The 251,913-nt window shown below is 40.2% G+C and overlaps 2 protein-coding genes across 3 annotated transcripts; one reads left to right on the forward strand and one right to left on the reverse strand.

The window, feature by feature from the left end:
* Nucleotides 1–33,321: 33,321 nt before the first annotated feature.
* Nucleotides 33,322–168,208, forward strand: LOC124612371 (mucosa-associated lymphoid tissue lymphoma translocation protein 1 homolog). 2 transcript variants are annotated; one of them, XM_047140538.1, is made up of 13 exons: nt 33,325–33,943; nt 44,894–45,045; nt 70,654–70,837; nt 73,808–74,060; nt 90,096–90,188; nt 90,272–90,332; nt 105,474–105,722; nt 119,412–119,601; nt 129,458–129,663; nt 136,570–136,668; nt 153,666–153,859; nt 167,788–167,865; nt 167,950–168,208. In XM_047140538.1, the coding sequence occupies exons 1-13, from the start codon at nt 33,819–33,821 to the stop codon at nt 168,100–168,102; spliced, it is 2,037 nt and encodes a 678-aa protein (XP_046996494.1). In that variant the 5' UTR covers nt 33,325–33,818; the 3' UTR covers nt 168,103–168,208. The 2 variants fall into 2 exon arrangements, with proteins under 2 accessions (XP_046996493.1, XP_046996494.1); XM_047140537.1 differs by having other exon boundaries at nt 33,322–33,943; nt 167,788–168,208.
* Nucleotides 167,675–216,681, reverse strand: LOC124612372. The gene is made up of 3 exons (XM_047140539.1): nt 216,145–216,681; nt 168,506–168,707; nt 167,675–168,428 (listed from the first exon to the last, which is right to left on the reverse strand). Exons 1-3 carry the CDS (start codon nt 216,649–216,651, stop codon nt 168,196–168,198), a joined length of 942 nt encoding a protein of 313 aa, XP_046996495.1. The 5' UTR covers nt 216,652–216,681; the 3' UTR covers nt 167,675–168,195.
* Between the last annotated feature and the right edge of the window lie 35,232 nt (nt 216,682–251,913).

Here is a 251,913-nt window from a genome sequence, read left to right on the forward strand (position 1 = left end):
TTATGATGTTGGAAATTAATTTAATTAATTCTGGGAGTAAATGCTCAGAATGTCTTGCATCATTTTCTGTGATTTAATAAACTGGTTTCAATTTTAAATAAACATGTTAATAAATTCTGTAAAGTTTGGAAGGTAGGAGACGAGATACTGGCAGAAGTAAAGCTGTGAGTACCGGGCGTGTGTCGTGCTTCGGTACCTCAGATGGTGGAGCACTTGCCCGCGAAAGGCAAAGGTCCCAAGTTCGAGTCTCGGTCGGGCGCACAGTTTTAATCTGCCAGGATGTTTCATGTTAATAAATTAGTCGTTCAGTATCCCTCCTCTCAACACCAGCTCCCTACAACATTGCAACATCATACAGTATTTTATATGAAAGCAGTGGGTAGTAACAGACTAGAAAACCCGATTTCAAGATGAAAAACTGCATACACTCGCTCGGAACGACCGCTAGTGCACCTAGCGATCATCGCGCAAACAACTGCGTCACATAAGTGCATCACACAACCACATGTGCTCGTAATCTAGCGACGATTGGCGGAACTGTGGATAGTTGTGTGTTTCATAAATCTATGTCTTCGCACTTAAAGCCTCTCGTCTGTCGCGCCCTGCACTCTTTCGAGATGTCACAGCCACCGCATTGGACTCCACAATGGTCAGACGTCCCCACAGGATTCAACACACTTGTGTGATTGAATTCATCACATCCAGTCCCAAGTCTCAGACAACATTTCTGAGATTAGTGGTCAGCAATTGTACATTTTCTACGATTTCTTGCTACTCAAAGCTAGCACTGTATTTTAAGCAGCTCTGCACATAGGATCACACATCCATAATAGAATTGCTCTTGCAACTGTGGGTAATGCTAAAAAGTTTTCTCTCACACAAACAGCACCTACAGCTGAGAGAGAGGTTATACCTGTCCCAGCTTGTCGAAACCAAACAGTTCATCTCCCCTGAAAGATATTTTCCTTCATAAACAAAATTTCTGCTCAGAATACTGTCCAGTACAAGCGTTCCTACTGGTTCCCGCCAAGGTGAGTCTCCATACATCTAAGTAGATAGAACTCCAACATGCTAACGAAATCGACACATGCGCCCTTAACATTCCCCTATCAAAAACATCCAAGCACCTAGTAGAAGATATCAAAGTGAGTTATAACATACACATTTCTAACTTATGTCATCCTGGTTTTGAAATGTACGTCTCCAAAACATCAATTTTTAATGAATCAACAGTAACCTTCAGTGAAACCGAATTTTCCAGTCACTATTATATAGTTATTTGCGCAACTGTGTCATATACACAACAGATGCTTATGTGTAAAAGTAATTTGTTCTGTATGCCGAAATCGTGTCGCCACAGATCGCCAGTTGTCTTTTTTCCATTCTTCTGTGTATTAATCTTGTCAGCTGTCTACCCTAGGTTTCTTCAGAATGGTTTGGTTGATATTATCCTGAAAGCCTAATGGTATGCCACCAGTCTCACAGATCCTATATACCAATTTGAATAGTTGTTTGGTCGCCTTTTCCTCCTAATGATTTTAGAAATTCCAATGGAATGTTATCTGTCCATTCTGCTTTATTTGTATCTCAAGTCTTCAAGAGATCCTTTGAATTCTAATACAGCATCCTCTTATCGACTCCAGTGTCTTCTTCTATCAGCAGTCGCCAGTCTAGAATAACAAACGCAAAACAGCAGGAGACAAGTAAATTATATTTTCGAACAGCCACTACTAATCTCCTTTCGTAAATATAGAACTCTGTTAATCATTTTCACAGACAAAGTTCGTCTTGCGATATTTTGGACACAGCTCTGTACTCTTCTTGATGTTAATAAACGTGGAAGCAATTTCAACAGCAGCCTCCACTAATAATATGGCTATCTCCCCAGACATAGGAGTGTACTGCTGTTAATGTTAAATCTCTGTCTCTCTCTCGCAAACAACACCTACATAAGACAAAGTACTACCTGCAAAGAATTCCTTCCGTCTGCTGCATCGAGCAATAATACAGCTATTGTTTGTTGTCGGTCTTTCCCCAGAAATCAGAGCATTCATTTATTAATGATTCCAAACTCACAAAAGCCATCCTATCCTACTCAGAAGAACTAGGCACTTAAATGCCACTTTGGCATGCTCCCAAACGCAAACCAAAATGATCTGACATGTGCTTTCGAGGTATGTTGTAAAAGCTGACTCACTGAACAATAGCACAATACCTGAAACTTCCTGGCAGATTAAAACCGTGTGCCAGACCGAGACTCGAACTCGGGACCTTTGCCTTTCGCAGACAAGTGCTCTACACAGTGCTACACACAGTTTTAATCTGCCAGGAAGTTTCATATCAGCGCACACTCCACTGCAGAGTGAAAATCTCATTCTGGAAACATCCCCCAGGCTGTGGCTAAGCCATGCCTCCGCGATATCCTTACTTTCAGGAGTGCTAGTTCTGCAGAGTTCGCAGGAGAGCTTCTGTAAAGTTTGGAAGGTAGGAGACGAGATACTAGCAGAAGTAAAGCTGTGAGGACGGGGCGTGAGTCGTGCTTGGTTAGCTGAGCTGGTAGAGCACTTGCCCACGAAAGGCAAAGGTCCCGAGTTCGAGTCTCGGTCCGGCACACAGTTTTAATCTGCCAGGAAGTTTCATATCAGCGCACACTCCACTGCAGAGTGAAAATCTCATTCTAGTACAATACCTGTCTGCTGACCACATCAACCCAAACGTGTATGAGACTGTAGACATGCAGTCCTGTAGAAGTGTTTCTATTGCTTCCCACCAAATTAGTGGGTGGAATGGTACATATTAGCAATTAGCAAAGTGAGCACTGAACATACCAGCATTTTCAGTTTCATCTCTGTTCGGACGTGACAATGCAATACTGTAACACTTCCATTCCTCCGATTACGAGGCAAATGAAAGACATATGAGCATTTCTTTTGCAAAATATTCTTGTTTAAACTTTACAGCACCCATGATAGAGACAGGTAGCTAAACGATTCATAACTCACATAAGCCATCAAAGCCAAACAACGCAACTTCATGCTTAAATCGATGAAAATTATAATGGACATAGCGAAATTCACGTCATACCGCCACATTTTCTTATACATAAATGTTTTGTTCCTAGCAGGACATCTATGAGTTCATTCGATATCTCATTGTTCTGCACTATAGAATGAATCATATTAGGATCTTCTGTTACAATAACATTTTTTACCAATGTATTTGTGCATCTATTTGTTGTAGGATAGAACAGGACTGGATCAGAATTCAGCTCAGATAAGTGCAATTATCAAGGGCTGGTAATACCACTGGTTTACAGTGTGTAAGAATCATCCAAGTACAGCGAAAAAAAATGCATCCACAACAAGAATACCACACATTAGTGGTTACTTTACAGAACCAACAGTTGAGACAGATAAACGATTCACATCTCGTGTAAGGCATCCAATTCAAATCTCCCAACTTCGTTCTTAAAACTATGAAAATTTTACCGAAAGAAGTGAATTTCACTTCATACCGTCACAATTTTGTCTGATTTGTAACCATTTAAAGTATGTAAGTCCCCTAATTGGTAGGGAGATTTAGAATTAACATAATTAGGTGAAATATGGAAAAAATGATCGAGTACATTGGTCAAAGTCATTTCTTTGAAACTGAGATGGATTTGTGTTAAAACAGTAACTAAATTAAAGTCTGTTATATTTAAACGAAAAACCAACTGAGAGAATCAGAATTGATTAGAAAATTAAAATGTAATTAGTGAAAATGTTATAAGTGGCGTGTAAACATAGGTAGTTCTCAAGGAAAACAATGAGATGGTGATCAGCAGCACTACAATATGAAGAATGTAATGATAATTGTTAAAACAAGGTAAATTGAAGTAGCCAAAAAGGCATAGAAGAAGATAAGCACTGTAAGTACAAGAAAATTATTTGTTAATTGTTTGAAAATTTTTTCCCTAGCTTTGTTAATATGGAAGACAACAACGAAGTTGATGTAAACAATCAGAATTGTGCAAATGTTGGTGGGACAGAAATAAATGATAATGACACAAGTATTTGATCATCAATCCATGATGAAAGTAATGTAGTTAATCGAAACAATGGAATTCAAAAATAAAAAATAAAAATGGTTCAAATGGCTCTAAGCACTATGGGAGTTAACATCTGAGGTCATCAGTCCCCTAGAACTTAGAACTACTTAAACCTAACTAACCTAAGGACTGCCTGAGGCAGGATTCGAACCTGCAACCATAGCAGTCACGTGGTTCCAAACTGAATCGCCTAGAACCACTCGGCCTCTCCAGCCAGTATGCTGGAAATTGAGAACAGTGACCACTATAATGTAAGGTTCACTTTATCGTGGGTTCATATCAAGTATATCTGTTTTGGATAGATTAATTCAAGTAATGGAGGAACAGAAAAAGTCGATTGATGAACATAAAACCTTTCTCAATCAAAAACGTGACTCTATTGGAAAAAAATTAGATGGACATGGGAACCAAATACGTGAAATAAAAGATAGCTTAGAAAAGTGTTAGGTTCAAGTAGACAAAAATACCAGAAATCTGTCAGTTATAGAGGGGGAAATTTTTACTTGAAAACAAGAACAGTATAATTTTGAAGAAAACTGAGATTCTGTAGAAAGAAAAGATGATAGTTTCGAAAAATTTGCAACCTCAGGATATCAGCATTAAAAAAAGTGTAACAACGATGTATTGAAAAAATTTACTGAGACATATAAAAGTATGCAAAATTTCAACAAGACTGCAAATGACAATTTTACAGAACTAAAAGAAGACTTAGACACATGTTTAGGAAATTTCAAATTTCCATTCAAAAATTGTGGGAATTGAGGACACTGTTACTACAAAATCTTCTAGCAACTGCAATCAATTTTTTAATAATATCAATATCAAAACCTTTTCAGGGGAAGGGAATATACATCCTGTCTACCTGATGTTTCAAATTAAAGACAATTTTGGAAGTAGCATGAGTGACAATTCAAATAATAAATTCATTAAGAAATTCTTGGATGGTGAGACTCTCTCATGTGCTAACCAGATAATCAAACCTGACATGACGTTTTGTGAAGCTGAATGTGCTTTTGTGAATAAATTTTGGTCGGAAACTAGACAAGCCAGAATCAAGTCCGAATTCTTCAATGGTCCAAATTTAAAGCAAGTTAGTGGTAGAATGAAAACATATTGTGAACAGCAGTTAAAAACACTAGTGGACCTAGATAAGCCCTTAGATGAGATGGTTCATATTCATGCTTTGAAAAGACGTTTGCCACAAAGAGTACAGTGGAGTTTAGTCAGTGGGCCTGACGACACTATTGGGGAATTTTTGAGACATATTGACAAATTATACTTAGCCTGGTAAAGAAATGAAAGGTATAATGACAGACAAGATGACAGTAGGAATAGTTATAACATAGCTTTCAATGATCATTTTGAACATAGGGATTCGAGGGGAGATTTTAGAAATGGAAATTATATAGGAGATTTTAGAAATCAAAATTATAGGAGAGAGTACCAAGAGAACAGTAGATTCAGAAATTATGACAGAAGAAATGGGGAAAGAATGGTAGGCAGAGACCAGAGAACAGATGTTTGAACCAAGAAACAGACAGTGGGGACAAAGTCAAGGAAATAATGGTAACAATAGTGATAACTAAAGGAATGGTCCGAAAAACTAAGGCCTGCCTCTTTCAGATGCTAGTGGAGTGAGGCAAATGGCGTGGTGATTTCAGAAAGGGAAGGGGTAGAAATAGGGCATACAAAAGCTATGTATCCAGAAGACAACCTGAAGTGAAAAGAATGAATTTTGATAGGGAGAATGTTTTATCTGAGAACAAAGATGAACGAAAAAGGAAAAGAAAATCTGAATTTAAAATAGAAGAAAACATTTTGACAAATTTCTTTGATAGTAGTAATGTAATAGAAGTTACTGACAGTGATGAGAACATATCTGATGAGTATAGTTTAGTGAAAAATATTGAGTGATTGTGAAATGAGTGAAAGAACTGATGCTGGTGTTGTATATATGGAATCTGATCATGTACTTAGAAATGAAAGTGAAGATGACACTGTTATTCCAGATAAAATTTCAGTATGCAATAAACAGGAAAAAGATGATGATGTGGTAGAACAGAAGGACCTTAGTCTTGAAGTTGTTGGTGTATCTGAAGAAGTGTATGAAGAGGGAAATGAATTTAATGTTGAGGATAATATTAAGTTTGATGATAATGTTTCTGATGAAGATGATGATGAGGTTGATGACACTATATTGCTCACAGAATTGGATTAATCGAATATGCAGAAGTTAAGGTTGATGACTGTACGGGGAATGACTCTGGAAACTCTGATGTAGGCTTGAGTGATGACTTTGAAACAAGTAGAAAAGTACATGATAGTTTAATTTTGCCAGCAGATGTTAGTGTTATTGTGTCTGAATGTGTTAATAAAACTGAGAGAGAAAATTTGATCAGTGATAAAACAATGAAAAGAGTTAGTGGCTATGATAACAAATGTAACCATAGTGACCAAAGGTTTAAAATCATAAATGAAATTTGTCAAAATGTGTATTTAAGGAAGGTAAGTTGTTCTGAAAATCTAAAACAGTCACCTAATAGAAAAATAATCTGTGGATGTGTAGAAGCAGTAGAAGAAAGACGTGATTGTGACAAAGAGGTGAATTTCCTGGATATAGAGGTCTGTTATTTGAAAATGAAGTCAATGAAATTGGTAAAGAACTTGGAAGTCCATATATTGCAGTACAGATTTCTGATTGGGTAGTAAACTGTCTTCTGGACACAGGTAGCCCAATTACAGGATTATCAAAGAAGCTAAGAGATAGGATTAAAAATAATGAGAATTTCACAGAATTTCCAGTAACAGGAGTAAGAGCAAAATGTGCAACAGGAAAAAGTAGTAAATTGATTACTAGACAAGTCATACTAGAATTTAGATTAGTGATGTGAAATTGGTACAAGGATGTCTAGTGATTGATGATTTGAACGAAACCATGATACTGGATATGAACTGAATAGTTAAAGCAAAAGTAAATTTTATCTGGGCTCACATGAAAATAACATTTGTTGAACCAAAGGGTGGAATTCATGGGGAAGCTAGCATTGTAATGGAAGATCATGGGCAGAGTAATTTGATTAGGGGGTACAAGAGACTAATGGTGATGGTTACTGTGAGGAAGGAGAAAAATTGTGTATTAATGATAACATTGGTGACTCCTACAGTGAACTGGTAGCTAAAAAAGTTTCTGAAACTGAAAGCCTTAATGTAGAGAACAGAAGATAACCTACGGATTTTTTGTGGGATTATAATGACATATTTGATGCGAAAACCTGCGACAGTAAAAAGGTATCAATGCAAAGTGAAATTAAAAGTGCATGATCCATTCTTCATTAAACCATATGCTATTCCCATTTGCAAAAGAAAAGAAGTGGAAAGAGAGCTTCAGAAAATGGAAAGGTGGAAAATAATAGAAAGATGTTGTTCGTACAAAAATCCAATAGTAGTGGTTTCAAAACGAAATGGGAGTATCCGATTAGTTCTTGATTCAAGACATCTAAATAGATACTTAGAGAGAGAAACTGACCATCCTGAAAGCATAGATGAACTGCTTAACAAGTTTGAAAATGTAAGGTTTATGACTAGCCTTGACTTAACTTCTGGGTTTCATCAGATTGAACTGCAGAGAGATTCTAGAAAGTACAATGCATTTTTTTTAATGAAAACAGTTTTCAGTACTGTGCTGTACCATTTGGTTTAAATGCATCTGTAGCAGAATTCATTAGGGGAGTAGACTTTGTATTGGGTAAAGAACTCTTGGAAAAATTAATCATATATATGTGTATGACATTTTAGTATGAAGCAGAACCTGGGAAGAGCATATACAAATTTTGAAGGAAATTGGAGAGAAAATGAGACAGGGGGTATGACACTAAAATTAGAAAAATGTAAATTTCCAATGAGACGATTAAAATTTCTTGGCCATTGCGTAAATGAAAAAGGGATTTTGCCTGACGGAGAAAAGATTGAGGCCATCGCAAAATACCCAAAACCTAGGAATAAAAAAGATTTGAAGTGATATTTTGGATTAGTGAACTTTTATCGAAAATATGTGAAAACAGATGCACTTAATGCACCATGTTTAAATAACTTGTTAAGAAAAAATGCAATGTGGGATTGGTCTGATGAATGTCAATTAGCTTTTGGAAATTAAGAAAGAGTTGATAGAAAATGAAATCCTTTATAGGCCTGATTTATCATTACCATTTTGCTTGATGACTGACAGTTGTGGTTATGGTTTGGGGGTAAATTTGTTCCAAGAAAAGGAAATCAATGGGGAAATAGAACATCATTCTATATCGTATGCCAGCAGAACCTTACAAAAACATGAGAGAAATTATATGATAACAGAAAAGGGACTTTTAGCAATAGTATGGGGATTCAGAAAATTTAAAAATTATTTATTTGGGCATGAAGTCAAAGTTTATACAGATCATAAAGGATTAACTTACATACAGGAATGTAAATTGTATCATGGGAGAATTACCAAGTGGTCAATGTTTGTACACCAGTTTACATATATACAGTTCGTTTCATAAAAGGAAAGGAAAATGTAATTGCTGATGCCCTAACAAGAATGCCAGTGGGAAATGTAAATGATATTGAAACTGGTAGTCAAGGAAAGAATTTCAAAATTATGTACTTTAAAGATGTGAAAGAAGAAAATGAAATTAGAAAAATCTGTGATCACTTGAGAAGATACAAAATGGTGATGATCATTGGAAGCTTCTTAAAAGTTATATAGGGAAGAAAGGTCATGAGAAGGTACAAATGTACTACCAAGTCTTGAAAGGTATTCTGTTTTATAGACACAACCCAGACAGTGATGTATAGGAAGTTTGCTGGCCAGACTCTCATGTCAATACTTTGATAAAATATATATATGAAAGTTTCAGACACTGTGGTGCATTGAAATGTATTCAAAAACTCTAAGAATGTATATATTTTCATAACATGGCTCGGAGGGTTAGAACTTTACTTACCAGTTGTGATCGATGTCAAAGAACAAAAGTTAGTAACAAAACCAACAAGGGTCTTTTACAAAATGTGATACCTCATAAACAGTTGGATTTTGTGGAAATAAATTTGTATGGCCAACTTCCGAGAGCTAAAGGAGGGTTTCAGTATATTTTTGTTATTGTAGATCTATTTTCAAAATACGTAAAATTTTATCCTTTAAGGAAAGCAACCATCAAGAAAACAGCAACCAAATTTGTGAAAGACTATTTTGTTAAAGTAGGTATACCAAAAGCAATTTTATCAGACAATGGGAGTCAGTTTACTTTTAAGTTTTGGAAGGGATTTGTAGAAGAGTATAATACCAGACATATCCTAATTTCATCTTATTCACCAAAATGTAACCTGACTGAGCGTTATATGAGAGAAATTGGAACATTATGTCGAACTTACTATCAAAAGGATCACACTCGCTGGTTAAATTATATCAATGATTTTGAAAATCACAGGATACTCTCCTTATGAGATCATGTTTGATCAAAAGCCACCTTACGTAATTAAAGAACTTATAGAGTTTCCAGCATGTAAAAGCATAACAGCAGCTGAAAGAGAGGAAGTAGTTAGAATAACCATGAATGGCTATTAGGCAAAAAGAAAGAGATGGCATGACAAACACATAAGAAACACAGAATTAAAGGTTGGAGATCTAGTTTTGACAAAAAGCTACACCAGGTCTAAAGCTCTAAATAATGAAATCAAAAAATTCTTTGATATTTATGTAGGACAATTTGAAATTGTTGAAAACCCACATCCAAATGCATACAGACTTGTATATCCAAAGTCCAAAAGGTTATTTGGACTTACGAATGCAACACAGCTAAAATTGTACAGGCAACTTTAATTACCCATTTAGCATCATAATATTTGTTCTTTGATATTTGACACACCATTGGAAATTTATTTGTTATACATCTTACATTACACAGTCAAGATAATACTGTATAATTTAAGAAACTCTATGGTGAGTACTTTAACCCAGTGAAAGTGAAGTAACTAATAAAAGGAAATTTGTTTTCATTTCTGTAATCACTGAATATTTGAACATTATTTTTTAATTCTTATATCCATCATGAATTACGAATTACACAGTGATTTGACGAGTTGAAATAGTTTGACTACATTTTGTGCACTATATAGTCAAGGCAAAATCTGGGGGTGAAAAATCCTCTCAGAAATACTTTTTTCAGTAATTTTGTAGTGAAATTTAACAGGTAGGTGATCTATGGTACTTTCATAGATACACCATGTCGCATATAGTGCCTTGCCCCACCTAGTGACTTCGTATTTTTTTCTGGAATCAGTCCTCTTCTACTATCCTATCTAGTTAGTAAGAGCAATTAGGCTTCTTCTACTATCCTAGGGTATACAGTGTGCAACATGTAAGACACAAGACTATATTTGGGCCAGTTAAGTGATAGCCATTTGTCTTATTAAGATTCATTATGTTGTAGTTTACCACTGTGTACCAGTAAAATATAACAGAGTAACAAAGATTTTTGTGGCAATAGGTGGTATGATTTTATGCTGATTTTTTAAGCTATGAAATGTAAGACAGGAGAACATATGTGATCCGAGGACAAGAATTCTGTAACTTGATTTGTATCTCTCAGACCTGCCTCCTGAACGAAAATACTGGCCAGAAAAGATACATATTCATTAGTGACCATTTTTAGCACTATTAATTGATCTGAAACTTATTGTGACTTGATATGATATTTGTGTACCTTATTTCTGTATTTTCATGTTTATGTATTTATTATGTTTGATCTGAACCAGATATCAGAGAAACTTCTTGCAAGTTAACTGGTTATATCTTGCATTTGATACGTGTATTGCCCTATACAAAGTTAAATATTTCATTTACTCTGTCTAGCAGAATGCTATTGCTTACCCTTCATCGATGAATCAGTAGCGAGTGTTGGGATTAATTTTTGGGGACTTGGAAGGTGAGGCTGTGGCAAGTCCATACTGTAGGGAATGCCAAACACACTACTCCCTCCATCTCTGTAGTGAAGTACTGGAACAGTGGGGGTCCTGGGTAGGGGAGTAGGGGGGTTTCCAGTCTTTGGGGTCCGTCTTCTTCAGCTCCAACACTCCAAATCTTCAATTTCATTTCTTTCTTCTCACCTGAGTACCAAGCTATCCTTCCCTCTGTCCATATGCATATATCTCTATTGCTGAGACCATTTGCTGTGTCAGTTTTTGTCTTTGTGACTGCATTTCTGCATTACTAAATAACCATACTTAAATATGTATTGTGTGTAGATGTATAATCATAGTTTCAAAGATATCACATGCATATGTCTTTGTTGCTGAGACCACTGTCACTTGCTGGGTCAGTTTTTGTTTTTGTGACTGCATTTCTGCATTACTAAATAACTACATTTAAACATATATTGTGTATAGATGTATAATGATAGTTTCAAAGATGTCACATGCGTATGTCTCTATTGCTGAGGCCATTCTCATTTGCTGTGTCAGTTTTTGTTTTTGTGACTAAAGCCTAATGTATAGGAGGATCCGGGAAACAAGTCAGTATTTCTGCATTATTAAATAGCCATAGTTTCATAGATGTCCCATGCATAAATAATTTTTGATATAATTGATATATTACTCACTTATGTTTCATTTTGTTGTGTGTTGGAACCCAAAATGGTGAAGAACCAAATTTCCAGAAATTTCTTGTATCGTAAAGTGTAATACCGTAACATAAAAATGTTGAAACAGTCTGTGTACTGTGACTTAATAAATATTTGTACATGTAGTCCAAGTGGACTCTGTGGTGAATCATCTTTTAGTCTGCCACAGAATTGCAATGTGTGGAAATGTGATTATTCGGTAATATATGTGAATATTAGTGTAAAACAATTTTACTTCATGTAGTTAATAAGAATATATTTTTTGTGAGATATTTTCAAAGAACAAGTTAAAATTGCAAAATGAGATTTAAGACTGAAATGTTTAAATTTGATCTGTTGGAATTTTGCTGAATTGAACAACTCTATTCAAAACACTCAATTACACAATATATGATGGGCATAAAGAGTGGAATATGAACCACATTCCAGGTTTTGCAATGAAGAACTTCCAATGAGCAGAGAACCACGTTGAACTACAGTTCAGTGCTCCATATGCCACCATTACACATGGAGGAGACTGAACACTTTGGTATATTATGGCCTAATGCTGTGCGTTACTAAGAAGAACTTGGTACATCTGCCTACAATAGGAGGTTGCCAAGTCGAATCTAATATGGATTTTGAGTAATGTAGTATCCAATACTAACACTTGTTCTACAATGCATCGACAGTATTGAGAAAGAGTTATATACACCAGTGTCTCCATTGCACTCAGGAGGACCTGGAGGCTCTAATGACTGACGTAATTATTCAGAAACAAGACCAATCAGCTGACTTCCATTATATATTTTTTCTGATTGAAATAGATCTACCTTCTTCTGATGCTGAAATACAAGCTACAGACAATCTTGCGAATTAACTTGCTCTTTCTTTGTGCTATTAATCAATATTTTGTATGATCCAGCTGAAATTGATACAAAGTAATTTATGGTAATCTTACACATTTAATTGAAAACATAGTTTAAAGTTCATTGTGATGTATGTATACACTTCATTTTGGAGATTAAGCAGAAATCTTATATCATATGTAAATTGTCAATCCAACCAACTCATTGTAAAACGAGTACCGTTATGTGGATCTACCAGAAAAGGTTTTGTACAGCTTTTAGTTGCACAAATTCTTCTGGTGGCTGTTGAGACGTAACAATCCACTGAAAACCATTTAAAGTATATAAGTCCTGTAACTGGTAAGAACATTTAGAATTATTGTAATTAGGTGAAATCTGGAAAAAATGATCAAAGTCATTTCTTTGAAACTGAGATGGATTTGTGTTAAAACAATAACTAAATTAAAGTCTGTTGCATTTAAACGAAAAACCAACTGAGAGAATCAGAATTGATTAGAAAATTAAAATGTGATTAGTGAAAATGTTATAAGTGACGTGTAAACATAGGTAGTTCTTTAGGTATTTTGTCAATAATAAATAAAAGACCTGTATTGCCACACTCAATTGGTGACTTGGAAACATATACATTAGTAGGAACATTTTCCAATCCATGTATCTTTTGCATTTTATAAATATAGTAAAAGTTTTGTTGTAGTTTCACATTTATAAAATATTAAATGGTTAATGTTCGATAAATGTTTTCGTTCTATAAGTGCCAGTGCAACTGTTGAAGTATGTCATTAATTTTATAACAATGGATTTAATTGTAATTTTATTAAAAAACCCTTTATAACAGTACTGAGGATTGTTCGGATTCATATATAAAGGGGCAGCAATGTTGGCATTAGGGAAGAGTATTTTATTAGATTTCATGTAAGAAGCATGTAATGACTTAAGGAAAATGTAAGTCAGTGTTGTAAGCATGTCAGTACAATTATGATATATCTTAGAATAAAAGTTCTGAAACTTAATGTTTGTATTTAGTAATCATAGCTTAAAACCCATGTTGTAGTAGACAACATGAGCCCCAGGCAGCAGCAGATAAATGGATGAGTACACTCTACAAAATCATAACCACTGTTAAACAATAAATTTCACGCGTTTCTAGCAGGATGTCTACGAGTTCGTTCGATATCTGTTTGTCATTCATTCTAAAATCGATCGTGCTAACGTCTTCCTTTACAGAACATGTCATTACTGATGTGGATTTGTATGTTTACATGTGTTTGTTGTAGGACAGTACAGAACAGCATCAAAATTTAGCACAAATAAGTGCAATTCCCAAGAGCAGATTTTGTTACTGGAGTAGTGTGAAAGAATCGCCAATTCAGACGTAATTACCTCATAAACATTCCATATTTTGCTGGTGTTCTAAGATCTCGGAACTCGACACTGAATTCTGCTGTATTGGTCGATCTCATTTCCGCATCGTGATTCTAATACAAGAGTTAAACAAGCTCTTGATAGGTTGCAAGTGAAAGAATACTGTCTGTATAAAGGGCAAGAGACGTTCCCCAAAACTGAAAAGCCGCCTAGCGCTAGCGGCGTGCACCTTTGGTTGTGTGAATCACAACGTTCCATACCCGTTTATGTCGAGCTGTGCAATTTCTGAATCAGAAGATGATTTCTTGAGCTTTCTTGTGATTCAGACGTATGCTCACGCCTAATTTGAAAATCCTGATGGTGATTTTACGGCATGCAACAGTCCTATGCATAAGGTATGTTCACGGCAACTGAGGATGTTTGTAGTCGAAAGATGAGGGCAGTGAGACTTCTATTACCATGCTCACACGCTTCCATATAACACCTAAACCAATTCTGACGAATCTCTGTAACAACATACCTCCACAGGACGTCTTTTACCAATCACTATAGTGGATGTAAGGAGAACGAAATTCTGTAACCCTATGCAGATACTACAGAATCGGTTCTTCGTAACATGAATTGATTTCTCGATTTTTTATCGAAGTTGTGAAATTTAAAAAGTTTCTCTATCTGTCTGCACCACAGCTAAGGCGACCACATTTCTAGCATCTTAGCGGAAGCTTTCCTTTCGATTTTATGAGGTACATGTGTTATATCAACAGTGATGAGCGCAGTAGAAGACCTTACACATCCACCAGGAGATATATGTATCTCGGAAAAAATGTACCTAGAGTACTGTTCTCTAGTTCTGTTACCCCTACGGAAGTGCAAGAAAGGATACACGCTCTGTATTTGAACAGTACATACAAGCTGTGGAAAAATTCTGTGGAACTGGGTGAGTGACGATAATACCGAAGCGACACCAGAGTTTCGCTTAATGGTGTGTGTACAGATCAGCCACATAATGTGTTGTGGGCTGACATGGTTGGTGGACAACGACAACATAGTGTTGAGGTGTTGAATCGATGTTACTATTCACCAGTACATATCATTTAACCCCAAATTGGTGAATGTCAGGATAACAGCCGACAAAGACCTTAGAGTTGTAGTGGAAGATGAGTAGGAGATGTGCTGCATGTGATGCCGATCAGCTAGTCATTCTTATAACATTTGAACAGTACATACAAGCTGTGGAAAAGCTGGGAGAAGCTCGAAGCACAGACTATTAGAAGAGTCACACCTCTTGTACTTAAGCGGGCATTGTGCCTTTCGTATTCAATCCCGATGCAATATCTGTGTTTGATGGTCAATGTGAAGGTCCAAGGGATACAGAAAACCTGCAGTGGTGCATCGGAATCTAATACTGGTCTCCCAGGAGAAGCTCAAAGCACAAACTAGTTCACTCCAACAGGGTTTGTGTGCAATAACTGTAGAGTTCAAAGCCTGCAGAAACAATTATTTGCGAAATACTGTCACATGTACTTAAATAACACTGACAGTCGTTTGGAACCTGATTCCACTGCATTGCATGATTACTGTTTTTTTTTTCCTTCCTAAGCAAACAGTATTTCGAAATCTGGATGGAGTTTGTACACATATATATGGCCTAGAAGACTGTAGTTTTAACGGAAAATTTTGTAATGGTGTGATGGAGTACCACACACAGTATCACTGTACTTAAACAGCACTGTCTTACGTTTGGAGGCTATGTTACAGTATTTTGCAAATAATTGTTTCTGTATGCTTAGAATTCTACATTTATTGCATACAAAATCTGCTGGAGTGAACTTTTGTTGATTTTAGAATGATTGGCTGACCGAAATAAGAAAAAGGACATCTCCATCTCCACTTCCACTACAACTTTGAGGTCATTGTCGGCTGCTATGCCGACATTGGCATATATACACGGGATTGTGGTTAAATGATATGTACTGGTGAATAGTAACATCGATTCAAGAGCTCAGCACTACACAGTCGCTGTCCACCAATCATGTAAGCCAATATCATGTCACGTGGCTGACCCGTGCACCCACTGTTAAGCGAGACTGTGGTGTCGCCCCAATATTATCATCACTCACCTAGTGCAGAAGAATTTTTCCACAGCTTTTATGTTCTGCACAAATAAAGAGCTTTTGTCCTTTTGCATGCTTCTGTAGGGATAACAGAAGCAGGGAGAGCAGTATTCTAGGTGGCACAGAAAGGGGTGAATTATACTGCCACTAAAGTCTTTGGTCACTTACCAAATAGTATCAAAAGTCTGACAGATAACCAACAAGTATTTAAGAAGAAATTAAAAGAATTTCTGAATGACAATTCCTTCTACTCCATAGAGGAATTTTTAGATATAAATTGAGAAAAAAAAATTAAAAATAATAAAGAAAAAATAAAAAAATAAAAAAGTTGTTATGTTAACTTAATTATGTTGTTAAATTAACTTAATTATGTCATGTATTGGAAAATTTGACTCGTTCCACATCATTACGAAATATCGTATTCATGATCCACGGAACTAGTATTAATCTAATCTAATCTCTAATCTAATCTGTTGTGCAAGATACATATACCTCTTGCTGCATATGTAAAGTCTTCTACAATACTCACAACAGTTCATCTAAGACATGGATTTCACGAAATGGAATGTAAGTGCTCGTTCTCGCATGCTCACATCCGAGCAGAGAGATGAAACTGAAAATGCAGGTATGCTGAGTATTATGTGTGATGTATCACCCCGCCCACTAATTTGGTGGGAAGCAATAGAAACACTTTTAAAGGGCTATATTCTGAGGGAAACTCAGATCTGCAGGCTCTTACGCGTTTGGGATAATGTGATCAGCTGATATGTATTTTGGTATTGTACCCTGGTTCAAATGGCTCTGAGCACTATGGGACTTAACTACTGTGGTCATCAGTCCCCTAGAACTTAGAACTGCTTAAACCTAACTAACCTAAGGACATCACACACATCCATGCCCGAGGCAGGATTCGAACCTGCGACCGTAGCGGTCACGCGGTTCCAGACTGTAGCGCCTATAACCGCACGGCCACTCCGGCCGGCTATTGCACCCTGGGTCAGCCTTTCCGACATATCTCGAAAACACATCTCAGATCATCTCGGTTTGCGTGTGGGAGAATGGGAAAGATCTTGTTCAACATTCTGGTATTTATCCCAGTGACATTTAAGTACCCCATCCTTCTGAGAAGGACAGGATAGCTTTTGTGAGTCTAGAATAACTAACAGCTGAATGCTCTGTTTTCTGGGGAAAAACCGACAAGAAATAATAGCTGTGTTATTATTGGACGCTGCTGTTGAAAGGCTTCCCTGTTTGTTGACAACAGGAAGGATAGAGAGCTGTGTCCAAAATATAGCAGGAACAACATTGTTTGTGAAAATGAGTAATAAAGTTTTTTATTTATGAATGGAGAGGCGAGATGGTTGCATACCACATGCAAGTCTTCGAAAATATAAAGTTGCTTGCCCCCTGCCGCCCGAAGTGGCCGTGCGGTTAAAGGCGCTGCAGTCTGGAACCGCAAGACCGCTACGGTCGCAGGTTCGAATCCTGCCTCGGGCATGGATGTTTGTGATGTCCTTAGGTTAGTTAGGTTTAACTAGTTCTAAGTTCTAGGGGACTAATGACCTCAGCAGTTGAGTCCCATAGTGCTCAGAGCCATTTGAACCATTTTTTGCTTGCCCCCTGCAAGTTTGCATCTGAATTCCAGACAGGCAGTAGCTGAGAGAAGAAGAAACTGGAGTCCATAAGAGAATCCTGTATTAGTCAGAATTTAAACGATCTTTTGAAGACCTGTGATAGAAATAAAGCAGTAAGGATAGATAACATTTCATTGGAATTTCTAAAATCATTAGAGGAAAAGGCCACCAAACAGCTATTCATGTTGGAGTATAGAATCTTTGTGACTGGTGGTGTACCATCAGGCTTTCAAAGTAATATCAACCACACCATTCCGAAGACAGCTAGGGGAGACAGTTGTGAAAACTATCGCACAGTTAGGTTAACATCTCAGGCAAACACACTGCTGACAGGATTAATATACAGAAGAAAGGAGAAAGAAAATTGACGATCTGTGGCGACATGATTTCGATATGTAGGACAAGTTACATTTACACATAAGCATCTGTCAGGAACATGACACAGTTGTGCAAGTAACTATATAACAGTAATTGAAAAATTCGATTTCACTGAGGGTTGCTGATGATTCATTAAAAATTACAGCTTTGGATATAGACATTTCAAAACCAGGATGACATAAGTTAGGAACATATATATTGTGTCTCTTATTAATACCCACTAATAGGTTTCTGGATACTTTTGATAGGTGAGTGTTAAGAGTGCCTGTGTCTATTTCGTCAACATATTGGAGTTCTATCTACTCAGATGTGAATATGTACCCATGTTCAGTCCAGTAACTGGGTGGGAACCAGTAGGTATGCTTTTACAGGTTGGTATTCTGAGCAGGAATTTTGTTTATGAAGGAAAATAACTTTCAGGGAAGATGAAATGTTTGATTTCGACAAATTAGGAAAGGTATTACCTCTGTCTCTGCTTCAGGTGCTGTTTGCGAGAAAGCTTTCAGCATAACCCACAGTTCTCAGAGAACTCACTTATGGTTGTGTGATTTTATGTGGGGAGTCGCTTAGAATACAGTGCTCGCTTCAAGGCGTAAGAAATAGTACAAAACTACAATTGACTGACCACTGGTCTCAGAAACCTTGTCTGCGACTTGGGATTGAATGTGATGAATTACATGACACAGTTGCGTTGGATCTTATGGGGACGTCTGACCAGCGTGGGGTCCGATGAGGCGGCTGTGACATGTCACTGGATGGCAGGCCGCGACAGACGAGAGGCCTCGCAACGAGGATACACAATCACGAAATAAATTACTATTAACAATTCCGCCTGTCGTCGCTATATCACGCATGCTTGCGGCTGCATGATGCTTCCGCGTGATGCTTTCGCGCGATGCAATAGTTCACACGATCACCGCTAATCTAGAAATCCGGTTTTCGAGTCTGATACTGCCCACTACTTTCATAAAAAAATACCGTATATTATGTATTTCCCACGTTTCTGCTGGCTAGAATGCGACTTGTGACTCGTAAAGTATTTTCATTCCCCAGTGCTGTTTCTACATCACTCCTGTACACAGAGAACAGGAAAATACTTGATCCGTCTCATCCTTTGTTACAGCAGTGTTGCCTGGATACTTGACTCACCTAAATTCTGTAAAGCCCTCCAAATCCTTGAACGCCATGAGCTCCATCTCGCTTTCCGTATCCGTCTCCTGTCCCCCATGAGGATCTTCTATGACTTCATTCCTTCCCCAAATCTCCTCCTTTTCCTTGAACAGATCTGTATGCTCTACATCAACCTCCTCCTCAGTCACCATCACCTCCTGGTGTTTCCTCTCTTCTCCATTCTCCACCTGCTGCTGTGCCGCTACCAACGTGTCCCACCCTCTCTTCATATCCAAATCCTCCACCTCCTCTCCCAAAGAAACTTCCAGCATTTCCCCATCCTGGATGATGTGCTTCACCCAAATATTTATTCCTCCTTCCAAGTCTATCCTCCTCTTCCTCTCCCCTCCTCCGCAGGGCTCCCTCTCCTTCCCCTCCTCCTCAGCTGTGTCCATCCTCCTACCCCCTTATCCATCTCACTTCCCCTTTCCCAGTCCTGGCTCTCCATCCTGGACAGCTTCCTCACAACCTTACCCATCTCCTGCCCACTGGTGTCCTACCACCTTCCCCCTCCACCCCTTCCCGCCCCTCCTCCTCTGCTGACCGCCATCACTATTTCCTCTCTCCCTCCTCTCTGATCTCCCCTCCCTTTTCAGATCCTTCCAATTGTAATCCAGTTACTCTGTTTCGTGTATATGTGCTCTCCGTGTATGTTACATAAGTGCAGTGTGTTTTTAGTGTCGTCACCTCGTGTAGTTTCCATATTTTGAACACAGTCTTTAAGTGTGCTCTGCATGTCACTAGTGTTTATGTGCTAGGTCATAGTCGAGTGCCATTTTGATAAATGTGCATTGTCAAACTACCCCTTCTCTGTACATTTCAACTCCAGTTGTTTCCCTTCTCATGTGTAAATGTCATCTTTTATACCAACATTTTATGTATGTTCTCTTGTGATATTTTATACAGTATCTTGGCTGAAGAGCTGCGAATTGTGCTGCTGCCAGTCCACCCCTGGGTAAAGGGTACGAAATAACAATGAAGAAAAAAAAGTAGCAACTCTGGGCCAATGGGTCGCTGTCCTAATATTATTACTTATCCTTATGTCTCTCCTAGCAGCTATTCACTTGTAAATCGGCAGGAGGCTACTCGCCTGCACTAATGAGATAGTCTACTGTCCCGTTATCGCCTGTCGTTATGTCCTTCCCAGCAGATATTCACTTGTAGACCAGCAGGAGGCTACTCCACTGCATTCAGTGACAGGAAACTGCCTTATTATCATGCGTCCTTTCACAGTGCTTCCATTGGTTCCTGTCAATTCCCAGGGTGGGTGCCTTCTGGTGGCAGAATTGTAAACTAAGCCAGTCAACCTCCACATGTCAAGGTGAACACACACGGAACATGTTCCACCAATGTTTAGCAGCGTAATTACGGTGGTGAGTGCTTTACGTTTACGTTGACGCCAATTTTGTGCCAGTATTGCATTCACAATCGAGAAAAAGCAATCTATTTCCATAGTTAATCATTTTTTTCCGAAGTATTTTGCAACACTTACACCTTCCAAAACTAATTAAACAGCAGAGAATGATTAGTTTTCCCAGCCAAATGAAGAGACCTGTCTCCCATAAACTAATTAAATGACGAATTTGCAAACTGAGTTGTGTATATAAACAATATATTCTCTGCAATGTAATTAATGTCGATATCAATTTAATTTCATGAAATCCTTCCAGTCCAACACATCAGCACAGTTTGAGCGATTTTTCCCCTCCAATTTTTTTCCAGGAGGTGAAGAAAAAATGCAAGATATCATGTGTGCAACATTGGTATGTATACACCACGGACATTGGTGCAGGGAGGGCCCACCACCTTGAATAACATGGAAGTGGGTTAGGATACCCCTTATACCACTATCAATACCAGTTCTACAAGTACATTCCTCCATGCCTTCTTTACCCATTTTTCGTAACCAGTACACTCAGTTCACAAAACTTGATGCATATGTAATGTCATTTTGACCTCACATGCAATATCGAAGGCAACAGGAACTACTACCGAATTTTGTTAGTGTTTGTGTGGATGCCTGTGAGTCGCAATTTGGAATTTGTAGTCAATAGTTTTTGTATAAGTTGTGCATCATGAAAGTATGCCATTTCAAGACAAATGCATATAGAAAATTTATAATAATTCTTGGTATAATTTGATACAATTAAACATCACATAATGATATATTGGCAGTTAAAGCTTTCATGAGATCAATACTACAACATGAAGTCTTTGCATTTATGAAAGACTATGGAACTTTTTTATTAATTAAACAGATGTGTGTTCTGTAATATTTCAGTTTTATATATATATATATATATATATATATATATATATATATATATATATATATATATATATATATATTCAGTAATTTAAAAATTGAGCATCAAACACAAAAGCGAGTAAATATTCAAACTCCATTGCTCATCTGGAGATACAAATTGCCACTAAGAATAAAAAGTAAGAAAAAGACTGACACATTTACGAAAGATTTTAGAGGTAACTTAGTCTCACCTATCTATAAAGTAAGATGTAAACGAAAATTTATGATCTATGTCAATTAGGACACTTCTTTACCAAACGAGAATGTCTTCAATTAAAGTACATCTTGACCCACCAACATGACCTTCTTTGTCATTTTGTTACAACAAATTGTACCAATACCAACATGTTTTGTGTGATCTTCAGCGTGCTGCTGTTTTGAAACAGCATTTATTCATCCCAGAAGAGCTACCTCTTTAATCTGTCTGCTAGAATGGCTGTTCACTCTTTTGGTTACAGAACAACTACTAAAACAAGTTTTCAAAGTTTCTAAAATTAACCTTACATTATTGAGACACCTCAATGAAATATAATAATATAGATAATAATAATTTTACTATTGTTAGGCCATTACAGCAATAGACAACATCACACACATAATGTAATGCAGTTGATAATTTAAAAGCATTAATGGGCTGATTGTTAACACTAGTGTTATGTTGCAGTTTATATACACAATGTGATCAAAATTATCCAGACACCCCCAAAAACATAGGTTTGATATTAGGTGAATTGTACTGCCACCTACTGCCAGATACTCCATATCAGTGAACTCAGTAGTCATTAGACATCGTAGGAGAGCAAAATGGGGCGCTCCATGGAACTCGCAGACTTCAAACATGGTCAGATGATTAGGTGTTACTTGAATCATATGTCTGCACACGAGATTTCCACACTCCTAAAAATCCCTAGGTCCACTGTTTCTTATGTGATAGTGGCGTGGAAAAGTGAAGGTAAACATACAGCACATAAGCATACAGACCAACCTCATCTGTTGGGTAAAAGAGACCGCCAACAGTTGAAGAGGGTCGTAAAGTGTAAGAGGCAGACATCTATCCAGACCATCACACAGGATTTCCAAACTGTATCAGGATCTACTGCAAGTACTATGACAGTTAGGTGGGAGATGAGAAAACGGATTTCATGGTCGAGCAGCTGCTCATAAGCCACACATCACGCCAGTAAATGCCAAACGACGCTTTGCTTGGTGTAAGAAGCGTAAACATTGGACGATTGAAAAGTCTAAAAACGTTGTGAGGAGTGACAAATCATGGTACGCAATGTGGCGATCCGATGGTAGGGTGTGGATATGGCGAATGCCTGGTCAATGTCATCTGCCAGCGTGTGTAGTGCTGATAATAAAATTTGGAGGCGGTGATGTTACGGTGTGGTCATATTTTCCATGGAGGCGGCTTGCACCCCTTGTGTCACTATCATAGCACAGGCCTGCATTGATGTTTTAAGCACCTTCTTGCTTCCCAGTGTTGAAGAGCAATTCAGCGATGGCGATTGCATATTTCACCAAGATCGAGCACCTGTTCATAATGCACAGCCTGTGGCAGAGTGGTTACACGACAATAACATCTCTATAATGGACTGGCCTGCACAGAATCCTGACCTGAATCCTATAGAACACCTTTAGGATGTTTTGGAACGCCGACTTCGTGCCAGGCCTCACCGACCGACACCGATACCTCTCCTCAACGCAGCACTCTGTGAAGAAAGGGGTGCCATTCCCCAAGAAACCTTCCACCATCTGATTGAATGTATGCCTGCGAGAGTGGAAGCTGTCATCAAGGCTATTCCAGCATTACCGATGGAGAGCATTACAAACTTGTAAGTCATTTTCAGCCAGGTGTCCAGATACTTTTGATCACATGGTATACATCTTTATTTCATACAATGGGTTGGCAATTAAACAGTCACACAGTGTTTGTTTGAATACTTGTTCTGGTAAATCTTGTACAATTTGTGGGAGCTTAGTAAATAATTTGTGCCCCATGCGTTCATAGCTGTCATAGCTGTCTCACAGTATACATTGAGCTATAGCTTTCTATGTTTGAATAGGGCACATTTTCTCTGCATTTTTGCTTCTGGTAACTTCTTTATACAAACTAAAACATAATATATATGTAAGTTTATTACTGTCAAGATTTTTTGTTCACTGAAGAAAGGTTTACACTCTGCCTCATAAGAAGAATCAGTAGTTACCCCAACAGCCTTCTTCTGCTGTATTAAGACATCATGTACACAACAAGAGTTTCCCCACAAATAACACCATATTGGTATATGCATGATACCAATATGTTCCAAATTGCTGCATGCAAAAATGGGATTTTTCATGGAGTCATATTTTGAGTTCTATTGGTCACAGAGATAAGGGTGTAACACCACCAGCCGTTATCTAATTGGCAATCGCCAATAATGTTAACCTTCTGTGAAGGGTTTTAACCTGACCATGGCTGTACCTAATGACAAAAAATCGGACAACAATTTCGTAGCCATGAAGTAAGTGAAACAGTAACAACAGTTAAAGAAATGGGTTTTGAAGTTACATTCAACTAATAAGAAAATAAACTATAATTATACTTCCAAGTGGTCGCCAGCCTAAATAGGCAATGCAGTATCAACATATATAGTGAAGCATAAATAACTTCACCTAAGAAAACGAACTTCACTTGATACTCTTAACTAATCTCTTCCAACACAGTTAACAACTTGCCCTAGCAAACAACACAACAGCTAACCCTTATGCAAAACATAGAATGGCCAACAAATGCAGTGGCACACACTGTCTCACAATAACAGTTGCTGTTGGCAAAAAAGTACTATACAATATAAGGAAAAAATGCAGAAGGACATATGAACCTGCTAACAAAGTCTGGATGGTAATAGAATGTACTACTATTATTTTAACTATCACAAAAAATATCATGATTTAAAACTGTACTGATTACTATGAGCTTCAGAAATTTGCACATGAAGTTACTCCAATATTTAAAAAAAGTTTTGGTATTGAATAAATGATTACTACACTTGGTCAAAAAGAGCCTTTACTTTCATTATCATATAAGTTAAGTATCTTATGGGGTCCCTTAAACTGGTATGTTTTGAAGAACAATCATCAACTGTAAATAATAACACACAAAATTAAGAAAATAGCAATACCTTTAGTAACAACTTTAAGTATAATGAATAATGTAAAATTAGTTCAACAGGTAACAAGGGGCCCTAACGACTAGTCTCTCATTGCACTTCAAGTCAAACTGGCTTTGTAAATGAGTATCCAACTTGAAAATCTACTTTAAAACAACATATACAAAAAACAATTACAAGTTTACAAACTTGTTCAAAGTGAAGTAGTACTGCTGTCTTTTTATAACTTTTACTTATTTTTTTCTTATTGGTTATTTTAATGGTAGCTTTTTATTTAATATAAAGCTTTCTTTATGAACACACTTAGGGAAATTTTAAGATGAAAAATTATGTGAAGTAAATCATTTACTACTGCACAGAAAACAAACAAATTTCATACACCACAAAGTTCATAAAAACTGCAAAATGTTTTACTCCCAAAATTGTTAGTTTAATAAAAACAGGACAATCGGAATTAATTCACTTGGAAAGGACCCAGTCTAGGAATGTGGCTGGGGATAATTAGATAATAATAATTAGAAACTCGACAAAAAGTTATACAATTCGTAGCACCTGGTCCATTGGGTGTTAGTGGCAAGAAACAATCAATGCCTTCTCTGCACGATAGCAATGGAGATACCATCGAAGACAGTGCTGCCAAAGCAGAGTTACGAGACACAGGCTTCCGAAATGCCTTCACAAAAGAAAGCGAAGTAAATATTCCAGAATTCTAATCTAGAACAGCTGCCAACATGAGTAACGTGGAAGTAAATATCCTTGCAGTAGGGAAGCAACTTAAATCAACCAATTAGGTTCCTTTTGGAGTATGCTGATGCATTAGCTCCATACTTAACAATCATATACAACCATTCGCTCGACGAAAGACCCGTACCCAAAGACTGGAAAGTTGTACAGGTCACACAAACATTCAAGAAAGGTAGTAGGAGTAATCCACTAAATTACAGGTCCATATCGTTAACGTCGATATGCAGCAGGATCTTAGAACATATATTGTGTTTGAACATATTGAATTACCTCGAAGAAAACGGTCTATTCACACACAGTCAACATCGGGTTGGAAAACATCGTTCCTGTGAAACACAACTAGTTCTTTATCCACATGAAGTGCCAAGTGCTATTGACGAGGGATTTCAGATCGATTCCGTATTTCTTGATTTCCAGGAGGCTTTTGACACTGTACCACACAAGCAGCTCATAGTGAAATTGCGTGCTTATGGAATATTATCTCAGTTATGTGACTGGATCTGTGATTTCCTGTCAGAGACGTCACAGTTCGTTATAACTGACAAAAAGTCATCGAGTAAAACAGAAGTGATTTCTGGCGTTACCCCATGGTATTGTTAGAGGCCCTTTACTGTTCCTTATCTTTATAAACGATTTGGGAGACAATCCGAGCAGCCTTCTTCGGTTGTTTGCAGATGACGTTGTCGTTTATCGGCTAATAAAGTCATCAGAAGATCAGAGCAAACTGCAAAACGATTTAGAAGAAATATCGGAATGGTGCGAAAAGTGGCAGTTGACCCTAAGTAACGAAAAGTGTGAGATCATTCACATGAGTGCTAAAAGGAACGCATTAAACTTCGGTTACACGAAAAATCAGTCTGATATAAAAGCCATAAATTCAACTAAATACCTAGGTATTACAATTACGAACAATTTAAATTGGAAGGAACACACAGAAAATGTTATGGGGAAGGCTAACCAAAGACTGCATTTTATTTTCAGGACACTAAGGAGACTGCCTACACTATGCTTGTCCGTCCACTTTTAGAATACTGTTGCGCAGTGTGGGATCCTTACCACATAGGACTGACTGAGTACATCGAAAAAGTTCAAAGAAAGGCAACACGTTTTCTATTATCTCGAAATATGGGAGAGAGTGTCACAGAAATGATACAGGATTTGGGATGGACATCATTAAAAGAAAGCCGTTTTTCGTTCCGACGGAATCTTCTCACGAAATTCCAATCACCAACTTTCTCCTCCAAATGCGAAAATATTTTGTTGACACCGACTTACATAGGGAGGAACGATCACCAAGATAAAATAAGGGAAATCAGAGCTCATACGGAAAGATATAGGTGTTCATTCTTCCCGCGCACTATACGAGATTGGAATAATAGAGAATTGTGAAGGTGGTTTGATGAACCCTCTGCCAGCCACTTAAATGTGATTTACAGAGTATCCATGTAAATGTAGATGTATATATTTAGATAATAATTCTGCTGAAGGTGATGGCACTTGTAGCAAATTACAGTGGCTATAAACTTGACAGTAAAGCAACCATGGTTCTTGATGTTAGCCACATCCTGATATAACTCTTCTTGGCATAATAAATTTAACCAAACTGGGCCAATGACAATTCCATGGTCGATGGGCCAATTTACGTTTTATCATAGGCTAATTTACATGCTCATGAGCGCTTCTCACCTTAATTTATACATCTAAATTAACCACTATATCTGACCAACGCTGTCACTGACCACTCACTATCACAGTCAGAACTCGAATATCACTCGTCACAGAGGAATCGAGCACCTTGCACGCCAAGTCCACCTCTTCCAGTCCCACCAAACTACTTCCACAGAGGTAGGGTTTTACGACTGGTTTTACATTTGGCTCCCCTGCTTATGGGTCAATAAAATATACAGAGTTTTTACAAATTATTACATTCACAGAGTACCACATATAAAACCAATGGTATAGTTACAGTATAATTTCTTAAAACATAGTGGATTCCTTAACACGCCAAAATAATCAACACAATTATTACATATTTACACAACCAAAGATCTAGACTATGCAGATACACTAGTGTACAATGTCAGCAGAGAACTTATACTGAATATACAGGGTGTTTCAAAAATGACCGGTATATTTGAAACGGCAATAAAAACTAAACGAGCAGCGATAGAAATACACCGTTTGTTGCAATATGCTTGGGACAACAGTACATTTTCAGGCGGACAAACTTTCGAAATTACAGTAGTTACAATTTTCAACAACAGATGGCGCTGCAAGTGATGTGAAAGATATAGAAGACAACGCAATCTGTGGGTGCGCCATTCTGTACGTCGTCTTTCTGCTGTAAGCGTGTGCTGTTCACAACGTGCAAGTGTGCTGTAGACAACATGGTTTATTCCTTAGAACAGAGGATTTTTCTGGTGTTGGAATTCCACCGCCTAGAACACAGTGTTGTTGCAACAAGACGAAGTTTTCAATGGAGGTTTAATGTAACCAAAGGACCGAAAAGCGATACAATAAAGGATCTGTTTGAAAAATTTCAACGGACTGGGAACGTGACGGATGAACGTGCTGGAAAGGTAGGGCGACCGCGTACGACAACCACAGAGGGCAACGCGCAGCTAGTGCAGCAGGTGATCCAACAGCGGCCTCGGGTTTCCGTTCGCCGTGTTGCAGCTGCGGTCCAAATGACGCCAACGTCCACGTATCGTCTCATGCGCCAGAGTTTACACCTCTATCCACACAAAATTCAAACGCGGCAACCCCTCAGCACCGCTACCATTGCTGCACGAGAGACATTCGCTAACGTATAGTGCACAGCATTGATGACGGCAATATGCATGTGGGCAGCATTTGGTTTACTGACGAAGCTTATTTTTACCTGGACGGCTTCGTCAATAAACAGAACTGGCGCATATGGGGAACCGAAAAGCCCCATGTTGCAGTCCCATCGTCCCTGCATCCTCAAAAAGTACTGGTCTGGGCCGCCATTTCTTCCAAAGGAATCATTGGCCCATTTTTCAGATCCGAAACGATTACTGCATCACGCTATCTGGACATTCTTCGTGAATTTGTGGCGGTACAAACTGCCTTAGACGACACTGCGAACACCTCGTGGTTTATGCAAGATGGTGCCCGGCCACATCGCACGGCCGACGTCTTTAATTTCCTGAATGAATATTTCGATGATCGTGTGATTGCTTTGGGCTATCCAAAACATACAGGAGGCGGCGTGGATTGGCCTCCCTATTCGCCAGACATGAACCCCTGTGACTTCTTTCTGTGGGGACACTTGAAAGACCAGGTGTACCGCCAGAATCCAGAAACAATTGAACAGCTGAAGCAGTACATCTCATCTGCATGTGAAGCCATTCCGCCAGACACGTTGTCAAAGGTTTCGGGTAATTTCATTCAGAGACTACGCCATATTATTGCTACGCATGGTGGATATGTGGAAAATATCGTACTATAGAGTTTCCCAGACCGCAGAGCTATCTGTTGTTGAAAATTGCAACTACTGTATTTTCGAAAGTTTGTCTGCCTGAAAATGTACTGTTGTCCCAAGCATATTGCAACAAACGGTGTATTTCTATCGCTGCTCGTTTAGTTTTTATTGCCATTTCAAAAATACCGGTCATTTTTGAAACACCCTGTACATACATGTATCTATTATTGGTGTTACAAGGGGTCAAGTGTTTTGGATAGCCCTTGGTGCAGAGACAATTTGTACACTTGTGGGAAGAACAGGCATACTGTAGCTATCTTCAGTATGGGCTCAAAATTTAACAATACACACTTCCTCCAACCCAAGTAAACTGAGCAAATCGGTTGGTTGTTTTGCATTAGGTGGGTCTAGGGTCGACCTAAGATGCCTTTAAAAAGGCACCATTTATTTATCGAGTTTCTGAGTAAACCCCAAAAAACTATAATTTTGTAGTGCCAAAGGACCAATTGTGGGGATGGCCACTTCTATAATTTTGATCCATGACAAATCGACAAAATTTTTACTGTATGTTCTTAAGATGATAATCTTAGAGAACTTATAATTTTTTTCGTTACAATTATCTGTTAATGAGATTTAGAAGTTCAAAGTTACCATACAAATGCAGAAAGTTGCAGAAACCGGCTTTTAGACTTTCTGTGTGGGCCTCAATTATCTGAATAACTAGCTAAAGAAAATGGTTCAAATTTTAACTATGCACTCTTCAGACATTTATCTAAGACTGCCATTTTCCCGTTTTCGAAAATCTGTATCTGTTATCCAGATACACTTGAAAACCCACTATTTTTGGCTACCAGAAGTACAGATTGTGGGGGTGGCCACTTCTTTACTTTCCATTCATAGTAAATCGTCGAAATTTTTACCATATGTTTCTAAGATGATGTTCTCAATGAACCTTGAAACTTTTCTCAATGTCATTATCTGTTACCAACATTCAGAGCTTCAGAGTTACTGTACGTATGCACATGAAGTATGTACATACTATCCAGTCTAAAGCTTGAATGCAGTTTTAAATAATGTAGTGAATACATAGCAAGGGTTCTGTGGCCATCCCAATGGTTCTGACGTCAGCAAACTGTATTTTAGTTGTCATTTTTCATCAATAAAACTTGATGACACATGGTCTCTGTTCGAGAATAATAGATACTTCATGTCTATATAGCCTGCTGTCTTGGACTGGAAATTACTAGATGGCACCATCGGGCGGCAAAGGCACTTTACAAAAAGCTATTTTGTCACACAAATTCTATGTACTTGCAAATCAAACACCTCATTTTTTGGTGTATTGTTGGTGTAGCTTAAAAATGTGCTTTTGTATGAAAAGTAGTGCACAGTGATCTTGCATTGGATGGGAGACAGTTTTGTGTTAACCAAATGTTACATATACTTGCTTGTTGTTTATATGTGTCAAATTATGTAAATATGTTTAAATATATAAATAAACTGCCATAACTTTGCTGACCTACATAATTCCTTTTATATAAGCAGCACCCACTGCTGTAACAAGGAAAAAAGCGGTATTAGCTGAAAATGCTCCTGTCAGAACACAAAATAGACGAATATGCTCGTCTTTAAAAGACTCTGACAGAAGAGTGGGGAACCAGCAGCCTCAGTCCTCATACTACCTTCCTCACCAATAATTTTGTCGACTGAATATTTCTCACTTTTTGTGCCAAAATAGAGTAGTAAAGAAACTGTTGCAGTGGAAGATAGAGCAGACAGTGCCAATGAGAGAGAAAGAGAGAGGAGACTGTGATGGTGAGAGAGAGAAAGTGGCAGTGAAAGAGAAAGAAAGATGTATAAAGACAACAGTCAGAGAAAGTCAGTGATGATCAGTGAGAGAGAGCGGTAGTAAACGGGAAGAGAGTTGGTTGGAAATAGTAGCAGTGGGTGCAAAAGAGAGAGAGGAGACAGTGAAAATGAGAAGGTGAGATGAGTGGAGACCTTATATAGGTTTGAGGGGTCTGGACACCAGGTGCCCCCCTTCCCCCCAGGCGATCTGTAACACATAAAAAAATACCGACCTTGCTTCATCCCCTATACTCACATGTTAAAGTATCCTGGTCAGTGGGTCAAAACCACAAGTAAACCATATCCAAGGACATTAGTGGAAAAGCGACATTGGTGGTTGAAGAGAAAGATAGGAAGCTGTAAGCAGAACAAAGGAGACAGTGACCATGGGAGAGAAAAAGAATGAGACAAGGACAACAGCAGTGAGACAGAGAGACAGTGAAAATAGCAGAGAAGGAGACAAATGGTAAATAAGGGTGAAAGAAAAGGATGAAGACAATGAGAGTGGGAGAGATAGACAGGAGAAAATGCCAATGGGAGAAAAAGAAAACAGAGACATGTATAGATAGTGGTAGTGAGAGAAAAATGTTAGGTGTGAGGGCTTCACTACACAGAGAGCCTGGAGAAAGAGTTTTAGAATTTTGTGTGTTAAAAGAGTGAGAGGACACAAGTGGAAAGGAGACTATAGTGGTTGAAGAGAAAGAGAAGAGGTTGTGAGCAGAACAAAAGAGACATGTTTGCACGTCAAAATTGTTGGTGAGGAAGACAGAATGAGAATTGAGGCAGCTGGTTCCCCACTTTCCTGTCAGTGTCTTTTAAAGAGAAACTTTATTCATCATTGTTTATGCTCTGGCTGGAGCGTTTTCCAAATGGTGATATTATGCTTTGAAAAAACGAAAAATATGCTGTTCTAAAGTTTATTTCAAGCACACGACCCATAAGCCACCTAAACAGGTAAATTGCTTGTGACAACTTACCACTGATATATAGTACATGTTGACCCCGAGATAGTTTATCATTTAAATATACTATCAAAAACTTAGCATATTTTCTGTCAGATGACAGAATCTTGTCTTTTAGTCTAAAAAACCAGTTGCTGTGTTTTGTTTTCATTCAACAAGAATCTATTTCTTTTTAAACCAGTAAAATACTTCAGCAATTGTCTTTGCAACATAAGTTTTGAGACTACTTAAGTCATTAGTACTGAGAAGAAAAGTAATATTATCTGCATAGTGCAGTGCACTGCTTTTAATAAATGATAACAGGTCACTAATCATTCCTATGAATAAGAAAGGGCCCAGTTCAGATTCCTGTGGAATACCTACCTTACTTTACTCTATACAGACCATTTCTTTACAGACATAAACAATTTGCATATGGTTCTGTGGATAAGATTTTAATAGTTTAAGGCTGCCATCTCTGAGCCACAGAAGTGCATTTTTTTCTACACAGCAAAAGACTTTTGCTTGCATCACAGAAAGTGACTTGAGCGAAGCCTTTGTTCTTCTCAAACACTTGAAGTAGGTATTTGACTACAGACTCTACCGTATCAATATTAGACAATTTTTCCATAAGGCCAAATTGTGCTCCTGTAATTATTCCATATTTTCAAAGTAAACATAAAACTGTTGGTAAATAAGACCTTCAAATTCTTTAGAAAAAGCTGGGACTATGTAATTTGGCCCATAACTTGAAGGCGACTCTATATCTCTCTTTTTATGTATTGTAACTATCCTTGACACCTTAAGCTCATCAAGAAAGTATTCCTCAGATACACACTTGTTTATACAATACATCACAGGGTACAAAATAAATCGATTGCTTTCTTTAGCATGTTGCAAGAAGTGTCATATATATCAATATTATCTGATGATTTCAACTGTTTTATTATTCTTAGAACGAAACTAGGTGAGACTCTGGGGAATGTAAACGCACTTGTATTTGTTAATGATTTTTTTTGAAAGTAACTACGGAATAGCGTTTTCTACTTCTTCGATTGATTCAATAAAATATCATTGAACTTTTGGGGACAGATATTAATTTTTTGTTACTCGCACTTTTGGCGGCACCATTTATCAGTTTCCAAGCAGCTTTGTCGGAATCCTAATACTGCTGCTATTGTCTGCCTTTTTGGATTCCACGATGACTTTTTATATTCATTCGTATATGCAACGTGGGCTAATCTGGCATGATCAGTCTTCAAACAGCAACGTAACTTGATGTTTCAGATTTGTCAGTTATTTAGTGTCCATGGGTTGGAAAAACAGTTAATAAAGCCTTTTCATTGAATCTCGGAATTAGTTCTAGCACACACTTTAATCTCTCCCTCATCTGCAGCCCAGTCCACATGAATACAGAATTTTACGCGTTAATAAACTACATATGTTAAAGTATCCTGCAGTAAAGAAATAGCGTAACCTTCAGTTCTCTCTAATTGAGGCGAATGTTATTGTTTTGAAAGTCATTTTCGTCTCACGTGTGAACCAAACGGTCACGAAAGTCGATAGACAGCTCTTTGCGCCTTCGATACAGCAGGTGACGTTAAAATGATGTCACATTGTCACGTAAGCGTGCATCTGCAGATCAGAGCAATAAAGCAAGAAGCTGAGGATAAAGCTGTTTTGCAACAACCTGTTTCAGCGCCTCTCTTCATCTGTTTACCCCCACCACCTGAATTTTTATAGACAGACCGTAGGTGTGACGTTATACAAGGAACAAGGAAGGAGGAAAACAGAATTAAGAGTAAATGTGTGAAGATCGTTAGAGCGTCATATGTCTTATCGCCGACACGAAAAGCTGCGTCTGCTTGTCTTTATAATGCGTTTTGCGTGTTCGTCGCTGTTCGCAGCTATGTTTTTGTCATGCACGTGAGCCGGGCGAATTCATTGCTTTCGTAGTGTCAAACTGTCAGACATCTGATTGGCACAACACCGGATGTAAAATACAGAAAACTCAGAATTGATGGCGCCTGAAAATTGTTTCTGCTCTACTTGTTGAGAAAGAGATGTGAAGAGATTCATGTCAAATTATTCATTCATTTTAAGATAATTAATTGCACTACACAGATATGGGAGTTCCAGATCCAGAAACTAAGTTACATAAACTAGATGCAACGATTCGTTTGAAACTCATTGAGAAATTGTTGATTGATGACAACTGGAAGAGACTAGCGGATCTGATGCGAGTTCTTGGGTAAAGTATTAGATATTTTGAATGAAACTTTTGCATGATACTGACGTGCTGTGTTTTTAGCGAATTGTGAAATAACACATTTCATTTCTTGGCCTGTAAAAATAATTTTGGTTTTCTTGTATCGCTTGAGAATGCGTCTGTGGTAAATTCATTAACGATTTCGCATCAATTACTAACTGTAAGCAACGTGTACATTTAGCGGCGTAGAAACAATGTGCAACAGGACATGTCACATGCAGTGTTGTTCAGTTCATTCTTTGTTCGTGCATTGTAGCTGATAATTATCGTGTGAGAGTATTAGGTTCACTATCAAATTTTATATGCAGACAAAGGCAGATGTAACACTTACGTTCGGACTGCATTTACCATATTACATTAGAGTACCTACATGAAGGCTGCAGGTGTATTAATTTATAACAGGATTAAACTTCACTACAACATTGATTGTTACATATTTTGTGTGTGCAGTGTAACACCTGACATTTAGTTTCGTTTTAAGTACTCATTCTGTAGACTGTACTCTATAAGAGTTACAGTTTTATGCGATTTTTAAAATGCTGGATTGCTTTTATACACTTAATTGAGTTACGTTGCTAGTCCCCCCCCACCTCTAACTGAATGCTGTGAACACTTATACTGATCTTTTTAAAAGTAATATCATTTGCCTTTGGCTACTTGTGTGTTTTTTGTCTTCAGCTGCCACTCAGTTCATTTTTCAAAAATTATGTGCTGAAGGGCTTTGTTTTGGAAGGGGATGGGAGATGGCACGAAATTGAGTATTTGGTGGGATAATACCTAAATTGAATTGAGAGGAATGATAATACTGGAATCTTTTTCCACACAGCACTTCATTTGTTTATAGACCTCTCATGAAACACTACCAAAAAAAGTTATGGAGTAATAAGTGAGGCAGTTATGCCAAATTGACTTTAGTTGAAAATGTTGGTGAAAGGTTGTCTTTTTATAGCACTTGTGCAGGACTGTGGTATAGTCAGTATAAGAAGATTCCTGGCAGCTAACAGTACTGTTTCCAGCTTTCAGCAGTGTAGCATTAACGGCTGCAGATGAGAACAGTAGTTGTTCGTATAGCTGTGAGAACATGAGTTGCTTCCATAGAGATGTTTGCAAAACAACATGACTTGATCGGTTGATTTGGGCCGCCGAAGCTGCCATGCCCAGCCCACTGCAAGTGTCGGGCATCTTCTTTCACCAACTAGAGTACAGCTGCTTGTGTCATGCATTGCCCTTTTGGAAATATTGTAGTTTTTCCTGCATGTAAGTAAATTGTAACTAGATTTTCACTTTGTAACAACTGTGCTAACTCGGGCACTTGTTATACTGTAAAAAAGGATCATCATCATTCGTTGAAATGGAACTTTAATGACTTCTGGTCTGGCTTTGTGTGATCCGATTCAAACTTAATAAAGTCTCATAAATTTTACAGAGATATGTTAACTAGAAAGGCTTAAAACTTATATATGTATTGTTGTTAAACCAGCAGTGAGCCTGTGGAAGTCATCACAGATATGCTTAAATCAACGAGATCGGAGATAATACTTCTACCTAACATCTTGATATAGTGCCAGGTGAGGAGAGACAGTGGTGAGACACTGGACTTGTATTAGGGTGGTTAGCAGCTCAAACCCCTGTAATTTAGGTTTTGCATTGATTTCCCTAAAACAGTTAAGATGAAGCTAGAATGGTTCCTTTCTAAAAAGCACAGCCGAATTCCATCCTAATCAGAACTTGTGCCCTCTTTAATGGATTCTCTTTTGATTGGACCGTAAAACTTTTTTTGAACCATGTTACAGATTCAGTAGCAAGAAAGAAAAGTAAGTAATAAATTAATGTAAGAGAAAGGATGAAATAAGTTTAATTTCTCCGTAAAAAAGAACTTAAATTTTTGTAAAAAATGTTCTTCTATGATCTCAAAACTTCCATTCTCAATCCATTACACTTTAGTGTCTAAAGAGAAATACATAAACAGAAGTATTTTGTCTGATTGCAGCAGGTAGGTTTGATAGTGTTTTAAAATCTCTTTGAACTATTCCAGTTATTTTATAGAATTTATATTCATTTGTGGTACTATGGAATCAAATTAAAGAGAGAGAGGTAGGTAGTAGTATTAGTCACCTGACAATATGATCGGAAATCACCCTTCATCCTTGGAGTGAAAGGTAATCATTAGGACACCCATCATTTTGGCACATGTTTAATGTAATATTTAATTTAGAACTGGTAACATTTCTTATACCAGTTGTATTTATTTTCTGAAGGTCTCCAAATCGGGTAGCCCTCATTGAGAAGTTACTACTCGTTCCACATTATAAAATTACATTCTGCTGCATTTTATTGTCAACATATGTACAATGGGGGAGGGTTGTAAATCATATATTTTACTAATTGAAATAATGTACATGAGTCTTCCACTATCTGTGACTTTCGGTTGAAGTCAATATAGATTCACTAGTAAATCTACTTTGTAGGGTCATTATCAAATATTTACTTCAGAATTAGCCAACATAAATCCATATAGCATAAGCCTACTGTTAGCCATTATACTCATCATATCTGGTGAAGTGATGTTTTGGAAAGAAATTTTGTATGCATGTAGAATATGAATAATAGGCCTATTTTGTTAACACTTCTGAAAGACAGCTATTGCTGTAGAGGAATATCCTGTTTGTGATCTATAAGAACATAGTCTTCTTAAATGTAAGGAAAACAGAAGTTATGCATTGGATTATGTACCTGTAAATAGATGACATGTAACCAGTCATAGACTGTAAGGAGATGTAACTTTTGTATGAATAAACTTCCCATATCATTAATTTCATTAAAAGTATGATATATTGAACATGTAACTCAGCTTTGTATGTAACTAAGATAAGCATACTTTTGCTGTGTATATAATTCAATAAATTTTTAAGAAGCCCTTTTGCATTCTGCATAAGAAATCATCATATTTTTCTTTGTGAGAAGTCTTTTTGTTGTCTGTTCACAATAACTATCACATACTTTGTACCATTTTCTGCTCATTCATTACATTATTGCATATCCTTACCACTGATACTAGTTCAGTGTCATGAATATTCATGACATATATGTGCCATGAGAATGTAAAGAAATGGTAGTGATGCAACATTTGTTGTTTCTTACATCAATACAATATGTAGTACTACATGCTACTGTGAAATTAAACCAAAGACATCAGAGCCTGACCTTGAAAATAGGACAAGTTGTGAAAACTTACATCTGTAAGTGGAAATCAGACAAAAAGTGCTACCACTGACAATGTTTTAAATTGATAATTTGTTGTATCTAGTAAAATAAAGACACGATTTTTGCAAAAGATGAATTTGAAATTCCTGTAATACTTCGGAAAGTAAGTATGACACTGTGGCCACACAAATGAAGAATTTTGTGAATATTCAATTTTATACAAGGATGGAATGGGTAAAAACAATCACTACCTTTACAGGAGACACATTGAGCAGCTGTTAGTCACATAGTGAAGGTGAACATTGTATCTTAGGTTCTGGGAATTCTTTTCCCAAAGAAAATGTTTAATTATTGTGTTAAACATTGAGTTTTTAGTGGATATGCTCCTTTTTTGGCAGAAGCCAATTTAAATGTTAGGACTGTATCTCAGTTTGTCGTCATAGTAGAGTGCTATAGCAACAGCAAGCACATGAACTTTCATTTACGAATAAGAGCAAAAGCTGCTGTGCATCGTTTACTTGGAGGGAACATTGTAATGTCTTCAATAGTGAAAGATAATGCAAGTTTTTAGTCTTGGTTTGGTGTATGTATCAGAAAGAGAGGTATCTAAAATAGACTGAGGGGTATTTGAAATGACCACCTTACTTGTCTTAAATGAAAGTCATGATTGTAGTGGCCAAGATCAATGCACCTCAGTGTTCTGTGGTGCCATGAGTGCTGATTTACATCACACTGTCAAAATATTTTGGAGACAGCTGCCTGAGGTGCTGTGTTCTGCAACATCACACTCTTAGACTAAACCTTTTACCTTCCTTGATTGTAGATAATTCCTAGTAACAGGCTAATTGTCTTGTCAATTCTTTTTAGGGATAATTCTACTGTAAAGTAACACTTCTCAAAGCTGTAGTCTCTGTTGATAAGCATTTCCTTCCTGTTCCTGCACATGGATGAACGAAGTGTTGAGAACTCTTATTGTAAGAATGTGTGTCATATTTCATATGCAAGTTGGCTAGATTGCAATAAGCATGGGAAATTGATTGGAAAGTCTCGTATTTATGACCACTACAACCTGATGACCCAAATGTGATTTGAACACACATAATAGCACTGAAAGGACAAGCTTATAATGTGACAGAACCAATGACTGAGCCTGTACTTGCAGTCTCTCAGCTCACTGTGCACTAATATACTTCTGACTGCAAATCCAACATTGTGATTCACACAAGTGGATGCCACTCTTCTCGGTGCAGGTATTACAGCAGATTCCACCAAATTTGCAATTGTTGTAAGCCAGCTGGACCATAAACATGTCATGAAGATTGAAGATGTGATCACTGCTCCACCTACGACGAGAGCTTATGAGCAATTGAAGACGAAACTAATCTGTAGGGTGTCTGTGTCACAAGAACTAATCATAAGGCAGGTTTTGATGCAAGAAGACATTGGCGACAGGAGACTCGCAATACTTGAATGTCTCAAAACAACATGGAGTTGGATGCATTGGCTGATATGATATTTAATGCAGTAATTCCCACTCAGGTAAATGCAGTGACAGCATCACGCAACAGCTTGTCGCCACCTCTGGTTACACATGCTGATTAGACATTCTGGCTGTCAGGGTTCTGTGGGTGCCACACAAGATCTGGAGACCAGGTGAGTAAATGTACTACACCTTGTGCCCACTGGTTGCCAGATTATGTTGCAAAGTCTATTCGTAAGTGACTGCAAGTCAGGACAAAAATGTTGTACCTATGTGTGTTTCCACACATGCGGTTACACAGTAAGTGACCAACAGCCCTTTTCTAGCTGACTGCAGCTAATAATTCCTCCATACTGACGTATGGTACACTATGGGTCAAGCTGGATCTCAGGCTGCAGCATGACAGCATGGAACTTTACTATTGCGGATGTGTGAGATGGAGCCCCATAATAGGGGCATATTCTCTAGCATATTACAAGCTGTTGCCAGACATGGCAAATGCATGGCTCATTGACAGAGCCACCAACTTAATGACTTCAGGCTTTCAACAAAATGCAGGAACACAAACGGTCAAGTTCATACAAACCACTACTGGCAAGTACGCAGGATTATTGGGGGGGGGGGGGGGGGGGGGGGGGGGGGGGGAGCAGGGTATGCCATGGCAAAGTGCATCACATTAAAACTACCAATAGTCCACTGGCATCCTGTTGACTCCAATGATTAGTCCCAGACCAGCTAGCTATAGCTTGACAGTATGCTGTGGGAACAATGTTACATGCCCCGTTGAGTAGTTCTTGCTTATCCCCACCTGACTTAGTACCTAAGAACTGTGGCACATGGCATGTGTGCAGGGATTATCAATGGCAAAAGTGTACCAAAGTAATACCTCATACTCTTGTTATGAGACTATAATTACTTGTTACGTCGTGCAACCTTATTTAGCATCCTACATTTTACCAGTATCTACACTCAGACCCCAGTAGCAGCAGAAGCAGACATACCAAAGATGGCCATAATCACCACATTTGGTCTATTCGAGAGTCATTTCCTGACTTTTGGCCTCCAAAATGCTGCACAAACTTGGCAAAAGTTTATAGGCTCCATATTACAAGGTCTTCCCTTTTGCTTTACATATCTGGGTGATATTCTGGTTCTCTCTCTCTCTCTCTCTCTCTCTCTCTCTCTCTCTCTCTCTCTCTCCAGCCTTGCCAGAAAAACATCAGCAGAATCTAGCTGAGATGTCTGAATGGTTATAATAGTACAGCATGGTTTTGAATACCGCCAATGCATTTTTGGTCAGAGACGATTAACTTCCTGGGGCATACGATCTAATCATCAGGTTCAGTACCTTTACCTGAGAAAGTTGAAACATCTTGCAAATCACGTAACCAAGAGCCTTTAAAGAATTGTGTCGTACCCCCAGTGTGTTTAATTTATGTTGCCGATACCTGCCACTTGTGGCCAGGCTGTAAGAACTTTTAACAGCAACACTGACAGGCCCAAAGAGCAAAAGTAACTCACCAGTTTTGTGGATGTATAATATGATCCCTGCTTTCAATGCAGCATATCAGAGCATAGCAGGTGATGCATTACTCGGACACCCCGAGCTGAATGCACCCTTCACATTATAGGTCGATGCAAGCCAGACAGCAATTGGCTCAGCATTACAATTTCTGTGCAATGGTGCATGGTAGCCACTAGGTTTCTTTTCCCATAAGCTGTCACAGTCCCAATGGAGAACAAGTGTGAGAGCTTGTGACAATCTATGAGCCTATTAAATACTTCTGACCACAACTGGAAGCTTCTCACATTCGGTTCATTTCATTCACCTTGCCAAAGCACTACAGAGTGACCAAGTACTATGTGATTTATTCAAAATAAGGGCTGACATTAAGTTATATTGTAACATGTCAAATGGTAAACTTCATCCTTCTTGCCTCACATTCTGAATATGTGCATTCGACAGCCGACATAATCTTTGCCATTCTGGAGTCTGACCAACAACTATACAAACATGTATCAAATGTCAACTCAGCAAGGTTAACTGCCATGGGAAACTTTTCTGATGCAACTGCTCACTTTGTGCACTTCCATAATGCCGTTGTTGGCTGTTTACCTCAATCAGAGGGCACTGTAACCTACTGACAATGATCAACAGCTTCATGCACTAGCTGGAAGCATTGCCAATAGGTAACATTTCAGCAGAAACTTTAGCTTACACTTTTGTTTCCACCCGGATATCGCATTTCGGCTGTCCTCTACAAGTCACAGTGGACTGCAGATGCCAATTTGAGTGGGACCTGTTTGCCCAGCTTACTAAAGTCTGTGGCGCAGTATACCATAACACAAGTTACCCCCTCAGCCAGTAGCTGGATGACAGAAAGCTGGCATCATTCTCTCAAGGCAGCCCTCATATGCCATGATACAGATTGGACTGCAGCTCTGCCAATACTTTTACTTAGCCTGAGGAATAGCTACAACTCAGATTTAGACTGTTACTGCTGGATTCGTATACGGCGAAGCGTTATACGTACCAGGAGAGTTTGTAGACGCACATTCCCTGCAGTGTACATTAGGTCCTAGACAAGTGCACACACATCATGATTTACAACAATGGCATTAAGCCTTCACTGCAACCAGCGTACAAGGGCCCACACAGTCATATAATGAGAAGTGCGCTCTATCGAGGTACTTGTTAACAAGCCCTCTACAATCTCTCTTGACTGGGTGAAGCCCGTATATGTTTTTCAAGAAGAGCTACCTACTGCTGTACCATGATGCCGACGTACTACAGCATCAACATCAACACCACTACCGGCATCTTCACCACAGACAGACAGACCGACCTCTAGGATGTACAACAATATCAGGTCGATGTGTCCACTTTCCGGCGCACTTCTTAGGCCACATTCTGCCTCCCCTGAAGGGGCTGATGTAGCAGCCAAGACTTTTCCACAGTCACATCGTGCTTACTCTTAGAATGAACCTTTCACCTTCCTTGATAACAAAAAGTTCTCAGTAGCAGGCTAATTGCCTTGTCAATTCTTTTTAGGGATAATTCTGCTGTAAAGTAAAACTTCTCAAAGCTGTATTATTTGTCGACAACATTTTTGTTCCTGTAAGTGGGTGAATAAAGTATTAAGAATTATTTTTGTGTGAGAGTGTCATATTATATATCCCACCCAGCCAGATTGCAGCACATATGGTATATTGATTGGATGGCCTTTCATTCATGGCCATTTCAAAATGATATTAAAAAGACTGTTAATATCCAAATGTAAAACAACTTCTTAGTTAAGGTTGTAGCCAAGGTTATATCCAGTGTAAGTTAAGCAATGCAATGGAGGCTAGAGGCTATGTGCTGACTAAAATCAGTAATACGGTACCCCCTAATTATGTTTATAGATGGTGCACAATATTCCTCTTTTCTGTTACACACACAAATAATCTCCTCCTCCCCCTCCCTCCCTCTCTCTCCTCTTGCCATGGACACACTACCTTTGCACTATCCTTGAATAAACACACAAATTTAACGCTTCACAGTAATAACATAAATTCCAGGATGAAAGCAATAAACAAAAACTAAGGAATGTAATCACTCACGTGCAGCTGATTTGTGGATAGTGCATGAACATAGACTTTACTAGCTTTTGAGATACTGCTCTTTTTGTGTTTCAAGTACACATCCTCCCATACAGTCCCCAACCTACATTAAGTAATCACTCAGTTGCAGGAAAGTGTTTACCTGACCCCATTTTTGTTTAAAGATTATACCTTGGTGACTGCACAATGTAAGTAGTTACCTGAGATTAAAAGAAGGGTAAAAATTGTACTTGTTAGCTTAAAATTGTTAAAACGTGCAGATTATCAGTATGGTTGGTGGGCTGTACAATAAGTGTTTTATGTGTGTCTATTCTGGTTTTATCATAAGTATATTGTGGTACTTTTGCAGAGAATAACACTAACCCCATTTAAACTTCTTGTTACATACTCACGGCTTAGAACAGAAATGCTACAGGAAGAAGACTTATGGTGATATGCTGACAGTTTCTTTTTTAAGTAACATGGAGACAGGGAACTTTATTCAGGTCTCATAAGTCTGATAGTGACACAAACAAGTGATCATGTCAGTACATCAACATCACTTGCACAGAAGCAATTAATTTGTTAAGAAAGGTAGGTTCTTGGTATTGAGAGCCAAAATAAAAGCCATACTCCTCATTAAGGAATTGAATTGATGTGATGTGTTGTATACTATTAACACACACACACACACACACGTATCTGAGTGTGCACAGTATGAAAAGAAAGTTAGGGAGTATAATGAGAAGATTACATAAGGCTGAGGTAAAGATGGTCCCAACCTGAAGGAGACAATCATCCTGTAAAGATAACTGAAGCGAGAGGCAGAGTGAACCATGAATCTTGGCATTGGGGGAGTCAGAAAATGGGATGGGGACAGAAACAGGGGACTAGGAAGGGATCAAACATAGCCCAAGGACAGAAATTAGTGCACACTGATAACTGTGGTTCACAGGGTATTGTGGATAAAGTTGATCACATTTGTATGTTCTTCAACTAGATTGTGAACTAGCTGTGATGAATGTGGTCTGGTACTGATACACAGCTGATTTGTAACCAAGTCTACATAAAAGCTTGTGCTGTGATTGCAATAAATTTTATACTTACATCTTGACGTTCCTATCTCATTAGAGGTGGGGTGAAAAAAAAAGCTTTAAATTCAAATCTGACTTTTTCAATTAGAGCTTTGAAAATTGTGTAGGTGACCTTTTTCCCATCATATGTGCTATCTTAATTACACAGTTCCCACTTTGCTGTCATTATTTAACTCTCTAGCTATAGTAGTTGCCTTTTTTTCTTGTTGTATTTTTTTTAAATACAGTACTACTTCTTTTTTAGATTTATCATAAAACCTTTATCTCTTGTGTTTCTGTATTTTTTAATTTTTATAAATGAGATGTGTGAAGCAAAAAATAGCAGAGGAGACTGTTAACTCATGAAAGATAAGGGAAGGAGAGTCTAGGAATATAAGTGTAGAGGATATAGAGAACGGACACACAAAAATGTAAAAAGCAGCTAACAACATAGGGAAAGACATAAGTAAAAGAAACAACATCAGAAATTGCATACTATATATGAAGTTTGATAAAAAAAATTGTTAGGGAAAAGTGGACAGAGGTGTTCCTCAAAGGAAGAACAAAAGAAAAGAAGAACAAGAAATAGAGAGAGGAAATGGTAAAAGACTTGCATATTAACAGGGCTGATTGGAGTTCTGAGACATTGATTGGCATGGAAAATTGATATTACTCCCATAGTAAAGCGTGCATTAAGTTTGAGTGTGGTGTTCAAAGTCATGTGATGTGTCTCCTATATAATCCAGTGGGTAGTTGCATATTCCTCCCATGTCATCATCCTCATGTTGTTAGCCGTGTGTCATTTTTATTATCCTGTCTTTGTTTTCCTGTCCACTGACTATTTCATTCAGCATTCTTCTAGGTGTTTATTCTCTTTCACGTCAACATTCCCTTTCCACCCACTGTTTTCAGAATTTCTGACTTTTTACCTGTCCCCCCCCCCCCCTCCTCTATACCATAACAGACACTAATGGTCATGTTACCTTGCACACATCTCAAAGTCAACAATGATAGTTTTAAGCCCTCAAGTTTAAAAGTATCCTTTCTTCACAGATTTTTTTTTTTTTTTTTTCCATCTCATCAGGTGTTGTTGGGTCTCCTGTATTTCTGTATCCTGGATGACTTTCCCATTCAATTTTTGAACAGCAAAATTTCTACTAACCATTCCCTTTCCATTTTGTTATTTGAAAGAACCACTGACTTAAATTCCTTCTACATTCACCCGTGCATGTCATTTTATGGCAATCTTAACAACTAGATGCCTTTTCTATCTCAATTTCATTAAGATATATACCTATTCTTATTCTGCATTCAAGCTGATAAAAATAATATTGTTTTGATCCAGTTAGCTCAATAAATGTTCTGAGAGTGGGAATTGAAAGTTAAAATCTCTTTCACAAGTCACCAGAATGAATTGATGAAGTTGTGTATCATAGTACTTCATTTATTACTGAGTACTATTAGCTGGTTTTTATTTAATACCAGCTCACCATTAAAGCCATTTAATTATTATAGCAGTATCAAATTTTTGCAACAGTGTGCTGAGGTGAAATAAGAAACTACCGGATCATTAAATAAAATTTCCTTTTTCAGACACGACACAGTTGAAAGACTTCAGTGCTTTAAAAATCCAGCTGAACAATTGATTGAGGAACTTGCAGCTCGAATGTGTCCAGTAAATATACTTGCCTTTGCACTAAAGAGACAGGAACTGTTTGATGCACTTGCACTATTTGTAGAAAGAGGTATGTTCATACTGACATTCTTTATGTTAAATGAATGACAGTAGCGAATTAGATATAATTATTTCTTAAATTTAAGTGTAGCAGTTAAGACTGAAATGACAAGTTATACAGTTGCTAAGACCCTATGTTCACCAAAACCAAAAGCTAAGAGAGATCTCATAAAAATACAAAAATGAATACAGTGTAGCGAATGCCAGAATGAAAGATTTGTTCTTCAGGAATAATACAGATGAAAAGAGAGAAGGAAATCCATTTAAGAGGACCATAGAATAAGTGCAGCAGAAATTGAGATGTGGGACATACACTGATCAGCCAGAACATTATGACCACCTGTAGTAGCTGGTATGTCTACCTTTGGCACAGGTAACAGTGGTGATGCTTCTTAGTATGGAAGCAATGAGGCTGTGGTAGGTCACTAAAGGGAGCTGACACCACACCTGCACACACAAGTCACCTAATTCCTATAAATTCTGGGGAGGAGGGCAATGAGCTCTGACACCGTGTTCAGTGATGTTCCATATGTGTTTGATCAGGTTCAGAACTGGCGAGTTGGGAGGAGGAGGAGGAGGAAGGGGGGAGGGGGGGGGGGAGGCAGTACATCAGTTGGAACTCACCACTGTCTTCCTCAAACCATCTCAACACACTCCTGGCCTTGTGACATGCCACATTTTCTTGTTGCAAAATGCCAATGCCGTCAGGAAACATGATCATCATGAAGGGGTGTACATGGCGTGCAACAAGTTTACAATACTCCTTGGCAATCATGGTGCCTTGCATGATCTCCACTGGCCCCATGGATGCCCACATGAATATTTCCCAGAGCATAATCAAGCAGCCGTCAGCTTTTCTGCATCCTGCAGTACAGGTGTCAAGGAGCTGTTTCCCTGGAAGACGAGGGACCCACATCCTTCCATCAGCATGATGATGAGAGTATCGGAATTCATCAGACATTGTAATGCTTTGCCACTGTACCAATGTCTGGTGCTGATGGTCATGTTGCTATTTCAGACATAGTTGCTGATGTCATTGTGTTAACATTGACACATACATGGGTCGACGGCTGTGGATGCCTACCGTTAAGAGTGTTCAGTGCACTGCATATTCAGACACACTTGTTCTCTACCCAGCATTAAAGTCTGGTGTTAGTTCTGTTCTGGCGTTACATAAAGTGCTGGCCCGATGGTCAAGGACAGAAGGGCAGAGAGGGCTGTGAGATGACATCAACCAATAGAACACTGACAGACCTCTCTCTAGGACGACACTGAAACAGGGGCGGCATCTAGACCAAGAGAATATAAGTGCCACCACCACCTGGCCGCGGCCCAGTTGCAGTCTAGGCAGTCTACAAGATTGACAGCAGCGACTTAAGAGATGTATTTCTCGTCTTGGATGTATTTCTCGTCTTGTGTTATGAATTGCATATACTGAAGAGATTGCCTATGTTTCATGTCGCCTTTTGCCTGTGACATCTCATTGTACATTTCTCAAAGTTAAGTATTGTCAATTATCTTACTGTAATAAAATCTCATTAATTAGATTTGCATGAATTTTTGTCTAGCGATCCGAGAAAGCATGAGTGGGCAGAACACAAGAAGTTCAATGACAATTCGCTGCCTGTCCCGTTTCGCCAATCTGCCCAGCCTATGGTACCCGACATCTGTAGTGAGGGGTGGCTGCCCAACCCCACAATATCTGGATGCGGTTTCACCTTGGTTTCGGCACATGTTTAAGATACTCACCACAGCACTCCTCGAACGCCCAACAAGTTGTGCAGTTTCCAAAGTGCTCATGCCTAGCCTCCGGGCCATCACAATCTGCTCAGATAGATCTCGCACCTTCCCCATCCTACACATGGACAGCACACTCACTGATACTACATGCACTGTGTGTGTGTGTGTGTGTGTGTGTGTGTGTGTAGCAGTCACATCTGGATGGGTTTATATCAATAGTAGGTTGGTGCTCATATTGTTCTGGTTGATCAGTGTATATCAGATGCATTGCGTAGAGCAAAATCAGAGCCTGGGAAGCACGTTAAAGTGTACGTAGATTTAAAACCAAATAAACTGGCCTTTTTTGTGAAATATTGGTATTTTTATGATTTTAGAGCCATTCATGGGCCAAGAACCACCAAAAATTTTGAATTCACAAAACCCCAAAAATAGATTATTAACATCCTGTATCTTATAGTGGCCAAAGGATTTGATTTTCTACTTCTAAAATACTTCTGTCTGAAGGGGTTTAAGATTGTTTACAAACAATGTATTCCCTGTTCTTCTTAGTTTCTGGAGTATTTGGTTGGTCAGATTTTTCCTCGGAGTCCTCATTGATCTGGTTCAGGTTCAGATTCTAAGGGCCACTTAATGTCTTTGTATTCCTCTTTGAAGTAGGTCCTAGTGTTTTTAAAAAGATAATCTTTTTGTTGTCTTGTCATCCCTGCTAGAATTACTGCATCAGGAAACCCATTGTCTTTGGGGAAGAAGTGGTGCACAAATTCATTTCCATCAATGTACAGTTTGCAGTGTACATTACTTTTCTAGTCAATGTTGAGCTGGAAGTGCTTATATTTAGTTGTGTGTATTACTGTGTTAGCATTACTATGCTCCAAGAAATTTAGCCAGTCATATGTATTCACAGCAACTTCAATCTTTTTTATTCCAAAGCAACAGCGGAATTAAAATGTGCTTTAGGTGTAGATTTCTCAATGAAGTTATCAAATTCTTGTATGGAAGAGACATAAGTGATCCTAAACCTTTTCTGTAAAAGTCTAAATGCCAAATGACATTTAAGCTTCTTGTGGCCTGCAGGCATGGATGACAAGAAATTCTCTTATTTTTGTTACTACAGATTCTGCAGGCAAGATACACTAATAAGATTCATTCTGGTTCTGTCCTATACAATTGTCAGCATGAATGGAGATTGTGTCTTCTCCATGACTATAGATTTTGTAATAATTGTGGAAAAGACTAACAGTAGTAGTGAATCCTATTGCTGTTCCTACACATTCTGGGAGTGATAGTTTACTTATTTGTTCACTCTCACATATAACCCAGAATATTCCAGTTCTGAGTGTGATCAGAAAATAAACAGGCCCCAGCCGTGACATATTACTAAGTGTGTGGGTGTGCAGAGTATCAAAACTGTAATGTACACAAGGTTTTCTACTATCTTCAGAATTTACCTTAATTTCTTCCAGCTGTAAATCCATTGCATTTCCAGATCTGAAATGCCTTATTATCACATAAAGGTAGAAGTTTTAAATTTGCATTATATCAGTTGTTACTTCTCCCTGGTAATAGTATGGCATGTAATTCTGCATAATTGTATAAAAATCTTAAACAAATTCTGAATCACAAAAGAAACCACATTTTTATGAAGTTTTCTTCTTGCATTACCATGTGGTTTGTAAGATAATCCCGTATCACTGTATGTTTTTGTTCGGTGTTTTAATATTTTATTTTAATACTGTGGGCAAACATGTAAGTATTTTTATAAACACACTGACCTGTTACTAACTGTTTGGTTCATGGTTGTTTTTTCTTAGTCTGTACATTGAGTTTACAAGCTGTCAAAGAAGCATTTGAAGTCACACACTGCACTTATGAAACTAGCACTCCTGGAAGAAAGGATATTGCGGAGACATGCCCCTGAGAGGTGAAGGTCCTGAGTTAGAGTCTCGGCCCGGCACACAGTTTTTCTCTGTCAAAAAGGTTCATATTAATGCCCACTCCGCTGCAGAGTGAAAACTTCTCTCTGGAAACATCCCCTAGCCTGTGACTAAGTCATGTCTCTGCAGTTTCCTTTCTTCCAGGAGTGCTAGCCTTGCACATTTTGCAGCAGAACTTCTCAGACGTTTGGGAGGTAGGACATGAGGTCCCCCCCCCCCCCCCCCCCCCCAATCAGTCTACTGACTGATTTGATGCGGCCCGCCACGAATTCCTTTCCTGTGCTAACCTCTTCATCTCAGAGTAGCACTTGCAACCTACGTCCTCAATTATTTGCTTGACGTATTCCAACCTCTGTCTTCCTCTACAGTTTTTGCCCTCTACAGCTCCCTCTAGTACCATGGAAGTCATTCCCTCATGTCTTAGCAGATGTCCTATCATCCTGTCCCTTCTCCTTATCAGTGTTTTCCACATATTCCTTTCCTCTCCGATTCTGCGTAGAACCTCCTCATTCCTTACCTTATCAGTCAACCTAATTTTCAACATTCATCTATAGCACCACATCTCAAATGCTTCGATTATCTTCTGTTCCGGTTTTCCCACAGTCCATGTTTCACTACCATACAATGCTGTACTCCAGACATACATCCTCAGAAATTTCTTCCTTAAATTAAGGCCGGTATTTGATATTAGTAGACTTCTCTTGGCCAGAAATGCCTTTTTTGCCATAGCGAGTCTGCTTTTGATGTCCTCCTTGCTCCGTCCGTCATTGGTTATTTTACTGCCTAGGTAGCAGAATTCCTTAACTTCATTGACTTCGTGACCATCAATCCTGATGTTAAGTTTCTCGCTGTTCTCATTTCTACTACTTCTCATTACCTTCATCTTTCTCCGATTTACTGTCAAACCATACTGTGTACTCATTAGACTGTTCGTTCCGTTCAGCAGATCATTTAATTCTTCTTCACTTTCACTCAGGATAGCAATGTCATCAGCGAATCGTATCATTGATATCCTTTCACCTTGTATTTTAATTCCACTCCTGAACCTTTCTTTTATTTCCATCATTGCTTCCTCGATGTACAGATTGAAGAGTAGGGGTGAAAGGCTACAGCCTTGTCTGACACCCTTCTTAATACGAGCACTTCGTTCTTGATCGTCCACTCTTATCATTCCCTCTTGGTTGTTGTACATATTGTATATGACCCGTCTCTCCCTATAGCTTACCCCTACTTTTTTCAGAATCTTGAACAGCTTGCACCATTTTATATTGTCGAACGCTTTTTCCAGGTCAACAAATCCTATGAACGTGTCTTGATTATTCTTTAGCCTTGCTTCCATTATTAGCCGTGACGTCAGAATTGCCTCTCTCATCCCTTTACTTTTCCTAAAGCCAAACTGATCGTCACCTAGTGCATTCTCAATTTTCTTTTCCATTCTTCTGTATATTATTTTTGTAAGCAGCTTCGATGCATGAGCTGTTAAGCTGATTGTGCAATAATTCTCGCACTTGTCAGCTCTTGCCGTCTTCGGAATTGTGTGGATGATGCTTTTCCGAAAGTCAGATGGTATATCGCCAGACTCATATATTCTACACACCAACGTGAATAGACGTTTTGTTGCCACTTCCCCCAATGATTTTAGAAATTCTGATGGAGGTACTGGCAGAAATAAAGCTGTGAGGACAGGTTATGAGTCATGCTTGGGTATCTCGGTTGATGAAGCACTTGCCTCCGAAAGGCAAGGGTCCTTTGTTTGGGTCTCAACTAACACAAAATTTTAATCTGTTAAGGAGCTTCATATCAAAAGAGTCAGTTGAATCTATGCAGTCATCAGTTATTACCAGTTCAAAGTTCTTTCATACTGAAGTGTTACATGCTGTTTAGGCAAAAGACATTTAACACTCCTTGTGTAGTACAAGGAAAGATGATTGTGACAGAATAATATTAAGTAGGGAGTAATAGTATTATGAAAAGGAAATTTGCTACTCACCATACAGTGGAGATGCTGAGTTGCAGTTAGGCACAACAAAAAGGCTGTCACAAGTTAGCTTTCAGCCAGTATGGCCTTGGTCAAAATAGATGACAAACACTCATGCACAGTCACACAAACCCAACTCTCTCTCTCTCTCTCTCTCTCTCTCTCTCTCTCTCTCTCTCACGCACATGCACACGCACACAGTCTCTCGCAACCAAAGCCACACTCAGTCACTTGAGTGTGGCTTCAGTTGCCAGATACTGCAGTTTTTTTTTGTGTGTGTGTGTGTGTGTGTGTGTGTGTTTTGTCTTTGACCAAGTTTTGACCAAGGCCATACTGGTCAAGCTAATTTTTAACAGTCTTTTTGTTAAGCCTATCTGCAACTCTGCGTCTCCACTATATGATGAGTAGCAACTTTCATTTTCATAATATTGTCACAATCCATCCTGGATTTTCCATTGTTTAAGTAGAGTGTAAGTCGCAGAACATATACTGTGGGTGAGTTTTTGTTTTCGTATGTGCAGACATTAAATGGGAGGTGTGATGACAGGTAAATGGCTTCACCTTTTGTGGGCAGCACCTTTTACATTTTGGTGTCATAGCTTGGCGGTGGCTTGACCATCAAAGAGCAATCATACTCTCCAAGAGTGAAAATGAAAGACAAGATGGTTTTGTGACAAATAAAATATATTGTAATCTTGGATGTCAAGTTGAGTCTCTGAAGTGTATGTCATACAAAAAGTTGTGTTCTACTCTAATTCACGAGTCACTCCAATGATCTGTACACCCATTCAACGAAATATATGTGTTTGTAAAAGGAAAGTAGTGGACATGCTTTTTTATGATATGTGTAGAAGATATCTTCTTTTGCTCCAACAACAGCTGCAGAACGTGAAGAAGCCAAGCCTGTCCTCCGCCACACACAAGATTTCAGAGGCACTTTTTAGCGGAATCTTTACTTCAAGAGAATCATCTACAGCAGCCGGATAATAAGTATATAAATAAATGTAGTCAGACAGATATTAACGTCGGTTGACAGATCTCGTGAAGTGCTCTGCCTTGGTTTCAACTACGAGGAGCAAGCCAGCAGCTACATAAAACTCTAAAACAACAAGAAAAACACTTCAACACCATCATTCTCAAATACTGCTTGCTCATTATTACCATGTCATTGTATTCCAGTAATAATGTTATCAATAATATTATCATTGTTGCCACAGGCTTCATCAAAATTTGGAATGTCTTGTGATAAAGAAATATTGGAGAGGTTAACTAACTCTTTAGCCAGAGGTTCCAGTTCATCACCTCTTGATTCATCACTACTTGGAGTTCTTTCAAAAAAATAATCTTGAAATACTTGATAGTCTTCATCACATAAACTGCAGCCAACACCAGTATTGTTTAGTGTCTTCACAATTCTATCTTCGCTCAGTTCACACTTTAAACTGACCAATTGTAAATATGTCTTTGTTGCTACGGTAACGTCAGCTGTTGTTTCAGGGCTGTCAGGCAGCAGCTCACAGTTTTGTGGTTAGTGTTGCTGACATTTGGTCATGGGGCCCTGGGTTAAATTTCCAGACAGGTCAGGGATTTTGTCTGTTCGGGACTGGGTGTGTGTGTCGTCATCATCATCAACAACCTGCAAGTTGCCATAATGGCATCAAGTGACCATCCCATATGAGGTTTCCCAGCCAATAATGCCATATGCACATTCCATTGCAGCTGCTAAGTGCAAATGGCAACATCCATAGGCTTTTATGTCTCATATAAAAAGGGGTCATTTGTCATATTTGGAATTATTGTAATCACAGAACATTCTTCTTTTGTACAAAGCTAACCTGGTCTTCTTAAAACGCCTCAGAAATTTAGGAGATGCTGTTTTGTGAAGCACTGCATAACAGCTGTGAGCTTCAGAAAAGGAGCCTCTTATCAGGCCAATGTCATCTTACCATAATGGCAAGAGGTCTGTTTCCAGAAGACTGGCATGGATTGCTTTTAATGATATTATTGATTCGTGCTGGAGAGACAGACAACTTTCAAATTGATGTGAGCATGCACAGAATGCAATAAGTCCCAATAATATCTGAAAAGTGTTTTAGACACTATTGAACATTTTTTTCTTGCACTGAAAATTTTACTTCTTTGACAGGAGGTCCCTTAACACATTCCATTTCACAGATTCATTGTAATTAGAGTTGTGTATCGGCTGTACGAGCAAGTAAATGTTATAAAACAGTTCCTATCTATATTCTCCAAGCATACTGGTATTAAGGAGGGATGCACGACAAATATACTGAAGGAAGGACCAGGACATCTGCTGTTGCATTTTAGGGTAAATTTCACAAAAGCTGTTGCATTTTGTCCATGGATAAACCTTTTTTATGATCGTTCCTTTGTGCTAACGAGGAACCAGAGAGGTCATACAAATGTATATGTGCAACTTACTTTTTTCAACCCCGCATATGTTCAAGCTTTATAACCTTTGCATTAGATCTTCATAGTAGATAAGTATTTTCATACACAGTAATTTTTTCTGAATATGAAACCAGTTTATTTATTATTTTCATATATCAGAATTATTGTATTGCATGGCTCAGGGAACAAACTGAATGGAAGATGCTTAAATATGTCTGTAATAATAATAATAAATAGCAGTGATTGTGACATGTAAGCAGGTGAATGGATAGTAGTGGAATGAGGAAATTCTTAATTAGATTCTAAAATATGAGAAAAGACCAAGATGTAATGAAAGGTGGGTGATCACATTAGGATTACATTACATGGAATTTGATGTAATCTCCTTCAAAGTATTGTCGTAGGCTAGCAGAGCTCTTACCCCAACGTTGAATCCGTGACTGGGAGCATTTCCTGAAGGCTTCTTCAAAAGGGTGTTCAGCTGCTCTGTCATGGCCCTCTCAATGTCAGGAATGATGTCAAAATGTTTTCCTTTAAGAAAGGTTTTAATTTCTGGGAAGAACTAGAAGTTGCACATTGCTGAGTCTGGTGACTAATATGGATCTGGGTTTCTTCTGTTTTTTGAAGTTAATTCACATCTCGAATGTTGTTCATCTTCTACCGACTCATTTCCGCTTTTAGTCTTTAGAGTTACAGCATTATTGCCATATACCAAATTCAGTATTTTGTTAATTTCTTTGGAACTTTTTTACACATTGAAACAACACTTAACGTTCACCTGTTGTTCAAAATCCGTAATGCACGACAGATATGGTAAACACAACCTCACTCTAGCATCTCTGAATGCTGACGGACAAGCCAGAACGTGTTCCAACTTGATGCTGCATTTTTAAATGTATCAGGCTATTGGGCATACCGAAGATGTCAGGTCTATTTGTTGCCATTAGATCCAATATATTTCCATCATGAGCAAGGTTCCTAACTATCTGTTCTAGGTATTTTTCTGAGAAGGCATTTAGTAAAGTTTCACAGAATGTCTTATCACTCCCACCATTAACAAAACTGTAATTTTCCCAATTAATTGTTTGATGATTAAAGTCTCCATCATGACTACAATATGATTGTGGAACTTATGTACAAGCGAACTGAAGTTTTCTCTAAAGTTTTCAGTTACATCAGGAGATGAGTCTGTTGGGCAATAGAAGGATTTAATTATCATTTTATGCCCACCCCTGATACTGAGTCTTGCCTAAATAATCTCACATGCGGCTTCAGTTTCTGTCTTAGTGGATTTGACTTTCTTGTCTACTGCGACAAATATGCCACTTCCATTTCCCATTTGCCTATCCTTTCCATGTACTGTACATTTACATTTTCCCTAAAGATCTCACGGCTATCAGTTTTCGGCTTCAACCAGCTTTCTGTACCCAGTATTACGTGAGCTTCACTGCTTTTCATGAGCACTTCAAACTCTTGCACTTTGTTGTGAATACTTTGGCAGTTAAACATTGATTTTAATACTCTCACCTGTGGGAGGCATTGATTTTAATACTCTCACCTGTGGGAGGCATTTACTTCAAACTTGCACTGATACTTCTGGGTTTCCCACAGCTGTCGTTATCTGGATTGGATGTGCACCCTACACACAGTCACCTAGCTGAGTAGCAGCCTCTGATGTGTAATGCACACCTGACCTATTTAGGGGGACCCTACAGATCTCAATCCTATGGCACAAGGCCTGGAAGTCACATCCTAGCTCTGTCACAGAACCATCGAAGTCTCTGGTTCAGTGCTTCCACTAGATTCAGAGCCAAAGGGCCACAATCAGTTGTGGTGGCAATGCTGCAAATTGTGAGCTTCATTGAAACACCACGCACAAAGTTGGTCTTTTCAACCTTCTCCGCCAGTTACTGGAATGACCTCAGAATGAACTCGGATCCCATACAATAGGCATCATTTGTTCCAATGTGCACGTCAATCTGTAGTTGGCTGCACCATGTTCCCTCAGTGACTGCTGGAACAACCTCTTCAACATGTTTAATGAGGCCCCCAGGCATACAGACTGAGTTTACCTGTTGTCCTTTCCTATCCCTTGCTGCCATTTGTATTGGTGCCATCTGCTGATGAATGCATGCTGAGCATTCTCATTTTACCAATGTTGGGAATCATTTCCTGGCCAATAGATGTGACAGTAGGTTAATACCTCTGCGTGGTCCATCCTCCAGTGGTTCTTCTGTATGGGACACAAGATACTAGACCTAAGGATCTCACAAATGACCTTACAGAAGTAATTATCACCCATTGTCAGGAGGAATGTACAGTGCACACTTCATTGACAGTCTCTCTTCACAAGAAATTTTGTATTGGAACACTGTCCTTGCCAGTAGCTATTTGGTATGTCTGCTGGGCAAATTTGACAATTTTAAATGTGATAATAAGCACACTAAACAAAAAATTTGTTATCTTTAGGATACATCCCACTAATACTATGTAATACTACCTGCAGCCTTTATAATCTGCATCCATACTCTGCAAACCACCACGAAGTGCATGGAAGAGGCTATGTCCCTTTGTACGAGTTATTAGGGGTTCTTTCTTTTCCATTCACATATGGAGCACGGGAAGACCGATTGTTTGAATGCCTCTGTGCGTACTGCAGTTGTTCTATTCTTATCCTCACAATCCCTATGTGAGCAATGAGTAGGAGGTTGTAGTATATCCCGAGAATTATCATTTAAAGCCAGTTCTTGAAACTTTGTTAGTAGACTTTCTCGGGATAGTTTATAGAGTATGGCAGTTCAGTTTCTTCAGCATCACTGTCCCACGGGTCAGACAAACCTGTGACCATTCATGTTGCCCTTCTCTGTATACATTCAATATCCACTGTTATTCCTATTCGGTACAGGTCCTACACACTTGAGCAGTATTCTAGAATGGTCACAAAGTGATTTGTGAGCAATCCCTTTTGTAGACTGACTGGTCTTCCCCAGTATTGTACCAATAAACCAAAGACTACCACCTGCCTTACTCACAACTTAGCCTATGTGATCATTCCATTTCATATCCCTACAAAGTATTGCACCCAGGTATTTTTATGAGTTGGCCGATTCCAACTGTGACTCATTGATATTATAGTAATAGGATACTATGTTTTTTCATTCCATGAAGTTCACAATTTAATATTTCTAAACATTTAAAACAAGTTGCCAGTCTTTGTACCATTTTGAAATCTTATCAAGATCTGTTTGTATATTTATGGAGCTTGTTTCAGACTGTACTTTATTATGCATAACTGCATCTGCAAAAAGTCTGAAGTTGTTATTAATATTTTCTGCAAGGTTATTAATGTACAACATGACAGCAAGGGTCCCAACACACTTCCCACGGGGCACACCCAGAAGTTACTTATAGATCTGAAGATGGCTCTCCGTCCAAGATTGTTGTGTCATCAGCTACTGTGGGAGTCAGCATTGACACAAACAACAAAGGAGAGAAGTCGTGAGGGCCAGTGGCAGGAATCCAAAATGATATGTACATAACACTTGCAGATTAATGGAACACTTTATTTCTAAAAAGGAAAGAAACATAACTTAACCTCTCATTATGAGGTGGCTTGATGTGCTTCCAGTGCCTCCAACATGCAGTTACTTTTACACACTATTACTTGTCACAGAGACCGATGACCACACTGTTTGGTCTCTTCCCCCCAAACAACCCCAACTTGTCACAGAATGTAGGCTAAGGATCATCTTCCTATAATGCAGTATTGATGCTCTCAAAGTCTGAGTCTGTGACCGAACTGACACTGGATATGTGGCACTGCCTGATCTTTCCATTGGTGCACAGGTCACCACCTTCTTAATGCTGTTTTGCTGCACTGTAGTGGTTGGTGTACAGTTGATGCTTTAGCACTGCATACTCCTCTTTCCCCAAAATGCCTCACTGTTGTCGTGTAGGGAACCATATGACAATTGGGAGGGTGGGAGGGGCGGGGGTAGGGGGGGGGGGGTAGGTGAAAGGAGTCAGGAATCTGGGTATTGTGAGAACTGGGAGCCACAACTGGGAATCTGTAGAAGAATCTTGCAATCAACAAGCACGGATCTGTTTCTGATGGCAGCGCAGCAACCAAGCCAGACCTTGAATCAAATACATGCAAGAGCCCAAATTGCGAAGAATCATTCCTCTTTCCCAGTGTCTGGTGCGACCAAAAACTCTGGAAAGAATGAAATCATTAGTCACAATGATATACCTGCAGAGCATAGGACGCGCCATGCACTGCATTGGGTGCAGCAACTGGAGCAGTGTTCAGTGTCGGCGGCCATGTAGAAGCTCTGCTGGTGATGGACTGTCGTGGGGCTGGGAGTTGTACCTGGTGAGGAAGAGCAGCAGCAATTGCTCCTGTGTGTGGGAGGCACGTAGTTTGTTCATCTGTTGCATGAACATACACACAAATTCTTCAGGTTCTCCATTCAACTGAGGATGAAACAGAGCATTTGTAAGATTAGTGATACCATTGACTGTACAAAACTGTTCAAAATCCTTAGCTGTAAACTGTGGTCCATTGTCTGCAACCAACACTTCAGGTAAACCTTTCTAGCAAAAAATAACTGACAAAGCCTGAATGGTACTACCCAGTGTTTTAGAGTTCATTGGCACTGCAAATGAATATGTACTTAAAAGAGTCCACAACAATAAGTGAATGAGTTTTCCAAAAGGGACCAGAAAGTCAATATGCACTTATTGCCATGGCGATTGAGACTTCAGCCAAGCTGTAAACATTTGCTGCAGGGCTTACAGATTTTCAGCACAAGTGTGACACTGTGATGTCAACAGCTCAATGTGGACATCTATGCCCAGCCAAGTACAGTGCTGGATTGCTAACCATTTTGTACATACAACTCATAGTGTCCTTGGTGGAGCAATCGCAACACATCTATTTGCGACACTTTAGGAATAAGCACATGTGATTGTCCAGAGTCATTTTGCAATAAAATCATACTGTGCTAGATGGAAAGGCTATACCAATGAGCAAAATATTGAAGCACAAAGTAATTCTGAATATTTTTCACTGAACGAGACCAAGTGGTACGAATGTAGTGCAAGAAAAGGTTCAAGTCAGGGTCTTCTTTGTGGCCTGTGCAATTTTCCTATAGAGGAATGGAAAAGTCTGTGAAAGTTCAGTGTTCTGCACATCAATCTGACAAGAAGATGTGGGTGTGGCATCAAAGTCAGTATCAGGGCCAACAGGAAGGTGAGGAAGAGCATCAGCATTTGTGTGCTTTGATGTGGGCCGATACCATATTTTGCACTGAAACAGTGACAATAACAAAGCCCAATGTTTCAGCTTCTGAGCACTGTGTGGCGGAACAGATGAGGACGAATGAAACAAGGACTGAAGTGGCTCATGGTCCGTCACTAGGTAAAACTTCTGACCAAACAGATAATGGTGAAACTTTGTCTTGCCACAGGTAATAGTGAGCATTTCCTTCTCGATTTGTGAATGGTTACATTGAGTCTTGGTCAGTAATTTGGAAGTGAAAGCAAATGACCTGTCCTGTGTACCAAATCTGTGCGAGAGCACAGTTCCGATCCCATGGGAAGAACTGTCCACTGCCATAACCACAGGCTTAGCGGTATCGAAATAAATAAGACACCTGTCACTTAGCGAGGCATTTTTAAGTTTCTGAAATACACTGCTGGAAATGGAAAAAAGAACACATTGACACCGGTGTATCAGACCCACCATACTTGCTCCGGACACTGCGAGAGGGCTGTACAAGCAATGATCACACGCACGGCACAGCGGACACACCAGGAACCGCGGTGTTGGCCGTCGAATGGCGCTAGCTGCGCAGCATTTGTGCACCGCCGCCGTCAGTGTCAGCCAGTTTGCCGTGGCATACGGAGCTCCATCGCAGTCTTTAACACTGGTAGCATGCCGCGACAGCGTGGACGTGAACCGTATGTGCAGTTGACGGACTTTGAGCGAGGGCGTATAGTGGGCATGCGGGAGGCCGGGTGGACGTACCGCCGAATTGCTCAACACGTGGGGCGTGAGGTCTCCACAGTACATCGATGTTGTCGCCAGTGGTCGGCGGAAGGTGCACGTGCCCGTCGACCTGGGACCGGACCGCAGCGACGCACGGATGCACGCCAAGACCGTAGGATCCTACGCAGTGCCGTAGGGGACCGCACCGCCACTTCCCAGCAAATTAGGGACACTGTTGCTCCTGGGGTATCGGCGAGGACCATTCGCAACCGTCTCCATGAAGCTGGGCTACGGTCCCGCACACCGTTAGGCCGTCTTCCGCTCACGCCCCAACATCGTGCAGCCCACCTCTAGTGGTGTCGCGACAGGCGTGAATGGAGGGACGAATGGAGACGTGTCGTCTTCAGCGATGAGAGTCGCTTCTGCCTTGGTGCCAATGATGGTCGTATGCGTGTTTGGCGCCGTGCAGGTGAGCGCCACAATCAGGACTGCATACGACCGAGGCACACAGGGCCAACACCCGGCATCATGGTGTGGGTAGCGATCTCCTACACTGGCCGTACACCACTGGTGATCATCGAGGGGACACTGAATAGTGCACGGTACATCCAAACCATCATCGAACCCATCGTTCTACCATTCCTAGACCGGCAAGGGAACTTGCTGCTCCAACAGGACAATGCACGTCCGCATGTATCCCGTGCCACCCAACGTGCTCTAGAAGGTGTAAGTCAACTACCCTGGCCAGCAAGATCTCCGGATCTGTCCCCCATTGAGCATGTTTGGGACTGGATGAAGCGTCGTCTCACGCGGTCTGCATGTCCAGCACGAACGCTGGTCCAACTGAGGCGCCAGGTGGAAATGGCATGGCAAGCCGTTCCACAGGACTACATCCAGCATCTCTACGATCGTCTCCATGGGAGAATAGCAGCCTGCATTGCTGCGAAAGGTGGATATACACTGTACTAGTGCCGACATTGTGCATGCTCTGTTGCCTGTGTCTATGTGCCTGTGGTTCTGTCAGTGTGATCATGTGATGTATCTGACCCCAGGAATGTGTCAATAAAGTTTCCCCTTCCTGGGACAATGAATTCACGGTGTTCTTATTTCAATTTCCAGGAGTGTATATCCTGACACTCTTTGGTCCAAACAAAAGGCACATTCTTCTGGTGCAACAGAGCTGCAATCTGGGCTTCATTGGGTGTCAACTGGATGCAATATTTCATCTTCCTGAGAACTGACTGTGGTTCTGTCATGTCCTGCGGGGCAGTGAGGTCCCAGATGGCCAAGTATTTGGCTATATAGAACATGACCTAAGTACTCAATTTCAATCTGGAAAAAGGTGCATTTGTCCAGGAGACACTTTAAACCTACAGCTGAAAGTACTTGAGGAAGCATACGAAGATTACTGATATGTTCCTCCAGTATATGTCCTGATACCACAATATTATCCAAGTAATATGAGCAGAATGGAACTTTTGCAGTACGCTGTTCCAAGTAGCATTGGAATATGGATGGCACAGAAGTGCTGCAAAAGGATAAATGCAAAAATTTGAACAACCCTAAATGTGTGTTGACTGCAAACACCTTCTGAGACTTCTCATCTAGCGGAATTTGCAAATAAGTATCGCATAAGTCAGTTTTTGCAAAATAGCTGCCTGCATTAGTTCCTCAGGGATAATGGATAGTTCCAATGGATAAGTATCAGTTATTGTTTTTGGAATTACAGTGGATTTAAAGTCAGCACAAAGAGGAAGTCTTCCAGATGGCTTTGATAAGATTACTAAAGGAGAAGCCCATTGACTAGCCTGGATAGGAGCAATAACACCATTGTCTTGGCATTCTTTTAAGTTCACATGCAACTTAGTCTCTGCATGCATGGAGGACAGAACGTGCTCAAAAAAACTTAGGTTGCACATTGCCTTTCATTATAACTTGTGCCGCAAAATTATTTGCTCTGCCAAATCGTTCAGAAAATAAATCATGAAACTCCCCAATCGTTTGAGTAACACTGTCATTTGGGTTGAAAGCAGAAACAGAAAGTACATGGTCCTGAATATTATGATCAAACAAATCAAATGAATCTAACCCAAAAATGTTTTCACAGTCTCACAAATGCAAAATTGTAAATTTCACCGTTCTGGTGTGAGACTGGAATGTAGCAGGTAGACTACATGTGCCAAGCAGTTGAATGTCCTGCCCGTTATATGCAGTAAATTGCATGCAAAATTTTATCAACTGTGGTGAGCCCAACTGGTCATGATTAAGCAATTTAGCGGAAGTACCAGTGTGTAACTGAAGTCACACACAGCGTCCGCTAGTGCCTAAGTACACAAACAGTTTGACTTCCATTACATAGCACTTGGACATGGTGAAGGCACATCCTGAATCTGGTCATTACTAGTGTTGGTAGCTGTTGTAGGAAAAACTACATTCACTGATTGAGAAGTTGCTCTGCACTTACAAGAGCGAATGTGAGTAGAGTTCCTTTCCTGTCACAAGCACGCAGACTGTACATGACCTTCCACAAGAATAGCAGGTCACATTCTGCAAATGGCAGTTTTGTCTTTCATGCATGGCAAAGTTGCGGGGACATGATTTCACAGCAGACACACGTGTTGATGGCTGTTTACTCTGTCCATGGTGTGATAGCCTGTTTGCATGTGATAGTGGGTCGCCAGGCCTTACCTGTTTGCCACTTTGTGTTGCACTACAAATGGGAGCTACGTGTCCATGGTACAAGGACACAAGTCTGATGTTCACTAATTTGTAACACTTGTTTCAAAGAAGGATCAGAATGCTTGAGAATTTGTTCATGAATCCTACTGTCTGGCACATTGCACATAATTGCAGCATAAATCATAGCGTCAGTATAGTATTGTCCACAGCTATATTGAAAAGGACACAGTCGTGTCAAACCATTAAGTTCAGTAATCCACTTATGGTATGTCTGTTCTGGCATTTTCTGCAATCGAAAGAACTATTAATGAGCTGCAGCAACCTGTACCTGATCCTCTAAATACTTAATACTTAATGAAGGCAGAAACTAAATCATCAAAAACCAGCAACTCTGACCTACTGGTCGGGAATAACTTCGGAGCAAGGCAGTAAACTCCTGTGCCAGCTATTGACAAGAAACAAGAAAGTTTCACTGTACTTTGCACTTGATTTGTAACACAGTGAGCATTGAACTGAGCGACCACTCATTCCACTTATCTTGGTGTTGATTGAAAGCTCGGAATGCATGGAGGTGGTGCCATCGATGTGGCTGGATGTTGTGGTGGAGATGATGCAGCAGCAACTTGTGCGTTAATGAGCTACTGGACTGCCATCATCAACTGCGACATTTAACGGTTTTGAAAGTGAATAAATTGCATTAGATCAAAGCCAGCAGCAGCTGGGGGCATAGGCATAGGTGGTGTAGGAGGCGGGTTAGAGGTCCTCTTAATAAGAGAAGTGCTGCAACGTATTGATGAAAAGCGATGCAGATACACAAGTAGCAGAAGTGCTGTGACTAGCAAGGAAAAAAAAACAGTTAATAGCAATTTTCCTCTGAAAGGAAAGAGAGAAATATTAGTGATGTGCTGTGAAGAAGAGGCAAAGAGTGAAGGCAGCACAGGTTCTGTAATCCTCATCGCCAGATGTTGTGTTGGCTACTGTGGGAGTCAGCACTGACACAAACAAGGAGGGAGAGAAGATGCAATGGCTGGTGGCAGGAATCCAAAATGATTTATATGTAACACGTGCAGATTAATAGAACACTTTATTGCTAGAAAGGAAAGAAACATAATTTTACTTCTTGCTATGAGGTGGCTTGATGTGCTTCGAGTACCTCATACGTGCAAATACTTTTACACATTATTACTACTCACAGAACACAGGCTAAATATAACCTTGTATTATGCAGCTCTGATGCTCTCGGAGTGTGCCAGAGAACGGGGCCCGACCAGCAATGGGTGGCTGGCTAAGTCAGTGTTGACAGGGTCGCTGAACTATGTATTCCTGGTGTGACACTGCCTGTTCTTTCCACTGGTGTGTGGGTCAGCACTGTATTGATGCCTTTTCACGGCCCTGCACTGCTCGATGTGCAGTCAACGCTTTAGGACTGTACAAAGGTAATATGCTGTGTCCTCCCTACCAAAAAGATCTCAGTCTAGTCATGACTTTAGCTTGATACCCCATGTGATTGAACTTTTGACAAGAAGTGTAGATGTGATTCTGCATCAAGTGCTTACTGAAACCAAGGAATACAGCCCTTACATGACTGCCTTGATCCAATGCTTCAGTATGTCGTGTGAGAAAAGTGTGAGTTGGGTTCCACATGATTGATGTTTTTAGAATCCGTGCTGGTTGGCATGGGGGACGTCATTATGACTGAGCTCAGAATATGTTCTAAGATTCTACTACAGATCAGTGTCAAAGATATTGGATGATAGTTTTGTGGATCACTTCTACTAACCTTCTTGTATACAGGTGTGACCTGTGCTTTCTTCCAACTACTGGACATGGTTTTTTTTGTTTGAGGGATCTATGACACGTTGTAGTTAGAAGAGGGGCTAAGTCAGCTGCAAATTCAATATAGAATCAGATTGGGATTCCATTGGGTCCTGGAGCTTAGTTCAGTTTTAATGATTTCAGCTCTTTCTCAACACCACTGCCAGTAATATTGATTTCATTCATATTTTCTGTGGTACAAGGATTAAATTGGGGCAATTCTCCTGGGTTTTTCTTGGTAAAGGAGCACTTCAGCTTTTGCTTCGCTACCCTCGGTTTCAGTCCCTGTCTCATTCACTAGGGACTGACCATCAACTTTGGCACCACTAACATCCTTTATATATGACCAGAATTTCTTTGGGTTTTGTGAAAGACCATTTGACAATACAGTATTCTGCCATGGTAGTTATTGAAGGCTTCACGCATTGCTCCCTTGACAGCCAAATGTGTTTCACTCAGCCTCCCTCTATCTATAGCCCTAGACTTTGTTTTACACCTATTATGCAGCAATCTCTGTTCATTTAGCTGTTTCTGGAGGGTCCCTACCATTATGAATGGCTCTATTGGGTACATATCTATTCAGCATGTGGTCAACTATTGTTTTAAACTTGAACCATAGTTCATCTACGCTCCCACCCTGCACTGAAAGTTTTGAGTTCCTCACTGAGATATGACACTACTGATTTTTTATCTAGTTCACTGAACATATTAATCTTTCTGCTAGTTTTAATTGTCCTTTGTACTTTGATAATCATTATTGCCACAAGACCGCATCATAATCATTGATATCAGTTTCGATGTGGACATCCTGAAAGACGTCAGGTCTATTTGTCGCCATTAGCTCCAATATATTTCCATCATGTGTGGGGTTCCAGTCTATCTATTCTAGGTAGTTTTCAATAATGTTTCACACAGTGTCTTATCACTCCCATCACTATCAAAACTGTAATTTCCCAATTGTTTGTTGGTTGATTAATGTCTCCACCGATAATTACAATATAGTTGGGGGACTTATGTACAAGCAAAGTGAGGTTCTCTTTGAAATTTTTGGTTACATAAGGAGACGAGTCTAGTGGGCAACAAAAGGATTCAGTTACCATTTTTTACCCACTTCTGATAATTGCCTCAATTTGGCGAGCAAGGGAGTCCACAGGTATCTTCATTTGTGTCATATCCAGCTGCAGCCACTCGTTGATGTTTAGATTGAGAGTATACTTATTGTTAGATTTTATCTGCTGTTCCAAATGGTCCCAGACATTTTCTGTCATTTAAGGTTGGCTGATTTAGTAGACAGTCGAGGTGCAACAGGATATCCGAATACTTGGTATTTGTGTGTTGTCCTGTGGACACAGCTGTTGTGATCTTAGAACAAGGGAGTGTCCACAGCATACTCATCATGAAGTCATTGAAGAAAGGGTAACATTCAGTCACTGAAAAGATTGAAATAAACAGTTCATGGTAACTTGAATAATGGGTGCAATTTGTTGTCCAAATGAAAATTCCTCCAGCCAAACTACGCCCTTCACACGCTGTAGATTAAATCACTCATTGGGCATTTGGTGTCCTCAACACCAAATCATTTGGGTAGGGGAGGGGGAAGGGAGGGTCAGGAATGTCAAAACCACAATTTGTCAGACAATGTGGCATGCCTCCAGCAGCTGCTGTCCAGTTCATGTGTTATTTGACACATAGATGATGTACAGCTTTATGCTCCACTGTGAGAAATGGCCTTTTGCGAAGTATCTGACTCCAGATGTCCATTGCATGTAGTTCCCTTCTCAATGTTCTCTCAAAAACTGATTGACATGAACTTGCATTCGTTGACAGCAGCAATTTTTGTCAGGTCTGAAATTGTTTGTTATTGACAAGGTGTGGCCGATTTCTCGGATCCTGGTCAGTTAAGATATTTTTACAACCACTGCTGTTATGCCGTTTGTGCCATTCCTTGTGTACACATTGGATACACCAATAAATTGGGAAAAATCTTTCATGGTTTGGTCAAGTGTACGTCCCGGCACAATACAGTGGAAACTCGCATAGCGAGCGTGATTTGTTCCAGAATCTTAATCATAGTGTGAAACACTCATTAAGTGAAACAATTTATCCCATACAAATTAATGTAAAATACAATAAAGCATTCTATGCAGAAAAAGTAGTAAAAGTTTTATCTTATTCATGCCATTTATTCAAAGATAATTATACATAAAGTATTATGTGTACTTTATTATTCATGATACACAACTAATTCTTTTTTACTAGGAAGCTATCTAGTCATTTGTTTCTTCCGGCACTTCAACTTTGGTGAAAATGCGACGCAGCATTATTGTCAAATAAATTTGTAACACTCGTAGACACTGCTTTATTGGGGTGATGATTTTCAATGTACGATGCAATCAATTCCCATGTTTTCGACATTTCTCTTATTGTGCTAGAAGATTGCAGCTTTGCTGTAACCGCCTCCTCCTCCTCCTCCTCCTCCTCCTCCCCCTCCTCCTCATCTGAAGGACTCCTCTCCACAACTTCCTGCTGTGAAACACACTGCAACTCCATAAGCTCTTCAGTAATCATTTTTTGGGTATGATCTTCCACAACCTCATTGACATCATTGTTATCCACTTCTAGTCCCGTGCTCTTGGCCAAAGACAGAGGTTTCACAGGTACTGACTTGAATGCCTCTGAATCACATTTGACAATGCAATCCGACGAAAGCTTCTTCCAGGCATAAGTGAGAGTTCTCATGGTAACCCCTTCCCATGCCTTTTCGATCATCTTGACACAGATGACGATGTTGAAGTGTTATTTCCAAAACTCCCTCACAGCAAGATTTATATCTTTAGTCAACTCAAAGCAATGCTTGTAGAGAGCTTTAGTGCAGAACTTCCTAAAGTTAGAAATAATCTGCTGCTCCATAGGCGGGAGTAACAGAGTGGTGTTGGGAGGCAGAAATTGGAACTTATTAAACTGAAATTCTTCAAGAAGGTGGTCTTGTAGGCCACAAAAATGGGCAGGAGCATTGCCCATAACAAGCCAGACATGGAGCAACAGATTCATCTGAATGGTACACAAGCAGCGGTTTAATTTTCAAATCCCCACTAGCATTGGCCATAATAACAGTGTGAGACTGTCTTTCATTGACTTGTGACCAGACAGTGCATTCTCCTCTGCTGTTTGAAAGATACACTTCAGCATCTTTTTCCAGAATGGGGCGTCTTGTCACAATTAAAAAGCAGCTGTGGCAGATAACTCTCAGAATCTACGGCTTCTTGAAGTTGCTGATGAAATTCTCTGCTGCCTTTGTGTCAGAGCTGATCGCTCCACCATGCCTCACAATGCTGTGGTTCCCAGTTCTTCTGTTAAACTTCTCGAACCATTCACAGCTTCCCTTAAACACTTCTTTGGCTGCTGATAATCTTGGTGTCTTCTTATCAAGATCGGCGAAAATCATTCTCGCCTTCTCACAAATTACGTTCTCATTAATAGTGTCGCCTTGCAATAGCTTTTCATGTATCCATATAAGGAGCAACATTTTGACATTGTCAAGAGGAGGAAACCATTGCTTAGATACTCTTGTCACTCACTTTGAAGCATCTATCAGAAAGAACGCTAAACCCAGACTGCAGTACCTACTAAAGGCATTGTTCATATGCCACTGCCGACAAATGAAAGGTTTTCGGACATGGCGTGAGTCGTGCTTGGGTGGCTCAGTTGGTAGAGCACTTGACCATGAAAGGCAAAGGTCCTGAGTTCGAGTCTCGGTGCGGCACACAGTTTTAATCTGCCAGGAAGTTTCATATCAGGATACACTCCGCTGCAGAGTGAAAATCTCATTCTGGGTGTTCATATTGTTGAACATTTCCCTCGTCGCATGCAAATGGCTCATGATGTCACACTAAATCATTGTCACTCATTATACAAAACATTGCTCATTAAGCAAGTCATTTTTTTACAATTTGTTTTGCTTGTTATGTGAATTGTGCATTATTGGAGGTGCTCATTAAGCGAGGTTCCACTGTAGCCCCTTTCCACCATTCTGTCACATCTCCATGTCAACCTATCTTATTACGCTGATTCCATATAATTGACTGGCTCATACATGCTACTGCAGGGTGATGACTTATTTCAGTGGTAAATGGTCATGTGACCACCTGGTACCAGTTGTACACCATGTACAGTGCTCCAGAGTGATCAGTGTGCTCTTGTAAGGGGGTGAATAATATTTTTCCCAGTGAGTTCATCTACCCCAAGACCATTGCCATTAATATCTTAAAAAAAAAAGTCTTCAAGAAGCTGATTAGTAGTTCTGCTGAGAAAACAGGGTGTGAAACCTGCTCAGCTGAATATGTGTATTTTAAATCCTGTTCACTGAAAAGTAACATTAATTTCTGTTTGTGAAAGATATACTTCGTAATTTACGGAATGATTCCTAGATTTGGTGCATCCTGTAGCTCATCCTGCTGTAACACTGCTCCATGAGGCCAGGGCACCACTCAAGTCACCCTCAGGCAGCTGGTATAAGTGAATTGCCAGGCAAACCTTTTGCACATGTTCCGTGCGTGGGCAAGTCAGTTTGCCAGTGCTGCCCACATGCACTCAGCCAGTGCAGTATGAGCATGTATACTATGGCCCAGCTGCCTGTCTGCATCTGCTTCAGAGTTTGCCCAGCTGTGCCCCTGGGTACCAAGCAGGCTACTGGCAGGCAGTTGAGCTGGGAAAGCTTGCTATAGATAATGGCAATTGTAATGTTCTGTTACTGAGGGACATCTCCATAGAGAATTTGTGCAACAATAATTAATCATGTATTGCAAAAATACCTGAATTTGTATCTCTTTCTGGGAAGGGTAGAAGAAAACAGATAAACTGAAATATCCTGCTGTGATCAAATTCTTTGTTTCACGCAGTTTATCCAGAACAAACATTTACCCATGTTTGGTGAAGGCTTATTAGGATACTGCTGTCTCGATTTCAATAGTTCCTCCTGAACTCATTTGGGCAATCATTGAGTAAAGGTATATGAAATAGCAGACAGATTGTCGTATCAGAGAAAAGGGCATAACACGTTTTGCAATGAGAAAGTGCTGTGCTAAATTTGAGGTGCATCTGTTGAACACTGACTGAAATAAAATGGGGAAAAGAAATTATACTGTTGGTTTGGACTACCAAAAAGTGTATTTATTCACCAATTTGTAACTCTGGATGAAGTATAAGTGCATACTTCGCACCATGAATTAAACTGCAGTCACTGCAGTAGGCTTACACAGGTCCAGCAGCAGCAACAACTACTGTGGTATTTGTGTTAGTTATTTTCCAAAATACCGTCTGCTTACCAGAGTTAGCGTGCTGACTTCTACCTGCTCCCATATCCAAAGCAATCTGTGGCTGGACAACAGTTCGAATCCCAGATGATGCTCTGACAGCTATTGTGAATATTTTGTAGAACTTCCAGAGTTGCGCCATATAAATTGAATGTAATCACTGGGAAAATGTTGGAGAATGTTCATCAACTTAGTGGAGAACTACATTGCCACCGAGCGAGGTGGCGCAGTGGTTAGCACACTGGACTCGCATTCGGGAGGACGACGGTTCAATCCCGTCTCCAGCCATCCTGATTTAGGTTTTCCGTGATTTCCCTAAATCGTGTCAGGCAAATGCCGGGATGGTTCCTTTGAAAGGGCACGGCCGATTTCCTTCCCAATCCTTCCCTAGCCCGAGCTTGCGCTCCGTCTCTAATGACCTCGTTGTCAACGGGACGTTAAACACTAACCACCACCACCAACTACATTGCCCAAGGAAACATAATATTTCATTGTCAGGCTGATAAATTTTGTCTTTATTCTCATAACTACTTCTGGTGTTTACTTGAAATTGTTTTCTAATCTACATCTATATTTATACTCCGCAAGCCACCCAACGGTGTGTGGCGGAGGGCACTTTATGTGCCACTGTCATTACCTCCCTTTCCTGTTCCAGTCGCGTATGGTTCGCGGGAAGAACGACTGTCTGAAAGCCTCCGTGCGCGCTCTAATCTCTCTAATTTTACATTCGTGATCTCCTCGGGAGGTATAAGTAGGGGGAAGCAATATATTCGATACCTCATCCAGAAACGCACCCTCTCGAAACCTGGCGAGCAAGCTACACCGCGATGCAGAGCGCCTCTCTTGCAGAGTCTGCCACTTGAGTTTATTAAACATCTCCGTAACACTATCACGGTTACCAAATAACCCTGTGACGAAACGCGCCGCTCTTCTTTGGATCTTCTCTATCTCCTCCGTCAGACCGATCTGGTACGGATCCCACACTGATAAGCAATACTCAAGTATAGGTCGAACGAGTGTTTTGTAAGCCACCTCCTTTGTTGATGGACTACATTTTCTAAGCACTCTCCCAATGAATCTCAACCTGGTACCCGCCTTACCAACAATTAATTTTATATGATCATTCCACTTCAAATCGTTCCGCACGCATACTCCCAGAGTATTTTCAGATTCCTCTTTTCTGTCATTTCCATTCCCTAAAACTCCACATCTGCTCTGTCTCAAGACATTGCTGTTTAATGCACCCCCACCTGCTAATCCTCTCACCAACAATTATGTTGCTGTATTCTTGTCTATAGTTTTGTTCACCTCTTACTTTTTCTTCACTTACATCTTCAGAATTTTTCCATATCCTTACTGTTTATGTTTATGAACAACTGTGTGATCAGATGATTTCATTTGCTCATACTGTGCATTACCAACTCTATGGTATATGAATCTGCTTTGTTGTGCTTGTATTTTTTTTAGTAGATGGGTGTTATATTTTACTTAGAACTCTGTAATTTTGTTGTGTGTTTGTCTATAGCAGGTTTCTCAAAGTTTTTCATATTATTTTTCATAGATGGGCAGCTAGATGAATACAAAGCACATGCGTTCTGTTTCCCCTTTTCATGTGCTATTATCAAAGCTGCTGTGTGTAATGTGTCAGAACTAAGGATGGAACTAGAGTAGAGTTTTGTTTTAAAATCACGCCTTTTACATACTAGTTTGGTGTATGTTAATGTTAAACATTGAATGTTCTCTTTTAATGTTTCTTTAGAACCTCTGATTGTCACAAGGCAACCGGGGAATGGATGTGATGTAGTAAGAGTCAGTTATGGAGATACACTTGAATTACAGTGTAATGCTGTCGGCTTTCCTCCTCCAAAATCATACCAGTGGTTTTTTAACAATGAGGCATTGAGTTTTGGAACAAGCAACATACTTACAGTGGAAAACTTTGAGTAAGTATTTTTTAATTTGTGTGTTTTCGTCTAGGCTAGACATAAAAATTAATTTTTTAATTGAGAGATCATTTCAGATTTACAAACAGCTATATTGAAATGAAAATGCCCTAAACTTGTCATCACTTCAGTGACTGTTGCACCAGTGAAACAGTCATGTAAAAGTCAGTGCACTGAACAAATCATACGTAAATGTAAAGGTTTAGTGTAAAGGACACATGAAGAGATGGAAATACGAAAGAAGCTATTCAGCATTTCTAAACATCCTACAGAACAAAATCGCCTCTCTGAACATGAAAATAATCTGAATAACCAGCACAGCATAAGTTTTCTGACACTATTTCAAGATTATCCCATCTGAAAGTCAATAGCAGATAATACAAAATATACTAAATTAAGAGTTAAATAATGATAGCAAATAAGTGTGCAAAATGGCTAAGCAGGGTTAGCTAGAGGACAAATGTAAGGATGTAGAAGCATGTATCACTAGGGGTAAGATAGATCCTGCCTACAGGAAAATTAAAGAGACCATTGGAGAAAAAAGAACCACTTGCATGAATATCAAGAGCTCAGATGGAAACCCAGTTCTCAGCAAAGAAGGGAAAGCAGAAAGGTGGAAGGAGTATATAGAGGGTCTATACAAGGGCAATGTTCTTGAGGACAATATCACGGAAATGGAAGAGGAGGTAGAAGAAGACGATATGGGAGATATGATATTGCGTGAAGAGTTTGACAGAGCACTGAAAGACCTAAGTCGAAACAAGACCCCGGGAGTAGACAACATTCCATTAGAACTACTGATAGCCTTGGGAGAGCCAGCCATGACAAAACTCTACCATCTGGTGAGCAAGATGTATGAGACAGGTGAAATACCCTTAGACTTCAAGAAGGATATAATAATTCCAATCCCAAAGAAAGCAGGTGCTGACAGATGTGAAAATTACCAAACTGTCAGTTTAATAAGCCACGGCTGCAAAATACTAACACGAATTCTTTACAGACGAATGGAAAAACTGGTAGAGGCCGACCTCAGGGAAGATCAGTTTGGATTCCGTAGAAATGTTGGAACATGTGAGGCAATACTGACCCTACGATTTATCTTAGAGAATAGATTAAGGAAAGGCAAACCTACATTCCTAGCATTTGTAGACTTAGAGAAAGCTTTTGACAATGTAGATTGGAACACTGTCTTTCATATTCTTAAGGTGGCAGGGGTAAAATACAGGGAGCAAAAGTCTATTTACAATTTGTACAGAAACCAGGTGGCAGTTATAAGAGTCGAGGGGCATGAAAGGGAAGCAGTGGTCTGGAATGGAGTGAGACAGGGTTGTAGCCTATCCCCGATGTTATTCAATCTGTATATTGAGCAAGCAGTAAAGCAATGTCCATGGCAGAAGTAAAGCTGTGAGTACCGGGCGTGAGTCGTGCTTCGGTAGCTCAGTTGGTAGAGCACTTGCCCGCGAAAGGCAAAGGTCCCGAGTTCGAGTCTCGGTCGGGCACACAGTTTTAATCTGCCAGGAAGTTTCATATCAGCGCACACTCCGCTGCAGAGTGAAAATCTCATTCTGGAAAAACTTTGAGGTTCGCCAAGGACATTGTAATTCCATCAGAGACAGCAAAGGACCTGGAAGAGCAGCTGAACAGAATGGACAGTGTCTTGAAAGGAGGATATAAGATGAACGTCAACAAAAGCAAAATGAGGATAATGGAATGTAGTCGAATTAAATCAGGTGATGCTGCGGGAATAAGATTAGGAAATGAGGCGCTCAGAGTAGTAAAGGAGTTATGCTATTTGGGGAGCAAAATAACTATCGATGGCCGAAGTAGCAAGGTTATAAAATGTAGACTGGCAATGGCAAGGAAAGTGTTTCTGAAGAAAAGAAATTTGTTAACACCGAGTATAGATTTAAGAGTCAGGAAGTCGTTTCTGAAAGTATTTTTATTGAGTATAGTCATGTATGGAAGTGAAACGTGGACGATAAATAGTTTAGACAAGAAGAGAATAGAAGCTTTCGAAATGTGGAGCTACAGAAGAATGCTGAAGATTAGATGGGTAGATCACATAACTAACGAGGAGGTATTGAACAGAATTGGGGAGAAGAGAAATTTGTGGCACAACTTGACTAGAAGAAGGGATTGGTTGGTAGGACATATTCTGAGGCATCAAGGGATCACCAATTTAGTACTGGAGGGCAGCGTGGAGGGTAAAAATTGTAAAGGGAGACCAAGAGATGAATACACTAAACAGATTCAGAAGGATGTAGGTTTCAGTAGGTACTGAGAGATGAAGAAGCTTGCACAGGATAGAGTAGCATGGAGAGCTGCATCAAACCAGTCTATGGACTGAAGACCACAACAACAACATGTGCTAAGTTTTTAACATTGATAGTAATTGCCTTTAGCTATATATCAGATTGGTTTCCACTTACTTAATGATCCTGTCCTCTTGATATCTTTCAAAAATTCTGTTTGAGTTTATTTGAAAGGTATGTCTTCTGCTGCTCCAATTAAATGTTAGATTCTTGGATTTCCATATTTCTCCGTACCATGCAATCTTGCACCCTTGTTTAATTTTGTCCATAATTATTTAACTACTAAGGCAGTAACAAATCTAAAGAATATACCTACATATTTCAGTTTTTAATGCCAAATATTTTAAGTTATACAAAGTGATATTTGGGTCTCCATCTTATGTACTGCAGTACTTAAAACTAAAACTCTTTATATATTCTAATTTTTGCAAAAACTCCAAGTGCAGCAAAACACAAAGAAAAAATCATTTTCTATTTCAGAATTTCTCTGTCATTTAGTTTGACAGTGCTGCTAACTGCAATGAGTTTCTAAAATAATTATTTTATCCTATGTATTTTTATAATTATTATAGCCATTGCAAGTTAATTATACACTTATACTATAAAAACAATGTATTTCTAAGTTATCCTGTAGTGTAAACGTTTCTTTATTTTTCAGACTTCATCATGAAGGTGAATACAGGTGTGTAATAAAACAAGATGAGTCACCAGACGGTTCCTGTTGGACAGATGATGTCACTGTTGAGTTGCTACCAGATGTTCCTATTATTGAAGATGAACCACGACCAGCAGTTTGTGTAGTTGGTGAAACATTCACACTCCAGTGTTCAGTTGCCTGCTACCCTCTTCCAAATTTCCAGTGGTTTCGTGGAAATGAGCCTCTTCTCAATGAAACAAGTGATACTTTAGTGGTCAGTAAATTTACAGTGTCAGACGTGTCTTCCCTTTTTATTGCAATGCTTCAGTGAACTGTTCGTTAGTTAATATTTATTTGCTGTTACACAGTGGTGTCTAAAAGTTCAACATAATAAAGAAATGAGAACATATATTCTGCAATAGGTGTTTGAAGTATAATATTACAAGATAAAGTGATTCATCAAAATATTAAAACATTTAATTACAAAAGATATGAAACTGGAGATACAAAGTTGAGTTAAAACCAATGGGGTGGAGGACAAAATAGGAAAACATGGAGCGCAATATAGGAGGACCAGGCACACTTTCTCAGCAGTGTTCAGAATCTACATACATACTCCACAAGTCACTGTACAGGGCATGACAGAGGGTACTTTGTACCACTACTGGTCATTCCTTTTCCTGTTCTACTTACAAGTGCATTGAGGAAAAAATAACTGCTCATACACTTCTGTACTAGCCCTAATTTCTCTCATCCTTTCTTTGGGGTCCTTAGGCAAAATGCAAATTGGCAGCAGTAGAATCATTCTGCAGTCAACTGCAAACAATGGTTCTTTCAATTTTCTCAGTAGTATTTTGTGAAAATAACATCATCTTCCCTTCAGGCATTCTCATTTTAATTCATGGAAAATTACTTACATGTTGACTAACCTACCAGTAACAATTCCAGCAGTGTACCTCTGGATTGGTTCAACATTTCCCATTAATCCAACCTGGTGGGGATTCCAAAATCACTCAAGGAGACCTCAAGAATGTGTCATACTAGTGATCTAAATGCAGTCTCCTTTATAGACAAGCTGTAGTTTCCTAGAAGTTTCCCAATAATCCAAAGTTAACCATTCAGTTTCCCTACTACCGACCTTACATGCACATTCAATTTCAGATGATTTTGCAGTGTTATGCTTTGATATTTAATCACCATGACTGCATCAAGCAGCACACCACTAATACTGTAGTCAAACATTACACAATTGTTTTTCCTACTCATTTGCATTAACTTCCATTTTTCTATGTTTAGAGCGAGCTGCCTTCAATCACACATGGTAGAAATGCTGTCTAATTCATCCCATGTCATCCTAAAATTATTTAATGATACCACTTTCCTGTGAACTGCAGTGTCAGCATCAAACAGTCCCTGATTGCTGCTAACCCTACCTATCATGTATGTATATAGAGAACAAGAGCAGTCCTGTCACACTTCCCTTAGGTACTCTTGACAGTAAGCTTGTGTGTTGTGAACACTCCCTATTCAGGACAGTGTTCTGTGTTCTATTACTTAAGAAGTCTTCGAGCCATTCGGATATCTGTGAACCTATTCCATATCTCGGACTTTCGTTAACACTCTGCAGTTGGGCACTGTGTCGAAAGCCTTCCATAAATCTAAAAATATGCGGTCTGCTGCCCTTCATCCATGGTTTGCAGGACATCATGTGAGAAAACAGCAAGCTGAATTTCACACGAGCAGTGCTTGCTAAATATGCACTGCTTGATGGACAGAAGCTTTTCTGTCTCAAGGAAATTTATTATAATTGAACTTACAGTTGTGCAGCAAACCGATTTTTAAAACATTTGTCTGTAATGCTATGGGTCCATTCTTTTACCCTTCTTATATTTAGGAGTCACCTGCACATTTTTTTGAGTCACTCTGAAATGGGCAAGGGATTCATGATAAATGTAAGCTAAGCAAAGGTCAGTGCTGAATAGCAACCTCTGTAAATGCGAATTGGGATTCCATCCACCCTGTTTGCAACTCTTTCATTGCTTTGCAGCACCGGAGATGTCCTCCACATAGAAGTCTGTGTGACGGTCAAATACTTGTAAGTTTGTATGATCCTCCTGCATTAATTATTTTTTAAACGCAAAATTTAAAACTTTAGTTTTACTTTTTCTATCTTCTATTGGTACACTCGATTTGTCAACAAGTGACTGAACAGAAGCTTTCAGCTTGCTTAGTGATTTTATGTAGGACCAGAATTATCTCATGTTCTCAGCGAGATCTTTCACCAACATATTGTGGTTTAAGTTGCTGTATGCTTCATGCATTAACCCTTTTATGGACTCATGAATTTCTACTAACTCTGCCTGTCAACATTTCTGTATTTATTTTTTGAACCAATGTACAACAGTTTGTTTCCTTGGTATTTTCCAAATTTTTTTGTTAAACCGTGGTGGATCTTTTCCGTCACTAATCCATTTACTTGGTGTGTGTGCCTCTAGAGTGCGATTTACGTTTAGTTCATGCTTTGTGTGTAATTCCTCTATGTCCATCATATTGGAACTAAATGATGTCCTTTCATAGTCTTAAGTAGGATGCTAACATCTGCTGATTGCTGACTTTTGCACAAGCAGTGCTTGCTGATTTGTGAACATTTATTATATTTGACCTGAGAACATGTTCAAGAATTCTTCAGCAAACCAATGTTAAGGATATCGGTTTGTTATTTTTTGGGTCCATTCTTTTATCCTTCTTACACATAGGAATCACATGCACTTTTTACCATTTGTTTGGGACTTCACATTGGGCAAGAGATTTGCAATAAATGCAAGCTAAGTAAGGGGCCAGTGTCATAGAGTACTGTAAAACTAAATTGGGATTCCATCCAGACCTGGTGACGTATTTGTTTTCAACACTTTCCATTGGTTCTCTTCGCCAGGGAGATTTACTACTGTGTCCTCTGTATGGGAGTGTGCACAATGGTCAAATGATGGTGTGTTTGTACGATCCTCAAGTGAATGATTTCTTAAATGTGATATTTAAAGCTTCAGCTTTCCTTTTGCTGTCTTCTACTGCCACACCAGACTGGTGAACAAGTGACTGTGTAGAAGCCTTCGACCCAATTTGTGATTTTAAGTAGTACTAGTGATTTTACATAGTACCAGAATTTTCTCAGGTCCTCAGCAAGATCTTTTGCTAAGGTATTACAGTGATAGTAGCTGTATTCTTCACACATTGAGCATTTTACAGATGCATGACTATCTAATAACTTTTGCCTGTCATGATTTGCACATTCTCTTTTGAACCGAGAGTGCAACAATGTTTGCTTCCTCAGCATTTTCCAAATTTTGTTATTAAACCACAGTGGGTCTTTTCTGTCCTTAATCCACTTACTTGTCACATGCTTCTCCAGAGGGTGACTTACAGTCTGTTTAAACTTTGGTCATAGTTCATGTACCTCCATCATACTGGAACTAAATGATGGCCATTCATTTCCTAATTAGAATGCTTATCTGCTCTTCCTTCCAAAAATGTTCTCCTAGTCTTCTGAATTGATTTATTAATTGTAGTAACCATTGTCACTATGATGACATCATGTTCACTATACTGACGCCATCAATAAGGTCAGGCATATTTGTAGCAACAGGGTCTAAAATATTTCCATTTTATGTGGGCTCACAAATTAACTACTCAAGGCAGTTTTCAGAAAACATGCTCAAAAGTACTTCACAACCCTGTCTGCTCATACTCACTGTGATTTATCCATAGATGCCCCAGTCTATACTTGATAGGTTGAAGTTGCTTCCGGCTAATGCTGCATGATCTGGGTATTTCTGTGCTACTGACTGCAGGCTTGCATTCAGTGACATTAAAACTGTCATGGAGGAATCGAGTGGCTGATAAAAACATCCAACAACTAACTTGATTTCGCCCTTCGTGTCCAGATAACTTCACAGCCACACTCAAATTTGACCTCAATGGAGACATCCACTCTGTCTTTCCAATATATGTTCCATAACTTGCTAAACACTTCATAGCTCTCTGCTTTGCGTATCAGCCAGCTCTCATGCTCGAGAATAACTTGAGTCCTACAAATTTCCTGCAGGTTAGTAAATTTGGGAACTTTGTTGCAAACACTTTGACAAATAAGTGATAAAATTTTGACAGTCGAAGTATCTTTACTCTGAATGCAATCTGATTTCACTATCTGAGTGTTGAATAGTTGGTGTTCATCAGAGCACACCAACTACTGCGTAGCCTAATATTCCCTGTGTACATTCCACAAGTATTCTGCTTACCTGAGTAGCTGCTGCCTTTGTGTAGTGGAACTCTGACGTATCAAAGTGGATCCTACAATTCTCCACCCGATAATGCAAATCCATAAATCTTGGTTGAGACTCTTCACTAGGCTCAAAACCAAAAGACTCGGATCAACTGCGGGAACAGTGCTGCAAATGGCAAGCTCAGCTTGCGCCCCATGCATGAGGCCAGCAGTCTTCACCAGTTCTGCTGGCTGCCCATATAAACTGAAGATGGTCTTGGACCCAAGTGAAAGATGTTATTGGTGTCAAAGTGAGCCAGAACTTGCAGACATCTGCACTGCAAGTCCAACAGCAGCAGGCAAAGCCACCTCCATATCTCAGGTGAGGCCACCCAGCAGACATACCACATGCACATTAGCTTCCTTTCTGGCCCTGAATGCTATTTCCCTAAGGAGCTCTTTGGACAAAGGGCAACAGGTAGATTCCATATTCCTAGATTTCTGAAAAGCAAAACCTGTGAACAAAGGTACAAGCATACCAAATAACTTACCAGATATGTGAGTGGCTCAAAGACTTCTTAAGTAATAGAACCCATTATGTGTCATCAGTGCTGAGTGTTCATCAGAGATAAGGGTAATATCAGGAGTGCCCCAGGGAAACGTGGTACGACTGCTATTATTCTCTGTGTACATAAATGTAGCTGTTTGCTGGTGATTCTGTAATGTATGGGAAGGTATCATTGTTGAGTGACTGTAGGAGGATTCATGATGTCTTAGACAAGATTTCTACGTGGTGTGATGAATGGCAGCTAAATCTACAGGCAAGAAAATATAAGTTAATGCAGATGAGTAGGAAAACAATCCTGTAATGTTCAAACACAGCACTGGTATCATTCTGCTTGACACAGTCACTTCGATTAAATATCTAGGTGTAACATTGCAAAGTGGTTTGAAATGGAACGAGCATGAATGGATTGTAATAGTGAAGACAGATGGTCAACTTCAGTTTATTGCGAGAATTTTATGAAAGTGTGGTTCATCTGTAAAGGAGATTGCATATCGAACACTAGTGTGACCGATTCTTGAAGACTGTTTGAATGTCTGGGATCCCCAACACGTCTGATTAAATGAAAACTCTGAAACACTTCAGAGGCACATTGCTAGATTGGTTACTGGTAGGTTTGATCAGCACCCAAGTATTGTTGAGATGCTTCAGGAACTCAAATGGTAACCCCTGGAGGGAAGACAACCTTCCTTTTGAGGAACACTATTGAGAAAATTTAGAGAACCAGCATTTGAAGCTGACTGCGAAGTGATTCTACAGCCGCTAACATGCATTTCACCTGAGGACCACAAAGATAAGATAATTGAAATTAGGGCTCATATAGAGGCATATACACAGTTGTTTTTCCATGTCTCAGGAAAGAAATGGCATGACTAGTAGAACCAGGCAAGGTGGTGCAGTGGTTAGCACACTGGACTCGCATTTGGGGGTATGATGTTTCAAACCCACGTCCAGCCATGCTGATTTATGATATTCAGATTTTCCATGATTTTCTGAAGTCGCTTATGGCAAGTGCCAGGATGGTTCCTTCGAAAGAGCATGGATGATGATCCTTCACCATGCTTCCTAAGTCAAGCTCGTGCTGCATCTCTAATGACCTCATTGTCGATGGGACATTAAACACTGATCTTCTCCTCTTTCATTACTAGTAGTGTTACAAGTACCCCATGCCATCCACCACACAGTGGCTTGCAGAGTATGTATGTAGATGTAGATCTGCTCACTCCAGTATACAAACTTGTCTAGACTTCTTGATGACTTTATTAACTTCAGTAACCATTGTTACTGTGATGATATCACAATCATTAGTACCTTTCTCTATACTGCCACTGTCAATAAGCTCAGGCTTGTTTGTAGCTACAAGATTAAAAATATTTCTGTTGCTTGTGGGTTGTTGAACTCACTGCTGAAGACAGTTTTCAGAAAATTTATTCAGAACTACTTCACAAGTCTGTCTGTCCTTACCACCTGCAGTGAATCCACAGATGTTCTAGTTGGTCTCACGGCCTCAATTCACCTCCGGATTTCTGTGAGGAAATCTTGAATAGAGTGCAGGGGTCCAGTTTGTTGTGTGAAAAACTCTCCTGGTAGATGCAGGGGTTCGCCATACACTAGTTCTGCTGAAGATGTCTGTAGGTCTTCTTTTAGTGCACTGCGCATTCCGAACAGCACTACCGGGAGGGTGTCAATCCGCGAATTGTCGTGTGGCACATTATGGCGGCCTTCAAGGAATGGTGCAGATGCTCCACAATGCCATTTGGGGCTGCATGGTATGGTGAAGTTCTTGTCAGGTGTATCCCATACAACCAGGCCATTGCACCAAAGATGTCCACTTCCCACTGCCGTCCGTGGTCGGGTGTTACTTGTTGGGGACAGCCAAAACGTGAAATTCAACCACCAGTGAAGGTGCGCACCACATTCTCAGCTGTCTGTGTTTCCAGTGGGAATACTTCTGGCGACCTGCTATTCCTGTTTGATTGCTGTGAGGCAGTACTGGTAGTTACGGGCGACTGGGAGTGGTCCTACCACTTCTAGGTGGACGTGTGAGAACTGAGCCTCTGGGATGTCAAATCTTCCTAGCGGAGCTTGTACGTGATGTGTTACTTTGCACTTTGGCAGGGAACACAGGTCAGGCCACACAAAATTCTGCGTTACTAGTACCCTCGTAGCGCGGATTCCTGGGTGGCTGAGTTCATGTAGAGAATCGAAAGCCCTTTGTCGTAGAGGGGCAGGTACGTTTGGCCGCTGTCGGCCTGCTGACTTGTCACAATATAGCAGCTCCTCAGTACGTAGCAGTGGTACGCGACGCAAGTGCAAAGCCGTCTTGCCTTTGAGCAAGTCCTTTAACTCTTCATCGCCATTTTGTGCTGCAGCTAGTTCGGCAAAACTCACGGGTGCCACTCTAGACAAAGTGTCAGCAGTGACGTTTTTCGAACTGCTTGTATGCCGGATGTCTGTTGTGAACTGCGAAATAAAATTTAGTTGATTGATTTGCACTGGGGGATAGTTATTTCTTGGCTGTGAAAATGCAAAACTCAATGGCCGATGATCTGTGTATATGGTGAAAGCATGAATCTGAAGTCTCTGACTGCCTCATAGGCTGCTAGCAGTTCAGTGTAAAATGGTGGCCAAGAGCGCTGTTTCTCCGTGGTCTTGGAGAAGAAACTCAATGATTGCCAGCACGCATTTACCTTCTGTTGTAAGACAGCGCTGACAGCACGGGATGAGGCGTCTGAGAAAATGGCTAACGGGGCATCGGCGATTGGGTGCGCAAGGAGAGTGGCCTGCTTGAGGCTTGTCTGGCAGGCTTCAAATGCTGTCTGCAATTCATCAGTCCACATGACAGGTGTGGGGCCACGCACTTTGGGGCCAGTGAGGGTGGCATGGAGTGGTACCTGGACTTCAGCAGCTCGGGGTAAGAAACGATGGTAGAAGTTGATCATCCCCGGATAACAACGCAATTCACACATTGTTTTTGGAGCCGGGTAAGTTGTGAGTGCGGTGATGCGCTCAGCTGGTGGGTACATACTGGTCGCGGAAACCCGAAATCCGAGGAATGTCACTTCCTTAGCCCCAATAATGCATTTGGCTGAATTTATGAGGATTCCATAGTCATCAAATCTTTGGAAAACCATGCATAGATGTCTTTCATGTTCTTCTGTGGATGATGTCACCAACATGTCGGCGACGTATGTGAAGCAGAAGTCCAATCCACGCAAAACTTCGTCAATAACTCGCGGAGTTGCAGCCTCAGTTACTGTGTCCGCGATCTCTGCCAGCTTGCACAAGTTCTCCTCTTGTGTCACTGTGAGCAGGGTGCAATGCATTTTCGGCAAGCGCGACATCTATATGAATCGTAGCAGAGGGTCTGGGACATCTGTTCCAGCCAAGGTGCGGAGATGTCACAGAAACTGTGACGGCTTCCTATCGCCGGTTTCCTCCCTATGCAACAAGTGTTTTAAGCGCTGCGTGTTAGAGAGGGAGAGACGCCGAATGAGCTCGCCTTTCAGAATTTTGTACTTCCCAGAAACCGGTGGGTTGGTGATCATATCACTGGCGGAGTGGCTGTCCAGTAGTGCCACCACATGTGCATATTTTGTGGTGTCTTGCGTTATCCCATCAGTGACGAAATGGCTTTCGATGTGCGTGAACCAAAGTGACAGACACTCTGTCCAGAGGACTGGTGCTTTGAGAGCCATGCGGTTCACTTGAGCAGCTGGTACTGTCCCGGGGGGTGGCGGCGGGTAGAAGGACTCGACGACCTTGGGGCTGCAGGCAGGTAATGGGATGGTCCTGCCCGAGGTGCAGATAGAACTGCCATTCACCTTAGGCAGGGGGGCGGCGGGGGTGCCAGGGAGACCGGCCGTGCACTTTCCTGGCAGCGCGCCTCCGCCCACTCTTGTTGTTCCGCGGTAGACAGTCCCCTTTCTTCCAGCCGTGTTCGAAACTGCTCCTCGTGTCACTGTTGTAGAGCGGCCATCTCTTCCATGTGTTTGTGCTGCTGATTGCACAGTAGCTGCTGCTATTGTACAAGTTGTTCCTGGTGGTATAATTGTTGCTGCAAGTGCTTCATCTCTTCTTGTTGCTGTCCTAACTGTTGTTGTAACTGCTCCATGATCCTTCGTCAGGGTCACCATTTTGTAGGTATTCATTAACTGTATACTTCACTTTAAGACACTGATACTTTATTTCCTCGATCGTCTACAATAGAAGCTGATTGACAACACTATTAACACAGTTACTACAGGTAGCATGCTTCCGACAACCACACACAGATGCTCGTGCCGCGGTAGTTGGAAGCCGACTGGCCACTGGAGATAGTGGTCTTCTGGCGTTGGCTGTTCGCGACATTACCGACTGGTTAGTGTGGAGCAACCAGCGAACTGGGGTCACTGCATACTCAGTAGATTAGTCACCTTCAGCTACTTTGCATAATCAGAGTGCTTCCACACTACTAAGCATAAACTTCCTTTGAATGATTCCGCAACTGTTATGTTGGAATTGGGTGGTTGGTAAAAACATCCAATGATTAACTCGAGTTCACCTAGGTCAATTACTCACTTCCAGATAACTTCACAGTCAGATGTAACTTTGAATGCAGTAAACATAATATTTTTGTCGATTTGCAATTTACACTTCTCCCCAATACCTATGGCATTTAACCTGTCTTTTTGACATATGTCATGCCTTGTTCAGTATTTTGTAGTTTCCACTTCAATTTCCATCCAGCACTCAGTTCCGAGTATAATTTGGGCATGATGCCTTTTCTGGAGGGTGGTAAATTCAGGGACTTTGGTACAAATACTTCAGCAATTTACTGTTAAAAGTCTGATATTCAAAGTGTCTTTACTTTGTATGCTATCCGATTTCGCTCTCTGTATGTCGACTGGTGAGTGTTCATGAGGGAACCTCACACTATATCCTAGCCTATAAACCCCCATGTACACTTCACTATCTACCTGAGTGGCATGGCTTCTTTGAGGTTGCCCAAGGGCTGTATTTACAGTGATATCATTTCCTATACAGAATTTTTAGGAGGTCTTGTAGATTTCTTCATAGTGTACACCATTCTGTTCTATCTCATAAGTAGGTATTGTATGCATATCTGGAGACTTGGCCAGATGATACTCTAGATATCTTTACCTGATGCGCCTCAGACTAATTAAATGTGGATTTTTGGATGGGCTCCAGCTATGAAAGGTGACTTACGTTATTGCAGTACCTCAATACAGAGAACATCTCTCTGTCTTAATAGCATTTCTCCAGCATAGCAATAAAGTAGTGTTTGCGTCCTCATCCAGCATGATGCCACTCCTCATCACTGTCCCACCACCACCACCACCACCACCACCGCCAACAACAACAACAACAACAATTACAACCACAACCAATAAACTGGGCTGTTTTGTGAAGTTATCAGTTTCGCTCCAGACAAATGAGCAATGGAAATCATTGTGCATAGTGAATTAGAATTCATCTGTTTTAGTACCTACCATTTATCATGTAATGGTATCTTGCTATCTACTTGTTCACACAGATATTTTTCAAAGGTAATAATTACCTCCACCTGTAACAACAGAGGCCTGTTTACAATACCTTAGTAGCTTTACAATTAACACTTACTTGTCATGTAACTAACAGTTATTTTCAAGCCTTTAATCTATGTGATCAGCCCATGAAGAATAGTACAGTGGTTAGGAACCAACATTCACATTCTGGAGATTGATGGTTCAAATCCCCATATAGATTTAAGTTTTCCGTGGTTTTCCTAAATTGCACACTGTACTAAAGTTCAAGAAGACAGCGATTCACACCTCCATATCTCTTGTCAGATGTAGTATTTTTGTGGCTCCCATTATTGCTTAAAGAAAATATGAGGCAAGTTTCTTCAAATACCTTACCATTCTTCACTAGTCTCCATATGTGATCTTTCACTGTTGAGCTCATAGTCCATGGGATGTTAAATCCTGATGTTCCCTGATGTTCCTTCCTTCTGTTAGATAATCAGATAATTGGTAGAAGAAATGGCAGATGAGGTATGTTTTTAATTTCATTTGAAATGATAGGGATTTCCAGTTTCTTGCTTTATGTTTGATGGGGAATTGTTGAATACTTCTGCGTCAGAGTACGTAATTCCACTCTGAACCCTTGATAAGAAGGAAAAGTGTAAATGAAAATTATTGTTATGTCTTGTACACTGCTCAGAAGAATTAGGGGGACATCAGTATCGGTGTGCAGTATGTGAGGCTAAATCTGTTTTGATACAAGCAGTATCTGTGGTCTTATTATATAGCTTGAGAGCTTCACTTTCAGTGTATGTGACAGCTAAAGTCATTCACCATGTATCTGCTGTGTTGTACTTTGCAGTATCAGATGACTCCTTCGTACGAAGTGATTACCATTGTCCTAGTGTATCTCCAACTGTCGTCCCTCGGTTGTGGACATACTACAGGGAGGCAGGTCAGTACACAAGGCGAGTTGGACAAGGTTGCTGATGCATTACAGCCATGCGTGAAGACTGATACCTGGCCATCTCTGCAATGCAGCATCATATGTCTACCGCCAGAGCACTGCAAGTCAATCTCAGAAAGGCTACTGGAGTTGCTTTGTCTGATCAGACTGTAAGGAACAGATTATGAGGAATGACCTTATGACCCAACCTCCTGCTTGACATGCCAACAAAGCACAGCTCGCCTTTATTTGCGTTGTTCCCAGTCACTGGTGAGACTTGTTATTTACAGATGACTCTAGATTTCCTCTTACATAAGTTGATGTCTGTGTTCGTATGTGGAAATTCCATAGTGGGTGGTACCTGTCAAATGTTGTCCAGTAAATTGACAGATTCGGCCAAGTTCCTATGATGATGTGAGGAGGCCTCAGTGTTGACAACCATGCAGATCTTGTCATTGCCCATAGTCACTTTACCACCAAGAAATAAATCAGCCAGATATCCTTTTGGACCATGTCATGGCTGCTGCGTATGGTGGTGGCCTTGAATTCCTTTTATACATGATAACCCCTGTGGCGGTCGTCAAGGGGGATGTCTTGGACAATGAAGCAATGGAATGGCCAGCAGAGATTTCTAACCTAAATCTCATCAACCACGTATGGGACATGCTCAACGGACATGGGCGTGTTTGTCCTGTTCCATCACAGATTGTCAAGGGCTCTCCTTGAAGAATGGGAATGGATACCACAAGGTGACCCCCCTAGGCATATGTGGAGCATGCCACGTATGTGTCAGCCAGTGAAAAACACTCACTGAAGCTCCTAATGTCCGATGAAAAGCACCCAGTGTGACATCATGAATGATTGTTTCCAGTTTGTTTTCTACATCTTTGTTTTATACATCTGTCAGACACTTCAGTTCCTGTCACATTAATGAACAAGGTTGTAATGATGTTTTGTTGTGTACTTAATTTGTGAAAGATAGAAGTATAATTTGGTAACATATCTAATCCTCATTTATTCCTCAATGAAGTGTGGTAGATGCCCGAAGTTATGTTCCCCTAATTCTTTTGTGCAGTGTATTTTTATTGTGGAAATCAAATGTCAGCTGAATATGATCTTTTGTTCTCACCAACAGAAACTATTAAGAATTAAATGTATTAGGAAATGAGTGCAGCAGTTGCAACATCCTTAAGAAGGTATCTGCAAGATGTGTGGCTATCTCAAACTACCAGGCAAAATAAAAATGTGTACCAGACTGCAATTCGGATGTGGGACTGTTGCCTTTCACAGTCAGGATCTCTACCAATTGAGCCATCCAAGCATGATTCATGACCTGCCCTTACATCTCCACTTCTGTCATGCTTGACAGCTCAGAAGAGCATTCCATAAGAAAACATGGAGTTACAAGAAGGCAATCCTCTTGCCCTTAGATAAATAAAATGAGAAGTACAGCTAAGAGCAAGACACAGTAGACTAATCAACTTGATCAGTTTATCACTGTCATTTTATCGTACTATCGAGGGCCTGACCAAATGTGATTTGTCTGAGGACTCTGCCCTTCAAAACATGATCTAAATTGCATCTTTGAAGTGTTTCATTGTAAAATTCACCCAGAGACCACACTGAGCTGAAAATGAAATTGCCAACAGAAATGAGATCTTACTGCCTAAGACATTGCTTGTCATTATCTTCGAATCATGTGTCTGCCACTAGAGGATAATTCCTCTATATACGAAAAGCAGATTCCCAGTTTGTGTCGAGATTTTGATGCTTATTTACTGTTATGGTCACCATTGCTCTTGCAGTTTTATTTTTTTCCCAATTATGTTCAACTTTCAGACATCAGTGTAATCCACAAAACGGAATTAAAAATGCTTTACCGTGTCATTAAAGGTTTGAAAAATGAACTTTAAATACACTGTGCTCCCATGGAGCTAAAGAGCATTGACAAAACAATGTATAGTAAAGATACTGGGCACAGCATAGAACTACGTTTACTATAATTTTATATACATAAAATCTTTGGTATGTATGAAAAAATAGTAATCCAACATTCATGAATTCATACATTGCTGAGATCACTCTTGATGTGAAGTGTGTTAAGATTGTGATTACATACATTTACATGAATATTCAAATACCATTTACTACTAAACAGAATTACAGACAGATACTGCAGTATTACGAATAAAACAATAAATGATCATTATTTTACACTTACATGCTGACATGCTCAGAACAGTGTGACAAACAATTGTTACCATATTACAGAGCAATATACAAGGTGACCCAAAAGTCGGTTAACATTGGAAAATTCAACACTTCACAGAATAACATAGCTAAAAATTAACTTGTTCTTGAAATGACACAGTATTTTATTGAAACAAAAAAAGTGCACAAGATGACCAACAGACGGTCATCTATGGTTTTATATGATACAAAAGCAATAATTAGTATAAAAGTTGATTTTTAGCGAAGACAGTGATCTTTATAACAAATGCTCAGGATGCCAGCCATCAGTCATCAAAAATATCTGTAGTTGAAGGACCATGTTGTGAACAGGACTGCACAGCGTATCAGTAAGTCTGGTGAGAAACTGTCATAAAATTTTGCCTTTTAGCATCCCTAATGAGGTTGGACAGCCATGGTAGACGTGCGACTTCATGTAACCCCAGAACCAATAAGCACAAGGATTGAGGTCTAGAGACCTGGGAAGCAAAGCATGAAACACGTGATGGCTCAGCACGTGATCCTCACCAAATGATATGTGCAGGAGATCTTTCACACACATAGGAGTATGAGGTGGAGTGCCATCCTGCATAATAGTTGTGTACTTTTCAGCAAGTATTTATCAGCCAGACTAGGGATGACGTGATTCTGTAACATATCGGTATATTTTGCACCCATCATGTTGACAGTTTGAAAAAGAGCGCCCTGCATTTGTTTGAAGAAACAGGATCCGATCATAATGGATATGGTAAATCCACACCACACCCTGACTTTCTCGCCATGCAGTGGGGTTTTCACCAAGTTCTAGGATTTTTGGTAGCCTAAATTCTGCAGTAGTGTGTGTTGACAGACTCTTAGTGTTTGAAATGAAAGACCCTCAGAGTGTGAAAGGGACCTCGTCAGTCCACAACACGCTAGACAACCAATTGTCATCTTCCCCCATTTTTTGAGGTGTCCACACCATAAATGCTCTCCGCATCACAAAATTATTGGCTGACAGTTTGTTTTGTACACTATTCTCAAGCGGCATCAATGACGTGTTGCTGTCCAGCGGCTTCTGTTGGCTGGTTCTTGCACTAAAACCCCATGTAATGCCTGTTGTCAAGTTTTACCTCTCTACCTTCATTGTTCAATGAATTAGAGCATTTTCAAATGTTAACAGACTTTTTGGCCACTCTGTATGATAAAAATCCAAATTCACACTTTGCAGTTGTCATACTGCTGGACAATATACAGGGTGTCCCTCCTAACTTGCTACCTTATATATTTCCAAAATGAAACAAAATGTGAAAAATGCACTTGGTTTGGGTTGCATCTATGTCAGGGGCTGACTCATTGGGCAGGAACACACACTTTCAGCATAGAATTAGGCTTTTTGAATAGCACGTGTATGTTTCTTTCTTTTGAAATGAAGACTAGAGGTATTATTGGTGACGACAGACTTGGTTTCACTGTTCTAAACCTCATACCTTTAGAAATGCGCACCTTTTAAAGAATGGCTATAGTGCCACAACTTTTTGCGTAATGCGCTGAACAAAGATTGCCTACAGTAGGCTGTAGGACAGTACAGGCAGCCTGTCTTACAGCATTAAGGCGGAAACTGTGGCATTGTTTCCATTGTTTAAAGTCTTAAGTATTCCAGAAGGTATGAGATGTAGAGCAGTGAAACCAAGCCTGCCATCACTAATTGTACCTATAGTTTTCATTTTGGTAGAAAAAGTATACATGTGTCATTTTTAAAAAAAAATGTAACTCTGCATTGAAAGTTACATTTGTTTATTCATAAGAATTGTGTATTCCTGTCCATTATATAAGCCCCTGACATTCATGCATCTGTGACAAATTGCATTTTTCACATTTTGTTTCAGCTCAAGAATATATGAGGTGACAGAGTTAGGTGGGACACCGCTTATATTAAAAATTCATAGACAAACTATACAGTGACTAAATGAAAATAACTTGATCGGTGTAAAGCATTTGTGTTAACATTTGACAGTTATTGAACTGTTTAGCTATATCTTTCCTTTAGATAGCTTCCCTTCATGAATTCCTCGACAAGCTAAAATGGGTGATGTAAGAGAAATTGGGAGAGTTTAGTTTTGAAAAGGGATTCTTTATTCCTTAATTTTTTTTAAGTTCTTTGAGAAGACAGTTGCTAACTAGAACGGTAAACTATGAAAACAGAAAGTGAACAAAGTTGAAATGAAAAGCTTTTGATTCCCGTACAGAAACCCTTCACTCTGCTTACAGTCATATATTAATAATGGAGAAAATTTCAATACACTAATACAAAGCTGATGTCAGTGAATGAGATGGAATGCAATCTCAGCCTTTCAGAGCTTGAGATGCATCTTCAAATTCAGGAGAAAATATTTTGGTGATCTGTAACACATTTAAATAACAAATTATGATTATGGAATGCTGGATTGTCTAGTTCATAACTGTCATTATTCTGGTTGTAGAATCAACTCCCACGCCATATTTTGATATTCTTAGCACATTGCTGAGAGCTTTAGAATTCAAATCAGGTATTTTTTGTTAAACTGAAGTAAGAAAGGGAGTTTTTGCCTTTGTTGCACATTAATAGATTTGTACAGACCGATAGCAGATGAGAAATAAGCTGCACAAATTCTTTTCTGTTGTCTTTATCTCTTGTTGGAATGTATGTTGATGTAAAGTGAAGAATTTGATAAATATGTTCAGAGTTTCATTTCAAGAATGTGAAACCATTCGGACAATGTTTCCTCCTTATTTTAAAAAATGTTTTATGTTAGCTTTAATTTTTACTGATAAATGTTTTCTGTCGCAAGGTGGAAAATGCATCACTTGAAGATGGAGGGCTCTATAGATGCCATATAAGCAATATTCAAGCTGAGGTGTGGTCAAAGGAAGTAAAAGTGACAGTAAGTCCGGCACATTCATAAACGTAGTCAAAACTGGATGTATAAATGATCCTTTTAATGAGTCCATCTTGATTGTTTTATAGGTATATCCTGAACCAAATGCTGAATACGAGATAGGGAGACAGCTGCTACCAAGAATAAGAGGTATGAATTTTTTATTTCCTCCCTATCAAGGGTATCTGATATTTTGCCATAAGCAGAGTTCTCCTTATAAAGTATACAGCAGTATGCCAAAAATAGGGAACAGAAGGAAAGTAATGCTCATATGAGTTTTCTTAGTTTTCTTAAACTATTTCTTGTGAATACAATTAAATAGAAGCTTAGGAATTACACAGAATCTTTTCAGCATTTAATGGTATAAGAATTATGTCAAAATATGAAGAATAAGGAAGTCCATATGTAATAATCACCAAAGAAAATATATTTTATTAAAAAAATTGGAGTTGTTGAACTAAAATTAAAAATATTTCATCTGTTGTGACTTTTGTATGATGGCAGCAAGAAAATTGAATGTTTTAGTCGTACGACAGGTGTGTTGTAAATATTCTTCAACTATTATGGGCACTAGGTTGAATCCAAAATAAAATTCTGTGAACATTAGTGTCGAAGAGGATTGATAAAATGCAGTCCTAAGATACTAACAAAAGGGAGACTATGCCATTGACTCATACCATTAAAAATTCACTCATGTATTTATGGTTAAATGACAGGCTTGTGGAATTCTGTTCACAATCTCAGATCTTGCAGGTTGAGGATTTTGCTCCTTTGGGCGTGCTTCACTTGGTTGTGGCATACTCGAGTGGGAATGCTCGAGTGGACAGGCTATGGTGGAATCAGGCATCATGGGGAGAGGGCGGCAGAGGCCACCAGGTCTGGCTCTGTGTGTACATAAACTGTTGTTGCTTCTGATATGCTCCCTTCAGCTGATGGAAATGTACTCTGAGCAATTTAGGTATGCTGCACTTAGAGCAATTTAGCTATGTTGCAGATGTACATCCTTGCATAGTAGTGTCTAATTGTGATATCATTATGATCTATAGGAAAAGAGCTTGCTTGAATCAACAATGAAAGTTTGGAAACAAAAGTTTTGCAGAAAAATTAAGTAATAACCAGCTTTTATAATGATGTACATGAAATGTATTCACCATTGCAAATATGGATAACCATCAGCTTTATAATGGTATGACAACGATGAAAATTTGAGCCAGACGAGAACTCTAATCCAGATTTCCCACTTGTTGCGAGCAGTTGCCCTACCGTGCAGCTGTCCGAGCGTGACTCATGGCCAGACCCAAACTTCCATATGTTGTCAACCATGTGTCTACAACCTGTACTCATACATCCATTATGTATATTTCCGTACGGGGGAGACATATTACTTGAAAGTCACTCGCCTGGTGTCACCGGATAAATGGTATTTTGCAGTGCCTGTGTTATTTCGAATTACGATGCAATGTTTCATCAGACATGTAAGCATGTCCGAAAGAACAGGCACTGCAGTGACTACAGTTGTCATGTAATACATGAAATGTATTCGCAGTTGCAAATACGGACAACCATCAGCTGTGTAATGGAATGATAACAATGAAAATTTGTGCATATTTATAATGATGGTCAGTCTCGGAATGAAACATTACATTTCTGTTTTTATAACATCATATGTCGTATTGATTCAAATTTAAATGCATGAATGTTACCACTTAACAAATTAAAAATCTAACAAAAATGAAATCATCTCCAAATTATTCTCTGGTAGCATAATACTTTCAATAAATTGTCAGGTTACCAGTCACTCACTTTAGATCAAATTTGCTTCACCTAACCAAAATTAGGTCCCCTGCTGCACTAAAATTTCTTTTACTAGCTACATTTGAAGCTGGAACATAAAATACTCTTTTTTGCTAAGATAGTCAGCTTGGGAAAGAGAATACTGTTACACTTCAACCACCCAAACAGACCATTACCACCACCATTCATTCCATTTAAGTACAAGTTAACCTCACCGGCTGATTGATTATCTTATGACCCACAGTACTCGAAGTGTAGCCGCACAGAATTGCATCAGCGATCCAAAAACGAGCATACCAGTGGAAGTGCTCAAACCACAAGCAAATCAGTAGTGCAGTTATGCAGATGTATGTGCATTCAGTGACTAAATCCCCTCCAGCTGTGATTTTAGAAGTGGAGACATACAACCTGCCTGTTGCATCCAATGGACTCTGAAAAGTTTGTTTAGTTAAGGAATGTAGGTTGTTATGGGAACAGAGTGGTGGAAACTACAACAGCTTGAATGCCAAAGAACTGCATGAATATAGCTTTCCTCAGAAATGAACATAACCAGTTGTTGTTGTTGTTGTTGTTGTGGTCTTCAGTCCAGAGACTGGTTTGATGCAGCTCTCCATCCTACTCTATCCTGTGCAAGGTTCTTCATCTCCCAGTACCTACTGCAACCTACATCCTTCTGAATCTGTTTAGTGTATTCATCTCTTGGTCTTTGTCTGCGATTTTTACCCTCCACGCTGCCCTCCAATACTAAATTGGTGATCCCTTGATGCCTCAGAATATGCCCTACCAACCGATCCCTTCTTCTAGTCAAGTTGTGCCACAAATTTCTCTTCTCTCCAATTCTGTTCAAGACCTCCTCATTAGTTATGTGATCTACCCATCTAATCTTCAGCATTCTTCTGTAGCTCCACATTTCGAAAGCTTCTATTCTCTTCTTGTCTAAACTATTTATCGTTCATGTTTCACTTCCATACATGGCTACACTCCATACAAATACTTTCAGAAACGATTTCCTGACACTTAAATCTATACTCGATGTTAACAAATTTCTTTTCTTCAGAAATGCTTTCCTTGCCATTGCCAGTCTACATTTTATATCCTCTCTACTTTGACCATCATCAGTTATTTTGCTCCCCAAATAGCAATACTCATTTACTCATTTACTACTCCCAAGGCTGTCAGTAGTTCTAATGGAATGTTGTCTACTCCAGGGGCCTTGTTTCGACTTAGGTCTTTTAGTGCTCTGTCAAACTCTTCACGCAGTATCATATCTCCCATTGCATCTACATTCTCTTCCATTTCTATAATATTGTCCTCAAGAACATTGCCCTTGTATAGACCCTATATATACTCCTTCCATCTTTCTGCTTTCCCTTCTTTGCTTAGAACTGGGTTTCCCCCTGAGCTCTTGATATTCATGCAAGTGGTTCTCTTTTCTCCAAAGGTCTCTTTAATTTTCCTGTAGGCAGTATCTATCTTACCCCTAGTGAGGTAAGCCTCTACATCCTTACATTTGTCCTCTAGCCATCCCTGCTTAGCCATTTTGCACTTCCTGTAGATCTCACTTTTTAGGTGTTTGTATTCCTTTTTGCCTGCTTCTTTTACTGCATTTTTATATTTTCTCCTTTCATCAATTAAATTCAATATCTCTTCTGTTACCCAAGCCTTGCTGTGCTGGTACTGCGAACGGCTGAAAGCAAGGGGAAACTACAGCCGTAATTTTTCCTGAGGGCATTCAGCTTTACTGTATGGTTAAATGATGATGGCGTCCTCTTGCGTAAAATATTCCAGAGGTAAAATTGTCCCCCATCTGGATCCCTCGGGTGGGGACTACTCAGGAGGACGTTGTTATCAGGGAAAAGAAAACTGGTGTTCTACGGATCGGAGCGTGGAATGTCAGATCCCTTAATCGGGTAGGTAGGTTGTTGTTGTTGTTGTTGTTGTGGTCTTCAGTCCTGAGACTGGTTTGATGCAGCTCTCCATGCTACTCTATCCTGTGCAAGCTTTTTCATCTCCCAGTACCTACTGCAACCTACATCCTTCTGAATCTGCTTAGTGTATTCATCTCTTGGTCTCCCTCTACGATTTTTACCCTCCACGCTGCCCTCCAATACTAAATTGGTGATCCCTTGATGCCTCAGAACATGTCCTACCAACCGATCCCTTCTTCTGGTCAAGTTGTGCCACAAACTTCTCTTCTCCCCAATCCTATTCAATACTTCCTCATTAGTTATGTGATCTACCCATCTAATCTTTAGCATTCTTCTGTAGCACCACATTTCGAAAGCTTCTATTCTCTTCTTATCCAAACTATTTATCGTCCATGTTTCACTTCCATACATGGCTACACTCCATACGAATACTTTCAGAAATGACTTCCTGACACTTAAATCAATACTGGATGTTAACAAATTTCTCTTCTTCAGAAACGCTTTCCTTGCCATTGCCAGCCTACATTTTATATCCTCTCTACTTCGACCATCATCAGTTATTTTGCTCCCCAAATAGCAAAACTCCTTTACTACTTTAAGTGCCTCATTTCCTAATCTAATTCCCTCAGCATCACCCGACTTAATTAGACTACATTCCATTATCCTTGTTTTGCTTTTGTTGATGTTCATCTTATATCCTCCTTTCAAGACACTGTCCATTCCATTCAACTGCTCTTCCAAGTCCTTTGCTGTCTCTGACAGAATTACAATATCATCAGCGAACCTCAAAGTTTTTATTTCTTCTCCATGAATTTTAATACCTACTCCGAATTTTTCTTTTGTTTCCTTTACTGCTTGCTCAATATACAGATTGAACAACATCGGGGAGAGGCTACAACCCTGTCTTACTCCCTTCCCAACCACTGCTTCCCTTTCATGCCCCTCGACTCTTATAACTGCCATCTGGTTTCTGTACAAATTGTAAATAGCCTTTCGCTCCCTGTATTTTACCCCTGCCACCTTTAGAATTTGAAAGAGAGTATTCCAGTCAACATTGTCAAAAGCTTTCTCTAAGTCTACAAATGCTAGAAACGTAGGTTTGCCTTTCCTTAATCTTTCTTCTAAGGTAAGTCGTAAGGTCAGTATTGCCTCACGTGTTCCAGTGTTTCTACGGAATCCAAACTGATCTTCCCCGAGGTTGGCTTCTACTAGTTTTTCCATTCGTCTGTAAAGAATTCGTGTTAGTACTTTGCAGCTGTGACTTATTAAGCTGATAGTTCGGTAATTTTCACATCTGTCAACACCTGCTTTCTTTGGGATTGGAATTATTATATTCTTCTTGAAGTCTGAGGGTATTTCGCCTGTTTCATACATCTTGCTCACCAGATGGTAGAGTTTTGTCAGGACTGGCTCTCCCACGGCCGTCAGTAGTTCCAATGGAATATTGTCTACTCCGGGGGCCTTCTTTCGACTCAGGTCTTTCATTGCTCTGTCAAACTCTTCACGCAGTATCATATCTCCCATTTCATCTTCATCTACATCCTCTTCCATTTCCATAATATTGTCCTCAAGTACATCGCCCTTGTATAGACCCTCTATATACTCCTTCCACCTTTCTGCTTTCCCTTCTTTGCTCAGAACTGGGTTTCCATCTGAGCTCTTGATATTCATACAAGTCGTTCTCTTATCTCCAAAGGTCTCTTTAATTTTCCTGTAGGCGGTATCTATCTTACCCCTAGTGAGATAGGCCTCTACATCCTTACATTTGTCCTCTAGCCATCCCTGCTTAGCCATTTTGCACTTCCTGTCGATCTCATTTTTGAGACGTTTGTATTCCTTTTTGCCTGTTTCACTTACTGCATTTTTATATTTTCTCCTTTCATCAATTAAATTCAATATTTCTTCTGTTACCCAAGGATTTCTACTAGCCCTCGTCTTTTTACCTACTTGATCCTCTGCTGCTGTCACTACTTCATCCCTCAAAGCTACCCATTCTTCTTCTACTGTATTTAATTCCCCCATTCCTGTCAATTGCTCCCTTATGCTCTCCCTGAATCTCTGTACAACCTCTGGTTCTTTTAGTTTATCCAGGTCCCATCTCCTTAAATTCCCACCTTTTTGCAGTTTCTTCAGTTTTAATCTACAGGTCATAACCAATAGATTGTGGTCAGAGTCCACATCTGCCCCTGGAAATGTCTTACAATTTAAAACCTGGTTCCTAAATCTCTGTCTTACCATTATATAATCTATCTGATACCTTTTAGTATCTCCAGGGTTCTTCCATGTATACAACCTTCTTTCATGATTCTTAAACCAAGTGTTAGCTATGATTATGTTGTGCTCTGTGCAAAATTCTACCAGGCGGCTTCCTCTTTCATTTCTGTCCCCCAATCCATATTCACCTACTATGTTTCCTTCTCTCCCTTTTCCTACACTCGAATTCCAGTCACCCATGACTATTAAATTTTCGTCTCCCTTCACAATCTGAATAATTTCTTTTATTTCATCATACATTTCTTCAATTTCTTCGTCATCTGCAGAGCTAGTTGGCATATAAACTTGTACTACTGTAGTAGGTGTGGGCTTCGTATCTATCTTGGCCACAATAATGCGTTCACTATGCTGTTTGTAGTAGCTTACCCGCATTCCTATTTTCCTATTCATTATTAAACCTACTCCTGCATTACCCCTATTTGATTTTGTGTTTATAACCCTGTAGTCACCTGACCAGAAGTCTTGTTCCTCCTGCCACCGAACTTCACTAATTCCCACTATATCTAACTTCAACCTATCCATTTCCCTTTTTAAATTTTCTAACCTACCTGCCCGATTAAGGGATCTGACATTCCACGCTCCGATCCGTAGAACACCAGTTTTCTTTCTCCTGATAACGACATCCTCTTGAGTAGTCCCCGCCCGGAGATCCGAATGGGGGACTATTTTACCTCCGGAATATTTTACCCAAGAGGACGCCATCATCATGTAATCATACAGTAAAGCTGCATGCCCTCGGGAAAATTTACGGCTGTAGTTTCCCCTTGCTTTCAGCCGTTCGCAGTACCAGCACAGCATGGCCGTTTTGGTTATTGTTACAAGGCCAGATCAGTCAATCATCCAGACTGTTGCCCTTGCAACTACTGAAAAGGCTGCTGCCCCTCTTCAGGAACCACACGTTTGTCTGGCCTCTCAACAGATACCCCTCCGTTGTGGTTGCACCTACGGTACGGCTATCTGTATCGCTGAGGCACGCAAGCCTCCCCACCAATGGCAAGGTCCATGGTTCACGGGGGGGGTAGGTTAGAAAATTTAAAAAGGGAAATGGATAGGTTAGAGTTAGATATAGTGGGAATTAGTGAAGTTCGCCGGCAGGAGGAACAAGACTTCTGGTCAGGTGAATACATGGTTATAAATACAAAATCAAATAGGGGTAATGCAGGAGTAGGTTTAATAATGAATAGGAAAATAGGAATGCGGGTAAGCTACTACAACCAGCATAGTGAACGCATTATTGTGGCCAAGATAGATACGAAGCCCATGCCTACCACAGCAGTACAAGTTTATATGCCAACTAGCTCTGCAGATGACGAAGAGATTGATGAAATGTATGATGAGATAAAAGAAATTATTCAGATAGTGAAGGGAGACGAAAATTTACTAGTCATGGGTGACTGGAATTCGATAGTAGGAAAAGGGAGAGAAGGAAACGTAGTAGGTGAATATGGATTGGGGGGAAGGAATGAAAGAGGAAACCGACTGGTAGAATTTTGCACAGAGCATAACTTAATCATAGCTAACACTTGGTTCAAGAATCATAAAAGAAGGTTGTATACATGGAAGAAGCCTGGAGATACTGACAGGTTTCAGGTAGATTATATAATGGTAAGACAGAGATTTAGGAACCAGGTTTTAAACTGTAAAACTTTTCCAGGGGCAGATGTGGACTCTGACCACAATCTATTGGTCATGAACTGTAGATTAAAACTGATGAAACTGCAAAAAGGTGGGAATTTGAGGAGATAGGACCTGGATAAACTGAAAGAACCAGAGGTTGTAGAGAGCTTCAAGGAGAGCATTAGGGAATGTTTGACAAGAATGGGGGAAAAAAATACAGTAGAAGAAGAATGGGTAGCTTTGAGAGACAAAATAGTGAAGGTAGCAGAGGATCAAGTAGGTAAAAAGGTGAGGGCTAATAGAAATCCTTGGGTAACAGAAGAGATATTGAATAACATAACCAGTAAGTGTTTTTAATTGTGGCAGTCTTTACAAAGTGAATCAGTAACAGGATTATTTTGAAAATGAATTTTATTAAACAGCAATACCTTCAGAATCCGTATACAGTGTAGTGCTATTATAAACTATTTGCAATGTCTTGACTATGTCAGCAACTCAAAGCATTTACTATAACACTTAAAAGGTATATCCATATTTTATATCATGTCACTTGCACAAAACTTCTCGATTTTCATTTTCAATTGTGTGTTGTGGCTTATAGTCTTCAAGTGGATATTGAATTCTTGAAATTCCCTCACTTTTCAGGTAGCTGCATAGAGATACAGTCTTCCAAAAGTTGTTGGACAAACAAATTGAAAGTTCGTGCTCCACATCCATGAGAATGGGCTCAGATGTTCCCAGAGTCATTCTGAAATAGCTGTAGAAGCTAAGTGGATGATTAATTAGTGCTTCTCTTCTTTTATACAGTACATTAATGTGTTCTTCCTCATTTTCTGCCATCTCAGCCTTTGCCTTAGCAAAAGAGAGTTTTCACAAAGATAGAGGTCAACTGTAGATTAGATCTAATTCTAAGGCAAATTCTAGAGAATATTATTAAATTTGGGTTTGGTACACATCACCTCTATATAGACTTCAAAGCAGCATACAGTAGTATAGATAGCAATAAGTTATATCATGTCTTGGTGTAATTGGGAATCCCACAAAAAAATTGGTAAGGCTAATGAGAAAGGCAACGAGCAAGACATGAAGTGGCACAAGCACTGGAAGAGTGACGTCTGATACACTATACATAAAAAAACAGGGTACTGCTAGGAAATACACTGACCTGTCTTCTTTTTAATGCTGCCCTGGAGAAGGTGATGAAAGGTGTAAAAATTTTGAGCTGGGTACAATCTTCCATAAATCAGCACAGATATATATTTATATGGATGACATATAGTGGCAAGAACCTGAAAACCAATGGGAGAAACATTTGTCTTCCTTGAACAGGTTAGCAGGCACATTGTATTAAACATCAGCCAGCAGCAAGCAAAATACGTGGCTGCCAGAAAGGCAGTCAAGGAAAACATACCAGCCTCAATGACAGTGGGATGGAAAACTATACTTTTGAGGGAGTTGAGCAGTTCAGGTATCTGAGTTTTACAATCACCTACTCAAACAACATGTCTTAAGAAATCAAACAGAGACAAATAGCAGCCAGTAGAGCATATTTTGCTGTAACTTTATCACCAAAGCTCTAGATCTGCAACACCAACCTACTCATCTCCAAAACTCTTATTAGATGATTGCTCACATATGCCTTGCAAAACTGGTACCCCAGCATTCAAAATAAAAATTCTTGGAAGAATCTTTGGCCCAATTTGTTAAAAAGGAGTATGAAGAAAAAGACACAGAGGTGTACATAATTCATGAAGACCCACCTATCAGACGGATAGTGAAATCATCCAGACTGAGATGGACTGAGCATGTAGCATGGATGAGTAATGTGGAAGTATCCAAAAAGCTATTACAAGGAAATCCAGGAGAACAGAGAGGGTGTGGTCAGCCAAGGATCAGACGGGAGGATGGAGACAGTGAGGATCACTGGAAAATGGTTTATAGAAATTGGAGAGCCCTAGCAATGGACTGAGATAACTGGTGGAAAATTATTAAAGAGGCCACAGCTTATAATGAGCTGTGGAGTCACAAAAGTATGAAACTAAGTAGGTTACAAATACATGACATTCTGAGTGCGAACATCTGTGAAATCGTCTGCTTCTGTCCGTATGTTGCTAGTTCGTGCCAGATAAAAAGTAAATCACATCTGTAACATACCAAAAATAGTTAAACGATACCAAAATTTGTTTTGTTTGTGACGTATGTTGTTGAGAAATATGAAACATAAAACCAAGTCATATGCAGTGTGACTGCATTGAGATTTAAATGTGACTCATTTGCAGTTTCCACTCTTCCTCCTCCCCCAGCTCAGGCAGCGTGATGTGACAACGGTGATAGTGTAAAGCCAGGATAGAGAGCTGTGGCCTTTATGCCAAAATCTTGGTCATCCTTGATATAGACTATGCATTCCTGTTCAGGTGTTTTTTTAGTATCGAACAGTTATTCAGTCTCCATGCCCAACCAGCATATCAATACACTGAACACATCAGAGATATCTAGGCTACATACTCTGTCCGCAGCTTGCTCCCATGTGAGTGTTGCTGTAGCTGTAGCTGCAAGCGTGTAACATGCAGCCAGGCTCTGACATGAGCATGCCAGTAAATACTGCAGCCCAGCTCTTGCTAGCCAGTCTGCCACTAATCTTTGAAGCCTTTAGTTATCCACCATTGAACAGTAGGTTTACGACCTTGCCTGTCCTACGTTTGTGGCTTGGACTGGTCCCTGGACTGTTGTATACACTTAAGACGACTTAGTTACAGTCTTGACTTGTTTTTAGTTAGCCATTCACTCTGTGCACTCTGCCATCATCAACCTCAGGAACCACTTCCTTGTTGTGCTGGACTTGGTGTTACTGCCAGTGCAAGTGATCATAAACTGTGTTTTACCTATGTAGAGTAGGATAGAAAAGTATTGACGAGTACTTTCTCATCATGCAACTGTCTTGAGTGAGGCAGAAATTGCTGTTATGACCGCTACAAAACCAGCAACATCCAACACCTGAAGTTCCCTCAACTCCCTCTCCGCCATTCACTTGCTATAACAAGGCAGATGAGTTTTGGGAGATGTATTTATATAGTTTTGTTCTTCATTGCAAGGCAGGTCAAGTCCTAGACCCAGAATGTCAGAGTGCACTCTTAGTGCCTTCTACTAATAAACTGTACAAAGTGATGCAAAAACTATGCTCACTCTCAGACCTCAGTGGTGTAAGCTTTTAGGGTGTCTGTGGTTTGCTGATGGGCTATTATGGTCACCACCACATAGTTGTAATTAGGCTCAAATTTAACCAGTGTGCTAAGCAACATAAGCAGGTATATACGGCATGGGCTGTCGTCTTGCAAGGTGTAGCATGCAAGCGTGATTTTTCTGTAAACAGTGTACTGCACCATACGCCAAATTATTAAGCTTTATTAAGCTGTTTATAGATGAGTTGTGTGAAAGCTTTAGAGCGATGTGCTAAAACACTCATGAAGTAAATGTGTCAACACAACCTGTGTTTCATGATTCTTCTGATGTCGGTGTTGTTAGTATTTGCTGTTGTGCTCTACAATCGACTGATGACTTCTAGACAGTGTCATTACGTGATTTACTTAGTACCCATTTTCCCAGTAGACCAGCAACATGGGATTCAGTAGTTAGCAATCCTCCACCCTCTTCATCAGTAGAAACGCACAGTTTCCTCCCTATCATGTTAAAGGGTCACTGAAAAGTTCAATCCATCAAATTGTGTCCCAATTACAGCCCCTGGGAGCAACAGCATCACTGCTCTTTCTGTGACATCACCTTTTTCGCATGCCACAAACCAGGGCATCTGCTGAGTGTCGGCCTCAGCCAACAACAACATCAGCCATCAGCACACTGCATGCTATCTTGCCATTGCCCATAGCAGCAGCAGAGAGGATGCAGAGGCTCATGTTGGAACTGGGCATTAGTGGAGCAACAGTGGATTTCCACTTGGACACAGGCGTGGTTATGTCTCTGATTAATGAGGACATGTACCAGGGCATTGGCTCGTCACAGCTATAGTACCCTTACCTCAGAGTGGTGACATAGAATGGCCAGTCAGTCTCATGGCAGGGTGTAGTGCCTGCACAGCCTATAGCTTTTGTCTGAGCTGGTGCAAGCTCATGGTGTGTGTAGTTGCCTCAATAAATGTAGTTCCTTTGAGGTGAGTGTCAAGTACTTGGGACATATGTTAAGTAAAGAAGAGCTAACTTCCTCACAGGATCATGTGGTCGCAGTCACAAATTTACCAGTTCCTAAGAAACTGAGAACTCCAGTTGTTCCTCTAGATAGTAAAGTTTATTCCTAATGTGGCCCAGATTTCCCACTCACTTAATAACTTGCAGAAAAAGGTGTTAAACTTCTGTGGTCAGAGGTGAGCCATAAAGCTTTCTTGCAATTTAAAAAATTCTTTGTCTGCCCCTTGCTTAGCAACATTCCATCTGTGCAAACGCTTGGCTCTTGCCACTGATGCATTTGGTTGTGGTTTTGGTGCAGTTCTGTCCCACAAATATGCCAGTGGCACAGAACAGCCTATTACATTACCTTCTAAAACATTAAATGCCTCATAAAGGAATTTTTCACACATTTAGAAAGAGAGGGATACAGTGTCAAGAAGTTTCACATCCATCTGTATGGTACTGAGTTTCACCAATCATGAGCCTCTCATTTTGCTATCTGGCCCCTGTTAAGAGCTTCCCGGTAAGACCACATAGCGGCTGCAACAGTGTGCAATGTTCCTGAGTAATTATAATTATGAGATCTATTATTGATCCACCACATAGCACTCCAACACAGACACACTTTCCCACTTGCAGCGTGGCCCAGGTGCAGAGTTTGATAGGCACAAAGTGCTGTGTTTTGTCTTACACACAAATCAGTGACTCACTCAACAAATTTCCCAATGCAGCATGTGAAGTAGCCATGGAAAAAAGATGTGATCCAGTCCTCCATAGTGTTTTTTTCTGTTGTATGGTGAGGTTGGCTGGAGTACCAGCCTACGGATACAGATCGGTCTTGATGCATCTATTTTTCCATATGGCTCCGATAAAGTCATATTGTTGGCTATAGACAATTCTGACTGCTGGGTGGTAGATCCTCCCACACTCCACCCACGCATATTGAAGCTCCTCCACACTGCAGCTTGGGGAATGCACAGAATGAAGGCAATAAAGTAGTGTCATGCATATTGGCCTTGTGTAGATGACACCACTGAACACACCATCCAGAACTGCCAGACCTGTGCCCACAACTAATCCACCCTAACACAGCATTTCAACCCCTGGCCATGCCATGACCATCCCTGTCAAAGAGTGAATGTTGAATTCACTAGATGATTCTGGGGAGCAGTGAGGTTGCTAGTTGTTGATGTCTCTAACTTTCCATATGTGGCAGTGATGGCTACCACTAATGCAGCAGCTATTACGCATGCATGTCCCTCATATTGGCAACAGGGGGCACCTTTCGCCCTTGTTTGTTACAACAGCACTCAGCCCATAGCATTTTCCTTTCACATTTCTGTCAGCACAATGGCATTGAGCGCCTGACCACCGACACTTTCCATCCTGCAGCCAACTTGGAAGCCAAACAGATAGTCAGGATCTTCAAAATGCAGATACATAAAATAATGATGGCAGCCAACTGGGGAAACATTCACCAGCTCCTTTGCCACTGTTGGTCCTCCCCAGTAAATGGATGTAGCCTCATCAAAATTTTACATGGGTGCAAACCTCTCATGCTTTTTCATTTACTGAGCTTGACTCAGTGGGACCACCACTCACGCATACAGGCTTACCACTGTATGGGCTCGCACGTCTGGCTTATCTTTTGGCTGAAAAGCTGGGGTCCCGAAGTGGCATTATCAGCAATAAGGGAGACAATTGTTTGAGTTTTTGGCCAGCCAAAAACAGTAGGTCCGGCATTGGAATCAGCTCCATCCACATTGTGACTTACTGTCCCCCCATTCCCCTCAGCTGCTGACTGGGCACGCCCTTCGCAACCGTGCCAGCGACAAGCCTCCCCACCAGCCTGGCTGTGACCACTATTACCTACACCCTGTGTTAGGTGTCAACAGTGAGTCAACGATGACCAGCAATGGCAGCTGGTAGAGGTAGAAGCATTTCTTCCTGTGGACCTCTTTTGGCTCCCACTGCCACTACCGTTGGATCCCTTACCATTTGAGCATTTTCAGAATGAGTTACCTGTGGAGGCCCAACCATTCATCCAATCCCCACCACGGGCAGCCTCCAAGGCCCAAGGTGCGATCCTGAATCTATTGATCAGCCAGGATTCCCATAGACAGCACTGTCATCCAGCCCAGCCGATAACATACAGCAACTACCACAGGAGCCTTTGGCAATTTCTGTCTCCCCCGTCCATGGCGAAGTCAGCACAGGATGGACCATTTAAGATCCTACATGCCAGTTAAAGGGCATAAGAGTTTATACTGACAGTGATTCCAATTCCCTACCCAGCCTGAGTACTGATCAGCAGAACATGTCAGAGATACTCAGGCCACAGCTTGATTCCTTATGAAGACTGACACAGTCACAACAGGTCGCATGTTACTGTCTACTGACTCAAGTAAGCTAACCGGTCTCTTATTAGTCTTGGTTATGCACCATTGAACAGTAGAATTTTGAGTTTGCATTTACTACATTTGTAATTTTGATTGCTCTTTGTGCTGTTATAAATGCTTAAAATTACTTTCAAGTTGCGATATAGTTGCAGTAATGTCCTCCAGTGATCCAGAAATTATGTACTTTATTTTATTATGAAATGAATCAAGGGCCACAAATTTTTATCAATTAGGTTATTAAGTTTGGTTGGTGATGACCACCTTCAGAAGATGGTCATCATTGGCCAAAATTAATAACCTAATTGACAAACATTTGTGGTCACTGACTGTACTTATAATGAAATAAGTATGACAACTGTGTTACACTCTTGACCTATTTTTGGATAGTCATTCACTTTGTGCACTCTGCTGTTATCAAACTCAGGTTCCGTCGGTCTTTGTTACCACCAGTGACAACAATCATAAACTGTGTTCTACGTAAGCAGAAAAGGATAGAAAAGTTTTAGAATTTAATTTTTAAATTCTGATGAATGAGTCTTTAACTGGTTGCTGGCAAGTATCAGGCAGGAAACTGTAACCCCAAAATATTCACAACGTAAGTAAAAGAGCGCCTTATTGGCCACCAATAAAATTTATGAGAATATTTAGATTGTGGGATGTAGAATTCAGTTAATGGTAATTGTTCATATTAAACAAGATACAAATCATGTTCTGTGTAAAGTTACATACACATTTAGTGTGAAGTATTTGATAAAGTGAGCAGAAAAGCAGCTGCTTTATATTTAAAATTCTCACAGAAATCAACGTGAGCGGCTTAGTAGGTCTCAGCACGAAATAAACAACTCACAAAGTTTGTATTGTTGTGCTTTTTAAAAGATAATTTCATTATCTCCTTCCATAACATGAGATCAGATTGTTTATTCTATATATAGAGTCAGAACTAAATAATAATAAATTTTGGTTGTATAAAATTATACATATTGTGCTGACAGAGTAATAGTTGGAGAGTATCTGAATATGGTACATGTGTAGGTGTTGCATGTTTCATTTTAATTTCATGTTTATTTTCTTTATCAATTACTTATTTGTTCTGTTTGTTGATAGAACCAGTTCCAGCGAAAGTTGCTCTACTTATTGGAAACAATTCATATGAGAGAGTCAATGCCTCACTGCCTACAGCTACAGAAAATTCAAGACTTACAGATCTGATAATGCCTTGTAATGATGTTGAGACTTTATCTTCAATACTTTCAAAAATGGGATTCAGAGTTCTGGCATTCCATAATCTTACAAAAACTGAGATGAGAAATGCTGTAAAACTTTTTTGCAACATGTTGCAAGAAGGGTCTTACGGTAAGTTAAGATCTATGTTATCATAATCGTGTCCCAGCTGTGCTTATAAATAGCAATATCTTTAAAATATTTTTTTATATATATTCTGTACACCACTGGGTTGATAAAACATTTTAAATACATTAAATATTAAAGTCCAAAGATATTATAAATGCCTCTTTTAGCGAAGACTAAGATTGTGGGTGTACAGTTGTTGAGGTACTGGACTTGCATTTGAGAGAAAAGGATTCAAATCTTCACTCAGCCATCCAGATTTAAGTTTTCCTAGTTTCCCTAAATTAATTAAGATTTATGCCGAGATGGTTCTGTAACGTACTCACCCCAAGATGCTACATCGTCAAGGCATAGTAGCCTTGTGAAGAAAAGCACCTGACAGCACTCTGAGGAAGGGCTGCTGCCACCACATGTGAAAGAAATGTGCCCATGAGTGAGTGACCTCCACTGTGACTGCCACACATCCCCCACTGTATGCCAGGAGTGTAAAAATCCTTGACACTCAGGCAGCAGTGTCCCTGCTGTTGAGAAGTGTTGAAGGAGTGCAAACTCACATTGTCGAACTGGAGAAATGGAGACGTTACCATATACAGCAGTGGAGATGACAATTGGGTGGATTCACAGGATACAGGATGTCAGTGTTTAATAGACAGCTTATATTTTGCCAGGGCAAGGGAAGTCTTTTTAACAGGTGTAGCCTCCTGCTGAGAGAATTGTGGGAGCAATAGCAGTACAAACACATTGTTAAAATGGAGTGAAATGGGGTGTTTGAAGGTGGAAAGGGGAGGGGGAGAGGAGATGACAGATGAATTACAGGACATCTGTTCGTAACTGGCAACATGCAGTGTGCCCAGGCATTTCAGCTACAATAAAGTCTGTTTGTGTTCTTCCTCTTATAGCATGAGAATAATGGATGGTACAAAATATTGAACAAGTATGGTGAACAATAATTTGATTGGCCAGAAGAAGAACACAAGCTAGCCAATCAGCCGTGCTGTCATGCCCACAAAGATAGATCTGGAAAATGCAAAGAGCATGCTGTGGAAGGACAATTGTTGCCGAAGCTGGAGAGGACTCTTGTTGTCGAGACACAAAAGGGACACTTCCTGGCAAGAGTCAAGAGAGGACACTTGGCTGCAGAGTGTCTTCTAGTGCATTGCCAGTGCAGGAAATCCAGCTCTGGCCATTGCCGAGAGACATGCGTTCTGCTGCACCGACTACGCAGCAGCTGCTGGGAGATAATGAAATCCACCCCCAGAGAACAGTCAGCTTTGCCTACAATAGCCTGACCATCACCCAGTAATTGCAATACAGCTCTCTTGACAAAGTCTGTCTGCCAGTTTCATTTGTCTCATAGCAACCATGATCTAAAACCCTAGTATGGCTCCGTGTAATCGTGTTATTGATAATGGGCAAATTTCACTCATAATAGTCATTTGTAAACTGTATTTGTAGAGTCCTGGCTGATAGCAAAAACAAATAAATGTTTGTGGCTAATTTCCATTCACGCAGTTGGTGGGTTGATACTCCTATTCCTGTTACATGGGTTGTAAATGCTGCACTGATTTGCAATTTAAGATATTGTGATTGCTTTTATTTAATATGCAAATGCTACACTCAAGTGCAGTTTAATATATGATAATACTCAAATGCAATAAATAAGTAAATAAATATAGAAATTGATCACTACATCAAATGGTGCCCAGTGTAGGGTATGTTTTGTCATTAATTGCCCATTGCCGATTATTCTGTCTTTAAGTACCCATACCTTGTGGCTTTGATACATTGTTTTTCTGAATTCATGACAATTTTGTTTAATATTAACACAAATTAATGGAATGGCTGGCAAGTAGTTAGCAGTGAACGTACAGACTGAATACATGAGCGTATGATGTATGTTGTTGTGGTGCTTCTCATTTGATGTATTTTTTGAGCTGTGGTTTTGTGTGCCTGATAGTCTGTGTCATCTCGGCATAGATATCATCATTGTGTTGATCTTGTTGTTGTCTGGTGTGGGAAAAATGGGATAAGTATGTTGTGTGGCCCGACAGTGACAATATTGAGAGTAATGAATGAACTTGGGTGATGTTTGTGATGTCTGTAATAAATGAACATCAGTTGAGATGAAGCAGTGGTTATAATTCATTGTACTGTGAGAAGTTCAGAAGGAGATCTGACTAAGACTGAGACAAAGTAACCAAAATTAGAGAGGTAAATCACAATGACGCAAGTCAATCCAGAACTCTGATCGGACATGAAATGTTAATGAAGTTGTATGCAATGTTAAAGTATGATGCAGATCATAGAGAGGCACAACTTATAGAGCACAAGAATAAGAAACTTTTAGAGATGCAAAAAGCTTCATCTAATGATTTCACACAGACCCAGGAAGAGTCTATTAAAAATTTGTGGAAGGAAGTACTGTGACAGAAAATACAATAAACGATGTGTGCTGCAACTCCTCACATAAAATGACCAATCTGAAGGATGAGCAGCAATTAGAAATTGAGCAGATGGCAGGGATGGCAGACTCAGGAGAACAAGTACTTTGCAACATCTGTGAAGTAATCACTGATAGTACTGGTCTCTAATCATGTTGATGTTACCAGCAGTTGTACAGCGAAGCAAAGTTATAGACAGAGGTAGCAGCAGTCCTGTTAGAGTATGCAACATTCCAGGCTTACCAAGTAATTGATAGTACTGAGATGCCTTATCTGGGATTATGTGGCATCACATTGTTGCATGTTTCTACACAATTACAGAATGCATTAGTTGTCACAGTTTCGGAGAATTCATTCCTCACAAATTGTAGATAATTGAAAGGCACAGAGGAAGTGAGAAACATGAGATAATGGGAAAGACGTAAAAGGTAAGAATGTATCCACCCCAGAAAGTACAGCATAAAATTTAATTTGGCACATGTCAGAGGACAAGAAATGTTTGATAAAAAAAGGAGTGGTGTGACACCAAGTGCAAAGAGAGATATAGAGGCCAACAATAAGGCAATGAACTGACTCCAATCCTGACCACTGGCTAACGAAATTGGTTAGCGATCAGATGGAAAGTGGAATTAGATACATTTTCGATGTCAGAGGGTTTGAGTTAAGTTTTTACTAACTGAAACTATTTAAAAGTGTGGCAAAATGGCTGGTAAATAGTAATAAGATGAAAATATGTGTATAAGATTTGAAATGGAGAATCAATTTAAGTAAGAAGATGGAAATAACTTTAAGAACAGCTGTTTATTCAGACAGGTTAGTAGCCAATACGTATGAATTGAATTATGTATTATGATTGGCAGTGTCAGTGCTTGCTAAGAAAAGGCAGTGACAGTTTAGAAAGATACCAAACCTACAGTCTAAATGTTCCTGGCAGATCAAACCTGTATGCCGGACCAAGACTTACTCGGGACCTTCACCTTTCGCGGGCAAGTGCTCTACCATCTGAGCTACACAAGCACAACTCACGACCCATCATCACAGCTTTAATTCCGACAGTACCTTGTCTCCTACCTTCCACACTTCAGAGAAGCTCTTCTGCAGACCTTGCAGAACTAGCACTCCTGGAAGAAAAGATATTGCAGAGACATGGCTTAGCCCCAAGCTGGGAAATGTTTCCAGAATGAAATTTCCACTGTGCAATGGAGTGTGCGCCGGTATGAAACTTCCTGGCAGATTAAAACTGTATGCCAGACTGAGACTCGAATTTGGGACCTTTGCCTTTCATGGGCAAGTGCTCTACCACCTGAGCTACCCAAGCACGACTCACTACCCGTCCTCCCAGCTTCTTCATATCAGGGCACCCTCTAGTGCAGAGTGGAAATTTCATTCCGTAAACATCCCCCATGCTGTGGAGAAGCCATGTCCTTTCTTCCAGGAGTGCTAGTTCTGCAAAGCCTGCAGGAGAGTTTCTGTGAAGTTTGGAAGCTGGAGACGAGGTACTGTCAGAATTAAAGCTGTGAGAACTGATTATGCGTCGAGATTGAGTAGCTCAGATGGTAGAGCACTTGCCTGTGAAAGTTCGAGTCTCTGCCCGTCACATAGTTTTAATTTGCCAGGAAGTTTCATATCAGCACACACTCCGCTACATGGTGGAAATTTCATTCTGGAATTCTATAGTCTGTTTTCAAATGTGGTAAAACTGCAATATGATGGTAGCATTAGATTACATGCGATTAAAGTCAGGAATGAGAAACGAAAATACAGATGAGATTTCACAGTAATAACCCATCCAGACCAAGGGAGCGGCATGTTGTTATGAGTTGTTATTTTGTTGTTGAAGTATTTAGACGTGGTGGAGTAAGAAATGAATGAGGAACATAACTTTGTAAGAGAAGTATTGTTGTCAGTCTGTAATGAAGGTCATGATGCATGGAAGTGAGTTGTTGAGGTGAATGATGGTTCACGAAAAAGAGGTTTGAGTTTGTTGATGAAAGTTAATTAGATGCTAGCAAGTATTGGAATCGTGCACCAGAGAAGAATTGAAGGGCAGACGATAATGCTAACCCTCAGTTTAGTGAGGATTAATCCGATCACACTGTCTTCGAATGCACCACATGCTGGTAGCAACTTTTTCCATATGTTTTGCTAGAAAGAGTTGTCTGCTATATAATTTATTTTGTCTTATTGTATTTATTTTTTGTCATTGAATTTAAACAAACAAATAACATGTCACAAGCTCATGTAGATTAGCACTTCAGTTCAGTAGTGAGAATGCACTGGGGAAACTGAGCATTGAAAGACGTGTAAAGGAAAAATTCAGAGGAGGGAGCTGTGTAAATCCATGCTAGCAATGGAAGAGAGCTGAATCTGAAAGAATCCACCATTCCTGAAAAATGTTTAAAAGGAAAACACTTCCTAGTTTCTGCAAAATTACCCTTATTTAGTCATGAACTGGCTTTCAGCTTCTTAGGTCACGTCCAGGTGACAACTGAATGTTGCAAACCCAGATAAACATAATGTGAGACTTACAGAGATTTTATTTGTACAGAAGATACAAAAATGGAATACATTACATAGGAAAACTTCACATTTTTTTGTCACATAGAAATACTTACATTTACCAAAAAAAGGGGTGGAGAACAAAGCTTTTTTATAGAGATGCATTAAACAACTGTTGAAAAATAAGATGGATTTATAATTTGAATGTAGTGTGTGTAACAAAAACTTAATTTACCAAGGGGGGGAAAAGAAACTAAGTCCGATCATGAAATACTAAGCTATCATTTTGTGCCATGTCTGTTGATTTCCATTAGGATCATCTATTTCCTTTTATTAACAGGATCTAAAAGTTCACATTTTACATAATATGGATGGTTAAATGTTAAAAGATGGTAATCAAAGGTTGAATCTTTCTTTCTTAATCTCCAGCTTCTATCATGTTGAGATAACCTAACTGCTCAGCTTGACTGACCAGTATATAATTTTTCACATTGTTTTCATGTGATTTCACACATACAACTCTGTGCCAAGGATTGCAATTTGTCTTTACTATTGAATAAAAATTTTGATATGCTATTGATATTATAAAATGCTGGTCTGTAGTTGCAAGTCTTCAGTTTTTTTTTGCAAGATTATCTGAAATGTTGCCACTATATGAGATTTTGTACCAGACTTCATAACTACTGATTGAGCACTGTTGACCAGCATAGAGAAGTGGTGTAATTTTATGCATTTTCATTTTTTGTTGTATGTTAGCAATCAGAGCAGAACTATAGCCATTGCTGGAAGCCATGCTGTTATAACCTTTAATCACCAATAATTGCGTGGATATTCAAACACACTCACTTAGAAACAACAGCTGGTTACATGATAACAATTCACTATCTCTCATTCGACTGCCGTGCCGTGACACGTGGCCGGCGCCGTTCATAGCTAGGTGGCGCTCCCGCGCTCAGCCGAGTTGCGGAGCGCCTCTATCGCCGTTTGCGCATACTGTCGTGGCGGCACTGTTAAATGTCGTGGCACTGTCACAACACTTTTCCCCCCTTGAAAAAAAAAAAACACTCACTTCCTTGGAGACATGGACAGTGCGGAGACATCCATGGCCTCCTGTGAGGCCCCGAGAAGATCCCGCGGAGAGACACGAGAGTATGGTCGAAAATGTCCAGGACGGAAGCTCGTGCGTGGAACGTGCCTCCTGGACAAGATGATGGGTGAAAACTCCGGAGCAGCATCCATAGGTGTTGTGGACCTGGGGGTGTGCTCCAGCGAGATGGGTCCCAGAGAAGGTGGCGTCGCGACTGGGGCCGGTTCTGGCGTACTCGGAAGCAGTAGTGACGTCGGCTGCATCAACACGTACGGTAGATCAGCAGCAGCGACAGGACTGGCTTCTCGGGCTGGTGGAAGCGAAGGAGGGGGCGGTGGCACCGGCGTGGCCACCACGTAATGGTGAACAACCATGCTGTCGTCCGTACGTATTTCACAAAGCCGGCGGCCGCGAAGAGCCTTGACCACCCCTGGAATCCATTTAGGGCGAGATCCATACCCTCGTGCCCACACGTCGGCGCCCACCGAGTATTTTCCCGCACTAGGGGACACAGCACAAGGCCTGACAGAGTGAAGCAGGTGCAGTAGAGTGCGCGGTTGGTGGCCATGCAAGAGTTCAGCAGGGCTGCTGCGATCACCCAGAGGCGTGAAGCGATAAGAACTCAGAAATTGCAGCAGAGCGTCGTCTGTGGAAAAATCACTAAGGAATTTTTTCATCTGGCTTTTGAAAGTGTGGACAAGGCGCTCGACCTCCCCATTCGATTGCGGATGGAAGGGCGGTGCTGTAACATGATGAATCCCTTGTCCAGTACAAAAATCACGGAAGGCCTGCGAAGAGAACTGAGGGCCATTGTCCGTGACGATCGTGGATGGAAGACCTTCTAGCGCAAAGATTTTGGACAAAGCCAGCGTCGTCCCCGCAGTGGTGGGTGACGGACTTTGAACAACAAACGGAAACTTCGAGAAGGCGTCAATCAACAGTAGCCAATAAGTACCGAGGAAGGGGCTGGCAAAGTCAGCGTGCCCCCGTTCCCATGGCTGCGCCGGATCAGGCCACGGAGAGGGCATTGTACGAGGTGCAGCCAGTTGTTGAGCACACTGACCACACGCAGCAACCATGTGGGCGATGTCTGAATCAATACTGGGCCAATAAACGTGCCTGCGGGCCAGGGACTTAGTCCGAGAAATTCCCCAATGGCCTTCATGCAACAGTTTGAGAACATCTTTCCGAAGAGAGGCTGGCACCACGACCCGTGGAGATGCGTCATCTGTGGCCAGAAGAACAACACCATCACGAACGACAGACAAAGGCGCAAGGCATGGTAGTTGCAAAGGGGATCCAATGCCCGGCCCTTGGTCCTGTCCGGCCAACCCCGTTGAACAAAACCGATCACCGGGTCCCGCGCAGTAGCCGACGCGACCTGCGAACCTGTAAGTGGAAAACCCTCGACCGCACGACATTCTTCCTCATCAGTGTGGAAACAGAGTAGTTCATCACGATCGAAAACCGGGTCGGGGCCCATCGGCAATCGCGGCAATGCGTCAGCATTGGCGTGCTGGGCCGTGGGGCGATAGTGAATCTCATAGTGAAAACAAGACAAGTATAAGGCCCAACATTGCAGGCGGTGAGCTGCCTTATCCGGAAGCGACACCGATGGGCTGAACAGAGAGACCAGCGGCTTGTGGTCGGTGATGAGGTGAAACTTAGAACCATACAAAAAAACGCTGAACTTTTTTAGAGCATAAATGATAGCGAGCGCCTCTTTTTCGATTTGAGAGTAACGCCGTTGTGCATTGTTGAGGGTCTTGGAAGCATAGGCGATAGGTTGTTCCGATCCATCCTCATACCGATGGGCGAGAACAGCCCCTAGGCCATACTGTGACGCGTCAGTCGCCAGAACCAAGTGCTGACCTGGACGGAATGTGGCAAGACAAGGCGCCGACTGCAAATGAGCCTCCAGGCGGACAAAAGCCTGCTCACACTCGTCGGACCAACAGAAAGGGACGTTTTTGCGTAACAGCTGATGCAGAGGATGAGCTACCGCCGCCGCGGATGGAATGAATTTGTGATAATAAGCAATCTTGCCTAGAAACACCTGAAGTTCTTTGACCGTAGACGGCCGGGGTAGAGCGTTAATAGCCACAACGTGCTGACGTAGAGGACGTATACTCTCACGGGACAAGTGGAAACCAAGATACACAATGGAGGGTTGGAAGAACAGTGACTTATCCAGATTGCACTTCAACCCAGCCGAATGCAAAACCCGAAACAGTGAACGCAAATTGCGAAGGTGCTCCTCAGTGGAGGCCCCCGTGACAACAATGTCATCCAGATAGTTGATGCAGCCGGGAACAGAAGCCGTGAGCTGTTCCAAAAACCGCTGAAAAATGGCCGGCGCGCTAGCGACGCCAAATGGTAACCGCTGGTACTGATACAACCCACAAGGAGTGTTGATGACGAGAAATTCCTTAGAAGAAGCATCCAACGGCAACTGATGGTACGCCTCCGATAAGTCAAGTTTGGAAAAGAACTGGCCCCCAGCGAGCTTGGCAAATAACTCCTCAGGACGGGGAAGAGGATAAGTGTCAATGAGGCTCTGAGTGTTGATAGTAGCTTTAAAATCACCACACAATCGCAGACTCCCATTTAGTTTAGAAACCACCATGATTGGCGATGCTCATTCGCTGGAGGTAACAGGAAGGAGAATCCCTGAAGCTGTTAACCTGTCTATCTCAGCCTTGACAGGTGCACGCAACGCCACCGGGATAGGGCGTGCCCGGAAAAACTTAGGGCGAGCTGTAGGTTTAGGAGTAATGTGGGCTTCAAAATCCTTGGCACGACCCAGACCAGCAGAGAACACGGACGAAAATTCAGAACACAATCCATCCAGTTGTTGATACGGAATATCCTCAGATATGAGGTGCACATCATCTTCAATGGAGAACCCGAACAACTGGAAAGCATCATAACCGAACAGGTTTTCAGTGCCCGCATGATCCACCACATAAAACGTGAGGGGCCTAACAACAGACTTATAGGCAATGGAAGCATCAAACTGGCCAATGATAGGAATTTTCTGTTTATTATAAGTTCTCAGATTTCGTGTAACTGGAGACAAGGGAGGGGAGCCCAACTCCAAATACGTGCGAGAATTAATGAGAGTTACTGCAGAGCCAGTGTCCACTTGCATGCAAATGTCTTTATCCAGAACACTAACAGTAACAAACAACTTATTTGTTTGAGACAGCACACAGTTAACATCCATGTCCGATGCCTCGCCCTCGTCGACAGGAACTTTAGGGGACTGACACACAGAAGCAATGTGGCCTTTTTTACTACATGAATTACACGTGGCCCAACATTTTGGACACGTGGCCCTGTCATGCTGTACGAAACAACGTGGACAAGAAGGAAGTGCGGAACGAACCTGCTTCTGTGGTTGCTGTTTTCGCTGCGAGTGTTGCGGCCCAACGTGACGTCGTTTACGTGAGTGAACCGCCGCCACATCTTCGTTCTCCTGTGAAACAGGCAAATTGTCCGTGTCGAAAGTTGACTGTACAGCGCCTACATCACACCACGCGTGAGACACTTCAAAGGATTGAGCGATGCTTAGAACTTTCGACAACGACGGGTTTGGCAGTTGTAGGGCATGTTGCTGAACTTCTTTATCAGGAGCAAGCCGTAGAATGGCATCTCTAACCATTGAAACAGCATAAGACTCATGATGAGTGTCCGTGACAAACTGACATTTCCTACTCAGACCGTGTAGTTCCACAGCCCAAGCCCGGTAAGATTGATGGGGCTGTTTACGACACCGGTAGAACGCCACACAGGCGGCAACGACGTGGGTGTTTTTGCGGTAATTGTTAGACAATAAGTCACACATTTCTTGGAAGGACAGGGAGGCAGGTTCCCGCAGAGGGGCTAACTGAGATAGTAGCTGATAGATCCGTGGGGAAATCCAAGATAGAAATAACGACTTACACATAGGAGCGTCGACAACGCCGAAAGCCAAGAAGTGTTGCTGCAAACGCTTCTCATAATCCTCCCAGTCTTCAGCGGCCTCGTCGTAAGGAGGGAATGGAGGCGGAGAAGAGGAAGACAGACGATGAGTAAGCGACGTAGACAACGCCTGAATAGCAGCCGTCAGCTGTGTTTGTTGTTCAATGAGCGCTTGCATAAGCTGTTCCATGTCTGCCCCGTCATGAACACACAAATCCACAACGCAGTGAAAATATCCAACCTCGTCGCCAAAAAGTGTTATAACCTTTAATCACCAATAATTGCGTGGATATTCAAACACACTCACTTAGAAACAATAGCTGGTTACATGATAACAACTCAGTATCTCTCATTCGACTGCCGTGCCGTGACATGCGGCCGGCGCCGTTCGTAGCTGGGTGGCACTCCCGCGCTCAGCCGAGTTGCGGAGCGCCTCTATCGCCGTTTGCGCGTACTGTCGTGGCAGCACTGTTAAATGTCGTGGCACTGTCACAACACATGCATATGACGATCTGGAGTTCTGTTTGAAGGGCTGATTCAGATAATAGAACAGATATGATGTGATGCACAATTGAATGGAAAGCTGCATCTCTGTGACATTGTGGATGATATGTTGTGTTTGTGACCAGTACCACTAGATAATTAGATACATTATTACAACATTTAAATTCAGAACATAAGAAAATTTACAATGGAGCTGTGAGGCTCTTCTATAAATTTCATGGGCCTTAATATAGATTTTAGCACAAGAAGCCACTTGTTTAGCATTTACAGAAAAAAAAACTTAGCTACAAATATAGTAACCCCCTGCAAGCTCCCAGCATCCACAAAGCCACAAAAATGTGACTTTCCATCACTTCATATCTGTTCCATTATCTGGATCAGCCTTTCAAACAGAACTACTGCCCATCAAACATATTGCTGCCACCAATGACTGTAGCTCTACCCTGATTGAAAATATTATGTGAAAAAGAAAATGACTAAAAGTACGCTGACCAAGAGCAATCAGTCAGTAGTTACAAAGCCTGGTGCAAAATCATGTTTATTGGCAATGTTTCAGACAATCTAGCAAAAAATTTAAAGTCTTGCAACTACAGATCCACATTTTATAATAGCAACAATATATCAAAATTTTTATTCAGTAGCAAAGACAGATTGCAACCTTTTGCACAGAGTGGTGTGTATAAAATCACATGGAAGCAGTGTGAAAAAGTATGTATTGGTCAGTGAGGCAGAGCTATGGTAATTAGGTTATCTGAACATGACAGAAAATGGAGATTATGGAAGAAACATTCAACCTTTTCTGATCATCTTTTAGAAGGAAGCCATTAATAGGATGTAAAATGTGAACTTTTACATTCTGTTAATTGAAGCAGACAGATGACCCTAATGGAAATCAACAAACACACGACACAAAATTGAATTATCAGACTCAGTTCCCTTTTTTCCCTTTGTTAAATTAATTAGATTTGAACTGTAAGTTCATCTTATTTCGCATTAGTTGTTAAATTATCTTCCATCCTTTCCCTTTTATTTAATGTAATTGTTTCTATGTGACAAAAAAGTAACATTTTCCTTTGTAAACACTGTCCTTTTGTATCTTCTGTACAAATAATACCTTTGTAAATCATACACTTCATCTGTGTTTGCGACATTCAGCTCAAAGCTGGTTTGTGATCAAATAAATATAATTTTGCAGAGTATTAAGAAGTGTTTTCCTGTTTAATATTTTTATCATGTTGTGCAAGTCACCGACAGAAAATTCAGTTAACATTCCTGAAAAGTTGTGGAAACCTCACAGAGTGAACTGAAGAGGCTCCTGAGCAGATTCTTGGAAAAGCCAGGAGATACGTGGAGAGCAAGGTTTGGTCTAATTTAAATGTACAGATACACAGAGAATGATGATGATAATAAAAGCCACAAACTACCTGAGGCATAGAAAAATTTCAGAGGCGTATTTGCTTAAAAGCTTTGTATCTGTGATCAGAGGGTGCAAGAGAGTTGGAATCTTCAGTGCAAGAAAATGAGGGAGCATTTCATAGTGTAAGGATATATTTATGAAAAGGAGGTTAATTCAATGGAGAAATTAGGCAGTGTTGAAGCTAATGATATGTTGGAAGTTAATGGCATGAATGTCGTGTGTTTGCAGTATGAAAGTGATAGACAAATAAGGTTTGCAAGTCAAAATTGCAGTGTAATAAGAGAGCAAAGAACATCTACAGATTATGTGGAAAGTGCAAGTCTTTGTATCAGGCAGTAAACCTTGATTAGATTAGGTTTTCATTCCATAGATCCGTACTGAGGAGATCCTCATGGATGTGGAACATGTCACTTTTTTTTTTAAGCTGAAATAATAATACTAATAGTATGAGCATATACAATACATCATTTGTTTCTATTAAAAAATTCGTCAATGGAGTAGAAGGAGTTGGCCACTAGTAAGTCTTTCAGACCCCTTTTAAACTGATCTTTATTTGTAACTATACATTTTTTATGTTTGCTGGCAAATTATTGAAGATGAATGTTCCTGAGTAGTGGACCCCTTTTTGAACTAAAGTAAGTGCTTTTAAGTCCTTGTGCAGATCATTTTTGTTCCTGGTATTGTATGTATGAACTGAGCTGTTTGTTGGAAAAAGAGATATATTATTTAGGACAAATTTCATTAAGGAGTAAATATACTGAGAGGCAGTAGTTAGTATACCCAGTTCTTTGAAGAGGTTTCTACAGGACGTCCATGAATTTATTCTACAAATAATACGTATTACATGCTTTTGGACTCTGAAAACTTTTGTTTGACTTGAAGAGTTACCCCAAAATATTATACCATATGACATTATGGAATGAAAGTAGGCAAAGTATGCAGGCTTTTTCATTTTTATGTCGCCTATGTCTGCTAACACTCAAATTGCAAATACAGATTTGTTAAGGCATTTCTGCAGTTCTGTGGTGTGCGCTCCTCCCAACTGAATTTATTATCAAGTTGTAATCCCAGGAATTTGAGACTGTCAACCTCTTCTATATGCTCTTGTTCATACTTTATGCAAATGCTAGGTGGAAACCTCTTACAGGTTCTGAATTACATATAGTGAGTCTTTTCGAAGTTTAATGTCAGTGAGTTTGTTTTAAACCATTTATTAATATCCATGAAAATATCATTAGCAGATCTTTCTAGAACTACACTCAACATACTATTTATTGCAATACTTGTGTCATCTGCAAACAAAACGAACTCTGCTTCTGGCAATGTAACTGATGAGAGATCATTAATGTACACAAGAAGAAAGTGAGAGAACAGTGCTAAAGACTCAAGTGCAATTTTAAATACTGTAATGTTCAAATGTGAAAAAAAAGAAGTTCATCCATTAAATTTTCTTTGAAAGCAACATGGTAAACTAGCTATCCACTTTTTGTCCTGGTCAAGTTTGTGCTTTGCATTTAACGATGTGGCCATCAATGGTATATTAAACTCTAATCTTGATTCAGGATTATAATTCCATCTGCAACAGCTACAGAAGAAAATTGTTTTCTTCCAACAACTCAATATTTACTTACCTTTTTGCATACCCCTGTTGGCATCCTATGATTTGTACTTACGGTAAAACCTCGTGCTTTCACTGTCTTTAGATTCTTCCCTAAGAACTAAATTATTGCAGTTGTTCTCAAACTTCATTTTTTAACAAGTTTCTTTATTGTTTATTGTAACAGGAATCTTTTATTTTGCTGGCCATGGATTTGAATTGGATGATAAGTTCATGCTGCCTGTGAACGCACCTGAAAGTGGTGAATACCTTCGTTGTGACTGCATGTCTGAGAGAGAGTTGCTTAGTCATGCATTGGAGAGAAAGCCAAAGCTGCTTTTTGAAATCTTGGATATGTGTCTGATAGTGCCAGAAAGGTAAGATTTAGTATCTGCCATTTACAAATGCCTACCATATACGAGGGGCATTCAGTAAGTAATGCAGCATTTTTGTTTTCTAAAAGTGGGTTTGTTTTATTCAGGATTCCAATACACCATATTATTTGCCACTCTTTTGGCTACAAAATCCTATTTTTCAACATAATCTGCATTCAATGCGATGACCTTACACCACCCTACTGGAAGGACTTGTATGCCCACACGGTACCATTCTGCTCGTCGACATCGGAGCCTATGTCTAGCTCCCTCAATGACCTCCCTGTCACCCATTTATTGCTTTCCATGGAGTGCTTTCTTCATTGGGCCAAACAGATGGAAGTCAGAAGATATGAGATCCAGGCTGTAGTGTGGATGAGCAAGAGTAGTCCAGTGAAGTTTTGTGAGTTCCTCTTTGGTGTGCTGACTTGTGTCAAACCCTGCATTGTCATGGAGAAGGAGAAGTTCATTTGCATTTTTGTGGCAATGAACACATTGAAGTCATTTCTTAAATTTCCTAAGGGTAGCACAGTAAACTTCAGCATTGATCATTGCACCATAAGGGAGAAAATCAAACAGAATAACCCCTTCAGACTCCCAGAAGATCATCACCATTGCTTTACCAGCTGAGGATGCAGGTTTGAACTTTTTCTTTGGAGGAGAGGTGGTGTGGCGCCACTCCATGTATTGCCATTTTGTTTCCAGTTGAAAGTGATGAACCCATGTTTCATTGCTTTTGACAGTGATCAACAATAAATTGTCAGTTCCACACATGTGGTCCTTCATTGCTCTTTATGGTCTTTGCTAGGCGGCAAGGAAACCAGTGGTCACAACCATTTGAGTACCCCAACTGAGGTACAAGTTTGACAGTACAGAGATATACAGTTGAGCAGTGAGGTATTTGATTGTGAACCGTCTGTTACCTTGAATGAGAATGTCCACATCTTCCAAAAGGGCCAGAGTCACAACTGTGTGGGGCCAGCAGGCCCATGGGAGATCGGACGGGTTTACGCGACCTTGTCGCGATGATGACAGATGCCTTGCCCAATGACTCAACTTGCTTTTCTTCACTGCCAGGTCTCCATAAACATTTTGCAAACATCTATGAATATCTGTGCTGCTCTGGTTTTCTGCCAAAAGAAACTCAATGACAGTTCTCTGCATGGAATGCACCACTGGTACAGATGCCGTTTTGAAGGCTTTGTATAGCGCCACTGCCTATCAGAACTTCATGAAACAATAAGTGTTCTGTCCTCTTCTAGAGGAGTGAGACTCGCTGAAGTGAGACAAGCACTTTGCAATAAACAGCTGTTTATTACAAGAACTAAGCTAAATACACCCTCCCAGGGGACACCACCTTATTGTAGGCACCTTCAGTGCTGGGCAGGAGTGTTTGTGTGCTCTGATGAGGTCGAGAGTTGTACCGGCGATAGTGTAGCTACTGGCAGGGTCACCAAAGCTGGAGTGGTCTTGACTGAGGAGCCAGATGAAGTATGCCCCACACCATAGGGTGGGGGTGGCGGAGGGGGGGGGGGGGGGGGGGAGGGGGGGAGCTATAGGCTAGGTTGTCAACCCCTCTATGGGAGCTAACCCAAAAATGAAAGCCTGGTCCTCCAGGTTGGGGGTTGAGCACCAGGTTGATACCCCTGCCTTGTAAAATATCTATTATTGCTAATAATTCAGCAAGGAGTGTCGGACTGCCCCTATGTAGTCAAAATTCTCTAGGAAACAGGAATATGGATTTATAGGTGCTTAAATTTGGAACATGGAACATGTGTATGCTGTTGCAAACAGAGATGATATATAGTGTTGCAGAAGAGGTGCTCAGGTATGGAATGGGAGTTGTTCCACTGCAGGAAATAAGGTGGAAGGGAAGAGGAGAGATTTATAAGCAGAAATTCTCCATGTGCTATTCAGGGAAAGACCAAAGACAATGGGAGTATGGAGTTGGGCTTATAGTCTCCAAGGATATGCATGGATCAGTTACTGCTTTCACCCTATATAATGAAAGAATGTGTACTTTGCGTATGAAAGGCAAATTTCGCAATGTGGCCTTTGTGAATGTATATGCACCAATGGAAGAATCAGATGAAAATACTGTGGACATCTTCTATGATCAACTACAGGAGATGTGTGAAAGAATACCCAGGTATGATTCCAAGTAGTTCTTGGCAACTATAGTGCAAAACTGGGAAAGGAAATGGCGTTCAGAAGCGTGTTTGGTAAGGAGAGTCTGCATGATGAAACTAATAATAATGGTTGAAGGCGGTACCTGTTTTCCAAGGAAAAATATCTACAAAGGGACATGGAAAATACCAGGAACAAATAAAGCAAACCAAACAGACCATATATTGATATCAAAGAGGTGGGCATCCGTTATGGAAAATGTGCGCACTTTCCAAGGAGCTAATTCTGATTCTGACAGTTACCTAGTAGGAGCCAAAATGAGACAGAAACTTGCCATGGCTGCCAGGGGAAGTAGTACCAAGTAAATAAATGGAATGTAGAACAACTGAAATATAGGTCTGCTGTCTAGGAGTACCAGAACAGTTTGAGACAGAGTTACAAATAAAAGATGGTGGAGATGATATAGACAAAGAATGGAACTCTATTAAAGATGCCATTAGGACAACAGCACATGAAATACTGGGGAAGCAAGGAGACTTAGGAATGAAGACTGGTATGATGATGAGTGTAGACAGGCAGTGGAACAGAAAAAGGAAGCAAGGCTGAAATGCTTGCAGCGGAATACTAGATCAAATCAGGCATTATATAATGAAAAGAGAATAGAGGCAGCAACGGTATGCAGGAGGGGGGAAAAAGGGAAACCATGAAGAGAAGGATAGAGGAGATGGAAGAGCCCTACCAAATGAATGAAAGCAGAAAATTCTACAAGAAAATTAAAGAAGGAACCCAAGAATATAGACCAAAAATAACAGCTTGTAGGCACAAAGAGGGAAATCTGCTGACAGATAAACAAGATGTTCTGTATAGATGGAGAGAATATTTCAAGGGAATTTTGGAAGGCAATCCTACCAGGAATGAGCAGCCACTCTATTATACCGTAGATCCAGAATATAGGAACCAACATTAGAGGAAGTACAGAAGGTAGTGCATTGTTTAAAAAATTATAAAGCATCAGGAACTGATGAAATAACTGCAGAACTGCTAAAAAATGGGGGAACAATCTTCATAAGCAGAGGAGAGAATCCCAGAAGAATGAACATTAGGTGTAATCCAACCAGTACACAGAAAGGAGTCAAGACCTGCTGTTCAAATTACGGAGGAATTACCCTGCTGAATGTAAGCTGTAAGATCTTCTCTAGTATTATCTACAACAGGTTAGCACCAAATGCAGAAGAGATTCTGGGGGAGTATCAGTGTGGATTTCAGCCTAGTAGATCAACAACAGACCAGATATTTGTGTTAAGGCAAATACATGATAAGGTATAACATTGAGCTGCATAACCTGTACGTAGACTTCATGCAGGCCTTTGATAGTCTTGATAGAGCACAAATGCTAAATGATTTGCTGCTGCTTGGTATACCATCGAAGTGTGTCTCACTTATTCAAGCAACATTGACTGGTTCCAAGGCTGTCGTGTGAGTGAATGGAGAACTGAGCAATTGGTTTAACATTAGCAAAGGAGTCAGACAAAGGAAGGCACTCTCTACAGTGCTTTTCAATCTGACTTTTGAAGGCATGCAGAAGGTTCAGATATCTGGTTACATAGACACAAGGTTGACTCAGATATGCACATATGCTGACGATGTAGCAATTATTAGTAGATGAAGGGTATCACTAGAGAGGACAATGTGTGAGCTGAAAGAAGCCATAGGGCATAGAGGCCTTTCTATAAATGAAACAAAGACTAAGTGCATAAATTTCACCAGAGAGGAAAATAATAACTTGGATAGACTATCAGCAGACGGTTTCAATTTTGAGCATGTGCTGAACTTTGACTATATGGGCTCTAATATTAACTGCACAAATTCCATGTCAACTGAAATAAAACTGCACATCCTAAGTGGTAATAGATGCTTCCACACTTTTAAGAAATTGTTGGTCTCTAGGTTATTAAATAGGCAGCTGAAGTTGCAACTATATAAGGTCATGATCAGGCCACTTGTAACCTATGGACGCGAAACATGGATGCTAGCAAGTGTTGAGGAGCAACAGCTCAGGATATTTGAACGTAGGGTGCTGCATAAGATCTATGGGGCAGTTCAGGATGATAATGGTTTCTGGACATGTAGGACGAATACTGAGCTGGACCGCTTCATACAAGAAGCTGGCATCGTAAGAATTATAAAAAATACGAGGGTGAGTCAAATGAAAACCATAAATATTATTTGTTGTGCTGAAGTGGTACAAAGCTGTATCACTTTTCAACATAATCTCCCCCACGCTCAATGCAAGTCCTCCAGCACTTACAAAGTGCATAAATTCCTTTAGAAAAAAATTCTTTTGGTAGTCCGTGCAACCACTCGTGCACCGCTTGGTGTACCTCTTCATCAGAACGGAACTTCTTTCCTCCCATTGCGTCTTTGAGTGGTCCAAACATATGGAAATCACTTGGGGGAAGGTCTGGTGAGTATGGTGGATGAGGAAGACACTCAAAATGCAGGTCTGTGATTGTTGCAACTGTTGTACGGGCAGTGTGGGCCCTTGCAATGTCATGTTGCAAAAGGACACCTGCTGACAACAATCCACGTAGTTTTGATTTGATTGCAGGGCGCAGATGATTTTTTAGGAGATCTGTGTATGATGCACTGGTGACAGTGGTCCCTCTAGGCATGTAATGCTCCAAAATGATGCCTTTTTCATCCCAAAAGAGAGTCAGCATAACCTTTCCTGCTGATGGTTCCATTCGAAACTTCTTTGGTTTTGGTGAAGAGGAGTGGCGCCATTCCTTGCTCGCTTCTCTTCATTTCCGGTTGGTGGAACCCAGGTTTCGTCCCCAGTTATGATTCTTGCAAGAAAGCCATCACCTTCTCGTTCAAAGCACCAAAGAAGTTCTTCACAAGCATCAACATGTCGTTCTCTCATTTCAGGCGTCAGCTGCCGTGGCACCCATCTTGCAGACACTTTGTGAAACTGGAGCACATCATGCACAATGTAGTGGCCTGACCCATGACTAATCTGTAAACATGCTGCAATGTCATTCAGTGTCACTCTGCGGTTTTCCTTCACTATGGCTTCAACTGCTGCAATGTTCTGTGGAGTCACAACTTGTTGTGCCTGACCTGGACGAGGAGCATCTTCCACTGAAGTCACACCATTTGTGAACTTCCTACTCCATTTGTAGACTTGCTGCTGTGACAAACATGGCTCACCGTACTGAACCTTCATTCCTCAATGAATTTCAATAGGTTTCACACCTTCACTATGCAAAAACCGTATAACAGAACGCTGTTCTTCCCTGGTGCAAGTCGCAAGTGGGGCGGCCATCTTTACACTGATACTGCGATTGTATGTGTGTATCTACACTATGCTCCCACCTACAGGCCATTCTGCACGCTGTTTGTAGCACACTTACCAACTTACAGGATAACAACGCAAAATTTCGATTTGTTATTACAAATTTAAGGTTTTCATTTGACTCACCTTTGTAGAAGAATAGCCTGGCTTGAGCATGTCCTCAGGATGGATACTGGAAGAACTACTAAAAAGATTTTTGAATGGAGGCCAACCGGAAGAAGACAGAAAGGAAGCCCATGAAAACGGTGGGTAGATGACATGGAAGAAGATATAAAATCTCCCAGAGTCCGAGGATGGCGGAGAACCGTGCTGGAGAGAGCAGAATGGAGGAAACTTGTTGATGAGGCTAAAACCCACACATGGTTGTAATGCCGTGAAAAGAAGAAGAAGCTAAATAAAATCTCTGAAAATAATGTCTATGAAACTTGAGAACAGCAATGTACTGCGGAGCAGAGAATATTAATGACGATTCAGTCCCACAAGGCTGATAACTTGTAGGCATTGTCCTGATGAGCAGCAGGTGCTATGACGATACAGTCCTATGAGACTGAGAGCTCATAGTCTGTCTACTTGCAATGACATGGTCCCACAAGGTAATGAGCACATAGGCAGTCATAAAAATACTGTGGAGCGGTGCCCTCAGAACAGCAGATGGAAGCATAGCGTCAAACGTGGCTCAGGATGAGGACGGCACAGCACCTTGGCGGGCAGTGACAGGCGGTGTCTGTAGGGGAGGGGGGGGGGGGGGGGGGGACTTGAAGTGGCTGTTGGTTGGGCTTGAGACATAACTGGCTCTCCATGGGCAGAGCGCCAATTAAGTACACGCCTGTGGAAGGATACTTGCATGGTATTACATAAGCATGTGACTGTGCAGACCTAAATTAGTTCCCCAACTGCAGCACTGTATGCTGTAACTTGCATGCCATGTAGTGGCAAGACTGGCACCCCTGAACACGGCAGTGACTGCTGGTGGCTTGACTGTACACAATACCTTCTCTCCTCTGTTTACAAATAACCTCCTAGTTGAGGCAGGGGCCACACCTGGTCTGCAAAACATTCATGCAAATGTGGTGGCTGAAATATGCAGGGGGCAGCTCTACATACTCAACAGTAGGGACTGAAGCAGGAATATTCCATCCGTACTGGCCCCCCCCCCCCCCCCCCCTCCCTCCAGCAGAAATTGGCCAAGGAAAAGGAGTGTGTTTCATTACTTATTGAATGTCCCTCGTACATTATTGTGTCTCAATGTCACCTACCACTTACCTGTGATGTCTATAGTACATAGCTTTTGATATGTGTCATGTGAAAAACACTAGCAAAAGGTACTAACTGCTGCTGTTGATAAAATAAGTGATTTATCCTGTTTGCTAAAAGGAAAGGTTCAAATGGCTCTGAGCACTATGGGACTTAACTTCTGAGAACATCAGTTCCCTAGAACTTAGAACTACTTAAACCTAACTAACCTAAGGACATCACACACATCCATGCCCGAGGCAGGATTCGAACCTGCAACCATAGCAGTCGCGCGATTCCAGACTGTAGCACCTAGAACCGCTCAGCCACTCTGACCGGCAAAAGGAAAGAACATCTGTTCATAGGCAAACGGAGTTATATTTCTGAGACAGTGAAGTTTTTCTGAACTTTGTGTCTTCTTTTATAATGAAACTGTGTTAATGGCAATGTAGCAATTAACTTTTGTGGAAATTGTGAAACTCAGTGTAACATTAATGCCCAAGACTATCGTTGGCACATTGATTATGAAGATGTGTGAAGGCACAACAGCATGACACTGTGGGACAGATCACCATTCCCATAAACAGTAATGTTTAATGATGGACTTGTTGGTGAATAGTCTGGAGAGCTTCTCACTGACTAAAAGTTGTTTTGTATCATCTCTTGAGTTATACAATGCTCTAATTCTTCCCAGAGTAGCCACAATTGTCATTTGAATGCCCATCAGCATATCAACAAGTTTATATCCAGACTCATATTTTTAAGGTGTTCCATATGATCATACATTTGTTTTCTAAAACTGCTGAAGGAGCATATGGCATGTCTTTCAGTAATCCAGAAAGTATATACATAAGAACAACATAATATGTTAAGTCAGTCTTCTTAATAACTTCAAAATATGTAATCCTTTCATTCAAAACGCATGTGTTTTCCTTTCTCCCCATTCTAATATTTAGCTGCAATTCATTATGAGCTTGTTCCTTATTCACATCTGAAACATTCAGCTGGAATTGCTTGCACAAAGTTTGTAGAATCATGTACTGCCTAATTAAAGATTACTAGTATGCTCATGCAAGTTTATATAAATGTTTGTGAAAACAGCAACAGCAAGAAGAATAAATATGGAATAATGAACCTAATGAACCGAGTGGGTACATTACATTGATTTTTAGAATTCTGTGTCATCTGAAACCCCTATGTATTTTAGTTAGAACCTCTAAATCTCGGCCTGGAATCAAAGAGGGGTTTGATGTATTTGTTGGAAATCACAGTCTGCATGCTTTGTATGTGAATTCACAAAGCACTGAGACTGGTTTCTGGAGTGCTGTGACAAACCAATTACCAACTAGCTATATCGTACATATGTTTGGTGGATGATGTTAAACAAACATACTTGGAGGTAAAGCAGTGATACTTGTCATTCATAGAAGAAGACTTGCAAGTTTGTTGCTGTGCATTATCAGACATTATCCAGTTGAAATGTCTCATGTGGAGTTGTCTGAAGAAGATGCTCTAATTCACTGATGTAATGATTGCAGTTCGGATTGCCTTCAGTACAGAGGAGTTGAGGTCACATATCATATCCAGCAGTGCACCAAATCCCCACACTTGACATTAGTATGCAGTGCCGCTACTGCAGCAGAGTCTGGCACATTGGCAATCATCTAATGTATTATTGTAAATATTAATAACAGAATGTAACAATGTGATTAACAACAAAATGAGTTAACAATAACAGCTCACCACATACCAGAAGTAGAGGATCAATATGATGCAACTCTCCACACTGCACTGCTGTGCAAGCCTCATTGTCTGCAGATAACTACTGCCGCCCACATCCATTTGGACCTGGTTGCTGTACTTATCCCTTGAGCAGGTATGTCATGCTATTTTGGTGATGACAAAATCAAGAACCGAGCGAGGTGGCACGATGGCTAGCACACTGGACTCGCATTCAGAAAGACGATGGTTGAAATCCATGTCTGGCCATCATGATTTAGCTTTTCTGTGATTTCCCTAAATTGCTTCTGGCAAATGTCAGGATGATTCCTTACCTAATCTGATGGGACCGATGACCTCGCTGTTCAGACCCTCCCCCAAATCAGCCAACCAATCAAAATCAAGTCACATTTACAGGGAACCTGGTAGTATGTGCCCACATATCAGTATGATGCTGTATTTTGTATCATCATTGACAATGTAGTCTTGTACCATAGGAAGCAAGGAGAGGATGATGTTCGGTGGCGCCCGTATCCTCTTTCTATAACACAACTGCGCACATGTAATAGCAAATGTTCTGTATTCATAAGAACAAGAAGCTACTTATCTTTAAGGAAGTTGTTGTGGTACAAGCTCTTCCTTAATAGTCCATGTTAGCCTTACTGCTGGTGAAGTACAAGTCCCACTATAAACGCAAGTAATGGGACTAGTAACTGTGACTGACTGTCTGCAACTGGGCTGACTGTCTGGCTGGGCTGCGACTGATGACTCCGATTTTGTGACTGACTGGACCCTCCAGTCCGTGGCAGCAATCTAAATACTGGCGGTCGAGAGGACGTTAGCGGCACGTTGTTTGTGAGTCTGTCTTTAGCCTCTCTCCTGAGAGGCGTGCTTGCTCCAGCGCCTGTTATCAATCTTCTTGCAACATCTTTGCCGACCTGTGTGCTGGTGACAGCTTACACCAGTGCACTGTAGTCCTTCTGGGCTGAATGCATCCACTTATTCAGTTGGGAAGGGTTCATAAAGACATTATATCTTCTCCTGAGGCAGTCTGATCCACAACTGTTCTAACTGGTCTTTATAGCTTGCATACTGCCACTGGTATGGAGTTAACATCTGAACTAGTCCCACACATTCTGTTGGGGACACATCTGGGAGTCTTGTTGGACTTCAGAGTGTTCAACATCATGCAGACTGTTCTGGGAGACACGTACCATGTGCAATCATTAACATTCCCACTGATGGTGTGCATGTGTAAGAAGTTGTATTGATACTTGCCGATGTACAGTTGTATTTGTGTGTCTGTTAACCACTGTACTATCCATTGAGTTGTTACGTATACTCCTTCCATTATTTATATTGCACCAAGGAATTTCCATTACCATATTTATTGTGAATAGTTTTGTTTTTGTACCTTAATTTCAGGGATCAAAATCCAGCACTGTTCTGGGAGAAGTATGACTTTCCTGAATACAAACAAGACAGAAATATCATTCGAGCTTATGCTACATCAAGTAATCTAAAGTCCTTTGAAAGAAAACATGAAACGAATGGTCTTTATGTTAAATATTTGAAAAAATTTCTCGGTAACGACCTGTCCGTACTGACAATAGTGAATAAAGTTTCTGAAGGTAAGTAATTGTAAAGTTTAGATTCATTCCATTGTATACAGTTTAAGGATTCTTGATATTAGGTGTAATATTTTTTTTAGATGATTGTTCATTCACGTAAGAGTACTAGTTTTTTTCAACCTAAAGATTTAAAAACAAGTTCTACAGGCCAGTTTTTAGCTTTTTACTCAATGTTGTGAATTTCAATGAAGAGAAATTTTGATAATGACACACTTTGACAAAAAACAAGGCCATCGGCCGCAGTCTAAGCCCACTACACTTATGATGTGGAACAATAAACTTGGCCTCTTGATAATTTTCTCTGAGTCCAACTGTATGCACAAACTGGCAGCACTGTAGGCTGTGGCAGTTCCTGGAGGAAGTCAAGTCTTTCATTTGAGCCATCGTGTGACATCTTGAATAGTGGTCTAGCAGAAAACTTAGTGTCATATGACTGCATCTGCCAGTCCAGACCAGTAGTTGCCTACATTTTTATAGTGCCTTTCACATGAATGTTGTCCGCCCCCAGTAGCTGAGTGGTCAGTGCAACAGCATGTCAATCCTACGGGCCTGGGTTCGATTCCCGGCTGGGTCAGAGATTTTCTCCACTCAGGGACTGGGTGTTGTGTTGTCCTAATCATCATCATTCCATCCCCATCGACACGCAAGTCACCGAAGTGGCATCAAATCGAAAGACTTGCATCCGGCGAATTGTCTACCCGACAGGGGGCCCTAGTCACACGACATTTACATTTAACCTGAAAAATGAAGAATGGAAAAAGCTTATCACTTACTTCATTTCTGCTGTTGATGCAGAAAGCTTTAGCATCAGACATGAAGTTTAGTTTATTACTTCTTTACTGCTGACTATATTCTCAACACAGTTTGCAGACACTATCTAGATAACCACTGAATGTACCTCCAAAATTATACCATCATACAACACACAGTTCAGGACACATAACATCATAAACATTTGAGATGCATGAAGAACTTGCTTGTTCTCAATATAGGGTGCAAATTACCCAGACTATACTCATTCAGTGTTTCATAATGAGAGCACTCAGCGACACCCAACATACTTCAGGAATCATTTCAAAATTTTTTCTTGGGTACAAGCTTAATGTAAAATATTTAACCCATTAACTCATTTGTAGAGTAATGAGACATTTCAACCTCTTTTAAACTCCAGAGTTCTCTTCTTTAAAGAAAGAGGGCTTTTACTGGTTTTGTTATACCAGTATATGAGTGTGGCTCCAAATTATTTTATATTTTGTGATCTATTAAAAGTATCTCAATATGTTGTTTATTGTTATTATTAATGTGTTAAATGTCATTCTTTTACCATTTAAGGGGACACAGTCACGAACAGGCTCAAAAAAATCGAATTTTTATTTTTTATTTTTTTTTAGCCTTAATCTATGCTCCAATTATTTGGCTACAAAATGCCGTTTGTTTCATACAAATCTGATTATTATATTCGGAGTTATTAATTTGTTCGTGAAGCATGGTAACTAGCGCCACATCCATTTTTGCTGTGTCTTGCGCAGTAGTCAGCATTGACTATAGTACAACAATCATTTATGTTCCACAGATATAAATACTCTTTATTTGGGTTGAAAGAGAGAATTGTTATTCTGATGTTTGCCAGCCTTTCTGCATTGTCGACTATCGTTTGTCAGTTTCTTCATCCTAGTTGTTTACGTTTTGGTGATACAAATGTAATGATTTTGTGAAACGTTATAACACAATGGGTAGAATAAGGAGGTTTGGATGTAAGCTTAAGTTTCGTGGAAATAAATATGTAAAAATAAACTGTGAAACTGCTAGTTTTGAACAGAGGGCAGAAAATAATATTGAAAGTGAAGTCAGTGCGAGTGTCAGTGCTTCAAGCAAGAAGTTTCTAGGTGCTGCCGATTTTCCAAGTGCCTCTCAAATGCGTGACAATGCAATATGTGGTGTGAACAGTGTCTCTGTTGTTATTGACACAAACATTCTGATTTCCATGAGGTTATTACGTGAACTTATCGAAAAACACACAAATTGTAAAAACTGTGGTGGAAACGTTACTTTGCACGAAGATGTGGTGAAAACCAAGGGAATTGTTTGTAATTTAGTTTTGACATGTTTGGAATGTAGCTGTACTGACAATACAATGTCATCCCATGTAACAAGAAGCAGATTGTATGAAAACAATTTAAGATTAGTGTATGCACTTAGATCTATTGGAAAAGGGCGAAGTGCAGGTGCTGTTCTTTGTGCAGTGATGAACATTCCTCCACCTCCAAGAAAGTTTGATGTTTACAACAAGACTATTGGTGCAGTTGTAGCTGAGGTAAGTGAATCTACAATGTTGAAAGCAGCCAAAGAAGCAGTTCAGTTGAATGATTCGAAATCTGACCCAAGGCAAATTTCTGCTGGCTTTGATGGCAGTTGGCAGAAACGTGGGCATACATCCCTAAATGGCATTGTGTCAGCAACTTCTTTTGATACTGGGAAGGTTCTGGATATTGAAATTATTACTAAGTTCTGTGACATCTGCAGCAAAAATCCCACTATACAACATCTGTGCAAAAAGGACTATGATGGTTCTATTGAAGGCATGGAAGTGGCTGGTGTTGCTAACATTTTCAAAAGGTCTGTGCAGTCAGGAGGTATCCTCTATACAGACTATCTTGGGGACGAGGTCAGTAAGGCTTATCAGAAAGTGGTAGAAGATAAACCTTATGGGCCTAGAGTCAAAATTAATAAACTGGAATGTATAGGACATGTACAGAAAAGAATGGGATCACGACTTCTAAAGATATGTAAGGAAAAAAAGTTAGGTGGTAAAGGGGGCCTGACAAAGGCTGAAATAGACAGGATCCAGACTTATTATGGTATGGCCATTAGAAATAACTGCAACAATGTAGAAGCAATGAGGAGAGCCATCTGGGCTATATTCTTTCATAAAATTTCAGCAGATGGGGAACCACAACATAACCTTTGCCCACAGGGACCTGACAGCTGGTGCAAATTCAACAACCCAGCTACATCTTCCAGCTATAAGCACAAACATTCAATTCCAGAAAAAATCCTGCTAGCTGTGAAACCCATTTTCAGGGACCTTAGCCAACAAGAGCTCTTGAAAAAGTGGTCACTATGGAAAAACTCAAAACCCAAATGAAAGTTTGAATTCTGTCATTTGGACAAGGCTACCAAAAACTGTTTTCGTTAGAAAAGAAACAGTAAAATTTGGTGTTCATGATGCAGTGATGTGCTTCAATGCTGGTGTGTCAAAGAAGACTGATGTATTAAGACTCTAGGGAACAAAGGATGGTATCAATACTGAAAGGGGACTGAAAAAGATTGACATGGACCGTATCCATTATGCTGATATTTCTGCAGGAAATGCTACCAAGGAGGCCAGGATAGCCAGAAGATCAAAGAAAAGAAGATAAAGATCAAGAAGCTGAGCCACAGTACAGCCCTGGAATGTTTTAAAAGTGTGTCTGTATGACATTGTACATTACTTTCTTGCATGTAAAACTTTAATACCATTTTTCTCAAAACTACATTTTTTGACCTTCTGGTACACTTTTCTCAAAAACTATGACTGCTACAGACATCAGACTTACAGTATCTCTTGTTAATACAACGACGATTAATTAGATAAAAAAATAGACCAGTAGTGATAAAAAGAACAGATTTACAAGCTCCAAGGTGTTTAGAAAAGTTTTAATTTTTTGTCTTATATAACAAAAAACTGATTACTCATGAAATATATAAAATACATTAACCATTTTTTATGTGATTTGAGAATGATTTTTCAGCTGTACACTGTAAAAGTTTCAGGTCTTTATCTCCATTAGTTACTTCAGAAAGTGTACCTGACGTTTGCTTGTTGTAGCATTGATTCCTTATGGGAGTTCCCTCGCGACTGTGTCCCCTTAAAGGTGATTCTAGATGTAATTTTTTTTTTTTTGTAGGGAATTCGTATGTTTCTGTAAATCTACAGTGAGCAGTGAGTGCAGAGTCGTGTTTCACTGTTGTTTGGTTCCTTATGGTAAATGTATGTGATAAGCTATGTGAATACCTTCCAGTGGATTCTCTATTGCAGTGCACACACATTGAACGTTTGGAGATCCCTGTCTGGATTCATGGAGAACTTAACACTGATCAAAAGTTATATTTAAGGTAGTCAGTCTGACTGTATCACCTGTTCAGAGACATTTGTATGGTGAAGCAGCTTGGTATTCACAAAGCAGACATCTATGACCACTAACACAGCTTATTAAGTCAAGCTTGCAAGAAGCCTTAATGTGCAAAGATTTTCTTCAGATTTCATTAAAGAATTCCTTCTAGCAATTTGCAGCTTCATTAAATAAAATGAAAAATAAGAACTTTCAGTGCACTGATCTCCAATGGGGTTAGTTTATACCCCCCTTACATCACCAGACACCTGGGGAGCCAATGAGCTAATGAGACACGGCCAGCGGCAGGTATCTCTAATAGCAATAGTGGTCACTGAGCCTCATAACACAACATTAAAGGTAAGAACAGTTTTTACTTGTGTGAAGAATGGCATTCCTGGACTTCAAAAATTAAATTTTGTATTCCAGTGACTCATTTTTCATGAAGATTGTCTAGTATGAGTCACAGAAGTGGGAAGGGAATACCTAGTGCATTTATCGGTACAATTGAGTACCTTATATGTAAGTAAATGCACCATCACAGAGTTGCTAAATATTTGCAATGGCATTGCCAAATCTTAGCTCCTCTTCATGCTCCTCTCTTGTGGGCTTTCGGAGGGAGGACGTGCAAATGTAGAATTTTTATGCAGCATTATCTCCCAGTAGTTTTTAACATCACCTTTTAGGATATCTACCTTTTGAGCCATTCAATTAGATTTAATCCTGAATTCTCCATTTTTGAAACTTTCCAGTGTGGGTGGCAGCTATTGACACTGCTGTTATGTAATTCCAGTGTAGGAATAGCAAAGCTACAGATATTGCTATCGCTCATGCAGCACGTGAAATATTGAGGTGTATAATCTTCCATTACAAATACAATTTCCCCCAAAATACTAACGTATAAAACACTTAGATTGTTAGTTTGCAACAAAATATTTAATTGCATATCAACCTTGCCCCAAGTGTCATGAAGCTGTAAGGTATCAAACACTCTGGAGCTTGAAATCAACTGTCTCTACAGGCAGTCTTGTGACACATACAAGTAAAATTTCATGGCCACCGCGAGAATGCAGAAATACATGTTGTTTCAAATTGAATATGTATATTACAAAGTATTATGTTGTCATAAGTAACGAATGCTGTGCCACAGCTCAGCTATTGGAGGAATGGATAAATTGTCTAGTTTATATTCATTGCCACTAGATGTCGGATGTCCTTTGTTCACATGGTTGCCATCACATGTTGCAAAATGGCTACTCCATAGCAGAAATAATTTGTGTTCTCAAATTTGATTACAGTGCATTCTCCGGATGAAACATTCGGAGATTGGTGTCAACAGTCTGTAGACACAGGACGTGTGTGTAAAGAAATGGGTCTTGGCCACCCATGTGTTTCTGGGAAAATGTTTTCAAATTCAAACTGCTTTCCATTGTAGTCTCATAAAACTGTTACAATTGCCTACAACAACAATTTGGCATGTTTGTAGACGTTGGTTGGTTATGAAACCAAACAAGTTGCCGCTGTTATAGGCTCTACCTCATGAAAACAAATGCAAAAGTGTGGCATTTTCCGATGAGCTTTAGAATGCTATTGATAGTGATAACACACACAGTGTTTGAATTTGAGGCTTACAGAACTCACACAGAGAACATGTACGAGATTCACCCAAAGTCAATATGTGTTTTGTGGTATACAGAGTGACAATTATTGAACTAAATAAAAAAAAAAAGTAAATTAGTTTCAAACTGCGACATGCACACACTTTAGTCAACATATAAACATCACTATAAATATTCGCATTTAGGTTATGTCAAGTTCGATATGCCTGCCATCATTGGCGATGATGTGGCACGGACAAATAGTGAAATTCTGCATGGCCCGCTGAAGTGCTTGAGCATCGATGCTATCAGTGACCTCTTCAGTGGCTGTTTGCAGCTCAGCAATGGTTTTGGAAGTATTACTGTACACCTTGTCTTTAATATAGCCCCACAAAAAGGGTTACATGTGTTCAGAACCGGAGAATAAGGTGGCCAATCGAGGGCCATGCCAGTGGCCTCTTCGTATCCCAGAGATAGAATGCAGTCCCTGCCAGGACATCAAACCTACTCCTGCTTTGATGGGGTCAAGCTCCATCTTGCATGAACCATATCTTGTGGAAATCAGGGTCACGTTGGATAATGGGGATGAAATTGTCTTCCAAAACCTTCAGGTACCGTTTGGTAGTCACGATCCATGCCATCAAGGAATATCACACCAATTATTCTGTGACTGGACATTGCACACCACACAGTCACCTATTGAGGATGAAGAGACTTCTCAATAATGAAATGCAGATTCTCAGCCGCCAAATGTGACAGTTTTGCTTATTGACGAACCCATCCAAATGAAAGCGGACTTCGTTGCTGTACAAAACCATACTGTGCATACTAATTCCCATCATGCCCCATGACCAACTGTGCAGTTTGAATGTCCCAATGTAAACCATTCAGAAATTAAGACAATTTTATTTCATATAGTTCAATAATTGTCATCCTGTATTATTATTCTTATCTGCATTTCCTTTGGCTTTCAGTTTCTGAAATCTCAGAACTATTGAGCCATCGGCACTGCCCTGTTTTCTCTGGCTGAAGCTGGTAACCACAGAGTGTGTACTCTACAAAGTATAATACTATTCACTAGTTCAGATTTTGTCTAAATTTTAATTCATTGTATCCCAGACCTACAAAAAAAATTGTGTCTCTTTTTGTTTTTCTAGAATTTGAGAACAATGAGCCTTCTGATGCTGCTGACAGAATGATGCCATCTGTGTACTACAACACTTCAAAACCATACTTTTTAACAGATCCAGTTATTGGTATGTGAAAACAAAAAATCATACAATAATACATTACAGAAAAATGTAGATCTGACTGCTAACTAATGTGTTTAATGTGTGCTATGTTATGGCTGCATTAATCATAAAAGTTATAACAAGTAAAAAAGTAAAGAATGATGAGGTGCTTACAAAAGCTGCATAGCCCTATGATGGTGCTTTATCTGCAGCTACCAGTCTCACATCAGTGTAGACGCATTTTCAGGTTTATAATGGTTATATTCTTAGTATGTATATAGACGATTATGGACTCCGATTTTTCGGGATGTTATCCACATTAAAAGTCAAATCATATTGGTGGGTTGTCATACTAAAACTGAGTACACCCAAAAGATGTTTGTCGAAAGTATACAAAGCATGACTGCTGAATGAGCCAGGCCAGATAACACCCTGTAGGATATGTTACACTTTTGACAAATGGTTTTTGGGTATACTCAGTTTTAGTATGACAATCCACCAATGTGGTTTGACTCTTAACGTTGATAGCTTCCTGAATGCTGGGACTCTGTAACTGTATATCTATGCAGGTTTTCGAAACGCCTTATCATTCTCGACTTTTTTAGTTGTTGTCATTTTTATGGTAATTTAAATAGTTATTGAGTGCTGAGTGTTCTTTATTTTGTTGAACTCTGTGATAAAATAAATATGATTTCCCCTCCCATCTTTCTTTGCTATGTTTCATCTAGTAAAGATTAAAATACATGTACTTCTTTATGTATCTTCTTTTTTACAAAATGTTTGATTTTATTTAGGGTTTTCTTTGAGGTGTGCAGAGTTTAATACTTAAACATTGGAACTGTACGTGGTACAAGTTTATTGTTATGCTTCGATTTTTGCTCAGACTGTATGTGTTGGGCAAAATAGGGCATTGGTTAAGACACTATCTGTTGTTCTACAGGAGTAAGATTACAATCCCTGCCCAACAACTCTAATTCTAGTATTTTGTGGTTTCCCTCAATCACTTTAGGCAACTGTTAGCATTGGTCATCCAAAAATGCCTCAGCCATTTTCCGTTCCCATCCATGTTCATGAGAGTGTAATTTCTTCAAAATCCACATCTACATTTATGTGAAATTTACTTCAAGTATTATTTGCAACAATTCTGATGAACTATATGTGATTTTCCTTCTCACTGTACATTTGTGTGTTTGTTTGCAACATGTTGTTTGAAACACTCTGTTCCCAGATTTAGATGGAATTTTGTCATGGACATTTTTTCAGTCTGTGGAGTGCATGAATGAATGTATGTTTAACCCTCCCTCTCCCTCTCCCTCTCTCTCTCTCTCTTAGAAAAAGACGATTGCATCATCTGCAGTCTTTAATACTGATTTTATTTAACTCCAATAAAATACTGAGTGATTATACCCTCAATATTTGAGTTGCAAAACACAGCGCACTGATTTATTTTTTTCCACCAACCTCTCAACATGTCTTTCTTCTTTTTTTTATTTTTTTTTTATTATAATTCCCTTGTGAATTCAGCAACCCTTTGTTCTGTAGAGAGCAGAATTATTTTTACTGAAGAAGAAAATACAGCAACATAAATCACCAGTAATTCGAAGCATAATTGAAACCACATTTCAGCAGCTACTCCTGCTAGAAGCTATTTGAATATTTACATTCTGTGAACCTAGATCCCCTTTAGCAGAATGTGAAACAATGTTCCTTGCAATTAAGGCTCAATCCCATCAAACCTAATAATTTTTGTCCTTCAAAGATGGACATATTTTTATAGTTTTCTCGCAGATTAAGAGAAACTGTATTATGGTCAAACTTTCTTGCTCACCAGCATATAAGAGTCAGTCAAATTAAAACTGAACACCTGCCACAGTGGGACCATGGACTGGTTCCATTCAAAAGTATTCACCACACATTTATTCACTGGGAAAAGAGCCAATCAATTCCTGCTTCATGGAATGCAGCCAGCCACTGACAGATCTACAACTGCACTCGCTCTTGCACTTCCTTGTCCGACTGAAGCTGGTGTCCACAAGTCTTTCTCCAGGTCACTAAAGATGTGAAAATCACATTGTGAAAGATCTAAGCTGTATAGAGAACTTTCGTTTCCCAACCAAATTGCTGAATCATAGACTTCGTCCAGTTGGCAATGTGGGAACGGGCATTACCGTGCAACAGGATGACTCTGCCCAACAGCAGAGCCAACAGTGGGAACATCCCACATTTCCCCCTGCAAAGAAATCAAAGGCTGTTCACACAATTTCTCCTCCTCCAACACAGCGGGCACACACTGCTCATGGGTTCCTATAGTATGGAACCACAATCAGTGTGCAGCGCTGTGAAAATTCTTTCCACAAACAGTGATGTGCTGTAGAGCCAAAACGTCCAGTAATGCTGTCAGACAGACTCTCCTTGATGCACGATAAACCTGCCCCCACCCTGCCAATCGGACACAGGCTACACTTAAGTGATTTGGTTAGGAAACATTGCAACATCATCCGTACTTTCTGGATCTCTCCCGTGTGGAAGAAAAAGCTGCATGGACATCGGTTTCTGTCAGACAAGGAACTGAAATAGTGGGTGCTGTTGTGAATCCATCAGCTGCAAACCGCTTTCTATGAAACTGGAATTGACCATCTCATCTCCCAGTGGGATAAATCTCTTAAAGCATGTGGTGATCATTTTTCTTGGTTCCATTGTGGTGGGTGTTCAGTTTACCTTTGACTACCTCTCATAACTGTGTGAAAGGAGCCATGGAAATAAGATATACCAAGCACACTCAAGCTGCCATGGTAAGATGAGTAGTGTACAGTAACAAACATTTAGGGAAGTATATGTGACACAGACACTTCAACATTTCATGAACATAATAAGTAAAAAGTATCACTTTTTGCTGGTGTCACAATTTCACCATCACTCATTTAAAAACAAACAGCATAACATGATGTTCATGTATAGTTACTACATTGTAACACTCACTACTTTTATTGTTTGATCTTTTAGACTGGTAGTGGCTGGATGTGTCAACTTGAATTCTCTCGAATTCTGCCAAATCAGAACTAAGAAAGCCAGCATTAATAAAAGTTTGGCAAATAGTAATAAACTGACTGACAGCCCTTTTTAAGCCCAAGTAGAGAATGACAAATGCTCTAAATAAATAATGTAAGCCACATATCATTAATCATGGTTCATTGTTAATCTAGTCTACAGAACCTGCTCATGATAGCACTTTATCTTTGTGGTAATGTATACTTTGGGGTCTCAAATGTAATGTACCACATAATTCTGCACAGACTCAATTAACAATTTCTGATGATTTAAATGAAAAGAAAACAAAATTTAGCAAACAATTAAGGAATGTTACATGATGAGACCATTTTGAATTATTTTAAGAATGCTACAAATCAATAACAATTCTGTCAGTAACAGCATTTAAAAGATTTCCCAAAATTCTCCCTGCATTACAGTCTGTCAGCCATAAGCATCCATCTTCCATGAGAGTATTGTCTTGGACTTCTCTCTTCTCTTAAAAGATCACAAAATAACTTCCATGATTTGCCTGCGTATATGTCCTGTTCTCTAATCCAGTTGTTTTGTGTGTCTCCTCACGATTCCTAGACGGCATCTTTCTCCTGCCCACTGAGGACCCCTCAGTTTTGAATTGTCTCTGCATTAAAAGTACATTTCTCACTCTCATATGTCAAACCTGGTAATACACATTGATTGTAAAGTTTCAGTATCAGAGAGACCTGAACCTTAATTCTGAAACCCTCATTTAGATTACAAAAAGCATAGCAAGCCATATTTTTATTCTTCTGTTTTTATATTTTGCCATTTATCAAGCCATTGCCTTTGGCTACCATAATATAGTTTCTCTTAATCTGCGAGAAAAGTATAAAAATTAGGTTTGATGTGATTGAGACTTAATTGCAAGAAACATTGTTTGATGTTCTGCCAAAGGGGATCTAGGCTCACAGAATGAAAATATTCAAATAGCTTCTAGCAGGAGTAGCCACTGAAATGTGGTTTCAATTATGTTTTGAATTACAGATTTATGTTGCTGTATTTTCTTCCTCAGTAAAAATAATTCCCTTGTGACTTTCAGCAACCCTTTGTACTGTAGAGAGCAGAAAGCCAGTATCCTGGAATCTGCATGAATTGTCTGCTAATACATCGTGCAGTTATAGATGCTTGGGAAGTGTCAGACTAATGATAAAATATGAAATCCAACATAATGAATTCATTTTCTCAACAACAACAACAACATGGCCCAAATAATGTACAATCACTGTGTTGAAAAGAAAATTGTAGAAATTAATAATGAAGTTGTGGAACCAATTCGTGAGTTATAGTAATTAGTGTACTTAAGAGTAATGATTCCGATACAAGTGAGGTAATACAGTGGATGCTTCTATAGGTCGCTGGCCTTGAAGCTTATGTTCTCTTCACCTAGAGGACACTGCTGTCGTGTTGTCATCCTAGAGAGGGGTCGGTCAGTGTGCTCTTGGCTGATGTCTTCTTCACAGCCCTCTCTGCTCTATCATTTCCGACTGGCATGCCAGCGCTTGACTTTAGACTCGAACAGATTTGACTTGTCATGCGGCCATTAATGAAGAGCATTCAGGGGGTGTTTTCCAACAGAAAAACACTTGCCAACATGCTGCTGTTGTAACCCAACATGCTCTACTGTGTATAGATATGTTGTCTTGGCCTGTTCAATCACCAGATCTGTCTCCAATCGAGTTCATATCGGACATCATCGGATAACGATTCTACTACCAATCACAACCAGCATTAACCATCCCTGTGTTGACCAACCAAGTGCAACAGACATGGAACTCCATCCCACAAACTGACATGCAGCACCTATACAATGCAAAGCATGCACGTTTGCATGCTTGCATTTTGGCACCTACACTGGTTGTTAATGTACCAGCATTTCACATTTGCACTTACATTAACCTGTGATCTTGCAATATTAATCACATAATATATATCCTAGACAAATGTATCCCTAAAATTTCATTACTCTGTATTAATTATTTTTTGTTGTTGCGATTTTTTCCCCATCAGTATTCCTTTGTCTTTATCTTTTCCATTAATGGCGTACTGTTCGTTCAGAGGGCAAGTCTGCATTTGCCAACATTTGAAGGAATGTTGATAATTTGACTGGTGATTCCACATCCGAGTTCTCACTATCTTCTAATCTGCATTGTGGTAGTCGCAAGGAAATCAACTTGTCAGTGGAACTAGCTTGGGAGACAGCGGTTTGGCCATGCGAGGATATGTAAATCCGTCGCTTTGACACTGCATTGAAATCTTTTCCGTACTGCACAGCATCCTGTAGCAGGAACACATGGGAGTCATTAATTCCACTCGAAAGAATGCAGTGATTTTATCATTGACAAGATTCAAGTCTTTTTTTAAAACAAATATGCTTCTCTCTCTCAGGTGCTTGTAAGGGTGGGAAAATGAGCGCATGTATTTTGAGATAGAAGACAACTTCTGATTGCAGTTCTTATAAAGCATGCTTCATGAGACCCTCAGGAATGTAAACCTGCCACAATTCCGTGGCACTCTGAAAGACTGAAGGGAAATAACAGGCTCAGACTCTTGTGGATAGGGCCAGCAGCTGAGATACAAATTGAGGTGCTGCCCTTGCTTTGCAGCAAGTAACATACATGCCATCAAGTGCAATGCCAAGAATACATGAGGAAAATTTGGACATTTCATTTTAGCCATAACACTCATTTTCTAGGAATAGAAGAGAGCAATTCTAAACTCAATGCTTTTAGTGCATATTGATGGCAGTGAATAAGAAATCAAAGGCTTGAGAACATATCACATATATCCTAGAAAATAAGTTTCAATATTATATTTGTGACCAGTATATTAATTCCTTACGTCAGAGTGCAGTGGGCATGACTCACCAGCAGTCATGCATCAACTGAGATTTGGAACTTGTTTCGAAGATGAATCATTGTGTTAACAAGAATGTGTGTCTCAGACTGTACATCCTGTAATATTTAATTCACATATAAAAATGAAATATTCCATCACATAAAATAAAACTTTCAGTGGTAATCTATTTTAGAAGTGAAAAATGTATTCAGATTCTTAGAGTTTTATTTTAACAGTTCTTATGATCAAATTCCCTGCTAATAATTATTGATTGTATCTAGAAACATTTCAAAAAGTGCTCTGGCCTGAAGGCAAATTGATTATAGTCACTGGGCATTAATTGCTGTGACAATATCAACCAACAAAGAAGTCTGAAAATCTAGAATTGTGACTAAATACTGCCGATATTTTGCCCCAGTCTTCTGGAATCATTTTTTGTGATACTATTGTTTTTAGTGTAGGGCTGTAAGATGGGCTACAGATATTCAGTGAAGTGTCTTCAGTTGCCTGTTAGAAGGTAAAATTGTTTTCATCTACATCTGTACTCAGCAAGCCATCATAAGTTGTGTGGCACAGTATTTCATGAAATTTTCTCTCACTCCCCTGCAGTCACACATGTTTTCCTTCTGTATGTCAGGACTTCAAGTTGGCCATTATTCCCTAAGTGAAACTCGAGTCTCTGATTCCAGCCCAAATTATTATGCACCTCCAAAACAAGGACTGACCCACATCCATAATCTAACTTATGACAGCTGTTCGGATAGATCAGCTAGAAATGCAACCAGCTAAAGCCATGTCACAAGTGTCTGATCTTTTTTTTCTTTTTTTTTTTTCTTTTTTTTTCTGTAGTTAACATGTCAGAGACTGCGACAGATGGTGCTGACTGACACGTAGGTTAACTAAAGTTGTATGTAACTGATTCAAGCCTTATCTGAGAGCCCCACTCATAGAGGATAATTCTTACATTAACAGTACATTGATTTGTATGTCCTAGTCAAGAGATGGTACTGCCGTTCAACATTTCTCAAGATGTTCAAGAATTGAGCTATAATTCTCAAGAGAAACAAATTTCCAGGCCTAGGTACTAGCATATAATCTGTTACAATGTATTCAACAGTATTCAGCTCATGCGTGTCCTATTTTGATACAGACAAAATTTTCACAGACGTATGTATATGCATCAAACATACAGTAATTAATTGTTAGAAACATAATGAGTAGGAAGAAAATGTACCAACAGTTCACATCAGAAAAGTATTTCCTCTTCATTCGTAGATTGTAGCATATCAGCTACTCTTGTTTCAATCACACAGTTGTTGATAGTTTCACTATATTTATGGCACAGCTGCAATACTCCAAATAACCCAAGCGAGAATAAAAAGTTGACTAATTTGCTGTTTTTATAATGTGGGTATGAAGACAGGACTTTTAAGGGGACACTAATATTTTGTCTGTTGCCCTGGATTTTTTATGTAACTCAGCAAGAGTCAACTGGAGTATATACCTGAGAATTTTAAAATATGTGGGTATTGACTGGAAAGACAGATTTATGAAGGAAATGTATACAAAGCAAAAAGTGACAGAGTAGGGAATGAGTGAACTGAAGAAATGAGCATCGGGACAAATGTAAAGCAAAAATCCTCGGTGTCACTGAAGCTATTCAACATAAACTATGTGATCGAAAGTATCTGGAAACCCCAGAGACATATGTTTTTCATATTGGTGCATTGTGCTGCCACCTACTGCCAAGCACTCCATATCAGCTACCTCAGTAGTCATTAGACATCGTGAGAGAGCAGAATGGGGCATTCGGCAGAACTAGCAGACTTTGAGCGTGGTCAGGTGATTGGGTGTCACTTGTGTCTTATGTCTGTACGAGAGATTTTCACACTCCTAAACAGCCCTAGGTCCATTGTTTCTGACATGATAGTGAAGTGGAAACGTGAAGGGACATGTACAGCTCAAAAGTGTACCGGCCGACCTCGTCTGTTGACTGACAAAGACTGCTGACAGTTGAAGAGGGTCATAATGTGTAATAGGCAGACATGTATCCAGACCATCACACAGGAATTCCAAACTGCATCAGGATCCACTGCAAGTACTATGACAGTTAGGTGGGAGGTGAGATAACTTGGATTTCATGGTCGAGCGGATGCTCATAAGCCACACATCATGCCGGTAAAAGCCAAACCACACCTCACTTGGTGTAAGGAGCGTAAACATTGGACGATCGAACAGTGGAAAAACGTTGTGTGGAGTGATGAATCACAGTACACACAGGCGATCCAATGGCAGGGTGTGGTTATGGTGAATGCCTGGTGAACGTCATCTGCCAACAGTAAAATTCGGAGGCAGTGGTGTTATGGTGTGGTTGTGTTTTTCATGGAAGGGGCTTGCACCCCTTCTTGTTTTGTGTGACACTATCACAGCACAGGCCTACATTGATGTTTTAAGCACCTTCTTGCTTCCCACTGTTGAAAAGCAATATGGGGATGGCGACTGCATCCGTCAACACAATCGAGCACTTGTTCATAACGCACGGCCTCTGGTTACATGACAATAACATTTCTGTAATGGACTGGCCTGCACAGTGTCCTGACTTGAATCCCATAGAACACCTTTGGGATGTTTTGGAACGCCAACTTTGTGCCAGGTCACACCAACCAACATTGATACCTCTCTTCAGTGCAGCACTCTGTGAAGAATGGGCTACCATTCCCCAAGAAACCTTCCAGCACCTGATTGAACGTATGCCTGCAAGAGTGGAAGCTGTCATCGAGGCTAAGGGTGGGCCAACATCATATTGAATTCCATCATTACCGATGGAGGGCACCACGAACTTTTAAGTCATTTTCAGCCATGTGACCGGATACTTAGTATAGTGTATATGGAGAATAACTGATAGGAAAGGCCATAGAGAATGCAAGAGGCATTGTAATTGGAGGCAGAAGGATAAAGACTATAAAATACATAGGTGATCGCAATGCTAGCATTCAGAAGAGGAGCTATAGAAGATGCTGAAGAGTATTGCAAGAAGGGATAAGGAGTATGGAAGGAAGATAAACATATAAAAGAAAAATGTGATGAGAATAAGCAACAAGGAAGCTCTAGTTGACATATTCCTGGATGGAAAAAAGATTATAAAACAAGTAAAAGCCTTTGTTGTCGACTTTATAAAAGCATATGACAGTATAGACCGAGAATCCCTTTTTGGCAGAATTTGGACTAGATCAAAAGACAACAAACATCATAAAAGAAACACTCACGGAGACCAAATCCAAAGTACAATTTATGGGAGAATTGAGCACAGAATTTGAAATAGGCACAGGAGTACAACAAGGGGATGTACTGTCCCCAGTGCTCTTCAATTGTGCTCTTGAAAAAGTTGTTAGAGAATGGAGAAAAGCAGGTGCACCAGCACACGGACTGGCACCAAGATGTAAGGGCATAGAATTAGGCTGTTTAGCATTTGCTGATGACATGGCACTGATCGCACAAGACATTACTGATGCACAGAAGCAGCTAGAATTATTATAAGAGCAGGCAGCAAAAATAGGATTACAAATTTCATTTGAAAAAACAAAATTTATGACTGACATCAAAGATGCACCTTCTGATCTCAAAATTGGTAATAACTACATCTCTCAAGTAAAAGAATTTAAATATTTAGGTGAATGGATTGCAGAAAATTGTAATGAAAAGAAATCTGTCAGATCAAGAGTCCAGAAAATGGAGACGGCGTTCCAGTTAACAAAAAACATTTACAACAAAAAGAGTCTCTCGTGGAACTGCAAAATATGACACTACACAACAGTAATTAAACCCGAAGCTCTCTACGCATCTGAGACACTAAACCTTCAACACAGAACACTAAAAGAGGAATTAGAAGTGAAAGAACGTAAAATAATGAGGAAAATCCTAGGACCAAGAACTAAAGATGGTGTGCATTATCCAAAGCCCAATGGCGAAATATATAAAAATATCTCCAAAATAACAGACACAATGCACATGAGAAGAATCCAATTCATGGGGCATTTAGAAAGAATGGCCTCAAACAGGTTAACGCACAAAATCCATACATTTTTAAAGAACAAAACTACAAGACCAAACTGGTACAAACAGACAGAAAAAGATCTGAGAGAATTAGGGTCTCCAAATCTACACGATAGAAATGAAATCAGAAAAATCACAAACACACGGGGTTTTGAGGAAGAAGAGAGAAAAACTAACCGACATCTGTGGTCTACGCATCGAAAGCTAGGCCATTCGTTGTTTATGAAGGAATATTGGGCGAAAAGGAAGGCCAACAAATGTTGATTACGCGTGGTCCTAAGTGATCCATCCGCGAAGAAGAAGAAGAAGAAGCCTTTCTTTACCTGGGAAGGCTAACAACAAGGAATCAAAGCTGCACAGAAGAAATAAGGAGTAGGAAGCAGGTGAAGCAGTTACTGACCTATGAAAGAATTGCTACTAATGTACAAAAGAATTCCAGGGCAACTGGAGAAAGAGTTGTTAAAATATTATGTCAGGAGTGTAGTGTTATGTAGCAATGAATCATGAACCACTGAAAAGAAAGAATAAAGGTATTTCGAAAGTTTTGAAATGTGGCTGTGGACAAGAATGCATAAGGTGAAGTGGCCTAACAGACTTAAGAAAGAAGAAAATGGGGGAAGAAAGAACATTATTGAAGTGATTAGAATTAGAAAAAATATTGGCCAGGACAAATACTACAACAAAGAATTATTGAAGGCAAAGAGCAAGGAATGAGAAGAAGAGAACTGGAATGATGACGGCATTAAAAGAGGACAGACAGATAAGGGAAGATGCTCAGAACAGGACATGGAGAGCCTCCAGTTGAAACCTTTGATCAGAAAGAACAGCAAGCGCTAATAAAACATTTATAACTTTGTGTGGTGCAGTAAGAACATTGTATAAAGCTTGTAACTGAATGCCTTGCAGAGACCTCTTCATTGTTCTTGCTGTCCTTAGATTTTTTTATTAATATATTTATCCTTTAATGAAATTTATTGCTTCAAATTTATCATGTTCAAACAAAGTTCCACATAAATAACCACCAAATAAGATATAAAGTGAAGTTCATGCCATGTAAACTTTACATCATCTGCTGTTTAGAATGGAGTCCTGTACCTGGTGCTAGAGATTTTTTTACAATTTGTGCACATAAAAGGAGGAGGAGGATATTAGTGTTTAATGTATCGTTGACATCATTAGAGATGGAGCACAATATTGGATTAGGAAAGGATGGAGAGTGAGAGCAGCCCTGCCCTTTTGAAGGAACCATCCTGGCATTTGCCTTAAGTGATTTAGGGAAATGACAGGAAGCCTAAATCAGGATGGCAAGGTGCAAGTTTGAACCAGTGTCCTCACAAATGCAAGTCCACTGAATTACCCTGCTCGATCAGGTTGCACATATATGTAGAGTAGAAACTATGAATAACTAGATTTTCCAAAATAGTTAAGTGTCCTCCAGTAATACAAATGATCTGAACTCTTGGTGGAAGTAAGAGAATTGTCTGTAATAAAATAAATCTACATTCTTACTGTATGTAGACAGTTATTTCTCCCAGTAAACATGAGTATTTCTAAGTACTCTGAAAAAAAAAAAAAAAAAAAAAAAATCCTTTCCTGTTTCACTCTCAAAAAGGGCAAGAAAAAACGACTGTCTATATGCCTCTGTACAAGCCCTAATTTCTCTTATCTTACCTTTGTGATCCTTATGTGAAACATATGTTGGTAACAGTAGAATCACTCTGCAGCCGACTTCACATGCTAGTTCTCTAAACTTTCTCAATAATGTTGTGCAAAAAGACCATCAACTTCCCACCAGGGATTCCCACTTGAGTTCATGAAGGATCTCCGTATTACTGTCATGTTGATTGCACCTACCAATAACAAATCTAACAACCTGCCTCTAAGTTGCTTTGATATTTTCCTTTTAATCCGACCTTGTGGAGATTCCATACACACGAGGAGTACTCAAGAATGGGTCACACTAGTGTACTGTACGTAATCTCCTTAAATATCGCTTTGCAGCGTTATGCCTGGATATTTAATCAATGTGACTGTATTCTGAACATTACAGAATTGTTTTTCCTACTCATCTGCATTAACTTACATTTTTCTACAGGTAGAGCAATTTGGCATTCATCATACCAATGAGAAACTATGTCCAGGTATCTTGTATCCTCCTTACAGTCACTCAACAATGCCACTTTACCATAAACCACAGCATCAAAAGCAGACTGCTGCTCACTCTGTCCATCAGATCATTTATGTGTATGGAGAGTAAGAGCAGCCGTATCACACTTCCGTGAGGCACTCCCAACAAAACCCTTGTCTCTTATGAACACTCACCATCGAGGATACATCAGTTTTGTAGTGTAGTACATCTAATGTACTATACTAATGAAAATAGTACACTAATTAGTTATCAGCATAGCACACAAGTACACTTAATAATAGCTTTGTGTTTCTGATTTTATTGTTTTCACCTGTGAACAGATTTGGACTGTAATGAATTAGTGATTTATTGTATGTTTCACTGTTACATCCCTACAGTCAACACAATGTTATGAATGACACACATTCCCTGGACTGCCTTTTATAGCCATGAACATTTGTCAGTTATATTCTCCACAAATTCTTTTGTACTGATATATGATCTCTTGTGTTTCAATCTCAGCCACCAGAGTTAACCTGTGGACCTTGTAGCGTATATACTCTTTTGTTGAGTTTCATTGGTATGTCACAAAAATTACTGAATGCAAGCTGTAGCTGCCGAACTATTCGTAATAAAGTTCCCGAATTTATTGCCCTCCAGAAAGGTTCTCATACTCAAATTATTCTTGAGACAAAGAGCTAGCTGAAACCTGAAGTTGAAAGCTCTGAGATATTTAGTGAGTCATGGGATATGTATCGGAAAGACAGATTAGAGGCCATGGCAAGGGGAGTTTTCATTGCAGTTGACAAAAATATTGTGTCTATTGAGGTCAAAGATGAGTGTGACAGTGAAGTCGTCTTGTAGAATGTAGGTGAAACTAAGTTAATTGTTGGATATTTATACTGATCAGCCAATTCCGCTGTTGCAGTTCTAGAAACATTCAAAGAAAGTCTATGGTCAATAGCACATAAATACTCAAATAATGCAAAATTAGTTGTAGGCAACTTCAGCATGTCGAGTATAGACAGGGATGTCTATGGGTTCATTGCAGGGGGTACACACAGACAGTCACGCAAAATGCTTTTGAACAAGTTTTCTGAAAATTGTCTTGAGCAGCTAGCTTGGTAGCCTACATACAATTGAAATATTTTGGACCTAGTAGCTAGAAATAGGCCAGACCTTATCGACAATGTCCGTATAGAAACGGGGATTAGCGATCATGATGTCATTATAGCAACTGTGATTACGAAAGTTAATAAATCAGTCAAGAAGGCTAGGAGAGTGTTTCTGCTAGATGGAGCAGATAAGCAGTTATTAACATCTTACTTAGATGGTGAATTGGCATCCCTTAGTATTACTAAGATCGATATAGAGGAATTATAGGCAAAGTTTAAGCAGTTTGTTAATTGTGGTCTGGAGAGTTAACATGCCTAGCAAGTGGATAAAGGATGGAAAACATCCACCATGGTTTAATAACGAAATTCTGCAGATGCTGAGGAAGCAGAGGCTGTTGCACTCTCAATTCAAAAGGGAACGCACCAATGACAACAAGCGAAGGTTAGTAGAGATTCGTGGATCTGTGGAAAGATGTATGCATGATACATACACTCCTGGAAATGGAAAAAAGAACACATTGACACCGGTGTGTCAGACCCACCATACTTGCTCCGGACACTGCGAGAGGGCTGTACAAGCAATGATCACACGCACGGCACAGCGGACACACCAGGAACCGCGGTGTTGGCCGTCGAATGGCGCTAGCTGCGCAGCATTTGTGCACCGCCGCCGTCAGTGTCAGCCAGTTTGCCGTGGCATACGGAGCTCCATCGCAGTCTTTAACACTGGTAGCATGCCACGACAGCGTGGACGTGAACCGTATGTGCAGTTGACGGACTTTGAGCGAGGGCGTATAGTGGGCATGCGGGAGGCCGGGTGGACGTACCGCCGAATTGCTCAACACGTGGGGCGTGAGGTCTCCACAGTACATCGATGTTGTCGCCAGTGGTCGGCGGAAGGTGCACGTGCCCGTCGACCTGGGACCGGACCGCAGCGAAGCACGGATGCACGCCAAGACCGTAGGATCCTACGCAGTGCCATAGGGGACCGCACCGCCACTTCCCAGCAAATTAGGGACACTGTTGCTCCTGGGGTATCGGCGAGGACCATTCGCAACCGTCTCCATGAAGCTGGGCTACGGTCCCGCACACCGTTAGGCCGTCTTCCGCTCACGCCCCAACATCGTGCAGCCCGCCTCCAGTGGTGTCGCGACAGGCGTGAATGGAGGGACGAATGGAGTCGTGTCGTCTTCAGCGATGAGAGTCGCTTCTGCCTTGGTGCCAATGATGGTCGTATGCGTGTTTGGCGCCGTGCAGGTGAGCGCCACAATCAGGACTGCATACGACCGAGGCACACAGGGCCAACACCCGGCATCATGGTGTGGGGAGCGATCTCCTACACTGGCCGTACACCACTGGTGATCGTCGAGGGGACACTGAATAGTGCACGGTACATCCAAACCGTCATCGAACCCATCGTTCTACCATTCCTAGACCGGCAAGGGAACTTGCTGTTCCAACAGGACAATGCACGTCCGCATGTATCCCGTGCCACCCAACGTGCTCTAGAAGGTGTAAGTCAACTACCCTGGCCAGCAAGATCTCAGGATCTGTCCCCCATTGAGCATGTTTGGGACTGGATGAAGCGTCGTCTCACGCGGTCTGCACGTCCAGCACGAACGCTGGTCCAACTGAGGCGCCAGGTGGAAATGGCATGGCAAGCCGTTCCACAGGACTACATCCAGCATCTCTACGATCGTCTCCATGGGAGAATAGCAGCCTGCATTGCTGCGAAAGGTGGATATACACTGTACTAGTGCCGACATTGTGCATGCTCTGTTGCCTGTGTCTATGTGCCTGTGGTTCTGTCAGTGTGATCATGTGATGTATCTGACCCCAGGAATGTGTCAATAAAGTTTCCCCTTCCTGGGACAATGAATTCACGGTGTTCTTATTTCAATTTCCAGGAGTGTACAAGAACTACCGCTATCGCACCTTTGCAAAAGATCTGGCAGAGAACTCGAGAAAATTGTGGTCGTTTGTAAAATCACTAAGTGGGTCTAAGGCTTCCATTCAGTCCCTTGTTGACCAGTGTGGTGTGGCAGTTAAAGATAGCAGATTCAAAGCCAAAGTTTTAAATTTCACATTCAAGAAATCGTTCACACAAGAGACATACCGTCATTTGACCATCAGACACTCTCTCTTATGGATGACAAAGAAATAAGCGTATCTGACATAAAGAAGCAACTTAAAGGTTAAAAAAACAATCATCAGGTTCGGATGGAATCCCAGTTCGATTTTACAGTGAGTACTCTACAGCATTGGCCCCTTACTTCGCTTGCATTTATCATGAATCTCTCACCCAGCACAAAGTCCCAAACAGCGCAGGTGACTCCAGTATATAAGAAAGGTAAAAGAACGGACCCGCAAAGTTACAGACAATATCCCTAACTTCTGTTTGCTGCAGAATCCTTGAAAACATTCTCAGTTCAAATATAATAAACTTTCTTGGGATTAAGAAGCTTATTTCCACGAATCAGCATTGCTTTAGAAAGCGTTGCTGATGCAAAACTCAGCTTTCCCTTTTTTCACATGATATACTGAGAACTATGGAAGAAGGGCAACAGGCAGATTCTGTGTTTCTAGATTTCCAGAAAGCATTTGACACGGTGCCCCATTGCAGGCTGTTAACGAAAGTACAAGCATATGCAATAAGTTCACAGATATGTGAATGGCTCAAAAACTTCTTAAATATTAGAACCCAGTATGTTGTCCTAGACAGCGAGTGCTCATCAGAGACATGGTATCATCATGAGTGCCCCAGGGAAGTGTGATAGAACTACTGTAGTTCTCTATATACGTAAATGATTTGGCGGACGGGGTGGCCGGGAGTCTGTGGTTGTTTGCTGATGATGCCAAGATGACTTAGACAAAATTTCCAGTTAATGTGATGAAAGGCAGCTAGCCCTAAAATGGAAACATGTATGTTAATGCAGATGAGTAGGAAGAACCAACCTGTTAATGTTCGGATACAGTATTACTAGTGTCCAGTTGACACAGTCAAGTCATTTAAACATTTGAGTGTAATGTTGCAAAGCAATATGAAGTGGAACAAGCATGTGAAAACTGTGGTAGTGAACTTCACTTTATTGAGAGAATTTTAAGAAAGAGTGGTTCACCTGTAAAGAAGACTGCATATAGGATGCTGGTGCGACCTATCCTTGAGTACTGCTCGAGTGCTTGGGATCAGTACCACATTGGATTGAAGGAAGACATTGAAGCAATTCAGAGGAGGACTGCTAGATTTGTTACTTGTAGGCTCAAACAAAACTTAAGTGTTACAGAGATGCTTTGGGAACTCACATGAGAATCCCTGGAGGGAAAGCGGCGTGTTTTTCCGTGGCTACCCCCCCCCCCCCCCCCACACACACACACACACACACCTCCACACCCCCCCACACCCCCCAGGAAACACTATTGAGAAATTTTAGAGAACTGGCTTTTGAAGCTGACTGCTGAATGACTCTGCTGCCACCAATATACATCACGCATGAGGACCACGAAGATAATATATGAGAAATTAGGGCTCATATAGAGGTGTATGGACAGTTGTTTTTCCCTCGCTCTATTTGCAAGTGTAACAGGAGGGGAAATGACAAGTAGCGATACAGGGCACCCTCGACCACACCCTTTATGGTGGCTTTGGAGTGTTGATGTAGATGTAAATGTAGATCTGTCATATGTCTTTGTATTGACAATTCCACATGAGTTTGCAGTTTTTTGTGATTTTTTATGCAATATAAAACTGTATCCATAAAAACATTTTCTTGGTATATTCCAGTGAAATATCAACAAATGTGATTATACATTTCTCCTCATTGCAGAACATGAGGATACAACGGCACTGTATGACAAAATAACATCACTGCCAACTGCCGAATTGAAGTTTGAATCTGCACCCATGTCAGTGCCCGTGGCAGTAGAGTTCAAACCCCACCGGAACTGTTTCCTTAATTCTATTGATATAATAATATCCAGCCCACGAAACTGGATACCACAGTTTACAACAATGGATCTTGTAAGTGCGTATTATTATTATTATTATTTATTATCACATCAAAATAGTTAAAATCTCAATTTGTGGAGCAGTTTCCTCAAATATCAGACACAAGAAAAGCATAAAATTACTAGTTGAGTGAAGATGACTACATAGACCGACATTACTGAAACTAGAAACATGTGCATTTCTCTCAAGACAGTACATGATGTAAGTTACATTGATGGGAAATCCAGGCTGGAATGCAGTATGTACATATGTCCATTTTTGGCTTGTTTTGTCACAAAATTCAAACTTTTATTGTAATTTTTCTTAATGTTGTAAAAAGCTGACTTAGGAATTCCAAAGTCTGTCATAACAGTCTGGCCAGAAGTACTGGCATGGATTTTATCAAGCCCTCATTTTATTTTCTAAATCTAATAATTTCTATTTATTCCTGATACTTACATCGAGTACTTATTGCAGTATATATACAATACTTACACGTTTATGCAATCGCATTTAAAGACTTTAGCACAGCTTATCGTATGGGCTTCAGCAAATGAACTGAGCAGCCTTTGATTGTGTTGTGTGCTTTGGACCAACAATGATACATACATCGTCATTTATCAACCACAGACCTCAGATGTTAAGTCCCACAGTGCTTAGACCCATTTGAGCCATCAACCACAGACAAAGCGAATGGCAAGGGAGGGAATGTGTTCAGCAGTTTAAATGAGCTTGGTGCAATCAATGTCCAGTACGGTATACTTGCATTTCAAGTGGCAATAAAGAAACCAGTTCAAATGATCATACACAAGCTGCATTGGAGGTAGGTGCTCTTTTGAAATGTGCTGAGAATACAGGTTTACTTCTACCTCGATTAGACAGGTGGCTGTATGTACCAATTTTCTGTGGTTGAAAGAGTATTGAGAGAGCTGACTGAGAAAAAATGGGCAAACAATGTTTTCAGTAAGAAAAACAGTCTAGGTTGCAACTGACAGCAGAAGGTTTATTAACGCATTTTACCTTTTTGAGGCCCCTTCAGAATTTTTACATGGGAAAAAATAAAAGAAATAAATTAGGGGCATGGTCCCATCTAGCATGAGATGGCGCTAAAAATTTTTGAAATGCCGTTTAAAAAGCCAGGAAGAGGGGAACTTGTGTTTGGGAACTGTGGGTAATGTATTAGTCATAAATAGAAAAAATTTTGTATGCACCTAGAATGTGAAAGTAAAAATTTTTTTTAAAATTTTGATAATGAGAAGCTAAATTTGTAGTGGAGCCATACAAATTATGACAATTCTGACCTTTGGCAAAGGAATGGCAATGCTAAGATAGAACCACACTTGTAATCTTGAAACATACATATTGCAACACAAACTGTAGCAATTGTGAACACACAACAATGTATATGCACACTACATATGATTGACAGGCAGAAAGCTACCAACATGGTGGACAGAAGCTCCAGGAGGTGGCATTTACATGTTTGGAAGCACTATAAATGAGAATAAGGTAAAACATATAGTGATAAGTAAAGGCAATGAAAATGAAAAAAAGATTTAAAATAGGCGATAGAAGTAAAATTGATGTAAAAGCAGAAGAAGGAATAAAATGTCTAATGCGCGCGCGCACACACACACACACACACACACGCACGCGCACGCACACACACGCACATACACATACACATACACATACACACTCTCTCTCTCTCTCTCTCTCTCTCTCTCTCTCTCTCTCTCTCTCTCTCTCTCTCTCAACCTGCCCAACTGTGAATGGCATAGGCACCCACTGCGAAGTTCTTGCTGTAAACAATATGCAAAGCATTTGTATACAGCACAAACTTTTCTATTTCAAATAACAAAGAAATAATTAAAAAACTGCAAGGAAAGGTCTTTACAGCCACCTTTTGTATAGCTTCTCTTGAAGTAAGAATTTTTACACTAACATTCTTATTGACAATATGATCAGTATTATTGTGTCATCTAGTATTGTCCAAGAAAACCTGTCTTCTAAAAGTCAGTTTAGTGCCAACAAGAGAAGAGAATTAACTTCACTTCTTAAATTGGTCACTCTTAAGTAATGGGTTCAGACAAAATGAAGGGTTATAACATTAAAGTAGCTCACACCACTCATGACAAGATCCAGTATCACTTTATATGAAATTAGAAGCCATGTAAGGACAAAGTCTCTTATTATGGTGTGTATAAACTTAAATGCAGTCAATACTGCATGTCTTACATTGCACAGACTGATCAGATGTTCAGAATGAGATTCCAAGAGCATATGCTCACTGAAAACGGCACATTTAAAAATAATTCCTCATTCATTGAGCATTTAAAATTTAGACTCCTAGAGCCTGTATTAGAATTGCTCCAAATTTTGCATCATTCATGCAAGAGCAAAAAATCGACTTTGCTTGAGGAACTGGAGATTGTGAAACACTCATGTAGCTACAGATGTAGGTCTTAATGATTAACTAATTACTGAGAATTAGACATTTAATGATCCAGTGATGGCAGTTCTTCAGAGTATAGCTGAGTACCACCATAACTCCCCTTTTCAAGACATTAACTCATTTCTGTTCCTTAAATTTTACATCTGACTTATAAAAATGTACATAATTTATGTCCGTTTTCTACAGGAGTTGTAATCTCTATACAATTCTAATGTATATTTCGTCTTTACTCTTGATGAGAACAGATGGTGCCACGTGTTAGGTATTTTATTCCTATTTTAACTAGGCCTACTTTTGTATCTATTTTACCTCTGTAACCTGTTTTCTGAAGAAGAGAAATTTGTTAACATTGAGTATAGATTTAGGTGTTAGGAAGTCTTTTATAGAAGTACTTGTATGGACTTTAGCCATGTATGGAAGTGAAATATGGACGATACACAGTTTAGGCAAGAAAAGTGAATAGGAGCTTTTGAAGTGTGTTATTACAGAAGAATGCTGAAGATTAGATGGGATGGATCACATAGCTAATGAGGAGGTAGTGAATAGAATTGACAAGCAAAGACATTTGTGGCACAACCCTGACTAGAAGAGGGGATTGGTTGGTAGGACACATTCTGAGGCATCAAGGAATCACCAATTTAGTACTAAGGAGAAATGTGGGGTGTAGAAATTGTAGCAGGAGAACAAGATATGAATTCAGTACACAGATTCTGAAGGATGTAGCTTGTAATAGTTACTTGGAGATGAACAGGCTTGCTCAGGACCGAATAGCATGAAGTGCTGCATCAATTCAGTCTTCGGACTTAAGACCACAACAACAACCTGTTTTAAATCCATTTTTCATTTTTATTGCCTTTTCTTACCACTATATGTTTTACCAAATTCCCATTTATTGTACTTCCGAACAGGTAAATGCCAGCTAGCGAAGCTTCTGCCTGCTGTGTCAACAGCTTGCTGCCTGTCAGTCTTACGTATCGTGCGCATATGTTGTTACATATTCACATATTTAGCTTTTCGTTGCCAGTTTTGGGTAACATTTTTAAAAATCTCTTACTTTGGCATTCTAGATACATACCAAAAGCTTGACTATTTGTGACTAATGCATTACCCATAGTTCCAAAATATAAGTCCCCTTCTTTCTTTCACCATCTTCTGATGCTAGATACGCCCATACCCCTAATCTATTTCTATTTATTTTTTCCCATTTAAGAATACTGAAGATGCCTTGAGAAGGCAAAACATGTAAATAAAGATGCTGTGGTCATTTGCAACCTGGACTGTCTTTCTTGCTAAAAATACACAGGGTGTATACGACCAACGGAAAAACCCGGGAATTTTTGTAACTGGTAAGAATCAATACTCCAACAAAGGATATTACAGCAGAATAATACTGCAGCAATAAAACATGAACGAGAGAGAAAAAAATTAAAATAAAACATAAGTTGTAAAGGAAATGTGCCATATACGACGACAAGACACAGTGCGCATACAAGCATCTGCCAACAGCAAAATGTGTCAAAGTCTTTAGGAAGACTATGCAATGCTTCATACCACATTGCCTCTGATGAACGTGACGTCACAACTTCTTACAATACATTTGTTTGATCAGTTGCGAACAAACTCGTGTGCATGCACTATTCAGTCACATAAGAGTAGTACCTTCTCCCACTTCTGGCTACAGAAGTGTAGCATTTAGCTGTATAAGCAGTAGCAGCAAGCAGCCAGATGCTACCCGGAAAATCTTTACTGGTGCGACTAAGGTGCCACTAGATTCACGCATGCACAGCAGGCCCAGATCTAGGGGGTGGGGGGCAATCCGGGGTATCTGCCCCAGGGCAATTTCGGGGAGTTGGGGGGGTAATTCACCTTCTTGCGGAAAAAGACCTTGTTTCACAAAGCAACTAGCATCCAGTGCAAGTTGGTCTATCAATTATTCGAATGATTTTGAAAAACATCCCTGTTAGTTTTTGAACATTTTTCAATAAATTCTAAGTTGACTCTGAATGAATCATAAGTTGATTTTTGAATGTGTGCATAGTGTACACGATGTGTCTGCCAGGGGAATCCCCGTCACATCTAGAAATAAATTTTCCTGCAGACAAAAGGGGACAGGGCTATATGAACTGAGTGGAATAAAGCTGAACAGGTGAATGCCAGTCGCTGTTTATGTGGTTGACTTGGTTTGCAAATAATCAGCATTGTTATAATTACTAGCAAAATCCATAGAGTCAGACTACCAGAGTGGAAATAAATGACTAACAGGTAACAACAATTACACAATATCTTCTCGTACTACTTTTCGATCTCGCGCTTCAGAAGCTAGAGAGTATGAATGAAATGTGAATTTATTTCCTAATATAAAACTTTTTGCATGTAGTGGGTGTAATAGGCATTTGATAGTGGTAATTCGTGAATTATATCCTGTCATGTTATAAAAATAACCATTTGTGCCAAAACAGTCCTGTTTATTTGGTGTGTGTTACAATTGCTGCAATATTAGGCAGGCCTATTTTGTTTTATATAGCAGACAGTAACAAAATAAACGTAATCAGATCGAGAAACCACACCAGTCTTGAATACTATTTTAAAGGGGGTAGAATGTCAAACCAGCCAACTGGGAGCAGGACAGGCATCACAGGATATTTTAATGTCTACTGTTCTGAATATAGTTTGATGACACCCATTACAAAATATTGCACATTTGGATTCAACAGATCGAAATACAGTGACGTGCGATTGAAGAGTGCTGTGTGAAGAGGCATGGTACTTTGGCATACTTAAGGCGAAGTAACATGTCTTACATTTCCTCAAACACACGTTTTATGTATCAGAACATATTTTTGAAAAGTATTTTTATTTTTTTTATTTTTGGCATCCTACCTCAAATGCTCGAGTGAGGAGGGGTGCCACTACCTAGTATTACCCTGGATCGGAAATATTGTAGATCCGAGACTGATGCACAGAGCAGTCGTAGTAGTAGTGAGGTGGTAGTCTCCACGTGACCTGTGTTCATGTTTAGTGATTTTTGCTGTTTCCTCTTCGTTTATTGCTCTCATGTCAGATGAAAAACAAAACGGATGGAGCTATCAAGTGAATTGAAATACACTCACATAATTACGGAAGGCTAAAAAAATGGCTCTGAGCACTATGGGACTTAACGAAGGCTAAAATATGTTATTAGTTTCAGATTTGATTTTATTTCATTTCCACCTTTCTGACAGTCAACCATTAATCGCCTTGCTAAAGAAATTTGGCTTTTATTAATCTTTTCTGCTGAGACAGTCAATTTATTTGAAACAAAGTGTTTTAACTCCACACTATTGGCTAATTTCAACTGTTCACTGCATTTCAAGTGCATGTTTTCATCTTGTAACAAATATGGCATTATGCCATTATAAAGAATCAAACATAAGGTAATACAGTATTGATACTCCAAGAAAATTTACATCCGAATCTGGACATACGAATGTGCACTTCAAGCCAAATTATGCATTTTTATATGGTTCACAAAATTCCTAAGCTTTTGGAGCATCCCCTAAGGTCTTGTTTCTTTTATGACGTAATGCTAGATCTTTTAATGTTTTACACATACGAGCCTACGGGCTTCCAGCGTCACCGTAGCTGCGTGAGTGTGGCGATGCCTGTTATCTAGCGCTCTCTGGTAACTGCTGAAATGACCCTATTTCTAACAGGTCGCAGGAAAATATTGCGAATAGTTGTTTGAAAAGCGTTTATTTTGAAAGTAAATATCCTTTTACGCAAGATGAACTATGTGGGGGAATGTACGAAGAATTTCTTAAATCACAGAGCATTTTACTCTCATTTAAAAATCAACTCTTTGAGGATGACCATTTAGAATAATTTCTAGCCCAGATCAGACATTTATGTTGTTTATTAATCTTCAAGACCAGTATTATATGTGTAAGCTTTTCTTTTCTTGTAGCAACACTCTGTATGCTAATTTAAATCATTACCTTTTACTATTTGTGTGTTCGTGCCACTTAACAGTGTCCTATGCTCTGAATATCCGCCGTCATCGGCTGGCAAGATGACGTGACATGTGCTATGACTGGCTTAGATAAGTGCATCGCAATCTTGATTTCAGTGCTTCGGAAAGTAATATGTGGTGTTTGGTGGAATTGGAATTTATACTTTCGCAATACGAAAATATGCAGTGTACACATTGCTGCACATCAGACATCTTTCCAAAATGTGTTTTTGCCCGGAGTTTTGTTTTCTAAAGTGTTTGGAAATTCTACGCTGGTGTCAAAACTATAACCATTGAAAAGGATTGATAAGTTTTACAGTTCTGAGGAAAAGTATAGTGTCACCTACCGGAAAAAATTTATTTTCATCTGGGAGAAAGTGTATTATTAACAAGGAAATTAGGGTCCCCCTCCCCTCACCGTTTATACACACAGATACATCATTAAGGTTGCTGCATCATAACCTTAGAGTAGGATGATTCATATGGCACAAATAATGCGTGGGGGGGGGGGGGGGGGGGAGCACCTGTTATAACTGAGATATTGCTGAAATGAGGGAGTTCCGTCAGTTATGCTTCATGTGTATGTCAGTGCAAGACATATTCGAGAACACTGGGCCCAGCATTGTGTCGTATCACACAGTTTCTGTTCAAACATTATGAGATGTGACAGGTTTCAGCCTCTCCTTCAAATGACAATTCACTAGAAAACAACTAGAGAGTAAATTAGCTATGTCCCATTAAACAAAATGACACAATATTATGAGAACGATAGTTGCTACTCGCCATATAGTGTAGTTGCCGAGTCGCAGATAGGCAACCAAAAACCTGTCACAAAATAGTATTTGGTCAACAAGGCTTTTGACACACACACACACACACACACACACACACACACACACACACACACACACACACAGGCAAATCACATGCACATGACCACATACTACCAGCAGTGCATAATGGGGGTGGCAACTGGGGGGAGAAAGGAGTCTGAAGGTTACACTGAGGATGGACTAGAGAGGGTAGCAGAAAAGAAGGGAAGTAAAAACACTGGGTGTGTTTGTGGAATAGAGAGATGTGTAATGCTGGAATGGGAACAAGGTAGGGGCTAGATAGGTGAGGACACTGACTAAGGAAGGTTGAAGCCAGGTGAGTTATGGAAACACGGGATATATTGCAGGGAGAGTTCCCACCTGTGCAGTTCAAAAAAGCTAATGTTGGTGGGAAGGATACACATGACACAGGCTGTGAAGCAGTCATTGAAATGAAGAATAGTGTGTTGGGCACCGTTCAGCAACAGGGTAGTCCAGTTGTTTCTTGGCCACAGTTCATGTGGACAGACATCTTGATGGTTGTCATGCCCACATAGAATGCAGCACAGTGGTTTCATAGCCCTGCCATTGATGGGATAGGTGATGTTTGTGCCCAGACTGGAGTATGTGGTGGTAGGAGGATTTGTGGGAAAGGTTTTGCATCTAGGTCTATTAAAGGGGTATGAGCCATGAGTTAAGATTGTTGGGAGCAGCAGTTGTGTAGATTCGATGGACAGCAGAATACCCCTGTGGGAGGGGTGGGCAGGACTTTTCTCGGCACGATGAGAGGTAGTCGAAACCCTGGTGGAGAATGTAATTCAGTTGCTCCAATTATGAGGGTAATGCTTGTCTGTGGCCGGATGGAAAGACTTTGGGAGAGGTGGTGGGTGACTGAAAAGATAAGACACAGGAGATTTACTTTTGTACAAGGTTGGAAGGACAATTGTGGTCTGTAAAGGCCTCAATGAGACCCACAACACATTTTGAGAGGAACTGCTCATCACTGCACCTGCGGTGGCCACAGGTGGTAGTAATGCTGGTGGTTAGTAGGTCTGATATGGACAGAGGTACTGAAGAAGCCATCTTGGAGGTGGAGGTCAACATCTAGGAAGGTGGCTTGTTGGCTGGTGAAGTGAATGGGGGAGAAGGTGTTGAGGTTCTGGGAGAATGTGGATAGTGTGTCTTCACCCTCGATCCAGATTGTGAAGATGTCATCAGTGAATCTGAAATAGGTGAGAGGTTTAGGATCCTGGGTATTTAAGGAGGATTCCTCTAGATGGCCCATGATTAGGTTGGCATAGGACGCCCATAGCCGTGTCCCAGATTTATTTGTATGTAATGCCTTCAAAGGAGAAGTAATTGTGGGTAAGGGTATAGTTGGTCGTGGTGACTAGGAAGGAGGGTGTTGGTTTGGAATCCATCGGACATTGGGAAAGGCAGTGTTCAATAGCAGTAAGGCCATGGGTATTAGGGATGTTAGTGCGAAGGGAAGTGGCATTAATAGTGATGAGCAAGGCACCATGGGGAACAGGAACTGTGGCGAGTCTATGGACGAAATGTTTGGTATCTTTTTAGAGGAGGTAGGTTGTGGGTAATAGGCTGAAGGTGTTAGTCTATAAGAGCAGAGATTCTCTCAATGGGGACACAGTAACCAGCCATAATCGGGTGTCCTGCTTGGTTTGGTTTATGGACTTTAGGAAGCATGCGGAAGATAGGAGTGTGGGGGGTGGTAGGGATGAGGAGGGAGATGAACTCCGGGGGAGAGACTGCAGATCCTGCTAGACTTCTAGAATGGGGTCACTGTTCAAGGTTTATGGGTGGATGTATATGACAGCTGGGGGGAGTCATTCTGCCAGGTAATCCCCGCGGTTCAAAACTACGGTGGTGGAGCCTTTTCCCGTAGGTAGGATTATAAGGTCAGGATCAGTTTTTAGATGGTGGACTGCAGTTCTTTCTGTGGGTGTAAGGTTACTTTGCATGTTGAGGGAAGGTTGAAGGTTAAGAAATTCTGTAAAGTTAAGAGGGATGATTTGGGGGCAGTGGGGGTGGATCATGGATGGATGGAGGAGTGAAGTAAGGCAGGCGGGGTTCAACATTGGTCTTTGGTTGTGTCTGATAGGTAGTGTTGGTGGCGAAAAAATGTTTCCACTGTAGGGATCGGGAGAAGGAAAGATGGTCTTAACAAGTCCTGCCTGATTGAATTAGGGAGTGGGGCAAAAGATGAGGCCTTTGGAAAGGACTGATATTTTTGCCAGGGCTAAGGCTTTTGGAGGAAGGGTTCATGACTGTGTTTCAGGTCTATTTAGGTTCTGTGTTGTGGTGGGAACGAGTTTTGGAGTGTGGGGTAAATGTACTAGGTCTGAGAGACAGAGTTTATCAGCTATGATGGGGCATGGGGGAGGCGTGGACAGTGGTACTCCAAGGCATGAGTGGGAAGTGAGCAGAGTGGAGAGTTTTTTGAGGTAGCATTGTGCATGTTGCTCTAGTTGCTGGTGGGCAAATGTTTCAATGTTTGTTGTGGGTTCCAGGAATTTGCCATTGCATAGCAGGAGAATTTTACGGGTGGAAAGAAGGTATTGCAAGGGGGTTTGGGTTTTATTGATGTGGTTTTGTAGGACTATGTTACTGAGGGCTAAGGATTGGCGGAATCTGAACAGATGGAAGTCATTGTGGAAGGAAGGGTGGCAGCCAGAGATGGGTAACGTGATGGTAAGGTCATTAGGGGAGGTTCCATGAGCCAAGCAACAATGCAGGAACAGTATATGGGACTCTGTTCTGGCTAGGAATAAGGAAACTTTGCTGTATTGACACAAATGGAAGGAGCAAGGATCCATGGTGGTGGAAAAAGTGAAAAAATACATAAATAACATAGAATTACATCCAAAAAAATTTCGCAAAAATACACCCAAATAGTGGAAGAAAATCACAGAAAGGATGAAACAGATGAAATAAGGGGAAACAAGATGAAATCTGAGAGAGTACGATGATAGTGAAAGGCAAAACCCACTAAAACTGGTGGGAAGTCTCAGTGAGATTAAAGAAAAAATGTAAGTAACAAAAATGTTTTACTGTGAGTTGCATGTCTGAGGGTGGATAGGTGTGAAGAAGGGGACTGCAGATGTGAGTGGATGAGGTGAAATTATTAGGTGTGAACTGGGATAGAATGAAGGAGTAGGGTGTGGGGAGGGGTTGGTAGGATGAGATAACAAGATCGTGTGCGACCGGAGAGGTGCAGGAAATAACGCGTGAAAATACAATGCCTGACAGATTCCAAACCAACAACCTCCTTCCTAGTCACCATGACCAACTATATCCTCACCCACAATTACTTCTCCTTCGAAGACATTACCTACAAACAAATCTGGCGTATGGCTATGGGCATCCAATGCCAACCTATTCATGGACCATCTAGAGGAATCCATCCTAAACACCCAGAGTCCCCACCCTCTCACCTGGTTCACATTCATTGATGACATCCTTGCAGTCCGGGTCACGAGTGAAGACATCCTATCCACATTCCTCCAGAACCTCAACATCTTCTCCCCCATTCATTTCACCTGGTCCTACTCAGCGCAACAAGCCACCTTCCTAGATGGTTGACCACCACCTCAAAGATGGCTACATCAGTACCTCTGTCCATATCAGACCTACTAACCACCAGCAATACCTTCACTTCGACAACTGCCACGTGTTTCACACCAAGAAGTCCCTTCCATACAGCGTAGCCACCCATGGCTGTCGCATCTACATTGACAAGCAGCCCGTCCCAAAATATACAGAGGGTCTCACTGAGGCCTTTACAGGCCATAATTGCCCTCCCAAACTTGTACAAAAACAAATCTCCTGTGCCTTATCTTTCCAGTCACCCACCACCTCCAAAAGTCTCACCGTTCTGGCCACAGAGGGGCATCCCCTTGTAACTCAGTACCATCTAGGACTGGAGCAACTGAATGACATTCTCTGCTAGGGTTTCGACTACCTCTCGTTGTGCCCTGAAATGAGAAGTGTCCTGCCCAGTATCCTTCCCACCCCTCACACAGTGGTATTCCACCGTCCACTGAACCTACACAATATCCTCGTCCATCCCTACTCAACCCGTGTTCCCAACCCCTTACCTCATGGCTCGTATCACTGTAATAGACCTAGATGCAAGACCTCTCCCATACATCCACCCACCACCACCTTCTCCAGTCCGGTCACAGCCATCACTTATCCCATCAAAGGCAAGGCTATGTGTGAAACCAGTCATGTGAAGTCCAAGCTAAGCTGCAAACACTGTGCTGCATTCTATGTGGGAATGACAACGACTAAGCTGTCTGACCACATGAATGGCCACCAACAAACTGTGGCCAAGAAACAACTGCACCACCCTGCCAACCATGACGTCCTTCATTGAAATGTCTGCTTCACAGTCTGTGTCATATGCACCCTTCCCACCAACACTAGCTTTTCTGAATTGCATAGGTGGGAACTCTCCCTGCAATATATCCTATGTTCCCGTAACACTCCTGTCCTCAACTTTCATTAGTCATTGTCCTCACCCATCCAGCCCCTACCTTGTTCCCATTCCTGCACTACACAGCCCTCTATTCCACCTACACATCCAGTCTTTTTACTTCTTCTTCACTACCCCCTCCCTCTCCTCCGACCTCTGTCTAGTCTCCCGACTGCACCTAGCTACCCTATCCTGCCATCCCTTTCCCTCCCTGCCCCAGCTTCCTCCGTACTCCCACCCAGTTGCCTCTTCCATGATGCACTGCTGCTGCTGGTTATAGCCTGGCTTCAGCTGCTAGAGACTGTGGTCAAGTGTGTGGTGAATTGCCTTTGTGTGTGTGGGGGGGGGGGGCTGAAAGCTTATTTTGTGACAGTCCTTTAGTTGTGCCTATTTGCAACTCAGCATCTCTACTATATGGTGAATAGCAACTATCCTTTTCATAATATTGTTACATTCCATCCTTGATTTTCCATTGTTTAAACAAAATGAGACCATTCTTGTGAAATGTGTGTGTTAATTTTCAACATACATATATGACATCTAACTCGTTGATCATGTTTAAGAAAATTTATGCCATGAAGAACCAAATAAACTGTATACATAAAACTGTAAACATTATTACAGTCAAACAAAGGTTATGTTTGGAATTCTTGGTTTCTTGAAGACATTGCTCGCAGTTATTTCTGGGGAAGAGTTACACTATGTTTACAGGTATATTTTAAACCAATCTCAGTCTTGCTTCAGAAGCTGCCAAGACTACTCATATAACCAAAACTGCAAGAAAATCCAACTGGGATGACCTTTCACAATAAAAATTCCTTAATTTCAACTAGGTTAACAAAATTTTAGGCATAAAGGAAATGGCTTGCCAATGTGTTGGAGAGACAAAAGGAATATCCATACAATAATGACAAGGCATACTGCTGAGATGATCACCTTTACCTTTAGAGGAGACAGTAACAAGTGAAAAATCACCCTTTGTTGTATACAATATCGTAAGTTGGGGTTTGAATCGTGTGACTGGCAGCTGAGCATCAGCCTGAAGTGGTGAAGGAAGTTTACCGTCAATGTTAGATTCACATGAAAGAGAACCCTTGCATGACTTATGGTAATCATCTGAAGAAATCTTGCTGAGAATACAGATCTTTAAGTACTACATGGCACATGAAGATTCTCCACATTATGAACAGGAAAGCATTTTCTTAAGAAAATAATTGAGACAAGTAGTTAGGAAAGAAAAACAGTGTGCAGTGTGTTCTCTGATAGGCACAGCACTGACTGGAAAAATCTTAGAGTAAAGACAAAACTGAAAAACTGAGTAGTGAATTCAAGATAGCACTGTACAGATTACACTATTTCAAAATTTATCATACAAAGCAGAAAACTGCTCCCTGACAGTCTTAAAAGAAGATTATTGTACATACAACAAGCTATATTTTTGTGTGGGAAGATAGATGGTTTTTGGAAAATTCTGTGCACGTACTTTTCATCACTTTCTTGCCAAACAAACACAGTGTTATAAATAAATTAATTTATGAAAGTACATATTTTATGATTAAAGGAACAACTCGCCAAATAGCAGAGACACTGGGTCACTCAACAGCCTCAGAGACAAGACTGAAAACTTGGTTAGCTTTTGCGATTTTTTACAGCCGAATGTAGCTGGAGGGGAGGGGGGCAGCAGAGGCTGAGTCGTACCAAAGTTTTCAGTCTTGTTTGTGTGCCTGTTAACAACTCATTGCTTCTACTATTTGATGAGTTGCTACCTATACTGCTAAATTATTTACATTCTGCCAGAACTTTTCATAACATATTTGCTTTATAGGAGTAAATTTTTATTCAAGAGCACATAATTACACACAACTTTAAAGTAGAAAGTCTTGACTTTTCAATAATATAAATGTTACTACTATACCAAATATTTTGAGAGGTGCAGTAGTTTGAAAACAATGAAATTCTTCGCCACGACGTTGCATAAAACATTTAATATTTTATTCACCTCTGCATACTGCTAAGGTCTTTCATAAATAAAGAGAAATCTTGTTATATTTTCCAGTGTCAGACAAGGTAAAAGGTTCAGATAAGAATAACAGAGTCCTGACCTTTTGATAAAAAGTTTATTTATTCAAAACAGATTTTAGGAAATTATTGTTAAGTGACACATACAAAACATATTTAAAACCAGAACCATTACTGCTGTTTTATGTGCAGTTTGAGGGAGTTCAGCGATTCGTGAAAGAAGAAAATGGATCCTACGTACTTACAATTGCAGGACTTCAGAAAGTGAAGGTACATTATTGTCTTCAAGTACATCGCCATTTGTATACAAAGGTCCTCATGAGTATTTTCAGTCTTTCCCTTTTCCTGTTACAGGGGCCTATCTCATTTGGTATAACATTCTACGATCGTACTACAAGAAAATTACTCAACTCTGCAGTGTTAGACTTGGGCACTCCTTTAATTGTTCCAGCTGGGCTTTGGTATGATCCACATGAAGCTGAACTGGAGCAACTGTACAGGCTTTAAGGTGAAAAAGAAAAAAATATTTGTGTATATATGTTTCATAAAAAAGTTCTCAAAATGATTTCTGTCATTTATACTTATCAAATACAATTTTCTTTACGAAGTATAATCTGCTAGTTTAAAATGATTCAATACATTTATAACCCACTGACACTCTACACCTTTAGTAAACTCTCTAATAAAACGGTAATTGCAAATAAACATTTTCTCTCTGTATTCAGGTAACAGTCCCATGTTCATTGGAGGTACTATGCCTTGTTCTTTCAATTCTTGAAGGCCACGGAGAACATGATACACCATTGTTATTTCCACAAATCTCTTTTGGTTTTCTGTAACAAACAAAAGACTTTGCCTAGCAAGATATCACTAGTGGGTAGCCCTGCAAGTTAACAGAACATATACTTACCATCATCATCACTGAACATTACACCAATCTGATATGGGAATGAAAAGTATATATCCTCCTTGTTGACTGCCAACTCTTGTCGATGTTTCAGTGAAAATGAGGTAATATTTTTTTTCAGTTCTTTTATAGTGTCCTCGTGCACCAAGCCCTCCAGATTTTCAAAATCGCCTTTTGGTAAATAAGCTGACACTGTTTCAACTGCCTGAGATTGAAAAAAAAGAAAGTTTTGTCATTGTTTATTATAGTTATGTAATAAAGAAATACAGTTAGGAAATAAATAGTTAGATCTATTCCATGTAATTAAAGGGAAATAACATTTTCCAAACAACTCATTTGCTTATAACAACTGTCCTGACATTATACAATGTAAAAAAAAGTTTAAGGTGTGGCTTTCATAAATATAAATTCTCTCAGGACCACAGAATTGTCTGGGGAAGCCTGATTATGAATTACAATTATCGACCCCTTTACAAATATATGAGAACACTTTCCCAAATGTATTAATATTCAGTGCAAAGTAAATATACTGATTTTATGTGCTTTCCGCCATTCACAGAATTTAAACCTGCTTCATTGCACTTTCCATGGAGAAACCAAGTTTAGTGATACCACACAGACTAAAGGAGATAATTTAGGAGAGAACATGTGTCATTTCATTTTAACTCACAATAATTAACATACCCTGCTGTATCGTCATTTGCTGATCTACAGGCAGCTTCTGAGGTCACAACTGCTGCTACTGAGCAGCAAACATACAGAACTGCATCTGCTTTATCGCAGATGGCAAGAATAAAATTCTACTATGCACTATGTCATTGTTTCATATTACAGTGTGCAACCATTTGTAAATATTCTGAGGAATACCTATACAATTACTTCAGTCATTTGTCTTATAAAATCTACACAGATATTTTAGCATACGTACTTAAAAAACAAATTTTTGTTAAACCACAGGTAATGTCACTATTGTAGGACTATGTTATCTTGGAAACATATTTATACCCTGAACAAGTAAGCGTGCCTGGTGATGATTGCAGCACTGTACCATATAGCACACAAAAATAATTTGAGGGGGCATTCAATAAGTAATGCAACACTTTTTTTCTAAAAGCAGGTGGGTTTTGTTCAGAATTCCAACATGCAGGGATGCCCACTTTGTACCACTCTACTGGTTGACGTTGAAGTCAATGTCTTGCTTCACCAATAACCTTCCCATCATCCACATACTGCTTCTTACAGGGTGAATTGTTCATTGAACTGAACATATGAAAGTCGTAAGGTGCTAGATCCGGGTTGTAGGGAAGATGAGGAAGAACAGTCAAATGAAGTTTCATGAGCTGCTCTCAGGTGCACAGATTTGTGAGACACCTTGTATTATCATGGAGAAGGAGAATTTCGTTTGCATTTTTGTGGTGATGACAAACACACTGATGTCGTTTCTTCAATTTCCTGAGGGTAGCACAATACACTTCAGGAGATGATCATTGCACAATGATGGAGGACATCAAACAGAATAACCCCTTCATAGTCCCAGAAGACCACCACCATGACTTTACCATATGAGGGTGCGGCATTGAACTTTTTTTTTGGCACCACTCCATGGATTGCAGTTTTGTTTCTGGTTCGAAGTGATGGACCCATGTATCATCATCTGTGATTCTCAACAAAAAATTGTCACAATTAGTCTCTTAACCGGCAAGAAATTCTGCAGAGATGGTCCATTGTTGCTCTTGTATGAGGTGGTGAGGAACCCAGTGGACATACACCTTCGAGTATCCCAACTGGTGGACAACTGTGTCAGCACTGCCAATAGAGATGTCCAGTTGTGCAGTAAGATGTTTGTTTGTGATCCGTCAATCACCTTGAATGAGAGTGCCACACATTCCAACAATGTAGAATTATCAGCTACGTACAGCTGGCCAGCATGCCACAGGTCAGACAGGTTTGCACGACCTCCTTGTGATTATGACAGATGCCTCACCCAACAACTCACCATGCTTTTCTTCACTGGCAGGTGTCCACAGACATTCTGCAAGCACCTATTAATATCTGTGATGCGAAAGGTTATGTATAGCACCACCACCTATCAGAACCTCATAAGTACGTAGGGGTTAAAGAAGGAATATTCCATGATGGCCCACAACAAATTCCGCATTTTTTTTTTTTTTTCCTTTCAGCTGAAATTGGGTCCAAAAAACAACGTGTTGCATTGCTTATTGAATACCCCTTGTGGAGCACTTAACTATATTGTTATACAGAGGAAAGACTAAAAAAATTAGTGAACATTTCCTGGGCAGGAAGTACATAATTTTATTCTTTAACAGAATGTTCACCCCAATGAACAGTTTCAGCAAACTAATTTTTTAAGATTGTGTACCATAACTTTTATAAATTACAGAAATGACATCATGTAATATACTGGCAGCCAATTATCACGTGCCACAGTAAACTGTAAATATCACACTAGGATTATGCCATTTCTCTTCGAATGTTAGCGGGCATGCAAATAAAATGGATGGGAACATGTTTTGTAGTGCTTCCTCCGTGATAACTACAAACCAGTGTTAAGTACTGAAATGATGGTCAGTGTCCTTAAGATCAACTCTGAGAAGGGATGCAGTTGTGTTTTCGACTGTGCATGCTCTGATGTGATGCCATCCTTTCCACCACAAGTGCTATGTTGTTCACAGCACCGGGTCACTGTTTTTGTTTGAAACTGAGTGTATCACATTGTGCAAGCGTAAAGTATTAGGAATTTTCAGGAGCAGTTGTCGTAACAGCATCATGGTCGAGTGGTCAAGTGCACTGACTGGCAATTGATTGGCTCAGGTCAGATTCCTGCTGCCACCAACCTTTCTTTTTATATATATATATATTTAAACAGTTCAACTTCTATACGCAAAATAAGTATATTCGATTTAGTTAAAATTACTACCCTTTTATGTCAAAAGGCTTAGATCATCACATTGCAGCACATTGGTAGAGCTTTGCACGAGCCAGCAATGATGTAATACCTTAAGCTGCTACTGAATTTGGCTAAAGGTCATTACCCAGCACAAAGTTTTGTTAACAGCAACCCCATGCATCTACCTCCACATGAGTAAACATTATTACAAATATTATTTTTTGACACTGTGCTTGTAACTTTTGCTGTTAACAGAATTGTATGCTGGATAATGGTCTTTGACTGCAGCTAGTCACACTATAAAGAGTAAATTGAACAGTAGCTTAAATTGTTACATGATATCATTTCTACTATTGTACAGGAAATTGAATTGTCATATAGTGAGAAGATCGGAAATGTAACACTGTTTTTTCAGGTAATCGCTTTCCTTGGTCAGATCAGTAGTTGAACAGCACTTCCTTAATTGCGGTAGCTACTTTTAACAGAACATCCTCTACTGCCACTGTCCTCTTTCCTGACTAGTAAGAGTCTACACAGGTCTGACCAAGTTGTATTGTATGTACTTGGGTTTTAATCTTACTATGGTATACCAATAGCCATCAAGGAACAATTTACTTCCTTTAATCCTGCCCGTCCCCACCCATCCTCAATAACATAGCTCTTAAGACCTGCCTTGCAGACATACTACCCCCAGTATTACCATTTTCCTTCACTTCAATAAAACGCAATGCTCCTAAACAGCCTCATGACATTTGTCTTCAGCTTACCTTCCAATAATCTAGCTCAAACAGAAATCTCAGCCCGTAAGTTGATTCACTGGCTGAAGCTAGGTTTAAGTATGATTACTTGCAAAGGATTTCTTTACTTCCTTCAGTGAAAGCCTTCCCTTGTTGCCCACTTCATTGGCTTCAGCTAACTCAAAGCATACAGTTGATTATGTCTCGCGTAGTTCCAATCTCCCTCCTACTGTGATGCACTCTCCACTTTCTCTCAGACACACTGTGGTAAATTCTATGTATTCCTGATCTTCATGCTTTCATCACATCCTATCCTTAAATCCCTTTCCAGTGAGTCCAACATCACAGCTAGTTATAAACTTTAAGCCAATACTGACCTTCAGAAAACATTAAGTCCAACTAAAAAAAATATATTCTTTTTACACTTACAACTCCTAACCGTTTGCCTTTTCGCCAAGCTCCCAAAACCAAACTTCACTAGCACCTTTCTAATGGTCTTTCCCCATGTAGCTATTTACAGTGCTGGTGAAAAAATAACCCCTGGCTTCATTTAGCAGCAGCTTCAAGTAACTGTCTGTAGCCTCTTCCTACTTCTACAATACTAATCATTTCGACCACCAAATTTTTAAAATTCTTGTCCTATTACCATCAGATTTCTTGTTTACCAATGTGGGTGCTAAATCTCTGTACATTAACATCCACTAGACCCAAAAACTCATGGAACTCTTTCACAGTACCATTTTCACACTAACAACTCACCATCATTCATCCTTTGAAAGTCTAATCTGGAATCAAATCTAAATAATTGGCATAAGTATTTGCACAGCGCCATTCTGTGCCAATCTATTTATGGGAACTTCCTTTTCATTCAACATCTTAAACCAGTTGTTTGCTTCAGACTCATTAATGACATCTTCATGATCAAAACTGCTTGTGCTCTTTCCTACAGAATCTCATCCCCTACTCTGAAATCCTTTTCACTCAGTCCTTCTCATCTTAACCAGCTTTCATGCTTGATATTGCTCCCAAATCGCACCATAATAACTTCTATCCATACAAAATATAGCAACTACCAACAACTGTCATCCACTCCACATGAAAACCATCCTCCCCCTTTATAATATTAGCATCCATGAATAATACAAAAGCTTGCCAGGCACATAGCAAACTGCCCATGTAGCTGAAATTTGAATTTCCCGCACCATTTCTCTATATAACACCTACAAGCATGTTGTGCTCTGAAGCAATACACCCAATATCTAGGTTTTTTTGAAAAAAATTGACCGCAGCTTCAATTATGTTTTTTCTTGCTGTGTGATGAGGGATATTCTACCCATAATCCTTCCCTCATCACACAAAGTAATATTCTGTTACCCAACATCCTAGCCCATATCTATGTTACTTCTGCTCCCAGTTCTGTATCATGCAGAAAATTCCTTGTACAGAAAATTTAAGAGCAAAAACTTTTCCAAACATTTCCATCACGGCAGTGAAGTCACAGTCATTTACTATGGTGTTAATGGTAGGGTCATATCATCCACCAGCTACAATGTAATTACCCCCTCCCTCCCCCCCCCTCTCTCTCTCTCCTGTCCTATTCTAGCTATTATTTTATTCAACCCTCATTTTGCTACTTCTGCTGCTAGCAATTCTACCTCTACCCATAGGCAACCAGTCACTATCGTCACGCCTACAACATGTGAGAAAGAAGAAAGAGAACCTAACTGAAAGAAATCCATTAGCTCTAAAACAAATAAAATTGCCTGTATTATTTTGTGTGTGTGTGTGTGTGTGTGTGTGTGTGTGTGCGTGTGTGTGTGTGTGTGTGTGTGTGTGTGTGTGTGTGTGCCCGCGCGCGCGCGCACCACACATCAATCAGTTGCACTGAGTAGCTGCCTATCATTTTGTTTTTGGTTTTCCATCCTGACATTACCATTACCACAATATTCAATCAATGCATTCCGTTTAAGATCGCTACAAATGTATGTTCTGCTTTGAATAAGTGAAGTATTGTCGAAATTTCCCGTTATTTCAATTTTGTTGAATTGGAGATAATATGATGTCAGTCATCTATGTGACTGGATCTGTTTGTATAATATCATCTAAGTACTCCTATTATCAGTTCATCGACTGAAATATGAGTGATGTCCAGGAGAAGCACAGATACATTAACCAATGTTCACAGCCTCCTTAATTGAATATATGGCAAAAACTCATAATAAAACTACTTTCTCACGCAAGAATGTTGGAGAGTTAGCGTAACTCTTTCTTAATGAAGCAACGAAACCTCTAAACCAGAGGTTCCCAAACTGGTGGGCGCGCCCCCCTGGGGGGGGAGGCGGCCTGATGATGTTGCAAGGGGGGCGCGGGTGTAGTTAGCAGTATAAACCTAATATTTCTTTTTAATATCAACATTTTAATAAAAATGAATGTGCAGGTATTAATGATAGATTATGGTGCTAAATGCAATCATTCGATGTCCCACTTCCCGCAATCCTATCTCAATAACCTATCCTAGAATATACAGCTTTTGGAGATCACGTTTAGAATGTCACACACAGAAACTCTCAAAATTACGAAGGCGATGCGTGTTAATTCTAATATATCAGATTTGTAAATAACTTACTTCTGACAATTGGAAAACAGAAAAGTCAGGTATTAACTATTCCGTACATTTGTACACATGAACTGAACGTAATCATATTATAACTTTTAGCCGTAGTAGGCTATGTTCATCAGAGTAATAGTCACTTATACTGCGTAACTGCAAAAATGCCGTTTTATTACCCTGTCAACCCACGGATCCCCATGTGATGCGATTACATTCACTTTAACAGACTGTATACACTTCAAATGAACTGGCGGGCTCGTGATTTGGATGCCAGGGTTATGCCCTTTGTCACCAGAAAAATGTCCACGACGTGAATGCGAAACTAGTACACGTGTTCGTTCTGAGCAGAGTACTTCACGCCGTTCTGGAAACATTGTAGTGAGTGCTAACAATGAAACATAACCCATCTAGGTAGACAATGAAGTCAATTCATTCGGATTTCTTATCTGACAAAACAGTTATTTTTCTTCTGCCTTTTTGAAATACGGCATAATTTCGTTTGAAATTAGTGTACGTTCTTTGCTGCGACAATGGCTTCTTTTGGTACGAGTACAGAGATAACTGCTTGGCACTGTGCACAGTTTCCAGCGATGTGTGAGGTATATCCATGACCTTACTTAATTACTGTGAAACTTATAACGTTTCGTTTATAAGTAACGAAAGATACGGGCACAAAAACGATTTTCGCATAAAACCCCAGGCTGCACTGCTCAGAACAGCACCACAGAACAGGTAGCAAATTCTTAGGGTGCCTGTGGGCTGTTTCTGCCCTAATCCGGGAAAAGCCCGGTTCTCCCAGCAAGAGCCCTGCTCGGCCACCGGGTCGCAGACAGACAGTGCACTGACTACCTGCGCTGCGGCTGGACTTCCCCGTTCTTCACCCCACTCCTCACAAGCAGTCATCTGAGGTGCCGACAGATGACAGTAGCTTTCCTTTATTTCAGTTGGTTGCTTGCAGTTGTTGACACATCTGATGTATTGGATTTTGCTGAAATCACATTGAATCTTTCACAGTTGTGCCTCAGTAAAATCAATGTTAGTGCGAAATTATACTGTTAACTTCTTGTTTTCTTTTTACTTCACCATGAGTGTCGTGAAAAAACGTAAATATAATGATGATTATGTCAAATACGGTTTTGCTTCTATACAAAAAAAATGGTGTTGACCAGCCGCAATGTGTTATTTGCTATGAGGTATTGAGCAATGATTCCATGAGACCTCGTTTGGAACGCCATTTGTGGACAAAGCATGGTGCATTGAAAGAGAAGCCGAAGGAATTTTTTGCTGCAGAATGTGATAATTTGAAGCGGATGAAGTTGGACACTGCTGGATCCTTCGCTCAGACATCAGAAAAGGTACCGGAAGCCTCGTATGAGTTATCGCTACTTATTTCAAGGACCAAGAAAAGTCATATTATCGTAGAGACACTAGTCAAACCCTGTTTGTTGAAAGCTGCTGATATTGTTCTTGGGTCAGAAAGTAAACAAAAACTTTCACAAATACCACTTTCTGACAATACTGTGAAACGTCGGATTGATGATATGGCCGAAGACGTACAAAATCAATTAGTTACGCCGTCAAACAATCGCAGTTTTTCGCAATACAGTTAGACGAGGGTACCGACGTTGCGAATTGTTGCCAACTGCTAGCTTTCGTTCACTATATAGAAAATGAAGCAATTAAAGAAGAGTTGCTGTTTTCTACAGAGTTAAAGACAACTTCAAAAGCAATTCATATAATGGCAGCCGTCTCTGAATTCTTTTGTAAAAATGAGTTATCATGGCAGAAACCGATAGGCGTATGCACAGACAGCGCTCCATCAAAGCTTGGATGTCGCTCAGGATTCGTGCAGATGGTCAGAGAAAAAACCCTAGTGTTACTGCTATCCACTGTGTAATACACCATCAAGCATTGGCAGCTAAGACACTTCCAAAGGAACTCAATGATGTCTTGAAATTGTGCACAAAATCGTGAATCATATTAAAAAGAGTGCGTTAAATTCCAGATTATTTACGGCTCTTTCTGAAGACTTGGGAGCAGAGTATAAAACACTTTTATTTCATACAGAAGTATGCTGGCTCTCAAAAGGAAATATGCTAGGAAGATTCTTTGAACTTAGAGACAAAGTGATGCAATTTTTGTAAAATAACAAACAAACTGAATTGTATGTGGAATTTAGAAAGCCCGGTGTTCATGTTGCATTGGCTTATGTGTCAGATATTTTCGAATCTTTAAACACATTGAATTTGAAATTACAAGGTGGAGAGTCAAACATAATTTTTCATCGGGATGCCATCAATGCGTTTACTGATAAGTTGCAACTATGGAAACATAAAATTTTAGCCTGCAATTATTCCTGCTTTCCCAGATTGTTTGGAACCCTGGAAGAAGCCCGATTTCACAATGATTTTAAGGATATTGATACTAACAAGGGAACCTCCCCAACGCACTCCCCTCAGATTTAGTTATAAGTTGGCACAGTGGATAGGCCTTGAAAAACTGAACACAGATCAATCGAGAAAACAGGAAGAAGTGGTGTAGAACTATGAAAAAAATAAGCAAAATATACTAAACGAGTAGTCCATGCGCAAGATATGCAACATCCAGGATTCTCAGAGCTCAAGAGCGTCATGGTCCCGTGGTTAGCGTGAGCAGCTGCAGAACGAGAGGTCCTTGGTTCAAGTCTTACCTCGAGTGAAAAGTTTAATTTTTTATTTTCAGACAATTATCAAAGTCCAGGCACTCACACATAATTAACTCTGCTCTCCAAAATTCCAGGACATTTTCAGATTTGCTTGGACACATGCAGGATTTGACGGTCTACACACGGAAAATTTGAAAACGTTAAAAACATATGTTTTGACAGAGCACAGGGAGAACTGAGTGACTGTGAAACTGTTTCATTCATTTTTTGCAGTTTATGTGACAAACTCTTATGTTTTCATCACTTTTTTGGGAGTGATTATCACATCCACAAGAAAACCTAAATCGGGCAAGGTAGAATCTTTTTACCCATTCCCCAAGTGTACAAGTTAGGTGGGTCGACAACGTATTCCTGTACTGGGACGCACATGCCGTTACAGTGTCGTATAGAATATATCAGACGTGTTTTCCTGTGGAGGAATCGGTCGACCCATGACCTTGCGATCAAATGTTTTCGGCTCCCATTGGAGAGGCACGTCCTTTCGTCTACTAATCGCACGGTTTTGCGGTGCGGTCGCAAAACACAGACACTAAACTTATTACAGTGAACAGAGACGTCAATGAACGAACGAACAGATCATAACTTTGCGAAAATAAAGAAGGTAAACTTTTCACTCGAGGGAAGATTTGAACCAAGGACCTCTCGTTCCTCAGCTGCTCACGCTAACCATGGGACCACGGCGCTCTTGAGCTCTCAGTATCCTGGATGTTGCATATCTTGCGCATGGACTACTCAGTTTGTACATAATTTGCTTATTTTTTTCATAGTTCCACAACACTTCTTCCTGTTTTCTCGATTGATCTGTGTTCAGTTTTTCAAGGCCTATCCACTGTGCCAACTTATAACTAAATCTGAGGGGGGTGCGATGGGGAGGTTCCCTTGTCAGAGTAAAATATCAAACCATTTGCAGCACCTCATTGATGAATTCGAACGATACTTCCCTAACAGTTGTGATGATAAAATTTATTATAGGTTAGCGACGGATCCATTTCACGTTGACGTGGATTGTGTTGCCAGACAGACTACTCAGTATTGCCAGTGATTTACGTTGTGCAGTTTCTACTAGTCAGCCAAGAATTCAAAATCTTGTAAAAAATATGCAAGCTCATCCTTCACATTGATTTATTAGTTTGTTTCTTGCCATATGTGTTTGGAAATAATATTTTTATAATAAATACGTCACATTATAAGAGAACTTGTTATTTTTCTCCAAACTATCCTTACATGTAGGTAATACTGTAAAATTATAAAAAAACTATTTCGAAGAAACAATATAAAATAAACATAGTGAATCTGATTTAAATATAAGTACTGCGTGTGATCCTTATTGATTCTGATGTTACGCGTGGTATGTTATTTCAACTAATAATAGTATTTCTTCTGGATGAAGACACAGCGAAAGTTTATCCTAGATATGGCAAGCGAAGAGTAGTCCTAAAATCGTATACTGGTGAAGAAATGGTGTGCAGCAAGGGAATGTAATCATGGTAAGGAAGTTGTTTTATTCATATTTTTTAAAGTTCTGTGTAGTCTGCAAAATTATTTCGTAAAACTTATTTTTTATTTTTTGTTTGGTTCTGAGGACTGGGCGTTTGTCGCCGTTCGGTAACTGTCGTCGTTGACATAAATGCCAACCTATGCGCAGTGACAATGGGGAGCACTATAGGCGTACAAATCACTGGTGTTCGTTAACAACGTGATTGAGTGACTATTTTTTATAATGAGCAAAAGTAATAAGCTACACTCAACTTAAAATAATGGCCCGCATCTGGTAATCTGCAAAGATCGCAAATATTTTTCATTGTTTACCAAGGACTTTCTTTACTTTAGGAGTTGCTTATAATCACTAGAGTAGATTGCTGACGTAATAACTGCGACTCGATACATTAACAGCCCACCATGTTACATGACATCACCATCACAAATTTTTCAATAGTTTCTTGATAATTAATAAAAATCTCTCTATTTTTTTAGGGGGGGCACGGAAGTTTCCTTTTTTGGCAGAAGGGAGGCGTGACAAACAAAAGTTTGGGAACCTCTGCTCTAAACCCACATACAATAGCAGTATCAATTGTCTCAACCTCTTCAAGTAGGCTATTCAGCACATTTAATCAATTGAAAAACCTACTTCTTTGGAGTCCATTCATTCAATTTCACAATGAACAACTACTAAAGAAAAAAAAATGCTAGTACCTTCTTTCTTCTTTTGGGTAGATGAAACATTTCATGTGGTTTGGCTGGCTCCTGTAGTGATATTCCAGAATGATACTTGTTCTTGTTTCTAAGCTAGTCATATCACATTCATTGGAAACTTTGAAATTGCTTTCATTCATTAGCAATCTGTGAAATGCTACACAGTTTTCTCATGCCAAGATCTTCCTTTAATAGCTTCCTAAATGTTTTTCTGCTAGTGTTTATTTAATTCTCTGCATCAAACAGTGATTCATAGCAACATAAAACAAAATGCCTAATAAACATTCTGACTAATTCATGAGTAAGATGGAAAGAGAAGTGTTCTGTTCTAAATACAGAGCGTTGTTGTGGGAAAGCTTATATGGTAAGAAAAGTAAACTAGATATTAACAATCTTCCCTCTATTTTGTACAATAATGCTTTTTTATCTAACAGTTATTACATGCAATTTGTTCCCATCATGCTGTGCTTCACAATGTACAAGGTAACCAAAAAGATTAGCCCAAAATGTTTTCTGCATTTCATGGCAACATGACCTAAATAACAAACTATTTAGAAAACTATTCAAAATTAGTCCAAATACCACAAAACATTGCACAAATTAAGTTACCTATGTATGTGGAAATGAAATGACTGATGTGCCAGAAAATTATCAAATAAATATGCATCTTTAACCTTAAAAAAAATCTTGTATTATAAATGAGTAAAAGCTTCCATACTAACTCTCAGAACACCTGCCATTAAACCGGTACACAGTTAAAATGTGTTTCTTCAATTACTGAACAACTGTTGCATATCGCCTAACCAAAACTTTTTTTATATTACAAAAGTGTCACATATGAACCATTTCCCTGCAAGGGGTCCATAAAGGTTCTGATACAAGTGATGTTCAGAGACAGTGTTAAAACTGCTGTGTGATGAATATTGTTTTAGAGATGTTACTAACAACTACAGATTTCTTTTTTGTCAAGGTAAACAAAGTGTTTGATGTGCCAGACACCGAAAGGCACTCCAGAAGAGCTAGTTGCCTATTTGGTTGAAGCTGCAACCATTACTCGTGAAACACCTAGTTGTTTTCAGCACTGTAGACAATAATTAACACGCAGATGCTAGCTGTATACGAATGTAAGCAGACAGCATTTTCAGCTACATCTGTACCTTGGTCGTCCCCTAGCAATGGAAAAAATGTGTCCCTTTTTATCTCTTCTAAATACTCTAAAATTGTATATACATATGTTTTTTATGCCTGCATACAAGGCATATAAATCATTTTTTGGGCACATGTGTGGCATCGTGCAGGGGAGTGCCAAAATCTGGAGTGCGTACGACAGAGGCACACAGGACTAACACCCGGAATCATTGTGTGGGGAGCCATATCCTACACTGGCCATTCTCCACTGGTGATAGTAGAGGGAACACTGAACAGTGAATGGTACATTGAAACCATTGTTCAACCGGTCTTGCTACCATTCATGCACCAACGAGACATCATGCTTTTCCAACAGGACAATGCATGTCCAATTATCTCCCACACCACCCTTCTTCAAGGTGTACGACAACAGCCTGGCCAGCACAATCGCCAGATCTGTCCCCCACTGAGCATGTTTGAGACCAGATGAAATGTCATATTTTTGGTCTGCAAGACCAGCAGGGAATCTGTCCCAGCTGAGGCACCAGGTGGATACTGCATGGCAGGCCATTCCTCATGACTACATTTGGCACCTCTACGATCGTCTTATGGGAGAATTGCAGCCTGCATTGCTGCAAAAGGAAGGTGTACACAGTACTAGCACCGACATTGTGCACGCTCTGTTGACTTTACTCACGTGGGTATGGCACTGCCTTTGTGATCGTGTGTTGTATACGTCCCCAAGAGTGTGTCAATAAAATTTCCCTCTGCTGGGTCGACGAATTGATGGTGTTGTTCTTTCATTTTCCAGGAGTGTATGTCAACAATTTTCTTGCTATTGTTTTATCATAGCCTAAAATTGAAGGCGAGTATCTCAGTAGACCAAAGGCTTTCCTTCTATCAGTATACAAAACAGGACATTAAAACATGGTGTACGTGACACTGAAAACACTGAAATTATATGCAGATAATACAATGAGGGGGAGCCAAGTGTACATGTTAGAATGAACTACACATTACTGTGTGAGAATTTAAATACTAACAATAACATTTTTTATGATTGCACTACGATACTGCGTGAAGAGTTTGACGGAGCACTGAAAGATCTGAGTTGTAACAAGGCCCCGGGAGTAGACAACATTCCATTAGAACTATGAGACATGCGAAATACCCTCAGACTTAAAGAATAATATAATAATTCCAATCCCAAGGAAAGCAGGTGTTGACAGATGTGAAAATTACTGAACAATCAAGTTTAATCAGCCACAGCTGCAAAATACTAACACGAATTCTTTGCAGACAAATGGAAAAACTAGTAGAAGCTGACCTCAGGGAAGATCAGTTTGGATTCTGTAGAAACATTGGAACACGTGAGGCAATACTGACCCTACGACTTATCTTAGAAGCTGGATTAAGGAAAAGCAAACCTACGTTTCTAGCATTTGTAGACTTAGAGAAAGCTTTTGACAATGTTGACTGGAATACTCTCTTTCAAATTCTGAAGGTGGCAGGGGTAAAATACAGGGAGCGAAAGGCTATTTACAATTTGTACAGGAAGCAGATGGCAGTTATAAGAGTAGAGGGACATGAAAGGGAAGCAGTGGTTGGGAAGGGAGTGAGACAGGGTCGTAGCCTCTCCCCGATGTTATTCAATCTGTATATTGAGCAAGCAGTAAAGGAAACAAAAGAAAAATTCAGAGTAGGTATTAAAATCCATGGAGGAGAAACAAAAACTTTGAGGTTCGCCGATGACATTGTAATTCTGTCAGAGACAGCAAAGGACTTGGAAGAGCAGTTGAATGGAATGGACAGTGTCTTGAAAGGAGGATAGAAGATGATCATCAACAAAATCAAAACGAGGATAATGGAATGAGTCGAATTAAGTCCGGTGATGCTGAGGGAATTAGATTAGGAAATGAGACACTTAAAGTTTTGCTATTTGGGGAGCAAAATAACTGATGATGGTCGAAGTAGAGGGGATATAAAATGTAGACTGGCAATGGCAAGGAAAGCGTTTCTGAAGAAGAGAAATTTGTTAACAATGAATATAGATTTAAGTGTCAGGAAGTCATTTCTGAAAGTATTTGTATGGAGTGTAGCCATGTATGGAAGTGAAACATGGACGATAAATAGTTTGGACAAGAAGAGAATAGAAGCTTTCGAAATGTGGTGCTACAGAAGAATGCTGAAGATTAGATGGGTAGATCACGTACTAATGAGGAGGTATTGAATAGAATTGGGGAGAAGATGAGCTTGCGGCGCAACTTGACTAGAAGAAGGGTTCGGTTGGTAGGACATGTTCTGAGGCATCAAGGGATCACCAATTTAGTATTTGAGGGCAGCGTGGAGGGTAAAAATTGTAGAGGGGGATCAAGAGATGAATACACTAAGCAGATTCAAAATGATGTAGGTTGCAGTAGGTACTGGGAGATGAAGAAGCTTGCACAGGATAGAGTAGCATGGAGAGCTGCATCAAACCAGTCTCAGGACTGAAGACCACGATGACATGATTGCACTAAATCTCAATATATATGGACATGTAAAGAAATCATGTTACTGAATCACTTCAGTTCCACAGTAATCTGAGTCACATGATTTCTTTGCTCATAGATGGTTTACAAAATACGTTCAAAATCTGAGACAGCACATTGTATCTAGTGACATAATTGATGTTTTCATATGCTCAAGAGTATTGATCTCATGGTGACCATTATCAGTGCTTTTGGTACACTGATTCATTAAATTATATTCTATGTACTCATAATCAAATTCACATTTCACTATCTGCTCACGTAACTAGGAACTACTGGAAGGCCTGGTGCAAACCATTTTCCACAAGAAGGAAGAATGTTTAGGGAAGGAAGCTTAGAATTTAATGTCTTGTCAACAACAAGGTCATTAAAAATGACTCACTAGCTCAGGTGGGGGATAGAAATTGGCTTTGCCCTCTTCAAAGAAGTCATCACAGCATTGGCCTTTAGTAATTTAGGAAATCAGAAAACTTTAATCTGGATGGCCTGGTGGTTATTCGAATCTTGGTCTTCCCAAATTTAAGTCCAGTGTGCTAACCACTGTACTACATTCCTCAATAATGAACAGTGGATATGAAATCAAATCTAATCTGTCCTCTCCATAGCAGCTCAACAGTTGACGAAACCTAGAGCACATGCAAGTACAGAACTTCAAAGATAGTCTCCCCCAAAGGTAAATATCCGATGGCTTGGTTGCCAGCTCAGTTAAATAAAAAAAAAAAGTAATGACTCACAGATGGTTGCAAGCTGAAGACAATTCAACTTGTTGCAAGACTTAAGTTGTGACCTACACCTGATTGAATATCCCCCTCCTCTGCTAGTTTCTGTAGACCTAGCAATTTCTGTCATAAAAATATCATTCTTTAAAAAAAATCCACTGAATTGAACCTGTGACTTATGCAGCAACAGTCATCCACAGTGCTAAACATTAAAGCTTAGAAGCTGTCCCTCAATTCTTCATTCTCCTACTTGCGCAGGAACTGTTCTCCACAGTTACCAGCATTTAGTGAAGGAAACACACACTTAAGATATGGAGATTTGAAAGTATAACCATACCTGTAAATACTGTACCATTTATTTCTCTGCAAATAAATGATGCTGTCAAACCACTGACAAGAGCCTTATGCCTTGTTGAAGATAAAAAAAATTACTTATGTATATTTCGCATACAGCTGCTTGAAATAGAGATATACTATAACAGTAGCTTCCAAATCATTGGAAGCGACTTCCAAGGTGTATGAATTTTAGAAACCAGAGTGTAGGGATATTTATCTTCCACTCTAGGATATTTCCTGTACAGCTGGTAAGGACTACGCTTATGAGGGGACTGTGCCTCCATATCATCATCATCGATTTATGGTGTCTCCAGAACTTTGCCAGAAATGACAGTGGTAGAAATGGGAGCTGCAGAGGACCAAACATTTGGAAAAAATAGCATTTCTGGCACAGGTTGGGTGAGACATGAGCCATTTATGCTAGCATATATTCAAGGAAGTGGTTGGTGCAATAGAAAGACTACAGAACGGTAAACAAAGCATCATGGGATCAAGTCCCAATATAGAATTTTTTTTATTTTCAAATTTTACATTACGGCAAATAAAATGAAGTAATGCTCATATATTGTATTTATTAATATTTTCAAAAAGCAGGAGAAGGAAAGATAAAGAAAAATTTTGGACCAGGGGTTCAAAAAATGTAGCATAAGTGCATGGCAAAATATAGGAAGTCTTCATTAATTCATCAAAATCTGGGAAAAATACAAGTCTTGTAGAAAACATTTTTGACTTGTCTGTTAATGTCCTACATGCAAGAAAACAAATTTATTCTCTTAACTGAGTCACAGAGAGTGCAAACAAATCCACAGTTATATGATGAGATTTTTCAAGGTGAAGGACAGTCATCATGCAGTATTAAAGTGATTCCTCCAACTGCACTCTGCTAGCGCAACACCTCAATGTCCATTTCTATTGTCATGTGAAGACTTATCAAAAAGTTTCAAAACGGCTTTTATCTCAGAGAAAAAAAAATCTTTTCCCAAGAAGATGACATCAAAAAACATTCCACTCTACATCACTAGCTATCCTTGCCAATATTTGGTAAAATGATGTGTTATGCATGGTTTGCTGCCAAACCATTAGATGAGAGAGAATCTTTTATGAATGTAAACCGAGTCTGTTTTCCTACAGAAACTGAAGACGACAATGTAATTGTAAAAATAAGGCGTTTATAAAGTGTGCAAAATGTCGAGAAATTATTGCTTCTCCTGTTTTCGTGATGAATATCACCCCACCAAGTGTAAATCACTCATTTTAAAATAATACAAATATCTAATTTTGCCTATGATGTTCTCGTCTATGCCTTACAATCCATTCCTGGAAACTTATGCACAGCCCCAAAGTTTCCTTTACCTTTCCATGTCATATCTTTTATGAACATATTAATAAATACAATACACTGAGCATTATATCAGTTTGCATTCAATGTAAGAGTTGAAAACAACCCTTGCATTACAGTTTTATACTCTTTCCACTAAGCCAACTGCTGCCTGGAAACTTTTGCAACATAAATGGCTCATGTCTCTCAAAAAATGCTGCCAAAAATGCTATTTTGTCAAAATGCCTGATGATCTGGTGCTCCAGTTTCCGACACTCATCCATATGCCATAAATCTTGACAAAATCTGTGATGGGCACGTGCAGATCCCTGTGAAAGATTCCTCTACAATTTGAGGGCTAATTGCCACCCATAAAAAATCTGGAGAATGGACTACAATTCTAAATTTTGGTGAAATTCAGGATTACTTCTTGAGGCTTTCAGCTGAGTTGTTGCAGCCTGCTAGAGTGAGCCACTTCTAGCACACAACCTGCAGGTAATGTAGTGGGAATGTACCAAATGTGTGGTGATAACATTCTAGCCCTCTTCATAGGGTGAATCTGGATTTAATTATTTTTCCCTCCATGGACACTCAGTATGATTTAAATCTTAAAGCCAACTTTAGTAATGATGCTGTTATAATAGTATACATTTTTGGCTACTTTAGAATGTAATAAAGCCTTTTGCTTTTTATTTTGCCTAAATGTCCTCCTCACTTGAGTTTCATATTTAAGTGGCTGAAGTGGAAGGGTTAATAGAGTTAAGGCAGTCCTGCAGAAATTTTTATTTATTTACTTGCATTAGCCTTCCCTTCATAAAATGCTGCAGCGATCTCTGCAGATGGATGACCCTCCAATCTTTACTATGTCAACTGTCAGTCCACTATTACTCAGTGGCATTGCTTGTTCAGCTACATCTGGACACCACTGAAATGCAAGACAGAAGTTACTATGCATTGTACCACACATTAGGGTTTCTTTTCATTCTATTCACATATGGAGCGTGGAAATAATAACTGCTTAAATGCCTCTATGTATGCTGTAATTAGCCTAACTTTGTCCCTACAGAAGCAATACACAGAGGACTGTATATATCCCTCGATTCTTCACGTAATACTGTTTCTTGAAACTCAGTACACAAGCTTTCGCAGAATAGCTGGTATCACCTTCAAATATCCATCAAGACAGGTGTTTCGGCATTTCTGCAACACTCTTTTTGTAAATCAAACAAACCTGTTACCACTGCTGCCCTTCTTTGTATACATTCAATATCTTGCTATTTGGCTTATTTGGTAATGACCACTTTGCTTGAGCAATACTGTAAAATGTCCCAATGTTTTGTAAGCAGTCTTCTCTGTAGACTGACTACATTTCTCCAGTATGCTACTAATGAAACACGTTTTGTGAGCTGCTTTACCTACTACTAATCCTGTTTGATTATTCCATTTCATAACCCCCACAAATCTTTACACCCAAGTATTTAAGTTACCCGATTCCAATTGTGACTCATTGACATTGCACACCATTCCTTTATAACCATTTAAAGCATGTTGCCAATCTTTGTACCACTTTGAAATTATATCAAGATATGACTAAAGACTTCCGTGTCCTTATCTTGGACAGTGCTTCATTACAGATAACTTTATCATTTAAGAAAAGTCTAAGGTTCCTGTTAATACTGTCTGTCAGGTTGTAGCAGAGCAAGGTGTAACCATCCTACTTGTTCTTGGACCATTCCTGGCATCAATATATTTTTTCCCTTTATTTTGTCTCATTTTACGAATGACACATACGCGACGGTTACATAAACTACCTGCTTTCTTATTAGAGTAGGAAACTGCAAAATTTTATTATTTGGAATGTAATTTCCTGACTCCTGATGCCAATACTGCACTTAGTTTAATTTTCATGAGGAAATATCCGCAATTTAAGACTGACAAAGAAGATTGTTTTAAAGCCCTCATCCTTCTCTTCTCCATAAACATCTTACTTTATCCAAAAACATTCTATTTGAAAAACTATCGTGTTCCAGAATATTCACACCTTAAGTAATATTTATTTCCAAAATTCAGCTCCATTGTTTATTTGCCTTCATTTTCCACTTTCAAAAATTCCCACTTTCACTAGGCGCGGATTTGTTAAGAAGTTTTCCTTTTTCTTAAACATATAGGCCATGCCATGGTGGATACACCATTTCTCATAATACCACTGAAGTTAAGCCCTGTCGGGTGTGATCAGAGGCCGGTCCAAGTACGCCACACATTGACAATTTTCCCTTTGCCTTTATGGCAGATGGGCAGGAAAGGCGATGGTATAAAGTACCTGATCACCATTGTTTGCACCAGTTTCGTGGATTCAATTCCAAATCTCTCTGCACTGTCCCATAAAGTGAGGGCATGTAACATTTGATTATGATCCACCCACTGGATGGGGATGTTAAGTTCAGTGGCCCCCATGGTGCTCTTCAAAAGGACTGAGCTATGAGCTGACACCATTTTTCACCCTTGCCCTTCTCTCATTATCTCCACCATGAGATCTCACCTACACTTAACAGATACACTTCCCTACATAGCTCTCATACTTCATGAAGGAAAGGTTCCTGCAAGTGCGAATGATATGAAAAACCTTTGCAATTAGGCAGTTAAACCTGTCCTTCAGTGTCTTCCAGCCATTCATGGGCATGACACTACTTAACACGCCACAGTTAAAGAGACTTCTTGTGTTGCTTTAAGACAACAGGTTATGAGAGCCCCAAAGGCAAATAACTACATAATGTAAAAGATCATTAATGTACAACATGAATAGCAAGGAATTCAACATACTAACCTGGACATGCCTGAAATTATTGTTGATTGGCATTAGCTGTTTCACCAAAGAGCACGATATCTGCTATTTTGACCTGTCTACCACCATATCTATGCATGAATGTTAAAGTGAGCAGCACTTGTTTATGTAGTCTACCAATTCTAAACATAGTACACAGCAAACTGTCCAGTGTTCTGTTAGCCACACTGAGCAACCACATTGAAAGTTTTGATTACAGCTCAGTGCTGCACTAAAACTTGAAGGCAAATGGAAAAACAATCATTGCAGTGCAAATTAACACCTCTTACTCTACATCTGAGGGATGGAGAAAAAAAATAGCCAGATCTGTGGTGCAAAAAATTTTTACTGTACAGAAATAAGTTTGTTGTTTGTCGTATATTGAGGAAGAATATATTATTTGAGCATAAAAGATAATCACTCAACCACTGGGTCAGGTACAGTCCTATAGCACTATATAAGTTGAAATCTATATGAAGTGGTGGTTGGGAGGCTTGGTCAAGTTGTTCTGTGACTGCCCCTTTTTCTATAAGGTCCTCTTTTTCATAGAGGTAAGAGGGTTGTAGCACTGAAGCATCAGATGGCACAAATCTCTCTCTTGAACACACACACACACACACACACACACACACACACACACACACACAGGGCACATTTAAGAAAATTTTTCCACACAAATAACATCATTTGGCCCCCCTCTTCTGCATCCTTTCCCCTAATACACTTGTCACCCGCATCAGTTTTCACTACTATTTGTGAGGTACACTGAATATAAATCTTGTACTTGGGTGCCCCTCTCAGCCTCGTACCTCGAGCAGCTATTGTGATACACGTTGCATGGAAGACCGGTCCTGCATACACATAATTACTTGAGGCTAGGATTTTTTTTTCTCTATAAAAGGTTTCAGTCATTTATATTTCAATTTAGTACTAAGATCATTAAACAGTAAGATATCTTTTGTATCAAATTTCACAGGGATCCCAAGGCGGTCACGGAAAAAATGGAATGAATTCATGATTTGGTTAAATTTTGAATTTCCATGATAGAGTTATCAACATATGAATAGGCTAGTGGTGTTCTTTTTAGACTGTTTATTCTTTCTTTACTTTTGCTTTTTTCTGCAACCCTTGTTTTTTTATTGGGGGAGGGACGTTGGGAAAGGTGTAGACTGTAGGGGATGGTGATCTAGATGATGCTCTCTGTGGGACAGCAGAAGAGTTCAGGTCTCCCTTATTGCTTGAATGAGCAAGTTTAACAACAGATGTAGATAAATAAAAAGTGCAGCGTGATATGGGTGCAATCCTGTCAATTAATATAGACCACCATTTTCTGAAAGATACAATGGCTTGCCTTCATCTCCAATGATGATAACTGAAGCATGACCACATATTCTGATAAAGGACTGGTAAGCTTACCAATCCCTGTCGGGGAATGCAGTTTTCACCTTACCCGTTGTTCCTGTAACTCTGTTACATATCTGCCTTTCAGCACTCCACCAACTTCACTGGAAATCTCCCCTGCTGACACACACACACACACACACACACACACACACACACACACCTCATTGGGAAGACAATTGCCACTTGCCAGCAATCAAGGTAAACTTCCCGAGAATCCTGTTCAGAAATGGGGAGTAGGAGCTATTTACACTTTTGTGCTGGAACAATACTGTCCATAACAAAAATATAAAGTGCCAGTTTTTTGTGTGTGTGTGTGTGTGTGTGTGTGTGTGTGTGTGTGTGTGTGTGTGTATTACTTGCACGACATGCAATGAAATGTACCTGTAATTTGCAATTCTCTCACAGTTTGTTTTCTGTTCTTCCAACTTTACAGTTGCACCTCCCAATTACATTTCCCAATTAATAAATGGGATGAATTGAGAAAAAATTGAATGTAAACATTTTACTCATCTGGTATGCTTTTAGATAACCACAAATTTCCATGTTTGATGAGATTACCGAACTTCGTTGGCAAAGTGGGGCAGCCACCTTCTCCTCCTCGTCCTCGTCCTGCAAAAACCTCTGTCTCATTTGGATAAAAACTGCACTCTACATGCCCTCATCTTGATCTCTGTATTCAACACTTGAAAATACTATTTATCATGACAGTAGCACTTTAACCAAAGGACCTTACTAGACAGAACCCCGACTGATTAACTGCCTTAAGCTTTGGCCAGACCCAGAGTCTTTTTAACACATTTCTTTCATCGGCTGTCTCACGTGATTCTTCCAAGTACAGTATTTCCTCATTCATTCATGTCACAGTGTATTTATGAAGGCCTCTTCAACCCTAACAGCTGACCATGTAGTAGCCCTAAAGGCACTATCACATTTCAAATGTTTTCTATTACTGAAAAACAGTATGATGCTGTGTGAATGTTCTGTCATTAATAAGGAAATTTTCACGGGATATTTTGTTCTGTCATCAGTTTCTCTCTCACTTGTCCCAATTTCTTCTGGATATTCATTTTTCTAAGCAAACTAGGATTGCATTTTAATTCTTAAAATAATATGCAGATATTTGTATCAGCCCCATCGGACTGATTCTTGGGATGTTACCATAGAACAGTTTTTCAACATGTTTGTACACCCCTGTTCACATCTTAATTTAGATGTTTCTAATGTTTTTTCTCTTTTCCCTAATGTCTTCTTCACACTTTCTCTTCCATTCTCCCAAAATTTCTTCATTTTCTTATCATGATAGTAATCATGATCATCCCATCCCATGTTATTCCATCTTACTCGATGGGTCAGCAAATACAGCTTCTCCCCCAATTGCAGTTTGTAAACTTCTCTTCCTCTCCGATACTGTGCCAGTTATGTCCCCTCTGCTCCGTGTGAGATGTATCCTTGTACCTGCATCTTTGTCTCTTTGGTCTTTTATCTCTGAATTTCAAATCATACATTACTCTTGGTAGCGTGTTAGCATCCATGTGTCGCATATGTCCATACAATTTCAGCTGCAATTTTGTTTTGTCTTTTACAACTGGAGCCTCTTTTCAGATTTCCACAATTCAGATTGTATCCCTCCAGGTCTTTCTAAACATATGTCACATTGGGAATGTAATAGGTTTCATATATGACTTTTCTCATAGGTTTCCATACTTTATGTTTAATTTTGATGATGTAGTCTTGTTTGCCACTACCTCTGCTTTTCAAAGGAGGTGTGTACCTACCAGAACTGCTAAATCATCTGCAAGTGCTAGACAGTCAATTTTAATATTATCCTTTTTCATTCAGTTTGAAGTTTTGTATTCAACTTTTGATCTTAGCTTCTGCCAGTTTCTTCTTCCACTTTTTCAGGCAGAAAATCACAAGTTTTGAGATAGTACATCAACAGTGCTTGATATTTCTGTGATAAGTTTTACTATAGCTTTCATATTTGTGTTTCTTGTAGAAGCTCACATTTTATCTACTCCAAATTCTTTACAAGTTTTGAATAAATTAAGTCTGTGTGTAGAGTTATATGTCTTAAAATCTACAAACATACACCAGTATTCTGTAGCTCTTAGTTCAATCTTACAGTAAGAGCTACAAGTATTGATTTGTTCTGCACCTGCCCTTCCTCTTTTATACCCTGCATGATTAAATTATTCTCTGAAGTGCCACAGAAAACAAATTAGCATGCTGTTCTACAAAGTGGAAAGTTAATTTTTGCAGTTCTCATCAACTAGCAGGTAGGTGCTTGCCGTGTTCACGGGAGGAGCACTGCAACGTTATTCAGTACAGTCTAGTTGCTAGGATGCTTGGCTCTCACCCAGAAAGCCAGGGTTCAATTCCCAGTACCAGAAATGCACAATTTTTTGGTCCACTGAGAGTAAGAATATACATCTGTAGTTGACATGTGTTACTGTTTTGTGTGGTGGATGGATTAGTGCTATTTTCCAGTCATTTTCTAATATCCCTTTGTGCCAGATTTTTTCAACCATTTAATTTTGTGTCAGTTGTGTTTCTCTTTCACTCTATTTTAAAATTTTCTGTTCTTATATTAGCTTGTGGTGCTTTAAAATTCGTTGAGGAGTTAGAGTTTGTATTTATTTTTTGTTTGGCGTTCTTTATGATATTTGCTAAATTCTAACCTTTCCTTTGAATCTCCACCACTTAGTAATGTATTAAAATATTTGACTTGCATATTTAGATTGTCCATAACAAAGTTACCATTACACTCTTCATTCCTAAAACATAAATCTTGCCACTGAACTTTACTTAATTTCATCTTAAAACAATAGATAAAGTTTCCATTGTGAAAAGTTCTGATAAATCAAATCTAATTTTTCTTAGTCATATTTTCTCTTACTACTTCCTTTGTGATGTTCCTGTAGTTATCAAATTATCTTTGTTTTTATGAGAGTACCATTTCTCTAAGTTTCCAGTCTTTCTTGTACTGCTCTGTCACACTCCATTTGTCCACTAAGCGTGTTTTCTTATTATTTTTACTGGGATCAATTTTTCTGCTGCACATATATTTTCGATCTTAGTTTTATGATTGGGCTTTGATCCCCCTCAGTGACTCCATGTCTCTGCTGCTGTTCAGTGTGTGTGTGTGTGTGTGTGTGTGTGTGTGTGTGTGTGTGTGTGTGTGTGTGTGTGTTTGTGTGTGTGTAAAGGCACTACAGCAAATGTATCATTTGGATTAGTAAATTGCTCATTTTCCATGTTCTTATAAAGTGCTACAGACTTTTTGAACAATGGGAGCCAAAATGTTACTTCTGGACATGTACAAACCTCAGAGATATGGTGCCACCCCTTGACGTCAGGTGGGGAACCAGAGAAACAAGCTAGCTGATCTGGTAGGAGAAATGACACTTGTTCAGGGTGTATTACGGCACAGTTAACTACCTTACCTACTTAAAACTTGTTCACTGTCAAAAGCAGGTCCTGTGTTCTTGGGAAAATAAGTTGCCACATGTAAAAGTCCCAGATTTAATTCTCCATTAAGCATTTATGGTTCAGAATTTTTCAGTGGAAATATTTGGAATATTTCCTAGGTGTATTGACACCAGTAGAGGAGATGCACACACAGATGAGATGATTCAACAGAATATTCATTATAAGGTTCACAAATAATATTTTTTTTTGCAATTACCATTTCTAGTTTATTTAATGAACCCTTTTCACATGAACATTACTGTGGCAGTAATAGGCTAAGCTATCAGCAGGCTGCATCAAACTCAAGTTAACTAATACAAAAAATCTGCAAATTTGCACTTTTGACTCTCACAGATAAAAAATATTCTGCTCAAACAAGAAGTGATTGTAAAGTCTTTTTGCTTTAAATAAATCCTGTCTTCTTGACATACAAGTCACAAGAGTGGCACTGAATCATCATCTTGAAACATGTCACATGAACTGCTTTTAAATGGTAATTACCAATAACATAAAATAATCTTCTACTGCAATTAAGCCAGCAATCCAGCCATTGCCCACTTTTCACTCAAAGGTGCAATGCTCAAAACTTCTATGGCATTTCTCCCTGGATAGCACCAATGTACAAGGAAGCTTAAATGGTCATTTAAACCCTCACATCACTTCTCACTCCAACAAAGAAGCAAAAAGAAAAGAAGTACTATAACTTCCTGTCAACAACAAGGCCACTACACATGAAGTATAAGTTGAGGACAAACAAGAACAAGGAACAAATTTCCATCACATTCTTTCTGAAGAAACTTTCCCAACATTTGCCTTAAACAATTCAGGGAAACCATGGCTGGCCAGATGATGATTTGAACCCTGTTCCTCCTAACTAGGAATAACATCTGCTCTCCACTACACCTCCTTTCCAAATAAAAATTACTTGAGGAAAAGTAGAAAACTGTACATGGATGGCCATGTACGGGTTTTTGTCTCAAGTGAGGATTCACTGCCTTAATGTACCACTTCACCCAATCATGTGATGATAAAGTACCACTGAAAGGGGAAAAATAAAAATCTGTCTTTTACCACAAGCATTAACTGTTTAATATGCAAGATGACACCACATAAGTGACACAGTATGATGGGAAATATCCATAGACTCATTTTCAGTTGCTATTGTAGATGTGCTTGGTAGAAGAGGAGCAAGAGAACTGCAGCTTCCCTTGCACAATTGACATTAATAATGTCTGTAACCAAATTACCAACATTCTTTGATAAAAAATGATCTCTGATGAGGTTTGTGTCAAAAGAATATATTGTTTATTTTCTGTATTCATGTTATTCCTTGGTAAATTCTCCTCCAAATGTACAACAATTACCCCAAAATTATTTGTAATCACTGCTTGTTAATTTACTGATATCAGTATTTCATGACCTGACAAGACGGAAGGTGGAGAAAATGTGTAGTGAACGTGAAGTGCAGAAGAATGCAAGCAAAATGAAAGGCAACTTTCAAGCAGAAAGATGAACTTCTGGATTTTGTGCAGGGAAATACTGAAATATACGAACATGAGACTAATAATTAAGTGCAGCATGTACTGAAAGAGCACTATTGCTAAAGAATCTGCGTAGAGCACTGTTGCAAAAGAATCTGCATAATTGGATCAGAGGGTTTGCCAGCAGTGGAGAAACCATCCACCAGAATGAGTGTAATGACTGAGCAAAGTCTATGCTACGTCTGAAATATTTATGGATGAGAAATCAATAATCTGTGCAGAATTTTGTTCCAAACTCATCTTTGATACACATAATTTTCTTTTTTCTTTTGTTTTGGTTTTAGGGCGCAAAACTGCTATAGTCATTAGCGCTCGGTCCGTGACTTAGGAAACAGAAAAAAACCGAAATTGAAAACCAGCAGCAATGGGAACGAAAGTCATAAAATTGGAGAAACTAAAAGCAGAAGGAAGGCTTAAAAATTCACTACAGAAAGGGGTTGGTTGTCCCCAAAAAAAGCTTCAAATGACTGACGTCATTTCACTGGCACTAATAAACTTGAGAATGCGGTCGGCTGAGTGCGTGTCATCTGCTAAAATCGACGATATATCAGGCGATAGCTGTAGACGGGAGCGTAACAGATTAAAATAGGGGCACTCAATTAAAAGGTGTCTTACCGTCCACAGCTGAGAGCAGTGGGGACAGAGTGGGGGAGGATCGCCGCTTAAAAAATGTCGATGGCTAAAAAGACAGTGCCCTATCCGGAGTCTAGTTAAAATTACCTCCTCCCGACGACGCGTTCGGGAGGAAGAGGTCCAAGCACAAGGAAGAGCTTTCACGTCCCGCAATTTATTATGGGGAAGTGTCGACCAATGCACGTGCCATAAATGAACAACACGACGACATAAAACGCTCCGTAGATCGGCGAAGGGAATCGATTGAATAGCTGGGCGAAGAAGAGAGACTGCAGCCTTGGCTGCAATATCGGTCGCCTCATTTCCACAGATACCAACGTGTCCCGGGAGCCAGAGGAACGCCACCAAGACGCCCCCCAGGTGGAGCAAGCGCAGACAGTCCTGAATCCGGTGGACCAGAGGGTGCACAGGATAAAGAGCTTGGAGACTGAGGGGAGAGCTGAGAGAATCTGAGCAGATAACGTACTGTATCCGCTGATGGCGGCGGATGTAGTGAACAGCCTGGAGAACAGCGTAAAGCTCCACAGTATAAACCGAACACTGGTCGGGAAGCCGAAAGTGATTTGGGGTGTCGCCAACAATATAGGCACTCCCTACACCTAATGATGTTTTCGAGCCGTCGGTGTAAATAAATGTGGCGTCCATCATTTGTGCACATAGAGCAGCAAATGCCCGACGATAAACAAGTGAAGGGGTACCATCCTTGGGAAATCGACAAAGGTCACGGAGCAGGCAGATCCGGGGACGGAGCCAAGGCGGTGCTGTACCCCAAGTTGTCCAGAAGGTTTTAGGAAAGCGGAAGGAAAGAGAATGGAGCAGTTGGCAGAAGCGGACTCCCGGTGGTAGTAGGGAGGAGCAGCGGCCTGCATCCCTACATCAAAGGAGGCGTCAAAAAAAATGTCATGGGCTGGATTAGCAGGCATGGAAGACAGATGGCTAGCATAACGACTCAGAAGGACTGCTCGCCGATTGGACAGCTGAGGTTCAGCAGTCTCAGCATAAAGGCTTTCCACAGGGCTGGTGTAAAAAGCTCCAGACACTAAACGTAATCCACGGTGGTGGATAGTCAAGACGCTGAAGAATAGACGGCCGAGCAGAGGAGTAGACTATGCTTCCACAGTCCAATTTCGAGTGCACTAAGGCGCGATAGAGGCGGAGAAGGACCACTCGGTCCGCTCCCCAGGAGGTACCATTCAGGACACGGAGGGTGTTGAGGGATCGCAGACATCAAGCCGAAAGATAGGAAACGTGGGAGGACCAGCACAGTTTTCTGTCAAACATAAGACCCAAGAATTTAGCAACGTCTGAAAACGGAAGGTTGACAGGACCTAGATGTAAGGATGGCGGAAGAAACTCCTTACGTCGCCAAAAATTAACACAAACGGTCTTACTGGGAGAAAAACGGAAGCCGGTTTCGATGCTCCAAGAGTGGAGGCGATCGAGACATCCTTGAAGACGTCGTTCAAGAAGGCTGGTCCGTTGAGAGCTGTAGTAGATCGCAAAATCATCCACAAAGAGGGAGCCCGAGACATCAGGAAGGAGACAATCCATAATTGGATTTATGGCAATGGCAAACAGTACAACACTCAGCACGGAGCCCTGGGGTACCCCATTTTCTTGGGAGAAAGTACGGGAGAGAGTAGTGTTCACCCGCACCCTAAATGTGCGCTCTGCCATAAATTCACGAAGAAGAAGGGGCAGCCGACCTCGAAAGCCCCAAGAGAACAGTGTGCGGAGGATGCCTGTCCTCCAACAGGTATCGTATGCTCTCTCCAGATCAAAAAATATTGCTACTGTTTGGCGTTTCTGGAGAAAATTGTTCATGATATAAGTGGAGAGAGCAACAAGATGGTCAACTGCAGAACAATGCATTCGGAATCCGCATTCGGCAGGTGTTAAAAGACTGCGGGATTCCAGCCACCACGCTAAACAGTAATTCACCATATGCTCCAAAACCTTACAGACATTACTCGTGAGAGAAATGGGGCGATAGCTAGAGGGGAGATGTTTGTCCTTTCCAGGTTTCAGAACAGGAACGACGATAGCTTCCCGCCATAGTCTGGGAAAAGTACTGTCGGTCCAAATTCGATTATAAAGGCGAAGGAGGTAACGCAGACTATGGGTTGATAAATGCAGCAAGAATTTGGACGTGGATACCATCCAGTCCTTGGGCGGAGGAGCAAGAAGAAGAGAGTGCATGTTGGAGTTCCCGCATGGAGAAAACAGTATTGTAGCTTTCGCGATTTTGAGAGGAGAAAGCAAGATGTCGCACTTCCGCTGCACGTTTCTTCGGGAGAAACGCTGGCGGGTAATTTGAAGAGCTCGAAATCTCAGCAAAGTGTTGACCCAACGAGTTAGAAATTGCGGCGGGGTTCACTAATGTATCATGCGCGACAGTGAGCCCAGAGACCGGGGAGAAACTAGGCGCGCCTGAGAACCGTCGAAGCCGACTCCAAACTTCCGAGGAGGGAGTGAAGGTGTTAAATGAGCTAATAAAGAATTTCCAGCTTGCCTTCTTGCTATTGCGGATGACACGACGGCATCGCACACGGAACTGCTTATAGCGGATACAGTTGGCCAAAGTAGGATGGTGGCGGAAAAGGCGGAGAGCACGTCGCCGCTCACGTATTGCATCACGGCATGCCTCGTTCCACCAAGGAACTGGGGGGCGCCGGGGCAATTCGGAGGTGCGTGGTATTGAATGTTCCGCAGCTTTAAGAATAACGTCGGTAATATGTCTGACCTCATCGTCGACGCTGGGAAAGTGACGGTCATCGAATGTCGCTAGAGACGAAAAAAGTGTCCAATCAGCTTGGGCAAACTTCCAGCGTCGCGGGCGCATATATGGCAGTTGAGGCTGCAGTCGAAGGACACATGGAAATTGGTCACTCGAGTGTGTATCATCAAGGGTGAACCATTCGAAGCACCGAGCTAGCGGAACAGTACCGACCGCAAGGTCCAAATGAGATAAATTTGTCGTGGAGGCAGACAAAAATGTAGGGACCCCAGTGTTGAGGCAAACTAGATCCACTTGGTGGAAGACGTCGAGCAATAGTGAGCCACGGGGACAAGGATGTGGAGATCCCCAAAGCGGGTGGTGGGCATTGAAGTCCCCAACCAGCAAATAGGGGGGTGGAAGCTGACCAAGAAGATGAAGGAGATTAGCTCGTGCCATTGGTGTGGACGATGGAATGTATACAGTACAAAGAGAGAACGTGTATCCGGAAAGGGAAAGACGGACGGCGACAGCTTGGAAGGAAGTGTTTAAGTGAATTGAGTGATAATGGAGAGTATCATGGAGAAGAATCATGAGTCCTCCATGTGCTGGAGTGCCTTCAACAGAGGTGAGATCATATCGGACGGACTGAAAATGAGGGAGAACAAAGCGGTCATGGGGACGCAGCTTTGTTTCCTGAAGACAGAAGATGACCGGCGAGTAGGATCGTAAGAGGATCGACAATTCATCCCGATTGGCTCGAATACCGCGGATATTCCAGTGGATAATGGACATAGGGTGAACAGAAAATGGAGGAATGTGACCAAGGTTGCTGTCAACTCAACGACTGCTCAGAGCTTGTGACCGACAGCATGGAATGGCATTCAGCCGAAGGCAGAAGATTCTGATCCATAGGTTGTTCAGGAGCAGCTCCTGCCACCAGCGATTGGCCGGTTGATCGGCCGAGGGCGATTTCCGCCAGGTGGTGCTGTAGATGGGACACGCCTTGGCGGAGAAGGAGAGGAACTGGGTTTCTTTGTAGCCTTCTTGGAAGTATGATGTTTAGATGAAGGAGGAACCGATGGTTGTGAAGTTGCGGTACATAAAAACTCTTCACGAGTATGCTCTTTTTTCGAAGTCTTGGTGTCTGACTTTTGGGCTCGAGATTGAGCAGAACCCGACGAAGGGTGAGCCAGAGAGTGGGCAGGCGAAAGTGGTGAGGTTGAACGGGCGATCTTTGCGCTGGCTGATCTGACGACCGTGGCACTAAAGGTGAGGTCACAAGTCTGCGTGGCCGCCTCCTTTGTTGGCCGAGGAGAAGCAAGGACAGTGCTGTATTTTCCTGTCTGAGGCACGGAGGGCTGTCGACTGGCGAATAATTTTCGAGCACCAAAGGTCGACACCTTTTCCTTCACTCTGATTTCCTGGATGAGCTTTTCGTCCTTAAAAACGGGGCAATCTCGAGAGGAAGCAGCGTGGTCACCTATACAGTTGATGCAGCGAGGGGATGGAGGTGGACAAGCACCCTCATGGGCATCCTTGCCACACAACACATTTGGCCGGATTGGAACAGGACTGGCTGGTGTGATTGAACCGCTGACACCGATAGCAACGCGTAGGGTTTGGGACGTAAGGGCGAACGGAAATTATCTCATAGCCTGCTTTGATTTTCGGTGGGAGTTGAACTTTGTCAAATGTCAAGAAGACAGTGCGGGTTGGAATGATGTTCGTGTCAACCCTTTTCATAACTCTATGAACAGCCGTTACGCCCTGGTCAGACAGGTAGTGCTGAATTTCTTCATCAGACAATCCATCGAGGGAGTGTGTATAAACGACTCCACGTGAAGAATTTAAAGTGCGGTGCGCTTCAACCCGGACAGGGAAGGTGTGGAGCAGAGAAGTACGCAGCAATTTTTGTGCCTGGAGGGCACTGACTGTTTCTAACAACAGGGTGCCATTCCGTAATCTGGAACAAGACTTTACAGGACCTGCAATTGCGTCGACACCTTTCTGAATAATGAAAGGGTTGACCGTGGAGAAGTCTTGACCTTCTTCTGACCGAGAAACAACAAGGAACTGTGGCAACGATGGAAGAACTGTCTGTGGCTGAGACTCAGTGAACTTATGCTTGTGAGCAGACATAGTGGAAGGTGAGAAAACCATTGCGGAAGAATCCACCATGATTACCGGCGTCTCCGATGGCATGCTCCTCCCTTGTGGGGGCCCTCTCTGAGGGCACTCCCGCCTTAGGTGATTGTTCACACCTCAGGTCACACCTCCCGACAAACGGACGGAGGGACCAATCGGCACTTTCGGAAGGTATCAGCTCGGGTAATCACCCCTCCCTGGGTCTGGCCATTACCAGGGGGTACGTACGTGTCCTACCTGTCTACCCGGGGCGGGGAATTACACGTTACCCCGTCACCAACTACGCACAAAAATGCATGGGTCGGCCTTCAGACACGCACAGGGAGGAAGAAAGAGAAAGGGAAAGGAAAGAAGAGAGGTCTCAAACGCCGCAGCGGAGAAAAGGGTAAAGAGAAGAGGTAAGGAAAAGAGAAGGACAAAGGAAGGATGAAGACAGACAAGCAGAGAAGGCGAAGAAAGCATTAAATTTACGAGCGTCCGTCTCCGGACGTAGGCACAAACCATACTCCCAGAGGGGGAGAAAGGGAAGGAAAGAGCCAGAGGTGAGGGGAGGGGGGCGAAGATGGGGGATACGGAAGGATACGGAAAAGGAAGGTATGCAGCCCGGAAAGGAAGGAGGGCCACATTAGCTCGGGGTCCCGTGCTCCCTACGCACGTATCCACAAGAGAGTTGTGAACCCCCTGGGGGGTACACATAATTTGTTCAAGATGCTCAGTCTGAACAAGTTATTGTCACATGGATGCCAGGTCACTATATTCTGACAAAGAAGAAACAATGTATTTTAGATTGTTGACAGTTACTGCAGATAAATGCTCATGGATCATTATGTCCCAACCACACACGGGAGTAAATTTTCAAAACTTACACTGGATACTTCCAGAATGTCCACAGATGAATTCTTTGCTGCTCTTGTAAGCAATCAAGTGATCATCACCATTTTTGGCATATTAGTTCTCTGACAAATAACTTCTGTACAGAAAATTATCAAGTGGGTTCACTGTGTACTCGTCAGTCCAACGTGAACACGCTGCACCCAATGTCTGATTGTTTTATCTGGTGACATGAAGGATGGGCAAAGACATACTGATGTTCATCCTTCAATGGTTCACACTTGGCTCATGAACAAACTAATGAATTTAACCACATATAAAGCATGCAACCAGTTTGGCTGCAACTGATTGGCCTGCATCCATGAACAAGATTTTCAAGTGCCTATATGAACATGTTTGTATATGTATTGATGTGAAGAGAACTTGTAACACATTAAGAGTCCATCAGATGGTAGTGGGAGAGAGAAGTAAAGAGGTACAAGAGTAGAATGAAATTTTCATTCTCCAGCAGATTCTGCACTGATGTGAAACTTCCTGGCAGCTTAAAACCGTGTGCCAGACAGACTCGAACAAAGGACCCTTGCCTTTCGCAGACAAGTGCTCTACCAACTGAGCTACCAAGTGGACCCACGACCTGTCCATCCATGCCTGGGTAGCTCCGTTGGTAGAGCAACTGCTTGCGAAAGGCAGAAGTCCGAAGTTTGAATCTCGGTCTAGCACACAGTTTTAATATGCATATCAGTGCACACTCTGCTGCAGAGTGAAAATTTCATTTTGGAAACATCCGCCAGGCTGTGGCAAAGCCATGTCTCCACAATATCCTTTCTTCCAGGATTGCTAGTTCTGCAAGTTTCACACGAGAGCTTCTGTGAATTTGGAAGGTAGGAAACAAGGTACTGGCAGAAGTAAAACTTTGAGGATGGGTCGTGAGTCTTACTTGGGTAGCTCAGCTGGAAGAGCACTTGCCCAAGGCAAAGGTTCCAAGTTCCAATCTCGGTCTGGCACACAGTTTTGATCTGCCAGGAAGTTTCATTTACAAGAGTGCTTAAAACAGGTGACAGTGCCCATATCCCCTTCCATTAGTATACAGTGTATAAGAAAAATGACTGATAAGAAGCCTCTGTATGAGCTCAAATTTCTCTAATTGGAACACATGGTAGTTTGTTAGATGTGTGGAAGGAAGAATCAGTAATACGTTACTTGGCACTTCTTCGAATGTAAAGTCAAGGAATTTTAACAGTAAACTTTTTCATGATGCACAATGTGTCTGCTACAGAGATTGAATGAGCACCTCCATGACACTACTGAGCTTACTAAATGAATATGATATGCCTACTGAATAAATCTGAGATTTAATACTACATGATATTGTGTTCTGCTCTGTATCTTCTCTATCCTCTATTAACCCTATCTGAAACGGTCCTAAACTGTAGAACAATAATCCAGGATAACTTTAACAAGGATTTTCTGAGCTACCTACTTTGTGGCTGAATTTTCTTCCCTCTGACTCTTCAAATGAATCTCTCAACTTCCCTATAGCTTTCCCCCAAGTTTTATGTGGCCATTATACTATAAACTGTGCTAAGCACATCTTCCTGAACATTTAACAGTTGTTATTTTCAATGTGATTCTCATTCATGTAATCAAACAGTAATAGTCATTCTGCCTATTTATGTGCAATTCAATACTTGGCTAAAAGTGCACTCAGTTTGAGCAGCTGTTGTGTTGTGTGTATGTTGGTAACTACCACCATGATCAATAATGGGAACTGAATCTGACAACTCTTGAGTCCGTCGACAGCAGTGAATCAGAATGCCTGTTCATAATTTTATATGACTCGAAAATAAAGTTAGCTGGTGTTTTGCAGTAAAATTTAATCACATTGTCACCATTTTCAGCAAAATCTGAAGTAAGACATAGAAGCAGATTATTGCAATGACAAAGGTATATCTCAGGCTACACTACACGCAAATCTATTACAGCAAACATTTTTTCGTATTCAGATTCACTGGCTTCGCCAACTCACAAGCAGATTGTCACCGTTCCACCTAGTCTTGGCCTTGGGCTACCCTACAGATCAGTCCGTCAACACATCTAGTGCCCCTTACCCCCTCCATTCATCTATATGTAAATCAGCAATCAACCTGAAAATTCATAATAACCAGATCAGTAAAAGTTATTCTGGTGCTCGCCAGATAAAAATAATAATAATAATCAGTTCATATCAACTGCCAAAAGAAATCAGATTCAGCGATTCTCATGGGCTACTGTATATTATAACCTGACTGGCTACAGCCAATGTCATCAATTGTCAACATCAGTACGTGAGACGAGCCACTGACACTGCAAGTGCGCTTTAGCCCACTACATGTGTTTGTGCTGGGGGTCAACCATCAGTCCCCGCACCAAGTGCATCCTCGAAGTATTTCTAAATGCACTATAATTTTCTCACTTTGTGAAATATATCAAACACTACTGACCACAAACAGCCTTATGGAGTCCACATTATTCTCCGGGACATTTACATTGATCATGAACAATTCACAGTTTTACATGACTGTTGGGGTATTACCTCTATGTTAACAATATCTTCCCGTTAAGGGCAATATACTGTGTTCCATTTGTGGGACGTCTTCAGTACATCACGTAAGTGCGTATTTTGTAAACTAAATGACTGTTTTAAGTGTATCTAATGCCTTCCATAAGCCAAAGAACACAGCAGCAGCTTAATTCATTAGACAGTAAATTACAGGCTACTGGTATATTTTGTGATCTGTCAGAGGCCCTTGACTATGTAAATCACAATATTCTTTTAAGTAAATTAGGATATTATGGTAGAAATTCTGCAAAATGGTTCAAATCCTGTATATCTGACAGAAACAAAGTGTGTCATTAGGAAAGAGGCATGTATTAAGCTATTGGGCATCATCCAGTTACATGCGGTGTCCCACAAGGTTCCACCTTAGAGTCCTTACTTTTTCTTCTGTATATCAATGACCTTTCATCAGTAACATTACCAAATGTCAAGTTTGTTTCGTTATGATAAAAACATTGCAATAAACAGCAAATCAAGTCCAGTCTTAAAGAGATCAGTTAATGAAATTTTCATGAACCTTATTAAATGTTTCCTAGCTAAGTCTGTCACTAAACTTTGGAAAAACACACTACATGCAGTTCAGAACTTTTAAGATGTTTCTGACTGGTACATGACTAAAATACAATGAGAAACAGACAAAAGAAGTAGGCTGTGTTGAATTCTTGGGATTACAGCTAGATAGCAAATTCAGCCAGGAGCAGCATGTTGCAGCGTTGCTGAATGTTATCAACACTAAAAATAAGAATTGCCTTACAAAGATTTAAAGTCATTTACTTTAATCCAAAATGGTGTCCATTGTTCAGAAATGCACATTTTCAATAATATGCCACAGTATAAAGCATTTAACTACCTATGGAGTTTTTAAGAGTAGCCTAAAGGATTTATTGCTTAATTCATGGCTGAATTTCTTAGTAGAATATATATGTAAATGAAGTCCCATACTTCTTGACAGAGTGTAGGGGAACAATGCGGGAGACCCGCACCGCCGTACTAGGCAAGGTCCTGATGGGGATGATTTGCTGTTGCCTTCCGGGACCCTGTGCTCGGGAAGCGAGACCACAAGCTGTGTGTGTGTGTGTGTGTGTGTGTGTGTGTGTGTGTGTGAGAGAGAGAGAGAGAGAGAGAGAGAGAGAGAGAGAGAGAGAGAGAGAGAGAGAGAACTAATAATATCAAATAATCTGGTTATTAAAACAATCTGAATACTGTACAAATTTTGTACTTCAATGTGATCATTGTAAATAAGTGTTGTAAAATGATTTTCTATTTAGTATTTATTATTACCTTTCAAATGAAAAAAAATTAAAATTTTTTTGTCTCATTCCACATCCATGAAAATCCATTCACTAGGGATCGGATCTATGGAAAGTACATTAGCACATTTGTTTTTCACTGTGAATATTTATTGTGTATTTTTGTTTTTATGACATGTTCTACATCCTGTATGATTTCCTCACTATGGACCAACTGCAACAAAAAGTACATCCCATCACACCACATCAGACACTTATCCACTGCCCTTTGGCTCAAATGGAAAAAAAAAAGAGACTAAGCCGAGTTTTGCAACAGCATCATTTGCCGAATTTATATTCATCCATACAGGAGATTTTTGGTTCCCATGAAAGTCATACATAATACAGCAGCTTAAAGCATGTGTCATTATTCCACAAAAGATTGATGTCAGCAGCGTAAACTCATAACCTAATAAGTCTAAACATTTTGACTACCCACTTAATAGTGCATCGGTCCACCTTTGGAAATTCCAAGTCCTTGTACGGTTTCCAAAAGAATGTGGTAGCCTACCAGATGTGTCAGCACAGGTCATGCAGTTCCAATACATTACAGGCTGGTTATTTGTGGACAAGGAACTGGCACCCAATTAAAGAGTCCCAGGACTCTAACACAGCTTTCAGATCACGTGAATTTGGTGGCCATGACATGATTGAGAGTTCGCTATCATGCTACTCAAACCACTTTAGCACAGTTCTAGCCTTCTGACAAGGAAAGGTATCCTGCTGGAACATGCGATCGCTGTCAGGGAAGACATCAAATATGAAGGGACGCAAGTGGTCCACAATAACGTTTACATATGCAACAGCTGTCTTAATGCCTTTGATTATTACAAGAAGCCCTAGCAGCCAGCATGCACGGCATGGTACTTGTTTCAAGCAAGTGTTTGCCTGGATGATGGCATGTGCGGATGGAGCCATCAACTGCAATTTAAAAAAAATTATGAGATTCACCCAACCAGGTCCACTGTTCTATTTTGATGATCCCATGCCCACTACGGTCTTAACTAGCAAAGTGTGTCAACATGGTCTTAACTGGCAAAGTGTGTCAACATGGGAACACTCAGGGGCCATCTGCTGCAGAGCCCCATGCTCAACAACGCTGAACAGTGTGCTCCAGAACACTTGTGCCTGCACCAGCATGTACTCTGTTGTCATATCTGCCACAGATCATTGCCTAACATGTTTTCCAGCTAGGGTGTGCAACGAGATGAGTATTTCTGGACCACACATAATATACTTAACATGAACAACAACCACTGAAAAAAGGGGGGAAAAAAAGGATGGTCAGAAGCATACATTTAAGTAATTTAGAATTTATTAATGTATGATTATTTACTCTAAAAAAAGCACGATGGAATTAATTTGATATTTTATATATGAGATTTCATTAATAATTTTATGTGTACTTAATTACAGATTATAGAATTAATGTGATCTTTAAGTAGTGTTAGGTGGTAAACTCAGCAGTAAATGCAATCCACATGAAGATATCTAATTTCTACCAACTTTATCACAATTGCCAAAACTAACACAAAATTTCTTTTTATTTCCACAAATTCATTTCATTATACATCTCTAAAGCTCGTAGTTTCACCGTCATGACTGAAGAAGCTGTAAAATAACAGACGAATGTAGCACAAGTGAGAATGCCATGAATGGAATGGACCAACGAAAGAAGAGCATTGTGAGTTTCAAATTGAAAATATTCAATTTATTATAGTTTTACATGAACAGTATTTTCATTTTTTACTGATTGTGAGATAGGTGCTCACTTCTTGGGCTGCACTGATACTTGCTTTAGGCTGCATGCAGACCGTGGGTTGGACACCCCTGCTTCACAGCATGAGCAAGCCTCCGATATCTTTATTCTGTGATGACAATGAATGTCCCAACACAATCACCTATTCATGGTTTTACCAGCCTTCAGCCATGATTCATAGATGCTCACAGCAGTAGCATGTAAAAAGCCAACCAGCTTCTCTATTTCTGGGATGCTCATTTCCATGGGGGGCCAAAGCAACATTCCCTTTTCAAAGCCACATGTCAGTGGATTTCAATATTTAGGGATTGTATCAGCACTAGAATAATTCCCCATTGTTCTCTGGTTTGCTTATAAACTTCCCTTACCACATCACGTGCCACGCCACTACCAATGGGGCATTTAAACTTGGGGTGGAAAATTATTTTAGTGTTTTAGCTCATCAGTGCAGTTACTTGTATGTCTTCGATAACCCTGCTTGAAAACTGGAATGATTTTTGCCTTTTTGCAATCACATAGAATGCTTTATTGCTCCAATGACCTAAAGTGAAGTTTGTTGGATCCCTTGCTATTCACGTTGTATATTAATGACCTTGTGGGCAACATTAATAGTAACCTTAGACTTTTCACAGATGATGCAGTTATTTATAATGAAGTATTGTCTGAACAAGATGCACAGATATACAGACAGATCTTGATAAGATTTCAAAGTAGGGCAAATATTGGCAACTTGCTTTAAATATTGAGAAATGTAAAATCTTGCACTTTACAAAATGAAAAGTAGTACCCTATGGCTGTAACGCCAATGAGTCAGATGGAATCACTTACAAACAAAACACCGTGCAAACAGGCCTTAAAGGCCTAACAGTATCGGCTGGCCGCCATGTCATCCTCAGTCCTTAGGTGTCACCAGATGCAGATACGGAGTGCATGTGGTCTGCACAGCGCTATACCAACCGTTGTCAGTTTTCATGATTGGTATCACTACTCAAGTAGCTCCTCAATTGGCCTCAAGGGCTGAGTGCACCCAGCTTGCCAACAGCACTTGGCAGACTCAGACAGTAACCCAACAACCTGCTAACCAAGCCCAACAATGCTTAATTTCAGTGATGTGATGGGAACCAGTGTTGCCACTGCAGGAAGGCCTTTGGCTCATGGAATCAAGTTAACTCATACGAATACTCAGTGGAACACTTCGCAGAGACGTGAAATAGAATGATCACATAGGTTCAGCTATGGGTAAAGCAGGTGGCAGACATCAGTTTATTGGTGGAATACTGAAGAAATGCAATCAGGCTACAAAGTAGATTGCTTGAAAATCACTCGTCACCAACCCATCCTAGAATACAGCTCAAGTGTGCGAGACCCATACCAAACAGGACTAACAGGGAATATTAAACACATACAGAGAAGGGCAGCACAAAAGGTCATAGTTCTGTGGGACCCATGGGAGAGTCTTATAGAGACTCTGAAGAAACTAAACTGGCAGTCTAAAAAGATGCACTTTCTATGTAAAACATTCCAGGTTTTCTTGTCGCATCAGTTTGGGATAAAATCTTGAGCTTTCGATGAGAGCCTCCATTTGTCATCGTCAGGAGCAACTGACTGTCTTCACTGCTGTTGTGGTGGCCTTATATAGCCCATGGATGGCTTCTGATTGGTCAGCAATGAGTACTGCTGTCACAGATGGTGTCAATTTTATGAAATGATGGACAGTATGGCGGTGGGCTCTCTGTAGTCTCCATCATTGGCTAACTTTTTTATGGAGAATTTTGAAGAATGTGCATTAAATTTGGCTCCCCTCTGTACATCCTTATTTTATCGTTACGTTGACGGTACATTTATGGTCTGGCAACACAGCGCAGAAGCTGTCATGGAACACGTGAACAGCATACATCCAAACATCTGGTTCAATGTCAAGATGGCAAGGGATGTTGCCATTCTTAGAAGTTTCAGTACGATGACAGGCAAATGGGTGTATTAGCCACTCTGTGTACCGCAAGCAGGCACATACCAATTTATATCTTAATGCACAGAGTTTCCGTCATCCTGTTCAGAAGAGAGCCATTTTGGACACGTAGAGCAAAAACTGTTTCTGATGAGGAGCACTTGAAGTCCTAAATTAACCAACTGAAGTACATATTCCGAAAAAATGGCTACAGTGCATGCGATATAAAGGCAGCATTATCCAAGAAAAGGAAATGTGAAAATGCTGCACACTCACAGGATGAACCACTGATTGCAGTTCTTCCTTTTTGTGGCACTATATCCAGTACAATAGGAAGAGTCCTGGGTAGACGGGGTATAAGAATGATTTTTCGTCGTCCTAAGAAAATTAAGGAAATGATGCACCCTGTTAAGGACAGTCTCGGCTTCAGGGTTCCTGAAATTTATAATATCCCCTGTGAGCATGGAAGCAATTACATAGGTCAGACTATTCATACTGTTTCTGACCACTGTGCAAAATACCAACGGCATATTAAAAATAGAGAACTAGAGAAATCGGCAACTGCAGAGCACAGCCTCACTAACAAACATAAAATACTGTTTGATGAAATAAAAATTTTGTCCCATGCCTCCACGTACTAGGATTCTGTCATTAAGGAGGCTGTTGAAATAAGAATGAGCGAGAAGAACTTTAACCATGTTAGTAGATATTATCTGAGCACTACATGGGTACAAGCGCTCAATGCAGAGAAGCAGCAGAGACATTCTTTGCAGTGTTTACTTTGCCACAGAAGTGGTGGCACCACCAGCATGGACACTGACACTGTCTGCGACAGCAGTATGTAAATAGTCAACGAATCAGAAGCTGTCCTTGGGCTATAAAAGGCCACCACAGCAGCAGCAAAGACAGCCAGTTGCTCCTGATGTTGATGAAAGAGACTATCTTCGAAAGCTCAAGATTTTATCCCGAATTGATGACCAAGAAAGCCTACTTACAAAATCTTAAGTACCAGCTTTAAATTACAAGAGTCGTTCCATAAGTTGTGGCAACTATGGTGTATCATACAAGGATGTGGCACCACCATAATCACAGTAAACATGTTTGAAAGTCATAGCAACTATGGTATATCTTGCAACAATTTGACAATGTGGGAATTCTATGGTGTTCACTGAACTGGTACGGGAATCTGTATCTGAATGCCAACATAAAATGGGGTTCCACTACAGGAGCTCACAGGAAAGGTTGAAATGAAATGCACACTTCAATAGACAGATTCCGACCACATGGGAGGGTGGCAACGACAGACTCACCGCAAAGTGGGCGGTCCGCCTCACCCCATACTGACCCGTACATGGCTGTTATGCAACAGTTGTTAACAGAGGACTGACACTGAACAATGCAGAAATTAATGGCAGGGGCGGGTATGTCAAGGGCAACTATGTTCCCCACTCTATGGCAGGACTTGAAGGTGTGCAAGAAGTGTTCAAAATGGATTCAGTTTCAGTTAACAGAGCTGCAGAAGTGGACGTAATATGAGACCAGCCAAATCAACATGGAGCAATTTGAGTGGGAAGGGATTGAGTAGCTAAATCACACTGTTGTGATTGATAAAACCTGGGCATGAGCATATAAACCAGAATTGAAGACCCCATCTGTAGAATGACAATGCCACAGGTTCACCATGGTGATACAAAGTGTTTCAGAATCCATCCCAATGAAGGTCGTTCTCATTCTGGTGTATGATGACCATGGTGTTCTGGAGCGTCACCCTGTTAGGGAAGGCCACACCCAATGCCCAGTACTACATCTGCAATGTACACATCCAATACTGCTGGATAATGCAGTCATACTCCACAATAACGCTACAGCCCACATTGCAGACCTCATAAAAATCGTGTACAGTGGTGGGAATGGGAAATCCTCCTCCACCCATCCTACTTACCAGATCTCCGTGCGTGCGACTTTGACCTCATTCCAAAACTGAAGAAACCATTGCATGGGAGACACTTTGGAAACACGGTGGATATCCTCATGGTTTTTTGGCGGTGGATCACACTGATGGCAATGCCGATGACATTCAGCACCATCTCAGTCATTGTCAACACTGTGTGGATGCACTAGGGGATTAGTTTGATGAACAGCAGTTGATTTTGATTCATCTTTGTTCAATTTGTACTCTTACACAATTAAGTTATAAAGAGTTCCAGTGTGTGTGTTTCATTTCAACCTTTCCCCAGACCTCCAGCACTGGAACCCCATTTTATGTTGGCATTAAGATACAGACTCCATTACCAATTCAATGCATACCATAGAATTCCCACACCACGAGATATACAAGGGCTGTTCAATAAAGAATGATCATAAATTTTTTTATGGTCATACTTTCTTGTGCTAAATTTTAATCTTATGATATTCTGTTAGCTTAATGTGCAACAAACACACATAGTAGTTTCATTGTTGGGACTCCTGGTTCCTGCCTGTGAGAGGCAGGCGAGGTCAGACATGTTCAGTATCGCCAAACAATGCAATGGAGGTAACACGCGAGGAACAGTATGCGGCCTTGAAATTCTGTTTTCGTCTCAACAAATCTTCAGCTGAGGCCTATACAATGTTACAGGAGGCCTATGAAGATTCTGTTCTTCCCTACAATGGAGCTCGAAGGTGGTTTAAAGGGGAGACAATCAATTTCTCCAGTTACTGCTCTTACAGAAGAAAACATCAACAATGCTGCTGTCATTGTGAGAGAGAATCAATGAATTACCTTAAGATCACTTTCTGAAATACCGAACATTTCATTGGGTGCAACCCACACCTTGGTGACAGAAAAATTAGACAAGGAAGATGTTTGTGCGCGAACGGTTCCAAGACTGTTGATTCCCGAACAAAAGAACATGCGCGTGCAGGTCTGCATGTAGCTAAAGTTGATGTTAGAGGAAGATCAGGAGTTTCTTTCAAATGTAATCACTGCTGATTGGCTACATCATTTTGATCCTGAGAGCAAACAGCAAAGCTCAGTGTGGAAATCTCCTTCATCACCAACCACCAAAAAAGCAAACATGGTTGCTCCTGCTGAGAAAGTTATGGCCATCTCATTCTTTGATATTCATGGAATGGTTTATCAGCATGTTGTACCCGCACTCACATCAGTAACTGGACAATACTACAGGGATGTCCTGTAAACACTGCAAGTCCATATCAGGCGCAAAAGACCACATTTCTGTGAAGCAGGCTGGATGCTGTACCACGACAATGCGCGGCCGCATATTACCAATGTTGTTGCCGAGTATCTTGCAAAAATCAACATGAAATGCATCCCTCACCCGCCCTATAGTCCAGATTTAACCCCATGTGACTTTTTTCTATTCCCTCACATGAAGAAATGCCTTCATGGGAGGCATTATCAATCGTCAGAAGCAGTGGTGAAGGCTGCGGAGGCGATTTTGAAGGACCTCTCAAAAAATGGTTTCCAACATGTATTTGAAGACTGGCAGTGTAGCCGGGACAAGTGCATCTCAATCATGGGAGATTACTTTGAGAGGGGTCATCAAAATATGATAATTCTTCATTGAACAGCCCTCGTACAACAGTTGCTATGACTTAAGAAATGACCCTCATATGACTCCAGGAAGGTACTACAACCCCCTACATATCGCTCTGTGGGGATTGCGAGGACAAGATTAAATTCATTACAGCATGCATTGAGGCATTTAAACTAGCATTGTTTCTGTGCTCTCCACATGAATGGAACGGGAAGAAACCCTAATGCAATCATACTCCATGGTAACACTACAGTCCACATTGCAGACCTCATCAGGAATTGTTCAGCAGTGGGGGTGCAAAGCACATATCATCTGCTATGCACTTCACAGTACAGAGTATAGTTTTAGATATAGAATGAACTGCTGTAGGAAGGGCAGCAAGCTATTTCACATGATCTATGTAGAATTGTACAAACATTCTATTGTTCAGCAGTGGGGGTGCAAAGCACATATCATCTGCTATGCACTTCACAGTACAGAGTATAGTTTTAGATATAGAATGAACTGCTGTAGGAAGGGCAGCAAGCTATTTCACATGATCTATGTAGAATTGTACAAACATTCTATCAGTTTTCAGCAATTTTGGTTCATTTTCTATTCTTCAGTCACATTGGTATGTATCATTACAATTTTCATGTGAAGTTTGAAAGGAGGAAGCTGAGTACCATTTCCCCTGATTTTGTTGAACATTTGAAACTGAAAAAATAAATGGATTACTTTTAGTCATTTAGTAACGCTAGGAAAGAACAAGACAGGTTTTTTGTCAGATTGGTCAGAAATATTTTATTTTCAAGTTTACTGGACACTTCTCACACTGCTCTCAGTACTTTAATTTTGAATTTATTCAGCTTATTGTTTGTCAACAAACTTATCTCTGATGTCACAGTAACTTACTAACACAGCTACTGAACCACAATATTTCCAACTCCTTGCAACCTTGCTCAGCACAAATTTCTCTAAATAATGCTGTACAATTAATTTCAATTTTATTGTTACACACCTCTATTTTAATCTCAGACTTTTATGATGACTGCTCAAAAAAATCTGCATTCTGTTTATGGTTCACTTGCTAGAAAGTGAATTTTCTACAAGTGCCTTGACATTCCTTTTTGAATCTGTAGTCATGCTGTAGTAGCCTCATTCTCAATGATTCCCTTCTAGGACTAATTTAATGTAAACATTCAGATCTGTTTGTAAATAGGAGATCTAAGATGTTCTAACCACATTAGGTTCCCATTCTAAAGCCCATAAGTTAAAATCTCAGCCGCAGTATGATCAGTGCACATTTATGTATAACATCCTCCATAATCCACTAATTAATACCACAATATTTTCTTTTTCTGGTGTGCAAAGTCAAGTTTTCCCCTTTATAATCAATGCTGTTAAACTCCTCTCTGTATACTACATGTAATTTTATTACTCTAAAAAACTGACGTATGCATAACACACACACACACACACACACACACACACACACACACACACACACTGCTTCTCAAGTAGCTACCTGTCTGTATTGGTTTTCTGCATGCCTTACTATTAAGAGGACCTCATGAGTCTCCACTCAGTATTAGTGATCAAAAAGTCTGCTTCTGGTATATCTGAGCCTTCCACCTGGGTACCATATACCACTATCAAACCTTAAAATGACTGAGCCAACTGCAAGCATTGCTTCCACCCCTAGTGACAGGCAAGCTGTATTTTGCATTAGACCAACACTGTCCTGGGATACAGGAATGACATGGATTTCCCAGTTAAATGTTTGCACAAGAATAACTAAAAAAAAAAAAAAATGTCTGCCACTAAAGGGCAAATAGTTAACAAACAAAATACATTACTTAGAGGAGGAGAGCATTTGCAGAAAAAAAATTACCTGCTTGGTTTCCAGAGCACAGGATTAGATTAGATTAGATTAATTATTCATTCCATAGACCCACAAAAGAGGGATCCTCCTGGGTGTGGAACATGTCAGATGATTCTATTAATTAATCCTTTGCTCACACGTCTGAGTTTGTAATGAAATGATATGAGTTGCCATGTGCTTTCTCAAAATAATAGTTAGATTCTTATACATACATCATCAACATCCTATTGTCAAATATCCCTTAAAGCCAAAATAAAATCAAAGGACTACAGCACAGCTAATGTAGGCCTACATGTTAAAGAATACAATATCAGTGACACTATCAACTATGAAGACTGTCATCATATAATCAAATATACTTTATCAAAATATTACGATGCCAATGGGAATAACGGGCCTTGAGTACATATGTTCTTATTATGCGTGCACGTGCAGGTATGTGTCTACTACAAGGTGGCGTTGATTCTAAGATAATATTATGTTGTATGTTATCTATACTAGATTGGTTTAAAAATATGCAGAGCCTAATAAATTAAACTGTTGATTCTTTAATACTGGTTAACCCCTCTGAGTCCTTAAAAAACTGAACTCTGATGTATAAAATACCTGAAACTTCTGATTACTTTTCAAATTAGTCAGTATGTTAAATACTTGACACTCATGTAAGTGGGAAGAAATTTTTCTAATATTATGTTTAAATTTTGTTGGCTATCCTGAAGTACTCTCATTACCAAACACATCAGTATTGTGTGGGTATTATTCACTCAGTTTACAGTAAAATCTTGTTATCACACATCTCTATGTTGTTGTCATGTCACATTTCTTAAGGTATATGCCATACCATGATATAATTCTCCATGTTCATTCAGTGGCATGCATGGATAATGTCTGTTCCTAACTAGGCCTATTTCTCTTGCTGCGTTAAAATGTAAACATAAGATTTTCTCTCTTAATGAGTAGATCATAGCATTTTAAATTTATAAAATCAGTCAATAATTGTGTGAAATATTGAAAATCAAGTATTTGTTGACCCTGGAAGCCGTCAGGTAGGCATCCCACAACTAGGCTCGTGAATGATGAACTGGGATAGCCGTTTAGTAATATAGACTAAAGACTACAATGACAGGCTTGACTGTCGATAATAAAAACAGTCAGCAGAACTTAGAATCAACATAATATTTTTCTCTCCCTATCTAAAACACTATGGCTACCCTAAGGCAACTGCCAAAAAATTAAAACTAATTGCGAATGAGTGAGCAACCTGCAGATCCCTCCAGTATATATAAAACACACACACACACACACACACACACACACACACACACACACACACACACAGAGAGAGAGAGAGAGAGAGAGAGAGAGAGAGAGAGAGAGAGAGAGTCAGTCTTACAACTGTCCGTAAGTTTACGAACACTATTAATGCAAATACCTTTTATAAACAAATGAGTACATTGAGTGCTGCATTAATTTTCTGTGTTTCCAATAACACACCAAACAACAAATTAGATTGCCACAGTGTGATTTTGTATATTATTTTGACACATTTTCAACATGAGTTAACCAAGGCATATCCTCATTTTAAAACCCAATTAGCCCCTACTGCATGTATAGCCCTTATCCTAAAGCTTGAAACTAAGGCAGTATGCATATATTCAATACATCCTGGGGGCAGTTTATGCAAAGCTCAGGGTGTGAAAACTGTTCAATGATTTTACTGTCCATTCTCTAGTCGTTCATGAGCCTATGATCACACGAAAATTGGTGACCAAGTTTACAGTTCAGCATCCGATACAAATCTCTCTGCGATTTCGCAACTCCACACATGAAAGCTGTAAGCGCCGGCTAAGAAATATGACTCCATAAAAATGTTTTGCATATTTACATATCAAATGCCTACCTGCTTTGACCCCAGTACGAAGTCCTGAATATTGAATTCCTGATCAAAGTAAGGCCTGATTATCAAATTTGCAAGTATCCAATTTTTCAAACTCTTCGTGAGACTTGGCCACACCAATTCCGGAAAATTCATAATATGAGGAAATTTCTCGGGGCCTGAACTTGTATCGCTACAGAAGTTCCTGCTACAACATGTAAATAAGTTTACGCACTTAGTTTTATTTATGGCCTGACAACTCTGCAAAGAATGACATTCACCTTTTGCTGATAAAAATGCAGCGTGATGTACAGTGTACACTGGGGTTAAGTGTCGGTGAACACAGTAATGTGACAATCTGTCATTCCTTTTGCAGGTTATGATATTCAATGATTTCGAGGAACCGCCATTTAGCACAAATGCACGAGTTGAAGACATCTGCAAACGTTCTTGACCTCCACGTTTCGAAGAAAAACAAATTCGTTTCAAAAAATCAAGCACCCTGCCACTCCTCCAAACACTACCGGCCATATCCGCGCACTGTCAACATCTGAAAGTCGCTGTAGACACGGCAACCAACTTGGGATACAGTGAAGTTGACATAACCCCACAGTCCGTGATAACCCTATGGATATGGAGCCCATTTTTGTCCTTTCTAAAATACATGAAATGTTCATAAAAATGGCTACCTGACCTTTATATTAGATGGTATATCGATGAAAACGCCATTTAATTCTTGAAAACCCGTTTGCTAAAACCATGTCATTCTACAAGTTTCTAATTCTAGACTCATTAGATTACACAGGTGAAATGATCGTCATTGATGTGGAATCAATAAAAAAATTTAGTCATAAACACTAAATATAAAATCATTTATAACACCTATTTACAATGATCGCATTACTGCATTGAATTTGTACAGAAATCAGGTTGTACTAATACTCGCATTATTTGACATTATTATGGCTCTGAGCACTATGGGACTTAACATCTATGGTCATCAGTCCCCTAGAACTCAGAATTACTTAAACCTAACTAACCTAAGGGTAGCACACACCCAGTCATCACGAGGCTGAGAAAATCCCTGACCCCGCCGGGAATTTTTTTTTTTTTTTTTTGTAACCATATATATTTATTTAAATTATATTAACAACGATACATTTAAAAAAAAGATATTTTATTCTATTAATCTATTATATTCCTAGTGATGGTTAATATTACTGTCATTTTATATGTTTTCGTTTTTATATTTTCCTTCTTCGTTTTTCTCTTATTGTTTGTTCCTTAAACCCTTTTACATGGCCATTTGTCGTCTTTTTTTTTTTTTTTTTTTTTTTTTTTTTTGTGGGGGTAGACATTGCAGGACAGGCATAACAGTTTATATTTGGCATTGATGCATTGATTTTGAGTTTATGTTTCTGTATGTGATGCACTTGTTATGCCACAGGCACATTGTGTATTCTGGTTTGATCTCTTCCTCTAGTTACACTGTTAAGTGGGACAGTATGAAGGAAACGTCACCATGATAGGTGGAGCAGAAGTGGAAGAAACTTTTTTTTTTTACATATACTACAGAATATACCTAAATTGAAGAAGAGAGAAAATTTTTGTCATATTACATAAGAGAAGCAGAAAGGATAGTGTGAGTAATCAATAGAATTTTATAGGCACAAAGTAAAGGAAATCATTTAAAAAATTATCTAATAATAATAATGAGTAGTTGGCACTTTCCACTAAGGAGCACTTTGTGTCACTGATTTCACTAAAAAGAAACACTTTATACTACTATACTTCACTATTTGATGCGAGAAGAGGAAGCACTTTATCTTTTTTGTTGCACTTGTTCACTATCACTACATACGTTCTTCTTGTGGTGAGTGAGGTGAGGTGTTGGTGGCGGTGCTGAGGGTCACAGGCTGGGTAGGACTCTGGCGATTGCTGTCTGCAGTGGAATCTGCAGGAAGTTTTTGAAGTTCTCGTGGTATCGCCTGTGCTGCTGGGCTGTCTTGTTCTCCTCCCAGAGGTCCATCAGGAAGGCCAGCTGGTTGGTCTGGCTCCGCGCTACGATGGCGTGTGCCGTCATGGCGAGGATCCAGAAAGTCGCCAGTCGCTTGGGCCGTGGAAATGGGTTGCAGTCTGGGGCGGTGATTGCTTCCACTGTGATGCTTCCCGGCGCCGTTCTGTTGATGTGGGCCACCATCTGCTGGCACGCTTCCCAGATGTTGATGGCATTCCCGCACGTGAATCGGTGCTCGAGGGTGTCGGTCATGCCACATACGTCACACTTGTCACTTGCGACGAGTTTTATCTCCGCTAGTCTTTGGTTGGTTGGTACCGTTCTGTTAATTATTTTGTACCATGTCTCCTTCGCATGTTTAGGCAACACGTTTTCCGAGACGTTCCCCCACATTTTTGTTTCCAATTGTATTGCGAGAGTTTTTGTTCAAATTTGTTTTTTGCCGGCTTCCCCCTGAGGGCCCAGTATACTCTCTTGGCTGTTCTGTGGCTGGGGTTCGCCAAGGTGTCCAGAACGTAACTTTTGTTGGCGTAGTGCAGCCTGACGTGTCGCATTCTGAAGGGAATGTGTCATGTGTCGACCGGCGCTTCTTGTGATGTGGGCTTGTATCTTCCAATTATCTTGGCTGTGACGCTGTCAGGGTTTTTGTCCTGGATGGCGAGCGTTCGTTTCAGTAGAAGGGCTGCACATTTGGTCTTTGTGTCAACTAGACCTAGTCCCCCTTCTTTCGTTGGCAGCGAGCACGTTGCTTGCGCCACTTTGAATATATTTCGACGCCACAACAGGTAGTACACTGCGCTCGTTAGTGCTCGCGCAATTTCTGTCGGGATGCTTAAGATTTGCGCCAGGTACCAAGCTTTCGACAGGATCGTCGTGTTTATCAGTTCTGTTTTCTGGTGGATTGTTAGCTTTTGGTTCGCGTGCTGTCTGGAGAGACCTCTTATGGTGTGTAGCACGTCCCTCCAGTTGTATGCGGCCATTCTAGGTGGACAAGACTGTATATATATATATCAAGAACTTTATGGCTTTCTGCTATTTTATACCACTGGCTGTCTGGTTTGAGTCGTTGATTCCCTATCGGCAGTAGCACTGTTTTTCTGGGGTTGGTTTGGGCGCCTGACGCTTTTTGGAATGTATTCATGATGGTTTCTACTCTCTCAATATCTTCCTGGTTTTCAATAAAGATGCCTAGGTCGTCAGCGTAGGCTATACATGCTACTGCTTTGCCTACTACGGAGAAGCCTCTGATGTCGTTTGTGAGTTTCCGCAGCAGCGGGTCCAGTGCTATAGCGAATAGAGCCATTGACAGTGGACAGCCTTGCCTCACGGATCTGTCCAGTTTTATCAGTTTTGTTTCCCAACTATTGATTATTACTGTCGATCTCGCAGTACTTAGTATCTTCTGGATGATTGCGATGAATTTTTGCCCAAACCCGAGTCTGTTTGGTGTCTCTACGAGATATTTGTGGTCGATCCTGTCGAAGGCTTTGTTGAAGTCCACCGAAATTATGGCACCTGCGCTTCTGGTGGTGGCTGCCTGTGCTATTATGTCCCTGTAGGTGCATGTGGCGTCAAATATATTTTTCCCTGGTACCGCACATGTTTGCCACGGACTGATGACTTTCCTCATCGCCGATTTCAGGTTGTTTGCGATGCATTTCGCTATTGTTTTATAGTCGGCGTTGAGGAGCGTAATTGGACGAAACTCTTCAATGCGGCGGGCGGGTCTCTTCTCAGGGATGAGTGTTATGGTCCCTTCAGTCAGCCCAGGTGGAATTTCCGCCCCATCGAGTATCTCGTTCACCATTTCCGTGAATTGCCCTCCTAGCACGTCCCAATATGCGAGGTATAACTCGAGCGGGATGCCGTCGGCGCCGGGTGCTCTTCCTCTCGCGCTGGTCCTCATCGTTTCTTTGATGTCATCCACGTCGACATTTTCTGTCAGCAACGCCCTGTCTGCGTCTGTGAGCATGCTCCTCGCCTGCTGGAGGATTTCAGCAGTTGCCGCGTCGTCTGTCGCTTCTCGACGGAACATGTCTCGGAAATAGTCCTCGATGTGTTTTGTTAACTCCGTTTTCGTCGTGAGCGTCTTTCCCTGCTTGTCCTGAAGCTCACTTACGCACTTTCCTGCGCCTCTCTCCCTTTCCTTATTTAGGTGGTGCATGGTGAGTGGCTCTTCATCCACCTCGCCATATGTTTTACTTCTGGTGAGGACGCCTCTTATTTGCTGTTTCTTTATTTGAAGGAGTTTTGCCTTGATTCTCCTCACTCGCGGCAGGTATTGCTGGTCGTCTGCTGGTGCGTCGAGTGCGTCTTTCAGGCACTGCTGGTAGAACTCGGCCGTGGTTCGCCTCCAGAATGACTTTTCCGCGCTGTATCTTATCAACAGGCTGCGCATTGTCGGCTTCGCTCGTGCCAACCACCATTCGGTCGTGCTGCTGTAGCGTGCGCGCTGTGCCAGGCATTCTTGCCACACTTCCACTGTTTGCTTGCGCAGTTCCGCGTCCTGCAGGTGTTCCGTATTTAGCTTCCACGTGCTTCTTGTGTTGACGTTCTTTCCTTTTTGGAGATGCAAGCTGCATTCGTAGCTGCAGTGGTCCGAAAAGATGACAGGATAGACTTCAACGTGCGCAACATTTTTAGTTGCTGCTCTGCTGATATATATACGGTCCAGTCTGCTTTTACCATTTTTGTGGTGGTATGTAAATTCAGTGTGTGTTGGATGGAGAAGGCGCCACGAATCTTCTATTTTCAGTCGTCGGATCAGTTCTTGCAGTTCTGGGCACATGTTTGCTACAGGTATTTGGTCTTCAGCTGCGGCGACACAGTTAAAATCTCCTCCAATGATGATGTTGTTATTGTTCTGCATCAGCAGTTCGGCTACTTCCTCATTATAGAAGGTGCTTCTTGCTCGCTTGTTGTCTGTGCCAGAAGGTGCGTATATGTTGATAAAAAGCGTCTTTTCTATGTTTAGCGCTATCCCTCGGCCGCTTGACAACATTTTAGTCCCACCAAAGTCGATCCCGTTCCGTACCATTATTGCCGTACCGCATTGGGATTCTGGGTCTATATTTGTGATTGCCGCATATCCTGCTATCGAACCTGGGAACCCGGGCGTGGGAAGCGAGAACGAGCTGCGGACTTGACATTATTAGTAAAACACACACATCAGTTGTTCCCACTACGAAATTCATCAGCAGAGCAGGTGGAATTAGGTTCCTCTTAAACTGAACTGTATTGGTAGTTAAGATTTCTAGGGTTGCTGGGAACTTATTGAAAATATATGTTCCTGAATAATGGACATATTTTTGAACCAAAGTAAATGACTTTAAATCTTTGTGAAGAGCATTCTTATTTCTCGTACTAATTCCATGAACTGGGCTGTTACTTTGAAAAAGAGATATATTTTTAATGACAAATTTCATTAAGGAATAAATATATTGAGAAGCAGAAGTTAATATCTCTAGGTCTCGTAAAATCCCTCTGCAGGATGGAGTTCACACTACAAATAATTCTTATTACACATTTTTGGACGCAGAAAAGTTTAGCTTGACTTGATGACTTATCCCAAAACAATAATACCACATGACATTACTAAATGGTAACAAGCATAATACACCAGTTTTTTTAAAATTTTTATATTCTCTATGTCTGAGAGCATTTTCATTGCAAATAGTGATTTGCTTAGGCGTTTCAGCAGTTCTACAGTGTGCTCCTCCCACTTGAATTTATTATCAAGCCACAATCCCCAAAAACTTAACACTGTCCACTTTGTCTATCTGTTTGTCACCATATTGTAGGCATGTAATTGTGGGAAACATCTTACAAGTTCTGAACTGCATGTTATGTGTTTTCGCAAACTATAGTGGGAAAGATTTGGCTAGAAACCATTTATCAATGTCCTCGGAAGTTTCATTGATTGATCTTTCTAAGACTAAACTTGATTTACTATTTGTTACAATGTTTCTATCGTCTACAAACAAAAGGAACTTAACATTTAGTAATGTTACTGATGAAAGGTCATTGATATACACAATAAAAAGTAATAATCCTAAGATGGAACCTTTTTGGATATCACATGTAATTAATATCCAGCTGAATGATGCCTGCTAGCTTATACATATCTCCTTCCTAAACACACACTTTGTTTCCTGTTAGAAACATAGGATTTGAAGCATTTTGCAGCATCTTCTTTTACACCATAATACTCTAATGTAATTAACAGAATATTGTGATTTAGACAGTCAAATGCCTTTGATAGATCAGAAAATATACCAGTAGCCTGTAATTTATTATCTAATGAATTCAGTACATTGTCACTGTATGTGTAGATAGTCTCCTTAATAACAGAACCCTGTATAGATGCGAATTGTAACTTTGACAACATGTTATTTTCTGTCAGAGGGTTAAGGAGGTAATTGTGTATCACATTTTCTAAATATTTTTAGGATGCTGGAAAAAGTTAAATTTGATAGTAGTAATTTTACCTCCATTCTCAAACAAACATAATGCAACCATTCAGGAATGTTCCACTGATAAATGACTGATTTAATACGTTATTAAACTCAGAAGCACACACTTTAATTAACTTTGTTGATATTTTATCATAACCACTAGAATATTTTATTTTAAATATTTTGTGATGGACTCTACTTCTGCTGGGGCATTGGGTGTCATATTTGTATTAGTAAAGTTATATGGAAAGACTGGTTTGAAGTACTCTGTGGTGGCTTCTACTGAATCTGAGAAACCCATCTTTTCAGTAACAGCTATGAAATGCTTGTCAAAAAGCTATGTTACACTGCACACATCAGTCACCAATATATTGTTTACACTTTACCCTATCTGGCCTTCTTCATGTCTGGTTCTAACATTCTTCTCTTTCCCTGTCTCCCATACTGTCTTTATTTTGTTATCTGCAATGATTATCTTTTTTTCATGATGCATTTGCTTTGATTCCCCTATTACTATTTTTAATATTTTGCAGTATGTCTTGTTGTGTGGTGTAACATGAACATAAAAGCTGTTTCTGACTGACAGATACAGTTTCCTTTTTCTTTTACAATATACCCTTATTTCTTGAGTAATCCATAGCTTCTTTGCAGTTTTTGGTCCCAATCTGGGATACTGAGCAAGGTGGCGCAGTGGTTAGCACACTGGACTCGCATTCAGGAGGATGACGGTTCAATCACGCATCTGGCCATCCTGATTTATATTTTCCATGATGGTTCCTGTGAATGGGCATGGCCAACTTCCTTCCCCATCCTATCCTAAGCTGATGACCTTGCAGTTTGATCTCCTCCCCCCAAACCAAACTAATCCAATCCAATCCAATCTGGGATAGCTTTGGGGGAAACAATATTCAAATAAGGAAAATGCTGTATTGTTAAAATGTCGTATTTCTCATTCTTGGCATGAGCACTGTAAACTCAGTCCAGTTTATGTCTTTGTGGAGTGTCCCAAAATAATTCATTTTTGGCTGACTGCACTCATGCATTATATATCCTATCAGTATTAACACTTAACAAAAGGACATGCATTTCATGGTCGAATAGGCCATTGACTATTGGTTTTGTACCGTAATCTCGTTCATTAGACCTTTCTATAAAGATGTTATGAGTGGCGGTTTGCAAGAAATTGGATACTCTAATTGGGAAGCCTACAGTAGGAATTAAGTTGAATGATACTGTTACTGACTCAGATATATTCTTACTGGGAGAGTTTTTAAGAAACCCATGCCACAGAATAATATAAGAGATACATTATAAGCAATCTTTTTCTCAAAATCAGTGTATCACATTCAATAAAACTCGTTTGCTAGCGCTTATCAATAAATTCATAAGTTCCTTGTGCCTGTAAGTAGCTTCCATATAACTACAACACTGAATCTATGTGTGTTAATCCAAATAACTCTGTACATTTTGTATTTTTTAAGTTATTATAATATAGCTGTATTGTTTCAGTTATTATAATTTGTAATTTTGTTCATTTTTTCATTTTGTAAATAATTATCTTAACTGTTACATTCATATAAATTTTTCTGTAGTACGATAGACCTGTCCCTTACAAATTTGCAATTAACTATCGATCAATCAATTAAGGCCCAAAACATGAATCAATTATAAAAAGAGCAAAAGTGAGAAAAAGCAAGTCAGTGAAGTTAATGATGTGATGGATATCAGTGTTGTACACATAACAAACAGTTTCCTAATTGCATCAAAATGAAAATGTGAGACATTTTTGAGAAAGAAATATCCACAGTCTGTCAAAGTAAAGCTACAAGACGGTAAGAGAATTGCAGTGTTTAACTGTAGAGAGAAGCCTGTGCTTTTTAATAATGGAGAGTCATCTTAGATCGTCACATCATAAACATAAAAAACTAGGGTAAACATCATAATCTTAGCACAATGCATGTTTAAACTGTATATAAAGGAAGATGGGGATACATGCATTGTGGCCATCAGCATTTGCATTACATCTTTAATAAATTGTTTATTTCTCCAAACATATACTCTTCTCGCCATCTGTCTAAAACGTCATGCTCATAGACAAAAAATTAGCAATTGGAAATTGTTTTCATAAGAAACATTACCCTGTAAATATATGTAATTTTAGTCAGCCTCCTGAGTATTACTCAAGGGAATATGGTGTAATTCTTTATATTTAGAATGGTTATAAGCCAGTATCTTACTAAACAACAGGAAACTCTCAAACTTGAATGGAGTAACTTTTTTTGGTGATACAGTTCACTTGTTTATTATCTCATACACTGCATTTCATATTTATATATAGATGGATGTCTTATATCATATCATTGTAAAGATTTCAAAGGCTTTGTACACTATGTAAACTCACTCTATATGCATACTACTCTCCTTTACAGACTAAATATTGAATTCATTTTCTTTATACATGATGGCTAATTCACACTCTCTGTCACGTCACATCAAATCCCATGAAGACACCATCATATCAGAATTTCACACTGTCCATGATGTAACATCACATGTTTCCCAGTGCTGAACGGTGAAAATGTGTTTATGAGTTATCATTCATGATACAAAAGTCGTACAGTAATATCGGAATTGTGGAACCAACAATAATAAAGTTTATTAATGGCCAAAGCTAGCTTGATATTGTATGTTCTTGATCAATTTTTACGTCATTAAGTGTTGGGAAGTGAAACAACATTTCAAAGTCTCGACATTTATTTGCTAGCGAAGATTTCAACATACAAACTAAAAAAGAATATTGATAAGGGATTATACAGAGCATATTTATCTCATTCATTACGTTTTTCTTGATGTAACTAGCAACGTTAAAAACAAAAGTATTTTTGTTCTTCGTGTAAAATGTTATCCGATGAAGCTTGCTTCATCAACTTACGGTCTGGGTGTCAGCTCTGTTTTGTTATTGTGAAAACTAAATATCATCTGGCTTTTTGATATCTGATCTCGCTTGTGGAAGAATAATCAACGAAAGAAATAAGTTGTCATGGAACATGTGCAATTTTCGACAAAAACAAAGCATAATAATGAAAAGTAAAGATTAAGAAGAAACTAAAGTACAACATCCACTACTGTAAAATGATTAAGCGTGGTAAAAACAGTTAAACTTTCGGTGTTAGTTGCTGATGACACCGTCAAAACCAACTTCCTGAGAAACGTTGTTGTGACTTGACGGCCTGTGTGAATGCCGCCATTTGAAATTCGTTGTGGAATGTTTTGACATGATGTAACATGGTGGCCAGTGAGAATTAACCACTGCCCCAGAAAACTATCTTGTGCCATTACAAGAGAAAGAAACACAATAATGTCAGTGATTTGTGGTAGACTAACAACACAGTGAATGACCTTATTGCATGAAAAGCAGTCTTGTAGGTCGAGTCGATTCACACTGAACTACCACTCCACATAACATCAACTTCAGAGTGCATTCACATTGGACGTCACAGCACAGCAATTCACTTAGTCCTCTAACGAACGTTGAAAGTGAGGCTGTAGCGGCCAAGATCGTTATTTTCATCTGTTACCGTGTTTATGTAAGCTGTCATATAGTTTGCACTCCAGCAGTCAAAGATGCTGAGTTTCAGTTTGTTCTCTGTGTGTAGTGTGACATTCTATAAATGTTACAGAGGACTACAGTTCCTTGACAGTTATAGACTCTCTTTTCAGTCTCTTCTCTAGCGCTAACTGGTCTCAAGTTTTATTAAGTATCTTTTCTGTGTTTATTAGTTAATAAATGGTATTCGTTGCTGATAGACTATGTTTTATATTTTGCACAACTGGCTGAGTACCTCGACCAGACTGTTATAGTTATGCAGAATGCTAACACCCAGTTCCTCCAACCTTAATGACCCCAAAATGATCTCAGCCTAGGTTTCTTATGTACATGACCAGAAAAAGCAGGATTAACTTTCAAGAGCTAATGAGAAATTTTCACGAAATCCAAGAACACACCAGCCACTGAGGTACTCACAGTATCGTGACTCGCTTTGATATCGCCTCCATTCTGGCGTCATAACCTGCTGTATGGTTTGTAAAGGTAGAAGAAAGCTTTCATTACACAATAGATCAAACTATTCACATGGTTTTAAAGTGTTGTACCAAGCATAAGTGACATATTAAACAAAGGGAGCTTGACAAGTTGGCTATAAGTGAGCATTGCCTGGAAAATGGACACAAAATACAGTTTGAAAAGACGAGAGTCTTGGCTAATGCATCATCATATTGGGATTCCGTTAGAAAACAGGCAGCTGAGATTAGAATAAACCGCAATTGTTTCAACAGAGACCAGGGGTATGCATTTATTAGAGCGTGGGGACAGGCACTGGATCTCGAAAGAGAGCAAAGACAGGTGCTCAAAGTTTGCAGATAGGCAGAAGCAGGAGTTTCAAATGTGGCGTCGGCCCCTTTTGCCACCTGACACAACATGATCCTGTGGTGGACTGGAGCTGCTACGAGTTGCTCAAATTGTCTTCTGGGCTTCCCGGCAGATGTCATTTCGGTTCTCTCTGACTGGTGCCAGGTACTACTATCGTGCCTATATATGCGGTAATCAGTACCAACTCCTGATGATGATGGTGGAGACAGCCATTGGCAGCTCGTGTATTTTATTGGAATTGATACAGCTTGAAAACTGGAAAGATTTTATTCAGATATGCCACCATGAAAGTATCCAAGGACAGAGTACTGGCACTGATCTCAATGAAGAAGGACTTTATATGTAGCATCATAGACTTCAATGAATACTTCACTGACAGATTCTCTGCTCATGAGGAGAGGAGAATAGATGTTCCTTACAAACATTCATCATAAAGTAAGCGTATTTCTGTACAGTGATTATTTTGTTATCCACTTTTAGCCATGCAGTTCTCTTTTTCTAAAAAGAGTTGAAGGCACTCTCACAATAGTTAAAATGTGGCGACAATTACTGAATTTTCGCTATATCTGATTATTTATTTAACTACAAAATTACATTTTAATTAACATTACCTAGTATTATAACAGTTTCCAAACTGACATCAGTCCATGGCTGCTAAAGTCTTCACGACTTCTTACTTTATTCTTGGTATCAGTATCGAGGTGTCTGCCTTTCATAGATGAAGTGTGTACACTACTCATAGGTCGAAGCAACTGCAGGGGAGGATCAACCACTTTAACAAACATTAGACTGCTGATGGCAGGAAGACGGAATGAAGGCACTGTAGGTGTCATTATGAGATTCATTTACGAAAACCCAAGTTCACATTCAACAGTAGATATGGGAACACATTTCACTGCATTAGAAGGGGAAGGAGAGATGCTGGCATTACCTTCTCCATCAAATAATCCCGAAATTCTCCAAGTATCCATCTTTCTGAAACATCAAACCGACGAACTAAGGACTTTATACTTTATGGTATGCCAATATTTTCAGGCCAAGTCGATGAGCCCAGTACTTCTGCACTTGGAGAGATAGCAGAAGACGATTCTCCACCAGCTGGTTTAGAAAATCATAAAACCTGCTGGACTCTATATGTCTGTTTTTTGTTCCCCTTTCCAGTGTAATTCCTCTGCAGTCCAATTTTTCTATTGCTTTGTAGACTTTACAGTAACGAGGACCACTGCTCACCTTCATTTCTTCAAAGAGCAGCAGCTGGTTTCTGATTTTCCGATGGGTAGAATCTAGTGTGATGTCTCCTGACTACCTATACACATAGTAGAGTTAAGTCAAGAATGAAATTAACATTAGCGATGCACTTCAGTAAATTTTGGTACATATCGCCATCAGTTGACTCTCTACTTTGATCATCTTTCGCAGTTGTGAAGTGACTAACCAAACCTTTAAATTTTTGTTCACATAGCTGACACACTTCTGGAGTTTACTATTCATCTGGCGCACAGGATTCTGTCTATATTCGGAATTTCAATTTCAACTTCCTGTGCAATGCTGCTTTAAGTCTCAAGCATTCTTCAGTGACTGGTGGTGCAATGAATATAGCTTGTCTAAGAAAAACCTGAAGGGATTCAGATTTGATGGGAAGTCTCTTTTTATTGCATCACCAACTGACAATTCAAGCCTATTGTTATTACAATGCCAATCCAAAATCTGTGGGAAATGCTGTTTCATTAATGTGACAACTCCTTCTTTTTCTTCTCATCATGACTGCTGCTCCAATTTTTACGACTGAAATAAGATTTTCTTTCAGGAACACCTTAGTAAATCGAATGGATTCCAAATAATTTAGCGATATGTTGCAAAGACGTTCAGCAGTAACATCACTTAATTCAACTATATCAATGAAAATATTTGTGGTCTCTGTATGATATTGCAGTGCCTGTGCTGTTAAGTAGAAAGATGTGATGTTTTATCAGACATGCATCCATGTCTGTAGGAACAGTCACTGCGGTTCCTAACTCTGTAATGAAGTATAGGAAATGTTTTCGTAGTTGCGAATACGAACAACCATCAGCTGTAAAATCTTTGCTGGACTCGTGCTTATACCCTAATTTTCCCCTTCATGTGAGCGGTCATGTTAATCACTTGAGTTATCCATGCATGAGTAACAGTTAGACCCAAACTTCCATATGTCATTGTCCTTATGTCAAAGTCTGTACTCATACACACATTATGTAATTCTCATGGAGGGGAAGACATTTCGTTCACAGCCACTGCATTACAGTGCAATGCATGTTTGCATGATTGCCTGAAGTAATGCTGCAATGTTCATCTTAACAGCACAAGCACTGCAATATCCTATTTATTCGCTGATACAAGGCAGTGACTTTCAATTGAAATGTTCTCCCATGTATGGGAATTACATGATGTATGTACAATTACAAGTCGTGACTCATGAAGTTTGGGTTTGGGCATGAGTCATGCACAGACCGTCAAAGCAGTTATGGCTACTGCTCGTGTAAAGTGGGAAATCTAGGTTTGAGTCCAAGTCCAGGAAAGATTTTCATTGTTGTCATTCTCTTATAGAGCTGATGGTTGTTTGTATTTGCAACTGTGAATACATTTCACATTTGTGGAGTCTCTCAAGTCAGGGAGTTTGGTTTGAAGATAAATTATTAAGCTTGTCAATTGTCTAATTGTAGTAATCTCATCAATAATTAATGATAATCTTGCTCTTGTCTCAATAATTCTTTTAATCAATATATTTTTCATATATTGTGCAATGTGATTAATAGTTAGTACATGCATTTCCGAAAAGCAAAGTGAGTCTTATGTCAACAGCACTTTCTTTATGTTCAAATATTTTTTCAGCAAAGAAACATTTCTTCTTTTCTTGAATGGCCTGACAATTAACACAGATATGGTAACCCAGGTTGTGCAAAGTTTATGCCTTTCATATTTCTTTCTACTCCCAAATTTCCTACTTCTTTGAGAATTTTGCAACCAAGTTTTTTGTCTGAAACGACTGACCAGTCACTTTTCTCACAGAATGCAATTTATTGATCCAAAGTCCAACGTTCTGGACGATTAGTTGACTTTCTATCGTCCACACGTTCTTTCACTGCATTTTCACATGTAGGTTCAATGTTCAGGTTTACATTTCCATTTTTATCATCCAGCGACAACATGAAATCTCTAACTTCTCACTCTCACAGGGATTATTAGCACGTTTTAGCTTTCTAGATGCAGGAAAATAAACAAAATTGTTTGTAAATTTACGCTCATGTTACCTCAACCTCTAAGCTAACATGCAACAAAAGGCAGAACACACAGTACAGTCATCTATACAACCAACAAGCAGGGAACAGTAAGTGGATAACCAACTATGCCATGGGCCATGTGTCGTCTCACTCACATAATAAGAAAGTAGATTCAGCTGTCGAGGACGGTTGCCTGCTGCTTCGAAACGTCTGAAGCAGTTAAATGGGTCGCTTTTCCCACCACAGACTGCACTGGCACCGTTTGTATTACGATTAGCACCATGAAAAATTCAATAAATCCGATTTACGTTCGTGAAATAACTTTTAATTTCCTCAGTATCGAAAATAAGTTACTTTGCCGACAGAAAAGTTCAGGCGTATGCTGCAGCCACCGCGACCAACAGTTCTGTACAGTGTAGCGCTTGAGTATTTCAAGCGTGCATGCCGCGAATTGTCGAGTTTGCACTGTGAAATTAGTTCTGTGACGGCCGCCACGACCGCTGTGTTTTGTCTGTTAACTCCGTGCCGTTTACTCTTAGTTTAAAGCAATTGGTATGCTCATGGCTCCTCTATCTTGAGTTCTGTGATTAAGCATAGCCCTAATAACCAATAAACAAGAGCCTTATTCGTTTTTTTCAGGAGTCTTGCCTTGGTGTATACTGCGTCTAAAAGACATTCTATGTTAGTGGAATTACGAAGGAATAAAGTCGTTGTCATCTCAGCAAGGAGATATATTTTCTGTGTCATTTATCGTAAACTAAGCAGGCTAACCGGTTGGACATTACAGTACTCAGCCCTACAGCAAATTTGGTGTCCCAGATATGGTTTACACCTGCCTGGTGCTCAAATTAGAGGAAGTACTATCGCAGGATGACGAAAAATCCGGCAACGACATATCCTGCTGTGTCCAGGCTAGCTATACGGTTACTACCTTTCTGGCCTCACAACACTGCGCTTAGGTTTGCTGTAGCTGAAGCCAGTTTCTTTTATTCGGAAGTAACTACCGACACCACCGAGTTCGCGCTGGTTGTGAGCCAACTTGACAATTAGTACGTGGCTGAAGTGCAAGATTTGATAACTTCGCTGCCAGAGATCATCTCAAAGCAGAGCTAACACGTCATGCATGCATGCACTTCGCAAGAAGAACGTCTCCACCAAGTCCTGAGTCAGCAAGACATCGATGATACCATACCATCCCAGTACTTTCGGCGCTTGAGAAGCAAAATCGACGCTGGCACTGAACCAGACAACTTGCTCTGAGGACTATCTGAGGTAGTCGGTTCGTCGCGATCTAACATGCCTTTAGACGCAGTGGCAGAGCTAGCAGACTAATTGTAAGACGTCGTATCATCCACGCCTGCCAATGTAACAACTGGGCAGTTCGCAACCACGTCTGCTACGGTACTGCGCGCCAACTACGACGTTCTGACGGTAAAGGTGGACGTACGGACAGCAGATCTTGCAGCTGTTATTACGCCATGACACCTACAGTGACTGTCGCTGATCCTGATTCCTGAAGCATTCATACAGCAAATCGTCGACAACCTCGACTACAAGTGGGACTGAAACGCAGCAGTGGGTATGTTGGTACCAAAGCAGATATGGTGATAAAGCACATCACCGTACCAAACCCTGCACGTACCCAAGTGCCAGAGGCAGTCGGATGTAGACGCTTCGTACGATTGAGAGTTTGAGTCACAGCGTCTGTTTGTAGATGACCGATGTACTGGACAGAAATACCTGGTTGACACTGGCTGTCATCTGAGAACGACGCTACACAGGTGTAGGACACATATGTCGTTCTGTCTAGCTGCTACAGACAATTCTATCGTGACGTATAACACTGATTTGACCTGGACCTAGGCATATACCGTGTGGGAGTTTACAATCGCGAACGTCGCAGAGCCGATAGTATGAATGTACTTCTTGGCTTACTACATCCTTCTGTCTGACATTGCAAACAAACGTCTAGTCGACCAAACCACCGGAATGATGAGTGCAGTATTCAGGTGCCATGCAACCATCCAAACCGCCTAACTGACTGAAACTACAGGGGGCTTCTATACCGCCCTACATCGAGACTTCCCAGCACTTACAAGACCACCAGATATGCCTAAAGGAGTAAAGCATAACACCATGCACAAAATAAAGACTACTGAGGGATCCCCAATATCTTGTAGGTCATGACATTTATCCCCGAATCGCTTAGCACCTGCAAAGGCCGAATTTGAAAGCATGATTCGAGAGGACATCATACAACAATACAGTAGTCCTTGGTCTTCATCACTGCATTTAGTGCCAATACAGTGTGGTGCATGGCACCCTTATTGTGACTATAGAGCACTTAACGCCCACGCAATGCTAGATCATTATCCAGTGCTGTAATTCCATGATTACAACTACGCATTGAGTGGTGCCCGCCAGTACAGTGTGTTGGACTCCACCAAGGCGTAATTGCAGATAGATGCCGGCAAAGAATACATCCCAACGACGGCCATAATTACACTGTTGGCTTTATTTGAAAGCAAATTCGTGACATTTGGTCTCAGGAACGCTACACAGACATGGCAGAGATTTATCAGTTCAGTGTTGCAAGGCCTGCCATGCTGTTTCATGTACCTTGACGACATACTGGTATTCTCAGGCTCTCCAGAAGAACATTGCCAGCACCTCATAAAAGTTTGCTGGGTCACCACATTACCATCTCAGACTCCATATTGTTTTCTGAGAAAGTGGAAGCCATTCTGAAGATGCCCTGGCCTTCCACAGTTACGGAGCTGTGACGATTTCTAGGGATGCGAAAGTTTTTTCATCGCCATTTATCACAGAAAGGAGAAAGTCAAGAACCATTAACGACTGTGTTCGTAGGTCCGAAATGCAAAGGGAATGAAGCAATAACTTGGACAGATCGCATGACTACTGTGTTCAAACAAGGAAAACAAGTGATAGTGAACGCCGCATTGTTGGTGCACCATGAGCCAAGTACTCTGTTAGCAGCGGTGGTAGATGCAAGCTAGATGACGGTGGGCGCTGTGTGGCACCAACACAATAATGACACGTGGCAGTCTCTAGCCTTTTTCTCGTAGAAACTGTCAACACCTAACAAAGTGGAGCGCCATCTCAACAAAGTGGGGCTCTTATAAGTGCAAACTATTAGCGACATATGAAGCAGTCAAGTACTTCCAACCTCAGCTCGAAGCTCAGGAGTTTACAATCTTCACTGATCACTATCCTCTCTCATATTCATTTCGGCAGAACAACATCTACTATTCGCCACAGCAGCTTAACCAGCTTTTGTTTATTGCACAGTTCAGTGCAGACATCCAACACATATCCAGGATCGAGAATGTGGTAGCAGGTTGTCTTTTGCTAGTTAGTAACGTCTCCACTATTGACTACACAGAACTGGCAGAAGCACAGTTTATCTTCCAGAAACTGAAAGAGACATTGTAGGAAACAGTTTCGTAGTTGGCTTGCAATTAGTCAACGTTCCTGGCACAGGCATCAAGTTACACTGTGATGTAACAAGACCAAAACCATGGCCGTTTTTTTTTTTTTCAGTAAGATTTCAGAAGAACGCCTTCGAATCTTTGCAGATGGCGCGCGATGTATGTTACGCCCCATCACAGATCGCTTCGTGTGGCCAGGAATGAAGAACGACTGCTGTGAGTAGACGCGACGTTGCATACAGTGTAGCCGGCCATAGTGGCCGAGCGGTTCTAGGCGCTACAGTCTGGAACGGAGCGACCGCTACGGTCGCAGGTTAGAATCCTGCCTCGGGCATGGATGTGTCTGATGTCCTTAGGTTAGTGAGGTTTAATTAGTTCTAAGTTCTAGGCGACTGATGACCTCAGAAGTTAAGTCCCATAGTGCTAAGAGCCATTTGAACCATTTTGCATACAGTGTCAGTGTTGCAAGGTCAGTTGGCGCCACATGCGCCGATCGGCAACTTCCCCGACAGTACCATGCGTTTCACTCACGTGCATGTGGACGTCATTAGACCACTATCACCTTCAAACAGTCAGTGACACCTACTGACAATGTCTGACCGATTCACTCGTCGGCCAGAACCGGTACGTATGGACATCTCCACAATAACTTTGGCGCATGCCTTCGTGCTAAATTGGGTGTCGTGTTTTGGCTATTCCTCTGCACATTGCAACAGCTCGTGGCAAACAGTTGGAAGCGGAATTGTTCGCCAAGCTGGCAGCATTCTGTGGCATGACTCATCACTGAGCAACCAGCTACCATCCTGCCAGCGCATCAAACACTAAAAGCGGCTCTGATGTGCCACACTGATGGGTGGACAGAATCTCTGGCAATGGTCCTATTAGGCGTACAGAATGAGTACAAACCCGATCTGGACGGCGTGGGTCTGCAGCCTGATAAAGACGCATCCAACTTCTTCGGTCGCCTTAGAGATCACATCAAGAATATCTGACCTCCACAGCCATCCAGACTCAGATCTGTTGCCACTTTTATCCACAAAGACCTTGTCACATGCACACATGTGATACTGCATACTGATGGTGTCAAACCGGCTGTGCAACCACCATACACTGGGTCACACCATATGGTCAAGGCGGGAGATCGCAGACTGGACGTTCTGGTCAATGGAAAATACACCACCATTACGATAGAAAGGTTAAAGCTGGTGTATGTCTTCAACGAGCTGCACCGCCACAGACACTTGATGGACAAAGTTCACATAGCACCTGGCCCAGCTACAACTCCTCCTGTGCCAGCACCTGATCCAGCAACAACACCTCCTGCACCAACACTGGCCATGGTGCCAGCAACAACGACCACAGAATTTTGTCGATAAGTCCACTTCCTCGCATACTTCCTGGATGGCGCTCCACTTCCGCTGAGAGGGCTGCTGTAGCGACCGTGGCTTGCAGTTCTGTGCGATTAAATGTGCAAGTGTTTCTTCACATGCGTGTCGTACCACGAGTGTTCAATTTCACACTGTCAAATTAGTTATGTGCCAGCCGCCAGGAGTGCTGTGTTTTGTCTATTAACCCCATGCCGTTTACTCTAAGTTTATAGCAATTTATATGTTCATGTTTACTCTATGTTGTGTTCTGTGATTGTGCATAGCCCTTAGTTACCAGTCAACAAGAGTTTCATTCGTTTTCTCACAAGTCTTCTCATGGTGTGCACTGCATCTAAAAGATATTCTGTATCATTTGACCTATTAATGAACAAAGTCGTCGTCATCCCAGCAAGGAGATATCGTCTGTACGTCATTTGTCATAAATTAAGCAGGCTAGCCAGTCAGATGAGTCAGTACTCAGCTCTGCAATCAAAATGTGATCCTCCAGAAAAAGAGCACTGGTTATATGGAAATTTGTTGTCCATCTTCCTGTGAACCCCCTAGAAAAAATTCCACAACACGCCACTGGTTCATAAATTATTAACAGCTACTAGTAAAAATACATTTTAGCATAAATCAGTGTACCATAATCATCCTTGCATGCCAATGAAAATTTCAAAGTAAACAGAACACATTCTCATGCTTTGTTTAGTGGATTCTGTGTAATTAGAGTTTACTAAATGCAGTAGCATTCAGTACAGTGTAATTACGTTTACACTATACCACACAATTCCATATACAAATATGCACTTTGAAGCAAATTTTTTTGTGTAATAGTAACTGGCGCAATAACTACCAAACCATACTCAGTGGCAAGAGGCAACACAATTCAAGACAGAATTTCATATTCATTCTTTGAATAGATCTAATATAGTCAAACACCAATTTTATTAAAACTTGCTAAAATGGATTTCTCAATTAGAAAGTATGTAAAATGGATGTGAATAAAAATAAAGTTTAATATAAACAATATACCTACAGTTCAGGTAAATCTAGCAGCTCAGTCATGGATTCTTAAGCAGAAACCAATATACATGAGTCCACAGAACACTATGTCATTAAACCAGCTTCTGTTTTATATGAAACAAAAACAAATGTGGAATAATTTACACCACCAAATATTACAGATGCGAACAAAAATCAAACAGAGTACTAACAACATACTTACAATGCAATTCAAAGAGTGCAATACACATAAGAAACCATAAACAAGATAACAATGTGATGATACCAGCTTCTTTGTCATATTGTATCACATTATTTTTAGGTTTTGAGATATTTAAAGCACAATCTTTTCCATTTGATAATGGCCACATGATCATAAAAGCATATTGGGTGCTACAAATAAGTAATTTTACAATCAAAAGGTGACCGTAAGTACATTTACAAAATTTTATATGCATATGAATCCCAGCTTCAAGACGTTAATCCTAGTTTTTTTGTTGCAATTTCTCGAATACATTATTTAGCAAGGTCACAAAAAAGTTTTCAGTCACACATTTTACCACAAACCTACAAGTCTCACTCATAATATATAAATGAATTTGTTATGTTGTTGTTCTTGTTGTTATGGTCTTCAGTTTGAAGACTTATTTGATGCTTATTTGATGCTTCTCTATCCTGTGCAAGCCTCTTCATCTCCAAATAACTACTCCAACATACAACCTTCTGAATCTGCTTACTGCATTCATCTCTTGTCTCCCTTATATTTTGATGTTCTGTGAGTGGCATACTGCAGTGGCACTGAGGCTGCATATTTGAACAACCAGTTTTATGGCCATGTTGGAAAAAGTTCAACTCGGTTGTACCTTGTGATGATATGAGCCCACCCTGACCACCGAATAGCGTCATTTTGCTGCTCCCTGATGGCTACATTTTCAAACACCAGCTTACTGTCGTAGTGAGCAAAATGACTGATGCTGTATTCCAATCGATTTCAGTGTGTTTTTATTTTCTAACTGAAAAAAGTCAAAACAGCAGTCAGTAGGTACAATTTCACAGCTTCTGGAATTACAAGTGAAGAAACCTAATATTGGTCTTAAAATTCTTGTAGCGCAAGTGTGTGTGAGTGTGTGCTTGCATACACATTCATGCACAGTATCTGCAAACGAATGTTATGTGCTATAATGTTGAAAGATCTGGGATGAATAAATAGATAAACTTACTATAGTCCAAAACAGGGACTTGTATAAACGTCTCAGTTTGAGAGTCCAGTCACTATAAGAATTATGGACTGTATGCAGTAAATAGCCCCAGACTCTGATATGACAGCTGAGAAACCAAAAATTAGATGTATTCCAAAGGGACGAAGGCAAAAAAATTCTAAAATCTTGGAAGATTGCTGCATCTGCAGATGATACTTACATGCAAACTGTTGCTTGGTTTGCCATAGGAGACAGCATTTTCCACTTTGAGTGTTATTTCTTTCATAAATGTTTTTGTTGAACTTATTTTATTTATGCACAAAATCTGTTTTCATATACAATATTTAGGTTTCATTTTCTTTGTGTGCACCTCTTGTGACAGCGCTGATGCCATAATCAGCACTATAACATTAATATCAGACCACATGAGTTCAGCTGACACCATACTGGAACCAGAGTCACAGAAATGAATTTGTGACATCTTCACAGTTCCACTGTAGTTCGTCACTAGGAATGTGGCGTCACTTTTCTCGCATGAGTAAAACTGGATCAGATTGCAGTAGGTATAGCACTGTTGTTGCTTTAAAAAAATAGGAAGCTGGAGGATATAGTCACTGTTTATAAACTAAATTTCTTAAGTTATGTAAGTAAACTGAGATTGAAGTCTGAATAACTCCAATTTCATTCCAGAAACTCTTCCTGGAATTTGTGTTGTATTTAAAACATCTGATTGCAATATATTTTTCTTTCAGTTCTTTAACTTAATTTTTTGTACCCTTTTAGACATTTTGTCATACATGGTATATTTCTTATGTGTGTAGTTATGTAAAATGAGGTAAAACAGTTCATTACCTACTATTTAGAGGCTGACATTCCTGACAACAGGAGCACCAATACTACTGAATAAGTGGAATGTAATGCCTTTCAAAAGTAAAAACCAAAACCAAAAATATAATTGTCTGTCTTGACTCTATTTATGTTTTTATTTTTTTTAATACACCCCTTAATGCATTTTGACCATTGTCGTCATCAGAATATGCCAGGTAACCAGAACAAATGAGAAATACTATTTCTACCACAATACAAGAATACATAGTTCAGGACAAAATGATTGCCTACCACATTTAAAACCTAAATACACTGTATCTTATAATTCACCTGTACACTTGTACCATAACTAGTGCTGTTTAGTGAGACAGCTTACGTTATGTAACAATCTGTGACCATTAAATGGCAATAAGTGCACTTGAATTTGTCAACTAAAACTCAAATCAATGTTTACAAGTCAAGCGTACAGTCATTTCAAAAATAAGCTATAAAAATAATGAATTGGAAGTGTCATGCTGAAGTTTAAGGTAACATCTACAAATTGAATATACATTAATTTCATAAAAGAAGAAGTCAGTCATTCTATAAAAAATAATGTACAGTCATTTCATAAAAATACTCTGTATGGAAATAAAATGAACAATTGCCCTGTTAAACAGTTTAATGTGTGGTTTTAATTCTCTTTTTTACAAGCAGAGCTTAATGTAACTTTATCTGTACTGTATATTATGTAAAGTTGTATTGCAACTTCTTCTTTTTGTAAGCTGAAGTTATAAAACACAATGACTTTATTATTAAACTACATGAAACTGGCTTTAACATGTTAGCATAGAAAGAACTGTTGACTCAGGTATCGCCACCATCTCATGGCTGTTGTGTTTATTTGTTGTGTTGACAGTGTAAACGATGGCCACATTTGTACTAGTACTATTACTTCTTATTTGTTCTGTTTATCCCACAGATACAAATGATGGCTATGGCCAAACCATCTGTTAAGGGATGGATTTTTAAAAAAGAAAAATGTAAACAACAATCAAGAAGGATAATTATATTTGACTAATAATAATCATTGTGGTTTCATACAAAGATCTTGTGTTATTTATAGCCAAAAAATATGTGGTTCAGTTGTTAAGTGCAACTCCTACAAATTTAGAGATCCCATGTTTGAACCCACCATTTATCTTCATGTGGAAAATGCCACAAAGTTACACCATTCTATGGAGTCCACATTAAAATTGATAAGTTAGTTCTAAGACCAGCTGAAGAAGGTTAGGTTATACCACAGTGGCAGGCAGTATTAATTTATTAGGTAACCTTTACATGTACAGCCTTACTTTTCAAACCACTATGAAATGCATAGTGGACACTTCCCATTGCTACAGTAACATAATCGTGTTTCTTCCCATTTCATTCATGTATGGAGTGCAGGAAGAATGATTGCTTAAAAACTTCTGTTCACACAGTAAGTAGTATAATCTGCTTGTGTGTTCTATACATGGCAATACATAGTGGGATGAAGAATATCTGTAGATTCTTTATTTAGTATTGGTGTTTGGAATTAGTAAGCAAGTTTTGACCGGATAATTGACCTCTCATAAAGTATTGGCAAGTTCATGTTTTCCACCATTTCAGTGAAGCTCTACCAGAACTCAAACAAACCTATGACCATTCATACTTCCAATTCTTGCATACTTTTAGTGCCTCTCATTAATAATATTTGTTATTAGATCCACACATTTGAGGAGTATTATAAAATGGGATGTACAAATATTTTGTAATCAGCCTCTTTTGTATTTTAATAGTTTTTGGAGTACAGCGCTTTATAAATCTGGAATTAGTATTCTTTTCGATTTGAGTGTTCTGTTTGTCAAAGGTTTTACTCTCTAACCGCAAACTCTCTGTTGCATAATAATTGTTAGAGGAAATGCTCAAGAGTGTTTTTTGTTATCAAATTTGTATCCCTGTATTAGGCATAATTTAATTCGTTCACAGACATCAGGCTTCTACTCAATTTAAAAAAATTGATTCTTGAATATGTATGTGTTTGAAAACGTATGAAGTTCTTTCAACAGTTCTCACCTTTACTTACGGAATCCATTCTTGAATATTAACACTAAGAAGGATTACATACAGTGTCTTTGCTTCTTCTTCTGATCTCAGAAAGAATTTATTGACTTTAACACGAATTTTGTACCACAGTGAAACTTAGAATTTTTCACATAAATAAAAAATTGTAGAATGACAGGGTATCTGAGCCACTAGCATCATACTGAGCAGGACTGAGCAACCTCACTTTTTTTTGTACCCACAGACCACTATTTGTTCTTCTTCTACATATGTGTGTGTGAGATGGACACACACACACACACACACACACACACACACACAGAGAGAGAGAGAGAGAGAGAGAGAGAGAGAGAGAGAGAGAGAGAAGGTCTTCCTGCCTTCACTTCGGCCTCTTGTCTACATTTACATCTGTACTCTGCAAATGTGAAGTACGTGGCAGAGGTTATGTCCCATTGTTATTCACAAAACAAAAAAGAATGTAAGAATCTACGACTTCTGTGTCAACATAACACAATGGGAATCGTTCATCTTAAATAAATACTTGTGTCCAATATTCTGCAGGGACATGGAGTGGAATGATCACATAAGCTCAGTAACAGGTAAAGTAGGTGCAAGAATTCAGTTCACTGGTAGAATACTAAGTAAATGCACTCAGTCTACAGTGGACATTGCTTACAAATCGCTTGTGTGATCCATCCTTGAGTATTGTTCAAGTGTGTGGGACATTCGACATAAAAGTTGTCTGGGTGAGGTACTACGTCATAATGTATAAAACTACTGCTGCTGGAGAAAAAAACCAACGTTTCGGCCACGGTTGCAGCGGCCTCTTTCAGTGTCTACTGGTGCATTCTAGCTACGCAGAGTCCTTTATACTTCGTTGTTACTGTTCACTGTGCATGCCATTACGTGATAACTTTAAAAATATAGTTCGTTTCATTGGTCACTTAAGAAAAAAGGAGAGGGAACTTTATTTTAATTGGTTGTTGCGGTGGAGGGCGAACGTAACCTCTGTTGTCTATTGGCTCTTGTGTTATGTTCCATGATTGGTGCTCACCGTCGAATGAGAAGTTGGCTGCTGTTTACCAAATGCTGGACGTTGGTCGAGCGGCAGCAGTTACCCGCCGGTAGTGCTTGTGGCTAGAGTTGACAGTGCGGTCTATTGGGCTCTGATTGCTGGCAGGCAAGACGGGGCAAGTCTGGTCTATCCTCCCTATTCATGTTATTCGGATGTTTAATTATTTCGATGGCCTCTCTGATTTTGCGTTTTGTCATAACCGGCTGCTTGGCCAACACACAGGCTTCGCTGAACTTTAGATACTTTTCCAATACTAACCTGCAGACAGAGTTCTAGTTGGCAAGACGGATTCTTATGTGTAGAACTCGATGCACATTATAGAACGCCTAAAGGGAGAAATAATTTTACTTACGGACACCATGGTCAGCTTTGGCATGAAGTCACTATTTACGAACGTGCCAGTAGATGAAACTATCCCCGACGGCGGTGGCTTGTGGCGGGAATGATTCACGTTTCTCATTAACGGCAGGAGCCGTCCGTATGGAAAGGTCTGTTGGGATGCAGGAATGTAGCTGACTTAACTGTGTCGTCCTCAAGACGGCCGAATAGCGAACTAATACCTAGTACGTCGTGGACAGCTGTGTGATCGTGTGGAACTTTGAGAACATTCAATATGGACATGTGTTTGTGCTGACCATTATCCCCTCCCATGTAAATCGTCCCATTGACTGCTTCTTCACATTTCCTGTCTTCGTTTGGTTGAGAGAACGTCGATTACGGTGTGTGTTGAATGCATCTAGCAGGTGAAAGACGGATGGAAGACACATTTGCTGGTTCTCTAGACATGAAGAACACCTTAGCTGACTTTGTAAATTATGGGGTTGATTTGGAATCTTTTATATCACCGACATTGGTATTCGCGAGTGGAAATATCAGTTTCCCCTATTTTTTTCGAGTTTTCACGTAAAGTTCTTCGCAGTAAGGGTAAGTTTCTAGTTACTCAATGATTTAAAGCACGCTCTACCTCGCAAAAGTTTCGGATTTGTAGAGAAATAATTTCAAGTTAATATCTTCGGAATTATGTTGCGCGAATGACAGGATACTGCTATGTGCTTGATATCGAGCAGTATCGCGTAAATGGTATAATATTGTGGCAAACAATGTAAAAACACATGTGTTCTTCTAATCCTAGAGTCTGGAGATGTGTTTAGAAAACAAGCAAGCAAGCAAATTGGTCGGGGTCACAAACAGTGACGCCTTTTTGGGGGAACCGTCCCAGCCTTCGTACAACAGTCTTCGCGGTATATGTAGGAGTGTGCGGTAGTCGCTACTGCGTGTCCTATCGTGTGGGAGGTATAGATTCAGCACATCAATAGCCACAAGGGGAATGAAAGACTTTTTTACGCGGAAAATTATGTGCACTGTAGATACTTAGATGCGTTCCAGAACCACAGTCATAAAGAGGAGATATATCCATTACATTGCTCGGTCTCAGACTGCGGCAGAAATCCTAATATTTAATTGTAGTTACACTGATAAATATGTGTCTGGTTCCCAGTATTCTTGTGAGTCTGGAGATGGCTGTAGAAAGCACAGCAGCGAGCAAGCACGCCATCCTTTGTACACTTGTTCAGAGAGTCCGAGAAAGCTTATCGCTTATGACGATTTGGCTCGCGGCTCCCCCTGGGCGGGTGAATGGTGAACTAATACCTAGTTTGCGATGAGTTGCCTTCGGGACCGCGAGTGTCACGTGTATACTCTGCGGAAATTTGAGAAGATTCAATATGACGAGTGTTTGCACTGGGAGTATTGATAGCATTCTCCTGGGATGTGGGGTCTTCCACGACCGGCTGACCACTCTCTCTGGCTGACATGCTCTTCCGTGACTGTGGTCATGGGCCACACTTTACGGTGGTAGTTTCCTCCGTCGGCGCTGCACAAAGGCACGGTCTATACGTGGGATATATTTGACGATCTGTAGATCACTTTTGCAGGGTTTAACTGTCAGTGCAATATGGCGATCTGTACAAAATATTTTTTTGCCGCTGAAAATCTCGTCTGCAGAAAAAAAAGGCTGACAGTGCTTTCACACCGGTGGCATCGGCAGTTTGGTGGGTAAAGTCAGTAACAGCCTATCATAATGCTCCATTCATTCACAAGACATCCTTTGTACCATGACATAGGAGCCTCTACACAGCGGTGTTTCGGAGCTGTTTGTTGAAACCAGGATTTAACGATTTCCAGGAATGGTAACATGTGGTGCCTCATTAGGACCATAAGGAAGAATGTATTCGGTGTTATTCTGAGCTAGTTTCATAAACCGGTCATGTTTGGGCAAGAATTTTCATGTAGATAAACTGAGGCATCACGAAAGCTCCTACAAAAGGACTGTTTACTATTTTTGTGGGACTTTACTGTTTCCGAGAGGTCGACTTGGCTCTCAGCTACATAGCCATGTGACATCAGTATAACACTGAAAACCTTTTACATGCACTTGCTATGGTGTGTAACTACGCGAGCATTTCACAGCGATGCATCAACCACACTTGGCTGGTAAATACATGCACAGCTAGACGCAGTTCGCATGTCCTGTTATGACTGCTAGAAACAATGTAGCCTATGCTATTATGGGAAGCAATGGAACACATATCTATAGTGTGACCTGTGACGTCAGTATCCATATGTAGAGATGTTTCGCGCCAGCAACGGTAAACACGCGCACATGCCCCAGAGGGTTACTAGGCTCTCATTGACATAGAAATGTAGCATCGTCGATCCACACTCGAACACTAGCTCGGGTCTACTGTGGGTCCTGGGAGCCGCTCGCGACACATGCACATACGCAGACGTACAGGAAACAGAGCATAAGCTATGCAAATGCGGAATATGTTGGTTGTGGGCGGCTGGATACAATCGAGTACAGTGCTATACTGTGCCTTCCAGTTAGTGCATTTTCGCTAGGTGTTGGCAGCTGTACTACATTTACAAGCAATTTTATAACACGGAACGAGAGGTTATGTCACGATCACATGGGCAGAACTGACATAAATAAATCGATAGAATTGTGAAAAATCGTATAAATTGAGGGAATATACACCGAAATGCAGGGAAATTAAGTACTTGCACGTCTTCTGGTTGGCGCAGAACAGTTTGTACATGGGAACAAGTATGCAACAGCAAGAGGAATCTGAGAGAACGTCGACATGGAAGTGGCCGTTAACTATTTTTTTGTGGGACTTTACTGTTTCCGAGAGGTCGACTTGGTTCTCTTTTACATAGCCATGTTACATAAGTATAAAATTGAGAACCTTTTACATTCGCTTGCAATGATGTGTAGCTATAAGAACATTTCGCGTCGGTGCGTCAGCCAAACTCGGCTGGTAAACGCCTGCTTATCTAGATGCAGCTTGCATGTCCCATTATCCAACCTGTGCTATTCTGCTAAGCATTGGATCATATTTCTATAGCGCAGCCCGGAGGGTGACTAGGCTCTCATTTACATAGACATGTGACGTCAGTATAACACTCGAAGGACTCTAACTGTATACTGGAAAACAGAAGCGACTTTCACCTGCTTGCTGTAGGCGGCAGTGGCATGATAGTGATGAGGCTGACTTGCGTCAGGCAGTGGCTCATGGCAGGCTGTGTGCATGCGCACGTTGGAGCCTCTGATAGTTGCGAATGATAATAGTTCAAAAGCGTTTGTTTAGATGCAATGAGTGTTTGTACAGTGCATTATTTTCTGCTGTTTAAGCATTCTGAGTGTGTTTGCAGAGCCTTTTACATGCATTATTTTTTGAGAATTTACGAGTTGTTTGCGTTTCTGCACAAAAGTGTATTGCATTTTTTCGGTGATTTACGAGTAGTTTACAGGTCTGTATGCAGTGTACTGCATGATTTCGATAATTTACGAGTTGTTTGTGTGTCTGTAGGTCAGTGTACTGCATTATTTCGGTGATTTACGAGTAGGTTGCAGGTCTGTATGCAGTGTACTGCGTTATTTCGATAATTTACGAGTTGTTTGTGTGTCTTTACATCAGTGTACTGCATTATTTCGGTGAGTTACGAGTAGTTTGCAGGTCTGTATGCTGTGTACTGCATTATTTCGATAATTTACGAGTTGTTTGTGTGTCTGTTCCACAGTGTACTGCTTTATTTCGGCGATTTACGAGTAGTTTGCAGGTCTGTATGCTGTGTACTCAATTATTTCGGTAATTTACGAGTTGTCTGCGTGTCTGTATGCTGTGTATTGTGCCCCAAGCATGGCAGGGTGAGTGTTTTGTATCAGTGTAATAAATATATTATGTCAAATCCGTCCCTAAATAAATTGCTCGAAAATAAATAAAGTACGTTCCTTCTCTCTCCAGTAGCCATTTTTTCCATAGACTGCCATGGGATGAAACTGCACTTTGTTGGCAGTACTGTGTACTAGGTCAGTCTGGACCTCATGGTGGACACAACGGATGGAGCTACTACCTCGAATTGTTTAAATAAAGACTGCCTGCAAAATAAGACTTACGTCCACCCTATCCAGCAGCCCAGCACAGGCTGAGTCCTTTCCCCACTATCTTTCCTCCCAAGATCGCCTTCTTGGATTACGTCATGGAAGGGACGACATTGCCCTCTGGTGGCAGTACTGTGTACTACATCAGTTGGACTTCGGACCTCATGACTGGCACGCTGCATGGAGCTACTGCCTGAAATTGTTTAAATAAACACTGCATGCAAAATAAAGACTTACGCCCAGCCTATCTTGCACAGGCTGAGTCCTTTCCCAGCCAATTCCTAGGAAGGGGTGGCGGTCGGATGAATTACGTTAGTGGAGGTAGCCCAAGTGACCTGTTTTCCCGCCACTTTCATAGGTTAGTGGAGGCAGCCATGGTGTGGTGCATTGTCCTGCTGGAATTTGAACTTGCCGCCATTTTCTTGGGTGGGGTGGGGAGGGGGAGGGGAGGGGGTTATGTTTAGTGGAGATAGTCCAATTGGCCTATTTTCCCGCCAAAATTTGAACTTCCCACAATGACATCTTTGAGACATTGCTATATCTATCGCCGCCATCTTGGATCCACCATCATGAATAAATTTGGCAACAATGGAGAGTGGAGTAGAACACACTTTGTTCTACTATTGATGCCCCATGATGTCATGCTTTGGACAATAATTGTACATGTGGTACTGAGCCAAATGCTTTTCAGGAATTGATGAACAGTGTATCTACCAGAATGCTTTGGTTAATGGTTCTCAGCACGTCATGTAAGAAAAGTGCGTGTTGGGCTTCACAAGATCTGTGTTTTCTCAATCCATGCTGGTTGGCATGGAGGACGCCATTCTGTTTGAGATACCTCATTGCGTTTGAGTTCAGAATATGTTCTACGATTCTGCAGCAAATGGATTCAAAGATGTTGCACAGTAGTTTTGTCCTTGCACTTTCCAGTATTCAGCCTCCTTGGTCTGGCCTCAGTTCCTTTCATGTTCATCTTCCAAACCATGAAACTGTAAACTAAAAAGTTAAATTCTTCAACATGGAATATTAAAAAAATATATTCTTAACAAAAATCTAAAACTTTTGAGTTATAGAAACAGGAAAATCCTTAGTAGTTGAATATTTTACCGTCTTTCGAAACTACACTTCTCCTTAGACACAGAAATCTTTCGAATAATGTAAATTTTCGTCCCCAAATTAATTGTGTTCTTCTTGGCAACTCTCTTAACTGGAAAGCACAAACTAAACATTATCGCTTCTTTACTGCAAAGCATGAAGTAAAATATTTTCGAGCAAATGCTTTGTATTTAAGACTCATTCTAAGATTTTGATGTACTTCCATTAAATATTGTACAGTTTTTAAAGGCACATCTGCATGTTGAGCTTTTATTAGCAAAAAACGTAGTTATAAGCACTGAAATAAAGAAATCATTTGAGCCATAGATATATTCCATGGCTGTATAAATATTGTATACAGCCGCTGGAAACATTTGAAGTTTTTTGATCGCCAAATCAGTAGACTAAGAGGCACCTTTTGTATTCTAGGTCTTGTCCAGATAGGACATATTGTGGCACACCGCCATTAATACTACATTATTTCATTAATATATTCAGGAGCTGCAACCAAATGGCTCCCATAATTGCATAATGTAAGTGTCCTACTTTAAATAATGTTTTTATTTCAGAATATGCTGTTATTACGAACTTATGTATGATTTATTTTGTATCTTTAGTCATTGTAAGATCGTTGGGTGACTTGGCATGGCAAAAGATTACGTATTTTTAACCAAAAAGTCGCCCAGTTCGATCCACCGTCGTCTTCGGGTGCTGTTTTTTTTTCATGAAGTTCGTTTTACCACAGAGAGAAGAAACACAGTTAAAAATACGTGAACAGACCTTTAACAAAAATGCCATTCTCAAGCGCCGAGAGTTTGTATGATTTTTTTAATATTCATTGCTATAATTCATTGTATTGTCTCGATCCAGGAACGAATGAGCCAAAAAAGAAATTAATTCAATTGGCGATTTTGTGTCTGGACGCATTGTTTTATGTACTATATTGTCTTCCTTTCGTTACATAATTATTGGATACCACAAACGATACGACACCGGAATACATTGAAGTAAGACGCATTGTATGTCGACACCTGAAATTAAGCTGCAATCGCGGATACAAGGTAAGGCACCACATCCTTACTTCAGCAATCTTGCCCAAGCGCTATGTATTATCGTAGCTTACATGGTAGATCTATCACAAATTTTCGTTACCGTAGCAGTGATTTTAAGCTACATCGCGGTTTCCAAAACTATTTTCATTATTCATAGAGTGCAACGATACAGTTTCGTCAGTTGACAATATGGCGTGCAGCCATTAGTGTTCAAAATTCCAACATTACTTTCGACAATTAATTTTCTTGTTCAGACATTGTCGCACAGCGAGATTAATTTTTATATTTATCCTGATTAGACATACTAGTTTAAATTTTTATCGTGTCACACATTACGTGTGACATGGTATTGACTAGAAAACAATTAGCAAAGATGGAGAACCAGAGACAGAAAACACAGACGCAATCCTACTCTGACGTGCCATTAAATAATGAAAGTGACGTTGACTCGAATACTAATGAGCGACATATTATTTACTATTCTGGTGACGTAAATTTAGAAAATAGACCATCTATCAGTAATATGCCTAAATCTAGTTCCGAATCCATTTTGGTGTCTGACGTCATATCTAACGACGAGTTGGGGATGGAACAGTTGTACATCACTACCATTACCAGTATGTTCGATGCGATTATGAACAAAATCACATGATTATGAACAAAATCACATGATGTCTGACAACAAAAATCAGATGGAATCCATTCAGTATCAGATGACACAACATAAACAGGACATTGACGCACGTATCGTCCAACAGATGACGTCTATGCGCGCCACTTTGAAAACGGCTCATGACGAGATAAAAACGTGACATGATGAAATTGAATCAGATTTAGCTGCACTTAAAACGTCAAACGACACTTCGTGTAGCCGTGTTGAGGAGATAAATAACAGACTGACTGGGCAAGTGACCGACCTCAACGCTAAACTTTCAGAGCTTTGATTACAACAAGAAAATACAAATAAAGATGTGACAGATATCCAAGCACAGCCGGCCGGGGTAGCCGAGCGGTTCTAGGCGCTACAGACGGGAACCGCGCGACCGCTACGGTTGCAGGTTCGAATCCTGCCTCGGGCATGTATTTGTGTGATATCCTTAGGTTAGTTAGGTTTAAGCAGTTCTAAATTCTAGGGGGCTGATGATCTCAGAAGTTAAGTCCCATAGTGCTCAGAGCCATTTGAACCATTTTTTTTTTTTTTTTTAAATCCAAGCACAAGTAAAGAATCTCAGCAAAATATGCGAGTCAGTCATTACTCAGTTTAAATCTTATCCGACAGTGCATGTTGATATAAAAACGCGTATTGCCGATGTCGAAAACAAAGTTGACACAATCGACAAACAGCTTTCTGAAAAAGCAAGACTACGTACTGACAGCCATTTCTCATGCATCAATAGAGAATTTCACAGTTGAATAGAGCAAAAAGACAAATATGTTGACGAGTGCTCACAAGAAAAATTGCCTGCAGTTGTCCGCGACAAAGTCGCGGAATATCTAAATAACAGCATACACGTAATCAATCAAGCAGCAGAATCTGCCGCTGTGCAATCGAAACATTTGACAATGACGTACAACCAGTGTGCAATGACAGTAATAGCAACCAAAACACACAGTTTGGCAATGAATACATTTATGGCGTATACACACAGCACATTACGTACACACAACAACAACAACAGTACGTACCTCGGCGTGACGCACTGCATTGCAGTCGGGATAATTATCAACAACATTTTCCTTGCCTTTCGCCAGGTGAGCCTTACAGTAATCATTCTGAAACTAAACATTACTATAATGCCAAGGAAGAGGAGAGCCTCATAAAACACAGACAATTTCAGCCATTTATACCTGAAAAAAGAGCCGTACATCCTGTCATCTTTCTTAAAGCCTTCAGGAATTCATTTCCTCATACGAGGGGTGACCGTAAGAGGATATCTTAATGCTGTCGGTTATATCCAAGGCGACGCAGCTGTATGGGCGTATAATTAAGCCGACAGATGCGTCACGTACGAACAATTTGAGAAAGCCTTTTTATCTAAATTTTGGTCACAATCTGTACAGGAACGACATCGTAGACAGATTGTGGATCCTGAACCATTCAATCCTAAGCACGGCAATTTGCACCGGTATTTTGAGAAATATTTAAATATTGGACATTTACTTAACGAGCCGGTTGCAATGCGCGACATTCGTCGCGCACTGAAGGCAAGACTGCCGTTTAATATCAAAGAAAAACTTCTGCACATCCCAGGCAACGACGCAGAGTATTTTCTCATCGTGCCCGATTCTGTTGATACGCTTTACGAGGACCAGCGCTCGTACGGCAAAATAATTGCTACATTGTTTACACCAGCGCCATGCAAAATACGCAGGGTAGCCAACCTAATTCCGGCGCGCCGGCTGCTATCGGACACGCAAGGCAACAACAGAATCAACCGCTTCAAACGGCAAATGTATATACACAACAGAACCAACATGCTTAACACAGCACAAACAGCAATTATAACACTTCTTATTCTAGTGACGGCAATCCAAATAAGAGACAGCGCAACAGCAACAACAACTACTACTACTACAGCGGTAATAATAATTATCAGAACAGTAACAAAAATTTTAAGAGAAAAAACTACCAATACCCACTAAACCAGCAACAGACCTGGAGTAACGACAACTGCAACACCATCACAGAAAAACAATAATTCAAACCAGTGGCAATTGCCGCCGCCGCAAATGCAAACTCAAACTGGAATTTACCTACGAACCCGCAGGTGAGTCAAAACGTGAAAACGCAACGACCACCACAGTTCGGAGACTGGAATAAACAATACTCAAATGTAAATATTATCGAAGTAACTAGTGATACTCCACCTCCGACTGTGCCTGCACCCACTACAAATGTGACGACGTCAAACTAAAAACAGTCACTATCGTGTCCCGTGTCGTGGCTGTGGAAGATTTAGGGGACGACTTCAATTTAAATTTATTATTTGACACACCCACTTTGCAACAGCACAATGATGATGTACCTGACAGTTGTACACAGCAACCATTATAATTTATAAAGTATAATCATAACGAAAAGTTGTCTGATGAACTGTTACAAGAGAACACACAATGTCGTTCATCTACCAATGAAATTGTTTTGGCCTCAGCTACTGGTGTTGCCGGTGGTATTCCCACTACTATTATTCTGGACACAGGAGCGGCTGTTAGTGTGTTGTCGTATGATTTTTACAGGAAAATGTGTGAGTTTGAGCCTGTACCAGAGTATCCTGTCCATAACTGTAAAATTTTAACTGCCGTACGCAATAAGTCTTCTAGGGTTAAGAAACAGGTTTTTGTGACAGTCAAGGTAGGTCATGGAATCGTACAATGGCCATTCCTCGTTGTCCAAAACCTGGTCACTAATTGTATTTTAGGTCTAGATATATCGTGCAAGAAGGACAGCACTATTGACTTCTCCCAACGTAAATGTATACTTAGAGATAAGGGCAGTGAAATGCAATTGACCTGGGTACAAGACTCTGAAGCACGATAAATATTGTGCAGGGTACAAGTTTCAGTTAATACAGGACACTGGTGATGTTGACACACAGACAAACATACCTGATGCCGAGTTTGAGACTTGAAAACTTTAATTAGTAATAAGTTATCAGAAAACACAACTGTCACACATGATGAACTTTATGATGTTTTGTCCAAGTATATACAAGTATTTAGCAAACGACCAGGTGTGATCAACACATACGTGTATAAAGTAGAAGTTAAGCTTCACCAGATTTTCTTTCACAAAACCGATAATGTGCCATTACCTCAACGACCTGCTGTGTGACACGAGTTGAAACAAATGTTCGAGTGGAAAATCATCGAATCTTCCACATCACCTTACTGTAGCCCTTTACTTGGTGTAAAGAACGGGAATATCAGAGTTGTTTTTGATGCTCGTGCAATTAATGAGATTATTTCACCTATTCACCGAGAATTTAGAGGAGCAACTCCAGAAATTTTTAGATTGTAAGCAGTTTTCTACGATAAATCTGACCAATTCGTTCTGG

This window comes from Schistocerca americana, chromosome 4 (assembly GCF_021461395.2).
Source record: "Schistocerca americana isolate TAMUIC-IGC-003095 chromosome 4, iqSchAmer2.1, whole genome shotgun sequence".
NCBI lineage: Eukaryota > Metazoa > Arthropoda > Insecta > Orthoptera > Acrididae > Schistocerca > Schistocerca americana.

Bases quoted from the DNA above. Each gene is read 5' to 3' on its own strand.
- LOC124612372 (XM_047140539.1), bottom strand. From the start codon at position 216,651: ATGGCCGGTAGTGTTTGGAGGAGTGGCAGGGTGCTTGATTTTTTGAAA. The intron at 168,708-216,144 runs GTAGGCATTTGA...TTTCAATCTCAG, and splicing joins TCGTACTGGGGTCAAAGCAG to GCAGTTGAAACAGTGTCAGC. The intron at 168,429-168,505 runs GTAAGTATATGT...TGTTTGTTACAG, and splicing joins AATGTTCAGTGATGATGATG to AAAACCAAAAGAGATTTGTG.
- LOC124612371 (XM_047140537.1), top strand. From the start codon at position 33,819: ATGGGAGTTCCAGATCCAGAAACTAAGTTACATAAACTAGATGCAACG. The intron at 45,046-70,653 runs GTATGTTCATAC...ATGTTTCTTTAG, and splicing joins TGCACTATTTGTAGAAAGAG to AACCTCTGATTGTCACAAGG. The intron at 153,860-167,787 runs GTAAGTGCGTAT...TTTTATGTGCAG, and splicing joins AGTTTACAACAATGGATCTT to TTTGAGGGAGTTCAGCGATT.